Source organism: Strongylocentrotus purpuratus, unplaced genomic scaffold (assembly GCF_000002235.5).
Source record: "Strongylocentrotus purpuratus isolate Spur 01 unplaced genomic scaffold, Spur_5.0 spur5_scaffold_7, whole genome shotgun sequence".
NCBI classification, from domain to species: domain Eukaryota; kingdom Metazoa; phylum Echinodermata; class Echinoidea; order Camarodonta; family Strongylocentrotidae; genus Strongylocentrotus; species Strongylocentrotus purpuratus.
Window position 1 is genome coordinate 16,174,440 of NW_022145613.1, and position 263,437 is coordinate 16,437,876.

A 263,437-nucleotide genomic window follows, 5' to 3' on the forward strand; every position below is an offset into this window, starting at 1 on the left:
CGGTAAATTTTTATATTCAGTTTTTCTCGAAAGCAAAAGTGTTTTAGGGGCCTAATTTTCTAGTGCTGATAAAACATCCCCAGGGGCATCAAAATATATCAAAATTGTAAAGAATCACTATCCAGCCAATTTTCAAAACTTCCCAAAACTCTGTATTACATTTAAGTGCTACAAAATGCTGGTGACCTATATTCAAAAGTTAATTTCTTTATTTTTCTTTCTGATATTTATACAGGGTAGCCCATTCACCGTACAGTGGTCTTCCATGAGACCCTGCTTAATAATAAATCATACAACAAAATAATGAATAAACACATAACAACATCAAAGGTAGATAAATATACATGGAAAATGAACTGACAAAAAAATCTTTGAATGCAAACTCAAAAGTAATGTACACGACGATGATATCAATTAATAAATGTCATTATAACATAGTACATAATTAGCCGTAAATTATGTTTTAAAGAGCAAGTCCACCCTGATATCGTGTTGCTTTGTATGAAAGCAGAAATTTCAGAAAAGCAAATCAGTGACAAATTTAGAAAAATTTGACAAATTATGCAATTGTTAAAGTCTAGATAGAAAGACATATGGGCAACTCTGAGTGGTGTCACTGATGACCAGCTCTCCATTCGTCCTTACACAAAATCACACACATTTCCCCTTTTCTCAAATGTTTGGGGACGTACAGAATTTAACCAGTATACATAAAATGCATAAACATATTGCTCTGACTATATACGAAGCGCAGGTTTGAAGAAAAACTTTCTGGGGAGAAAATTTGAAAGTAGTTAAATTTTGTGTACAAACGAATGGAGAGCTGATCACTAAGAGTTGCCAATTTGTTTCACTCTCTAAACGAGCCCCCCCCCCCCCCAACAAAACAACAAACAAAAAATTGCATAGAGTTCAATGCAAAACAAATTAAAGAGTGTTATTATCATGCAAGCAAGCTTGGAAAGTAGCCCCCGAAATGTTAAAAGTATTATTTTCCCTGTTCACAATTGCATAACCTTTTTATTATGTGTCCGATTTTTCTCAAACATTCACTCATTTCCTTTTCTAATTTTTCTGCTTTCACACAAAACAATAAGATATTAGAGTGGAATTGCCCTTTAAAATAAATATAGAAAATTAGAAAGACAATATTTAGTTTACATTTACATGTATATTACGTTGTGCTCAAACTGGTGGAAGAACAGTCAAGAGAGCAGTCCTGAAATCTTTATCAATACAATTAATAGTATCATCTTAGTTTGGATTACATTTCAGGCATAGTGACAAGACTTTTCAAATATCCGTTTATAATCTCACTGGTAATTTAAATAACAAGGGAAACGCTCTCGGCGGTCTCGCCTGCATCACGCAATTCAATATGATGAAAAATTGAGGTTGGGACATTATTCATAGGCAGGGTGGCCCATTAGCAGGCCCCCCCCCCCCCCCACATGAAATCCTCTAAACATAATCAGCATTTTGAAGTGAATATTGACCAAGAGTCATCGGAAGAATTATATACTATAATTTGTACCAAAAGATGGCTTCACTGCATCTCACACTATGAACTTGACTGACAAAGAAAGTGGACAAAATATACAGTTCCTCAGGTAGACAAAGGAACATCCCTTCACTGCTATTATGTCAAAATGTGTAGAACAGGTGTCACATGCATATTCACCTTTTTACATAATAGCAGTGAAGGGATGTTCCTTTGTCTACCTGAGGAACTGTATATTTTGTCCGCTTTCTTTGTCAGTCATGTTCATAGTGTCAGAGGACTGCAAAGCAAGATCTATACCAAGGCTGACAGATGCATCAAGACTGGCTGCGGACAGAAAAACTTGGCATACCATCACCATACAGAAGCCATCACGAGGCCCCTGGCCTGCGTGGACGGCATAAGTCAAGTAAGTCAAGTCAATATGTACCAAGATTAATAACTTTAATGGAACATGAAAAAATATTTTTTTTTTTTTTTTAAATCCTCACATACTGACCTAAAATGACCTCTGACCTTGACTTTGTGACCTGGAATTTGCGTCATAAGATTTGTGATACTTGATAACCATAGTAACCAAGTTTCATGGAATTTGAAAACATTTTTGAAATTATGCTTAAATTTCAAAATCTTGATGTTGATGCCACAAAAGAGACTAAGGTTGTTGACCTGAAATGACCTTTGACCTTAATTCAGTGAACTGAAATTCTAGTCACATGATTGGGGATACTTGATAACCCTTTGTGTAAGTTTCATTGTATAAAAACTTATACTTTCTAAATTGTATTAAAAATTCAAAAACTTAACCTGAGGTTAAGTTTTCGATAATGATGCCACAACATAGTCTAAGTCTGTTGACCTGAAATGACCTTTGACCATGATTTTGTGACCTAAAATTCTGCTCACATGATTGGGAATACTTGATAACCCTTTAGTCCAAGTTTCATTGAATGAGAACTTATACTTTCAAAATTATACTAAACATTCAAAAACTTAACCTTAGGTTAAGTTTTTGATGTTGACGCCGCCGTCGCCGTCGCCGCCGTCACCGGAAAAGCGGCGCCTATGTCTCGCTTTTTTGCTACGCAGGCGAGACAAAAATCATATTTTCCCTTCAGTATTCGTCTTCGAATACAATAGTTTTGGAAATCCATGCAAAGGTGAGTCCAAAATGACATCCTCTTTCACATCATTATACAATTTTAGGTGAAATTTTTAAAATATTCTTTAACAGGGATCCCCGAAACGTTAGAAGTTTTTTTTTTCTATTCCATCTGAACGAAAACAAGATTATAAATATTAGGCCTAAACATCACATTTTCGAAACAAAAAATTCTGTCCAAACACAAAAGCATATTACAGATTGTTTTCTTCTTCTGTGGGTCTGTATATTCAGTGTGTCATTTTACTTTAGCCTAAACTCTTATTAAAGGGATAGTTGAGTTCTGTTTTCAGACCGAAAATGCCTTCAAAGTGCATGGTTATTGCTCTTATTCTTATCTATGACATTTATAGTGCCCTTTTAGAACATAAAATTGCTATGAAGGTAATTTTAGACCCCAAAATGTGTGAAATTTAGCCAATACGATCATACCACTTCAGCTCCACGAAAATGCCAACCAAAAAGCCAACATCGGCATTGGCTGAAATACGACGTAAAAGGCGTTATTTCGTTTTTTTTTCAACGGTTTTCAACGGTTTCTTCAAATTTTTCGAAATATCTAATATTTGTGGTGGTACACAAGTATTAGAAATCGTTATATTTCAGCCGTCTCTGCACCGATTTTGATCAAACAAAGATGATTTTGTCATTTAAATACTATGTTCTTTCAAATTTGACACTCAGTTTTTCATTATCTCACAAAAAAATTATTGTGTATAGCGCCCTCTGCAACAGAACTCAACTATCCCTTTAAACATTTTGATTTCCTTTACTGTACGTTGACTAACAAGAACATTTGATGTATACCTGAGGAGGTAGACAGTGTCATTTAACATCAGAACATAGCAATTGAGTGATTTTTGAATGTTTTTCTTGAGATTACGATGACTTATGATTTTGTGTACTTATAGTGAGGCATTTGAGATGCCTCACTATGCCTTTTTTTTCCTCGTAGACCGACAATATAAAGTATAAACAGATGGAAATAACACTTGAAGCCAAAGCATTTGGGGTGGCGTTAGGAAGGTGGTTTACTGACGTACATTTCAAACTGTTTGTCTGTTGTCATAATGTATTGAAGGAACGTGACACGTTGGTTTTGTTTTAAAACGTATATTATTATTATTATGGTATAGCCGTTCATGTTAGATTCAGATCCTTATACTGCAAGGGCATATATATTTAGATTAACGATGGGGTTCAGCTGGACTTTGGGCATTTACATGGCGACTACTACTACTACGACTTCTTCTACTACTACTACTACTACTACTACTACTACTACTTCTTCTACTACTACTACTACTACTACTACTACTACTTCTACTAATACTCCTACTACTACTACTACTACTACTACTACTACTACTACTACTACTAATACCACTACTACTATTAATATTACTACTCCTACTACTACCACTACTACTACTACTACTACAACTACTACTACTACTACTACTCCTACTACTACCACTACTACTACCACTACTACTCCTACTACTACTACTTCTACTACTACTCCTACTACTACTACTACTAATATCACTAATACTACTACCACTACTACTACTACTACTACTACTGCTACGTATAATAATAATAATAATAATAATTTTACCATGAACACAAAACAAGTACTGATATCACATAAAACCAACTCACCGTTTCAGGTAATTGCGCTTGTTGTGAATTATTGTCGCGAAATCCTTGTAGACCTCGGGGAAGCTTCTGGTATCGAGATTAAAATCCCTTATGAGCCCTCTAACCGCTCCATTAAATGCCGGGTGCTTAGTGCTCAGCAAACCTTTCTCGGCGACACTGGCCCGAATCATCATCTGTGGCAAAAATGACGGTGTTGGCATTCAGTTTTACATCATGCATCTTTCACAAAGGAATTATGATTTATATACGTCTTAGAAACCTCTAATAAATTGCTAGCACATGCAATACAATACTGCTACCGAAAAAAAAGTTGGTCTGAGCGCTACATTACTGTTCTATGGTTAAATAAAATGAATTTACATTTCATCGATATTTTTACTTATTTGATATGTAATTATTATATTACTCTGTATATAATGTACAATCGATTTATTGTGTAACGATATGCAATTCAGGCATTTGACTGCGATATGTTGTTATTTATAAGATATACTAATAGAATATTATAAATGAAGTTTATTATTAATTTACTATGATGACCATGTTTCCCGGCTCACTGTGTACACTTTATATCAAAATGCCAAACACCAACTTAAAGGGATAGTTGAGTTCTGTTTTCAGACCGCAAATGCCTTCAAAGTGCATGCTTATTGCTCTTATTCTTATCTATGACATTTCTAGTGCCCTTTTGGGACCTAAAATTGCTATGAAGGTAATTTTAGACCCCAAAATGTGTAAAAGAAATAGTCAATACGATCACACTTATTCAGCTCCACTTTAAAAAAACGACGGTGACCGTTAATTAATTAATTAAATAATAATAACAACACATGGGCCGGCTGGTTGTTCGTAATATAACCAACACGACAAAGCCAACAACAAAAAATCCAACATCAGCATTGGCTGAAATACAACGTAAAAGGCGCTATTTCGTGTTTTCAACGGCTTTTTAAAATTATCGAATATCTGTGGTGGTACAAAAATATTAGAAATCGTGATATTTATGGATATTTCAGCCGTCTCTGAACCAATGTTGCTCAAACAAAGATGATTTTGTCATTTAAATTGTATGTTCTATCAAATTTGACACTCAGTTTTTCATTATCCCACAAAAAGATTATTTTGTGTAGCGCCCTCTGAAACAGAACTCAACTATCCCTTTAATTATTGGTACTGATGCCGTTCTTTAGTTCACTGGCCCATGTTTAGCGGTATTTGTGACTGTCTTTTCAATCCGGATCAGCCCTACATGGCTATTAAACTAAAAGGCAATGACCCGGGCTTAAGACTCTCATAAACTGTCCCATTCCTGTTTGTTATTGTACTATTACTTCATGTTTTTGCAATATTGTTTATGTCTATTTTTCATGTTCAATCTACTGAATAAAATCAACACACAAGCCACCCTGATCTCAATAAAAATGTTCGTATTTTCTTGCACAGGTGACGGGGATTATTAGATAATAGAAACTTACCAAGTATCCTCTTCTCTCAATCCCTAGTTTGCCATTGATTCGTCGTTTCGAGAAGCACGCCGGTTGTGACACATTGTCCCTGCTTGCAAGCAGCCTGTCAACATATCCTGCTAAATTCATAACGAAATAGACATGTTATACAAATATTGACTGCTTATAAGGATGATGGTAGGAATTATCACTCCCTCGGTGGTGTTCATACCAGCCCTTCTATCACCCCTCAGCTTCGCCTCGGGGGTGATAGAAGGGCCGGTATGAACACCACCGAGGGAGTGATAATTTCCTCCACCATCCGATTACAAAGCAGACCATATTTATATGGTGGTGTGACCAAAGTTCGCTATCTCAAAAGATCAGTAAAATTTCGAAAATCTGATATCACCAATGGAAAGAGGAACATAAAATTACCCAGAGAAGAAATTTGCTTAGGAATCGGGTTCGATATTGTGAAAATATTGACAAAAGATCGGCAAATTTGGCAATCTTTTGTGTCCGTTCCAAAAAATTATCAACTTATCAACAATTATCAACCGATAAGGGTCTGAAAATCTTCAATTTGAGAGCAGATTTCCTCAAAATTGTAAGTAAAAAATGGTACCAACTGATTGTATGATATCTTGCCTTCCTAATTATGATATTACATTATTTTTGATGGATCGCATTTTTTTTTTTAAATCAACTGTAAACCCCCGTGCGTGAAATTAGGTCTCGTTGTTTTTATGACTTTTTAGATAAAGCGCGCACGCACAAGCGAACAGCGAATTTTTAGATCGCGATATCTCCGAAATCCTTCGACGATAACTTTTCTAGTTGAACCGATCTGTAGTAAAAAAAAAAAACTTTGCCGTCCATTTGGAAATGATTGAAAAAAAGAAATTTGCGTGTAGACTTGTGAAGAATCTTGAAAATGTATTGAATAAATGTTTCCTTTATCTCAAATTCATGAGGTTTCATTATTTTCATATTTGAAAATGCATAGGTTAATTTGCATAAATTACGAATACGCAAATTACGCATTCATGAATGTCAAATCTGGAAATATACAGGTAACTAGAATCATTACAAAAATTGTCAGACTCCACTTTTTGAATGTTGAAACTCATTACTCATATAAAACTTCTTTTCTAAAACAAAATTGTTATTTTGATGTAATTAATAATGGTAATTTATGCAAATTTTATGCAATTTTCAAATATTTATTTTCTTATGTATTTTCTTGTTTTTTATTTCTTATTAAATCTACTGTTTTATTTCTAATGTATTCTTTTGTTCTGGAACACATAAGTTATAAAAGCAATTTGATATCAATTCATATCTCCCACTTAGGAAGAAATACATATAAACCTGTATTCACATTTCTGCTTGTACATCAATATATGGGGCCTGTCACCACGAAATGAGTCCAGTTGGTCAAAAATTTTATTCCTGTTTTTAAGTATTATATGAATCTACATTAAGTAAGCTTTAAATTAAGGGGTCACACATTAAAATTGATAAATTATATCCAGAAATATGAACAAAAACCTAATTGGACTTTATAAACAAAATCGTGCTTTATTCTTTAAAAATGCATCATTTTCGTGATAATTTCAGATTACATAGCCTATATTATTTGCCAAAAAATGTTAGAAGGAGATATTTTCGTGACCTAAGCTCTGGGGACATAAACTACAAGACATTAATAAGTCGATTTTTGGAAAAATCTTAAATGTGGTAGGTGGGTCAATTTTCAGTACATACACACTATACATCGCTATTACTACGATTGAGCCTAATGCGACACTAGCCTTTAAACAAGGCCACTTGTCTGATAGACGCCGAGCGACTAAAACGAGACTAATCGCGAAAACCCAAGTGAACGCGAGAGCGAGGAGCCCATCCTAGTGGCCTTTATCAATCTGATTTGGATTTCTTATGTTAACCCTTGTTTCCGACTAGAATTCGCTCCAGAAAATGGAGCGTTCAATCAGCGAACGTATCCTCGCACGACGTCAGCATAGTAGTATCCATCACACACACACACACACACACACACACAGTAAACTCTACGTAGTGCGAACATGGACCTACATGCTATGAACTATTACGTACGTGCTAAGACCACTGACCTCTACATGGAACGAATCACGAACGAAGCCAACTGGGAGATCGCCGTTCTGATTGGTCAATAAATCCAAAGTAGGCGTATTGGCATGTTAATATGTATCTATGAATAATTCATGCGCAGCAGTGAAACCCACTTTCCAAAAGGCCTCGTGACGTTCCGTCACTCGGTCGCGCGTTCACTCCGGGTATCTAGACTCATCTCAGCCGCTTAGAGTCACGAGGCCTTGTCAAAAGGCTAATGCGACACTGGACTCATTTCGTGGTGACTGGCCCCATATACAATTATAGCACTTTTTGTTGACATGCGCATACTAATTGTTATGTATCATAATCATATGGTACCAAAATGGTATCAAAATGTGCGTAAGACTTGAGGGGAAAAGGTCATGAAACGACAAATCAAAATTCCAAGCGGTTGCGGCGCAATCTCCGAAAATCTCGATGGGGGCCTCCATGGGCCCCCCCCCCCCAAGTACAGTAAGGGTTAAAGAATATTTCTACTGTGTGAAAACGCAGCTAGATTAATGAGCTAATTCACGCGAGCTATCGCACATGACAGCCTGCCTCAACTATTTATATCTTGCTATTGGGATTGTTCGGCCGATGATTTTTCATTTTTAGGACAAGCCAAAACGAACACATCTGTAACCCAATAATTGCACGTCTTCAAAGTGACGCAGTGACAGCAGTGTTTGATTGACACAACCAACAGCTTTTTGGTGAAAATTTGTGAGGTCTGAATGCTCTATATAGAAATGCATCTTTCAATATGCAATTACATGTACTTTACCATTATCTTTATCGGTGTGGTCTGACCAGGCCTTAAAAAAGCCTCATTGCACTACATATAAAACCTACCTTGTGATGTAGATTGTTCGGGTTCCTCGTGTCCATCAGAACTTGACACAGGATTATGGGTTGTACTATCCACTTCTTGATTGATTTTACCTGAAATAAATCATTATTGTCGGATTATTTTAAACCAGTCTTTCTTCAATGTCAGTTCAGTCCTTCAATTTTGATCTGCCTTTGTTTTGACATGGTCCACGGTTTGAAGTACATGTACAGGGCTAAGATCACATTCATTGGTCCATTTTCTACACTTACAAATACGGCAGTTACACCCTCAATGGAGAAAAAAATTAGTAAGTTTAAAATTGCTGTCGAGTCGCTATTTTAGGTATCTTTAGTATTCTTCATTCTAATGAACCACAATGCACAATCACTTTGTGTTTAATAGCTGATAATGTAGAGACTGTATACCACTTAAGTATCAAGGGACTAGATACTGCTCTTAGATTTGTATTTGAAAATCAGGACAAGTGATTATGAATTACTCAGGTAAATTCTCATCATATTTAGCATCACTTGACAGCCTCTACCAAGTTTTTGGCACAGCTTAGCTACAGATTGAAAACTTCAGGTTGCTTCAAGATAGGCCAAGGGGTCTTGCAAGGTCATGTCCTAATTCTGAACGTCTGTATTGAAATTATCATTTGTCTATTAAGAACACTTTTCTTGCCCCAGCACCCACCGACCATACTCAAAACACCCAACAAGCCAGAACAATAGATCCGGTCCAGATGTTCTGGCTCGGTAACTCCACTGCTCTCATCCGCCGAGCCCAATAGTGCAGCCAATGAATGCCGACCGCCATCGCATAACATACCATTGATTTAACATATAATCAGCATTAATCAAAGAGACCATTGAAACCCGACCAACATCGTTCAAATGAATCTTGCTTCATATTTTTACAAAAGATAGTTTTTTTCAAAACCAAAATAAATACCTTCTAGACTTGATGAAACACCTTCCTCCCAGCTTTCTCCTTTAGGTTCTTGCTTGATGTTGGTTTTACGGGCTAACAGAGCGTTTTCATCTCCTTTCCCACATGTGGTTGAAAAGGCCTCTGCTTCTGCCTTGATGAGAACTTCTATGACTGATGGAACGAATTGTTTCATGGGTGACAGGTAATGTACAGCATTGCTTTCAACTTCTCGCTTGATGAGAGCTCCTACAGTTAATTGATTAGTTTCCTCTGGCCTCATATGTAAAGTCCAACTCTCTGCTTTTTGCGTAATGTGTTCTGGGACTGATGGGGCAGTTAAATCTACACTCTGTTCAGTATGTCGCAAAGAATTGGAGGTCCTGCTTTCCATGTCTTGCTTGTTAGTATGCCCTGGGGCTGATTGGACGCACATATCTGTAGAATGCACTGAACTCAAGGTCCTTCCCTGAACTTCTCGCTTGATTATATCTTCCGGGACTGACTGAACACTTTCTGCTGCACTCCTATATGTGGTTTGGTGATGATCAAATGTCCCTCTCTCTGCTACTTGCTTGATCATATCTTCTGGGACTAACTGGACACTTTCTGCTGCACTCCTATATGTGGTTTGGTGATGATTCAGTGTCCCTCTCACCATTTCTTGCCTGACTTCTGGGAATGACTGGACAGTCTCTGCTGCCCTCAGATCTGCAGGCTGCACTGAATTCAAAGTCCTCACATATACTTCTTGATTTAAGCCTTCATTCCCTGAAAAAAGAGAGAAAACAAAGGTGTTTTAATACAGGATATCACAAATAGTACTACATTTTCTTGCCAAGGGAACAACATAGGAACGCATTTACGTCTTTTAATTTGAGCCCTTTGCACCGACATTGACGCACAACAATGATGGTGAAAATGGTTTAACTGTAACAGGACAAATGAACAATAAAGTATTACAGTTCGTTCATTCAAAGAGCCACTCTAACCAAAACGGGCTAAAAAAAAAAATGGGGAAAAAAGACATGTAGAAAAAAATTTGACGGAGATTTCGAACATGAAAATGATTTTTCTTAGAAATCATCAATAATTCTGGAATCTAGTTTTAAAAATGACAACTCAGAACGCTCAGAAAAAAGGCCCAGTTTCGGAGCTGTATTGCGCAATAGCATATGACGTCACTGCAGGAGCCTCTCCGGTGAATAGGAGGGTGATTTAGGCATTAAAATGTCTTTAAAAAGGCAAACTATGATATTAATTGAGAACAAAAAGACATTTATCCGAAAAATAATATGCACTTGATAATCCCAGTACGTTTCACTTATGAATTACAATGAGATTGTAAGATCCTTAGTTGTAGGCCAAATCGGACATGCCCGCAATGACGTTAAATGCGTAATCAATCCACGTGACCGTATTACTTATTTTCGAGGGGCGACGTAGCCCAGCAAGCGTGAGATCTGTGAAAAATGGATGGTTATTATCATTTTTTGGTCAATTTAGAGACTTTCTTAAAAATCAGAGGCTGGAATATTAATAGAGGTGTATTCATGTTTTAAAAGGCTATGTTAGTTGGGTTAGAGTGGCCCTTACATCCTAAGTTAATTAATCAAAGAATAATCATGCAAATTAAAGTCGGGTGTAAACATCTCTCCAATAACGACATGTAACAATTTACATTAATGAATTGGTTATAACAAACATGATCTCAATTTCTCAAATAGAATAACAGTGCTTATCACTTGACAAGTAATTTAACACAGGAGCATGGGATAAAATATATCTAATCGCAAAGTAATAGGAAGAACAAAGGAATAATATAGATATGATAGTGCTTCTCAGCGTCTGCTTCCCGTGTTTCTCTCACAAACTTCTTTAACATAATTCCACTTTCAAAATCCCTTACAAAAATGTCCTGTGGTTTATTCCTGTGGTAGTTGATGTTACCACACAATACACCACAGGAACTCTTGATGTAATATTACAACGTTATTAATCTTTATACACAAAGCAAAAATGTATTTTTGTAATATTTTCTCTATATTTCTTGGGTAATACCCCTGCGTAAAGGGTACATGAACATTTGTACACATTAATAATCTGTTTCTTGTAATGGCCAACAAAACTCATACATTTTCAAATTCAAACCAAATCTGACTTTTTGTTGTTGTAAATATATCAATGGTTTATTCTAAAATGTTTGTTTTGCATGTTATTTTAGTCTAGTTTTGTAATTTCAAATTCATGTGATAATGCCTGGTATATTAGAGGCATGCTATGAAGTCATGGGGTACCTGCAATTCGGGAATCCTGTGGTAACTGGCATGTGGTATTCCTGTGGTACCTGCATGGTGTAAGGTAATAATAATCCTGTGGTAACGGGCGTTTGGTAACCATGTGGTAACCCTCTGGTAATTGGCGAGTGGTAATCGTGTGGTAACTGGCATGTGGTAATCCTGTGGTAACTGGCGTGCGGTAATCCTGTGGTAACTGGCGTGTGGTAATCCGTTGGTAAGTGGCGTGCGGTAATCCTGTGGTAACTGTCGTATGGTAATCCTGTGGTAACTGGCGTGTGGTATTCCTATTGTAAGTGGCGTTTGGTAATCCTGTGGTAACTGGCGTATGGTAATCCTGTGGTAACTGGCAAGTGGTAATCCTGTTGTAACTGGCGGGTGGTAATTCTGTGGTAACTGGCGTGTGGTAATCCTGTGGTAACTGGCATGTGGTAATCCTGTTGTAACTTTTGTGTGGTAATCCTGTGGTAATAATGTATATATAACAATGTTATTGGGACTCATGCCCCTTTCGGTCAGCTAATATCCTTATCGGTCAAAAAGTTCAGACATTGAGGAATGTTAATTTCGACTGATGCACAGTACAGGTATACTGTTTTGGAGAATATTAGTTTAAAGGGAAATATTGTTTGTTGTTAATTAATAATTTAATGTTTCTAAGTTCATTTCTGAGCTACAAATTATTTTTCTCTATCATTAAATTTAATGAGAAAATTGTAAAGCTGCCGATTCCGCATATTTCCGGCCAATGTAGAATGTAGAACCAAGACCAAATACTACCTAACCCCAAAGCCTAAGCTACATTGTAATACCCAATTGCAACTCATAACCCTATATTTTTTATTAAATAAGGTCAGTTGGTGCCGGAGCAAATGTCAAACATCCATTTTATGTTAATTTGTGCTCATTGGTTTCAATAATCTGTTGGAACTAAGTTATAATACCTTCATCCTTTGACTTCCAACTTCCGTCTCTAAATCCATCAGAGTGTGACACCTCTTCCTGTACTACTTCTTGTTTAATCGTGATCATGTTGGCATCATCTGTGACCTGTCTGACCTGAAATAAATCATTATAGCTACATTCAGATCAATTATGCCTCGTTAACATATGACATGCAAACAGGGTTGTCAACAAGGAGTTTTAACATGCAACATGTTTTAGTTCTAAAATGAACGATTTGAAAATCAGCACCTTATCAAAATTTGTACTCGACCAAAAGAAAATGTAAAATCTAGGTCTATATCTATTTATTAAATATAAGTTATTAAATATATTTGAAAATGTTCCTCAAACCAAATTGGGAGCCGGGGATGATTAAAATTTTAAAAAGCAATAAGGCGAGAATAAACAATTTTTTTTCGAGAATCTTTGATAAAATGGTAAGGAATGAAATGGGCGGTAATTTCCTGCTTCCTGTTGAACACCTTTTTTAAAAATGGGAATAACCTATGCGATCTTCATTTCATTAGGGACAGTGCACGTTGTTTGTAATAGATTGAAAATATGTGGTAGAGGCAAATTCAACTATACAACTTTCAAAAGTAAAAGTGCTTACCTTGACCTTGTACATTCAAAATAGCTGCCGTTTCGGTGAAAACATCTAACAACTTCTTACCCATGGGTTTGGGGGAAATTTCAAGGTTATGGCAACCACTTTTGATTTTAAAAGTTGCTTAGTTGAATTTGTTATGTCAGAAAACATATTATTAGACACTAAAATCATTAGATTCGGACTATGTTAACTGTGTTGGTGAATTTCTAAAGTGCATTGACCTTTTTGACCATAACGCCCTCTTTTAAGTTCGGAGGTATAACAATCTATATATTTTTGAAATCCTTATGACCAGACGAGTAATTTGATATGCAATTTGATAAGGTTCACTGTGTTGGTGAATTTGACCACCGGTCAAAAGTGTGTTGACCTTTCAACGTTTTTTACCACAGCGCCCTCATTTAAGGTCGGAGGTATAGCAAACTATACATTTTTGGAATCCTCATGATCAGACGAGTAATTTGATATGCATATTGACACGATTGGAACTATTTAAATTTCTATCCCTGTGTGACCTTTGTTGACCCCTCACGAAAATGCCTGGGATTTTCAAGGGGGCAGCCCAAGTCAAAATTGTTCGGTATTCATCAGGGAACACAAAAACACTTTCAAACCTTTGTTCCCAGAGATTGGTCACGGGACCTACAGGCTGGTCTCCTACTAATATACGAGATATTCGCCGGAAAAATAACGATGTTTTAATGACGTCACTATATGGACCAATACTGCCCAAGCAGACGACATGCCATAGAGAATGAACATAATTGCAAAGCTATTATTTCTCAAATTATAATGAGTTTAGTGTATCTAAATGTAATGGCATGTCAAACCATTCAAAAGGGGATTTGACCCGATTCTGATAACTAAAATATGTTGCTTGTGAATACACAGGATAGGGGTTAATTAACAATCAAAGAAAGCAGACTTTCAAATTGAAAACCCCCCGGAATGATATTAAGGACGGCATTTGTTCCCTCTTGAAACGCCGAACATACCGCGGTGTGTGCAGCTGAATATACAATGGCGTCTTATTTTGTTTACAAGCGACATATTCCTTTATTTTTGTATCGCTGCATTTGTCATCAAAATAAAACCATGCATGCGCGGGGATTAGAGTGAGGCAATGAATTATACATTTAGCCTGACGGTAGTGAATTAAGAAAAAGAACTCAAGAGAACATGAAAACACAGGCACTGAAAATGTGTGAGATGTCATGGGACCTCATCTGCTTGTGCAAATCATGTCCATACTGTGATCTCACACATCTCAGCAGCGTTCGGAGAGCTCTTCAGGTGCTATGCCGGGGCTGTATTTAAGCGTTTTGTAATTTATAATAATCATTACTTCGAATGTTTCCAAGCATTGAATTTTGATAACCTTGTCGAAACAAAGTATCAACTTTGCAATAATGAAAATGAAGTTAGTTTTTAAAATCAATGAATATCTACTTTAGTACCTTGCGGTACCCCCTATTCGTCATAATGATTGTTATGTAGATAAATCTTACACTAGACTTGATCTTTTGCAATTAAATGCTTTGCCCATTAACCAACAATGGCATTTCCTTCATCCCGATGTTATGAGAAAAATCATTAGCCTAGGAATAAGTCGTAACCCCAAACTCAGAAAGAGAGCCCATAGGTGTAAACGGGGAGGCCGAAGAAAACAACATAAAATCCATGTGCTTGTTTCTCAGTTTGGTCTAAACGACAAAACTTGTGTTAGAGGAATCAATCACGATAACTTAATTGTTATTAATACCAATACCGAAAAGATATATGGGTCTTGTTTAAAGATGTGTTTGTGGAATGCTCACTCTATATGTAATAAGACCTTCCTACTCCATGATTACATTTCTGAACATGATATTGATATAATGTTTATAACTGAGACGTGGCTTAGAGCAGAAGATCCAGTCGTCATCGCCGAATGCTCTCCACCTGGGTACACGTTTATGAATGTTCCAAGGCCGACCGATCCTCATGGAGGCATTGCAGTCATTTTCAAGTCTCCACTTCAACTACATCTGAAGGTTTGTGAATCTGTGACTTTCTCCACTTTTGAACTCGCACACGTTGTTAGTAAAGCAGGTTCGATTCATTTCCTGGTAGTTTATCGACCCCCACCTTCTTCACGAAATCGGTTTCGTACTGCAGACTTTCTTCAAGAACTTGATGATCTTACCGCTGAGATATCACGGCTATCTGGACGAGTTCTTCTTCTAGGAGACTTTAACATCCATGTCGACATGCCTTCAAAGTCTGAGGTAGCCCAGTTCCTTTCCATCATAGAATCAGCAAACCTGTCTCAACACGTCCATGATGCTACCCACAACATGGGTCACACTTTGGACCTTGTCATGACCAGGAATGAGGGTAATCTACAGGGACAATCCTCTACAGACATTAATTCTATCCATGACTGCGTCATAGAGGACATTGTCATACACCGCAACCTTATGTCTGATCATCACTGTATACGCTTTGTACTGAAGTGTCCCAAGCCAGTGATGTGCAAAGTAAAGCAGATTTTTCGGAACTTCAAAGAGATGGACGTCGAAGGCTTCAAAGAAGCACTGGTTGTTAGAGTCAACAACCCGCTTTCTATGACAGGAGATGTCAATTCACTTCTTGCTGCCTATACCACAGCCGTGGCAACCTGTGTCGACGAGTTTGCCCCGCAGAAATCAATTCTTCGCTCCACTAGGGTTCGTAATCCTTGGTTCAATGAAGAGATCCTTGTTGCACGCCGTGTAAGAAGACGGGCTGAACGGAAATGGATCAAAAGCTCTTCTGAGACAGATCACACAGCTTTTAAGCTATCTAACAGGCATGTTAATGAGATCATTGTTAAGACCAAGCAAAAATACATAATGGAATTACTCTGTAAAGCTAATGCCAAAACTGTTTTTCAAACGGTTAATAATCTGCTCCACAAGAATGTAAAAGTTCTCCCTATGTATGACAATCCTACTGACTTAGCAAACCGTTTTGCTTTGTTCTTTGTCAATAAAATAAGTGATATTCACAACAATGTCACAGGCACACCTCCACGAGGTAGTGAAGGCTGTAAGATGTGCAATACTGTTTATGAGAATGATTGGAATGAGTTTGAAACTGTCAGCGAAGATAATATCAAACGCATTATAATCCATATGTCTAATGCTACTTCTATGTTAGATGCTCAACCTACTTGGCTTTTGAAGAAACTTATCAATTGTAATGTTCCTGCCTTAACTTGTATTGTAAACAGTTCTTTAGCATCTGGTATTTTCCCAGAAGCTGCTCACGAGGCTGTAGTTGTACCCATCATCAAGAAACTCAACTTAGATAAGGACACTTTACGTAACTACAGGCCTGTTAGTAATCTTTCACATGTTGCCAAACTGATAGAAAAGGTAGTAGCTATTCAACTCACAGACCACTTAAACGATAACAGCTTATATGATCCAATGCAATCAGCTTACAGGTCCAATTTCAGCACTGAAACAGCTCTTTTGAAGCTACAGAATGACGTTTTAACATTTTTTGATCAACGAAGGTCAGTTTTCTTAGTCTTATTAGACCTTAGTGCAGCTTTTGATACGGTCGACCATGTGATATTACTTAATCGTTTAGAGTCTCGTTTTCATATATCCGGTGTAGTTCTTAGTTGGATGAAGTCATACCTAACTGGTTGGTCATCCAGGGTAAATATAGCTGGGGAATTATCTGACCCATGGGTATCTGACTTTGGAGTTCCTCAAGGGTCAGTTCTCGGACCGATCCTTTTTAGTTTATATATCACCCCAATATCTGACATTATCAATAAATATGGTTTACAGTATATTTGTTATGCTGATGATATTCAGTTATTTACTTCTTTTGATCCACGCTCTTTGGAAAACATTAACGAAACACTCCACCAACTCTCACTGTGTATTGCAGAGATCACCACTTGGATGTCGTCGAACTATCTCCAACTTAATAATAACAAAACCGAATTCATGGCCTTCTGTTCTTCTGCTCACCATCTGCAATATATATCAGATGTACAGCTTAAAGTAAATAATCAATTCATTCCTCTCTCTCCTAAACTTAAAGATCTTGGTGTATGTATCGATAGTATGTTCAAATTGACCTCTCATGTTAACCAAGTAGTTCGTAATAGTAATTTTCATCTCCGCAATTTATGGAGGATTCGCAGATTTATTGATTTAAAGACATGTCACCATGCTGTCCGAGCTCTTATTCTTTCTAGATTGGATTACTGCAATAGTCTTTATACTGTTTTATCTGCTAAAGATAGAAGGAAACTTGAAACTGTCCAGAATCGTGCCGCTAGATTAATCTTTGGCCTTGGATCAAGAACTCATACTTCACCTTTACTTAAGGAGCTCCACTGGTTACCTCTCCACCAACGTGTTCTGTTTAAATTCTGTCTGTATGCTTTTAAAATACTCAATCATCTGGCACCTGAATATCTTAATGACACCCTCCAAATATATACACCAACTCGTAATCTTCGTTCAGCAACCGACACATGTAAACTTAACATTCCTAAATCTAGACTCGCAGCAGCTGAAAAACGCTTTGCAGTAGCTGCATCAAAAACATGGAACAGCATCCCTCTTTCCATAAGGGAAATTACCTGTCTTGCCACCTTCAAAAGATCCCTCAAAACTCACCTTTTTCCCCAATGATCTATGTGATATACTTCCTGTACTGTACTTTCTTGTCCTCTTTACATATATTTGTATTTGTAAGCGCTATGGTACTTATTGTTTTTAGCGCTCCTAAATATTCGATATTATTATTATTATATTATTATTACTTGTTCAACTTTCATTCACTACACCTTTCTCCCACCTGCTCCATGATAAAACAGAACCCCATTATCCCATTACTTTTTATTATAAACATTTGGCCATTAATGACCACCCAAGATTTAGATTCAAGGATCGAACCACATTCTTAGAACTGTGACTCAAACCCCAGTCACTTGCACCTCTCCATTGCCACTCCCCATATTACCATAGCAACCCTGACCATTGACCAATCATAAGCATGTTTAAGTCACCCATCCCAACATTGTTTCTCTTCTAAAAACTTTCCTGATTGTAATGTAAAGTTTGCAAGTCATAAGGACTTCGATTTGAGCCATCAACCGCTGAACATAATATACTACGTGTAATATCAACTACATAAAATGTAATCGCATTGAGAGTTGCTGCACTTTGCCAAATAAATGTATCTCATTTCAACTGTATAAAGAACTTGTATTCAGCCTTCTCATTTATAAACTCCTCATCATTAAATAAGATCCCAACACCCTCAAAAAAAAACCCAGCTAAAAACACGTTTATTTTACCTTTTGTTTTTTTTTAAAAAGGAGACAGGCCCCCTCCCTTGGCAAAAAAAGGAGGGGGGGGGGGAATGGGTGTTGATAAAAAAAAAAAAAAATTAGGGCTCACATTTCCAACCCCCCCCCCCCCCCCCCCCCATGAGCGAAATATGGGCCAGCGCGATTTTCACATTTTCTCACGAATTAGGACCCCTCATTGGCCCCCTCCTTTGTTGCCATAATTATAAACGGTGTAAATTATCTTTATCATTATCATCACTACCATCACCATCACCATCATCATCTTCCCCCCCCCCCCCCCTTTAACAATGTTCTTTTCTTCTCTTTTGCCCAAAGCTGATGCGCATACCAAAAAATAAAATAACGAACATAATATAACACAGATTTTATATTTTGAAAATCCGGCGATAATTCGACCTTATTACATTTTTAAAAATTGAAATGTTACCGATTGAGCTAACTTGATTAACAATCTATATCATGTCATTTCTTATCATTATATATCTATATATTTGATATCAAAGCATATATATTTGATATAATATGATATCATAATCTAGTATCCATATCAGGCGCGTACGCAGGACTTTTTTGAAGGGGGGGGGGGGTTTAACATTTATAAATCTGGCCAAAAATTTCGCAACGACTCAGCCAGCCGATGATTGCCGGTAAGCGGGAGGGGGGGGGGGGGGGGGTAAGAGGACACTTTTTCTTTTTTTTTTGGTCTCGAAATTTGAAAAATTGACATTTGGCTCCGTCGGGGGGGTAAGGTTACCTTTTTAGGTCAGCCATGGGAATTTTTTTTTTTTTTTTTTTTTTTTAAATAATTAAAAAAAAGGGGTTTAGGGGGGGGGGGTGATGGGGGGGGGGGGGTTTACACACATAAAAATACCAAAGGGGGGGGGGTTTAACCCCCAAACCCCCTCCCTGTGTACGCGCCTGATCCATATAATATATTCTCAGAGTAATATCATATTAGGGTCCCCTCTGTAAAACAACATTTTTATGCTAACAGCGCTGAGTAGGGCCATCCCTCCGTCTTCCTTTTTTTTTATAAGTGTGTCTTTATGATTGTAAAAATATATTCGTTGATGTTTTTTAAATGACGGAAAATAAATACAATACAATACAATACAATGTTATCATTATCATACCTTGTCACATCATAACTATATCACACTGTATCTTTTCGTATGATATCATATCATAATAATTATTATATCATATTCGTATCATATCATTCCATATAAAACATTATCATAGCATTCGTGAATTGTCAGGACATTGGCGTTCTAATAGCCAGTGACCCTTGTTCGATTGACGGCGGAGTCATTTTCTCCACATTCACATTTTATTCCGAAAAGGGATGACAGCAAATAAAAGTATCTAGGAAATCAATGTATTTCCCTGGGGGTGGATTGTTTCGTCTTCGACATTCTTTCTTTCTTTCAAAACATTCTTTCAACCCTAAATTCCTGCAAAATTAAAAAAAACATCTTATTTTATAAAACCTTCGACGTAGTAAAAAAATAATTAATTTCAAGGATTTGTATTTCAATTGTTTTAATCGGCATACTCTCTTAGAGTAGGTTGGATAGAAACCTTATAATGAAAAAATATGCGTCAGTATAAACAATTATTTCTATAACAAACTTGACACTTCTGTAGCGTGGGAAAGGGTTGTAGTCGGTGTACCCTATTGTTCAGGAGAAACAAATCAATGAATTTACGTCAAATCATTGACGTTTGCACATTAAAACAAAGAGCATGTGTCTCTTTCGATTAGTAGCCTTTTCATTATGAAGGACAGTGCCATCGTAAACAGACAGTAAGGTGCGATTTAATTATTTAGTAATACGAACTAAAAATGCAATAACCAACAGATGGAGCCTTCTCTTGTATGTATTGTTGTATTAACAATAAATTATGTTTATGTGGGAGGCAACCCTCTCACTCCCTTACTGCATCAGTGGCTGATGTGTATTTGGAAGGTTTTGGCAATTAAACAGAAAAATATTTACTAATTTCATATAGCCTTTCATTATTTTCAAAGTGAATGTTCTTTTAAACTGGAGTGAAATTCAACCTCTGTATAATCGAATATGATTCTATTGCGGCGGAAAAATCGGAGAAACAAGCCGGCTTTAAACAAAAATGTGAAAAATATACCATATCAAATATAGGCCTAATATATTTCTAAATGCTTAAGGGTAGAGAACACATATTGCAAAACTGATATCGGCTGGCATATGATATGCTGATCTTATGTTGTATCATTATATAGCTTTATTATTAGTCCTTGATTAGGTGTTAAATCAAGAAAGAAAGAAAAAAATGTCAATTTTTCTCAGTGATCTCTCTGATTCCTTTCAATTACAATTTCTTTCAACTTTTAGTAAAATAACAAGTTTTCACGAAAATGTTTCCCCCTTAAAATCTTCCTTTGCAATTGTAATTAACTTCTAGAATGCAATGTACACTGTCGTTCATAAAGGTGGAATACTTTTTTTTTAATCCCAATTAAAGGTACTATGTCCCTTTTGCAGCCAACCTCAAATGCTGTAGAACTTTGCAGGAATTATGAATATCTCATGTGTGTTCTATCTGTGAAATTTAAACGTTAGCAGTGTCCTCATATTCAAATTATGCAAGGAAACCCGTTTACTTGCTAGACTTCACTATCAAACACTATTGAGTGACTGACTGGCTTTTTTTCTTCTTTGGTAATAACGTACATGAAAAGAGTTGTAAAGGGTACATGAGCATTTGTCCACTTCTTGTGATGGCCAAGATTAAACTGAATGAATCTTTGCGCAGTATAAAACGTATGACCATTCAGTACAAGTCTATTACTTTTGTGCTCTATAGACCTAAAGTCGATTTGACAACTAATAGTCATTATTTTCCCACTTGAAGACATTTTCAAACCCCACCTTTTTTAGGGAAGTTCTAAATTAGTATTATCTTTTAAATGCAGTTGGAATTTATCTTTTTCATTTTTTGGCCTGCAAATGGGACATAGTACCTTTAATGGAATGATTTTGACAATGATTTATTCCTGATAGATCTAAATAATAGGATATATCCTCAGATTTTATTGAATAATAATTTAAGAGTGTTTGTTTTGCGTGACTGCTAAAGCATGTGTGTGCTACTATGCTTTTCTACTAGGGAACCTACGTCCTTAAGTAATAACTGACAGTAATGAGGATTAATGCCTCACAAAAGGGCACTAATATAGCACATCGACACAGTATTAACCATGGGGTCTCACAGTTACAAGGCCATTGTTTTGCCTTTGAAAAATGACTGTAAGCGGGAGGGGGGGGGGGGGTAAGAGGACACTTTTTCTTTCTTTTTTGGTCTCGAAATTTGAAAAATTGACATTTGGCTCCGTTGGGGGGGGGGGGTAAGGTTACCTTTTAAGGTCAGCCATGGGAATTTTTTTTTTTTTTTTTTAAATAATTAAAAAAAAACAAAAAACAAAAAACAAAAGGGGGTTTAGGGGGGTGATGGGGGGGGGGGGGTTTACACACATAAAAATACCAAAGGGGGGGGGGGTTTAACCCCCAAACCCCCTCCCTGTGTACGCGCCTGATCCATATCATATATTCTCAGAGTAATATCATATTAGGGTCCCCTCTGTAAAACAACATTTTTATGCTAACAGCGCTGAGTAGGGCCATCCCTCCGTCTTCCTTTTTTTTTATAAGTGTGTCTTTATGATTGTAAAAATATATTCGTTGATGTTTTTTAAATGACGGAAAATAAATACAATACAATACAATACAAAGTTATCATTATCATACCTTGTCACATCATTACTATATCACACTGTATCTTTTCGTATGATATCATATCATAATAATTATTATATCATATTCGTATCATATCATTCCATATAAAACATTATCATAGCATTCGTGAATTGTCAGGACATTGGCGTTCTAATAGCCAGTGACCCTTGTTCGATTGACGGCGGAGTCATTTTCTCCACATTCACATTTTATTCCGAAAAGGGATGACAGCAAATAAAAGTATCTAGGAAATCAATGTATTTCCCTGGGGGTGGATTGTTTCGTCTTCGACATTCTTTCTTTCTTTCAAAACATTCTTTCAACCCTAAATTCCTGCAAAATTAAAAAAAACATCTTATTTTATGAAACCTTCGACGTAGTAAAAAAATAATTAATTTCAAGGATTTGTATTTCAATTGTTTTAATCGGCATACTCTCTTAGAGTAGGTTGGATAGAAACCTTATAATGAAAAAATATGCGTCAGTATAAACAATTATTTCTATAACAAACTTGACACTTCTGTAGCGTGGGAAAGGGTTGTAGTCGGTGTACCCTATTGTTCAGGAGAAACAAATCAATGAATTTACGTCAAATCATTGACGTTTGCACATTAAAACAAAGAGCGTGTCTCTTTCGATTAGTAGCCTTTTCATTATGAAGGACAGTGCCATCGTAAACAGACAGTAAGGTGCGATTTAATTATTTAGTAATACGAACTAAAAATGCAATAACCAACAGATGGAGCCTTCTCTTGTATGTATTGTTGTATTAACAATAAATTATGTTTATGTGGGAGGCAACCCTCTCACTCCCTTACTGCATCAGTGGCTGATGTGTATTTGGAAGGTTTTGGCAATTAAACATAAAAATATTTACTAATTTCATATAGCCTTCCATTATTTTCAAAGTGAATGTTCTTTTAAACTGGAGTGAAATTCAACCTCTGTATAATCGAATATGATTCTATTGAGGCGAGAAAATCGGAGAAACGAGCCGGCTTTAAACAAAAATGTGAAAAATATACCATATAAAATATAGGCCTAAGATATTTCTAAATGCTTCAGGATAGAGAACACATATTGCAAAACTGATATCGGTTGATTGGTTGATCGATTGTGACCATGTTTAACTCTCGCATTTCTACTACATGAAAGTATCAATATATATCTCTTTATTAACCTTTTATCGGATTGTTCTCAATTAAGTACAAACATTATGATACGAGCAATACCTGCATGCCTTCAACGATAACATTTTAGAATTATCATGTTTATGTCTGGAGCAAGTCTCAAGCAAATGCATGGGGGAGAGGTCCGTCATTAAATATGCCGATCTGATGTTGTATCATTATATAGCTATATTATTAGTCCTTGATTAGGTGTTAAATCAAGAAAGAAAGAAAAAAATTGTCAATTTTTCTCAGTAATCTCTCTGATACCTTTCAATTACAATTTCTTTCAAATTTTAGTAAAATAACAAGTTTTCACGAAAATGTTTCCCCTCAAAATCTTCCTTTGCAATTGTAACTTCTAGGATGCATTGTGCACTGTTGTTCATAAAGGTGGAATACTTTTTTTTTTTTATCCCAATTAATGGAATGATTTTGACAATGATTTATTCCTGATAGATCTAGATAATAGGATATATCCTCAAATTTTATTGAATAATAATTTAAGAGTGTTTGTTTTGCGTGACTGCTAAAGCATGTGTGTGCTACTATGCTTATCTACTAGGGAACCTACGTCTTTAAGTAATAACTGACAGTAATGAGGATTAATGCCTCACAAAAGGGCACTAATATAGCACATCGACACAGTATTAACCATGGGGTCTCACAGTTACAAGGCCATTGTTTTGCCTTTGAAAAATGACTGTACGCAGTGGGGGCTAGGGTAAGGGCGGCCCCCACAAATTAAATAAAACAAAGAAAATAAAATATATTACCTATAATTAATGGCATTTCCCCCAGGTCCGCAACAAGAATAATTCCTCTGTACGGCCATGCCTTCTAATAGGGGGTGGGGGGGGGGGATTTGAAAATTACACAGACCGTAATTTAATTAACAGCCCAATACTGACAAGGTTATATTAAAAGCACCGTACCGGTACCTACAAGCGGGCACAATTTTGGAAAGGGAGCAGGCTCACGTCATGTCTCTTGTCCGATATCAAAAAAGAGTGGCGGATCCAGGGGAGGTGGCCCAGGGGCCCGAGCCCCCTCCCCTCTCCCCTCCCCTGGCCCAAAAATAGGTAAACAAAAAAAGATGGTTAATTTCATCTCTAAACAACAATAAAAGCCCCCCCCCCCCGTCAACAAAAACAAAAAAAAAGATAATTTGTTTTGTTGTTGTTGTTGTTTGTTCAAAGGGGTTGTTGTTGTTGAGTAAAAACAAAATAGAGTTCCAACCCCTCCGCCTCCCTTTCCGTTCAGCCCAACACTCTTATTCGGCCGGCTGGCTGGCTGTGTCGCCGCTAAATATTTTCTCACGAATTGGACCCCCTCCCTCGCCGCCGGCTGGATCCGCCCCTGGCCTTACCTAGCAACACTATATATGCAGTTTTCATTCTGACAGTTAAAATAATGTTATTATTATCAGGTGAAAGAAATACTTTGGATGCATATACATGAGTGGTGTACCACAAGTATTCGGTAATTGTGAACCAGCCGTTGAAAAAAAAACGAGATAATGTCAGGCAAAATGCAAACTCTTCAACTTCCAAACATGCCTCTTATTACTAATCCCCACATTGGAGCTCTAAAGTGTAATAAATTTTCAACACACCATGAACGAGAAGGAAGGGGAAGAGAGAGAGAACGTGTTCCCCTACCACGAGGAAGGGTTGACCTCTGTACAGAGTGACCCAAGATAGTAATGGAGAGCTGAGAGAGGGGGAGAGATCATCTACCACATATTACATACAGTGCATATGTTCCAACAGTATGTATCTACACGGGATCCTACACATTATCACGACGGCACTGTTGCATGGTATATTATAGTTACACTATTCACCTAATACGCCATTTAGACTAATTATGAAAGATAGATTGTAAATCTTGTAACTACCATTGATGATATTAGATTTACCCTTTCTTAATTAATACTATTCTAATTTTTTTTTCTATGCTCCATCTCCAGTAATGGAGGATAAACTATTTCATATATTTATTAGTGTTCACATGCAGTTCTGTAACTTCATGACTAGAAAATCTTACCGACATTATATTCAAAGTTTAAAACACCTCCCTGGTTTTACATAACATTCTTTGCATCAGAAAGTTCAAACCACAATGGAACTAGATAATGTTAAATTAATAATACTTTTACAATGTATTCTTCTTTTCTGACATAGAAATCAAAGTCAATCACCTCATCACCATCAAGCATTTCACTCTCAACAATTAATGCTTTTAGTTTTAAGAAATTCTTCCACATCATATAGTCACACACATAATCAATAACTTTTAACTGGTATTACTTGATATTCAACATCCAATCACAATCAACAATTTAATGATTATAATAACATGAGAGATGAACCAAGCTTACCTTGTTAAATGAAGAGAAGAGACGGACCGGTGTTATTTCTTGGTGAAAGTAATTGTAGAATGCTGTTCTCACAAAGTGGGGTCACGTCGCTCCTGCAGTATCAAACTGGACTCTTCGATTATGTAACAGGGGTAACCTTTATCCTTTCCAGTACCAAGCAATCTCATGACCAGAACCAGACTTCACTAACATATTTTTGTGTTTAATTGCCACGACCTTCTAAATACATATCAGCCAATGGTGCAGTAAGGGAGTGAGAGGGTTGCCTCCCACACAAACAGAAAAGAGAATGCTCCATCTGTTGGTTATTAAATTTGAACTTTGAACTACTAAACAATTAAATTGCTAGCACTGTCCTCCATAATGAAAAGGCTTCTAATCGAAAGAGACACATTTCTTTTTGTAATGTGCAAACGTCGGAAAATTCATTGATCAGTATTTGTTTTACTCCTGAACAATAGGGTACACCCCTTTTTCAAGTTTGATTATACTGATGCATGTTTTTTCATTATAATTTTCTATCCAACTTACTCTATAAGAGAGTATATCATTGCTGATTAAAACAATTGAAATACAAATCCTTGAAATTAACTTTTTTTTTACTACGTCCGCGGCTTCATAAAATAAGACGGTTTTTAATTTTGCAGGAATTTAAGGTTGAAAGAAAATTTTGAAAGAAAGAAAGAATATCGAAGACGAAACGGAAATCCAACGCCAGGGAAATACGTTGATTTCCTAGATACTTTTATTTGCTGTCATCCCTTTTCGGAATTAATTGCGAATGTGGAAAAAGAAATGACTCTGCCGGGAATCGAACAAAGGTCACTGGCTATTAGAACGCAAATTTCTTGACCACTGGACCAAGGAGACTGGCCAGAATATAAAAGGAATAAATATATTTACATTCATATTTCAAAATGATAAATGCGGGATATAATTTGATTTGTTTATTTCTGTTTGATTTTCTTTTTCTTTTGCATTTTTACAAATATATAACAAACAAAACATTGCAAATTTTGCACATTTCAAAAGAATATAATGTCGAATAAAGTAACTATTCGAAAACACTTGTACAGTAAAATGAACTCTTAACGATTGAAGAAATCAAATTAACACTTTACCGGCACAATCGTAGGAATATCATGATATAAAGGAGATATGATGGACATGAATGATATTACACAACATAATATGATCATGATCTAAATATGATATCTTTATGTTATTCTAAACATGTGATATCACCTGACTTAACATTGCACGAAATGATAACAAATATTTATTATAAGATACGATATCATGTGATGCAAGAATGTAATATTTTATATGAAAAGATGGGATATTAATATGACATAGGACTAATCATTATAATGATAATAATAATAATAATAATAGTTCAGTTCTTGTACAGCGCATACTGCGTTATGAAATAACATCTCTATGCGCTTCCAAAGAGCTTTGGACTTTATTACCCTAGCATTAGCTCCGGCAGCCTTATCAGCGCACAGTGCATTTCAAGGAATAATCTTACCAGGTACCCATTTACCTCACCTGGGTTGAGTGTGGCAAATGTAGATCAATGTCTTGCCAAAGGATATTAGTGCCGCGGTGGGAGCCGAACCGCGGACCTTGTGATCGACAATCCGGTGACGTATCCACTCGATGTGATACAATAATGATGTGACAACGTATTATTATGATAACAACAATATGTTATTACTATGAACATATTATGATATAGATAGATTATGATATCATATCATATTAAATATATATGCTCAGATATCAAATATATATATATGATGTAGTATATAGATATTATATGATATATAAGATAAGAAATAACATGATATAAAGGTCGAATTTTCGCCGTTTTTTTTTTTTTAAATATAAATCTTGTGTTATCCGGTTATGATCGTTATCTTATTTTCTGGTATCGTATCAGCTCGGGGAAAAAGAAAAGAAAAGAAAAATTTAAAAATGAGGGAGATGATGTTCATGATAGTGATGATGATATGATGATGATGGTGGTGTTGGTGGTGATGGTAGTAATGATAATGATAATTTACACCGTTTATATGGCGATACATTTCTAATTAAAGAACGTTCAAAAGCACAAACCCCTCCACTGAAGAGAGTATTTTTCACACTTGCCGATATAGATATATTTTGAGGCATTATTTGACATGTTCTAGATTGTAGTCTCACGAAGACAGAAAGGGATTGAGTCCCACAAAGACTGAGGAATGGATGAAAAGACACAGTCCCCATATCATCCCTTAATGCGTGGTGTGGGTATACATGGGTAGTGAGCCCAGAATTAGCGTGTAATGTCCTTTCCTATATACTTACTGCTATTGGCTGCACCTGTCAAACTGGAAAGAGAGTGGTTACGCCATTTGCGTTCTCCCTGCTCCTCGGATCCCTTGATCAGGGCGGCAAGGGAGGGGGAAAAGAGGGGGCCCAATTCGTGAGAAAATGTGAAAATCGCGCTGGCTGATATTTCGCCCAGTGGGAGGGGGGAGTAGTGAGCACTATTTTTTTGGTTTGAATCGACACCCTTCCCCCCCCCCTTTTTTTTTAATAAAAAAAGGTAAAATTAACCTGTTTATAGCTGTTTTTGGCCAGGGGAGGGGGCCGGGCTCCCCGCCCTACCCCCCTTTCCCCGGGATCCGCCACTGGTTGTTGTATTCAATGTTTATTGTAATTTTCTTCTGTTGGAAAAAGATATAAACAAATTGTGTTTGGATATGAAATTTCATGAAATTTTTATGAACAGAGCATCTTTTCCTGTGTATTTTTCACAAAGTTGTGGATCTCTTGGGCATATAATCATTTGCATATTATCTATGTTGACAGATTTCTACTCGTGCAAACACTCTCACTCCTCACATCCTTATGCAACAAACATGATGTCATGCGGGACATATATGTTTGTTGTGATATCTTCACTTTGTGGAACCTGGTGTTGTTTGCAAATAAAAAGCACAATATATAATCATTATTTTTGTTAATCTTTCATATTTAATTTCTATGTTTACAGCATTTGTAGGGTTCCATTTCATTTATTCACTTTTTACAAGCTGGCACGTTAGGGATGAATGATATATGCTGGCTGGAAGTTACGGAAATATGTTCGGGAAGAAGTGGATTTCAGCTTGCAATCATATTGTTGGTAGACCTCCGACCAGCCATTTCCCCCTCAGAGCGCCAAATTGATGAAAATGTCTGGAAGGAAATTGAGATATAACAGATCCCTAACGGTGTCACACACACAATAACTCTGAAATGAAAACATACTTGAGTCTATACGTGTTTTAATTAAGAACAATATTTTGAAAAGATCTTCCATCTAATTGACACAAAGCATCTATTTTTATTCATGCAAATGATTTTAGCAAGAAATCAAACTTCTTTGTCGTTTTACCCTAGAAGGACCCGTTGTCTTTATAAAAAAAAAACATTAATTGCTATTTACAAGAAAATAAAGATGTTTTGGGCCAATGTGAGAGGAGGCCATTTTATTTTCCATCAAACTAAGAGAGAAGCAAACTCAAAATTAACTTTCATTTGAGAATAACGACACACAAAATATGGGGTCCCTCTTGCAAGGCGTGTAGCCCCCCCCCCCCCCCAAAAAAAATGCACAGGAAGAACAAAAAAAGAAAAGGAAAAAAGAGGGAAAGAGAGATTTTTTGTCAGTAAAAGGAGAAAGGAAAACAAATGAAAAAGAATTAAACAACGAAAGAAGAGAGGTGCGAGAGCATAAAAAATTGCATATCTTTTAAAAGAATAATTGTGTGTGATTGTGTGCCCCCTTCCCCCCGGTAAGAAATTCCTGGATCCGCCACTGGCTATATAGTATGACGACTCAGAACGCTCAGAAAAAAGATCAGTTTCGGAGCTGTATTGCGCAAAGCATATGACGTCACTGCAGGAGCCTCTCCGGTGAAAAGGGGGTGATTTAGGCATTAAAATGTCTTTAAAAGGCAAACTATGATATTAATTGAAGAAAGAAAAAAAATTATCCGAAATATAATATGCACTTCATAATCCCAGTACGTTTCTGGAAATTTCGTCATTCCTAATTATGAAATTATCAAATAATCAAATCGGACATGCCCGCAATGACGTCAAATGCGTCATCAAGCAACGTGCCCGTATTACCTTTTTTCGAAAGGCCTAGCCCAGCAAGCGAGACATCTGTGAAAAATGGAAGGTTATTATCATTTTGGGGTCAGTTAAGAGACTTTCTGAAAAAATCAGAGGTTGGAATATTAATAAGTAGAGGTGTATTCATGGTTTAAAAGGCTATGTAAGTTGGGTTAGAGTGGCACTTGACTTGGAATTCAAAGGTCGTGGTTCGATCGCGGACACGGCACTAATGTCCTTTGCCAAGACATTAATCTTCATTTGCTACACTCGACCCAGGTGAGGTAAATGAGTACCTGGCGGGAATTAATTCCTTGAAATGCCGGAGCGCTGTAATGGCAACTTGGCTAAAGCCGGAGTTATAATAAATGCGCCTCGGAAAATTTCCAGATAGACGGCGCTATAAAAATGCCTATTATTATCATTATTATTATTAATTCAATTTTGTTCACTTGTATTGTGTTGCTGTTACTATTCTTAGCGTTTTGAAATTCACTTTTATCCATAAAGCCTCTTTAGCCACTTTTGTCCTAAATTTAGCTCATAGAGCCATAGACGTTTGTTGACCTTCAACATTGACGCACGCACGCATATGCAAGAATTGCCAAAAGTGGTTTTAGAGCCCCACTGTCCTACTTGTAGCTACTTGCTCCCTCTATATAGAAAACTTCCCCAATCGGTGCATGTTTGTCCCCCATGATCATCTTTTTCTTATGTAAGTTGAGAGCCGAGTTAATGAGATAACAACCTGTCAGTGACCTGGCTGTGTGGTCTAATCCCTTCTGGCCCAGTAGTGTTGACGGTCTTTAAAAAAGTAGATATTTTGAATTCGCTATATTTCTTCAGAATAGCAGGTTACCCCAATTTTTCTTTGTTCTGATAGGGTATGAATTGGAGATGCGATTTTGTGTTTCTCGTTTGCTGTTAAAATGCTTTGACGTCAACATAATGTGATTGGGCCAAACAGATTGTTTTGTTGATAAATTATGCCCCCCTCAAAGATTCTGTTAAATATAATTTTAAATCAGTAACATTCAGTAAAACACAATATTATGATTGAACTTACAAATCCTAAATCAGTTACTTATAATAGTATAGATGGCTAAAAATTGCATCTAAACATATACAACCCCTCCCCCTTGGGGAATGGAAGAGTCCTGGAAGCTTTAATGAGGAGAAACATAAGACCAGATTGCCGGTGATGCCATGTGTCAGTCCTCACGTTGACACCAATTTCACCACAAGCTACAGTTTCCTTCTCTTCATGTTATTATTCTAGGTAAGCTTATTCTCGTTTCTATTTTATATCCAGTTAAAAAGCTGTAGTTTTAATTGTTAATTTTAATGTCAAGTATCACCCTCTTGATATAGTATATTCCAATTCAGGAACGAATGGGCTTTCAGGAATGAGATATGTACACATCTTTGAGACTGTGAATGTCCAAAGAGTCGGACGAGTGTGTTGATGCTGATTTTTTTTTAGTGTTCAGATAGATATGTGGCGGGAATTTTGTTATTGAATAGTATAATTAATTGATGAGTTTTGCCAGTACATAATTAGTGTGTGCTATTTCAATGTTTGACTATAACACTTTAGAAGGTAATAATAGGTTATAATGATAGACAGTTGCATAGCTTGGGCTTTGTTATAAGGGGCGGGGATATATCAGTGTATAGTCTATAGATGGTCCAGTAGCGGCGAAGCGTCTTTTAACGTAAGCCTCAAAGCGGAAAAACATGATTTTTTTTAAAAAAACTAAGTTTATACCCCTACTACTTTATCAGGGATGACTTTAGAGATTTTCTGTTTAAGTGGTCCAAGACACTGCTTCAACTCCGCGCTTTGCAGTTGAGTGTGATGGTCTGAAGCGAGCGAAGCAAGCGAGCACTCACACACAAACATACACAAATTATGAGGTCGTATTGTGACCGATCATATCTTATTTACACATGACACATGCTAACCCTTCATATTCTTCGACACTGCCTTTCATTTGGTGGTAGATATAGAAAACATGTTATTACACCAAAAAGGTGTACTTTTCAAAGGGCAATTTATAATATTATTAGAAAAGGGGACATATCACAGTATAATAACGAACGGAACTTATCATATTAAAAGGGGGCATTTATCAGGGTCGTAAATGTGTTTTTAGTAAGGTAAAGGGACAATTATTAGAAAGAAGAAGGGACACCAATCAACAGGGCAAAAGCTACTTATTTAAAAAGAAAATGGGCACTTATCATACAAAAAATCAGAGATGAAAAGGGGCACCTTTGAAAAGAAGAAAAATACACTTACTACAAAGTAAAAGGACATTTTTAATAGTGCAAGGGCCACCTATCAGACAATTATCAGAGGCGGGTGAAAAGGGACTTTTATGACAAAGGAAAGGAGGGGGGGCGCTCATTAGGCAGAAAATTGAACATTTCCCCCAAAGTAAAATGGGCACTTTTGGGGTACTTGGAAAAAGCGAAGCTCGAGTTTTATTTCTCTCTTTCTTTAATATTTATTTTGATTCTCTCTCTCTCTCTTTCTTCTTCTTCTTTCATTCTTTCTTCCTTGCTTTCTTTTGTGTTGTTGTTCAATTCAATTAATTGAAACGCCCAGTAAAATCATACGTGGCATAGAGGGATTCAACTTATTTAGCACCCACACTTTTCTGGTGAACTATCGTAATGTTTACTTTTCATCCCCAAATGCGGAATCTCATAGCTCTAAAAACAAACAGAGACACGTCATCAACACGGAACAGGTTATGACATAAGGTAAAAGGAAAACATGCGATATCCTGGCCCCGCAAACGTCCTGATGATTTTGTTTCCTAAAGCAACAAGGAACTAATGACTAAAAACAAATTGTGTCACGGAACAAGTACATACATTCTCTCATGAAATAGAAAAGGTTTTATCGTTGATATTCCCTAGCGAATATAATCTTACCAGTAACGAGCAGCTAGGGCCCTGTTGGTATCATTTTTGTTTTTGGTCACTAAGGGAACTGAGGTTATAATGTAATGACCTGAGGAGCACAAGTGACGTCCGAAAATTCCAGGTCAAACGAAAACAGATCCAAAACACAAATTAATCAAACCAACAAACAATGGAGTCGATATGGGGGGGGGGTGGGCTGTGTAGTACCTTGAAAAACACCCCCTTCACCTCCGGCTCGCAGGCCCACGAGAAGAAGGGAAAGGTAGGACTCTGTGAGACTTCAGCTCTTAGGTCACTACACGACTTCAAGCCGCAGTTCTTTAGCACAAAAAAAGGGTAAATTGCTTAAACACATGAGTATATCGTTATTGCTAACGATATGGATATTAAACCAAGGTTGTTTTTTTACTTATATAGGCCTACTGTAACGGAGAATTATTGCCCTTCTGACTCACGTCATGGTCATGCAAGGAATCCACCCAAGGAAACCATGCCAGTCTGCACGCACAGACTCGGATTTTAGGGGACTTTCCCCATATTTTCACAAAATAGGCCTAGGCCAAGTACGAGATGGTATTTCCTCTTATTTTGATCTTTCGTGGTCTTTCTTTCCTCATCCGGAAACAGATGTCACCTCTAACGATCTAGGATCAACAGAGTGACTCACTGTTGATCCTAGATCGTCTGAGGTCAGAGTCTACAAAGTCCCAGAGAACTATTAAAAAGATATATTTATAAACGAGAGAGAGAAAGGGGGTGCTGGGTGGGGAGAGAGAAAGAGAGATAGAGGGGAAAGAGAAGGGGGAAGAGGGGAAAGGAAGAAAGAGAAATTGAGAGAGAGAGAGTGTGTGTGTGAGATAGAGAGAGAGAGAGATAGATAGAGGGTCACAGAGAGATATAAAGAGAGCGAAAAGGAGAAAGGAAATATCGCCTCTGACAAAGTCTACGTAGTCAGAACAAATTAATATTGTTCGTATTCCTCTAAATTAAATTTTATGATAATTCTGTTTATTTGGCATCATAAAAAATACGTAGTCACACAATATAAAATTAAATAGCGAAATAAATAGGTACCGGTATATACTTAGAAGAAGAAAAAAAAATCCCGACCATTGACTTTCAGGTATCACCCATATACATTAACAAGGGTAACACAAAAAAAGGAGAGTTCAGAATGAGAAAAAGAAGAAAGGGAAGAGGTGAGAAAGAGAAAGAGAAGAACGAGAAGAGGTGAGAATGAGGAAGATAAAAAAGGGTCTACTTAATAGTCAAGGATGACATTGTTCCAAAATTGTAACGTTTGGCAGGGGCGGATCTAGCTTCCTGTTAAGGGTGGGGGGGGGGGGGTTGACCCAGTGGCGGATCAAGCCCGAAATTCGAAAATCGCGCCGACCAATATTTCGCTCAGTTGGAGGGGGGGGGGGGGTAGTGAGCACTTGACAAAAAAAAAATTGCCCCCGACATTAAATTTTTTTTTTTAAATTCCTTTCTTTTGGTCCGCCCGATGGGGGGGGGGGGGTAAACGCCCTAACCCCCCCCCCCCGTAGATCCGCCCCTTTTTGGATAGCGTTACAAAACGAGATGGTGTGGAGCTGGATTTGACGTTATACATATTGAATTCCATTCATGTACTCATGTAAAACGGATGGAATGGGTTCTTATAGTTGAACGAGTAATTGGGACACAGTGATTATCCCGTCTACGAGTGTGATTCGTAAAGAATGACGAATTAGTTCGAAACATCTGATCGAAAAATATTGGGAGAATCCTTTTGTGATACTTAAACATGAAAACTGATATATCAAGTTTTACAAGTTCAAACACTGGGAGACAACTGGGAGAAATGGTGGAAGACTGGGAATACGGAAGTGACTCCTTTTTATCAGTCGTTTTGTGCGTTTTTGTAAAATATATAGTTTATCAATATATATTTCATATGTTTTGCCCCATATCTCATTACAATTATTGAGGTGTGGTAATATAACAGCATTATGGATACTGACCATTACTCTGATGGGTATAAATATCTGAGTTTGGATAAAACACCTTTACTTTTTGAAAGCTTTGAAGATATATTAGCAATATGCAGTCAAGTAACCCATGAATAAGATTGCCTAAGAAAAATAACGACTCAGTTCTCTCGATAAAAAGAATTTTCAATTCTAATCGGGTCAGTGTTTGATGGAATTATTTTTCCTTTTAGAATTGAATCATACATACTTTGTTTTCTTAAAATTAAATTATAGCTTGTTACATCTGAACCTGTCGTTTAAAGGTACTATGTCCCTTAATACTTATTTAGAACTTCCGTAAAAAAGGGGGGCTTGAAAATGTCTGTAAGTGGGAAAATAACGACTATTAGTTGTCGAATCGACTTAGGAGCTACAGAGCCAGTAAGCAATAGTCTGATTTTCAGACCATTGTACGGAATGGTCGTACGTTTTATGCTGCGCAAGATTCAATTAGTTTAATTTTGGCCATTACAAGAAATTGGTTATTAATGTAGCAAATGCTCATATACCTTTTACAGCTCATTTTATGTATGTTATTACCAAAGAAGAAAAAAAGCCAGTCAGTCACTCAAAAGTGCCTGACAGTGAATTCTAGCTACTAAACGGGTTTCCTTGCATAATTTGAATATTAGGACACTGCTTAATTTCACAGATAGGACATATCATAATTCCTGCAAAGTTCTACAGAATTTGATGTTGGCTGCAAAAGGGCATAGTATATTTAACATTTGTAATTAGGTGATCTGCCACTTAGAGTAGCAGAGCACCTATTGATTTCGTTAGAATCTATCTTTTTTTGCCCTATTTTTTCTGTATGGATCTTGTTTGCTTCATATCTCATCAATGGCATGGTTAATGACAATGAAATGTTCATGACATGTGCCATATGCGTGAAAATCGATCCAAACAAATGGATTTGTGAATGACTGATGCGTGACGTCATCTAGGCGCCATTTTGCTCATTTCTATTATTGCCCATATTTCCGTCATCCATTGTCATTTCTGCATAAACTTGACGTCATGGGTAAACTTTTGGTTTCCTAGTAGTTTCCTTCTCTCCGGAATAACTTATTCAATCCATCCTTGATCGTAGACATATCCCAAGATTGATTTTTTTTGCGAGGGTGTTAATTGCTCAGTAAATAAAAAATGTTCCAAATCTCCTTCCCCCAATAAGCACAGTCAGATAATGGCAAACAGAGTACTGGAACCCATTTTACAAAGCTTTTTTTTTCAATGACAAATTACAAAAATCAGTGACAAATTTGCTGATAACCAAGCAGAAGCAAGGATTTCACTTGCTTTTAACAAAAACTGTCATTAGTCACTGATGAAAAGTTTTGTGAAATGGGGCCCAGGAAGTGTTTTATAGCAGTCGGTGTACTTCATAATCTATATATATATAGGGTGTTTGAGTCACTCAGTATGTAAATACATCCTAGTGAATCCTGCTAATCTTCATATCATGTAAGCATATATTATTTTTATATTTACAATTAATTCTGGAATGTCTTTTGTCCTGTTGGAAATGTGAATAACTTAGCTGATATCTGTCAAGAATATATAAACTCACCAATAAATTCAGTTAAATTCAATTCTGTCCAATTCAACTTAACATTATTTCTTCCATTTCCTCTTCCTGAGTCACAAACAGACTCAAGTTTTTAATATAATGTATGCAATTCATGAATACATGTAAGTCATTTTGAAGAGCGTAATTAACACAAAGAAGAAGGCGTAGATCGATCCCTAGTTTGATTGGTATTTTCATTAATTCAAGTTAAATACAACAGAATCATTAAAAGTGAAACAAAAATGATACATTAATAACCAACAATAACAATATCTAGATCAAAGACATGGACATTATCATAGGTAGGTCCTACTTAAAATACAATCACGAACGTGTAATTTTATAGTTCATCCTTTATTTCTGTTATTATTTCTTGCTCTGATAGTATTTTGTAGAGGTGTCGACGACATAGATTACGTCATGATAATTTCGGTTCTAGGACACCTTCCCCCTGAACATCCACCCCCGGATAACCACCCCAGGAAACTACCCCCCCCCCCCCCTCCAGACAACTACCCACTATGACAACCGTCCTCTACGACAACTACCCCCGGACGACTGCCCTAGGAGCAGTTGTCCTAGGGGGTAGTTATCCTAGGGGGTAGTTGACTGTGGGTGATTATCCGGGGGGGGGGGTTGTCCAGGGGGTAGGTGTCCGGATACGGATAATTTCATCCTATAGTGGTATCAGGTATGTATGGCTCCTCCGGCATTTGCAACCAATTAGGCCTTTAAATAAAAGATGTTGTATTACCCTTTGCGACCGACCCGAAAATCTTGAAATCTACGGCCGGCTTTATAACAAAGCTTTTATTTTTTTTTACCGTTTTTCAGTAAAAATGTATTAAAGCATTCAAAACTGAGAGAAATATCATCCCAAAGAGGGAGAAGAAAAAGAAGATTTTTTTTTTTTTTTTTTTTTAATTTCCGACCGACCGACACATGTTTTGGCACTTAAATGGCGATACAACATCTTTTTTTCCGGCTTTATTATGAAAATCATAGTCATTTTATTCATCAGATGCTTCTCTGCTTTACTTCTCTCTATGATTTTTATTTTATTTTTCAGAAGAGGAATCGACGACGAAAGACGAAATAATTATGGAAGGTCATACTATTATCCCAACAACCATGGACATAAGCACTATCAGGAGTAGCGATACGGATCTCTTTGTGTTTGAAGATTACAACCAGCGCATTGCTATAGCCACTATCCTCTGTATCGTCTTCCTTGTGGGATCCATCGGCAACACACTCGTCATCGCCGCCGTAGTCCTATCCCGTAAACTCCGATCATCCACCAACTGGCTCGTCGTCAACTTGGGCTGTTCCGACCTTCTCACATGCCTCTGTCTCCCGTTTAATGTTGTCGCCATGCTAAGTCGTGACGGATGGCCTTTGCCAGGTTGGATCTGCGCAGCCAATTCGGCCGTGACATGGATCTGTCTGGGTGCCAGTGTCATGACGCTGGCCCTCATTGCCTTTAACCGCTGGTACCTGCTGACAAAGTCTAGTATACACTTCCAGAAACTCTACACTACTAGAAACATATGCTTCATGGTGCTTAGCGCTTGGCTGTATCCAGCTCTTTTGGTTCTGGTACCTCCCTTTGCTGGGTTGGGCCGACTGGGATATTCTCACGAGTACAAGGTATGCTCGCAGGATACGTCAATTCCTAACTCAGACTTATATAGCCTCATAGCCGGGGTTTCCATCATCCTCCCTGTGTTCATTGTTGTCGTTTTTATCTACGTTCTGATCTATCTCTTCGTTTCCAGACAAAGTAAAAAGATGAACCAGCTCAAAAAGGCAGAAGCACCCCAAAGGCGTGGCAATGACAATGTCAACTTTAACATTAGCTCATCAGAGGTTCCCTCGAATGAACCGAGCACATCTGAAGAGACAATCACACAAAGCTGTTTAACCTCAAACCTTCACACATCACAAACTACCGAAACAAAGATCACATTAAATGAAGAGGGCAAATTTACAGCAATTGAGAATTTACCAAAAAACACATTCCTTGAAGTTTCTGAGAATGAATCTTCAGGAAGTACCAAAGCTAATCAGAAGCGTCCAAGATTCTTTAAGAAAAATTCGCCTAATAACAAGGCAAAACCACACCTGAACAAGTACAATGTCACGGTTACGAAAAGACTTGCCATAGTGGTGCTAGCCTTCTTCATCTGCCTGCTCCCATTTGGTGTTAGTGTTGTCGTTCCGCCGAGTGATCCGGGCGTCCCTTGGACAGGCCTGATGTTGACCTTCAACAGTTGCGTCAACCCTCTGATTTATGCCAGGACGATGCCAGAGTTCCGCAAGGTGATGCTAGCCATCATTCGCTGTCGCCTAAAGGACATCCCGGAGCTAATCGCAAGCGTCCGTCGCTTCCGTTGATGGAATTGGACCATCCAAGTAGATCCACCGAAAACCTACGAGACAGTTCCATAGTCAGATATTGTCAGCCGCGTGAGCTATAGCCAAAGAATTGAAGAAACAAATAATTCGAGATAGGTAAAAATCTGATATCAATTATACCATGAACAGGACTTTCTCGTCATCACCATGCATGATCCACAAAAATAATACAGCCCTGCATGCATTTATTAAGGAAGGGAAACCAGACCATTCTGAAGCATTTAAAGAAGGAAAGAAAAGGAAGTGTGTGATTAAAAAAACGAAAACGTTTGGGTGCATATTATAGATCACAACAACAACTTTGTAAAAACAAACTTTATAATTATCACAGAGACAGAGTAATGCTTGAAATCGCAGCATAAATGCCTATTAAGAAAGTACTGTTAAGATATTATACCCCTTCAGTAAATACATAGAATTAAATAGAAAATACATAACCACTGATAATAATTGTTAAATAGTTGACGCGACGGAATGACTACCATTTGAGAGGAAAACATTAACACCCCTGATTTAATGAAATTAACGAAAAGAGTGGAATTTACAAAATGTATATCAATGTTTGACTATCTATTATGAACGTAAAATGACAATTTTACGTGCCACTTATACACGGACGGACAGGTGTCTTTTATTTGAGTTTGGTAGTAGTTCTTTTTTAAGTGGTGAAATATAGAAATAGAAAATCATTCAATAGTTAAAGCGTGTTTTGTCGTGATTTTGTTCCCCATCAATGCATTCTTCGGTCATGATATTGTAAGTACAAATAATTTGTTTTATTACAATTAAAGAGCAAATATTTAACCCAGAGGCAAAAAATATTCATTCGGTCTCAAAATTCTCCCCCGTAATGGGTTAACAACAGAGATCAATAATAACACAATTTCCTCGGTATCAAAGTCCTCTACATTTGCGAAGAGGAAAATGAGGTCGGATCGTAGAACATAGCTTAATGTTGAAACACCCGAAACTCAAAGTTGTCAGTAATTCATAGAAACGTCTACATACTAATGGCACAAAGATACTTCTTGTTTAGCGGTTTTAAAAAAACATAATTCAATGCACATTTTTAGAAGAAAAAATCGTTGACAATGTTGTTTAGGTCGTGTTACTTTCTGCCCATTCTACATGTATATGTATGTAAGTAATGGAGCTCTCACACTCTGCCGTGTAGGCCTACCGTCCACCTGCCGGGCTATTAAAAAAACAGCAGAGTCCAGAACGTTGGGTTTTGAGCGAACTTGTCCCCGGCCGCAAAAAAAAATTCATAAAATTAATCTTTTCACCGTTTCGTTGCCATCTTCTGACCGTTCTCACCGGGCGCATACCGGGTGTTGAACGTGCTTCTACCGTCTTCACCGCCCAGATTGACTTTTGTTGAAAATTTTGGCCGTTTCCATACCGGGCCCATACCGGGTCTCGAACGTGTGCACCGGGTTTGTAGCAGCCACCTACCAGTCACTTAGCGTCCCCTCACCGCTCGGAGTGTCCTGTGAGCGAGTCCCCGGACTGCTGACGTCATGACACGACTGCCATAAATACCCCGATTTGAATGGCAACGGTCAGTCCGCTCTCCATTTTTCATCACCGTTCTGTAACGTGTTGTGAGCGTGTTGTGAACGTGTTCATACAGTGTGACCGTTTTCATAACGTATTCATACCGTCCTCATACCGTTCAACACCGTCCTCTTGCCGCTTACTTGCGGCCGGTGCCAGCCGGCCAAAGTTTTGAACATGCCCAAAACTTTCGCCGGGTCCTACCGGGTGTAAATAAGCGCCAACGCCCTATTAACGTGTTGCCCGCTTTGATAACGAACCACCGTGTGCCCTCGCCGTTCTCCACCGTCCGCAGACATTTTCGCGCACGGTGGCACACGGTAGGCCTATACGGCAGAGTGTGAGAGTCACTTTAGGGTTTATGTGTGTATGTGGACTGTGGAGTGTTGTGTATGTATGCATTTATTTGTATGCTAATATTACTGTATTAGTATCATAGTTAATGTTTTAAATATATCATTGCTTTTGGAAATCATTTTCCTTCTCTTTCTGTTGTTGTTAAGAAATTAAAATTATGTTTTGGAGCACTATGACGAAAATAATAATGTACTAAAACTGTTCGAATCTATGATTTGCATTACTTTGTAAAGTCCAGGTTTTTATCATATTACTACTACTTGATTGATAATCAAATGAAAATACAAATGAAAATTAACCTTCAGCTGAAAATGGTCAAAGCATTTGTAATTTTCTACAGAGTCGATAACAGTCAGGTCGAAGTGAAATTTTCCTGCATTATCGTTCGCGTGGTTGAAACTTTTTTTGTACTGGTTTGTACAATTAAAAAAAAACAATTGTCGAGTATGCACTTTGCAATTTATATTCCACTTATCGTTTGAATACGTAATGATAACAGTGGTGGCGTCTTGTAAAGCACTCGTATCTGTCACGATTTGACGCTCCGTGCCCTCAAAAACAATTCAATCTGTGTTTGAATCTCCAATATATTCGAATCTCCATCTTATAGAGAGCCTAAGTGTGACATCATACTGGCCAAGCAATCAAGGTTGCTGGTTCCAAACAATTTAGTGCTAATCAATCGCATGGTGACCATACCAGCGCCAAACATTAAATTTGCCCTGCTCCAGCCCGTTACTTGAGCGATTTCGCGGTGAACCTCATGCACAGGATTTTCTGTTTCAAAGTTACCTGGACGACGAGCAGGCGCGTACGCAGGATTTTTTCAAGGGGGGGGGGGGGGGGGGGGGGGGGGGAGGGGGTTTTAACATTTATAAATCGGGCCAAAAATTTCGCAACGACTCAGCCAGCCGCTGAATAAGCGGGGGGGGGGGGGGGGGGGGGTAAGAGGTCACTTCTTTTTTTTTTTTTTTTTGGTCCCAAAAAAATCGCAACGACTCAGTCGACCGCTGAATAAGCGGGGGGTGGGGGGGGGGGGGTAAGAGGACACTTTTTTTTTTTTTTTTGTATCGAAATTTGAAAATTTGACATTTTGCTCCGTTGGGGGGGGGGGGTAAGGTCAGCTTTTTGAGGTCAGCCAAAAAAAAAAAAAAAAAAAAAAGGGGGGGGGGGGTTTAGGAAAATTTAGGAGGTGGTTTACACACAAAAAAAATACCAAAGGGGGGGTTTAACCCCCCCCCCCCCCCCCCCCCCCCCCCCCCCCCGTGTACGCGCCTGACGACGAGCAAATATGACGTTAGCGTTTCGGTACTCCCATTGATTAAATTCTATTTTTCAAATATTTTCAGTTCTCCCCCCCCCCCCTATAAGAAACATATTAGATTTATAAAACCCCGGTCACACTGACGAGACCGACATCAGATCGAATCCAGACCGAATGGTTCCTGGCCACTCTGCAGGTTTGATGTAATATAATGATTTGCTCAGTCTTTTCTTGGTCTAATGTCAGTCTCGCTGCTGTTTTATTTATTTTATTTTATTCTTATATACAAAACACAAAAATATACATATAAACAATAACAATTTCGATGCAAATACACAAATAAGAATTAAATTAAAATGTTGAATAACCTGCAAATATTATTGGAAAAAGTAAAAGAGATAATAAGAATAAAGCCTAAGAGGTCTTGTGGTGTAAATTCCCTCAAAGAAAAATGTTTGCAAAAATATTTACAATTTTACTTTAAACATGTATCTACCACAACAGAAAATACATAAAACAAGTACAGTATCATTATATAGATTTAAAACATCAAAATAACTACGACTAATATAATGCATTCATATTTAAGGATGAGAAGTTTTTTTAAATGCGGATGTAGTTGAGCAAGTACGAAAGTCATTAGGGATGGTATCGCATGAAACTTAAGGTATATCTAATTCATTCATATCGTTTGGGTATGATCAAACTAGCGGCGTGTAAATAATTATTTACATGATCAAACAGTTTAATACCCCCCTCTCTCTCTCTCTCTCTCTCTATCACTTTATCTCTCTCCCTCTCCTCAGCTAGAACTCCCTCTGTACCTTTATTTCTCCTTCCCTATCTCTTTGATATCACGTGTGTAGGCGTCATGATGCACTGAGTCATTGCTTGTATCTTTCATTTTGTTTATACTATATTTGTTTTTTACATGCTATGTATATGAACATTATATTGAAATGTTCTTCAGCCTGTGCTGCTGGTCATTTCTTATGGACCAATAAATGAATTGATAAATAAATATATAAACAAATACAATTTTCTCTGTCACGTATATTTTTTGAACTGTTCAAACGCATGTGGGCTGGAAGATGGAACCTTGGGTAGTATTTTTTTAATTTATTTTTTCAAATATTTAAGCGCGGATGCCAATTGGCAAAGCATCTTCGTTCTTATTTTCCTCTACCGGTATAATTATTTTTCTTATGTTATAAATGTTTTGTACTCTATATTATGTCAAATAATTATGTCAATGTTTAGTTTTGATGAATGTTATATTTTTTTTAGATATTCCTTGTATTTTTGTATATCGCATACTTGTTATGTCGTTCTAGAGGGCGTACTTAGAAAGCAGTTTTGTTAAACTGAATGTATTTCAAGTTCTGAGAAAGTTTCCGAAGGTAAATCATTTTTAAGTGAAGTAAAAGTAAAGTCGGCTTTAAACTATTAAAGGCCGACGCCTCATACGCCGAACGAAGTTTATTGGATCTGGAATTCTATCGAAACGACACCGTACTATGCACCCCATGACCTCCCGAAAGGACCTCATGGTCCTGGCATAGATGATGGGATTGAGGCAACTATTAAAAACAAGAAGAAGATAATTCCAATGTACGGCAGGTCTACTGGATGGCACTAAAGTCCCAATGCCAAAGGGAAGAATGAAAATGACGTAAACGACGATGATGATGGCTAGTTTCTTGGTGATTCCCACGGTTGTCCTGTTTAACGTCGTTTCTTGGTCTTCGCACCTCACCTGCTTTGGAAACCTTTCCCTCTGGATGACCGGGAGGGTAATGCATGCTTGTTGAACTTGATCCGACTGAGCGTTTGTGCATGGTGGGTCAAGATCTGACGGCAAAATGATTACTGGTGCATTTGTGTTGGCGGATATAGAAGCAACTTCTACAGTCTGATCACTCTGATTCTTGTTTTGTAAATCACATGTAAAGTTATGGGGTGGAATAGTGTGGACTGGCTGATTTGATGCAGAGTCTCGTCGGCTGTGTGTAGCTTGGGTGTTCCTTTCATCAGGAACTACCTCTGACGAAGGATCATCAGACGAAGCAATGGCAGGATGATGAGAAGTTCCTTCATACCCACCGTTTCCGAGAGCCATCTTGTTATGATCTGCAACCTCGATGCCCAACCTGGATTGCATAGTCCATTCGTGTTTCGCTACAAGACGATATATCCTAAAATAAATGACTAGAATTGCTGCGAAAGCTGGTAGGATAATAAGAAGCCCAGCCATCATGCAGAAATAATATACGCGTTCACTTCCAGTGTCCACAGCACATAGTTTATACTCATAGGAGTATCCGAGAGTGATATATCCACTAAAATGAGGCACTACGAGAAGAAGAAACGGGTAGAACCATGTGAATAAAATCATCAGTGCAATGTTCCTTGGGGTGTACAACTTCTGGAACATCTCTTTTGATCTACTCAGTAGGTACCAACGGTTGAAGGCGGTGAAGGCAAGCGTAAGGACACTTGCACCCACGCAGTTCATACTTACTGTCCCAACGAGGGTGCAGATCCAATCCGGCAGATGCCAACCAGTTATACTTAACATAGCTATGGCGTTGAATGGTAGCCATAGGCATGATAGTAAATCGGCGCACGCTAGGTTGCCGAAAAAACAATTGGTGGCATTTCTAAGTTTTCGGGAAAGAGCTATTGCTAAGATTACCAGTGAGTTTCCGATACTCCCTATGATTGATATGGCCACAAAGACCGTACCTATGATGAAACGTTGGGTGTGATTTTCCAGGACGTACAGACGATTATCAATGTGAGGTCCTACATTTGAGCTGTTCTGAAGCGGTGAGAAGGTAGATCGTTCCGACATCCTTTGAATGGCCCGGGACTTCAGTAGGCCGATGATTTTCACCACGTTAAATGTCGAATACCTGGGAAATGCGAAACAATATCAACATTAACAAAAAGTAGGGGATTGGTTATTATTTTCACATACGGTAGAACAAGGTGAGAAATTAATTATTTTAGTTTCACAAAAATCTTCTTTACGTTAATCCCTTAATGTCCATTGCACTTAGGGTGCCATTTCGATACCTATACTCTAATTAATCGAGCCTATTAAAAACAATTCGCCAAAATCTGGCCATTAAAGTAATTGTTAGAACTCTTCATTTGCAATCACTGTTGTACGACGTCACTCGATCTAACATGACCCACCGCAGACTCCACCACAGTTCTCAAACTCAATCATCTCACCAAAAACTTTCGCTTGGATACGCGGGGGATAACATTGATCAATTTAAACGAGTTTTACATGGTTGAAAAATTACAATTACACAGAAAATTACTTTATCAAACTAAAAAAAAGCCAAAGTGTGATATGGTAATAAAGCTCTGTCGTCCAACCCGTTGGTTTTACACAGAAAACAAGCTGAAAATAACAGTAAATTGACTATTTTAACTAATAAAACGCGTTAGTAAATCATAATAAAATTGTAATTTGTTTGCTTTAGCCGAAATACATAATTTTTGTCGTACTTTACTAGTCAACCTAGGCAAAATATGTGGTACTTTTAGCAGAATGAAGATTGATGTAAAAAAGAATACGGTCCATTTCGCTCCAAACGTTTTGATAAGAAGTTACCGACAATGTAAACATCCACTCTTGGTTTTAAAAAATGAACTCGTCATCAACATGTAAAGCAACCCGACCTCCTCTCCCTGATGAACGATCTGCTCGAATCATGGTTTAATGTTTTAAATTAAATATGGGAGGGAAGTTTTTATTCAGTCATGTTTCGGAGATGGCTATCACGGCGAAAGAAAAATTCTTTAGTAGAGTCTCAATAAATTCAATGTTTTTATTGAGGCTTCTTGCATTATGCAGTGTAGGATAATGAATGAGGATTTACTACTGTGATTGTCAATAAATTGCGATACGACATGTTTATGGTCTATAAATATTGACAGTCGGGGATAGCAGATAGCAGTATATTAGTTAGATCAACACTCGCGTCGATTGGGGGAGTTTCCTTCAAAACAGCTCTTACGGTGACTCTGTGAACATATTTTTGTTTAAAGGCATCTTCTTGATAGTGATAGTTTTGCATAAAGAGATTAAGCTGTGGTTGGAGGTGGAGTGTTAAGATACGGGTAAAAGTACAGAGATGAACATGAAATGAAGATGAAAAGTAATCAAGATAAATTTAACAGGAATTTTATATCCCTGTTTTCTGGAGTTAAACATTGTTTACCCCTTTCGTAGCCAATTGATAGAATATAAATACGGCAATTAAATACATGAACTATAGCCATATAAGGGATAAACGAAATATGAGATGGCGAGTGGTGTTTCCTGGTGTAAAAGTCAGCATAATTGGAAGAAATATCATCATTATTTTGAAGAAAAACGAAAAAGGAGAGGAAAATAATTTGATTAGTCGAGCTCACATCTCATTAACAACTAACAATTTTATAGTGACGAGTGCGTTATGCAGAAATGGTGAATCGGATTACAAGCTAGTTTCAAACAAGAGCACCGCGTATAAACTTATCAGCTAGGAGCCCATAATTTCGGTTCATCGTTTGCAAGACCTGTTTAAATCATCTTACATGAAAGCATGGAGTTTGTAAAAAAAAATGTACATTCAAAGTGCCATATCCGAGTATGTTTAACCCTGCATGTCCGCGAAGATTATTTGAGAATCGAGATATTGTCAATGAAAGAGATAATGTTTTTCGTTTTATCGAGTGTTACTCGGATTTTGTTACTCATTTGTACACAATATACAAAAGAAAATTGTGTTTACATTCGAATTGACATGATAAAGGTTTGATATGAAGTGATAATTGAAGTATAGTATACATGGAAGCAATTCATTGGTTAAAAAATAAATGCAGAAATATTAGATAGTCTACCTTTGTATGAGATTGTGCATAGATACTCTATCATTACATCATATACGAAAAATGTTTCGTAGTATACACATTATTCCAGTTCATGCATGGTTACTCAACGTTTTACCGCTGTCATGTAGTAGATTTATGATGTATGTGGAGTTGTATAATTTTCTCTCCCTTCCCCTTTTCTTTTCCTTTTCTTCTCTTTAATATTCTGTCGATTTCAGTAAAGTGAGAATGTTTACACTTAAGTGAGGAGAAAAAAAAGAAAAAGGAATTTATGTATCAAGATAAAACGTGCCAAGCAGCATTCGAAGTAGGTCTGCTTGACGTCTATTGCTTCTAAACTTAGTTTCGGGTGAATTAAAGAGGCAAATATAGATTCATCAACAAATCGCATCTCATTTACAAACATGACGTCAGCTGTACAAGAGAAATGTGTAAAGGATTTACATTAACATGGAAATATATGGGAATGCACATAGGCATGAGTAGCACTCTTATCATTATCATTATCTTATCAAGGATGATTCGTGAATGATCAGTTATTTCATTGGGATACCAATTAATTGGTATTTTACCTGTTTATATGCTTGTAAAATTTGTCTATTTTGTTTTTGATGCTGTTATTTGTTTTATTATTACCGAACAGGGCCTCATGGAAAACCACCAAATCGTTGATATGTGCCACCCTGTATAAATATCAGAAATAAATTTTTTAAAAATAAAAAATCTCTACATCACTGGGGAAATGTTTTATGACTCCAGAATTCAGGTCTTGTTTACCTGATGTTAGTGTTGTCATGCAGCTGAATGACGGTGTAACATCTCAGAGTTTATATTAACTCAAAACCAAAAGACATATTGAGTAAATTTGCAATATCATCACAAACCATGACAACAGTAATATACATTGTACGTTGTACGATATAAAAACATTAAAGCCACACTGCACTACTTGTAGATACTTGCGCCCTCTGTATAGCAAACAATGCCTAATCGGTGACCATTGGTCCCCCATGATCCTCTTTTTTAGTTTTACTTTAAACATGTATCTTCCACAACAGAAAAGACATGAAACAAGTACATTATCATTATATAAATTTAAAAAATCAAAATAACTACGACTGATATAATGCATTCATATTTAAGGATGAGAAGTTTTTTTTTAATGCGGATGTAGTTGAGCAAGTACGAAAGTCATAAGGGATGGTATCGCATGAAACTGACTAAGGTATATCTAATTCATTCATATCCTTTGGGTATGATCAAACTAGCGGCGTGTAAATAATTATTTACATGATCAAACAGTTTAATACCCCCCTCTCTCTCTCTCTCTCTCTATCACTTTATCTCTCTCCCTCTCCTCAGCTAGAACTCCCTCTGTACCTTTATTTCTCCTTCCCTATCTCTTTGATATCACGTGTGTATGCGTCATGATGCACTGAGTCATTGCTTGTATCTTTCATTTTGTTTATACTATATTTGTTTGTTTACATGCGATGTATATGAAATTATTATATATATTGAAATATTCTTCAGCCTGTGCTGCTGGTCATTTCTTATGGACCAATAAATGAATGAATAAATAAATATATAAACAAATACAGTTCTCTCTGTCACGTATACTCTTTTGAACTGTCCAAACGCATGTTGACTGTAAGATAGAACCTTGGGGTAGTAGTTATCTAATTTATCATTTCTTTTTCCTAAATCTGAAAACATAATGCATTCGGGGGCGGAGGCATACAAATGGTAAAAATCGAACGGGATACTTATTATATACAAAAAATTAATATCATTTCAGTGGCTTGTTAATTCACCAAAAGAAAAACCTTTCGTAGTTAGCACACGGTATATACTACGATCGCCAAAATGATAAACACACACATATGGTTTAGACAGGACTATGACATGTATGGGGAGGCTCCACTTCGTCTATTGTATAAGAATCACTCCTAATGTGGTGGAGGTATTTCATGAAAAACTATTTTCACTTTCAAGCAAAACAATTTTCCAAAGTATATATCCCGAGTATTGCGTATTTTTGTCAGTTACTTTTACAATTGGTAGAAATAAACATTTTGTCTGCTCATGATCGCATTGCATATCTCCGAACTGTCTTATCCTTTAGTGGTACTTGCCGCCCACTACACGAAAAGGGTGTAGCCGACAATAGGAATTGTAACTTGTGTAATAAGTTCATTGCGGATTACACTGAAGAATCATCGTCACTAATTGTATTACTCTTGCGTTTCGAGAAATCAGACTGCATTTTTCAAATTTTCCGAGGGTAAAGAATTTTTAAGTGAAGTAAAAGTAAAGTAAGCTTTAAACTATTAAAGGCCGACGCCTCATACGCCGAACGAAGTTTATTGGATCTGGAATTCTATCGAAACGACACCGTACTATGCACCCCATGACCTCCCGAAAGGACCCCATGGTCCTGGCATAGATGATGGGATTGAGGCAACTATTAAAAACAAGAAGAAGATAATTCCAAGGTACGGCAGATCTACTGGATGGCGCTAAAATTAAAGTCCCAATGCCAAAGGGCAGAATGAAAATGACGTAAACGACGATGATGATGGCTAGTTTCTTGGTGATTCTCACCGTTGTCCTGTTCAACGTCATTTCTTGGTCTTCGCACCTCTCCTGCTTTGGAAACCTTTCTCTCTGGGTGACCGGGAGGGTAATGCATGCTTGTTGAACTTGATCTGACTGAGCGTTTGTGCATGGTGGGTCAAGAGCTGACGGCAAAATGATTACTGGCGCATTTGTGTTGGCGGATATAGAAACAACCTCTACAGTCTGATCACTCTGATTCTTGTTGTGTAAATCACATGGAAAGCTATGGGGTTGAATAGTGTGGACTGGCTGATTTGATGCAGAGTCTCGTCGGCTGTGTGTGGCTTGGGTGTTCCCGTCATCAGGAACTACCTCTGACGAAGGATCATCAGACGAAGCAATGGCAGGATGATGAGAAGTCCCTTCATACCCACCGTTTCCGAGAGCCATCTTGTTATGATCTGCAACCTCGATGCCCAACCTGGATTGCATAGTCCATTCGTGTTTCGCTACAAGACGATATATCCTGAAATAAATGACCAGAATTGCTGCAAAGGCTGGTAGGATGATAAGAAGCCCAGCCGTCATGCAGAAATAATATGCGCGTTCACTTCCAGTGTCCACAGCACATAGTTTATACTCATAGGAGTATCCGAGAGTGATATAGCCACTAAAATGAGGCACAACAAGAAGAAGAAACGGGTAGAACCATGCGAATAAAATCATCAGTGCAATGTTCCTTGGGGTGTACAATTTCTGGAACATCTCTTTTGATCTACTCAGTAGGTACCAACGGTTGAAGGCGGTGAAGGCAAGCGTAAGGACACTTGCACCCACGCAGTTCATACTTACTGTCCCAACGAGGGTGCAGATCCAATCCGGCAGATGCCAACCAGTTATACTTAACATAGCTGTAGCGTTGAATGGTAGCCATAGGCATGATAGTAAATCAGCGCACGCTAGGTTGCCGATAAAACAGTTTGTGGCATTTCTAAGTTTTCGGGAAAGAGCTATTGCTAAGATTACCAGTGAGTTTCCGATACTCCCTATGATTGATATGGCCACAAAGACCGTACCTATGATGAAACGTTGGGTGTGATTTTCCAGGACGAACAGACGATTATCAATGTGAGGTCCTACAGTTGAGCTGTTCTGAAGCGGAGAGAAGGTAGATCGTTCCGACATCCTTTGAATGGCCCGGGACTTCAGCAGGCCGATGATTTTCACCACATTAAATGTCGAATACCTGGGAAATGCGAAACAATATCAACATTAAAAAAGTAGGAGATTGGTTATTATTTTCACATACGGTAGAACAAGGAGAGAAATGAATTATTTTGGTTTCACAAAAATCTTCTTTACGTTAATCCCTTAATGTCCATTGCACTTAGGGTGCCATTTCGATACCTATACTCTAATTAATCGAGCCTATTAAAAACAATTCGCCAAAATCTGGCCATTAAAGTAATTGTTAGAACTCTTCATTTGCAATCACTGTTGTACGACGTCACTCGATCTAACATGACCCACCGCAGACTCCACCACAGTTCTCAAACTCAATCATCTCACCAAAAACTTTCGCTTGGATACGCGGGGATAACATTGATCAATTTAAACGAGTTTTACATGGTTGAAAAATTAAAATTACACAGAAAATTACTTTATCAAACTAAAAAAAAGCCAAAGTGTGACATGGTAATAAAGCTCTGCCGTCCAACCCGTTGGTTTTACACAGAAAACAAGCTGAAAATAACAGTAAATTGACTATTTTAACTAATAAAACGCGCTAGTAAATCATAATAAAATTGTAATTTGTTTGCTTTAGCCGAAATACATAATTTTTGTCGTACTTTACTAGTCAACCTAGGCAAAATTTGTGGTACTTTGAGCAGAATGAAGATTGATGTAAAAAAGAATACGGTCCATTTTGCTCCAAACGTTTTGATAAGAAGTTACCGACAATGTAAACATCCACTCTTGGTTTTAAAAAATGAACTCGTCATCAACATGTAAAGCAACCCGACCTCCTCTACCTGACGAACGATCTGCTCGAATCATGGTATAATGTTTTAAATTAAATATGGGAGGGAATTTTTTATTCAGCCATGTTTCGGAGATGGCTATCACGGAGAAAGAAAAATTCTTTAGTAGCGTCTCAATTAATTCAATGTTTTTATTGAGGCTTCTTGCATTATACAGTGTAAGATAATGAAGGTGAATTTACTACTGTGACTGTCAATAAATTGCGATACGACATTTGTATGGAGTATAAATATTGACAGTCGGGGTTTTTACCAGATAGCAGTATATTAGTTGGATCAACGCTCGCGCCGATTGGGGGAGTTTCCTTCAAAACAGCTTTTACGTTGACTCTGTGAACATATTTTTGTTTAAAGGCATTTTCTTGGGATTGATAGTTTTGCAGAGAGATTAAGCTGTGCAGAATGTGAGTTGGATGTAGAGTGTTAAGAGAAGCGTAAAAGTACAGAGATGAAGATGAAATGAAGATGAAAAGTAATCAAGAGAAATTTAACAGGAATTTCATATCCCTATTTTCTTGAGTTAAACATGTACATTATTTACCCCTTTCTTAGTCAAATGATAGAATATAAATACGGCAATGAAATACATGAACTATAGTCATATAAGGAATAAACGAAATATGAGATGGCGAGTGGTGTTTCCTGGTGTAAAAGTCAGCATAATTGGAAGAAATATCATCATTATTTTGAAGAAAAACGAAACTTGAAAGGAGAGGAAAATAATTTGATTAGTCGAGCTCACATCTCATTCACAACTAACAATTTTATAGTGACGAGTGCGTTATACAGAAATTGTGAATCGGATTACAAGCTAGTTTCAAACAAGAGCACCGCGTATCCACTAATCAGCTAGGAGCCCATAATTTCAGTTCATCGTTTGTAAGACCAGTTTAAATCATCTTACATGAAAGCATGGAGTTTGTAAAAAATGTACATTCAAAGTGCCATATCCGAGTATGTTTAACCCTGCATGTCCGCGAAGATTATTTGAGAATCGAGATTTGGTCAAAGAAAGAGATAATACGGGTCGGTGCTTTCGTTTTCATCGAGTGTACGTCACTCGGATTCGTAACTCATTTGTGCACGATATACAACAGAAAATTGTTTACATTCGAATTGTCATGATAATGGTTTGATATGAAGTGATAATTGAAGTATAGTATACATGGAAGCAATTCATTGGTTAAAAAATAAATGCAGAAATATTAGATAGTCTACCCTTGTATGAGATCGTGCAGAGATACTCTATCATTACATCATATACGAAAAGTGTTTCGTAGTGTACTCAACGTTTTACTGCTGTCATGTAGTAGCTTTATGATGTATGTGGAGTTGTATAATTTTCTCTCCCTTTCCCCTTTTCTTTTCCTTTTCTTCTCTTTAATATTCTGTCGATTTTAGTAAAGTGAGAATGTTTACACTTAAGTGAGCAGAAAAAAAAGGGAAAAAAACGAAAAAGGAATTTATGTATCAAGATAAAAGTAGCATTCGAAGTAGGTCTGCTTGACATCTATTGCTTCTAAAGCTAGTGTCGGGTGATTAAAAGAGGCAAAAATAGATTCATCAATAAATTGCATCTCAATTACAAACATGACGTCAGCTGTACAAGAGAAATGTGTGAAGGATTAACATTAACATGGAAATATATGGGAATGCACATAGGCATGAGTAGCACTCTTATCATTATCTTATCAAGGATGATTCTTGAATGATCAGTTATTTCATTGGGATACCAATTAATTTGTATGTTACCTGTTTATATGCTTGTGTATTTATCTATTTTGTTTTTGATGCTGTTATTTGTTTTATTTTTACCGAACAGGGCCTCATGGAAAACCACCAAATCGTTGATATGTGCCACCCTGTATAAATATCAGAAATAATTAAAAACAAAAATAAAAATCTTTACATGACTGGGGAAATGTTTTATGACTCCAGAATTCAGGTCTTGTTTACCTGATGTTAGTGTTGTCATGCAGCTGAATGACGGTGTAACATCTCAGAGTTTATATTAACTCAAAACCAAAAGACATATTGAGTTAATTTGCAATATCATCACAAACCATGACAACAGTAATATACATTGTACGTTGTACGATATAAAAACATTAAAGCCACACTGCACTACTTGTAGATACTTGCGCCCTCTGTATGCCTAATCGGTGACCACTGGTCCCCCATGATCCTCTTTTTCTTATGTTATTTGAGAGCTGAGTTGATGAGATAACCACCTGTCCAGTGACCTTGCAGTGTGGTCTAATCCCTCCTTTACACTATTACTGATTGCCTTTAATAAGTCGCCCAGACACAGTGATACACCAAAAGTATCATTACATCATTGTGAAAATGTTTTATGCACGACATTCAGAAATTCAGATCACAGTTAAACCTGTCGCTAATGTCGTCATACAGTTAAATCTATGACACTAGTAAGTAACAGTATACATGTATCATACATGGTAAGACAAAAGTACATAAATGCACAAATGAATCAATCTGACATGAATATAATAAATGTGAATGTGAAACGAGCACATATAAAATCTGCATAGAACTGGCAAAATAGTCCATACTTTATCATTGCCTCACTATACAGTGCGTATTAAAAAAAAGTGTACCTAAATTTGAAAGCTCCTAATTAAAAAGTCATAACCAAATTTGACTTTGACATCTATTTTATTATGAAGCGTAACTTATTTTCTGGCCAATGATACCCTTCATAATATTTCTGCCATGGGTGACTGAGCCCCAGGTTCTTTAAAAAGCGTTGTCAAAGATTACATTATGCCTCGTGCAGCTTCAGTGCTTCATTATTTCATATAACGAAATTATCTAGGCTTTCAAAGAACCTTGTTCCAATCCATAGTAAAATCTTTATCTATTTTTGACAGCCTACTAACTTCTTGTCTCATGATATCCAAGTTTTCCCTGCTCACTTGTCCACTGCGCCATTTCACACGCGGAAGGAGCATAAGGTGATTAGTGAATGAAAATCAAAGGATACTAGAAACAAATACGTGAAAGAACACATGTTGTGACAAGACGTATGAACAAAATTGTAAGTAGTCTTTCATTAAAAAAAAGATAATAACAACTACACTTTATCCATTTTGTATCAATCAATGAAAAAGGTTACCTTAAACAAGGCATGCGAATGAAGTCACGATTGTAATCATCATAACGAAAAGTTTATTAAGATTTTACTTGTAATAAGAATTTCCTTAAATTTGAGTTAATTTTAACACATTTTCTTTTTAACTGCCTAATAGTCAATGAACATTTTTTGAAAAGCAAATGTTTTTTGAATGAGATGAACACATACATAATGGCTTTTGATCCACATTCATTGCTACAGCCCAAACTTGGTACAAAAGAAGTTTGAAGATACTTTTTTAAGCCTGCTGCTCAGTTATCCGTGGCGCTATGGATATGGTATCACATAGACATGGTATGAGTTACACTTTACTATGATATATGATTGAAGGTCACACATGTTATAACTTTTTAATTAGAAGCTACCAAAGCTATATATATATATATATATATATATATATATATAAAATATTTTAAGTCAATATTACTGTAGACGTGCATTCGTAGAGTTTCAAATAGAAATGATATCAATTTATTTTCTTAAAATTGTGTCGATTTTGGAGGCAACCAGCTCACGTCTGGTGTACAATGACAATATATTGTAAACGGATTAATTGGCAAAATCATGTGTAGGTCGATCTGCTCTTCGTTCAGTTAATCTTTTGAATTCTATACGAATATAACATATAAAATGGGTATAGATGTGTTATTGACCTTTGTCTTTGATTTACTATCCCTGAGTTCAATGTAAAATTACATGTAGGCCTATGCGATACATAGTATAGTTGAGATATAACAGAAAATTTGTGTGGACTTGAGAAAAAGAAATACATTATGTACAGAACATTTTTATGTATCCAGAGCATTACTGTGACTAAATCATAATAAATTCGAAGGGTGCGCCACCAAGTAGGCGTCACTTACCGGCACCAAAGGCGCCATCTTAAGAATATGTACACTGTTGGTCGTAATGGTGGAATAATTATTTTTTCTTATGGAATGATTTTCACAACGAGTTATTCCTAATAGATCTAGATAATAGTATACATTCTCAGATTTTATTGAATAATAATTTGTGAGTGTTTTTTTTTTGCGTGACTACTACAGCATGTATGTGCTACTTTGCTAATCAACTAGGGAACCTACGTCCTTAAGTCATAACTGACAGTAATGCGGATTGATGCCTCATAAAAGGGCACTAATATAGCATTGCATTTTCGCCCGGTCCCCAATGGGAAAAATTCCTCTGTAGGGCCATGCATTATAGTTCAAGGCATGCCCACATAGAGGATTTTTTTTTTGTGTTGGGGGTCGGGGCAAAATGCAATTAATTATTGATAATTTACTGCATTTTCCTTTTTTTTTTTTTGTATTTGTGGGGGCGGCGACGTACCCTCGCCCCCGCTGCATACAGTCATGATTCATTGGCTACGCAATGGCCTCGTTACTGTGAGCCCCCAGGATCAAAACCGTGTCGATATGCTATATTAGTGCCCTTTTATGAGGCATTAATCCTCATTACTCTCAGTTTATGACTTAAGGACGTAGGTCCCCTAGTTGATTAGCATGGTAGCACAACATGCTTTAACAGTGACGCAAAACAAACACTCACAAATTATTATTCAATAAAATCTGAGAATTTATACTATTATCTAGATCTATTAGGAATACATCATTGTCACAATCATTCCATAAATTGGGGTAAAAAAATATTCCACCATTATGACCAACAGTTTATATACTTAAAGTCAATATATGGTTTATCAGTGTGGGAAGGGTCACAACATTAATTGATATTATTTATAATCCAAGTCTACGACGCCGTTTAGAATATTGCCTTGTTAAGTCTTTCGTGAAAATGAAAACACAACATCTGATATTTTATCAGAATGTTGTTACAAAACAAATAATAACCAAGTATTTCTAAAGGGATGTTAATCCTACATAAGTATGTTTATCTAGCGTAGCTTTAGAGCAATCAAGTCCAAGCCATTTTGTTCCATACCTTATCGACCATATCTGAGATTATAATATTATCTGAATATTGTATAATTAGAAAAATGATCGATAATTAAGCGAACATTATAACATATACACCTTGTTTTCTCATCACCTTCTCAAAACTTTTTATTTACCACAAAATAACAGAAAATTCGTGTTAAACTGTACACATGTACGAGCACATATCACATCAATTATGTAGGCAAGCGAACAGCTCCAGACAAGCATAGATTAATGCGGTCTTTACAAATGGTAAGAAACTTTAGATGATGCTAACTTTTGATACAAGAGAAAAGCGACATGTTATATGCCCTTCTCATGATTTCTCACCTGTTTTAATGTTGTTTCTTAACAACTCACAGCAGTTATGCATGCCCTCTGTCCGCCAAGCTATGTTGTAACATTTTTTAGGTATGCTCAAACTTATAAATCATCAGAGAACAATAATCGATGTTTCCTCGGCGGATGCGTATGTCCGCACGCCTATTTTGTGAACGAACAAAGTTTGAAAATAATAAACACCTTTTGCATGGTTTTCCAAGGAATGATGTTATTCGCGTTTTTTTATCACTGGATTCCCACATGATTTAAAGTGTGAAATACCTATATGGGCACACACACCAGGGGCGTAAATCCGTACCGAGGAGTGGGGGGATGATCGGCAATAGCCATCACATACTAGCACGAGCACACGCCCACACTAATTTACGCAAGCGCGCGCGATCGCGCACGCACAAACACACAACACACATACACACACACACACATTCCCCCTAGTAACCCACCACCATACACTTAACCTCATTCTTGCACCTTACCTATATAGTGACCAATGAACAAACGGAGAGGAAGTCTGAGGAATGCAGAAATAGACTACCTTACACCGACCCCCCCCCCCCCCCCCCCAACCTAGACAGACACACACACCGACAGACTCTACGCCCATTCACACACAAAATACAACGTGTAAAACATGAATTGTTATTTTGTGAAGTGTCTCACTTCTATTTAACCAGTGTATACATTCTATTAAGTAAAATGCAAGTCGATTTTACATATTATGTGCATGAATTATTTTAGACAACTGAAAATGATTTTCATCGTTAATCAGCCCATTTGGTAAAACATGCGCAAAATTTACGCAAATAAAAAGCAGTACAATCTCTAATACAGGTATAATAGAGATTTTAAGAATCCTCATCAACATAGAAACAATCTTTAAAAGTCGATGATGTATTATATATTATATGCATCCTGATTATATGCATTCTAAACTTGGTAACAGTTGTGTGAAAGAGCCAAAATTAAAAGAAATGGAGTGAAGGTTAAGCCCCACTGTACTACTTATAGCTACTTGAGCCCTCTATACAGCAAACAATGCCTAATAATCGACCGTTGGCCCCTCATGGTCCCCTGTTTTTTAATTTGAATTAAGAGCTGATTTGATGAGATAACCACCTGTCAGTGACCATGCGGGGAGGTCTAATCCCTCCGGGTCAAACTAGTGCAGATAGGCTTTAAAGAAAAGTGGTCCCTCCCCCCCCCCAAAAAAAAAAAAAAAAAATAAATAAATAAATAAATAAATAAATAAATAAAATAAATAAATAAATAAATAAATAAATAAATAAATATATAAATAAATAAATAAATAAATATTGCATTTTACTGAGCTATGCATTATCAATACATTTGTCATTACGTAATATTTTACAAAATTTATGAATTCAGCATTTGGTTGATATTTTACCACCAATAAAAAAGAAATGGAGGATAATATATATATATATATATATATATATATTTATTATTTTTTAAATTGAATAGAGCTGTATTGACTTGATAAGTAATGTACTGCCTCAAGGCGAGATTGTGTAATTGGTTATACCTGACATCATGAGACAACATTGAAACAAAATAGCCAACACATGAATCAAGTTCGAGTGAAAGCTCTGATAAATGTAATCCATTTACCATGAGCCCTAATTATAGCACGAATTAAGACATAACTTTTTGAAGAATTTTCGACTAAAGAATACAATACCCATCGTATTTGTTGTTGATCTCTCTCTCTCTCTCTCTCATTCTCTAATTCGTCTGTCATCGGAATCTTTAAACAATATACACCTCAATTTTATCATTTAATGTCGATGGTAGTTCATCTGACTTTGTGTCTCATCACCCCCCCCCCCCCCCCGAGATCCAGAGCTGGTTTATTTTGTGTAGGTACACTATTCGCTACAGTATCATGTTTTGTTTGTTTGATTAAATGGATACACTTATCAATATGTACCTGTACAATGACGAGTAAAGTCATCTACAATACACAGAAATCAATTAAAAGCAAAAGTAAGAATTTCTATTTTACTTTTCCTTGCACTTTAAGAAATTCAAGGAAGCTGGGATGTTGCCATAGCGATAGCGGATGATGCACCCCATCAGCTCCCGGAAGGCGGGCATGGTCCCAGCATAGATCAATGCAGTAATTGCTGAGAAAGAAGACAGGGAATGTCCACGGAACTACTGGTCGCAGGGGTGTCACAAGAGTGCTGATACCGAATGGCATGAAACAAAAGATGTAAGCCAAAGTGATGACGGCGAGTCGCTTGGTGACCACGACCGTCTGTTTCTTGATCACACGGTCCTCCGTCTTATCTGTACACTCTTGATTTCTCGTCACAGATGCAGATACACTGCCTTCGCTCTGTGAGTGTTGGGTTATTTGTGTTGCCTGGTCTTCGGCCTTTGGTGATGAAGTGGATTCCTTTTCTGCGGAAGCATCATTGGGTCGCTGTGCTGTTCGAATGTGTCCCTTTCTGACTGCTTCCATTTTCCTGCCGTGTCTGGTCACGAAACGATAAATCATGGCTTAGTTGATGACAACAATTACAAACATGAAAAACACACCGACACCACCCAGAAGGCTTCCCACTGGCAAATCTTAAAATGGACGGAGAACCCAAGCGTACCCAGTCCTACAGAGTGCGGAATGACGACCCATACAGCGGTGTAAACCCAAGAGAAAGTCATCATAATTGTGATGTTTCGGGGTCTGTAAAGTTTCTTGAATTTGTGCAGCGGCTTGGTTATAAGAAACCAACGAGTAAATCCAATCATGGTCACCATAATGAGGTTGACGGAGAAGCAAGTGAGTCGGACAGCGGCGATTAAGGTACACAGCCATTTCGGCAAAGACCGATCCGTCACATCCAACAGAGAAACAACATGGAAAGAAAGAAAGAGGCTAGCCATCCAGGAGGTCAGCACATGCAAGATTGAGCACAAACCAGTTGGTGGTCGATCTGAGCTTGCGAGAGAGAATTACTGCGAGGAAGACAGTTGAGTTTCCAACGAGCCCGACGATGCATATTACAACGAACAGTACAGCGATGATTACCCGGTAGTCGTCCAAAACAAATTTGTTTGTTAGTAATGTTTCATTATTTTGACAAGGCCTCGAAATGTAATCTCCTGCAGGGGCGGATCCAGCCGGCGGCAGGGGAGGGGGCCCTATTCGTGAGAAAATATTTAGCGACGAAACAGCCCGCCGGTGAATAAGCGGGAGGGGGGGGGGGGGGGTAAGGAGCACCAATTTTTTTTTTTTTGCTCCCGAAAATTTGAAAGGAGGGGGGGGGCATCTCCACACGGGGAAGAGGTCCGGGCCCCCTGGATCCACCACTGGACAGAATAAAGGGGTAACAAATATAAATGTTCACTATTATTATTATTATTATTATTATTATTATTATCACACATTGGCCGATGGTTTCAGTCAGGGTGGCTTTTGAGTATGTCTGGTGAGACCTGGGATGGTGGAGTCAGCAGCAGCCAAGTGGCTGTAGAGATGAGGGGTGCAAGAAAAAAGGAGAGGAAAACAAAAAAAAGATAGAAAGAGGTAAAGACAGATTGACGTACACAAACACACAGACAGTCCTAGATTTGGATAACACTGGCCTAGAGCAGCATGAGAGCGCTCCGGACTTCGGAAGCACAGCTGGTATAGGATACGTGATTCTGGTTGGTTGAAAGTACAGTTGTGTTTCATTTGAGGCAGATCCAGGAGTTAGCACAATTTGGGGGAGGGTGTGGCACAATAATCATTCAAAAGATCTATGAGAAGGAAAACAAAATTAAATGGAGGGGGTAGATTCTGGAAGTTGTGTAATTAAGGTATGACATTCAGCTTTTTGATCGCGCATCCATGCCTTTCATGTTTAGAAAAGTCACCAGTCTCCTCTTACTTTATAATACTACCTTTCTTCCTCGCTTTATTTCTCTCTTAATCTCCTAACCCTCCCCCCCCCCCCCTTTCGATATAAAAATTGAAAAAGAGGAAGCATATTTTGATAATTTTGTATGTGTCTGAGGTGTGGAAAACAATTAATCAAGTATTAGTTATCAGAGCAGAAAGTCCAGTGTTGTTTACTTATGATATTATATGCCCTCGCCCTCTACTGGCGGATATAAGGGCAAGGGAGTGATTAGGTGCCCCATTCTGCCCCATTTTTTTCTTCACTAAACACAACTGATTTCTTTCCTCTTGTTAGAATGAAGAATGATGCCCCCTTCCTCCCCCCCCCCCCCTCCCCCTCACTAAGGAGAATTTTAAATCCACCGCTGTCCATACATGCCAACCAATGAATACCCCATAACTTTCTCTCTCACCCCACTCTCTCGATTCCTCTCTCTCTCTCTCTCTTTGGGAGCGAATTATCCCTCAAAGTATATTCGGTTGCATTTTCGCTATAAATAAAGTCATGTGTAAAATGTGAGGCGCCTCTCACATCCTCTTTTGATCCGCCACCTAACAGGAAGATTAGTTATGTTTTCAAATCGATTCTGTTGTCGAACTGGATTGAAAAAAATATGGCAGAACAACGTAATGGAAACAACTCACCACTGATCAAAGAAAGCCCCACAAAATTCGATATTGACCGTCATGTTAACTCGGACCAAAATGAAGTCAGATCTCACAGAGGGGCTGTGCCAGGATCGTCGTATACCAGGGACGACCATATATCCATTGGTGCGCCAATGCCTAGACTCAGACCGGAGGCGAACACTTCTCTCGTCGTTATGTGCGTTCTGACAGGGGTGGGATTAATCGTAATGTGCATCCCATTTCTGCCTGGGAAACATACGACGGAGACATTTCTCACCGTATTTTACTCAGTTCGAAACATCGCTATCTCTCTCCCGGTCTTATGTGTTCTGATATTCCTTATCCGGATGACGCTTAGGGTAGAGCATTTGCATGAAGAGGGATTTGTACTCTGGCCTAAGCGCTGCAGAAACTGTTTTGAAGCGCTCAATCAGATGAACACGATGAAGCTCCACGACAAATTCACCTCTGAACAGAAGACGTCTCGACTTGATAAGATGTCTGGGCTATCTCGGGAAGAGTCGAAACTAAAATCTGCAACAGCCAGCAATGTAACTATAAATATTACTTACATTTTCTCTGGTCTGGTATTGCTGTCCATATTTACCGACACAGCCAATATCATTTTATGTTTCAACGAACATTCGCTGGACTATTTTGCTCAGACAAACATGGAACTCATCGGCCAACTGATCATCATTTTCGTCATGGCTTTGGTAGTTTACTTTTTGAGTTGCCATTTCATCCCTATGTTTTACGATGCTTACTTTGTCGCAACACCTAAGATACGCTGGACCTTTGTCTTCTTAATTGAAATTAGTATTTGGATGGCCGTCAACATGTTCGTCCGGCCCTTTAATCATCTCGGACATGGCGGAAAGTATATGAATCATCACTGTGCACTCAATAGCACATCGGGGGAGTTCCTTAAAGGTATCATGGTATTCTCCCAACCATTCTTAGTTGAACTTCCTGTCATGTTTGCGTGGGTGTTCATAGATATGTGGTTCCGATTCGTTCCTCCAGCCGCTCGAGTTATCATCAAAGATATCCACAAGGTTCGGGGAAAAGACCCTTGCATGACACGTATCAGCCGAAGCTCGAATTGGACTCGGCTTTGGTCATTTTACAACAGTTTCTTAACCCAACAAAAGCAAAGCACTCAAAAAGTTTGTCGATATTCCTCGCTGCTAGAAGACAATATGGACAAAAAAGTGAAAGAATATGATCACAAAGCTTCTTATGGAAGCACTGATATGATGTCAGTTGGATCCCGTAATGGCGAAACTAGCAATTTTCAACGAAGCACCATTGTCGATGTGGCATCACGCGAAGACAAGTCTAGCAGAGCGTTGGCAAGAAAGATGGAGATAGCTATAGCATCCACCTTGTTGATATGCATCATATTCTTCGGGATAAGTAACCTTCTTTTAGCAGAAGGGTCTGGACTCCGAGGACGCTATTGGCAATGGTTTTTACGAATTACTTTTTTTACCCCAGAGTTAGTGATCATTTTCAAGCAGATGAAAATTACCCGAAAATGTCAAGGTATCAACTGTACAGAACGACCTGGATACTTCGCCCACGGCCCGTCCGAGGAAAACAAGAAAATTTTGCTGCTTACGCTTTCTGGAGCTTGTTTGTACGAGATGTGTTGCCTCGTGTCTTCCTTCGGCAACCTCTTCTCAGCTTCCGAATTGTCCCACGACGAAATAGTTCTTAACGTGGTGTATGTATTCGCGGGTTTCTTCGGCGTTCTTCGTAAATGCATCCAGACGATATTTCTCTTACGCGTGCAGCATCAGCAACCCAGAGACTACCAGGAAGCAAAGTGGACCCTGCTTTGTTTGATCGCTATCGGAATGACGAACGCCACCCAGTGGATGTGGAACAGCTTGATTCATGAGGTAGGGTCTCCCCTTGCGTGGCCTGTCCTAGCTTTGTTCTTTGATGGAAAGATAGGACTCGTCATCGGCACGCTATTTGTGCCGTTCCTTCATTGGTATGAACTCCATGCCGCCACCATGGCGTACGAAGTCTATAAATTGACATGGGATATCAAGTTTATATGAAGGTAACATTGAGCAAAGGTTATGATACTTGAATCTTAGCCCCCTTCTCTGTATCTACACCTAACTTGTATTATTCTTTGATTGCCTTAGCTTCTTCTTTCTGTTTCATTTGATTCTTTAATCCAGTCAACCTTTTTCATTACTACGTAATTCTATAAGTGTGCCTATTTTTCTGTTGTTTTTGTAATATTTCCTCGTATTTATTAAAAGTGATATTAGTAAACACATTTCTCCACTTCCATGGAGTTACTAATTTATGAATGCTTTACTGTTCACTGCACTACATTGTATCAATTATAAAATTGCAAATAAATGCCTACGTGTATAAGATTGGTAATGAAATCTTCTAATATTTTTAATTTTAAAGATTACTTTTGAAATTGCGAACTTTCCAGTTGTAAATTGTCATCTGCACACTTTTTTTTTTACAAGCATCCATGTAATGACACATAATTATGACAAATCAATCAAACTATTCGAAATCCTAAATGGAAGCCATTTTAGCTTTGTCAGACTGCAAGACAACACTTTGAATTTCAAGATGAAATTATTATAAAGAGGAATAGCATTATATTAAGTTACGGTTGGATTGTTGATAAAATAGAAATAGAGATTGAACCTAATTTCATTGAAAAATATGTTAAATTAGCACGATTAGGTTTTACCAGACCCTTATAAGGTTTGTATCTGTGTTTTTTCTTTCAAAAAGCTAATAAAGACAATAGCTCCATGCACGGTTAGGGTAGCATAATTTACAATATATTGTGTGTTTCTTTAGTTTATATTCGAATGTTTTATCTTTCAATGTTGATAGTACTCGAAAAAAAGATTGATGTTCATAACATTTTCGTCTGTACATTTATATGACATCATATAATCAAGAATGTTTTAAGGTAAGTTGACATTTTTTAATTTACTGGATCGTACCATTAAAGTCGCAGGGTAGAAAGATGCATTTTCCAACCGCGCCAAATTTAATTTACGTTCCGACATTCTGTTAAATGGGTTCGTGTTGTTAAGAATCCACTGCTTTCTGCTCCACCAAACGTCCACATGCGGAGTCGTTCATCAACTAAATTATTCAAATTTATGGATGCTTCCTTCCCAGGTGTTTGTTGTTGAAGCATTTCATTCACCTGCTATCATTCTTTGTACTCGAATTGCCAGAACGCAAATTACATTTTGATTTTATAGTTTCATCGGTGTCGTTTATCAACTAAATTATTCAAATTTATGAATGCTTCCTCCCCAAGTGTTTGTGGTATTTATGCATTTCATTCACCTGTTATTATTCTTTGTACTTCAATTGTTAGAATACGAAATGCATTTTGGTGTTATAGTTTCATGCAATAAGTAAGTCAATAAAAGAGTATGTTCTGCACAATAAAAAACAATCTGTGTCCCTATTGTACAATGTAATGTGTCCCCTCATTTTGTAATAGTTAATTTACCCATTCACATAATGGAACTACCTGCCCGATGAGGCCAGTGGCCCGTGACCCCTAGGCACTCAACACCGTGTGGGAGTCAGTTTGTGGTCAACTTCTTTTATGAGACAAATACAAGCAAACGTTTCCATATGGGGGCCGGGCCCCCCGGGTCCCCCTGGATCCGCCACTGATCTCCTGATCCATATTCGGTTAATTAGCAATCGACGTGTAGCAATATTATGAAGGCTAAATGATCCTTTGAGTTCTGCTATTAATATAAATGCTTTTATTTGTGCTATTTTCTTTTTCTCTCAACCTTTCCTTCTGGAGGAAAACGAAACCAAAAGAGATCCAACATCAATGAATCCCCATTCCGACTTGTAAATGTGGAAACACCGCTTACGGAGGCTCCTAAAGATTGCATTGTCATCCCGTAAAGAAACTTTTTTAACTTCATATTTATCGTTCTTGTTTTGTGTGACTGATATAGTATGGAAATTCGAGATGTTAGTTTGAAAAATGTGATAAAAAACCACAAAATCTAATCCAATAAATTTGTTAGATAGTATCTATAAAACTACTAAAAGCCTAGCAATCACTAGCAAACAACACCAACGACGTCCTTCTTGATAGCAAATGCTTCCCAGTGGCTTTTATTTATCATGAGAAAATTATCCGTTATATTTTGGATTTTGGTTTTGTTTTATATCTTTAGTCTATTCGATAGCTTATACTTTACTACTGCAATTATTGGATGAAAATAAAACGAAACGATTTAATTAATAACATTTGTCGTATTTAGGTGCACAATGATTAAAGCACTTACTTCTGAAAGTGTACAGGGGTAAACATCATTTAGACTGTACATTGCGGATTGGCATTCATCAATGTTCAAGTTCCCTACGTAGCAGGTCTTCAATGCAGATGGTAAATATAGAATCATAATCTCCTTGCCAAATTGTGTTAAGACAATTTGCGTTGGACGAGGTAAAAACTTAGAAGGGGGCCTATAGCTTGCAAGAACTTCTTTTTAATATTGAAAACGTTACTTAAATATCATGTAATTACCCCCTTAAACGTCTCCAGAAACAAAGAAATACAAACAAGAGAAAGATATATTCTTTCACATCAATCTTTTCAATTTTACTTTTTGAAAGCAGTTTAGGAAAATCTGTCGCCCTTTAACATTTCCTGCATTATCATGGTCGGCTCAGGAGGAGAGGTGGTGGGATTGCCAGGAAACAACCCTAACTTGAAATCTGAGTGGCTTTACTTTCTTGGCGTTTGTCCTGTTTAGATAGGCCTAGAGTGCTCTTACTTTTTGTTTCGTATTTGCATGTTATATAAACATTAATATCAATGTTTATTAAAGACTTATGACTTGCAGAAATTTTCTAAATCATTTTACCCACCATCATCTCCTCCATTATTGCACCTAGCCTTTATCTATTAAGTTTAACATAAGAAATAAATACGCGGAGGACATCCAGAACATGACTTTTTCCACCTTACCCACACAACCACACGCACACACACATGCCCCCTAACCCACCAACATACACTTTCCCCCATTTGTGCACCTTACCTAAGTATATATAGTTACCAATGAACAAATTGTGAGGAAGTTCATGCAGAACTCGACTACTTAACAGCCTCCAGAAACACACACTCACACACGCGCACACTTTTTTTTTTTTTTTTTAACAATTTTGTTTTATTTCTCCAGATGTGTAATACAAATCATGACATACAATTGAATAAAATAAACGTGTTCAATATTGATGCTTTTACATCAACATAATTAAACACAAACTCATTTGCAGTATAATATAACTTAGCAACAAAGTAAACGTATAAGTACTTAAACATAATATGTAAATTGTAAATGTTATTTACTTATATATTACCAAAAAAAAACAAATCTGGAGGTAATTTTACTGAAACAATCCTGCCCCCTCCCTGCCCCCTCCATCACACAGACATACTCACCCTCTATCACACAAACATACTCACCCACTCACACACATACTCACCCACCCACCCACCCCCCCCCCCCCACACACACACACACAGTACTCACTCAGTGGATGTCTGCCAACATTCTCAACTAAAGAAAAATATACTAAATAAGTTATCCAGGCCACTAAATAAGTTATCCAGGCCGCAAAATCGAGTTACGCTTTTAACAGGCTCACGGTGGAGAAGAAAGCAAATCTTAATTAATCTTAAGCTGCTCCCACTTTAAGAAATGTTTTTTGGTGGACAGTTGCTAAAATCGATTTTGATTTATCATTATTGATATACCAATAGAAGCCATTGGACTTCACTACAAGTGATCTATGTGATGATGTTAATGCAATTGAGATTAGAATATACTTTTTTGGTGGACAGTTGCTAAAATCGATTTGAATTATCATTATTGATTTACCAATAGAAGCCAATAGAAGTCCAATGGCTTCTATTGGTAAATCAATAATGATAAATCAAAATCGATTTTAGCAACTGTCCACCAAAAAACACGTGCGCACACACACACACGCACACACACCGACAGACCCTACGCCCATTCACACACAAAATACAACGTGTAAAACATGAATTGTTATTTTGTGAAGTGTCTCACTTCTTTTTAACCAGTGTATACATTCCGTTAAGTAAAATGCACGTCGATTTCACATATTGTGTGCATGAATTCTTTTTTATACAACTGAAAATCAGTAATCAGCCCCTTTGGTAGAAACATGCGCAAAATTTACAACCGAAAATCCCTTATTTAACATCCCACATATTTTCCACATATACAACGTGTAAAACATGAATTGTTATTTTGTGAAGTGTCTCACTTCTATTTAACCAGTGTATACATTCCATTAAGTAAAATGCACGTCGATTTCACATATTGTGTGCGTGAATTCGTTTTTATACAACTGAAAATCAGTAATCAGCCCCTTTGGTAGAAACATGCGCAAATTTTACAACCGAAAATCCCTTATTTAACATCCCACATATTTTCCCATAGCATTTAGCAACTAAAAGCACTAAAATCTCAAATAAAGGTATAACAGAAATTCTAAGAATCGTCATCAACATAGAAATACTCTTTAAAAGTCAATGATGTTATATTTATAACCTGCATTCCAAACTTGTTTACAACTGTAGGAAAGAACCCAAAGAAAATTGTTTAAGGTAGTGAAGGTTTTGAAGAAAATGGCCAAATAAAAAGAATGTTATGATAATTAAAGTTGAAATTACTCATTCTATGTGTATTTTACTAAGCTGTTCATTAGCAATGCATGTGTCGTTATATGTACACATTCATTAATTGATTTTTTTTATTTTTTTTATTAACCCCCCCAAAAAAACCAACAACAAAAAAATTAAAATAAATAAATAAATAAATTTTTAAAAAAATAATAATAAATAAATAAATAAATAAATAAATAAAAAAATATGGAGAATAATATTGGTTTACTTTGAATGGATAGAACTAAATTGACTTCATAAATAATGGACTGCCTCAAGGCGAGATCCTGTAGTTGGTTACAAAACATCATGAGACAACATTGAACAAAATAGCCGAAACATGAATCAAGGTCAAGTGAAAGCTCAGATAATTATAATTACTTTTAAAATTAATGAGCCCTTGTAGCACGAATTAAGATTTGACTGGTTAAAGAATTTTAGTCTGAAGAATACGATACCACGGTATTTGTTGTTGAATCTCTCTCTCTCTCTCTCTCTCTCTCTCTCTCTAATTCGTCTATAATTGGAATCTTTTAAAATTTACATCTCAATTGTATTATGTAATGTCGAGGGTAGTTCATCTTACTTTGTGGCTCATTATTGCCCCCCCCCCCCTAGATCCACAGCTGGTATATTTCTTGTAGGTAAACTATTCCCTACAGTACCTTATTAATTTTGAATACATGGATACACTTATCAAAATGTACCTGTACAATGACGAGTAAGGTCATCCACAATACACAGAAATCAATTAAAAGCAAAGTAAGAAGTTCCATTTCACTTTTCCTTGCGCCTTAGGAAATTCACGGAAGCTGGGATGTTGTCATAGCGACAGCGGATGATGCACCCCATCACCTCGCGGAAGGCGGGCATGGTCCCAGCATAGATCAATGGATTAATGCAGTTGCTGAGAAAGAAGACGGGGAATGTCCACGGAACTACTGGTCGCAGAGGTGTCACAAGAATGCTGATACCGAATGGCATGGAACAAAAGAAGAAAGCCAAAATGATGACGGCGAGTCGCTTGGTGACCAAGACCGTCTGATTCTTGATCACACGGTCCTCCTTCTTCTTATCTGTACACTCTTGATTTCTCGTCACAGGAGCAGATACACTGTCTTCGCTCTGTGAATTTTGGGTTATTTGTGTCGCCTCGTCTTCACACTTTGGTGACGAAGTGGATTCCCTTTCTGCGGAAGCATCATTGGGTTGTTGTGCTGTTCGAATGTGTCCCTAACTGACTGCTTCCATTTTCCTGCTGTGTCTGGTCACGAAACGATAAATCATGGCGTAGTTGATGACAACAATCACAAACATGAAAAACACACCGAAACCACTAAGAATACTGTAGAAGTCCTTAAAAGGATCCATCGAGGCGTCCCAATGGCAAATCTTAAACTGGACGGAAAACCCAAGCGTACCCAGTCCTACAAAGTGCGGAATGACCACCCATACAGCGGAGTAAACCCAAGAGAAAGTCATCATAATTGTGATGTTTCGGGGTCTGTAAAGTTTCTTGAATTTGTGCAGCGGCTTGGTTATAAGAAACCAACGAGTAAATCCAATCATGGTCACCATAATGAGGTTGACGGAGAAGCAAGTGAGTCGGACAGCGGCGATTAAGGTACACAGCCAGTTCGGCAAAGAACGATCCTTCACATCCAACATAGTAACAACTTGGAAAGAAAGAAAGAGGCTAGCCATCCAGGAGGTCAGCACATGCAAGATTGAGCACAAACCAGTTGGTGGTCGATCTGAGCTTGCGAGAGAGAATGACTGCGAGGATGACAGTTGAGTTTCCAACGAGCCCGACGATGCATATTACAACGAACAGTACAGCGATGATAACCCGTTTGACGTAGTCGTCCAAAACAAATTTGTTTGTTAGTAATGTTTCATTTGACATGTTGAAGGTCCTATTGGTGTAAAGGCCTCGAAATGTAATCTCCTGCAGGGGCGGATCCAGCCGGCGGCAGGGGAGGGTGCCCTATTCGTGAGAAAATATTTAGCGACGAAACAGCCCGCCGGTGAATAAGCGGGAGGGGGGGGGGGGGTAAGGAGCACTAATTATTATTTTTTTTGCTCCCGAAAATTTGAAAGGAGGGGGGGGGGCATCTCCACACACAAAAAGGTAAAATGTACGTCTTTTTACCTGTTTTTTCCCACGGGGAAGAGGCCCGGACCCCCTGGATCCACCACTGGACAGAATAAAGGGGTAACAAATATAAATGTTCACTATTATTATTATTATTATTATTATTATCACACATTGGCCGATGGTTTCAGTCAGGGTGGCTTTTGAGTATGTCTGGTGAGACCTGGGATGGTGGAGTCAGCAGCAGCCAAGTGGCTGTAGAGATGAGGGGTGCAAGAAAAAAGGAGAGGAAAACAAAAAAAAGATAGAAAGAGGTAAAGACAGATTGACGTACACAAACACACAGACAGTCCCAGATTTGGATAACACTGGCCTAGAGCAGCATGAGAGCGCTTAGGACTTCGGAAGCACAGCTGGTATAGGATACGTGATTCTGGTTGGTTGAAAGTACAGTTGTGTTTCATTTGAGGCAGATCCAGGAGTTAGCACAATTTGGGGGAGGGTGTGGCACAATAATCATTCAAAAGATCTATGAGAAGGAAAACAAAATTAAATGGAGGGGGTAGATTCTGGGAGTTGTGTAATTAAGGTATGACATTTAGCTTTTTGATCGCGCATCCATGCCTTTCATGTTTAAAAAAGTCACCAGTCTCCTCTTACTTTATAATACTACCTTTCTTCCTCGCTTTATTTCTCTCTTCATCTCCTTACCCCCCCCCCCCCCTTTTGATATAAAATTTGAAAAAGAGGAAGCATGTTTTGATAATTTTGTATGTGTCTGAGGTGTGGAAAACAATTAATCAAGTATTAGTTTTCAGAGCAGAAAGTCCAGTGTTGTTTACTTATGATATTATATGCCCTCGCCCTCTACTGGCAGATATAGGGGCAAGGGAGTGATTAGGTGCCCCATTCTGCCCCATTTTTTTTCTTCACTAAACACAACTGATTTCTTTCCTCTTGTTAGAATGAAGAATGATGCCCCTCCCCCCCCCCCCCCCCCCCCTCGCTAAGGAGAATTTGAAATCCACCGCTGTCCATACATGCCAACCAATGAATACCCCATAACTTTCTCTCTCACCCCCACTCTCTCGATTCCTCTCTCTCTCTCTTTGGGAGCGAATTATCTCTCAAAGTATATTCGGTTGCATTTTCGCTATTAATTAAGTCATGTGTAAAATGTGAGGAGCCTCTCACATCCTCTTTTGATCCGTAACCTAATAGGAAGATTAGTTATGTTTTCAAAACGATTCTGTTGTCGAACTGGATTTTAAAAAATATGGCAGAACAACGTAATGGAAACAACTCACCACTGATCAAAGAAAGCCCCACAAAATTCGATATTGACCGTCATGTTAACTCGGACCAAAATGAATGTAATGACGTCAGATCTGACAGAGGGGCTGTGCCAGGATCGTCGTTTACCAGGGACGACCATGTAGCCATTGGTGCGCCAATGCCTAGACTCAGACCGGAGGCGAACACTTCTCTTGTCGTAATGTGCGTTCTGACAGGAGTGGGATTAATCGTAATGTGCATCCCGTTTCTGCCTGGGAAACATACGACGGAGACATATCTCACCGTATTTTACTCAGTTCGAAACATCGCTATCGCTCTCCCGGTCTTATGTGTTCTTGTAGTCCTTATTCGGATGACGCTTAGAGTAGAGCATTTGCATGAAGAGGGATTTGTACTCTGGCCTAAGCGCTGCAGAAACTGTTTTGAAGCGCTCAATCAGATGAACACGATGAAGCTCCACGACAACTTCACCTCTGAACAGAAGACGTCTCGACTTGATAAGATGTCTGGGCTATCTCGGGAAGAGTCGACACTAAAATCTGCAACAGCCAGCAATGTAACTATAAATATTACTTACATTTTCTCTGGTCTGGTATTGCTGTCCATATTTACCGACACAGCCAGTATCATGTTATGTTTCAACGAAAATTCGTTGGACTATTTTGCTCAAACAAACATGGAACTCATCGGCCAACTGATCATCCTTTTCGTCATGGCTTTGGTAGTTTACTTTTTGAGTTGCCATTTCATCCCTATTTTTTACGATGCTAACTTTGTCGCAACACCTAAGATACGCTGGACCTTTGTCTTCTTAATTGAAATTAGTATTTGGATGGCCGTCAAGATGATCGTCCGGCCCTTTAATCATATCGGACATCGCGGAAAGTATACGAATCATCACTGTGCACTCAATAGCACATCGGGGGAGTTCCTTAACGGTATCATGGAATTCTCCCAACCATTCTTAGTTGAACTTCCTGTCATGTTTGCGTGGGTGTTCATAGATATGTGGTTCCGATTCGTTCCTCCAGCCGCTCGAGTTATCATCAAAGATATCCACAAGGTTCGGGGAAAAGACCCTTGCATGACACGTATCAGCCGAAGCTCGAATTGGACTCGGCTTTGGTCATTTTACAATAGTTTCTTAACCCAACAAAAGCAAAGCACTCAAAAAGTTTGTCGATATTCCTCGCTGCTAGAAGACAATAAGGACAAACAGGTGAAAGAATATGATCACAAAGCTTCTTATGGAAGCACTGATATGATGTCAGTTGAATCCCGAAATGGCGAAACTAGAAATTTTCAACGAAGCACCATTGTCGATGTGGCATCACGCGAAGACAAGTCTAGCAGAGCGTTGGCAAGAAAGATGGAGATAGCTATAGCATCCACCTTGTTGATATGCATCATATTCTTCGGGATCAGTAACCTTCTTTTGGCAGAAGGCTCTGGACTCCGAGGACGCTATTGGCAATGGTTGTTACGAATTACTTTTTTTACCCCAGAGTTAGTGATCATTTTCAAGCAGATGAAAATTACCCGAAAATGTCAAGGTATCTACTGTACAGAACGACCTGGATACTTCGCCCACGGCCCGTCCGAGGAAAACAAGAAAATGTTGCTGATTACGCTTTCTGGAGCTTGTTTGTACGAGATGTGTTGCCTCGTGTCTTCCTTCGGCAACCTCTTCTCAGCTTCCGAATTGTCCCACGACGAAATAGTTCTTAACGTGGTGTGTGCATTCGCGGGTTTCTTTGGCGTTCTTCGGAAATGCATCCAGACTATATTTCTCTTACGCGTGCAGCATCAGCAACCCAGAGACTACAAGGAAGCAAAGTGGACCCTGCTTTGTTTGATCGCTATCGGAATGACGAACGCCACCCAGTGGATGTGGGACAGCTTAATTCATGAGGTAGGGTCTCCCCTTGCGTGGCCTGTCCTAGCTTTGTTCTTTGATGGAAAGATAGGACTCGTCATCGGCATGCTATTTGTGCCGTTCCTTCATTGGTATGAACTCCATGCTGCCACCATGGCGTACGAAGTCTATAAATTGACTTGGGATATCAAGTTTATATGAAGGTAACATTGAGCAAAGGTTATGATACTTGAATCTTAGCCCCCTTCTCTGTATCTACACCCAACTTGTATTATTCTTTGATTGACTTAGCTTCTTCAGAACATTTATGTTTCATTTGAATCTTTCCAGTCAACCTTTTTCATTACTACATACTTCTATAAGTGTGCCTATTTTTCTGTTGTTTTTGTAATATTTCCTCGTATTTGTTAAAAGTGATATTAGTAAACACATTTCTCCACTTCCATGGTGTTACTAATATATGAATGCTTTACTGTTCACTGCACTAAATTGTATCAATTATAAAATTGCAAATAAATGCCTACGTGTATAAGATTGCCAATGAAACCTTCTAATATTTTTAATTTTAAAGGTTACTTTTGAAATTGCGAACTTTCCAGTTGTAAATTTTCATCTGCACACTTTTGTTTTACAAGCATCCATGTAATGACAGTATTACACATAATTATGACATATCAATCAAAATATTCGAAATCCAAAATGAAAGCCATTTTAGCTTTGTCAGACTGCAAGACAACACTTTGAATTTCAAGATGAAATTATTATAAAGAGGAATAGCATTAGATTCAGATACGGTTGGACTGTTGATAAAATAGAAATAGAGATTGAACCTAATTTCATTGAAAAATATGTTAAATTAGCACGATTTGTCATTAGGTTTTACCAGACCCTTATAAGGTTTGTATCTGTGTTTTTTTCTTTCAAAAAGCTAATAAAGACAATAGCTCCATTCAGAGTTAGGGTAGCATAATCTACAATAAATTGTGTGTTTCATCAGTTTATATTCGAATGTTCCATCTTTCAATGTTGATAGTACTCGAAAAAACAGATTGTTGTTCATAACATTTTCGTCTGTACATTTATATGACATCATATAATCAAGAATGTTGTAAGATAAGGTGACATTTAAATAAAAGCCGACTCGGTCTTTCTGGTAGGCTATCTCCAAAATATTGGTATCAATAATAGTAGCATATGAAATTTGGAGCATTATATTTCGTGGGTAGAAACGTATGATTGTATTGAATGAAAGATGAGAATATACTATATCTGTCTGTCTATGATCTTTGTAAATTGAAATTATTGTTTGACTTCTAGACAAGGACATTTCTATATTGATCCAAAATATGATATTCATTTCTTTGGATATTTTGTTTCTGAATATTTACTATTGAATTTTATTGCTGATTTCGTGACCTTCCCGATTGTATACTGTCGTCTGCACTTTTTCAGCAGTTGCTTTACTATCAAACAAGTGTTTTTTTTAAATAAATCTGTATAGGTTCACTACTTAATGTTTCCGTATATGATCTACCTATTTCACATCGCGATATGATGATGATGATCCACAGTACTTGTATGACGAAATTTCTCTGTTTCAGAAATTTAAAGGCTACCGCTCCTCCAAAAGACATGGAATACACATTTCCTTGACAAAATGGGTTTTGATTTAGATTTAATATTCGCCTACGAGTTTTTTATATATTGTCTTTTTATTTGTTAGTGTGAGTACGCTCGACCTATTATTAAGTCAAGATGCATCAGCATAATAAGACGTTGAATATTTTTCAATTAACCTTACCAACTTTGCCTATAATTCGCAATACTCTATGTTTAATGTCTTTAATTGGTACTACATGTACATCTGACGTGTGATAAAACCACTATATATATACCCTCTTTGACATTTAATGAGTAACAAACAACACTTCTTCTATACTCTTGCAGACTTCCTTCCGTTCGGGTACAATTGCTTATTTTTATGGCAATTTTATTGAGACCTACACTATACAAGCTTTTAAATAATCTCATGTACTTTAACTTGGATACTTTGTGTTTATTTTTGTAAATATCTGTCGTTTGTTTAACAGGCGTAAACAAAAACAAGGTGTCGTATTGCCCTTAGCGACCCGGACCCCAAAATCGTGAAATCTACGGTCGGCTTTAAAAAAAAGTTTCTTTTGGGCTCAGATACAGTTGATTATACGGTTCTAGGACCATTACACCCTGGGTAATCACCACCAAACCAATTATCAGCGGGACAGTTACCCCCTATGGACAATTACCCACTACACCCTCTGAGGACAATCACCCCCGAAAAAAATCTGCTTTTTATTAAAACCAATTTATTATCAGCGTGGACTTCCCCTTTAATAACAGGAGGTCCTCTGGAAGAAAGAAAATATTATGTACGCTCGGCATAAGTCAGCTCTATACGCTATTATGTGACAGGGCCTTAACAGTTCATTAAATCGATTCTCATTCTGACTAAGTCATGTGGTAAGTTTTTGTTCAATTTCTGTTCACCGTATATATATATATATATGCCAATAAAAGTATACTAATCGCAGAAGTAAAGGTCGAGCGTTTTTAATATATTGATTTCATATAAAATTGATTTCGTGAATTAAACCTTACCACTTTTTATGCCACTTTAGCTCTTATGCATGTATTTACCATTATAACTGACACCGTTACTGTAATTGTCTCCCGCCCCCCCCCCCCCCTCCCACTCAGTGTTATTTAGGGTACGCATATGCATGTTCCCTCCTTTTGAAAACACCCCCTAAGTCCGGTGTGTAAAGTCAATACTGACTTTGGTGCGTGAAAAGCAGGCGCGGATCCAGGATTTCTTAGGGGGGACCCAAATTTGAAATTATGCGAGCCAAATATTGGTACGTAATGGTGACACCAGCAAAAACTTTTTTTTTGGGGGGGGGGTACACAACAACAAAAATCCCCATCAGCCCACTCTTACATGCAGGCCCCCATATTTCTTCTTCCTCAATTTTCCTTCCCTTTATCTCCTCTTTTCCTTTTTTCTTTCCATTTCCTTCCTTCTCCCTATTTTTTGCGAAGGGGGGAGGGGGGAGTGGAAGAGCACATTTTTTTTTTGGCCCCGGAAATTGGAAAAACTACATCGTCAGATATTACGTTCAGTGGCTTGGAGGGGGTGGGGATTTTCAACAACAAAAAAAGAAAGTAAATCTTTCCCCCTTTTTTCCCTTCTTTTTTTTTTTCCTTCTTTTTTGTTTTCCTTCTTTCTCCCCCCCCCCCCCTCCTTTTTGGTTCCAGGGCCGGGGGGACCGGCCCCCCCCCCCGGGCCCCCCTGGATCCGCCACTGATCTCCTGATCCATATTCGGTTAATAAGCAATCGACGTGTAGCAATATTATGAAGGCTAAATGATCCTTTGAGTTCTGCTAAAATATAAATGTTTTTATTTGTGCTATTTTCTTTCTCTCTCAACCTTTTCTTCTGGAGCAAAACGAAACCAAAAGCGATCCAACTTCCATAATTGAATGTGAAAACCGCTTACAGCGGCTCCTGAAGATTGCATGGTCATCCCGTAAAAGAAAAAGGTTTTACTTCATATTTGTTCTGTGTGACTTTATATAGTATGGAAATTCGAGATGTTAGTTTGAAAAATGTGATAATAAACCACAAAATCTAATCCAATAAATTTGTTAGATAGTATCTATAAAACTACTAAAAGCCTAGCAATCACTAGCAAACAACACCAACGGCGTCCTTCTTGATAGCAAATGCTTCCCAGTGGCTTTTATTTATCATGAGAAAATTATCCGTTATATTTTGGGTTTTTGTTTTTGTTTTATATCTTTAGTCTATTCGATAGCTTATACTTTTACTACTGCAATTATTGGATGAAAATAAAACGAAACGATTTAATTAATAACATTTGTCATATTTAGGTGCACAATGATTAAAGCACTTACTTCTGAAAGTGTACAGGGGTAAACATCATTTAGACTGTACATTGCGGATTGGCATTCATCAATGTTCAAGTTCCCCCACGTAGCAGGTCTTCAATGCAGATGGTAAATATAGAATCATAATCTCCTTGCCAAATTTTGTTAAGACAATTTGCGTTGGACGAGGTAAAAACTTAGAGGGGGCCTATAGCTTGCAAGAACTTCTTTTTAATATTGATAACGTTACTAAAATATCATGTAATTACCCCCTTAAACGTCTCCAGAAACAAAGAAATACAAACAAGAGAAAGATATATTCTTTCACATCAATCTTTTCAATTTTACTTTTTGAAAGCAGTTTAGGAAAATCTGTCGCCCTCTAACATTTCCTGCATTATCATGGTCGGCTCAGGAGGAGAGGTGGTGGGATTGCCAGGAAACAACCCTAACTTGAAATCTGAGTGGCTTTACTTTCTTGGCGTTTGTCCTGTTTAGATAGGCCTAGAGTGCTCTTACTTTTTGTTTCGTATTTGCATGTTATATAAACATTAATATCAATGTTTATTAAAGACTTATGACTTGCAGAAATTTTCTAAATCATTTTACCCACCATCATCTCCTCCATTCTTGCACCTAGCCTTTATTAATTTCCTTACGTCTCTCAATGGAGGAAAAGAGCAAAAGATGAGAAGCTCTATAAAAGATACAGAGTATTAAGAAATATGGTCCAAAGAGAGGTGAAAAAGGCTAAACTCGTTTACTTACAAAACAAGATAGAAGAAAATAAACAAGATTCGAAAAAACTTTGGCAGAATCTAAAAAGCTTAGGATTGAAAAATAAGAAGCGAAAAGAACAAGAATCTGTCATTAAAATTGATGGGGAATTATGTCATGATAAGATGGCCATCGCTGATGAATTCAATTCTCATTTCACAAATGTGGCTGCCAAATTAGTAGACAAACTCCCCCCTTCCAAAGACTTTTTCAGCGCAGACAATGATTGTATTCGTGACTTTTACGAAAGAAAAGGTGTACATGAAAACAGCTTCGAGTTATTACCAATCAGTGAACAATTTGTTTTCAAAGAGTTACGTAAGTTGAATGTATCAAAAAGTACTGGGTTAGACTTGATTCCAGCTAAATTTCTAAAAGATGGTGCGAAGGTTTTATTTAAGCCTCTAAGTTACTTAATGAACCTATCTATCTTGACGAGTACTTTTCCAGAGGATATGAAAATAGCAAAAGTGACTCCACTTTATAAAAAGAAAGATAAAACTGATGTTAGCAACTATAGACCTATTAGTGTTTTAAGCGTAGCATCAAAGATTCTAGAAAAATCGGTCTGTGTTCAAATTGAAAGATACTTCAAAGAAAATGATATAATTTATGAATTTCAATCTGGTTTTCGACATGATTATTCGACTGAAACATGTCTAATTCATTTGACTGATTATTTGAGGAGAGAAACTTCCCAAGGGCGCTTTGTTGATGGTGCTCCTTGATCTGCAAAAAGCTTTTGATACAGTTAATCATTGCGTCTTATTGAAGAAGTTACAACTAATGGGTTTTGATAAGGCAAGTTTAGATTGGTTTAGATCCTACTTATCTAATCGGCACCAAGTAGTGGCCATTCATGATATTCGTTCCAAACTAATGCCTATAACCTGCGGTGTTCCTCAGGGAAGCATTTTAGGCCCAATTCTATTTTCAAGTTATATAAATGATATGTGTATTTGTATAAAAGACTTCAAACTATTATTGTACGCAGATGACAGCGTACTACTCTATTCAAATCCTGATCCTAAATATATTGAGGAAAAGCTCAGTGAACAGCTGTCTACGTGTGTCGATTGGATGACTGATAATAAGCTTTCTTTACACTTGGGAAAAACAGAAAGCATTTTATTTTGTTCTAAAAGTAGTTCTAAAAAGTCATTTGAATTCAAAGTGACACACAATAATCAAGCAATCAAGAGAAAAGAGTCTGTGAAGTATTTAGGCATTGAGTTGGCTAGCGCAATTTCATTTTCATCTTTAGTAGAATCAGTTGTAAAAAAAGCAAATTCTCGTCTGAAATTTTTGTACAGATATCAAAGTTGTATGGATTTAAAAGCAAGACGTACACTCTGTTTTGCTCTTATTCAATGTTTATTTGACTATGCTAACCCTGCATGGTATAGTAACATAAACAAGTCAGATCAAAAGAAGTTGAAGATTATACAGAACAAAATGGTGAGATTTATCAACTGTTCTGGTCCAAGAACTCATGTTGGCTACAGCGAACTTTCTAAAGCTGGTTGTCTTGAAGTCGACCAAAGATCAAAACAACTCGTATTGCATCATGTGCATAAAATATATCATACTAGGTCGAATCATTATATTCGATCCAACTTCGATCTTGTTACTGACGTACATGATTATAATACAAGAAATAGACGATTCAACTTTAACTTACCTGAAAGAGTAGGTAGTATTGGAAATTCGTTTTATTACAATGCCATAAAACATTGGAATTCCCTTCCCAATGGTGTAAAAGAAATAGGAAACTATGATCATTTTAAGAGGAAATTAAAGGAATACCTAATACTTGACAGTCAGAGAAGAGAAGTGAATGACATGTTATATGATTGAAATTTTTGTTCTTCTGTCGGTTCATACTTTTTCATGTTGTATATACTTATGTTTTCGTACGTTATAGAAATTCTACAAATTCATCATTATTTTCCTCTTCTTCCTTCTCCTCTTTTTCTTCTTCTCCTTCTTCTTTTTCTTCTTGTACTTAATATCATTTCTATCATCAGTTTAATGTTGTTATTATTATTATATTTAATAAGTAGCTTTTAATTTTCTTATCTGTCTGTAAATATTACTATTTTAACTTATTAATTTTATACATGTCTGTAAGGGACCCCACTGGAAATAAGCTCTCGAGCTTTCGTGGGTTATCCTGTTCAAGCTGACTTTTTTTGACCTGTTATTATTGTATATTGTTGTATGTTGGAAGCTTGTCGAATAAAAATCAATCAATCAATCAATCAATCTATTAAGTTTAACATAAGAAATAAATACTCAGAGGACATCCAGAACATGACTTTTTCCACCTTACCCACACAACCACACGCACACACACATGCCCCCTAACCCACCAACATACACTTTCCCTCATTTGTGCACCTTACCTAAGTATATATAGTTACCAATGAACAAACTGTGAGGAAGTTCATGCAGAACTCGACTACTTAACAGCCTCCAGAAACACACACTCACACACGCGCACACACGCGCGCACACACACACACACACCGACAGACCCTACGCCCATCCACACACAAAATACAACGTGTAAAACATGAATTGTTATTTTGTGAAGTGTCTCACTTCTTTTTAACCAGTGTATACATTCCATTAAGTAAAATGCACGTCGATTTCACATATTGTGTGCATGAATTCTTTTTTATACAACTGAAAATCAGTAATCAGCCCCTTTGGTAGAAACATGCGCAAAATTTACAACCGAAAATCCCTTATTTAACATCCCACATATTTTCCACATATACAACGTGTAAAACATGAATTGTTATTTTGTGAAGTGTCTCACTTCTATTTAACCAGTGTATACATTCCATTAAGTAAAATGCACGTCGATTTCACATATTGTGTGCGTGAATTCTTTTTTATACAACTGAAAATCAGTAATCAGCCTGTTTGGTAGAAACATGCGCAAAATTTACAACCGAAAATCCCTTATTTAACATCCCACATATTAACTTGTTTACAACTGTAGGAAAGAACCCAAAGAAAATTGTTTAAGGTAGTGAAGGTTTTGAAGAAAATGGCCAAATAAAAAGAATGTTATGATAATTAAAGTTGAAATTACTCATTCTATGTGTATTTTACTAAGCTGTTCATTAGCAATGCATGTGTCATTATATGTACACATTCATTAATTGATTTTTTTTTATTTTTATATATATTAACCCCACCCCCCCCCCCCCCAAAAAAAAAAATAAATAAATAAATAAATACATAAATAAATGAATAAATTTAAAAAAAAATAATAATAAATAAATAAATAAATAAAAAAATATGGAGAATAATATTGGTTTACTTTGAATGGATAGAACTAAATTGACTTCATAAATAATGGACTGCCTCAAGGCGAGATCCTGTAGTTGGTTACAAAACATCATGTGACAACATTGAACAAAATAGCCAAAACATGAATCAAGGTCAAGTGAAAGCTCAGATAATTAAAATTACTTTTAAAATTAATGAGTCCTTGTAGCACGAATTAAGATTTGACTTGTTAAAGAATTTTAGACTAAAGAATACGATACCACGGTATTTGTTGTTGAATCTCTCTCTCTCTCTCTCTCTCTAATTCGTCTATAATTGGAATCTTTTAAAATTTACATCTCAATTGTATTATGTAATGTCGAGGGTAGTTCATCTTACTTTGTGGCTCATTATTCCCCCCCCCCCCCCCCCCCCCGAGATCCACAGCTGGTATATTTCTTGTAGGTAAACTATTCCCTACAGTACCATTTTTTGGATACACTAATCAATATGTACCTGTACAATGACGAGTAAAGTCATCCACAATTCACAGAAATTAATTGAAAGCAAAAATAAGAAGTTTCATTTCACTTTTCCTTGCACCTTAGGATATTCAAGGAAGCTGGGATGTTGCCATAGCGACAGCGGATGATGCACCCCATCACCTCGCGGAAGGCGGGCATGGTCCCAGCATAGATCAATGGATTAATGCAGTTGCTGAGAAAGAAGATGGGGAATGTCCACGGAACTACTGGTCGCAGAGGTGTCACAAGAATGCTGATACCGAATGGCATGGAACAAAAGAAGAAAGCCAAAATGATGACGGCGAGTCGCTTGGTGACCACGACCGTCTGATTCTTGATCACACGGTCCTCCTTCTTCTTACCTCTATACTCTTGATTTCTCGTCACAGAAGCAGATACACTGCCTTCGCTTTGCGAGTGCTGGGTTATTTGTGTCGCCTGGTCTTCGGCCTTTGGTGATGAAGTGGATGCCCTTTCTTCGGAAGCATCATTGGGTTGTTGTGCTGTTCGGATGTGTCTCTTCCTGACTGCTTCCATTTTCCTGCCGTGTCTGATCACAAAACGATAAATCAGGGTGTAGTTGATGACAACAATTACAAACATGAAAAACACACCGACACCACACAGAAGACTGTAGCCATCCTTAAAAGGATCCATCGAGGCTTCCCACTGGCAAATCTTAAACTGGACGGAGAACCCAAGCGCACCCAGTCCTACAAAGTGCGGAATGACGACACATACAGCGGAGTAAACCCAAGAGAAAGTCATCATAATTGTGATGTTTCGGGGTCTGTAAAGTTTCTTGAATTTGTACAGCGGCTTGGTTATGAGAAACCAACGAGTAAATCCAATCATGACCAGCATGATGAGGTTGACGGACGAGCAAGTGAGATGGACAGCGGCGGTTAAGGTACACAGCCAGTTCGGCAAAGAACGCTCCGTCACATCCAACATAGTCACAACATGGAAAGGAAGAAAGAGGCAAGCCAGGAAGTCAGCACATGCAAGATTGAACACAAACCAGTTCGTGGTCGATCTGAGCTTGTGAGAGAGAATGATTGCGAGGATAACAATTAAGTTTCCAACGAGCCCGACGATGCATATTACAACGAATAGTACAGCGATGATTACCCGTTGGACATAGTCGTCCAAAACAAAAAAGTTTGTTAGTTGTGTTCCATTGAACATGTTGAACGTCCTATTGGTGTAAAGGCCTCGAAATGTAAACTCCTGATCCACAATCGGTTAGTTAGCAATCGACGTGTAGCAATATTATGAAAGCCAAGTGATCATTTGAGTCTTAAAGTATAAATGTTTTCATTTGTGCTATTTTTTATTTTATCTCAACCTTTCCTTCTGGAGCAAAACGAAACCAAAAGCGATCCAAATTTCATAATTGCCCATTCAGACTTGTAAATGTGTAAACACTAAGGAGGCTCCTAAAGAGAAGCATGGTCATCCCGTAAACAAACTGTTTTACTTCATATTTATCGTTCATGTTCTGTGTATAGTATAGAAATTCGAGATGTTAGTTTGAAAAATGTGATGAAACCACAAAATCTAATCCAATAAATGTGTTATATACTGTAGTATCTATAAAACTAATAAAAGCCTACCAATCACTGTCTAGCAATCAACATCAACGACGTCCTTCTTGATAGCACGTACATGCTTTCCAGTGGCTTATATTTATTATTAGAAAACTGTCTGTTATATTTGGTTTTGTTTTGTTATTTTGTTAGTATATTCGATAGCTTGTACATAATTATTGATTAAAAGAAAACGAAATAGTTTAAATGACAACATTTGTCATATTCAGGTGCAGTATATGATCAAAGCAATTAATTATGAAAGTGTACAGGGGTGAAAAATCATTTAGACCGTACATCACGGATTGGCATTAAATGTTCCCTACATATCAGTCCTTCAATGCAGATGGTAAATATAGAATCATAATCTCCTTGCCAATTTTGGATTAGACAAATGGCGGTGGACGAGGTGAAAACTTAAAGGAGGCCTATAGCTTGCAAGAACTTCTTTTATGCATGGCAAAGTTACTAAAACATCATGTGATTACCCCCTCAAAAGGCTCCAAAAACAAAGAAATACAAACAAGAGAAAGATATATATTCTTTCACATCAATGTTTTCGATTCACATTTTGAAGTAATTTAAGAAAATGTGGCGCCCTTTAACATTTCTGCATTATTATGGTCGGTTCTTTGAGGAGATGGGGTGGGGTTGCCGGGAATTAACTCTAACTTGAAATCTGAGTGGCTTTACTTTCTTGGCGTATGTCCTGTATAAATAGGCCTAGAGTGGTTTAGGTTTTTGTTTCGTATTTTCATGTTTTATAAACATTAATATGATCTTTATGAATTGCAGAAATTTCCAAATATTTTATAAGATCATTGACAGAAAAAAATGTAATTTTGTAATCTAAATGTGCAGGCAATTAATCCCAGTGCTTTCGACGATTGACTTATAGACTACGACCAACAATCATACTCATCTGTATAGGATGTATTCTATGTTTTGAAACATACAAGGAGCCTGCATGAACCAATGTCAATGTCCAAAAAGATGTCATGGGTTTACAGTAGTATGGCGTCCAAAGGGCGGATAAAGAGTTTAGTAAAAGGATGCAGGAGCACATCTGAAGAAAAAAAAATCAAATTGGAGCATTTCCCCCCTTTTTTATTAGGGTTTTTTTTTTTTAAATATATAAAGGGCATGTGTAGTCTGTTTGTGCTTGTAGCCCCCCCCCCCCCCCCCCCCCGGCCCTCCCGCTATGTTTGACGTTAGACCACTCCTGTATGGTGTTCCACACCGCTCCCCCTGTTCCCCCAGTCCATTAATTGCTTATGCAAGCACTTTTGGGGGACATATACTCTCTATATGCCCCGGCCCCTCGATCCCCCCACCCCCCCCCCCCCCCCGCCCCCCTCCGAATCCCACCATTTAATTCATCTATAGTAGGCTGATTTGATTGCCAGTCTATGTAGGACAAACTAATTCAACCATCCTCCTCCCAATCTCCAAGGCACCTGAATTTAGGAAGTGCTGCATAATAGGATTTCCCGGCCAAATTCGCGAGTTTGTCATTCAAATTAATTTGTCTTGCGTTAAAATTCGACGGTTTTAGTACAGTCAGGTATATCTCGGATTTTATATTCCCTTTTCTAGTTTTCAAATCTATGGAATTTTCGTTAGAATCTACGTATGTTTCTTTCAAATTAATGAACAATGTGCTTCTTTCGCTATTTGGTCATTCGATTTAGCGCAACACGATTTTCTGACATCGCGACGGTGTACTTTTAGCATTCGAATTCATTTTTGTAGCATTCAAATTAGCACTTTGTGTACTTAAATTGATGGTCAATATACATTTCTCGTTTATTACACACTTTTTATAGCTCATTCTTTTTCTTTCAAGATTGTTTTTTCATGTGTATTTCATCATATTTCATTTTCTTGCATTTATACACTTATACTTATTAGATTTATCTGATATTCATCAGCATTTAAGTTTGATTGTTAAGAAGACAAAAACGACTTGCATCTACGGACCTGATGGTCTCAGTATATTTGTAAATGTTCATGTAAGGAAGTTGTTTGTCTTATGTTTCATCCTAAATTTATCATAATTTCATCATAATTTCATTATGGAAGAAGGGTACAATATTGTGACTGGGGTAGGGACTAGAGTCAACAATTTGAACATGATTCATTATTTAGCCATGTCTTTAGCTATCGATCTGCTGGCGGGCAAGTAAACTATGAAACTCTTTAAGGAAAACAGAGGGATGTGCTGGGTATAAGAGACGATGTGAATTACTTTTGTAAAATTCCGAGTCTGTAGTAAAAAGGGGCGTTCGAGGGTACCCCCACCTTTCCCGGGTATATGAACATGTCCGTGCAGAAATGCCATATCCCTTGATTTGCCCCTTCTTTACTTTATGTCTGACTACACCCATCTGCATTGTCCTGAAAATAAATAAATGGGATAACAGATTAGAACCCAATGGCAAATCATGCATTTTAACTGCATTATTTAAAAACTGTAAAAGTTTGTTGCAATTCTTCCCCCTAACATTCCTAACTTGAATAAAAAATATTGCGAATACGAATGACAGGACTGGTGTTAATTTGAATGATAAAAATTACACTTCGACAAGTGAATATTAATTTGAATGCTAGTTGAGCAGTTTCTAAATTGAATGACAGATCTATGAAACCCTTCGACCAAAATCCTAAATTAAATACAAAAACTGGAAAATTGAATAATAATTGGCATGGCAAAGCCGATCTGCGCTAACTTAAATGCAAAGTAAATGAATTCGAATGTCAAACACGCGAATTTGGCCGGGAAATCCTATATTAACACTCAAAAACAGGCCTACAAATCTGTTTTAATTCTGCTGTTGATCTATAAGTAATTTAAATTATACTTGCAATAGGGTATAATTTCCATGTTTGACAGAAAATAAGTGTTTTCTTTATCATAGTTAAGACGTAAAGCTTTTGTTAAAACATAGAGATATATTAAGTATATATCGTCCCTATTTTCACGAAGTGACGGTAGTGAGGAAAATCGTAACGCAAAGTGAAAGCAATTTTTTTTCACTACCGTCATACGGGTTTTTAAAAAAAGGGGGCGGTAAATAAACCTCGCGATTAAAACTCGATCCATTCGAGGGGGCGCGCGCGGCTCCAGTACAGTGCATGTGACGTAATCATTGTTGGGGTTAGCTCTCACTCAGTATGGCGGTTCACCACAGGCAGCCGAGTAATTCTAGACGGAAAGTTCAGGTAATTTATGAGAATCTGTGTTAGTATTAGCATTTCATTATACTATAGACATCAATTATAATGAAATTAATACTTATTGCACTACAAACCTTGTTTAAATTGTAAATTTCCAATGCGTTCAAGTGGTCTCTCTTCCCGATAACTTTCATTATGGTCCCACAAATGCTTTTACGCGTGTGTGAAAATGGAGGTTCGGGCTGCACTGCAATGCTGCGTTTACGTTTGCATGGTTTGTGCCACACAAAGCCTAAACATCATAGGTTGCACAACTCCTCAGGGCGTAACACCAATCACTTGAATTTATAATTTGAAGAAGTCCTCGATGGGAAAAAAAGGGTTATTTGGTTTCCTACACCAACGATTCTTCCATGTTGCAGCGTCGATTCAAAATGGCGAAGAGAAGTTACGCATGCGCGGCAGTGGCGCAGAAAATTTGAAGATTCATGCTACAAAGCGCCGATCGCTCGAAATTGCTGAATACGCATGACTCAAACAAACAGAGCGGCCCCTCGGCCCTTCGCAGCCTCGTGTATATTTATCGTTTCGAGCAAAATTTGTATCGTCGCGTATTAGACCCTAGTCAAAACGTCTTCTTTCAGTTGATTGGCAATAAGAGCTTCCATTTCATGTTTTGAGAGGGGGGTGTTTCCAAAACTGGTCTTTACCTTTAATTATTACATTCATTTACAGCAATAGAATAGTATGATTTTGGAGCACCGCATTCAAAACTTTTCAAAAGTAAGTTTTTTCCACAATGATTTTCATTTTCATTTTTGTACATGTGTGTGAAAAGTCAATATTCTCAGCTGAGAAGCTGGTATGAGGTCCATCCTGTTTACGGTTAGACTTTATGCATTGTAGGAGTGGGTTTGTGTACTAGTTTTACTTCTAAAGACTTTATGTATTTTGTGCAATATTGCCTTCAATGTATTGTGTGTTGTTTGGCACCAAAGAACCTTTCTTTTGTACTATGTTTGTTGTAAAATATGATCTTTTTACCATTAGACACGCATGTATTTCTTTCAAATTCAAGGTGTTATGCCCCAAAATGGCCAAACGAACCTTTGAGTAAAGGATAACCGTTTTCTGTCTTGTCATTTTTAAAGTTTTATTCACTTATTTTCCTTCTATGCTTCTTTCTGCAAAACATAGGTCTAAGAAAAAGATTACCGTACCACTTACGAGTGACTTGTCTAATTTATGCGCTATAGCTCCAAATAATCGTTTCCTATCGAGACATGCCCACTGACACTTACATGTGTACCCCTTCCCTTTTTAAAATGCCATCTTGCCGTTTGTGATGGAGCTAGCCTTAACGAAGGGCTTGGAAGCCTTTGTGATGATTAGACAGAGTTTACCGTGTGGTTTGGGGAATTTTTTTATGAAAAATGATTTTGTCAACCATCCCATACACAGACAGTAACCTTGCCACCAAGCCTTTTATTAACCGGGCGCCGGGCGATTTTTACCCAACGGTCCCTGACTTTTGGCGGCCGGTAAGACGGGGAAAATGAGTACCGGGCGCCGGTAATTTTTTATTTTTGGCGCCCGGTGTGGGAGAATAAAATTTTCCTGTTTCAGAAACTTCCACATGTCTAGCACTAAATGCTCACCAATGTGACAAAAACTTACTTAATACGAGTTAAAAGTGGACTGAATGAACCCTAACAAATCATTTTATGATGAGAGTCCTAATTGAAATCGCCCCGAAATAATTGCAGCACGACTACAAAGCAGCCGCTAACGTATATCTGCTACTCCTAGCGCCACCGCTAGGGTTAGGGCGGCTAGCAGCTAGCTGGCGTGCAGATCTAGAGCGGAGATCGAGAGTGGGCGGGCAACACTCTCACTCCGTCTAAACGTTTGATTTCGTTGTGAAAATCTTACTTTGAAAAACGATTCTCAAAATTCAGTATACATGGCCTGAATAATCACAATCCAAACTTCGATTTCACAACTCTTTTCCTGGAAACTATATACAAATCGTGGCAATCATGATCGAAATAGATCACAATTTCGGAATTTCGCCACCAAGTCCGATCGCCGCTCAATGAAAAGGATCGTAAAAAAATCGGTAGAAAACAAATATTTTAATATTAAAAAAAAAAAAAATATGCCGACAATTTTTAAGTTTGGGGCTATCAAATACTTTTAAAAAAATGCATAGCTGGGATTAGTTTGTCATTCAGAGTTATTGTAGACCGTGTTCGTAGATATTTAGTGTTTTTCATGACTTTGAAATTAATGACATTAGTCTAAGAGTAGAGGTATAAAATGCGAGCCGCCACTTTGGATTATAATGTAATTATAAGCACGCATTTTGTTTTCCATTGTCATTATAATCCAAGATGGCGGCTCGCGCATGTTTTGCCTCTTCTCTTAGACTAATATTATTAATTTCTAAGTCATGAAAAGGCACTTCATATAAACAAACATGGTCTACAAAAACTCCAACTGACTAAATGATCCCAGCTTTGCATGTTTATTTAGTATTTGGTAGCCTAAAACTTGACAATTTTTTTTTTTTTTTTTTTTTTTTAATATATATTTTTTTTAAATTTTGTATTTCCCCCTTCCGATCCGATTAAAGCCCCAACTTACAGGGTTAATTTATAGTGTACTGATATAAACTAATGACAATGAATAATGAATAAGTAAAAGGTAACGGTTAACAAATTATTTAAAAGAATTCATATTTTCATCAATTTTGGAAACGGCTCCTGGTCCTGGAAAACGGCTCCCGGTTCTCTAAAAAATTTAAGGACCGGGAGCCGCTTTTTCAGATATTTGGCTCCAGGTCTGCTTTGTCTTAATAAAAGGCTTGCTTGCCACACCTTGCATCTGGTGAAAGAGTTTGTCCCTGGCTTTTCTTTATCTAGATATTTATATAGTCTAATTCCTTAAGCCGACATAAGAATTGTCTAGTTAGTGTTATCTAGACTTTAGATCCCATCTCGGAACCGTTCTGTAAATGTCTTATTATCCTAGTCATTTCTAGCAAATTGGTGCCAATTGAAGGTTGGTGATCTTAATATCATATTTTATATTATCACCAAGCCTTTAAGGCTAAGTGGAGCTCCATGTATAGTTAGTGTTGTTATCTACACTTTAGATCCCGTCTCGGAACCGTTCTGTAAATGTCTTATTATCCTAGTCATTTCTAGCAAATTGGTGCCAATTGGAGGTTGGTGATCTTAATATCATATTTTATGATAAGTGGAGCTCCATGTCTAGTTAGTGTTGTTATCTAGACTTTAGATCCCGTCTTGGAACCGTTCTGTAAATGTCTTATTATCCTAGTCATTTCTAGCAAATTGGTGCCAATTGAAGGTTGGTGATCTTAATATCATATTTTATATTATCACCAAGCCTTTAAGGCTAAGTGGAGCTCCATGTATAGTTAGTGTTGTTATCTACACTTTAGATCCCGTCTCGGAACCGTTCTGTAAATGTCTTATTATCCTAGTCATTTCTAGCAAATTGGTGCCAATTGGAGGTTGGTGATCTATTCTTAATATCATATTTTATGATAAGTGGAGCTCCATGTCTAGTTAGTGTTGTTATCTAGACTTTAGATCCCGTCTTGGAACCGTTCTGTAAATGTCTTATTATCCTAGTCATTTCTAGCAAATTGGTGCCAATTGAAGGTTGGTGATCTTAATATCATATTTTATATTATCACCAAGCCTTTCAGGCTAAGTGGAGCTCCATGTCTTTTGATCTTTGAAAAAATGTAGGTCCAGTAAAATGTCCCCACTGTCATGTTAGATATTAAATCTGTCTTCGAGCTCATCTGTGTCATTTTGGAGGTATTTTGTTTACCAACTTCATTACAATCAACAGGTAGACTGCACCAGAATCTTTAACATGTGGGGCAAAAGAAACATGCTGTCACAAACCACATGTTATAACGAGTCCTAATTAAGTAAGGGAAATTTCTTGACTTACTAAAATGCTTTATTTTTGCTTTCTTTCAAAGGTTTCCTACGTGATTCGCGATGAAGTGGAGAAGAAACACAGGTCAGGGGTCAACGCACTTCAGTTTGACCCTCTTCTCAACAGACTCTACTCAGCCGGGAGAGATTCCATTGTCAGAATATGGAACCTACCTGATGAAAGAGTAAGAACATTTCTAAATACAGTCAAACCTGTCTACAGTGACCGCCCAAGGGAAAAACAAAAAGTGGTCTTTTTAGACAGGTTCCTTTAGTACATGTTTCAACGAGAAACCATTTTCAAGGAAAACAAAAAATGTGGTCCTTGTAGACAGGTGGTCTTTGTAGACAGGTGGTCACTGAAGCAGGTTTGACTGTAGAAAACCGTCTTCTACTTTGTTCATTCTCAAAAGAGATGATCTCTTTACTTTTACAAAATGTGCTATTATTTGCAAATTACACATTTGAGGTGTGTCTACATTGATTAAGACATATAATAGGCCATTTTACAGTACCGGTGTATTTGTTAAGTTCACTACGGAATTTATTTGACACATTTCCAGTCAAACATGCCATACTATTTCATTTGTTTGTAGTCAAAAGGTCTGTATAAAGACGTAATAGAAATGTCCTGAAAATCAAGCGATACTCGTCAATTACAAGAAGGGCCTTGACCCCCTATCCCTGTCAACAAAGAAGAAATATTTTTTGTGTAATTACATTTGATTCTTATGCTTTTACTTTGTACATTCCATGCAATCAAGCCTTCAGGCTGCCATTTTGGATTTTGATAAATGTATTTTCAATTCAGTTCAGTTCGAGACCTGCTTTTTAAATGTTGGACATTAGTTTTGAGTTCTGTTTCATTGTCGTTATGACAGGAGCAGTATGTTCAGTCGATGGAGCATCACACAGACTGGGTGAATGATGTTGTCTTATGTTGCGGAGGAAGAACCTGTGAGTAAATTACGATCACCCATTCCTTGACGGTTTTGACGTCTGTGGTTCAGAAGCCCTCCTCTCTACCATAGACATTAAAATTATCAAAGCTGAATAACTTTGAATTTGAAATTTTTTTACTTTTTGTGTGATTGCGATCAGTCAATTCGACAACTAATGCCTGTTTTGAGGAAATTTCTAAATTAGTATTGTCTTTCAAATGCCGTTTTAAATTTAACCTTTTCATTTTGGGGGCTTGCAAATGGGACATAGTACCTTTAATGTTTACAAATACTTGAAAGAAGCTAATAACTGCAGATGTTTTGCCATTGTGAAATTTATTAACAATATTTTTTTGTAAACAATACCTCTAAATTTTTGATCGTCATTTCATATAAACCAGGTGCATCATTACAACAATCTAAGTTGAAATATAAAAAATATCTTTGCAATTCTAAATAGTCGTTATCAATTTCATAATAATTGTTATTATGTTTCAAATCGCAATTATGTTTTCATCGGGTCCATTTAATCTAATTATAAAACCAGACATTTGAAGGGAGAGTCCACCCTGAGGACGGGTTTACCCCGCCTTTACTTGGCCACACACATTCTCAGGGTGGACTTCCCCTTCATTGCTAACGGGGCTAGACTCGATAAGCTTTGCTTTTTCTAGCCCCATCTACTTTCCTTACCTTTTTATGTTTTAATGTTGATGTTTGTTAATTGATGTAGGTTGTCATTGTTTTTTATGCTTTATTTGTTTTTCATTTGCTCTATGTGTCAAATGTGTACAATGTATTCTCTTACCTTGTATATTTTTCTGGTTTTTAATGTGGAAAATAAATGAAATGAAATGAAATGAAATATTCAGACACTAAATTAAACTTCAATTTGTTCTGATGATTTATACAGTGATATCGGCGTCATCGGACACAACAGTGAAAGTATGGAATGCACACAAAGGTTTCTGTATGTCAACGTTAAGAACACACAAGGTAAGAGATCAAAGTATCATAACGTTTGCATGCTCCAGCACTCAATGAAATCAATTCATCTTTGTGAATCAACAATGTTATTCAGAATTTTCCATGTGGTGGTACATGTATATTTCACCAGGGGGGTGTTTCACAAAGACTAAGATCGACTTTAAGTTGGACTTAACTATGGCAGGCCGTTCATGCCACTGTTTGCTCTCACCATTAACTGGCATTGGTCTCTCAAGGGACGTACAACTCGTGGTCGCAAATATACAGAATTTACTTTTTTTGATAGTTCATTATTGAAGGAAAAATGTTATATAAAGATCATAATTGAGAGACCAACTGCCATAGTTAAGTACAACTTAAAGTCGATCTTTAATAGCCTTTGTGAAACAACCCCAGGCCTGCAGGAAAACCAAAATGTTTTTTTTTGGGGGGGGGGCCGGGAGGGGGCTTGTTTTTAAAATATATTGTTTTTGCAATTCCTAATCTTAAATATGTTTTATTCTCTTGGCCACCCATTGTTATTGATGATTCAAACCTTGGTCAAGATTTCATTTCACCATCTCTTTGAATTAGAGTCAAATAATGGGCAGTTCTTAGTGGTCATTGTTCAAGATCCTTCAAATTAGGATTGACTCTATGGTCAAGAATTGGTTCACAACAGGTTTTTTTTTCTCAATTTAAAAAAATTTCAGGACTACGTGAAAGCGTTAGCATATGCCAAAGACAAAGAATGGGTGGCGTCTGCTGGTCTCGACAAACAAATCTTCCTGTGGGATGTTAACACGTTAACGGCACTCACAGCTACCAATAACACCGTCACAAGTAAGTCTTTATTTAAAATTTCGGCGATCAATCACAAGAATAGACCAGGGCAACGTTTCTGTCATACCTACAAGCTTACCGACATCGCATCAAAACGTGTGTTAAATTTAATACACGCGATGTAGCGGGTTGTCGTGAAACAAAGCCCTGTTTACTAAATTTCAATTGATGCATGTTTCTTTCGCTAACCCATAGTTACCAGCCATTACATTCACCTGCTATGAATAATAGCATCTCTATAGGCGGAATCCACTTTGCATAGAATCGATTTATTGCTATGTCAGGCAATTCCTTGGCAAGCTGTTTAATTTTCATGAGAAACATTTGTTCAAAATGTATGTAAGAAAGTTTTTCTCATGTCTATTGTCTAATGAAGATTACATAGTTGTTGGTTATACACAGTATTGATTTGCAGAAATGCATTTTCCTTTTTACACCGACATGTACGTGGTCTCAAACTAAATTGATGATCATTCATTTCCAATGGCTTTAAGAGTTAATTGGGGATGACATGGGTTAAGTTTGTCTGATCGACCGACAATCTTTTTCTTGTTCAATTACACCGAACATCTGTAGGAATTCCAGGCTGTGCCAGTCAGGTCGCATCAGGTATATGAAAGATTGTTTTACCTCATTTATTTAATCTTCTGCATGAGGATTAAACAAAAAGTTCAAAGCAGCTTAGTATTACTAGTGCTTGTCATTCATCATCTGAAATCATAGAAATCTGACCCCCAAAAAGTTGGGGAAAGTTTCCTAGATTGTGCATCAGCTTAAAGCTAAATTATGTAATGAGAATGCTATAATTCTGTTTTTTATGTAAAAAAATTGCTACTCTAATTATTTTCTGTTAGCATCTTCTTTGAATGGTCAGAAGGACTCCATCTACAGCCTAGCTATGAACCAGTCAGGCTCCGTCATTATCTCTGGCTCAACAGAAAAGGTAAAAAAAAAATACTCCATTGTTTTGATTTATAGTTTAGTAGAGGTTCCACTGGAATGTGGATCACACGGATCATGGTTTAAGTCCCACCGCGGCCCTAATTTCCTTTCCTTGGAAATCTTTAGTTAATGTTCTTTGAAGTAGCTCTACGTTTCTTCAAAAGAAGGCAAGACATTAGTCTACATTTGCCACTCTCCACCCAAGTGTTAAATGGGTACCTGGTAGGATGCGAACGTGAATATTGTTAGATTGGCATGTGTGTGCTTGTAAAATGGCTCCTGGCCGGAATACTCTCCCAAGAGCAGAGAGCATCGACTATCATTAGAACCATTTCCACCAGTATCTAATGCCTCTTTTTAAACTATGGTCAAACCTGCTTTAGTGACCACCTGTCTATAACAAGCACATTTTTTGTTTCCCTTGAAAATGTTTTCTCATTGAAACATGTACTAAAGGAACCTGTCTACAAAGACCACCTGTCTACAACAAGCACATTTTTTGTTTCCCTTGGGCGGTCGCTGTAGACAGGTTTTTTACATGAGTGCGTGGAGAAGCATGTTTAACTCTGTTTGCCTCTATTCTTTACATTCCATCCAAGGTTCTGAGAGTGTGGGATCCAAAGACTTGTGCCAAGATCATGAAGCTCAAAGGCCACACCGACAACGTCAAGGCATTGGTCATCAACAGAGATGGCACACAGGTAAACTCTCGCACTGACCATTTGATTCGAGTCAATTGATACAAATCCGTTCTTAAAGGGATTGGGTAACTTTGCCTCGGATTCTGAAACAAAATCCTTGATGTAGCTCATGCTGCAATGATAATTATAACCTTAAGGTCAGTCAGAAATGCCATGACTTTTACAAGCCGTTTACCTTTATTATTATCAAGATATCTATGTTTGGAAATATATATAATATATGATAGCGTTTTCCTAACAGTTTTCATAACACTACAGTCTATTGGGGAAAACGAGTATTGTAAAACCGGTCACTCAAAGATTTTTACTTTTTTGAGGCATTTCTTGGTCATTTTGAAGCAGAATTTTTTTGGGGGCTTCAATATTACACCATATTACAGACACTGATAACATGTAGGGTCGTGCATCTTAGATTAAACATTGTTAAACGATGCCTTTAAATGTTCCCTTTGATTCCATTCACCAGTGTCTGTCCGGCAGTTCGGATGGGACGATACGCCTGTGGTCTCTGGGGCAGCAGCGGTGCATAGCCACCTACCGTATCCACGAGGAGGGGGTGTGGGCTCTGCAAGCCAACGAATCCTTCACCACGTTCTACTCCGGTGGCCGGGACTGCTACGTCTACCAGACCGAAATCAAGAACCCGGACGCCAGCGAGCTGATCTGCGAGGAGAGTTCCCCGGTCTTGAGGATAGAGCTGGTGCCAGAGGAGGATGCCATCTGGGTGGCGACCACCAGGTCTCATCTCAACCAATGGGTCAGTCAGTCAGTGCGAGGTCCCTAATTTAAAGATAAACTTGAGTTCTGGTAAAAAAAGAAAATTAATTCTCATGGAATCAAACGAAAGTTACACTGAATGTTCAAGATTACATTCAAATATCATTTGCCAAACAATTTTGGTAGAAAATGTATACTGGCTGAGTAATGAGCATAGAAAGATAAGGAAATCAAGGTAAGTAGGCCCGACACCATTTGTGTAGTCCCATATACATCTTTCTGTGTACAGTGCTCGTTATTTTACCAAGACTGGGCCAAATTTATTATGATTGTGATGACTCCAGAACTTTGCAGTACACACCAATTCTTGCACACTACATGATCAACTTTTTCTGATCCATTCCACACCTTTTCTTTCACAATGCAATCGCATGACCAGAACTCAACTTTATCTTTAAACCCAACTTGTCCAAATGTTTGTTGCAGAACCCTTTTTAAAGAGCAGTTGTTTTACAAATAACATCTTCTGTCTTACCAATCTTTTGTCATTCTTTATTCATTGCATTAAAGCAATATCATTTATAATCTGTATAACAGGTAATGCTCTGTGGTCACAATAAAGTTTATTTTTGTCTAAACTGGACTTGTATGCTTATTAAACAATTGTACAAACTCTGCCATTGTGTAAGGCACAAAGCGTGACTCGTTCATATTGAATTTACCCTCTAGCCTTGTACCAAAAAATATGTAAATGCATTTACATGATAATAATCTAAATCCATATATCTCGTCTGTTTTAATCGCAGAGCCTTTCAAGTAGAGGAGGGAGGAATGTTGATGATTATGACAACGTGGGCATGGAAAGTGATTGCCCTAAACCAAAGATGACAGTAGAGGGCGGTTCCAGCATCCGACAGTACCACATACTCAACGACAAAAGGCACATCATAACGAAAGACACCGACAATAGAGTGGCGCTATGGGATGTATTGATGGTAAGTTTAGAGGTGCAGTTTAGAAAAATAACTCCCAAAGCTGATGGAGGTTCTCAGCGATTATCTCTTGTTCTCCTATTGAAAATAATGCCTCCACTTATCATCTCTTGTGTATCATAGAATGCACAATTGATGCAAAGAGTGATACTGAATTCATGACTTTTAGAAGATTGTTTATGTTTTACGAGCCTGTAAATACTTCTAATGCCAAAGCAGTTATCTCTAATTGCTTTCTTTCAGTCTCTCTATCCACCCCATCTTTATTCTGCTTACTTCCTTATTGCAATTCTTGCAGTCTTTACTCTTATCATATATCACTTTTCTGTTTTATATTTTCCTTCTCTCTCTTTCTTCAATTCTTTCTCTTTTTTTTCTCTCTCCCTTCCATATTTCTTATTCTTACTCACAGTCTCACTCTCTCTCTCTCACTCTCTCTCTCTTACTCTCTCTCTTTCATTTTCTGTCCTATTATTTCTCATGTTCCTCTCTCTCTCTCTCTCTCTCTCCCACTTTCTCTCTCTCTCTTTCTCTTTCATATACTGTCCCACTACCTCTCATGTTTCTCTGTCTCACTCTCTTTCTCTTTCACGCCATCTTCCATCTTCTTTCATTAAGTTTCCATGGTGTACTAACAATTATTTAAAGAATCAACCGTTATGCCTTTCTGTTCATTTGTGTACCACACCATTTCTCCTTTTATCTCACGTGTATTCATAACTTCCCCCTTCTTTGTACAGGCAAAGAAAGTGGAAGATCTGGGCCATGCAGATTTTGAAGTGGAAATAAAGAACAGATTCCAGATGATATACGTTCCCAACTGGTTTGCAGTCGACCTTAAGATAGGGGTAAGTCTTTACAATTTGGGGCATAGCATGAGTTCAAGATCAACGTTAATCTCATGATAGCTTTTCTTTTTAGAGGAGCCATATTTTTAGAGCTTATGGCATTCTGAATACTTTATATTTTTTTTAAATATCATTTTTAGGGGGGACCCTTTTCCGCTATGCCACCCCCTTATTTTGAAGTAGTCACCCGAAGAATCAAAAGTATTTAGAAATGATGCAAAATTCATATCATTGCGAAGGGGAAGCCTTCCTAATCAAATATAACAACTTCCCTCTTCAAAATATGTTGGGGGCCTGCAGTAATCATCTCTCAAAAATGTTAATTTTTTAGATCCAGATTTTCTGCCTTTAGCGGTCCTCCATAGAGCGTCAAAATTTGTGACGTCACATGCGAGTCACCACTAGCCGTAAAATGGCATTTTACGCTTTTCCATGATATCTTTAAGAATTTCAGCAAATTGTTCGTGTATTTCAAGAGAAAATCTTTCCATCCATATATAATTTTTCCATAATTATCAGTTGTCGTGACTTTTCTCCGGGTGACTACTTTAACCCATTAAAAGGTATGAATCAAGCACTTATTAAATCTATTTTGGTTTTGCTTTTATACAGATGTTGTGCATACATTTAGAAGAGTCCGACTGTTTTGCTGCCTGGGTTTCTTCAAAGGATAGTGGTTTAGGACCGGCTGATGCACCTGATATTAAAGGTATACATCAAAGAGATTGTTTGAAGAGTAGAAAGTGGGTCCATAGTCATCATAGCCCTTCACAACAGTTGCCCGATTCTTGTGGCTTGAGCCAATAATTTCATATATAAACCCCTACAAAAACTTGATGCTCCTGATATCAAAAGTAAGCATTATCAAATGGGTTTTTGAAGAGTTGAGAGTGTATCCCTATTACAATTTTCCTGGTTGTGCACATTATTTGTTATTCATAGTGCTAACGTTAACTAGATGCATTTGATATTGAAAGAAAAGACTATAAAACAGCTTCTCAGAAAAAAAGGAAAAAAAGAAGACAGTTAATAGTCTCGATCTGTACACTATTTAAGCTAAACTTAATTGAAATAATGGGACATGTTTGTGGCATGGTTAGCAAAGCAACTTTTTCATCTAAAGCTCTTTGATGCTTGGTTATATATAATTAATAGTTCAGATAGGTATGTAAAGGAATTGGCTATGGATATAAAAACAGGTGGATTTTACAAAATTAATTTTGAGGCATAGACATGTTTAAATCTTTCCCCCAGCTCTTTCTGTTAAGAAAATGATGAACAATATTTGGTTCATTATAAGTTCACTTTTGTTCTGCCAGTGGTACCTTTTTATTCATAACACAATCTGTAATTTTAATCTATTTTACATTATAGCAGAAAAAGAAACATCAACCAGAAAGTACTTACCGTACATGAATGGGTGTGCATACCATATTGATGTATGCATTGTGGTCATACATTTTCATGCATAAATTTTGTGTAGGAATATGTGATTATTTGTATCCTATTGTCTAACACAATCTGTAATTTTAATCTATTTTACATTATAGTTGAAAAAGAAACATCAACCAGAAAGTACTTACCGTACATGAATGGGTTTGCATGCCATATTGATGTATGCATTGTGGTCATACATTTTCATGCATAGATTTTGTGCAGGAATATGTGATTTGTTGTATCCTATTGTCATCCCTTGCATAGTGAACTATGGAGGACTTGTTCTACAAGCTTTGCTGGAACACTGGCCCAGGACACACGCGTATGATCCAGAAGGCATCAATGGCCAAAGTAAGATCAGTATTTAAAGAGAAGGTTGAGTTCTGGGAAGAGGTGAAAAATAATTTGTGAGCATTATCATTGTACTATGCAAGTGTGGAAGAACATCAGAGAAAAATGTTCCCTGAAAAGCATGTCTCTTCAAATGCCTTAATATTCTAAATATGGCATGTAACACCATAAAAATCTGAATGGATTTTTAAGCCACATGTTCCTGTAGTCCCATATACATCTTTCTGTGTACAGTGCTTGTAACTTTACCAAGACTGGGCCAAATTTCCAAACATTTAGATGATTCCAGAACCTTGCAGTACACACCAATACTTATATGCTAGATGATCAAACTTTTCTGATCGATTCCACAACAGAACTCAACTTTATCTTTAATTTGACTTTTTTAGTTGCTCTTCCATTGTATGAGAAGAAAGGAATATGGTCTAGTGTCATTCAAAATGTAGGCACACAATTGTTTTCAAGAAATTTAGGGGTTGCGTCAAGTAGATAAAGATTGTGTGCTTGATCTTGTAATTGAAAACAATTCAGAACAAAATTGTGGAACCAGCAGGATTTGAACCCGCCATCTACCACAAGGTCCATGGCACAGTCACAATGAACTGGAAACAACAAATACCTTAACGTTCCTGACTCATTCTCACTTATAATATTCATCAGTTCGCCATTGGGACAATATTATTCATAGCCACACAATACCGGCTTTAATTCCACCTCACCACTCAAAGGATATTAAAGCTATCGACTATTCATAGTGCTAGTGTTCTTTTTGCAGAAAGCTGACAATGGTTCACTTAGGGGTTGGGGACCATTCTATCTTTCTGAAAAAGTCCATTAGATTGTCATCGTTTTCTTCCTGTACATATCCATCATCTTTAATTTTTAAGATGATATTGCATTTGCATTTGCACTTCCTTTTCTTAAAAAATCATTCATCCAAATATGTATCTTGATAGTATCAGTTATCTGAACTGAAATTTTGTAAAGCATAAGAAGTGGTTTAATGGGCTCACTTTTTAACCTTCTTAATATGAAAAGACAATTGATATTTTGTCATATCTTAGCGGTTCTCAAAATTGAAGATATGAAATGAATGAATGAATGAAGCGAATGTTAATTTTACCTGTGCTCAGTAATGAAAGAAATGGTGTTCTTGATTTCACAGTGAATGGCATCGACACAAGCACCGATGACATCAACTTGACAGTGAACTCCTCCTCTCCGACCTCGCCCCATCCCCCGCATACCGTCATCAACAAGGGTAACAGCTACTTCAGCGTCCCGCCCCACACGCCCGTCATCTTCAGTGAGGTCGGAGGTCGAACCCTCTTCCGCTTCCTGTGCCGAGACGCCAGCGGGGATTCAGAGAGGATGCTGCTGAACGAGAACGTACCCCAGTGGGTGGTCTCTGTCACCGTCGAGGTAGACTCTCCTCTCCTCTCCATTATTATTATTATTATTATTATAAAATATATTTGGCACTTTCAAAAGAAACAAGACATTTTATTATAATCCATTTCTTGAATAGCAAACTTAATATAGGTGTATAAAGTAATCATTTCAAAACATATTTCTCTCAGTTCTTCCGGTCCTAGAAGGCTTCAAGTTATTTTCAGAATTTCTTTCTTGAGGACACATAGAACATGTTCAATATTACCTGAGACAAGCTTCACCCTGGATTGAGAAGGCAAGCCTTCCCAGTCTATTGGAAACCTATGGACTTTTCTACTTCTCTGTTTTAATCTGTTTGTTATTCAGCTCTAGTAGCCTATTCTTGTGTGTCCGGTTCTCTGCGCACTTACTGTATATGCTTGAGAAAATGATCTGTTTTATGTCAGTGAAGCAAGAGGATCTCTGCAAGTAAATTTCTGATGAGAACATATTAGTTTTCTATTTAATTAGAAAGTTTTAACAAATATTTGATTTTTACATTTAACAGCAGTTTTCTTGTCATTCTTCTCTAAAGTAGAAAAGCAGCATCGTTTGATTTCCGCAAGTGAAAGAAAGTTTCTTCTGATTCAATTGAATTTCTCCTTTTCTTTTTCATTGCAGCATAGTCAACCAAAGTTCAACAAGATTTCATTCTTTCTCCAACCTCACAACCCATCGGGAAATAGAACCTTGAAAAAGTAAGTTGAGAAACTTCAATATACTTTGTGAAGAAATGAAAATCGCAAGCATGTAGTAAAGTCCCAAGACAAACCAAAATTCTGATTGATAAAAAAGAAAAATATTGTGTTTATTATTATACAGAGCATATCACATGGTGATTAAAAATCCCCTATGCTGTTTCTTTTCTTCCACTGTTCTGTAGTTGTATGAATTTGATTAAAAAAACTGATATTCCACAAGACATGCAGGGCCAAATGCTGACTCCTGTGTTTTACAGGCATTTTGACAATTTTAAGAGTTTAAAGTGTACCACACCAGTGTAAGGTAATATTGTACAGAACAATAGCTTCCTAATTTTGTTACTGAAGATACAAAGAAAAGCATAATGCAAAAAGAAAATAAAAAATTATAATAACAAAAGCTAGGTTTCCAAGCACTTTACATTGTAATAAATTGTTATTACCCCGGTCGTTGGATTTAGTTGCTTAACCACACATGATAGTGCACACGCTCCGCTTCCTGGGGAATATGAAATGGGTATATGTATCTTCTTGTTATGGCAGTATGACTTTATCATAACAAATTTTATTACAGAACAAGCTGGAATGTAGTGATGCCTCTATATAATGTAGTTTTTATAACATGTATCATTTCTTCAACACAGGGACAGACTGTCAGCCAGTGACATGCTGCAAGCCAGAAAGGTCTTAGAGCACGTCTATGAGAAGGTGATGGGCGCGTACACGTCGCCGTCATCGCCCTCCTCAGCGGGGGCAGCAAACGGGTACGGGACGGGAGAGGGAGCTGACAGGGACTCTGAACTGAGCAGTATCTCGGAGGAGAAAGTAGAGTTGTTATGTCAAGACCAAGTAAGTTTCAGTTCACTTTCTTTAATCCTTAAAGCCCTTCTGCACTAGTTTGGCCAGGAGGGATTAGACCTCCCTACAAGGTCACTGACAGGTGGTTATCTCATCAAATCAGCTCTCAATTAATATAAGAAAAAGGGGATCATGGGGGAGCAACAGGCACCGATTAGGCATTGTTTGCTATATAGAGGGCGCAAGTAACAACAAGTAGTGCAGTGGGGCTTTAAAAAGACTTGGAGGGGGATGGGGCATCATGGCAATCGAAGAAAGTATTACTGGATGCATTTGTTACTTTTTTTCTTTCTAGACTTGCATCTTTCTACACCAAGTTTATGTAATTGGGATGCGAAAGATATTTGTGTCCTCACGTCAACTTGAAAATTGAGAACTTTAGGATCATTTGTATCAAACAAATGTAAACTGTACAGTCATTGTCATCATACTCATATGATAATCAATTTTAAATCCAAATATAGATCATTGCATCAAAAGTTTTTATTTCATTTCCTTTAATTGTATAGGAGGTCTTCAACAGGTTTGTCTTCTGCACACCATTCTATTTTATTATTCATCAGTTTGAACTTGCAAAACTTTTAAAAGAAAACCTCTCCCTAAAGAATAAGTGTAGGTATGCTGAAAGATGAGATTTATTCCTGCCTATTGATGTACAATATGTACAAGAGATATATAAATGAAGATATTTATGGCATGGTGTAATGCCTTTGAGCATGACATTGCACGTAGCCATTTTCTTGCTAATTTTGTGCTGACTGTATATTCATACTGCAATTACAATCATAAATTAATTTTATCTTTTCACAGGTACTAGATCCCAACATGGACCTGCGGACAATCAAGCATTTCATCTTCAAGAGTGGCGGCGATCTCACCCTGCTCTACCGCAGCAAACATCCTAACGCAACCTGAGCACGCCTCCCCCGTGTTCCTTCCCACGGTACAGACATTCATGTTTGACGGCGTACTCTGTGTGGTGCTCAACCCTTTTTTTAGACTACCTTGCATAGGTTGACGGTGATGATTTCGCACAACTCCAAGGGCAGAGAGTAGTTGGCAGGGAGAAACTGCAGCAGCAGGTCTCTTGGTGTTTTTTCTCTGCTGGTGGTACCAATAATCGGTGATCTCTTGCCCCAACGCTTGTTGGTTTTGGTGATGACAAATATTGATACTTATATTCCGCATTTATATAGCGTTTAATACATCAACGATGTCTCTAAGAGCTTTACAGATTTATTATTACCCACGGTTAACGGATTCAGACTCGCCTGCAATCAATGTATGCACATTCTCCACTCCCTGGGGAACATTCTAGCCAGGTGCCATTTTTCAGGCACTCACAATGCTGAGCAAAATACATTGGCATTCGCATCATATCAGGTACTCAAAGTGGCAAATGTAGATTAATGTCTTACCAAAGGACGTAAGTGCCGGGCTGGGATTTCATCTACAGTCTGGTGACTTATCCACTAGACCACAACAACACCTCTACACCCCGACAATCGATGGTCCAAGGAGAATGGGTGCATGGATGTCACTGATTGCTAGGTATACTGACCTGCTGTTCATTCTCACTTTGGACCATGGTTCTCATTAGCTCCAGGAAGCAGCCTACAGCAGTATGTAAATGCTAAGTTGTTTAATAAAACTACATTATCTTGTGTTTTCATGCATAATTGACATCACTTGAGCATTCACTGTGTAACCGATACAGAGAGAAGACTCCACTTTTACTACCAGTGGGTCATATGGATTATTTATAGTGCCCAAACCCTTCACCAACTTCAAAAGAACTGCCCCCGCAAGGGAAATTCTCTGCAGAGATAGCTTTAGGCCATGCTCCCAGTAATTCTGAACAACTGACGTGATATCCTAGGAGTTTTGCTGCTTTCAAGACATGTAAACGCGTTATTGGGTAATTCCACCAAGTCTAGTGTGAGCAAACTAATGAATTGCACCTCGAAACTCCCAAAACTATGTTTTTGAAGTAAATAGATCGAAAGATCCCATGCTAATGGGCTTGCGTGTAGACTCCCTAAAATATGACCGCAAGCTCAGCGATAAAGTGTATTGGAATCAGCCGGAATTGTAATTTCATGCTTTAGTACACTGTTCTAGTTCAAGCAGTGTACCGCTACTATACAAGAGATGCAAACATGCAAGGACTGTGCAGAAGAGCACATTATTCTCTGTGTTTCATTCAGACTTGACAAGTGACAAGTTCATACTATATATATTTTTAACTATGACTAGTCAAGCCTAAAGTGTAAGTGAAATCATCATTTTTATATTTTAAAAATGTACAAGGAAATATTGAAATAGATACCGGTACGTTTAAGCTTATTGTATCTTGTAATACATAGACCAAACCATATTTTGCGAATAGAAATCATTATTTTGACATCTCAGTATCCTAATTTGTGGTGTATAAAAGAGAATAATTTATTGATTGTATAAATATTGTAATATTCCTGTAAATCAGTCATATACATGTACCTGCTTCAAATGTTTGGTTTAAGATGTATGTTGATAAGTTACTTGAAGCATATGGCCAAATTTTGTGTTATTGTCTGTTTTGTAATCTGTAGCTGCTGTCTTTTATTTTACAATTGCCTGGTACATGTACCGTCTTGGGTTGTGTTTTTGTCCATTATTTAAACTGAAACACTCTTTTGTGAACTACGGTAGCCATTTAAAGGTCAAGTTGAGTTCTGTTTATGGAAAATATATTGGAATGAAATTAGATGGATGCATTCTTTTATCGTTTCATATCAATGAGGGCAACTATGTGCACATTTTTTTGTTCATGTTTAGAATTTGCTTGGATTTGAATAAGTTTTTAGCTGGAATCTTGTAGGGGTCATTTGAAGTGTTGAGAGACCCAAGCGACGCCACACACCACTGTGTTTGGTATGTTTTATTGCATACACATCTAAGTATACAGAGAGATGTAAACCCCTTGAAATCACTCATGAATTAAATGAATAAGAGTGAAAGTTGGGACCAAAATTTGTGAAAGCACAGATTTCATGCAAAATCCAGATTGTCCTTATGCCTACCAAATAGAACTCTCTTCAAATTTGAAGATTTTCATGTGAAACCAAAATTTCCTAAAAACCACTCCATTCATTTTCCACATTACCACAGCTCGACCCTCTCTTTAATACTATAATCATGGGATTTGTGCTTAGAGATGAAATTGAGAAATAAGCCAGACCAATTTTGTTTTTGTTTTTCAAAATTAAATTTAATATTGTGCAATTAAAGGAAATTGAAACATGTACTTTGGCTTTTCTTCTGTTTCCACAATATTTCAAATGATTTGTTACCATCACGATAAGAGCAGTTTTAGTACAGTGGGATTGCATTAATACATACTCCTTGGTACCAACGACCTTATCTTGTTATATTGAAATCTTGTGAATGATTCAAATCAATGGCAACTTTAATTAGTCACAACTCTGTACTAAGGAGATTTATAAGGGGGTTTATAAGCTTCAAATTGATTGGAGGACTGAGTTCATTGCAACTTTATTTAAGACAGGCCCAATGGCTATGACATGAGTAAAAACAAAATAGAACTGGAATCAGCAACAATTGAAATCCTTTTTATGATAAGAGTTTGTTTGAACATTGTTTTTCTCTATTAAATGAGTTTCCACAGGAGTGACTGTATGTCTACATACATCAGTGCCCCGCCTTTCATCAAAACTTGTTATCAATACCAATTTACAATAACTGTTATAAATGTTATATACTGAAATCATAGCATTTGTTTTTGATAACAAGTTTTATGAAACGGGGCCCAGATCAATCAGTAGTCCATAACTATTGGAGGAGCGGGCACCTTTGAAGTTTGAATATTTGAAAAAGATAAATGGCGCCATACAAGTACTGTGGATCATCATCATCATCATCATCATCAATTTGACTCTTATATGTTTCATCATCTTCTTTTTGTACACCTATGTTATAGCACAGCTGTTACTTTGTATGCCTCTTTGTCAGCAGCATTAAAATTTATAATTCATACTCAAATCTATTATATCATTTTAAGAAAGTGAGCTGTTGAAATCAAAATGACTTTATATGCAGAAACTAGTGCCAATGTCCAAATTTAGCTGTCGTTTCTTAGCCTAGATCTAGATTATACAGAATTATTTTTTTTGATAAAATGGTGACGACCGATTTTGGAGGGTCTCATTTATAATTTCTCAATATTTTTCTTCTCCATAATGATAAGGCTAAGAAAAATCAGGAGGGCTGAACAAATTATCTGAATGTTTAACAATATTTTTAAATTCAATCAGTCACTTCTCTAATCTCAAGAAAATAAGAAAGTAATGATTTGAAATAGAAAAGCTATATTACAAATTTGGCAGTCATGTTAAACCACAATGTAAAACAGTAAAATCTATATTGCCTAACATGCAGAATCTTCATGATATACTGGTTAGTAAAATTGACTTTGGTAGGAAAAGTTTCCACAAGTAACCTATTTAGAACTTATCATTTTTTAGCTAGATGTGTTTGTTTATCTCTTTTATGCAACATTATTCATTTATTTACCTAAATTGTGTTATTTTTAAAGAATTATCATATTACAGCAAAATATGCCAGATGTATTATGATACTCCTTGTATTATCTATTGTATCAAGCCAGCAGCAGCGTATATTGTAAATATAGATACATGTATATTGATTATGTGATGTAACATATTCTTATCATTATCTCATTTGTTTCTTCTGGAAAATGGTGACTATAGCAAGTATGAATATAAGAACTATGAATAAAAACAAAATAAAGAAATGAAATATAAGAAGGTATTTGCCTATGCTTTGTTTATAGTTCATTGCTCATTTTTCAGTTTTTTAAATGTTGATTGTGTGTAGAAACAAGAAATAGATTGCAAATGAGAGAGAGAGAGAGAGAGAGAGAGAGAGAGAGAGAAAGAGAGAGAGAGGGGGGGGGAGAAAGCAAGAGCACAGTGTTTATAGAGGAAATGCTAGGAATATTCAGGTGAATGACAGTAAAAGTGGACAGATAAGAAATGTGGATGTATTAAATTTTAACTAGAACTTCAAGCAAGGTTTTATAAAAAAAAAAGAGCAAGCAACAAGTAAAACCAAAACTTGACAAACAAATATTATTTCATCATGACATCACTAAAATGGTTTGTATGTTTTTATTAGTCAAATTATCTTTCCATCATAGTTTACCATGTTTAGGAATAACATAATTTCAAATCAAAACATTTGTATGATTTTCACAGGATATTTACACAAATCTGCTGACAAATTTGCATAAATTTTTCATGATTAATTGAAAATAAGTACTAATTTTTTTAAAAATTTCTGCAATATTTACATTGATAATTTGAAATAACAAGATTTTAGAATCATTGCATAAATGTATTATACATTGGTATGTGACCTGAGATCATCATGTCTTGCAGTTAAGGTACATTAATCATAACTTTTTTTACCCAGGGAAGCCTCACCAGCATCAACGCTGTTCTTCCTATAGTGCCATGCCATTATCATCCCAACAATTTCCAGGTACCCATTTACACTTGGGTAAAGAGTGGCAAATGTGGATTCATGTCTCACCAGATGATGTTACTGCCGTGCTGGGATTTTGAACCCTCGATCCTTGGATTGAGAGTCAAGTGAATGAAACACTCTATATAAGATAAGTGTAAACTTTCAACACTACACATGAACAGGTGAATGAATAGCAAATGGATGTGAACAGAGGAGCTGTGGACCAAAAGAGGTTCTAAGTGCACTCACACACAATGTATGAGAAGATAGATCATAAGATAAAATAAGCAGACTGTTTATGTTGTATTTTTGCTTTGTTTTTCTATGAAGGCACTTTTTACCACATCTGCCTTCTTTTTTTACCACTAGATCCGAAATAACTCTTTGAAGTGAGTTGGGGCGTTTTCTCAGTACTTTGGTTTTGATCACAGTCAAATGGAAACCTGTACGTATGCACATTGATGCGATACAAATGCTAGAATTCAATGTCTGAGACAAACTTTTAAAATGTTATCATAAAAATTATTTCTAGAAAACAAAAATGATCTGAGATAAAGTTCCATCTGGGTTCACAGTGCACTGGTAAAATGATGGAATATTAAAGATAATACAAAGTTTTGGTATGGGGTCAAATGAACATATTAGAAGCATATGCGATTTTACAATATTCAATGATCGTTGTCGCGATTGAAATTATGAAACTCTTTATGCTGTATAGCTCCCTCTCAAGACTGATATTACTTTAGCTGTAAACAATGTTTCTTGACTACAATCTACCAATTTGCTATTGCCGTTTGGAAATTATACATGTTTATCAGAACTGCATATTCTAAGATTTTCATGGAATATCCTTAGGCACTATTTGAAATATTTGAAATTTACCGAGAGCACCAGTAAATTTTTTAATATTTAGTTTCTCGGAAGCAGAAGTATTTTAGGGGCTTAATTTTCTTTTGGTTATAATACATTCAGGGGCATCCAAATATATCAAAATTTTAAAGAATTACTATCCATTAATTCTTAAAATTTCCAAAAACTTTGCATTACCTTTAAGAGGAAGAGTAAATTTATTTTATCAGTCATTGTAATGAGCCAGGAATTCTGATTACACTGTAAGACAAATATCTTTAAAATGGACTAAATGAAATGTAACAATCACAGTGGATATTTCTTAAAATTTAATTATTAATCAATAATATTTATCAATATTTAAAAAGGGAATAATGACACTGGCTATAAAAAAATATATATTTTGCCTGAGATGTTAATGATGAGTTGTGCTATGACAGTGACCTAAGGGTAATAGAGTAATACAAGTTCTGCATTCACCTTGTGCTTTGTAGGCCAACTAACCTGTCGGTGGTAAACAGGTTTTATAACCCTCGTCTTTAGATTCAGATCCAATCACATGATGTCTGTCAACTTCAAGGGGAAGTCTACCCTGATATTAAGTTGATTTTAATACAAGCAGAATAAATGAGAGGAACAGGTCATTCAAAGTTTGAGCAAAAAACGATGGAATGCATGAAAGTTGTGCATTTTTGAAGGTGCGATCAATCAAACACAAATTGGCAATTCTGTGACGTATCTTGAGACATGTCTCCCTATTTACCCCGGACTTTAAAAAAAAAATGAAAATCTATTTTTTCCCGTAAGACAATTTTCAATCATACATTCATTCTAGCTATAATTATTGCAAAAATGTTTTTGTACAACCTCTGTATGTAATAAGTCCTATTCCGTCATCAATAACTAAGAAAATGAGAGTTAAAGGAAAATATTCTGTACAGAGCAAATTGGAGAGGAGCTTGCAAGATACGTCACAGCATTGCCAATTTATGTCTCATTAATTTCACAAATTCAAAATAAATAACTTTTCAATTTTTAATCCCTAATTTGTTTCTTTCATTTTCTGCTGGACTCCCCCTTTCATTCCCTTTGGGATTATTCTGACCATAGAGACTTTGGACAAAAGAACATTGCAACCTTTGGCATCCTCCTATAGTCTATCAAATTCTGTTTCCTATTTTTGGTGGATGTGCAATTAGAGAACTTGTTTTGACCATGAGTCTAAGGTTCATATTCCATAAACATAAGAAATATGCCTTTCATGTATATCTAAAACATACCATTTAATATATTCACTAAACGAAAAGGCCTCGATGGCGTGAATGTATCGAAATGTACAGAACTATACAATTTGGTCCGAGTGTTCACAAAATACATGTGCTTGCAGCAATCAAAAGTATCAAATTCTAAACTTTCTGATTTAAAATGGTTGCATTATTGGTTTAGAAATTATCAAACTGGACGGCTTCAAATTCCTGCCACATGAATAACAACTGTATTAAATCTGAAAGACTTAATTACATTTCATTCCCATCTGATTTGGCTTCTTGTGGAAAATTTATCGTAACACAAATCTCGACAGTTGAATCAAAGTTGTCAATCACTCTGTGGCTGAAAAACTGAGAACATTTATATACCAGTTGTAAATGCAATGATATGATGAAGTTTACCATGTAACACAATGTATATAACAAAGGATGAACATTTGAAATATGGTCCAATAATAGTTTGTTTTTTTTTAAAGACTTGTGATTTTGCATTTGAAAATGATCAATACAGAAATAATAAAAGCTAGATGTTTCACGTAATCATTAACAATAGGGTTTACAAATGCCAGCAAAATGACTTTCATGTATGAAAAAATAAAAATAAAAATAAAAAATGAAATTCTTGCTGTTTGACATTACAGCAGTAAGATATTAAACTATTACACACAAAGATCAAAAGAACAAAGAATCAATATAAATACAATTTTTAAATATAACTCATAAAATATATTTTCTCAAATACTGTACAAATCATATACTTTACACTTAAAAGTATGATGTATGTGTACTAAACTCAGACAGAGTACCAGGGTGCAATATCAGTACAAGGTGGCAAAAATTGGACCTGGCCTTCATAATGTTTCAAATTTATACCCACTTTTGACAAATTTTTACACTCAACATTACAAGAATTTAGGGAATTGTTCTTTCTTTCATGATCTCTTTTACTGCTCTTATCCTTCGCAGCTGCTATAATTCTTCTTAACTTTGCTCAGAAACAAATTTTTAAGTAGAGTGAAAGGTAGATTTAAAAAATATATATATTCATAACATAAACATGAGCAATATTAAGGGAGCATGCAAATTATGGTACAAATTAAAAGAGCAAAGCAATATCTGGCAATTTTATCTGGGTTTTACAACAATGTATCACCTGTTTGGAGCCAGAAGGGTGTTCGTTCATTCACTTAGCGCAGAGATAGCACTCTTCTGGCCCTGAACAGACATAATAACATTACCTCATTAAAAACTCTGCATGAACAAAAATCAATTATCGCTACCGCGACTACATATTTTGGGCCATAGAGGGCAGCACCGGCCATGGGTACGATAGGCAAAGGCACTTCCGATTCCCATATACAATGGGTCAAGAATGGGTCAAGGAAAGTCTGATAGAAAGCATAGTTTCTAAACCAATAAACTAGAAGTCACAGATTATAACAGTGCCTACTTAGATCTCATCAAATCATCGGGGGAGTTCATAAAACCTGAACAATAGTTTAGTAAACTAAGGAATTAGTTCACACTGCTGTACATTCTCGATGGAAGCTGGAAAAGACCTTGTCTTATCATCTACCCAAGAATCGTATCTGTGCATCTGCCGACCTGCGCAGTGTGGGAGGGAGGTCCGCATCCACCGTCGGACATCGTATTCGCGGTAGGGTCAATTGCAGCATCCTTTCTTTTTGAGCGTTTCCTTGGAACGTTCAGAGTCTCCGCTCATGTCTACAGTGTCCTTTTTCTGTGGAACGTTTTCCCCTGTCCTTGGCAAGATACTAGTGAAAATATACTCAAACACTTCGTCCACATTCACACCGGTCTTGGAGCTCGTCTCAAAGAAAGGGACAGGGATCTTCCGACTAGGATCCTTCCTCTTGATTTCCTGAAAGCGACTTGCGTTGAGTCTGTAAGCAAACTCCTTGGCTTCCCCTTGAGCCACTTGCCTGAAGTAAAATTTAATAGTAAACAAACTATTATTAACATCAACTTTATTAATAATTAATGAATAAATGGTTGAACAGATTGTGTGGCAGCTACAATTGATGCAATAAAGTTCAAGTTATTTGTTTATTTGATGTCCCATACAATACCGAGTATCGTGTAGTCCTGAACATAAATTTACATCAAATAGATAATTTATGTGATAATTTACTAATAACTCAATAAAATAATCAGATATGTGGTTGGTAACTTATGGGACAAAATAATTCTGTTTTGTTTTCAGTTCTCTTCTACAAATTTATTAGTGCTGTAAAATATTATAATTTCCAATTTAAGACAGTTGATCACACCCGCTATGGCAATCGTGCCTTTTCTGTTTGTGCCCCCCAATTTTGGAACAAACTTCCCCACAAAATATGTTAGTCCCCATCTTTAGAAACCTTCCAGAGTAAACTTAAAACTTGTTTGTATGTAATGTAATCATATTTCGTTTGTTAATTTACAAAGCGCTATGTAAATGTTCAACATTATAATTATTATTATGTAATTGTTATTAGGAAATTGTTATCAGAATTATGCTTCATGTATAATATTGTTGTAACTTGTAGGTTAACATTACTTTGTATTTTGTTAAGCACTTAGAAACGTTGTATTAACTCATATCCTGCCATAAGGCTGCAAGCACGCTACCGTTATAGTGCTTTGTACACGCAAGCACGCCATCGATTGGCTGCTTAATTCACGCGAGCGAGCCACAGCTTAGCTGCTTTATGCATGCTCGCATTTGTAATAGCAGTTATTGTTTATGCTCATTGTACTGTGCTGAGTGCTTCGCATGCATTATTGATCGCACCATCAGATCATCAGATTATCTCAAAATAAACTTGGCACAATGGAGATTAGCCCTGTGGCACTGGGCTGTATTCATTATGGCAGGATAAGAGTTAAGCGCTTTATAAATGTAAAATATTATAATCATTATTCTGTTCTCCCTCTGCTACCTGGTATTGCTGTTGACTAGGTCAGACTTCATTCCCGTTACACACAGGAGACAGTCTTCCTTGGCGGACTCAAGGAGCGGTATATAGCGCTCCTGCAGGAGCTCAAAGGTGCTCCTCCTCGTCACGTCGTACGCTATGATGGCAGCCGATGCATCGCGGCAGTAGAAGGAACTTAGACCCGAAAATCTCTCCTCCCCAGCTGTATCCTGCATGCAGTTCAGGGAAATCAAATGAATGGGCAAAAATAGTGATGGTAAGCAAAAGTAAATACATGATCTAAATGAATGAATATAGCTTTATGATAATAATAATAGTCCGTTCCTGTACTGTATAGCGCATATTAATACAAAGTCTCTCTGCGTTTCCAAAGAGCTTTGGAAATTATTACCCTAGCTTTAGCTCTGGCAACTGATATCAGCGCACAGTGCATTTCAAGGAATAATCCTACCAGGTACCCATTTACCTCACCTAGGTTTGAGTGTGGCAAATGTAGATCAATGTCTTTTCAAAGGACATTAGGGCCGTGGCGGGACTTGAACCGCAAACCTTGAGATCCACAGTCTGGTGACATATCTACTCGACCACAACAACTCTACTTATGAGTAGCACTGCAATAATTATTACAGATCAATATGCCACACCTCTGTTGAGCTAGCAAGATTGTCCACGGAGAAACACCAAAGCTTACATCCTAAAGAGCTTTGCAAGAGGAATTCTACTTTAAAGCCTCACTGCACGAGTTTGGCCAAGAGGGATTAGATCTCCCTACATGGTCACTGACAGGTGGTTATCTCATCAAATCAGCTATCAATTAACATAAGAAAATGAGGATCATGGGGGACCAATGGTCACCGATTAGGCATTGTTTGCTGTAATAGAGGGCGCAAGTAGCTATAAGTAGTTCAATGGGGCTTTAAGCCTAATGATAAGTAAATTATAAGGCTTGGTTATCAGTATTTTGTAAGCTGAAATGCTCCAAATAACATCTTATCTCATACATAGTTTACCAGGTTATTTAAACAATTTTAAGAAAGTCAAAAGAAAAATACAGAAGTGAAAAAAATATTTACCATGTCAATTATCAGTTTGAAATCTAACCACCAGGTCATCATTTCAATAAACCATCAAAAGTACAAGTTTGCAAACATCCTACTGAAGCTCATGTTAATTTTAATACGTGCGTTTCATTGTACATTTATTTTGTTGTATTGTCTGTGAACTTGTACTTCAGACTGTTACATAAAAAGATGCCCTGAGGGACTACAAAAGAATTAATTCTGATTACTAACATTTTAGCCTGTAAATGCAAGAAGGTTAATTGATGATTCAGGCACATAGACAGAAAGATAATGAGAGTGTCTTTTTGTATGTTTGTTTGTTTGTTTGTTTGATTGTTGTTATTGTTTTGTTTCTGTTGTCATTCTTTGTTTGTTTACTTTCTGAAAAAGATCTTGGGATTTTCCTGAAAATTTACAATTTAGATATTCAATCCATTTGATTCCTGCATATATTTCTTGTCATCAAAATTGGAGGCATTGTTTAATACGGTAGCTCATATAAGAACATAAACATGTATAAGTCATCCCCTGCTTACCCATAAAGCCACATTGCTGTTTCCCCACTGTTTGAGGAAGAAACATGCTCCAACAGTTTGCTGTAGAGTAACAAACAATGAAAACAAACTTTATCAGGATATCCACATTACATTTTGACTTCAAAGATATCAAATTCATATCAATAAATCATTTTTTCTTTTATTATTCAAAAAGAGATATACAGAGTAACAAATGTGTTTATGAGTTTAAGATACATGCAATAATCATACAGTACTCAATATTTCATTAGTACAGTTTGTTGAACTTGATACCCATTTTGTGACAAACATACCCTCATGAATACCACGTTATATCGTCATACAAACAACTCTTTTTCTCTGGGAAAGAATATTTTCTATCATTCCATGAACATGGATGGTGCCTCCAAGACAGTTCATCATAGTCCATTAATCTCTAGAAAATCATGCAATTCACAACAATCTTCCACTGATTGTAATGTTCTTTTAAATCTTCCTGTAATTCCCCTTGGACTAAAACTTCTTTATGTATAGCGAATGAAGAAAAATCTTTTATTGTTTCTTTTAAATTCAGCATATATTCTGATGGGATTACAGTAATATTTATGTTTCATGTTCTAGTGCAATACCCCAAGACTGAGCATTCAAAGGAATACCGGTAAGTTAAAATTTTAATGTACATAAAGAATAAGATACTTACACCTGGATTTTCTGTGAAAACTCCATCCATATATCGTCTAATGAATGTAGTTTTCCCAACCGTCGCATCACCAACAATGACAACCTTCACATCACTGGTTTGATACAAAAGGAGAGGTATGAATATAATGAAGCATTATAATATTGATAATCTCTTTGGGACTAGTATGAGTGTATGGCAATTCATGATTATCTGATGAGCCTCAATAGACCATGTTGAGTTGTAGACCTTGTTGGCACAAAACTGATGGTTTCCAATTGTTTTACAGTCATTTTGAATATGACGAAGGGTAGTCAGATTTGAATTTTCAAGGCCCTAGATTTAAAAAAATTGTCCCTTTTGCAAGTTCACCACTACAAAATAATAATCTGTTATCAATATTGCCTTAATTTCGTTTAATTGATTTCAATCTTAGTAAGTTATCTAACAAAATCATATCTGACAATCATTGCAGTCCAAATTTAATGTCCGTGTCAGGTCAACTCATTTATTTACAAAGTACATGTGTAACTTTTAGAATTAAGACATTAAAAAAATAACAAATTTTCTTATTCTTTTCAAAGCAATCGTAATCTCTCTCTGTTGTTGTCCCTCCGCTTTTCGGAGATCAGCGAGTTCATCGCAGTTGGAGTGGTAGGCTATATAATCCTTAGTAGGAGGGTATGGAGTGCAGGTGATGGGCATGAACTTTGTAAAGATAATGAAGTGTCATCTTTGAAATAGAATCATTGACAGTGAAAGGAAGGGATTGTTTATATCGTAGTCTTACTCTAGCACGAGCTAGTCAATTTTAGTCATGATGATAGACATGATCGACATAGACCGAGTTAAGTTAGTAGATCTAGATCTAGTTGTAGATTGCACCATGCACCTGGCTCTCATAAGCACACACACACACTCATCAGTCTGCAAGAATCTCCAACTGTGAAGGAGGTAGACTTACCCAAAGAAGAAGAAGAAGAATTAAGAAGAAGACTGTGTGCACCAACAAATTTGAAAATGTATTTGTGATAAGTCGATTGAATAATAAATAATGAACAATGAACTACATAGCCATAGGCCACTACAAAATACCGTCGAAAAACAGCAAATGCACATGAAAATCCTAAAGCCGTCGGCCGTCTGGTTGCTTACTTACAAGCATTTATGATTTCTTAGCAGTCAAGTAAAATAACAACCATTCATTCATTCATTCATTCATTTATATGCATCATTGCCTTCAACTCAAACTCAAACTATGTCTGTGCGTAAATATCAGCGTGTGGGACTGAACTAAAAAACATATATATTTTGTCACGTCTGCAATGCTAATAACTCACGCTTTTTTCTTTTCTGTAGGTCCAGCCATAATCAATTCAAGTTGAAGCCACCACAATAATAACAACAAACCACTCTATGCATCCCGAAATTCATAAAATGACTATGATTTGGTTGGCAATATCAAGAGCGCTTGTCTTGTCAGATGACTATCGACAATGATCGTAAATAGATTATGACGTATTGAGGAGGGGGGAGGGACCAAGCAGGAAGCGGAGGATTTATTGTGGTCCAGCATGGAATGGATTTTTATCTCGTCAATCTTTATAGATTTAATCAAAGGAGGATATATTGGATGGAGGTGTGATTTCGTTATGTGCACTTTCTAGCCTTAAGTTTAATATAATGATATGCCACACCCCATATCGTACACCTCCTGCTCCCCCCCCCCCCCCCCCCCCTCCTCCTCCTCCCCTCCTGCATCCGAGGGGCCGCTAAGTTTGTTTTATATTGCAACGATCTCAAGGGATGCATGAATCTTTATTTGGAAATGTATGTAACTTTTGTATATCTCATGATCTAATGTATATGACGCATAGGGCCTACTTGACGAATATAATCAAATTAGTCAGTAGGAACTGAAATATCAGAGCATAATTTTCATCTCTTTTGTCATATATTGCCCATGTAATTGTAATTGTTTATAGTCTTATAAGGTAGTTTAGTTTTTTTTTTCCTTCAAAGTAATTAATAAAGCATTCGAGTATTATATTCTTTTGGGGGACCTTGCTCTAACAAGCCCAGCTTCTATAAGGTCTCCTCGTTCTTTCATGTACAGCACATGATCTTAATGACATATGTTGAATATTAATATTGCACTTCAAAATTGTTTATGTTTGTTATATTGATAATCTGCTGTTCCTGTTACTTTTTTTTGAAATCCTTTGTATCGATTTTTGTGAAAGAAGAAATAAAATGAACTATGAACAAAATAAACTAATAGATTGAATTTGAATTTGAATTAGAATTCAGTCAACCAACCTCCACTCCGATCCCATTCGCGCGCGCGCTCTCTTTCTCTCTCTCTCTCTCTCTCTCTCTCTCTCTCTCTCTCTCTGGTGGTTTAAGGATCATACAAATTTGACTGTTTCGAGAGCGCTCTAAAATATACTAAAAAAATTAGTGATCATCTGATGACTGTTTTTGTCGATAGGGAGAGAGAGAGAGAGAGAGAATCTGAAAAGGTCGTGTAAACTGAGATATTTTTAGAATCGTTACAGTGCCCTCTCCCTTTGTATACAATATCCCAGATCCGCTCCTGGTCTCTCCTCTTAATTTTATGAGCAAATGAATATAGTATCGATTAAGGATAGGGGCAAGGTTGTTTCCCGCAGGTGGACAGCTGTTCTTTTGTTGTACAAGTACCGCCAATTTAATTAAAGGAGAGCTAAACGAATAATGATAGAATGTACGTAATGATTATAGCAATATAAGCCAGGCCTATTATTATAATCATACAAAATTCCCTAAATGCGACGGGTAGGGCTAAAACGACTTGGCATTGAGTAAAATATTCTTAAAGTTGTTTTACGATTATGACCAAAAAAAAATAATCAAGAATAGTCGCACAGATTTAATCCAAGGGCAAATTTCATGATTATTATACTAGTAGACAATTATATTATAGTAGACAATACAAATTCCACGTCTATACGTCATGCTCCAGAAGCACTCTGAATTATTTTTTCGATAGCCCCGGTGTTTTGTTTTTCCTGCGCTGGAGGAGGTTGGGTGTATCAAAAGAGGTGTGTTTACATAAGTATGCACCCGAAATTTGGGTTCTTTTCATGAAAAGGGAGCAGCTTATTGTAAAATATTGTCCTTGCATGAGTCAGGAATATATGAAAAGAACTTGTCCTCTGTATTCACTGTGGGCCGACTTGTGATATTGGTATACACGTTTTACCCCGCGGACTGTAGACAATTATAGTTGACCAGATTGATATACATGGACTCATTATCATCGCAATAAAATTGTCACTGGACAATTCGTCAAAATAAGTATTATACCCTGCTTTGCTGGGTTGCTTGAATAGATTTGAGATTGTGAACATCGACGTCGACGGCTCACAAAAAATATTGTTATTGAAGGATAAGGATCGTCGGTGAATGTCATCTTCTCTCAGTTGTTTATCTTCAAAATGTGAATAATTATGATGGCCATGTGAGTCATCTCGTGACATAATTTGTCTAAACAAGGGCTGTTGTTTCGTGATCTAAAAGGAATGGCAACAATTATGTTCATAAACATTTGTCTCTTGAGAAGATTGGACCAGTAGCTGCCTCATGCTTCGATTCTATAAGTGACAATGATCTGTTGTGTGTAATCGTATGATTTCTGTTTGAGCATTTTAGACATAACGGCCGTGAATACATGAACTTAACTTATTGACAATAATAATAGTGATCGTGAAATTACCTCTTGATCTATCGAAGAACCCTGACAACTTGATGTGATTCGGACTTATGTGATTCATCTTTATTTCTGTTGGGATTATATAAAAGGAGATTTCATCATGAATGATGATACGATGAGTGCAATCCTTGAGGTGAGTTACAAGTCAAAAAATAATCTGAGTTATTATTGTTCTTATTGTCTGACGTACGTACAATCACTCTCTGATTGAAAGAATTATGAGGATTTTCTTGTTGTCACTTCGGCAAATATATATGAAGAACTTATTATTATGCCTATATAGTCGTCTGCATACGAGGCGATTTGGGGTACTTGTAGCTAGACCCCCCCCCCCCCCCCTCCAGAGCCCCCGAGGTCGAGGATTTTTAAAGTTCCGATATTATGTTCGGGAAATCACAATTTCAAATTCGTTCAGTGAATTATCACATTCATATCTGGGCAGCTGGATGCCCGAATACATTTATAGTCGGGCAGCGGTCGAGGTACTAACTAGTCCAGTATCTGTACCTTTTCCGTTCGCGCGGCCCAATCAGCTGATCACACAACTTTGACAGTATATAATAGTCCTCTCATTCTGTAACTTTCTTTTCGATGGTACTTTGGGGGATCGCGCGATGAGTGGAGACACCGCGCTGTGTGTGGGATAGAATGTGATGCATGTGATAGAAGAATAAACAAATTAAAAAGGGACAGAAGCTGGACTATTGAGCAGGCACGTAGCCAGAGTTTGATGTCTGGGGGGGGGGGGCACCTACATAACGACCGAGGTCAAAAAAGGGGTCTAAAAAGTTCAACCGATCTTGGAATTATTTTGCCCCCCCCCCCCCCCGTGGCTTCGTGCCTGCTATTGAGATACCCGAATACTGCCCGAATATGTAAATTATATTAATTTGTGTAAAATGTAGAAACTATAATGTTGTTATTCGGAAGAAAGGCGTCAGCCCCCCCCCCCCACTCGCAAAGTTGTGTCCGTACACCTGCCTATTAACATTAGTATTTGCAATCTTACTTTATTTTGTAACTTGCAAATGAAATTTGAGGGTCAATTTTTAATGAGCTGTAACCGTTATCGAGAAGGTTATCCTCTTTTTTTTAACTTTTAAAGAAGGTATGTTAAAGCATTACTTTAGGGCATCTTTCATTAGAAAATCTTGCTAATGTATAATATAACTTAGACGAGCATTTAAAATGATGAATATTTTATTTTAATCTGCTTCTCATGCGTTTGTAAAATATCAGTGTAATCGAAAAGTTAGACTATAATGATCGAGGTAGCAATACGAGTGTATGGATGATTGATTCTATCAACAGTTTCTGTTTTTCAATACAATTCTTTATAATTTATTCTGAAATAATAGACGAAGAGCTGTCAATATCCAAGATTGTGACGTCATCTTCCTCTTTGAAGACATAGTTCCCCCACCGAAGGGGGAAATAAAAGGACCATTCAACTCATTCTGACCCTCACTTCACCACAATAACAGATTGTTACATCAATAGACAAACTGTATTAAAAGCTCCTCTCACTGATAATACCTTTTTACGGATTTAGATCCCTTTGTGTGACGATCGACGTACAGAATCATGGGGGTGGTAGTTTTAAAGGGAGCACTGGACCGTATAGATGGAGAGTTCATAGCTTCGTGTACTGTGAGCACAAAATACAGGCTATTGAGATTGCATGCAAAGCCGTAACTTTGCGGAAATCCTCAAACTTATATCATATTTATTATGAGGGTGTGTGCTGGATTAATATAGTCAAAATGGTGTGGACGATAACTGTTTGGTAATTTCTTGTGATTCTGATGCTCTATCTATCAACCTGACGTCGAGTGATTTGGATGTCATGGATCGCTTTCCCATAGTCGACTATCCACTGGTATGTGTATTCACTGTAGACTATTCACTAGACTAGTGATATCTCCCACATTGTCTACTCCAGTCTCCAGATTACATTGTAATGTACACATCAGTGGAATGTATTGTTTCACTGTATGTGGCAGTTGTATATGATCGCTATTGTGAATATCACGCTCTTTAAATATACTTTTGTTTAATATTGTTCATGTTGTTTGACAAGACTCGAAAAAATACGACAACTGAAAAGTATGTTATACTGTACATTATGATTATGTTGACGCCTTAACGTGTACATTATAATGGCGGAATGGGTGTGTCTATTCGAGAGGGATGGGCAACTGGCAAGGTCGAAATAATCTTTTAAAAGATAGCTATCGAATGATCTCTTGTATAAAATGTTAACAAAATAATAAAATAATAAAGTATGATATATGCAAAAAAATAATATGAGGATACTAAAATAAACTTATCTGCAAACACATCCATACTATAATTCGTCCTACTGTACACCCATGCTCACCTTTAGAAAGATTAAGTTATATTAAATTAACATTCAAGCAACATGTGCATGCACATCACACACTGTCACACTTCATCAGATCAAAATTATTGGAGAAGGAAGATGGAACTTGAATGACACATAAACCTATCAACTCTCTGCATTTATAAAGTAATCAGATGGAACTAATTACTCTGTTATTCCTAGAGGTCGCTCCTGTGAAATTGTTAAATGAATTTTTACATTTCGTATTTTATGTGTTCATATACATGCATGGAACTTATGGAAGCCTAACTTACCTCTTGGAATTATGAGGGTATTTTTGTCAACGATTTTCCAACTACTTTTATTTATATGTGGCACAACGCAATTGGCATGATGATGGCTCTGTTTGAATAGAACACCGTATTTGACTATTGGTGTTATGCTCCATTGATCAATTTTATTGTCAACTTCTTTTGTTTTCAATTGGCCTTCAGATTTGTCAAGTTTAAAGAAGGGTGTGAAAATATGATAAATAATCGATTTTTCAATCGAAATCGTTGTTAACTTTAAGGAAATTTATAAAATGTTGTTTGATTAAAAAAGATATAGATATACACTGTATACAATAACATACATGTAGGCTACTACTAACAGTTCTACATATCAAACAAGACCATAAAGTTTCATTCATTTTTAGCATTTCCTGAGCTTTGCATTTGCTAAATTGGTTCTCAGTTGCTTATGACATATTGATCGATCTGACACGTACACGTACACGTACATGTACGTGATACTACACGCATCAAGTATGTACTCAACTGCCCCTACCCTCTCCACCCCCCCCCCCTCCTCCCCTCCTCCCCTTTACATTACAAGTGTTTTCAAACTTTTATTCCCCGCCCCCAAATGTTGACATACTGTACCACGTCCACGCATGAGAATCAGTGGCATATCCAGAAATTCATTTTAAAAAGGGGCAGAATCATCCCAAGCAAGATGCTGAATATTACCACACCATGCAGCATCGTATATGCCGTAATAATAAACCATTTGAAATTTGTATTTACATTTTTATATCCATGTGAACTGGGGCAGGAGGGGGGGGGGCTGGTATCCTGGCTATATCGTATATGCTGAATGTGACACTGGAGATGAACCTCGATTTCAGTTTAAATATTGACTGTCGGGTTCCAATCTCTTATTGAAACCAGCGTTAAAAACCCATTCTCTCACACTCAACGCCCTTTTGGCAAACTTCAAATACTTTTATTTGCATTTCTGTACGATCGCAAGAGCTCTGCAAACACTTTACTTTTACTTTTGATCGGATGAATATTCACCATAATAACGAGAATTCAGAATGACCATTCACTATCAAAAAAGAAACCGAATGTTATGGATTTACGTATAGCGAATTGGATTTTGTAAGAAACTTTCGGTCTTGACAGGCGAAAGTGGTTCATAATTTTGCAAAATGTTTGGAGTGTATCGAATAGAGCGATCATATACCGATGGTTTTTGGAACGGTGAGGTAAGCGATATCAATTTTTAGAATTGGCTTTTGCATAATAATATAGTTTTTCTTAATGTACTGAATTGCCTTCTAAATTCATATTTATTCATATCCCACCATGCCCAATGTGAATAGTATTGAGCTCATTTACTAATTGACTACTGTTTTCAAACCATAGTAGTAGTACTAGTAGTAGTAGTAGAAGTAGTAGTAGTGTCAATGTCTCCTATACATGATATCTACATTTTGAGAGTACTGTTGACCACTTTAGTGATATATAAATTATGATCCTAGTCGAGAAATGATTAATGCCCTTAAATAACATTTGTGAAACTATATGAATCACTCACATACATATCTGAGAATAGAAAATGTATACCAAAGAGGTGTCTTAACCATTCTCTTTTAATAAATCCCCCTCTCAATTTATTGGTGTAAATGTTATCGAGTGCCCATGCATGCAGCTATAACTTTTCCAAAACTCTCAAAGAGGCAAAATCGACATGCATCGTCCATTAAATTATTTCTTCTTCATCTACATTGCATAACATTTTCAAATTCAATTACTTTTTTTTGTTAAACTCGTATGTAGCCCCGATTTGTATTTCACCTGTTCCTTAGTTCAGAATAAATGTCTCCCCGTTAAGAATTTAATGAAATCATTTTTTTAATCTGAGGAAAATGGCGCACAGTTTGAATTAAAAAAAGAAATTTGGACATAATCTGAAAAGGTAATTTAAAAGATAAACCAAACTGGTTCTAACCTTATAATTACTGGCATTGATTTCAATACACTGTCCTAATCATAAAACTTTTTCTTCAATACACTGTCCTAATCATAAAACTTTTTCTCCGAACCTTTCGAACTTCAGAGTCATACTTTCCCCCTGATTACATGCAGTTTAACGTTTAGTTCATATTGACTTCATAATATATTAAACATTGTTTATTTTTTAACTTTTGAATTGACATTTTTTTTGTAGGCGTCTCGAGCATCTCTAGATATTGTCATTATTATTACAATTATGATTAATGTAAATGTTAATTTGATTATTATTATCACCATTATTATTATTATCATTATCATTATAATCCTTAGTATTATTTTTGTATTTGTTATTAGAATTATTGTTATCGTTATCAGTAGCATTCATATCATTGTTATTATCATTGCCATAATTATTATTATAATTAGTATCATTAGTATTCTTCTTAATATTGATGTAATTAGCTCCTGAAATCTTTAAATTCTGGCTGTTTTTATTCATAGCAAGTTACTTTATGAAACGTGACACAAGTTTACTCTGTAAACTCCGTTTGTCGTGCCTACCGAGTTTCTCTAGTAACTTACAGGGTTCTCCATGCATGTAAAGATTATTCGTGCAACAGTGCCTCTGTGGAAGAAAATGTTGCCTGTATGTCATCCATGCCTTTTTGTGACAATGGGGCGCACCTATTTTGTAATTTGCACGCACTCTAACATGCGAGGTCAAGGTGCATCGTGGAATACAAGCCGTTTGTTGGTACAGTTGATATTCATGTGCATAATGAATTATTATTGGGTGAATCTACGCGAGAGTCCAAACAGGAATGAAAAGAGGCGAGGGCGGAACGGATTTTGATTTTTAATAGAGTTTTTGTTGTTGATTGGGGGTGGGTGTTTTTGCATTCGCCTAGTTCTTGTGTCAACGCGTTAACAAAACATGACAAATGACATGTACAGTGTAATAATAAATGATATACAGAACCTCTTCTCTCTTTTTCTTTCTTTTTTGGTGGGGGAGGGTCTTTTTAATATTATTTAAGGCAGTTTCAAGCAAAATTAAGAGCCATGTGTTTCAGTAAGGAATTCGGAATGACGCTCGACTATCATGGACAAACATGAGAGCAAATTTCACAATATTCCCCCAATATTAAGAGAAATTTGGCTTTACGCTTTTTGTCCGGATAACGAAAAATAATTATGACACATATTTGACAAGGTTTATTTCCTACTCGATGTAGTGTGAACAGTATGAAAAGTCTGTGGTTTGTGGTATTAACAAAAGCACTCTAAACATATAACTCGTAAAACAATTTGAAAATAAATTTCCTTGTCAAAGCTAAATTTGAAGCGTAACGGACATGACAGATGAAGCATAATAATGGGCATAAATATCCCTTTTTCCTTGCTTGCTGCGAGGAGAAGCAAAAGTGACAGGGTGAAATTAGCTATATTTTAGATATCGGGGTTTAATTTTTTTTATTTCTAACTTTAAAATTAAAAAGTTTTTAAATGCTTACCTCCCGCTTTTGTAACTTGATTGTCATCTAAAAAATACCAATCTGTGTACACGGTACACGGGCCTTCACAGTGGCGTACGCAGGGGGGGGGGGGGGTTTAACAGTTTGAAATCGGGCCGAAAATTTCGCAACGACTCAGCCAGCCGCTGAATAAGGGGGGGGGGGGGGGGGGTAAGAGGACACTAATTTTTTTTTTGGTCTCGAAATTTGAAAATTTGATATTTTTCTTCGTTGGGGGGGGGGGGAATAAGGTCACCTTTTTTTAGGTCTGCCATGGACATGATTTTTTTTTTTTTTTTTTTGTTATAATTAAAAAAACACAAAAACAAAGGGGGGGGGTTAAGGGGGTTTTCCTAAAAAATACACACATAAAAATACCAGAGGGGGTTCAACCCCAACCCCTGATCCGCTATTGGCAATGAAGAAGATAGCGGCTGAATCTAGTAATGAATATACAATGTTGCAATTTTGTATAATCTAATATGCTTCCTAGGAGAAATTTCAATTATTTAAACATATTTGTGGCTTACACCCAGTAGACAAGATAGATTGATCGATCTGTAATTGAAAAACTAGTGAGAAAAAATACGGAATTGTATACAATAATGTAGCAGTTTTTTCTTCATAATATGATTAAGGGTATGACATTCTACACGGTGTGTAAAGTGTAAACGTGATTTCTACTTAAATCTTAAAGTTTAAAAATGCAATCACAGTGACGTTATCACGATTTTGATAAAATAAGTGTCTCTTAGGTTTTATTTGATCTCAAAATAATTTCCGACAACAACACACCCCCCCCCCCCCCACCCCTCCCGTCCGTACCAAGGCACATTCCAAACAACTTCACTCTGGTGACTAGTACTCAAGAGATCTACCCCACTCCCTGACAACAATCCCCCTTGAAGAATAATACAAACGAACATCCACTGAAAGTGCACTCCTTGCGTTATAACAATGCCCCTTCCAAGTAAATAAATGACTGCTACGAGTAATGTGAATTTCCAACTTTCTATTTGCTGTGTGCTCATTATTTCGCCCTTAGTCCTTACATACACACAAATTAAAGCCCCCCTTTTGTCATAAATGGGCTTACATCTGTTTTTGTATAAGTTACGTTCCTTGGCAGTTTTAACTAAAGGTCGTAGAGGTTTTTTTCTGACTATAGCTACATGTATTAACTATAAAGGCAAATGCAGGATTTCAAACATGCAGAAAAGGAGACAAACGTGACCAATAGATCATACATATTTTCAATAGCATTTGATTAACTATTCATGGATAATACAAGAATTTAATTGAAATGAATTAAATGTGAATGCATGAAGCAAAACGTAGCTGCATGTAGGTTAGGTCGTAGCTTCGTTCAGTTTATCAGTACATGGACGTGACCTTGCTCTATAGATGTCTTGATAATTACTCTTCATCTACCATAGATTGTATACATCATTCTGTGCAGGAAACTTTGAAAGTGATGTAATATTGTGTGACATGTTTTAAAGTAATTCGTCAGTTGTTTTTCTCTTTTTTTTCTTCTTTTTTTTTTCTTTTGCTTGCTCTCTTTCATGCAGCAGGAGGATGAACACTCGCCTGGATACGCGACCATCATCACCCCTTCTCCGAGAAACAGCAGGAATTTCGATCTCGGAGCCCCACTTGGTCCTTCCAAGACACGCGGCGGTCATCAAAGCGTCATCGTCAACAACGCAGCCAGATCAGCACACGCTGAATTCCGCCATAACTCTTGGAATGCCAACCCAAGGAGTGGTGTCATCATTCAGCATCTCAACTCTATCCCGCCGGATGCAGAGCGACCGCAGATAGTGGAAGTCACCGGGATGGATGAAGAGGACGGCGATGGTCGAGGCATCACCAATCCAGATTACCCGAGATCCGAGCCCGACAGGAGCGGTCAGATTGACGAGTATCCTACATTGCCGATGGATGCGGGACCACCTTTGCCGGACAGGGACTACCATGGCAACAGTGACAGCAGACCGGATATCCAGCGCTTAAGTCTGAATGCGGGAGATGATGGAGACCCACCTAGGGTAACGGATATCCCTCCTTCGTTTCCACCTCCTCCACCCCTCCCCAGGTACAACGATCCGAGGAAAGCTCTACACAACCTTCAGAAGGGAACACCACAACACAACTGTCCCAAGGGAAAATAGAAGTAGAGGTACCTGAAAATCAAGAAATCCACATAGTTCTGAGGCGAGCACTTGCAAGAAATTTCGATACAACTCAACCAAACCAGGATGAAGCAGACCAATCGCAAGGGGTAGAGACGGAGAGGGTGTCTAGCTGCACACAAACTCGTCATAGTCCGCTGCAGTCAACCCAAGTACAAACGACACTTGACAGGCCTTCACGTCGTGATGACCCAAGTGAACGCCAGTTGGACAATCGAGAGAATACCGGCCAGTCCGGCGAGGGGACTGATCAAAGATCGAATCATCGACAGTCTTCCCAAAATAGAGAATCATCCGATCACACTGAATATGGACCAGATGCTTTCCACCCTTTTTCTCATCGCGAAGACCATCCAACGCAGAGGCCACGCTCGGGTGTGGAAACTGATACCCGCCCTCGACGATCATCACGAATAATAGAACAAATTATTATTACAAGAGAAATCGATCCGTCTACTGGTCAGCCATTTGAATCAGCACCGGTACAACGGCCCTCAAGACCCCGATCAGGACATAACATTGCCTACAACAACTCGGTACGTGATAGCGGCCGCAGGTCTCGCGGATGGGCGCCATTCAGTGAATCGCAGCGACATTGGTCCCCGGGAGATGGAAACGAACATGTGGAACTTACTGGAATTGTGGCAGGAATGGAAACGGAAACAGACCGTGGAGAAGAGTACAGTTATAGTTACATGCCTCGCGAGAGTGCAGAGCGAAGAGGAAGGACAAATCAAGGGTATGACGTCAGTCCTCCTGAAGACCGACGACGTCCTGATGTCGTAAGAGTATCTTCCAGACATCCGGCTTGGGATGAAGGCACTGGCGTTCCCCCACCCCCTCCATACACCGAGAGAGATGTTTCACCTCCACAACTCCGGTCGGCAGGTCACGGTTGGGGTAGATCTAACAGACGAGGAAGTTGGGCAGCAGCGGATAGTGACAGATCTTCGACCGTTGCTGCAGGGTGGACGCAAAGGACACGGGTAGTGTTCGCAGTGATGCTCCTACTATGCATTATCCTCCTTCTGGCATTAGTAGTAGTTGTCGCCCTGTATTTCACTAGTAAGTTAACGATTTGAAACTTGTATCTTATATACATTAATAGGCCGTACCAGGCTGCATGATCATAAAATCAAGTTCACAATGACGGGGGGGGGGGGGGGGTTGGATCAAAGTTATTTTTCAGCAAACCTACAGTCTTTCATCAAATTTCAGAGTTTTTAGTCTTATATTTTACTCTTTTATACGCAAGACACAGTGTGAACTTATGAAACTTTTTTGTTACAAACATTTTCTTTTTAAACATCCCCAACCGCCCTCCTCTTCTTTCAGAATATTCTGATCACAACACCTTCAAATTGTTATACATTGATGATTTTATACCCGTTTGAAAATAAAGGAAGTTAAGATATTATGACATTGGTTCCGGTTCCATTCCTCAAGTTGACTCTAAAAATCTATAAATTGATCGTGCGGGGTGGTATGTGGGCAGCATCGCGTGTTCCACAGCAGTGGCGTTTCCAGCACGGAGCCATTATGTCCCACCCTCCTTTTGTCAGAAAAAAATAATTAATAACTGTTTCAATGAGTCTTTATAGCACGCAGGGTTGCCCGGGTGCATTCAATCTTTCTCCTTATCAGGGAAGATTCGCCCCCACCCCCAACCCGCCACTGTTTATCAATTACGCCTCTGCTCTTTCTAGTCAAGCTATCACCAGGAAAGTCTGATGTATGCTCCCTCCCCCCCCCCCCCCCCCAATCAGATCAGTTATTTTGTTACAAATTTTAGCCACCCGCTGCTACCAACAATAAAACATTGTCGTTTTAAAGATCTATTAATTCGGTTTATATCAAAGGCATCCAGACGGGGAATGTGTATGCTGCATACGTCTCTGTGTATGGCTTTTAACAGTATCATAATTTAATAATAACAATAATATAACAAGAAACAGAATCAGGGAGGAGACAAATACTGTTATTATACACCGTCTGTAATGAATGTTACAAGTCATGATATCATGTCCCTGCTTCATTGCAGACAGCTAATCATCGATAGGCTGACAAGTTACAATAAGCTAATGAAATGACTGCATTTGATAGGCTCACGATCAGCGAATTCTACTTCAATGTTTGCCCTTTTGTTATTGATAACAAGTATTATGAACTGTAGGGCCCATTTTTGGATATTATTAATAATAAGAAAAATTGCACAGAAATCTGAATATCTAAAGAAAAACGGTCGTCTGGGGAAACAGAATTTTGATGGAAAGATGAAAATGGTTTGAATTTTTATGGTGTTAACTAAATTTTGTGAAGAATCACTCGCTTTTAAGGTTTAAAAAACAACTTAAACTATAACCTATATCAAATAGATTATTGATTCGAGTATATTTTGTTTTCATCCGTACAGCTGGACCAGGTAAAGACTGTCTGAATAAAGAAATGTGCGATTCACCATCGATCGGCTATATCGCCGGTAAGTTTGTTTGCATGAACACGCTAACGGCTATCACCACCTTACGACCTTGACTACGACTGTCGTAGTCGGGTCGTAAGTCAGATCGTAAATCCATTTCTAGTTGGGTCGTTTTAAGCGTTACATTAGCTTCGAGTCGATGAAAGTTTTACACATGCACAAGTGTTACGGAGACGTATGGAATTCGGGGGAAGATTAAATGAATCGGTAAAGTGTCAACAGTGGAAGAGAAGGAATGGATTTATCACAAATGACAAATATCATCAAGAAGAAATATTTAATTTGATACACAAATTTATTGAAATGTACATGCGGTGCATTAGCGAATTTCGTTTTACAAAGCTTATATATTATATTATGCACCTCAAAAATATGAACTTTACATGCTACCCATGCAGGCAAAATCTGCAAATTCCAAATTTGTGTTCACCCACTTGTTTCTGGCCTGGTTTATACATATCGGATAGAATGACACAATATGAACAAATTATTATAATGTTTTTAAATACTTGTCAACTATCATGCTATACTGGTGTAGGTATGGAATTAAATAATGGCAACACTTTAATCCCAATATTGTTAACTCATTTTGAAAATGTGATACTTTTCTTTTTATACCTTGTTCATCTGATTATTAAAAATATTCAAACGTCTGTAAACTCTAAATTCAAGATAAAACAAAATTGCAACCCCAAATTTACGTTTATGCACACAAAAAAACGGTCACCCGTCGACAGTTGCATAATTACTCGTTAAAAAAAATATCTGGAGCAAAATGTCAGGACACCAACGTGTTTTTTTTTACAACAAATTGGTCTGAATTTTCCTGAACTGGTTATCGAATGAAAGTTGGCCACATTATTCTCATATTGGACAATTTATTTTACCCAATATTTTATTTTTTACATTGCATGAATTAAAATTAAATATTAATATCTATCTGTTATCATTCGCTTCGCAGCATTTTGTGTTATCGGATTTCTGGCGTTCATCTTCATGCTAATCGGTATCATCCTCTGCTGTTTCGCTTGCCGGATATCCAGAGATAAACGGATGCAGGACTATCCGGTGTCAGCTCGTCGATAACAAACCAAACCGCTTTCAACTCTAGCCTGTGCCATCTCAGTATAGTCGACGCCGACCAGCGGCCCACGAGACTAACAATGCGTCGGCCTCGTGAACCCTCAATGAGGTTAATAGTCAGGAGGCTCGCGCCGAGCAATGCTGGTCAAAGAGCTGCGATTTGTCAAAGTCCTTCAATCAATCGCAAAGTTACAATTAAGAGCAAAATTGTGAATGATATTTATCAAATTAAACTTTTGAAAGCCGGACCCTTAATGCACACATAGGCCTAGGCCAAATCGATTTACAGGTAGTAATGTGTAGGACATCTACGATAATAGAAATAAATCAGAGACAAACTCTCGACTTAAAAATTGGGCTTCCTAGCAAACAGCTTCTACAGAAGATACTGCTGTATGAAATCACGAATTATAATTTTTCTCAAAAAATTGTCACAGTGTACATTATGCGTTATTGGTTAATTTGTTTGAACCTTTTCAGCCGGAATCAGTTACATGTACCTCTTAAAATGTTGCCTTAGTTTCATCCCAACCTGTAGCCTATTATGTTACAAACTGCATGTAGGTTTTTTTGGGGGGGATAGCTTTGCTCATTCCTTTTTTTGATAATGATAATGATAATATCCAAAACGAAGCCTATATTATTTGTGTTAAAATGATTACAATTTGGATAATAAATCTATAGTTTTTCACTTGTTTTATAGGTTTAGAGTTATATATTATACACGTCAGTACTATACATTGTCTTTCATATATCATTGTAAATATATTATGCTTCAAAAATCAAATACTGCTTTGTATATATAGCATCTGCATGTGCACATAAAATTAATGTATATTATAGACCTAGGTCCCAATTGCGTAAGATGAAGCTTTTATATACTGTATATACAGAGAATATTTTTGATTATATCGTCTTTCACTGTGATGAAGGGAGAAAGATAGGGTGATGACGATTTACATTCTCAAACTTACATAGAAAGCGCATATATAATTGCCCGCCTGAAAATAGGCCATTTTCGTAATGTTACTAAATGTTATGCATGCGTCTTTATTATACTGCGATATTATTATTTCATTCATCTGTTGCGAATAATTGTATTTTAATAGTCAGAATCGTAAATTGTGTTAGGTAGGACAAGCCATGATGTTTGCCTTACCTAGCAACAACTAATGTATGCAATTCACATTCTGACTGTTGAGATTCAATAATTTGCATTACGAAAATGGCCATTTGAAGTGTTTTGACTGAAATGTGTTTCTAGACTTTTTAATAGTCACATTAGAGACGTGACAGTGTTAGAAGAACGATTGTGATCAAACCATCGCAGTGCCTTTTGTAACGTAAGCATACGTTCTATGCTTCTTACCAAAAGTACAAACAAGTTTGAGCAAAACATTACCTCGTTGAGGTACTGCGGTTGGTCGGGGGGGGGGGTATATATATTTAATCAAGTCTTAAACTATACCGACCTTACCAATCCAGAAAAAAAAATATTTCCTTTTTATTTTGTCGATTTTTTTTTTCTTCTCCCCGAAACGAAATATACCCCCAAAAAATCAAAACATAAAGCATTCTTTTTAAAATATGGATTGACGAGGAAAAAAATGCCTATAAGACAGGTCAATTATGATTTTATGGTAAATTACATTGACATTTACATTTAATTAGCCTGTGCTGTATCTCCTAAATGCACCGAGATCTAGTGTGTGAACCTAAATAACGTTCTTATGTTTGGTTTCATCTAGTATTTGGGCAAACCGTGTCAAGAAAGATTTTAGGGATGTTTATATTTCTACTTTGAAACTATATTGGACTCATATTCCAAATATACTATGTAGCTTTTATACATTTTCCTATGTTAGATAATGTAATACATTGCATGCTGTAAAACGAGTTTAAAACTTAACGGCAGTAGAAACTCGGAAAATAGTGTACTGCACTATACAAAAAGAGAAGTATTCATATTTGTTAGTTATTTTGCTAAAGTTTTGTATTCATAAATGCTGTTCAGCCGTATTATCCACGTGCATCCTGTATGTTTTAAGAAAATGAATGTTTGAAATAGGTTTTTTAAGAAAAAAATCGAACATCTCTTCACGATTCCTGCGTTCTTTTTAATGCTGCAGTTTAAACATAAATATGGTCATATGGTTTGTCATCATTTTATGTGTATACAAAAACGTAAGTGTAAGAAGTTACAGCAAAGACATCAATATATAACTTTGTTTTTGCCTCACAAAGTCGGTTTCAGATATTTCAAGTTACTTATTAAAATTATCTTGATATAGAATCTACCCTGTTTCATTGCAATAATGAATAAACTTACTATGTATAAACGGATACTTTGATCTATTTGTGAGAAGTGTCGATGAATACGTTGGTCAGGTTCGTCGAAAAATTCCGACAATCTTGATGATTTTTATCTTGGTTTTCTTCATGAAATAAATCGGTATAGACAATCTGATATTAAATGCTCAACTCCATGGTAGTAGAAAAGAAATCCGTGACAAAAATGCTATTGATTCTTAATTGGATACGATAAAATATGTCTGGAATTTGTAGAATGCAGGCTGGTAGAATGTATGTAGGTTGCATTCCTTTAACGTTTGATGTTATTTTTTCAGATGAAATGATCTTGAGGCGGTATTGTTACTATGTGAAAAAATGAGATATTTCTCGAATATATTAATGAATATTTTGATATGTTATATTAGAAGATCTATAAACGCACGATGCCAAAGTCGGATGGTATAGATGATCAAGGAAATTTAAGTACTAGTAATATATACAAATTGAATATAGAGGCCTATGCTCAAATATACATGTAAGGTGGCGTTTATGTGTCATATGTTTACTTGCATGCTGTGTATATATCCGAACAGGCATTAGGGGGAAAACTGCCTCGTGCTCGAAAACAAATTTCTTTTGAATTAATCTTTTTTTTTTTATAAATCTGAATGATGTTGTGTAGAGGACATAACACACGAAACTTCCAATAGACGTGAATGTTTTTTTTTCTTCCATGTGCCAAAAACCTATTGGTAAATTCAGTTATTAATCGATTCGATTTTAAGTCAGTCCTGAATGGAAAACAAAAGTATAGCAGGGCAGCGTCATCATTCATGGATATTACACAAATTTGAAATGAAAATATGATTCACTTTCGACGTAACTTATTGCTGCTGCCTACATTTTGCAGACAATCGACTGCAACTGGTTTTTAATCACCGTTTCTCTTCATCAATAACTTTGATGCTCTTGATATACACATGTATTTACAGTTTCGGAGATATGGGGGTGGGGGAGGGGCGTACCGCGTCCTTTATAGAATGGCAAAAAAAGATAAATGGAGAAAACTGAAAGGTTGAAGGGAGGGGGCTGACGAGAAAAGAAGACGACCGTTCCCCCATAACCCCAGTCGATGGCCTCGTCAATTCGAATTTCATTCACGGAGCAAGACATGTGCCCCATGGTGCTAGAGCCCCCCCCCCCCCTCCCCCCAATGGATAGAACATTTGCCACGCCACTCAGAATCCAGTTTAAATAGTTGCATGTTTAGATCATTTTCCAGTTTTGATGTATCCTTCCCGCTTGGTATAACCGTATGCGATTGTTTTACCGTTGACGTTATTCGTGAAATGTAATGTTTTTTCTAAATTTGAAGAAATTAATAAAGTATTTCATAGACAATTTATACATTTTAACTAATGTAATACATGTGTTTCATTTAGTAAGAATGTGATATGAGAAAGAATAGCTGATTTTATTTATTTATTTATTTATTTATGTTTTCTTTATAAAAAGCAGTGTGGTCCCATTCAAGCCGCAAGGCCTGCTTTACAAGGGAGCCCTGCTGTAACAAACAAATTACATTTCAAATATCTTACAATACACGCACAAATACACAAAATATACAATAATTATTAAAAAAAACATAATATAAACAAACTATAATTTTTTTTATACAAATAGGAAATTAAATGAAAATGGAAGAGGAGAGAGAGAGTAAACGAAGAGAGAGAGAGAGAGAGAGAGAGAGAGAGAGAGAGAGAGAGAGAGAGTGATAGGAATACTTCATGTGAGCGATCGCAAAATCAACTCACTTGAATTTCACGGACATTTCGTTTAAAAATGGGTAGTGAGGCGGAACATTTGGTAAGTATGGGTAGTGAGTTGAATAACTTTGCGGCTGTGTACGAGAAGGGCTGTTTTTTTAAAAAATCGGTTCTGGGTTTGGCAAGGTACAATATTGAAACCAGGCGCGTACGCAGGGTGGGGGGGGGGCTCAAATGAGCGATACAAGAAAGAATTCTCTTACAATAATCTCTCTTTATGTTCATGGATAATAAAACACAAATATCCACATATAGTCCTCTTGGCATCTCCAGCATTAGCTGTAGCAAGTTATCATCTAATATCAAAAATACAAGAAGAAAAAACTCAAATCTGTTCAAATGTTCTGATATTTATGATATTCATTATTTCAGGTTAACAAAGCGCATTGCATGACACATGTTTGCATATGATACAATAGTAATCATAATATTTGGGTAACTATAATATATATATATTGGTTGGTAGTAACTACATGGTATGATAATAAGGTAAGAATATGCAGCTTAAAATAGTACAAAAATCAAGATATAGCACTTTATGATAATCAAATGAGTTAGCTTTCAAAATGTATTTGACATAAATTGTAGTCCACAACTGTTCAATACCTTATAAAATATATCGATATCAGTATAAATCATTACAATAATTCATTTGTTTTAAATCGCTCCCCAACCTCCATCATTAATACAAATGTCAAACTTACAACAACAGAACATTAAAAGATCACATAGAACAATATAGTCATACCAATACTAGCAAAACTGAATTTTTCAAGATTTGCTTTTATATTGAAAGTAAATTTATAGTACATGATACATCTAATACAATTGGTGATTAATATTGCATGTAGTAGATGCAGAATAATTTTTGTATAGAACTTTTATTTTCCAAACTTCCAACTTACCTAGCTTTAGTAATCAAATTCTATGTGTATTAGCCAAGAGGCAAAACTATCAGACACACCTCTCAGACAAAATCCAGTTTATGAGCACGTTTACCATTTAATATCAGGCAAATACATGTTAATGAATCTAAACATTACCAAAAACAAAGGAAAATAGAAATAAACATGATGGCAACTACATTAAAAACAAATAACGGAAGGCAATTTCAATAGTCTTGTCAACACCTAGTGCTTTACCTGTCTAAGCCCACCGATTTTTTTGTTTGTAGCTTCCATTTTCTTCGTCTCTATTGATATCTGGACAAAATTACCCCGTTTGATGTAGTTGTTATATGACGATGAATAAATAAGCAATTGAAATTGGAATGTGCTAACATGGCAATTACATACGTTTTACGTAATCTGAACATTACTTCTATGGGATACACAATGGGGTACTAAAATTGCCCTTGAGCTGATTTTTCCCAAATAGTTTCGATCTTGTTGATAGTGCTTTGACATTATTTCAAGAGAAGTTTAGAAAATGATTGCACCTGTAACATAAAGACTAAACACACGCAGCAGTGGAAATGTTGTGTAATTGCACATAAATGCTTCGCTGTGAGAGATGGAAGCTTGCTACATAACTATTGCTGAATGAAAAATGCGTACAAATATATGAATATAGGTTTATGCTTATTGTTCTTAGTTGGTTTCAACAAGTATTGATACAATAAAAGTAAGTAAAAGAATAATATGATTATATAAAATACCACATACCTCTGTCAAACAGTGTTGATGTATTTTGACTCAAACAAAATGCATAAGGTGTATTTTAAGACAAACTACATGTACATGTCATACAAAATATTTTTCCAAGAAAAAGACAAAAACTATAAAGATTGTTCTTTCATGTGTGTTAGAATGGAAAATAATTACAAATATGATTTAATCACTTTCACTTAATCACTCCACCAATTCTTTCTAACAATGAAGGTCGTAACAGGTACGATATGAGTTTATGGTATTGTTTTTTTGTTTGTTAAGATTTCAACCCTGAGGAGAACAATATCATAAAAATGTAATGCAGCTATTGCAGAAAAGGTCTCCACATATAGATGTAATTGCAGCTAATGACAAAATAAATTATAATCCCAGCCACATACCAGAGGCTACCAACTGTAACAAGAGGGAAATGAGCATCAACTTCACATCTATACACCCCTAGTAAACTCAAGTAAAGTAAATAAAAAAATCTGCATCACTGGCAAAACTCTTATTTTATAACAATAAAGGATAATATGTAAAAGTTAAAAAAAAGGAAAACAAAAAACAAAAACAAAAGTATACAAATATAGACCATGGCACAGGTTATAATTCTCGAAAGACTCTGAAGGCCTTCATGCATTTGTTAAAAAGAAAATATGATTCATGAAACTTTGGTAAGGTATGGAATGTTATCATACAATGAGTTTGTATGCATTTGAGGTGGGTAAGGAATTATTCAGCTTTGTTACGAATTGGAATGTCATAACTGAGTTACAAACATGAAAAGATAAACCTCCTTTTGGCTATTAACCGAGAGTTGCTCAGGGTTCACTAAAACAATTTACCACAATGAAATAAAGATACATGTATGTTTGATGAACTTGCACTGATAGATGAGATACAAATAACAAGTTGAGAATACTTTTAAAAACTAGCACAAATCAGGTTCAATGTTTATCTTCCTATTTTAAATCACATCAAAGCAATGTCGATTATAAATGGTACCATTAACGTGTTAAATAATATAAAATCCACAAGTAGATTAATCTAGGAGCCATAGAAAATGCCCATACAAGATAAATCAATAAGGCCTAAAAAAAAAAGATGTTACGGTATTGCCCTTTGCAACCGACCCCAAAATCTTGAAATCTATGGTCTGCTTTTAAAAAAAAAAAATTGTTTAACCGTATTTAAGAGAAAAACAATATTAAAACATTCAAAACTGAGAAATATCAGCCCAAAGAGGGAGAAAAAAAGTTTGGAAAAAAAAAAAAAATCGACCGACCGACCCATGTTTTGGCACCTAAAGGGCAATACAACATCTTTTTTTTTTTAAGGCCTAAGTTAAAGGTAAGATCTATCACCAGTTGCAGGAGTCAAAAGGATGTACTATACACCTGTGGAGTAAGATCATGCCCTGTAGCTTTAATGCAGTTTTAACAAATATAGCTTTAACCTTTTAATTTGATATGCAAAACTTTATATATTCCTTACAAAATAGAAAGGAGAACAATTATCTTTACGTTCTTTCAGTTTCAAGAGCATGCTGAAACATTTTTGTGAAGGTGAGCAGGTTCTTTGTATTAAAAACCCAAAACCCAAAACCCAAAACATGTAACCATGTTTGCTTTAACCACTTTGTCGTATTTGTTTAAAGTAGATATTCATTGATTTTAAAAACTAACTTTATTTTCATTATTGCAAAGTTGAAACTTTGGTTCGACAAGGTTATCAAAATTCAATGCTTGGAAACATTCGAAGTAATGATTATTATAAATTACAAAACGCTTAAATACAGCCCCGGCATAGCACCTGAAGAGCTCTCCGAACGCTGCTGAGATGTGTGAGATCACAGTATGGACATGACTTGCACAAGCAGACGATGTCCCATGACATCTCACACATTTTCAGTGCCTGTGTTTTTATCTTCTCTTGACTTCTTTCTCTTACTTCACTACCGTCAGGCTAAATGTTTAATCTATTGCCTCACTCTAAACCCTGCGCATGGTTTTATTTTGATGAAAAATGCAGCGATACAAAAATAAAGGAATCAGTCCCTTGTAAACAAAATAAGACGCCATTGTATATTCAGCTGCACACACCGGGGTATGTTCGGCGTTTCAAGAGGGAACAAATGCCGTCCTTAATATCATTCCGGGGGTTTTTCAATTTGAAAGTCTGGTTTCTTTGATTGTTAATTAACCCCTATCCTGTAAGCAAAAGATTTTAGTTATCAGAATCAGGTCATATCCCCTTTTGAATGGTTTGACATGCCATTACATTTATATACACTAAACTCATTATAATTTGAGAAATAATAGCTTTGCAATTATGTTCATTCTCTATGGGAGGTCGTCTGCTTGGGCAGTGTTGGTCCATATAGCGACGTCATTAAAACATTGTTATCTCTCGTATATCCCAGCTGCTATGGAGGTGGTTGTATTTGTATTTTTATAAATCACCCGATATGTAGTTGACCTAAAACTTGTACGATGGCCATCTGTTAGCTTACCAGTTTCTAGTGATACATTAGTTGAAATATTTGTGATCTTCTTTGAATTTCACCTTTAAAATAATTGAGTTGCTTTTTTCCTTCATGTGTGATTAAATAAATAGTCTTTCATTGAAAGAGAGAAGAAGAAAAATATTATGCTGCACCTCACCTTTCCAACTCTAAAATTAGACCGGGGGGGGGGGGGGTTCACAAAGATCCTAAGTTGGTCTAAACAATTATGGAAAGCTGTTAGCATCTTTGAAAATATTTTGTAACAGTTATTTTAAGAGGCATAAAATGTTAATTCAAATCAGTCATATTTTCTATTATCAAGGAGTTTTTATGTTATTGATGTGGGATTTATGAAAAGTCTAAAATACTTGAATTTTTGCTTTTGAATATTTTATTTTAAGGCTTCAAATAGTGTTGTTCCGATCTTTGATTTTGATCATTAGAGATTGAGATTTTTAGTTTCTTTCCTAATGCATAAATGCATGTCCACAAGATGTTTGGAATGGATATTGACGTGTGGACATTGGCAAAGAGAGATTCCTTTTATTTGCAATTCGGTGCTAATTTTAAATTACTTTGTGTCACAAAGTATTATGACTGTAGAATGAGTAGATGTTAATCTTTCTATGGTATTAAAATCATGAGATAATATGGCCCAAATCAGTAAAGTTTGTGAACGAGATGCTAGATAAATCATCACTGTAAAGCCTCATGAGCATATGCCCTGAAGTCTGACTGGTTAGGGTTGGGTGTAGTATTTGGTCTTGGATTGAAGGTAGGAATTTGGATGTGTAAACAAATTACCATGGAGCAACTATCGCTAAAGCATGTTTCATTGAGATCTCTTGTCTACAAACTGAGAGAACACCATTTCCCGGTAGGATATATATATATATATATATATATATATATATATATATATATATAAACACTTACAAACTTAATTGAATCTCTACATTATCTTTTGAAGGTTACACAAGCCAGACAACAATAATAGTGTATGCAAACACATGCAGACAGACTTCTCAATTATATTCTGGACAATGAAGAATGTTTCTTTGACGAATGTTTTCAATACAAACAAGTTAAAAATACATCACTATGTCTCTCACAATCTGTATGTATTCTAACATTTATATTTTTGGTGGCAGAGTCTTTGGAATGTTTTAAAGGTTTACTAATCATTTTACAAAAGGAATGTAAAGTAAATCATACAGAACCCTGTTCAAGATGCAACTCAGATATCGGCAACCGTACGAATCTCAGGCACACAGTGTTTATACTTTGGTATATGTTTTGAGCAGTGAATGTGAGGTGAAACTGTAGAAGCCTCCAAGCTGCAGATAATTCAATATTGGATTGTGGGGGGAGAGACCTGCAAAGTGGCACATGTACCCCCCCCCCCCCCCCCCAGAAGAAAACAATTGATAGTTACGCAGATGGTGATCAAGGCATAGCAGCTAGGAGGTCTTGGAACTTTGCATCGTGTATCTCTGTTACTAGCTGATCCATGGCATGGTCTAAGAAGGTAAACAATAAATGCCTGGAGGAAGAGAGAGAGAGAAAGAGAGAGAGAGAGAGAGAAAATAAATTTAAGTGAAAACAAAAACATGCCATTACCATGATTTAATTCAAACATCCAACATAAAACAATTCATGGTCATTCCACAAAAACCCTCTATTCAAAATACATTTAAATAGCTCTGTAATGAAGAATGGAAGATTTCATTTTAGAGAAGAAATATAGTAAATGAACAAATAAATTCACGACAAATTTCATGTTCAGTAACAAAAATGAAGACCAAAACTTACTTGTTGAGCGCTTGGTCCTGCAAGGAGTCTAGGACCAATGAGATCCCTTCACGAAGATGATCTTCTCCCAGAATAACACTCAGAACAGCTAAATAAATGACAACAATACATAAGCATAATTGCTATATTGGTATACCCACAAATTGAATAATGTTGGCTTCTTGTGAGGCACTCATATCAACCACAGAAAGCGAATGTTAGGCTTCCTGGGAGTAATTTAAATTTGTAAATAAATTTTGGCTTGCACCCAGTAAAATAACTAAAAACAATTCGGAAGGTGCTCAAGGCACTCAATATTACCCCAGCTAGCTACATAAAAGATTTTGGTGCTGATATTAAGTTGGTTTAAATAAAAGCAGAAAATGACAGAAACAGATTAGCGAAAGTTTGAGCAATATCCGATTAAAAAATAGGAAAGTTATGAATTTTTAAAGTTGTCATCATTGAAACGCAAATAAGAAACACTGTGACGTCTCGATCAAGCTTTTAATAGCCTACAACAATCCGTTCATGTTAGTATGTTATACCGGTATGTAATGTATTTCTATATACCGGTATGTACATGAATGAAATCAAACCAAATCAAAGCACATGCTCACCACCATTTTTGTTCCCTCCCCCCCCCCCCTCCCCTCCCTCACTAAACATCGAACTTCCCTTTAAAAGTTACCTGCAGCAGCATTGTGGGTGAGCTCATGCAGCGCATCCTCCTTGGTTTTGGCCATCTCATCTGGGGTCTTGGTTTCTCGTTCCTTGGGGCACCAAACACCCCCAGGCCATAGGAGCTCACGCAGGAGAGATAGGTAGTAGCCCCATTGAGCCTCGTCGAAGAGCAGCCCAACCTCACGGAAAAGCCATCTGAAACAAAATGGGGGGGGGGGGAGTGGGGGGGGAGAAAGAAGGATAAGTAACCAGTAATTTTAAAAGAATATCATTCTCAAACAGAATTCGGTAGATAGTGATCATAGACACCAAGAGAGATAAGGATCCTTCAAAACGCAGATTGTGTTGGACATACAAGCAGGGTAGATTGATAGAAGTAAAAATACAGACAACAAAACAAATGAAAAAAGAGTTAAGGATAATTTTACAAGTTAGAGACCACTCTCTAACTGAAGTTTGGAAATCAATCACACATATATATATATATATATATACATAAGAGAAAGGTAATTGTAACCTGCGATTGATTTAAAGACTTTCAATCAATTCAAACACACTGCAAATCTTTAAAGGACAGGGCTAACAGAACTTTTTCCCATTAACTCAATTCTAAAATCTTCCCCTGGCCATGCACCTGGATGTGAAGGTGAGATTACTTACTTATCTACGAGGTCTCCAATAAGAATGGTCAGTGTGCCCTGCAGGCTCTCATCCAGCACAAAACTCTGCTGATTGAGCAGAGCCTCGCTCATCACTCCAAATAGGGCTTTATAGACGTCTACATTGTCCTTTGACCCCACCTGACCCGGCTTGACCTCTATCACCCCCTCTCTGTGAGGTTCGCTGGGGGCGTCTGACCCATCGCCCTCGGACCGGGGTCCAAGGAACACCTTGTCGTAGTCCCCTGGCGGAGGGGGCGAGGGAGAGCGTAGGGTGAACTGCTCGTGCTTCTGACCAACAAGGAGCTTCATGACCCGCTGCATGTGGGACTGTTTGTGTAAAATATAAACATTTGTATGAAATTAAAGTTAAAGAATATACTTCTGTAGTTTTCTTGACTGCCTTATATGCTGCAACCAACATTTTGTATAAACATTACCGGTACCTCAATGACACTTTCACAAATTTTGCCAATCATGTTGAACATCTAGGTTGCACATGCTTTTAAAGGGATTGGGTATCTTTGTCTCCTGGATTTAGCTCATGCTACAATGATAATTATAAACCTTTAGGTCATTAAGGAACCCCATGACTTTTACAAGCCAATCGTCTTGTCTGACTATCAAGATAATTATGATTGGAAATCTCAATTTCATTTCGCGATTTTATAACACTACAGTTTATTGGGGAAAATCAGAACGGTAAAACGGGTCACTCAAAGATTTTTACTTTTTTGAGGCACTTCATTATCATTTTGAAGCGCAATTTCTTTAGGGCTTCAATATTACAGACACTGATAACACGTAGAGCCAAGCATCTTAGATTTAACATTGTTAAATGATGCCTTTAAGATTGTACCTCTTTCATTTCATCCAAGCCAAACAGTCTAATCCTTGACTTATCACCCAGGTCCCATTGGTCCTCTCCACCTACAGGCTGCTGTCTGGCTACGACCTGACCAATCTCCTCTGCCATTGGTCGGTTCTGGTCATGTGACTGCATCGTTTGACTAGGCTGGTCCGAAGGGGCAGAGGCCGTAGCGGCGGAGGAAGGGGTTTGCCTTGAGGAGGAGGAGGGCCGCATCATGGCCGGTCGTTCTGGAAGGATGGTCTTGATGGTACCGACGATGCCCGATACCTGATGTATCAGAAGCTGAAGGAAAATAAAAAGAAACAAAGTCAACTCTTAATCCCCTTACCAGGCAGTAATTGAGTGATTTCATGCAATGCGTCATGTAAAACATGTGACATTTATCCATATATTCCATCCAATAATGAAAAATTTCCTGATATGACTATAACTTGTGGTAGTGATGCGAGAAAGCCTGTCGTTTGAAAAAAGGCACACTATACCATGCAATTCAATGCTATATAATACATGTATCATGTGTGTATAATTTAATGAAAATTAAAGTTTAACCACACAATAAATCCATATAGATGCAGGTCATTTGGATACATTTATGAAATTTTCTAGAAGAACAATACCACAGCACACAGTACAAAGTTGATGAGCTATATGTACATTGGTTGCATTATTGGAAAACAGTGCTCTATTTGAATTCCAAATAATCAGATGACCAAGATCACAACTTTAAAATGGTAAAAGTCAAAGTTCATGCTTACTTTATCAATCCTTAGGGGTCCAATGGTAGCTTTCTTGACAAACTCTATATGGCCATCGCCATCGATCGCTAGAAACTCGGCCATCTCTCTGCTGTTATGAATGACTGGACGACTCAGCAGTTGCTGTGTTAAAGAAAATTACAAGTTTTAATTATATATTGTACACATTTATGAGTACCATATTGACTTTTAAACTCACCACACCCGGTACAATCTGTAATTTTGTAAGAATTTACAATGACATTAATTATGAATAATCAACATGTTCAATCATGAATAATTGGGGTTCTGATACTCTGCTCAGAATCACAGTGACATCAGGGACCCGTTTCTCAAAGCCTTTTTTCAATGACAAATTATGCCAAAAATCAGTGACAAATGTGCTGATAACTAATCAGAAGCAAGGATATCAGTAGCTTGTAACAAAAACAGTCATTTGTCACTGATGACAAGTTTTGTGAACGCTCCCCAGATGGGTAGTGTGATTGTCTATGATTTGAAGCTGATTCAGCTTCATTTCTGACTAGAAATCTGAAATGATCTAAAATTCCAGTTGTTAGTATTTATATCATTATTCAGAACCTAAATCAGGAAGGTGCTTTTTGTTTGGATTTCCAAATGTTGTTGCAGTTTTTTCCAAAATTGCAGATCCCAGCAGAATCGTACAGTGTGCGGTAGGCTCATATTGCATGCATGTATGTTTTGAAAGTATAGGCTCATAGCGATTATTTTTTAAATGCTCATCTTATACGATTGTCTCCAGCTTTGTTATTCAAAAACAAATCTCACGAACTGAGAAACACGCCTAAGAACATATTATGAAATCATTCAGAAGATGGATTGGGTAATATAAAGACCACTGATGTAATTACAATTTCATGCCTACATGTTCATGTAGGTACAAACTTACTTCAATTCAATTCAATTCATTTATTTTCCAATTCAAAACATTGTGAACACAAGGGCAAAATACAGCAATAATATCAAAATATTAAATGGTGGGATACCCTTACTAGAAAAGTGCCTGTGGGCAGAATCCTCATCATGTGTTTGGTATAATTTCCAAGTATTTCCCAGTATTTCACAGTAATTCCCAGAAGATTGCTCACCAGGGTAACCACTGCTCAAGGTATTAATTCTAAATCGATCTAATACTATCATACTTGGTAGGACAATTCATGTTTACATTATTCTTACCTGTCAAAAATACATCTACGAAAGTAGAACACAACATCTAACATTAGCTTAGGGGAGCCTACAGCGTACAGTTTCAAGAAATGTCATGTGCAGTGGTCACTATTTATCTGTTACTGATAATTTTTTTGTTTTCTTGCCATTGTAAATCATTCAATATCTTACAGATAAAATTGTTTCATAATGCAGGGCTTGATACTAACAGGGGTCCGAAACACAAGGGCCCCTAATTTTTCACTCAGGCTTACCGAAATTAATGATTTTAACAGGGAGCACATCCATACACAACCTAAAAATACTGACCGCCCCCTCCCCCAACCTAGAAAAGAGGTTAGTATTGAGCTCTGCCTAATGTAAGACTTTGCATACCAGGTTCTAAACAAGCAAAATAAATCTCACATTAGCTGCATTTACACTGAAAATAAAAATCATTGATTTTTCTCACATTCCAGTGATTCAGGCAAACAGGCAGTATATATTTTACAATTTTTGCAGTGTAAAAGCCAGCACTTCAATCATCAGTGAAAGATTTTGTTTTTTGGTCACGTGACAAGAAACGCATGCACTCTTTTCACACAAAAATCAGAATGAGCAAATACCGACGTTTTGTATGGGTTTTTCCAAGTGTAAGTAGCAGTCCGAAAATCAATGAATTTTCAAAATGGTGTTTTGGATGTGTAAATTGGCATTTAAGGGCTGGGGATTCACAAAGAAAAATGATAATTTTAAAGGGGAAACAGCCAAGTCGGCTGAACAGGAAACTCCAGTTGTTGTTGTTGTTGTTGACGGCTAGGCATCTGGCTTCAGATGAATACTACACTCACCTTAAGGTACGTTTCTAAAGAGGCCCTCTTCTGTTCCTCCATTGCTGGGCTAAGTCTGCTGATTGGCAGCATGGACTGCTTTGGAATGTTCACAATACCTGCAAGAAAGAAACAATAAATATCTTCAACAGTACCCTGAAATTTTCATTTTCAGTATCCAATGGAAGTGATAAGTTTCAGTCATACTGAAAGCTTTCTACCTTAGATATCAAATGTTAAGTTTTTCAATACTGTTTTAATGCACATACACTGTATCAACATATCAATGACTGTATTACCCTCTCTGATTGATAATAAAACAAACCAACACTAATCAAATCATATCATATCACATCAAAATGGGATGTACCGGTACAAGGGATTTGTTTTGGGAAATATAAAACATTTTTAAAGGGTAAAGTATGTTTTTTATGCACCTGTATTTATCTTATGCCCCCTCCCCCCCCCCCCCCCCCCCAAAAAAAAAAAAACACAACAACAACAACAACAACAACAACAAAAAGACCAGCACTACAATAATAATAGATCAGATCACTAAGGTGCCAAATCCACTTGAAATTAAATACCCAAGGCACACTAATGCAAGAGATGAAACAACATACGTGTTTACACAAAAGTACCATCTGCGTAGGAGACAACGTATGAAAGAGGAAAACAAATACAATTAATTACGTGTACGAGCCAAATCAACAGATCCTTTTTCATGAAAAATTACAGACTGCATGATATACTTACCTCTCATATTCCTCCTCAGATGAGCTTTTGGTGATTCTAGCATGGAGGTTGGCAAACTCTCTGTAGCGGCGTTTAACTTCCATCTCATTCTTGCTACTATAAGCTGCTTCTGAGTCATCAGATAAATGTAGGTTTCTTCACAGATCGTACTACAAAAGAACAAAGAGAATTAATTTAACATTATATCATGCTAACTTTCTACACAACTGTAAACAAGTAAGATACATTTATCCAGAATCTGCCTGGTGGCTATGATGAAACACTCAAGGTTTCCAAGTGGTGCTGTAGTCAAACGTTTTAAAACCATCCAGTATCCGACCGCCCATGGCACTATCTGTTTTCAATTGGACGTTTTTTTTAGTTTTTTTTTAAGTTCGATTTATATGCCCCTCCACCTGACCTGGCACTATGCCTGGCAATATCTCCCAGCTCAGTAATCGGGTGTGTCGACTCACCACTCGGAAACTAGAACAACACTCCAATTTTTCTGTCCTCTTGGTTTGAAAGTAATCTTTGTTATAGATCTCAATATGTAGTTTATAATAATAATTCCTCCAATTTTTCTTCTATTACACAACCACAAGGTTCTATCCTAGGTCCTCTACTGTTTTTAATTTACATTAATGATCTTACACATTCTACTAAAAACGACATTGTTACTATTGGTGACAAGTTCACAAGCACAAATCGGCGCCTTCAAATGCACCTCGCAGTTAAATGAAAGTGCTTCCCGCATGGGTTTTTGAACACGGACCTGGCTTGCTTTTTCTTAATTTATTTTTTATTTATTTATTTTTAAATAAATCATTTAACTGAAAAACATCCGTTTTTGACTGGCGGTTAAACGGAATTGGAGATATCCGTGATGTTACAGCACTAGTTCCAAGGAATTTCTTCCAAACATGTATACAAGTACCTTCCTTGGATAGAGTGTGGCAATTGTAGATCAATGTCATGCCATTTGAACTATGTAACACTTGAGTCTAAGTCCAGTACCTACATGGCTACACGTATCCCCTAGAAACAGAAGATTACTCGAGTATTATTCATCAATTTGAGGCATGACAGCTCAGTGGTAGAGCAGTAACCTGGAGGTCCTGTTCGAAACCAATTGGATGCACTAGTGCCCTTTGGTAAGGCATTAATCCTCATTATCAAGTCTTTTTTGTGCCACTACATTTAGGTTAGTTACCTAACTATTGGTTTATAACGTACAGTACATGCATTTTATTACAACACATCAAATATTAAGCAGAACTTGATTTAAGGCCCAACAACAACAGATGTCTCACCTGAATGATGAAGTAGACGACTGGTTTCTTGCCTTTGGGTCACCAAGCCAGCTGGTGGTGGGGATGTTTTAGGTTCGTAACTCTCCACGTAGCCCACTCCAGGGGTATTTCACTACCGTTGCTGGGGTGCAGGTCTTGGGTGTCGGGTGGGGTTTGGAGAAGCTGTGGAGCTGTCTCACTTCTTATGAGAGGATGTCTGAAATTGTTAGATGTACATGTACATGTTCATTAGATCACAATATCATAATTGTGATTTTGGTAGTTTAACTTGTTTATATTTTCTCCAAAAGAAGTAGATCTATGTCAGACAAGATATTTAATGGTTACAGAAGAAATTAAGTTGTTAATAATGTGCACTCTGAAAAATAATGCTAAGTTTCAATATCTACACATACAGTGAGTTCTCATCATTATGCTGCGAGGGTCTGCCCTGCATTAATTTAATCAAAAAAACTTTGTACAGAGCACTGTTGAACAAATTGACTAGTCCTAATTTGTCTCAATTTTTTATCTGCTGTTGTAACTTCTTTTCAAACTTAAAGCCCCACTATACTATGTGTAGCTACTCGCTCCCTCTGTATAGAAAACAATGCCTACGCGGTGCCCGTTGATCCCCAATGATCCTCTTTTTCAAATGTTAATTGAGAGCTGAGTTAATGAGATAACCACCTGTCAGTTCCCATGTTGTGTGGTCTAATCCCTTCTGGCCTAACTAGTACAGACAGGCTTTAAATGCCATCCCTGAGATTGGAGGCTTATCTCATTTAATTGTGTAGAAGTGCGTGATTTAATTAATGCTAACATTAAATAAGTTTACAGAGTTTACAAAAGTACAAAGAAAAAAAGACTGCCTTTGAGGTTTTGACTTTACCTATGACTGGGAGAAAATCCTTGGGAACTTAATTGGACTTTGACATCCTTCCCTGCATTCATTTGGTCTCCATCTGTGACTGTGTCCTGCTCCTCTTGCTCATTTATCTTGGAGCTGGAAGATACCTCATTAGAACTGCTCAGCGAAGATGTAGATTGGCATGATGTCCCTGAGCCCAAGGTGGATACCGTCTCTTGAGAAGTTGGAACACAATCTCCTAACTCTGTAAGGCAATTGGCACTGAAACACGATCTCATACCTTGACCTTCGAACCGGGATGACTGGATTGCATCATCAGTCGCCATGCTGTCTTTGACACTGTCCATGACACTCCCCACTGATTGTGACACAGGATTCTGGATGGCTATGATGTTGGAACCTGTAGAGGCTGACCTTCGATGAGTCTTGACCTTCCTAGTTTGTTTCAAGAGATGGAAGGTCCACTTCTTCACTTTTTTCCTCATCCAGCCATCTTCTTTGGATACTGTGTCAGAGTCCTGTCTTGGAATTGCCATGCTTGCTTCTAGCATTGTCATTGGCATGGGAAATGTGAACAGTTGCGTGGGCTCAGTGGGCTCAAATGGAGATGGCAATGACTTCTTATCCCCTTCTGATACATCCAAGTGAGGCCTTTGCTCCTCTTCATTTTCAGATGGATTTTGTATTTTGTCCATTGTGTCTTGAGTGCCTGAGCTGTTCGTCTTCTCTACTTGAGAGGTAGTGTTGGAGTTTTTCTGATATTTCCATGGATTCTACATTGACTGATATAATATCCACATCATGATTCACTATGTCCGAATCTCTGAGTAATTTGTCGTCATGGTTTCTCGCAGCTTCTTCACAATTGCTTTCAGGCTCCATTTCACTTGTGCCTGTACATGTCAGTTCCTGTTTGGCATTTGCACTTGGTTTCCCATCAGCATCACGGTGGTATTGCCCTAGTGGCTCATCCATCAGAATCAGAATGAACGCCTCATTCAAGAAGTCTGGGTCCGAGATGAGATGTACCAAGGGCTGCAGGACATTGTTGATGAGGATGTCCTGCAAAAGGAAAACTAGCGAATCACAGTGGATCACGTCAGATGGCAAGAGGGCCAGGATCAAAGTGTTGGAGAGCTGCGAGAGGTGCTCTTTCTCAGCTTCCTCATTCTGCAATGCCGGGTGGAGGATGGCAAAGGTCTCATAGATGGACACGACAGAATGTTTTCTTTGCAAAACTCCCAAGCTTGCTGGATTTACTCGCTAAGCGAGACCGACTCATCTGCAGCCTGCGAAAAATGTCAACGTGAGCTCGGAGCTCATTCAGGAGAATGCACAGGAAAGTTCTTTGATCGATTTTGATGAATCTGTTTTTTTATATTTTTGATCATGTCTTTGAAATGATGAAAAACGTTGTGTGAAAATTGATCATCATCACTCAAGATCCTGTACCATCCCACAACAAAGTCACGCATCATCAGTCGAACATAATCATTTAATTCCGTCTGCAAAATCATGGTTGGCTGGGTTTCTGATGAATGATCTCCATTAAACCTTGGCATTGGTATGGTCTTTTCTCCCTCATCATTACATTTTCATTGTCAATATGAAAAAGAGGCCTCTGTTTCGCAACATGAGGTAGGAACGGAATGATATTCTCCCACTGAAACAAAGCAGATCTTTTCCCGAGTTTCAAAGCGCACCACACCCCCAATACAGTCCCACATGTAAAAATCAGCGTTGGTCCAAAACTCAAAACGCACAAATAAACAATAAAAAGACAAAATATAATAGTAAATATTCTTTGTCTTGTACTAAGACTGATCATATAATTCCTCAAAATGTTCAGTCTTACAATGGCTTGGTTTGCAAACTCCATACTTCATTATTATGGCAGATAAAACACGAAATACAAAGAAAACTTCCAACTTACGAATGCGTCCATAAATCAACAGATGTCGATAACTTAATTAGTTTGTATCAAGGCACAGTGTTAATTTAAGTTGTTTAACAATGCCTGTTTACTCATTATAATTTCATAAAGTCGGGCAAAATTATATATTAATCAGATTATAGTACCATCAATAATGAATTATAATGCCAGAATATATATATAATTGCTATGTAAACTTTCCTTATTTAAAACAAACTTTGAGCGCTTTCCTATAGACTATCATCATTATCATGGCCATGGGTATTGTCCTACGAACTATGGTATTGTCTTACCGTCAAAAGCGAGGTCGTAAAAAATGACAATGGGAGCGTGAATTTCCCGACCAAGGCCAAGGGCAAGGTTAAGGTTTTCATGATATCACGATCACATGTCAATTGAAATCAGTTCTGACCTACCCATGTTTCTCTTCTGAGTGCAAGTCAACAACACCCACCGTTAGGCCTATATATGCCTTCTTATCATCCATCATTTTATAAAATTCCTCTAAGTCCCCCCCCCCCCCCCCCCCCCCTCCTCCTCCTAGCTCCGCGCCTAGCTCGAAATCGTCTTCCTCCTCCTCCTCCTCCTCCTCCTCCTCCTCCTCCTCCTCCTCCTCCTTCTTTCTTTCTTTCTTTTTCCCTTTTCAAATTATCTAAAAGGTAATGGTGCGTCCATGATAATTACCACCAGCACTAATCCCACTGGCACTGCATGTGTAATTAAGCTATCGTATAAATTTGAACATTTATATAGGCCTATTTAGAAAGAGATTAGAAACTATCATCTCGTCTTTAAATTCTTCGATAATGGCAGATTCCTTCAAACCCCAATCTAATAAATCGGAAAACATCTAGATCTATGGGGATTTGGTATAAAGATGTGTTGGTATGCGCCCCCCCCCCCCCCCCACCTGCTCTAGCGGAAATATAGGAGCACCTGGGAAATCTGAGAACTATAAGCTGATCATATACAATAATTTCCCCGAAAGTTTCTAAAATTCTTTTAATTGACAAATAGCCTATATGAATGTTTTTTTTTTTTAATAATTTCATGATATCAACGCCGCGAAGCGATCATCATATCTGCTTTTGTGGAACCACGCCCCCTCCTCACCTCCTCAATGAAGATATCCGAGGCGCACTTACATGTATATACTAGGCCTACTTTTCTTGGGATGGAATTCAATTTTCCGGATGGACATCGGATCTTCGCTACAAGCCTTTTGAAGGTATGTATACTTTCGGCTAATGCGCTGTTAATTAGTCTAATTGCTTTAAAAGGATCGACTTGCAGGTAAATAATTTTAGCTAGTGTGTTTCATCTCGTTCATTATGCCCTCTTCTGGTTCAGTCATTACTAATGAATTTTGTGATGAGAAGACCTTGTATCACCAAGTTGTCTTGGGTTTATTGTTCATCCATGATATACTAAAATCAAGGTACGTAATTAATTCGTTTCATTATGTTCATCGAAAGCTGAATATTAAATCTTTGTTATAGTGCAGTATAGCTGTATGTAGTAGATCTGATCAAGAAATTATTTTTAGGTTGTTCGTATAGGCTGACGCAGTTGCATAGCATAGTTCGGCCATTAAGATATTCGGGGGTGGGGGAGGGGCATTGAAGGAATTTTGGGACTGCTATATTAAATGGATAACATGCGAGAGAACAAGCATATGCCTAAATGTGAAGTCCATCCTACTTATGATGTTCAATTGATTTTGATAGAAGCAGAAAACTTAGAGAAACAATTCAGTAAAAGTTTGAGAAAAATCGGACAACAATTAAGAAAGTTATGTTTGGATCTTTGAGACTTGGAAATGCGGTCAGAAATTGTGATGTTATCCTTTTACAATTCACCACTGATCTGAATGACAGAATGACCCAAAATCTCAAGTCTCCGATTTTCAATGGATGGGGTGCATGAAAGAACATATTACATGTGATATATGATCGAGATAGGCATGAAGAAAATATATCTTTTGATCAAAATGGAAATTAAAGACATTTCTTGCATCCAACAAAGGATAAAATGTTAGGCGGTGACATCAAATTTAGAGACCGCCAATATGACTTCAAAGTTGGTTCTATATAGGGCTTCATCTCGGATGAAAATACGTATGCCAAACACTGATGGAGAAAGAGAATTTAAAAAAATTCATAAATACAAAAGAAAGAGGAAAATATAAATTTGAAACAGTTTAGAGCAATTAAAAATGAGACAAATTATTCCCTTTCACATCTCCACTCAAGTCCACCCTGATATTCAGTTTTTTTAATTCAAGGAAACAAATGAGAAAAACAGATCAGTGAAGGTTTAAAGCTTATCAACACTAGTGTGGCTAGGAGGGATTAGAACACACACGACGGGTCACTGACAGATGGTTATCTCATCAACTCAGCTCTCAAATAATATAAGAAATAGAGGATCATTGGGGACCAACAGGCACCGATTGGGGAAGTTTTCTATATAGAGGGAGCAAGTAGCTACAAGTAGGACAGTCGGACTATGAAATTCACAAGAGCTTTGAATTGTCAATAGCAGAAACGGCCTTCTATAATAATAATAACCATAATAATAATTTTTTTAAATATATATTGATTTGAGTTTAAGCTAGGCATGTGCAGAAAAAGAATGCAAGAAACCCACCAGTCCACCCCCTCCCCCCCCCCCCCCACAGCATCCTCCCCAAATAAATAGTCTTCAAAAGACTATAACCGAGCCTGTTTGCATTCTTTTTATTTTTTCTTTCTCTTTTGCGATGCTATAGCAAATAACTCCACATTAGTGGTTTTCCATTTCATTTCCCACTTATCTGAATACAAAGCCTTGTAATGTCATACACGGATATGCATCTAAGATGTAATTAGTTAAACCGACACTAATGGTATTTACTCAAGCAGTATAATGCGTCGAGGTTTATTTCCCCTTCTGATATCCCCGCAACCACTCGGGTAGATTGTGTTTGCATTTATCTGGAAGAAGGCGCCTTTTAATTTTTTGTTTTCAGATCCCGGGTAGCACTTGTAGTCGTAGGTATCATGATAAAGATAAATTAATTGCTGGACAATACTAAGATAAGTCGTCGGCTGCCCTCAAGATGGTCGTGAGAGCTTTGCATTGTCAATAGCAGAAACAGTCTTCTACCGCGCAAGCGACGAAGTGTCAGAATCAACATACGGCCGTTATCATAACGATATGAAGGAAAAACTACTAATTTAGATGTCTCCATTAATTCTCTCCTTACTATATACAATTCATCAACATTTTTGCATGCTTTCAATGCACCTTTTCTACATACGGCAATATTGTTTTATTCAATAATGTTATATTAAATAAATAAAGAAATAGAAACACTATATGAAACGGAAATAAACTGAATAAACGGAGAGATAGCGCTTCTTGAAACTCCCTGATATCGATATAATGACATATGACAGGGGTTACCAGACCCACGAGTTACAAGGATTGCTTCATTAGAGCGTGAAATATAGCAATTTTCATCTTTCTTTTTTAAAATCTTTCTGTGTAATATAATATAATATAATATAATATACGATAGTGACACAGGGATGAATTGATTCAGACTGTTCAATACAGTAAAAAGCCAAAGGAAAGAAAGATGTTATAAATGGAAATAGTCTAGAATCTTTATATATTCGGGTCGTTTCGATGACTGACTTTTATGTAAACTTTACGATGTGGGAGCCAGTAAATTTCGCGGTAAAGTGCGCTTGGATGGATCTGGACACGCAGGAAGTTTACAGTAACAGATCGTGCTGGAATTAAACCATGTCACTGATACTACAGTTCGTTTATTTTTTCGTTGCTTGTATTGCCAAAGTGGCCGATCCAGGAGGCACGGGGAGAAGACACGCCCCCTCCAGCAATCCTCTCCAGCATCCCCTCTTGCAATAATTAATCCTCCTCCAACAAAACCCCAAATCAGAAATATTGCAAGCACAAAAAGTAAATATATGCCCCTCTCAAAGGACACCTTAAATTTTGTAACCGCTTCCCCTTGCTTTTTAGAGAAATTTAACTTTTTAAGTAAAATAAAAACATAAATTGCTTGTTTATTTTGTATGGCGTGGATATTTCGGACATGAACCTCCCCCCCCCCCCCCCCCCCCCCCCCTAATCGGAGGAGCCTGGTTTCGCCTCTAATAATAATATGGGCTGGACGTTAGTTGGGGACTTGGCAGGAATGCACAGGTGTACAGATCTTAAAATATCTAAGTTTATCCTTTCAAAGCTCTTCTCCTTCCTGCAGGAAACATTCAAAATGGATATAAGTTCTGAAGCCTGCATGTCTTTCTGGAAACTATTCAGCAAAAGGGGTGAATGCCCGAGGTGTAATAGTATTTTTCTCTCTATTTGGTTCACTTACAAAAATCTTACATAACCCAAGCACGTAAACCAGAGGTATATAACGGAAGAATATGTTTATCACAACGACTGGTCTATAAAAAGACGTGTTGACTCAATCTAGATAACCGAGAACTACGACAGCTCCTCTCATCATTGAGGGGAAGATATCTATAAACAACCTGAGGAAAACGTCTTCTGTTTTTTGTGAATTTGTCGTCACTATTGCTTTGGCTGGATGAATGTGAATCAAGCAACCCAAAGAGTAGTTCGCACGAGGGTTCGTCCTTTTCTGTTATAAGTTTGTAACATCGAGATCGAGAGCGCATCTAATACCTGACATCAAAGACATTAGTTTTGTCGTCGAGGTCTGATGTCGATGGCCATCTATTTTGTCTTTTACAGGAATAAAGTAACTACACCAGTTTGAAAGGAAGAGGAAGAGACTAACAAAGGTGTGGAGTCAAAGACATGCTGCTGGTGGAAAGGGATACATATCTAGCTGATAGGTAAATTTGCTTCGACATTGAATTATTAAAGAGAAATGTACTTAGATTATTTTTTTAATTATGTGTCTAAGTCCAAGTGAAGCTAGACATTTTTGTAACTGTATCGCTTTCATCTTTCATCATCCAACATTCGTTTGTTTTACTGGTAGAATGTCTCACTTTGATGGGGATGAAAATTTAGTGCGTGTGATTATGATTCATTTTGGACCAATGATTATTTTGAAAGCAGTTAATCTGTTTTCTATTCAATCTTCGGTGCGTTACTCCAGATAAGACAGATCCGTATGGCTATATATAGGAACAACAGGAGATAGAGAGAGAGAGAAAGAGAGAGAGTGAGAGAGAGAAGAGAGAGAGAGAGGCTAGACAAAGAAAGGGAGAGAGAGAGAGAGAGAGAGAGAGAGAGAGAAAGAAGAAGAAGAACGGCGGAATTGTTTATGATATCAAAGCGAATCTTATGCATTTCTATCCTTTACAACATTTTGATTAGCATTATGTGGAATATTTCGTATTTATATTCAACTGCAACGGTGAGACACTAATCGGAATATAGTCGGAAATAAACTTTGCAATCGCAATCAAGGAATAAATATACTAATCGGTCTTAAGTTTCTTAATCATTATAATCCTGTCTCCTAAATGTAATCAAATTATGGAATGTAACGGCGCAATCACAGTGGTACGTTTATGTACAATTTTATTTTATCGAAATTATCGCCCTTGTTGTCAAGTTTCAGTATAAAGGTATTATATTTAATGTATTAATTTGATGTAAGCAATATAGTAATGTATCATTAAGTTTCATTGGCAAACAATCAACAACTCGGTACCTCCAAACAAATTTCCAGGTGACATAATCTTCTCGTTATAAAATCGAGGAAAACTATTTCCTACCACTTAGAAGTTTATATTGAACTCTGTAAATTATATTTGAATGTGATATAGCCTTTTCAAAAGAATAGTCTAAATCAAGCTATCTAAGGATGGAATATGTCAAGTAGCGGGCCTATATTAATTTTGCCTTCGGTTTTTAGATACAGATATAGATATAAAGATACGGTTATTTTTTCCATCACACTTTACTATATTCTCCTTTAGACTTCAAAGCTGTCAGTTATTTCAAGCAACTGCATAAAATGTGCTCTCTTTTATTTTCATTTGAAATTAAACCATGATATACTTAAAATAATTAAGAAAAGATGCAATTATTTGTATAATAATAAAAAAATTAAAAAAACCAATCATTTAATGTTGGCCTCGCTATGAAGGGGGTGGGGGGGGGGGGGGGGGAGGGACATTGACCGGTGTTTCGGAAGGGGACATCGGTTCTAGATGACTCAAATTGTGGGAGTGGTCTTTTATTAACTTGGTTGCCCTCTCCTCCCCCCTTCCCCTCTCCACTTGTTTTTTCTTGATGTATATCATTCTATTCTTCTCCTTCTTCTTCTTCTTCTTCTTCTTCTTCTTCTTCTTCTTCTTCTTCTTCTTCGTCGTCGTCGTCTTCTTCTTCTTCTTCATCTTCTTCTTCTTCTTCTTCTTCTTCTTCTTCTTCTTCGTCGTCGTCGTCGTCGTCGTCTTCTTCTTCTTCTTCTTCTTCATCTTCTTCTTCTTCTTCTTCTTCTTCTTCTTCTTCTTCTTCTTCTTCTTCTTCTTCTTCTTCTTCTTCTTCTTCTTCTTCTTCTTCTTCTTTCTATTTCACACGAGGCTCATGTAGCTACGTACGCCACTGTTTCCTCAGTGTATGACGTCTATCCAAAATACATCATGGAAAACAAATATGCGTATGGTTTACCTGCAATACAGATCTACCTTCAGAAATGCAGTTTTAAAAGTGAGGTGGCATTTTTAACGTTCAGCAATTAAGAAACGTACACCTCTGTTTAAACTAGCCCGTTGCTCCCGCAAAGACGACAGTTTGTAAACAGTATAACGACCTGGGAAAAATACAATTAGCTTACTGTGTTCTCCGAATTCATGACCATGAATAAAAAGGTTATAGCAACGGCGACCAGTCGATCAAAGGTGTTTGTTACATTTAAAATGGGGTACTTAGAATTTTATGAGTTCTGATATTACCTGGCAACTTGTCTTGTCGTTGCTTTTCATACGACGTCGTTTACTTTTGTTAATTGCTAACAAAACTGTAATGGTTAACTGTGTCGATGAGATAGAAAAACATGATAAACATAGAGAAGAGATAAAAAGAGAGAGAGCATAAGAGACGGAGAAAGAGAGAGAGAGAGAGAGAGAAAGAGAGAAAGAGTGGGGATGCATTTAAGATGATGCGTCTTTACCCCTCTAAAACATTTTGTTAAAAGAACAAAAAGGATGTTTAAGGAAAGTATTGTCAAAGAAGTGAGCACTATTCACAGCTACTTCTCACAATCCATTCAATGCTAAATAGATACAGAATAATTATCGTCATGTTCTGCATCTTCAGACTGTTTTTAATTTCTCGTAAAACATGACATGAAACATCATTGAACTGTTATAAATTTCAGATGAGATTTGTACGGGAGAATGTACTCTTGATATTTGCAAATTAAACCGAGGATACTCAAGAAAAGAACTAGAACCATAGATTTACGCAGAGAGTTGTCTAATTACCCCCCCCCCCCCCCACCCTATGAATACTTGAAGTTGCTAGCACAGTTTGATTGAGAGAGAGAGAGAGAGAGGGGCTCCCTCGATCCGGGAACGTTTTGTGCAAATGATTGTCATCTCTTATTTGACGAGAAGAGGAGAATCCTTGCCAAGAAGTAAACGTGTCCTAGGATTACGTCATAATGAGCCATTAGTTTTAATTTGCTTCGGCATTGTGCAAACTTCCATGTTAATGACAGTACTGTCGTGCTTAATTTCATTATCCATTCGTTTTGTTTTACGTTATGATGTCCATCAGAAAGGATCGTCTCTAAGAGAATAATTGGTATAACGGTCATTTTTTATTCCATGTACTTAGTGTAGATTTGTGGATCATGGTTCTGTGTTCGTGGTGTTTATGATGATCTTACTCCATCTCTCTCTCTCTCTCTCTCTCCGGCTCTCTTTCTCACTCATTCCATCATAACAGCTCAACCATGATTATACCTTAGTTTTCCTCTCCCCTTTTTCAGAACTGGACAGGAACGATGGCATATCCATTCAATGCAAGCATCAGTGCTTCTTCTGTTGTTGGAGCCCAAGCTTCCAGTCTTCACCAATCCAGCATGAAGGAGCAGCGCAAACTGGAAGAGAATCTTCAATCGTTGTCCAAAGAAATGCGGTCTCGCATGAGCCAGCTGGACTCGGAGACCAATGAGATGCGTCGCCACTCCCTCCGGATGTTCGACTCCGTACGACGAAAGGAACACCAGAGAATGACGCGGTCGCGTCAAGAAATTGCGAGTCTACGCGCATCGGAGAGTTCGGATAATATAAACAACGTTGACTCGGGTCCACCTTCGCGAGCGATTTCCGCTGGACGATTGAAAATGACACAGTCGCCGCGCTCCCCGAACAAAAGAGATGGAGCTCAATCGCAGATCGAACTCAGCCGATGTTATTCATCACCGGCATCCATCGACAAACTCGGTCCGATGAGTGCTTTTGACGAGGAACTGGCAGCAGAACCGAAGGGTGACTTCAGTGACGAGAGCATCGCAGCCGACGCAGCATCGATTCCTGTCACGGACCTGCCGAACTTCTGTAACGGCCGAGAACTGGGAATGATCGGGGAAACGATGGGTAAAGAAGATAAGGATGGTAACGCAGAATCTGTGTTTGAGGATCAACACACTCACCAGGCCGTTAGCGGATTCGCCTCATCCCCACTGTTAAATAGAAGACATACACAGACTAACATAAACGTGAAATCGACATCGCATATCGGTGACGAGCGTATTAAATTATTGACGAGGCGTCGGCGTACGTCCGAGATCGTTAAACCGGTAAGTCTTTCAAACACGCCTGGGGTCAAACCATCGAGACGCCACAGTTCGCATGAACCTGCGTTCTTGTCGAACTTCAGTACACGTAGCAGCCAAGAGATATTGTTGCATCGCACATCATCTATCTGTTAACTTACCACCTCTACCTCATCCACCTGTCACTGGACAGCGCACTTCTTCCGACAGTCAAATGATGTCTCCGCCTCTGTCTCCCCACGAGTCAACGCGCAGCGTCTTTGGTGCTCGTCACAACGCACCACTTCGACGCGCATCTCGCTCCGAATCTTCCTCTTGTATCATGAAGCAAACCTTTGCCTCGACACCTCGACGGAGCGTGTCGCAAGTCGTCGGTGAGTTGGTGCACATCGAGGAAATCCGTCGTCAATCCAGAGGGACGTCCCTGCACGATGATGTCCGCAAAGCTCGAGGAGCGTTGCAAGGCAACAGGTCGTTCCCATTCAGCAGCTCGCAACGAGGTGATGTTGCTTGCGCCTCCCTGTCCAAGACGCAATCCCTCGGGGACATTTTTGACGAATTGAAAGACTGCCGATATTTACGGATCTCGAACCAAGATTCGACGACTTAACAGCAACGGTGACATTGCAATAAAGACCGGATCAATCTTTATTACATTTTGTCGACCGACATTATCCGCAAAAGTTTTGATACACTTACCGAAACTAAATTATTTTGATTTTTAAAGTTGTAGATCGCAACATCATACATTGTATTATTTTAGCAAATAGTTTTTTGTTTCATAATGTGGTAAAAACTTGATTATTTTTAAATGAGCATATTAACGGAATGTTTATACATGTATTCAGTGATTGAACTGAATGTAGACTTAAATTTTCGATTAGATTGTATCACAATGTGAAAGAGAATGTAATTTAAGACAAATTTCTGCTGCAAAGATTTTCCCCAAAATGTGTTTGAAGTCAAATATTGATGAGAAAGACAAAATTTACGCTTTCTGCGAACAACAAAATACCCAAATTGTTATTTTAGCAATATTTGTCTTCAAACACATTTTTTTTTTTTTTTGGGGGGGGGGGGGGGTGGGGGAATCTTTGCATTATAATACAATTTTCACATTATAATACAATTTAAGTGAATGTTTGCCATCAATTTTTTGACGAATTTGGGGCACCCAACACTTTCGAGAGGCTTTAAAGCCCATCTGCACCATGATCTGCACTAGTTTGACAAGGAGGGATTAGACCTCTCTGCATGGTCACTGACAGGTGGTTATCTCATTAATCAGCTCTCAATTAGCATAAGAAAAGGGGAGCATGGGGGACCAATGATCACCGATTAGGCATTGCTTGCTATTTAGAGGGCGCAAGAATTTTTAGAGAGTTATACGCTTCACATTTTCTGTATCTACACAGAACTCAGTGAAAACGCGCAAGCCTTCTATTGCACGCAGTTGCTATTCATGTTACAAGTTAACAAAAAACAAAAACAAATCATCGACGGCTTTTTTTGTGTTGGTTGACCGTGCCATATCTGAGCAAGCCTTTAATATGAGCAAAGGAAAAGGATATTGTGTCCATCCTTAAGAACCACATGCGTACGATTTGATAGCCGAAAACTTTCTTCTCGATGGCCTTGAGGGCTATACTCAATATATGTAATTACACCGGTGTGTTAATTTAGTCTTGCCAAATTTTTTTGATGACGTTTTTCGTTTTTATTTTGATATTTGTTTCATTTACGTGTTTTTATAGAGTTTTATAGTTTTATAGATGTGTATTAAAGGTAGAACGAAGAGCTTAAATTGACAAGACAAGTAAAAAGAAAAGTGTGGTCATTCGGTAGCAAAACATATATATATATATATAATATAGGTCTGTATCCGTTGATCAAGATTTTGATAAAATAGGTAACATAAGTAAAACATAATAGTACAGATTTGAGTAGGGAACTTACAGGGGGGCCGACCCCCCCCCCCCTCCACCCCCGCCCTGAAGAGAATTAGAGGGATAATACATTAATACCTCTCGCCGACAATCTTAGACCCACCCCATGTTCCTGGAATAAATCATTCCTGGTAAGTAGGAAGGACATGGATTTACTTCTTTCCGTTAAGCTTAAATTTAAACCACCGAGATTTCACATGATTGCCTAACTGAAAGAACAAAATGCTTTCCGAAAGGATCATATATATTCTGAATAGCCGATATGAAGAAATACTTCTATATATCAAAGGGAGACATACGTTTATTTTACTTATTTATATTCTATTTAAGGTTGGCCCATAAGTAATTAAATGCGCTTGTCCTTGGGGGCAATACAAAGTACCCCTATAATTGTGTTATATTATATGGAGAAATTCGGGATAGCATATTTAAAATAAATTGAAACGAATAAGATATGAAATTAATTCATATTAGAGGGTCAAAACTAACATTTTTAAAGACGCAGCGGGATTAAATGTCGAAAGAATTGCATTCTGACAGCTGTTGGAGCCTGGGTTCACTAGACCAGTAGCCAATTAAGAGACAAACAATTTTCTTTTAATCTTCCTTCATACTGTTTAACAGTTATTAATGTATTTTTCTGTTTTGTCGGTCTCATGAGCCGTCGGTCCTGTGGAACTTTTTGACCTTTTCCAGTATATATTTTCCTATGTATTTCTTTGTTCTGCCGGTTGAAACGGCCGTCGGTCTTGTAAACCCTCCCTTTTTTTTTCCTCTCTCTAAATTTCGGTCTCTTTTCTACCGTCGGTCTAGTGTGATATTGAAATTTTAGGATGATCCTATGTCATTTTCATAGCCAAAAAAAAAGGTGTGTTATTCTGCTTTACATTGAAATGGCAATTCTACAACAATCATACAAGGTTGATCATGTTTATTACAATGGTATAACAGGAAGCACTTAGTGATGCATATTGTCATAGCAACAAGGGTTCTCACGCTTGTGTATTGTGTTCTTCCCCACCACCCCCCCCCCCCCCTCCTGATATCTAGCATGTAAAAAAAAATCATCCATGCTAGCAAAACAATTGTTGAATTTGTAATGTTTGAGTCTCTGACACACTGTAGAAGTCGCATGCCTGATACTTCCTGCCATGGTGGCGCCCTATAGCTCTTGACAATGGACAGTGAGTTAGTCGATTAAGGTATTGAGATTTCAATTGAGTAGATTTCTCGAAAGTCTTTGCGATCTTTTTTACAATTATATTAGACAGAAAATGCTATAAATATTATATGAATGTCAAGTTCGTCAAACTGAACCAAAGAGATTGAAAATAGTTTCAATCACATATTCCGAATAAAAAAAGATAATACAATAGTCAAGTGCGATCTATATTTTTTCCTTATTTTGTAAGGTCTAACGTGAAACATGTGCACACTTTTGAGTTTAACATTAGGAGAGGTAGAAGGGACAGAGGGAAAAGGGGACAAAATAAACAACAAAATCACATCAATTCGTAAAAAATTATGCCTATATCCACATTTTTGGATTAGAATCAGATTAAAGAAGAAACAAAACAAGTCCAAAGTGAGTTCAGTAAGTTCAAAATTACTAAATAGGAATGTGGGAGAGGTAGAAAGAAAAAAGGACAGGGGTGGAGGGAGAGAGGGTGTGGTGACCTACCTATAAGGGCCAGAATGTTCATGAGATGAAAGGAAGACGTGTGATATATTGAGAGACATAGAAAACAGAAACGAAGAGCGATAAAAAGAATGATAAGAGAGAGAAAGGGGGAAGAAAAAGAAAGGGAGGGAGAGAGAGAAAGAGAGAAAAGAGAGAGAGAGAGAGAGAGAGAGAGAGGGGGAGAAAGAGATAGAGAGAGGAGGAGGAGGAGGACTACCTCTAATTGAAGCGTTGTGCTGAGTCAGAATGTTCAAGAGATGAAATGAAGAAGTGTGATATATTGGGACAAAGAAAACAGAGATGGAGAGCGATATAAGGAATGATAAAGAAGGAAATGCTAAGAGAGAGAGAGAGAGAGAGAGAGAGAGAAAGAGAGAGGGGGGACCAGGCGCGGATCCAGGGGGGCCGAGCGTGCCTTGGCCCCCCCCCCCCCCGCAAAAAAAAAAAAAAAAGGAGAGAGAGAGAAAAGAAGGGAAAGAGGAGAGAAAGGGGAAAAAAGAAGAGAAGAAGAAAAGAAAGGGAAGAAGGAGATCGAGGAAGGGAAAAGAAAAGAGGGAAGAAGGAGATCGGGGGGGGGGAAGGACTTGCCTCCCCCCCCCCCCAATAAAAAAAAAAGAGAAGGAAGGAAAGGGAAAGAAAAAAGATAAAGAGGAGATAAAGGGAAGGACAAATAGGAAGAAGAAAAGAAAAGAAGGGGGATATCAGTTGCAATTTTCCCGCCAACAAGGTGTAGATCGGAGGGGGGGGGGGCACTGGCATACTGAAAGGGGAGGGGGGGTTGGAGAAATATAATTCAAACGTGGTTTATTTATAATTCCATAACGGTGGTTAACAAATAATGCTGAAATGATAATTTTCCTCACTTCATGCGTTTGTTGGAAAATGACAAATTCCTAAATTTACAGTCAGGCAAGAAAATGCTTCTTGAGAAGCCTACATATCAGGGCCTGCGGAACGGCGGGGATCGGGATCCTCGAGCCCCTCCCCCACACTTTCTTTGAAAAAGTATATTAAAGAGAAATAGAAAGAAAGAGAGCGAGAAAGAAAAAAAATGTTAAGTGCCAGTGTCACATTATAATGGGGTATCAAAATATGCTCATCTGACCATGATTAAAATTAATGCCTAAAATCCTAAGGGTTCTGCCCCCTGGATTCCACCTAGGGCCCTAAGGCGGGCCCTTAGATGCTCATATGACGGTCATTTAATGCCTAAAACCCCTGATTTCTGGGGGCTCTGCCCCCTGGACCCCACGCCAAATAGTGTCCTGCTAGTGTCACAAATAATAAGGTATCAAAAATGCTCATCTGACCGTAATTAAACGCCTGAAACCCCTGAGCTTCTGGGGGATCTGTCCCCTGGACCCAACCAAGAGCCCTTAGGCGGGCCCCTCGATACTCATCTGACCGTAATTGAGTGCCTAAAACCCTTGAGATTCCGGGGCTCCGCCCCCTGAACCCCAAGCCAATTAGTGACCTGCCATTGTAACAATTAGGTATCAAAATAATGCTCATCTGACCGTAATTAAATGCCTAAACTCCTGAACTTCCGGGGCTCTGCCCCCTGGACCCCGTCTAGGGCACTAAGGCGGACCCCTGAATGCTAATCTGACCGTAAATTAAAACCTTAAACCCCTGAGCTTCCGGGGCGGACAAGGTATCAAGATATGTTTATCTGACAGCAGGCGCGTAGCCAGGAAAGCGGTGGGGTGGTCCCCCAATAAACGCCGGCCAAAAAAGAGAGGAGTGTAAAGGAAGAGGACGTAGGAAGAAAAGGGAATAGACAAAGAACATATTTGAAATTCAGACAAGGATTAAGAGTCGAGAACGGTACAACGAATCGTCTTCTTTCTCTAATGAATTAATGAAACGTCAAAGCTTCCGCGCTACGCGCGGGGGAGGGCAGGGGGAACTTAATTCAGACGAGGATATTTTTTGGGAACGGTACAACGAATCGTCTTCTTTCTATAATAATGTAATGAAACTTCGAAGCTTCAGCGCTTCGCGCGGAAGGGGGGGGGGGGGGATTGATTGAGACAAGAATTAAGAGTCGAGAACGGTACGAGGAATCTTCCTCTTTCTCTAATGATTTAATGAAAAGTAAAAGCTTCCGCGCTTCGCGCGGGTGGGGGGATGAATTAAGACGAGGATTAAGAGTAAAAAACTGTACAACGAATCGTCTTCTTTTTCTAATGATTTAATGAAACGTAAAAGCTTCCGTGCTTCGCGCGGGAGGGGAAAAACTATTTTCAGACAAGTAGGCACGTACGGAAGGGGGGAGGGGGTTAGGGGGTTGACCCTCCCCCCTTCGGTTTTTTATGTGTGTATTTTGGAGCAACCCCCCCCCCCCCCCCCCTTTCTGTAATTTTTTTTTTTTTTTTAATTTAAAAAAATAAAAAATAAAATATGCCAATTGCTGACCTAAAAATGGTGACCTCACCCCCCCCCCAACGGAACAAAATGTCAAATTTTCAAATTTCGAGACCAAAAAAAAAAAGTGTCCTCTCCCCCCCCCCCCCCCCCCGCTTATTTAGCGGCTGGCAGAGTCGTTACGATTTTTTTTTCGGACCAAAAAAAAAAAGTGAGCCCCCCCCCCCCCCCCCCCCCCTAAGACATCCTGGATCCGCGCCTGGGGGGACCTACCTCTAAAATTGAAGCGTTGTGCTGATCCAGAGATGAAATGAAGATGTGTGATATATTGGAACCAAGAAAACAGAGATGGAGAGCCATATAAGGAATGATAAAGAAGGAAATGCTAAGAGAGAGAGAGAGAGAGAGAGAAAGAGAGAGGGGGGACCTACCTCTAAAATTGAAGCGTTGTGCTGATCCAGAGATGAAATGAAGATGTGTGATATATTGGAACCAAGAAAACAGAGATGGAGAGCGATAAAAAGGAATTAAGGAGATAATTATAAGTCGTTCCATTATTTGTTCTCCCTTGTTATTTTACTTTTTTTCCATTCTCACCTTGAACTTCTCTAAATTGTTGGTAATTTTTTTTTTCATGGGTAAAAACGAATTATTTAACAATTTTCTTGGAAGCATTAAACATTATTTTTGTTAAATGTAAAATTTAACAAGGACACGAACATCTATCTAGCTATTTATCGAATTCGTATCTATTTATCTACATGTAGAATCCCTGTCGAGACTATAATCTATATTTATAATTAATATATCATCTTCATCATCTCCACTCTTCACTTAATTTTCCTTTCAAACACAAATGTGAAATGATCTGTAGATACAATTTGCAGGCATCTTTCATCAGGGTAATGTATCACGCGTCCAATGAGTAATTTACCGGTACCGCGAGCCCGCGAGTCTAGGTTCCCCCTCTAAACTTTCTATTTATCTATCTACCATGTACCTACCTACCAATCTATCAATCCATTTATCTATATATCTATATTTCTTCCACCTGACCTCTCTTTTATAATCTGCTTTCTCATTCAATCCTTCCCGGATTTATTATTTGGTCGAGTTTAAATGGTCCCTAGATAAAAGAACAAAGTTAAAACGATTTCCTTTATTGTCCTTTCTCCCGGATACCATACGTAAATAAAAATGACCTTTTGCCTGAATCCCAAACACACGCCGATTGCCATAACGACGGCGTGTATGTGGCTGCGTGGCTATGCATGTACTGTGTACCGTCTTGTGTGTGTACGATGTGTGTGTATAATAATTGATTGGTTGTCTAATGCTGTATACAGGTGCAATGGCGCGGCAGGTGCGTTGCATAATGTAGAATGGTTTTTATGTTTTGACTGTTTTGTGATAATATTGCTGGAAAATGTTCCTCATGCTGTAAGATAAACCTGCAAAACCGCTTCGGATCGGACGTCAGAGAAGCACATATCAAGGAGAAAAGCAGGTAGACACCGATTTTAGAAACATTTCACTCTGCCGCACGGCACGGATCAATTTCTCAAGGACTCCGTCTCCGAAGTAGGGTCGCTGTGGTGGGACGCGGGCCACACTCCGCATAGACTGACACAGAGAACCGCTAGCTGAGATTTTACAAAAACTGCCGGGGATAACAAACTAGAAGAAGATGTCTCACGTAGATTCTGGGTAAGTTCAGAAGACTGTAATCAAATTAATAAAGCATAAATAACTAGTTATGTTTTTATGGAGGATTCTGTAGAAAGTAGACCCTAGATCTAACTTTTTAGATCTAGACTATTCCATTTGGCATTTGCCATTTGGTGACGTTCCTCATTATTCGGCCGTATGCATTTCATCATTTGTGTACGTGATGATTGGTGATACCTCATTTTTCTTCCAAATTTTAAAGTGAGAATTTGCCTTTCCAGACAGTTATATTCCTGTCTAATTCATTTTAGATTTCCTCTGCGTTCCTGATAAGCTCATGTTACAGTACATTAATTAGCATCTTCGTTGAAGCTTGAATGTTGTTTCTGAGTCTGACTTCAGTTTCTGTGTTAGTGTTCTTTTTTTAATTAAGATTTTGAATTTAAACACCATTTTCAAAACTGTAGACACTGGGTGCATTAACTACATTGTAGATCTTCATTTAAACTATTCCAAGGTTCCTCATTCTTATGAAAAGAAAAGGAGGGGAAAAAAAGTTTTTATGTTTCTCAGTGATAGACTTTGGAATGTAAAACTTTGGCTTAACTTTTTACCAAGACCTCTGGTTGACCCATGCATGCAGGCCTAAATAAGTCTTGCACTTCTGTATTTCCTGGAACTCCTGGAAGGAGGTCAAATCTATTGTCTCAAAGTGCTCACAGACATGAGAAGACAGCATCTGCAACATCCACCAAATCATCTCTCAACATGTTGGCCAGCCTACCCCCTTCAGAAACTCCACACCTACTTCCCAGGAGAACCCCGTTTCCGCACCTCGGACAAGCCATCCCAAACAAATGCATATTAGATGTACTTTGCGGCATGTACCGAACCAACCAAAGATTGACTACCTTTTCAAAGGGCTCACAGAGTCCAGCATGTCCCTGCCTGACAGCGGATAAAACAGTCAACCATTTGATAGGAGCATGTCATCTAACTTTTAGATATAAATATGAAAGGGAAGACTTCATCATAGGGAGATGTGAGTTGGTCTAGCGGCACGTTAACTTGGTCAGGTCTCTGTCTTTGCCCACAAACTGACTCAGACGACCCTGGTACGGTAAAGGTCGGTCCTCAGACGTAAATAGTCATATCTGATTGATGTACATGTATGTCTGTAAAAACCCAGTTGCACACACACACACACCCTTCATCAAGAAAGCTATCAAGAACCCTCTCTTGGAATCAATGATGACCCACCCATTACTGCCTACACCCTGGATTACCATGGCACATCCCTAAAATTCATTCTGTAAATGCACTTAAACATTCTTCTGTGAACAAATCAGCTCAAGTTATTGCATAAGTTGACATTAGCACATCTTGTGATCTTTTACATTTACATTGTATGTACTGGTACCCCTATTATATTGTTTGCCTTTTCTCTATTGATCGACTCACCCTGCTAAAGGATACAACTCTGCAGTTTTCCAAATCTGGAGGAAATCAAGAAGAAGAAGAACTTCCTCTGAATGAAACAATATACTGTATGTTTGTTTCTATTATACATGTACATGTTCTCCTCATGTACATTGTACAATGATAATGTCACTATATACATGTACATGTAGATGTCGGGAGTCTGGGGTTAGTCAACGTTTGCTCATATACGAAATATGAGGCACCCGGATGCTTCACAAAAGTTGTCCTGTGGTTGAAGTTAGATTTTATGAAGCTGGTGCACCAAGTGTGTGTAGGCAAGTATCATTACATACATGTACGTGTATTTGCCATTTTTTATACATTTTTAAACACACTCTACATTACATGTAGACCCATGCAGATTTGATATTATTTTGAGGCAAGCCTCCAACAGGAGCCAGTACTCTATTGAAAGGGAATTGAACAAGCAATTGTTTGTGAACACTGCAAGGGAGGATTCAAATTTCCAGACAGTGCACAGAATGCTTCACAAAGTAGCCAAGTTGTGGTTATACACCCTGTAGTTAGATTTGATACAGCTTGTGCACCAAGTAAGCATGCAAGTACAGGTACAACTAAATACATGTATTTGCCATTTATACTCTACATTACATGTACCGTTGTACCCATACAGCTTTGATATTCTTTAGAGTCAATTAAGCCGCTCAGAGGAGCTAGTAGTGACAATTACTCTATTGAATGGGGAATTGAACAAGAGAATGCTTGTGAACAAGGGAGGATGCTTAAAACCCCAGACAATGCCCATGATTGTACATACATGTATATACATGTATATGAAAGCCTACATTCAGTTTGTACATGTACATTAGATTCAGTGAGTGAGTAACATAGTTACGTAAAGTAAAGTGTAACTTACTGAGGTTGAGGGGTTTTGCTGATATACAGTATATAGATGTAGGAAAATGTACTGATACATGACAAGTGTTTGGATCAAGCAATAAATGTTTCAAGTCAACCATCGAGCCAAGTACTGTACATTACATGTAGATATTTTAGTACCAGATGATACTGTGTGCAAATGTACAAATATACATTTATGTCACACAGTTGTCCATTTTGTCTCAACCACTAAGATGATTTAGAATCGTATCACTACCAGTAACATAATGTTCGAAGTACAAATTATTCTAAATCAACTTTAATAATCAGATAAGTAGTTAATACATGTACTTGTGCATTAAAGATGAAGTTGAGTTCTGGTCATGCGGTTGCAAACGGTGTGGAATCGACCAGAAAAGGTTGATCATCTGTACACAGAAAGATGTATATGGGACTACATGAACACATGGCGTAAAAATCCTACCCTGGATTTTTACGATGTTACATGACATATTAAGAATATGAAGGCATTTGAAGAGCCATGCTTTTCAGGGAACATATGTCTTATCTGATGTTCTTCCACACTTGCATGATAAGAATGATAACGCTCACAAATTATTTTTCACCTCTTCCCAGAACTCAACCTTATTTTTAAACTTATAAAAGATGAACAAAATATTTCTTCATTATATAAAAAAGAAGAAAATTAAATGATAATCCAGCCTACATACACATGTACTGTATGTAGATAACAAATTTCTGTAGAAAAAAATCAGAAAATCAGAGAAGGATAGGCCTACTGGCATTGAAATATGACAAAAATGAGAAAATTAAATGAAAAAAAAGTTGCAATCACTATCAATGTACTACATGTAGGCATATACTTATCAAATTGGCTTTATCAATAATGTCTCTGTAATGTAGTGGCGGACAACCCATCTGTTCCAACACACAAAATGACTAAAAATTTGATTTTCAAATATTTCTGATTTTGAATGGTCTTCCTCTTTAAAGGATCTACCGGTATACTCTCCAGTCTCCATTAGATACTTTGGAGAAAAACATGAATTAGTGATATTGTTGTACACAACAAATGGGAGAGTTACAATCCATCAATACGGTCCAATCAACTGCTCTGACAAAAGTGCCAATTTGAGATTCGCTTAGCTGTAGTGATCTCATATTTCACATTCATTCACGTTCCTTTCTAATTATTTCAATCTTTTGCCATTCTGTTTCTTGGATATTTCTGCTTCATTCAAATTAACTTATTACTGTACATGTATAAGGGTTGGATTGCCCTTAAGGGCATTGTTTAACAATGTTATATCTGAGATGCACGGCCCTACATGTACATGTACATGTTATCAGTGTCTGTGATATGGTGTAATATTGAAGCCCTAAAAAAAAATGGCGCTTCAAAATGATAAAGAAGTGCCTCAAAAAAGTAAAAGTCTTTGAGTGACTATTCCCAATCATAAATCTTGATGATCAGACGGGCGATCGGCTTGTAAAAGTCATGGGGTTCCTGACTGACCTAAAAGTTCATAAATATTGCAGCATGAGCTAAATCCAGGATTTTGTTTCAGAATCTGAGACAAAGTTACTGGATCCCTTATTTTCTTTAAAGAGCACAAGTAGTATTTTTAAATGTAAAGGAAAAAAGAAGAATTTCTTCTTTTGGCTTGCAATGAAAACCACAGAGTTATCAATTTCTGTAGAGATATTTTAAAATTATAAGTAATGGGCACTGACAACCTCCCTAGAAGTTAGAACACACTGTCAGAGAAAGCAATTCACATTTGAATATACTGTACACTTTACAAAAGCAGAATAAAAGAGTTATACATTTATAGATCTATGCAGATTTAAACATTTTAGGAAAGTTATCCTAGATTATTCATTTAGCTCAGTTAAAAACACATTGTTTGCATATTGTGTGGAGATCTGTTGATTCCACATTTCTTTTAACATCCATTTCCCCAGAGAAACCAGAGTTCCTCAGTACTACATGTACATGTTCAATCTAATCGCAACTCCCTTGTATGATCTTGGTGTTACTGTCAACAACAACAAAAAACAACAGCAAATCATCAAAAACATGATCTCATCAAAATGTACTCCAAGGTACAAAGAAAACCAAAGAACCCCCCTCCCCCCTTAGAAAAAAAGAGTGCAGATAACAGTACAACCGTTTAGTGTACAATGTGCAAAGTACATGCTGGTGGACCTGCACAATTATAAGTACATGTAAATGTATTTCCAAGGAAGCCAAAACAAACATAAATGTCAATCATATAGAGAGCTACTGTACATATATGTTCATGTGTTAAACTGTAAATAATTCTTATTGATTCAAGCAGTCCATATCCAACAGCCCACTGATGCAAAGGTGTATAGTCGCCATGGAAACATATCTGTGCGTCAGTGCATGGGCCAATTAAATGCTCGGTGGTTGGGTACAAAATAAAGGAAAGCCTTACAGTGTTGATACCGATGCATTCATGTATAATGTACAACTCGACTATACAATTCTGGTGAAGTGAATTAAGTAAATATCTCTTAGAAATGTATTGCACTGTATTCATATTTTGTAACAAAAATACAGTGCATGTGCAATAGATTTATGATATCGTAGAAAAGGCAAGGTTACACTAGCATGGATGGAAAATGGATGCACTTAAATATGTAGAGTAAAAAATAGACCCAATATGTTCAAAATTATAGGTTAACACAACTTAAAATGCTTGTTTAAATATTTTATTGTATTTATCTTCACAAATGGACTGAAATGTACATCATTCTTGCAGGTAAAAAAAAAGCACATCAGTGATACTGATATGATGTTTAACATATCCAGGAAGAGATAATAATAATATGGATATTTATATAGCGCCGGTATCCGCCAGGCTCTGGCGCTCATGGCGCTTAACACAATTATCTGTGGCATACAATGTACAGTACGTGAGCAATCAAGGTTATTCAAAGCACTGTTCATACTTTATTAGATGGAGAATAATTCCAGTTTGCAATGTAAATTTGTATAAAAGAAATGGTTGCATGAAATGCAGATGCAGCTCAGAATGATGACTGATAAGAATTGCTTATTATTATCACTCTTAATACCCCACTTCATCTTCTTCTCCTCCTTTTTTTCTTCTTCCTTCTTCTTCTTCTTTTTTTCTTCTTCCTTCTTCTTCTTGTCATTTCTTCATTTGTCTTTTTTTTCTTTTGTCTTTTTTCTCTTCTTCTTTTTCTCTCCTTCTGTTCTTTCTGAGTATTCTTCTTCCTTTCTTCATTTAAAAAAATAAAAAATAAATTCCTAGTTGAGTTTACATACAGTACATGTACATGTATGAGTATATTTTACTTATTCATCTTTCATCCATGAACCTACATGTACATGTACACAATTTAAATAAATCAAATTTATGATATGAAGTGTAAAATCCTTCATACATGTATTTAATTCTTTGTGCATACCCATGTTCAAAAGGCAATTTCTGTTGAGTTCCAAAGAAGACACTAATACTAATAGCCAAGAAGTTCATTTACCATAACCTACATTAATCAACTGGCAGTATGCAGTTTATACTACGAGTTATACATCTGCCCGACATACTCAGAAAAGATGTTGAGGCAATCGTACATACATACAGATGATGGGCTTCCAGCGCAGTAAACCTACATGTACAAAGCTTCGCTCGTCGTGGCACGCTAATTAGCTACAGTAGCTGGTTTGCCGGCTGGCCGGGCAGAACATGGCACTCGAGGGATATCTCTGAGTGTCCCAGCTTGCGTCGTAATTGCAAATTCATTCAGTGAATATGTCTTGTACTTGAAGTACTCCAAGTGACAGGAAGAGTGAAGTACACAGTAAATGCATCAGAACTACACCTTTTTAAGAGCTCTCTCTCTCTTCTGTGATGCGATATTGCGTTGCCTTTAATGGTTTCAATGCATCTTTAATCTCTGATTTTTGTTGTCTAGCTTTCATCTTCATCTTCATCTGTTCCTTGCTTTCATTGGAAGATCACTCATTCATTCATGGTGATTTATTTGAAGCCGTTACTAGACACCGTGCAGTTGTAGAGCTGCATTTTGCATGATTGGAAAACATTTCTACAGTTGTAGTCATCTTTATATTAATGACTGTATGGAATGTATCTTTACTGTAGATCAGCCACACAAGAGCTTGTTTGCTTTGATCTTCATCTTCTGCTACAATCCAACGCATTCTGCTATTTTACTCTGATCTTTCACTTGCTTTGAGAGCTCTCACATCACTATTTGCATATTATCTTATTTGCTATTGGATTTTGTTTCTTCCTCATCATCACGGATCATTCTCTGCTATGAATCTCTGATCTTCTATTACTTAGCTTGGATCTTTCATCTAGTTCAGCTTTCATTACTGTTTGCATTATAATGTCTTATATTTACCCTTTTGAATATACATTTTGTGGTGTTATTTCCCTTATCTCATAATCTTTGATCTTCAGTCTCTGCTATGAAGCACTGATGCTTTGTTAGTTTACTTGGATTTTCTTTCCAGTGCATTTCTCATTGTTGTTTGCATTATAATGTCTCATTTACTCTTTTGAATATACAGTATCTTTTGTGGCATCATTTCCCTTATCTCATAATCTTCAGACTCTGCAATGAAGCTCTGTTACATGTAGGCCTACAGTAGTTTAATTAAATCTTTCGTTCAAGAACAGATTTGATTGTTATTTGCATGTACAGTGTACATGTAATTTGTTATTTACTCTTCTGAATATACATGTATTCCGTGGTGTTATTTCCCCTTCTCATAATCTTGGATCACCATTCTTTGTTGTCAAAACTCTAATGCTCCGTTATTTCTATCAATTATACATACATGTACAGTAGAACTTTAATCTGTTAGCTTCTTCTGATAATGAAAACAAAAAATATCAACTCTACTATACTCTACGCCTTTAACATTGTTAATTTTAATGTTTCTTATCTTTGAGCACCATGTACCATTCATGTTCAGACATACAGTATGTTCATATCTTAGTCTGATGTATAAATGCACAATATAAACAGATATTTAGTTGATAATAATAATGATAATGGAGTCTTGTACATGTATATAGCGCTATTGTTTGGCATTTAACCACTCCTGGAGCTCTAATTTGTATTAACCTGTCTTTAGCACAGCTGCCATTTTAAGGGATAAATTCTTGCCGGATACCCATTTACCTCACCTGGGTGGAGTGTGGCAAATTGAGATTAATGTCTTGCTAAAGGACGTTAGTGCTGCACCAGGGATTGAAACCCAGTACCCTGTGGTTCATAGAGACTTATCCACACAAAACCTCTCCTGGAAGATACGCTACTGTTCCTTTAAAGATTTTGCTTGAGATTATTCATGAGTTGGTGTAACAAAATAGGGAGGAAGGAATCACTTCTTCCGCCTCATCACTTCCTCCTGTGATTTGCATTTGAAAAGCTTGTCTCCATCTCCGCACAGGAATTTGTCAAGGTCAAGGACATACAATGTACATGTATATATAGCCGACAATCTTTCACTGAAAAGCTTGAAGAGCCCTTCGTGTTCGTGTACGTGTACATCTTCTAGTACAGCTTAGTGCAACTGAGGAGTATTCTATGTCACAATATATCGCTTTTGGTTGAGCGACAGTGGACTTGTTTTACATCTCATCAAGATAGCTTGTGCATACATGTAGAACCAGACTGTCCTTCTTTATCAAATTGTTTTGTGAGTGAAGAGGCCCATTGGATCTGACTGTCTCTTACTTTATCTTACCTTTCCTCGAAGTGCATTTATGTTACAATACTGTAGAACGTGCAAGTTCAGTTGAACAGTGGATGTACAATGTACATTGGACTTATTTTACATCTTATTGAGATTACATTGTATAACGGGCTGCCTTTTGTGCAAATACATTGTAAGTCTGTGTGAAGAGGCTAATTTTTCCATCTGCTGACTGTCTCTTGATTTCTTTTGAATTACAGAGTACAGAAACATTGCAATGTTGTGCAATTTAGAATCACATCATCTAATGAGCTACAGCATGTAGAAAACTGAAGGACATCGCATCTGAGTGAGATTATGTAACTGACAGCCATACGCTGAAAATGTCTTTGTGCGTGAACTTCCGTCAACAGGCCTTTTTTTAACTACTGTAACACACTGTCTTGCATTGTTACCTAATAATGCAGAATTCTAGCTTCAGTCGAATTGCTGTTGACTTCTTCTGTATCTTAATGAGGTCACTGGATTAATAAAAGCTGACCATCTTCTGTTAGATGTTGTTTGTTCCAGAGAGACTGTTTTGTCATCTAGTGTCTGCCTTGTTTCTATTAAAATACACATGTTTACATCCAATATTATTTCCTGCAGATTTGGGCTCTCTATTAAAGTCTTGACTTTCTCTTTTGAAATCAAGAGTGTATTCACATCTTGTATACTGTAGATGAAGCAGATACAGATTTTTTTACTCACTGCATGATTTCCCATTCACACTATATAGTGCCGCTGGAGATTACATTCAAATGTGAAGTTCATTTTTCTCCTTCCCAAGGAATTTTTTGGTGTGAAGAAACAGATCTTATTGATGATAATGCGGATGTACATCTGGAGTGACATGTTGACCTGGTAGTGATACATATTGAGCAGGGGCTAAAACAAGCAGACATCTTGGAAAAGGAGTCATTCAGATAGACCTTTACTGTACTTCTTTCTGGTACTGTTTGAACCTGAAGAATTGAACATGTACTTCAGTGCTTTTTTACCTTCATGAACTGGCTTCAGGAGAAAAAAATGGACACAACTTACAAATAAAATCTACATGTATAATCAGTGCCTGGAGACAGCTTTAATTTCAACTCCATTTTTACTGAACCAACTTTCTTACAAGCCACTGCAAACATCATGATGGGTTTTCCAGCCGTTCCAGCAGTGCTTCCATTGCATGCAGATTACCACCAGCGAAACCCATACCACCCCCCTGCATGCGACACGCGATGCCCCACCTGCGTGACTCGCTGTCGGTCAGAAATTTGCAGTTCTTCGGGTAGGGTAGCCAATTTTCTGACAAGGGAGAGGGGTATTGCAAGGCTACAGACCCCACAAATCAGAACAAATTTGAAGCGAGAAGTGGCATGGAACAATCGGTTTCATTTACAGCAAAAGGTCTCATCCACAAGGTTATTAGAAAAGAGTCGCACAATTGTCAGTAATCAGTAAATTAAGTGCACTTGCTTGTTATTTGTAATGGTACAGCAATTGCAATAGGTTTTAAAAATTATGTGACACGTCACATTTAAAGCATGAATATTTCTAAGAATGTGTTCACCTGCACTGATTCTACTATTTTGTACTTCATATATTTGTTTCTTCCTTTTTCCCTTTCCCAATGACATATTTTGTATATTTCTTTCTCAAGATGAAAAATGTTATAACCTTTATTCATTATCTTATCTAATATAATTTTTAACTTTTAAGACCTTCATCATGATTTTGTCTATTTTGCTGTAGTCTAATTTGAACATTTTGTCTTTGTGTACTCCATTGAATAAAGACGTTCTTCTGAGGTACAAAATTGACTATAGCTATAGAATAAGTGTGCTTTCCTAATTGATAGCTTTTCTTTTAGAAGCTAAAGTACATGTACATGTTTGTTTTTTCCCTGCAGCCCCTTGGCCACCTACAGCAGCCTCCAGGACAAGCACCTGGTAGGTTACTTCAACAATACTCGCATGAAGAAACACCTGAGGAGGGCCGGACTGGTCACCCGACGTGGCGATCTCGTCACCGAGTCCACCTTCCGGCTCAATATGGCACGCAAGGAGCACCAGCGTCACGTGCGTGACCTCATGGCACAGGCCATCGTCCACAAGACGCTGGATCTGGAGCGACAGAGGCAGTCGGACATCAAGCAGAAGCTGGAGGAGATCTCCAAAGTGGAGCTGGTTCGGAGAGTCAGGGTATGAAGCATCTATTTATTTGTTCAAGATAATGGTAATGATAATGTATACTTGTATACCACTCTTTTCTGTCAAACGTGACACTCTTGGTGCTTCAGAGTCATTACCCGGCTTTAATATATGGCTGCCATAGCTGGAACCTCTACATGTATGTATAGCGGCATATTTCAAAGAAGTTAGAAAGATGGGATTCGATAAGGCTACACCATTTATTGGCTCTCCAACCCATGCTCCGGCGACAACTGCTACGCGGTCAGAACACAAAACCTAAACATATTGTCCAAGTATAAAGCCTCGTTCAGATGAGATACGGCAAACCGCAGCATTATTTTTATGATCACTTGAGCGTAATACGCTTATAACACGGAGCATATATAGTGAATACGCAGAGGGCCTTTTTTTTAAAGGTGCAGTTGCCATTTATTGACACATTAATAAAAACAGTTCATATCTAAATGAGCCTGAAGTTGGTATATCAAGGGTTTCAAGATATAGCTTGACCACATCAAGAAACAGTCCAAGAAATTCTAGTTCCTAAATGTTGCTCCTGTAACTAACAGACATCTTTTGCAAATGTGAAATGCTGTTGGAAGCATTGCCATTGAAGAAATGTCAATTTTTCGTCATCTTATCCTCCGTTTTTGTTTTTTAAATAGATGGATAGAGCGAGAAAGGGAGATGAAGACATCACCCAATACCTGAGCCCCAGAGGGAGACCTAAGTCCGCCCATACCAACCAAATGATACAACCTCAGCCCCCTCGTGGCAGAGGAAGACCTTCAACTGCACCAGCTAGGCAGAGGCCATCATCCAAGAGAGCTGTGAGTATTAAATCCCATCTTATCACATTAATGATTAATTTCATGAAAGGAGTATACATGGTTAACAAATCCATACCAATACTTTGAAAACTACGCTGTTGTAATGTACCAACAAAGAAATGTGATTGAGGATTGCCTGAAAGAAATATTAATTTCTCAGTAAGGGCTCTTCTTAGTCATTATTGTTATTGTTTCACAATTATAAGTATTAATAAGATAGAAATGTATCAAAAGCAGTATAAGACAGCAAGAGAATAATTGAAATGGGGGAAAAAAGTGATTGAAAACATAATCTAATTATAAATGATGACACTAAGGAAGACATGCAAAAAGTATGTCCTCCTAATTTTGTTGTTTTTCAGAATGGACCGAAATGGAATATGCACAGGTCAATTGTTTAAATTGGGAAGATATGCGAGCAATGAGGAAACATAGTATGAACAAGAATTATACAAAGTACATGTTTTGGTGCCATATTGCTGTCCATACTATGCTCGAAGACTGTCAGTTTTCCTTAGGGCAATGTACATGACAGACTAACTACTCATTGTTTTAGATCACTGTGTCTGTTCTTAGAGACAATTGTCATAGCCTTATGCCCTCTTGATGTTCTCTTTGTAGGGTGTGGTCTACGTGGACCAGGACGGGTTCCCTGTTCATCGGGATTCTGCAAGGTCAGACCGGTCCGATACGAGCAGCAACGGTGAAGTGGATTCACCTGCACTCAGAGAGGTAACAAGATTTTAGTGAACATTTCATAAGATACAGTGTATACCTGTGTATAAAGACCGCTCAAAGGAGATGTATTTAGGGCTTTCAAGATGAATTTAAAAAGAATAAAATACATTTGCCATGTCTCTCAAAATCTGTTCCATGTTTGACCCAAATGCATCTGCACATACAGTGTACAGTTTTAAAACAACTCTTATTATTCATTATTCATACTCTTACCAAGTTTTGTAATTGTTTAAGTGTGTTAATAAATTTATTTGTTCTGATTTATGTTTTTGAGAATGTGACATACAGTGTATTAAAGCTTACATCAACAAATATTCAACTACGTCCCTAATTCAACCAGTCCACCTTTCATTCTTGAGTTATGAAAACCCCCCAAAACATCAAATTTACAAGTGGTATGAATAATATAGTTGGTAACTGTACATAGTTCACAATCTATGTATTTAAATACAGATGTTCTCTGTATTGTTTTCAAGTTGGTTAACACATAATTTCTTTCTCATTGTGCAGTTGGACCCTAAGATTCTTCACAGGATCTCCCTCAACCTAAAGCCTGATGAGAAAGAGGGTCTCTCTCCGTACTCCCCAGATGTGACCCCACGACCTCCTGCGGCCAGGTCAAAGAGTCAAAAGTCACCAAGAACTTCTACTAAGCCTGGTGGTGTGGTGTCCAAGAATGGCAGGGGCTATCGTCCCAGGTCAAATAAGGTAATTTTATTGATCGATATTGCATGGAGGATATTGTAGCTTGAGACAGATTTTGAATATGTTTTTTTTTTTCTTGAGTAGGTCAGTGAATAGTTTTTCTTGAGTTGTCATGCTGAGACTTGTACCATTTTGTTCTGATTATTTAAAAAAAGAAAGAAAAAAAAGTGAGGCAAAAATCTGAGAAACAATGACATTTAGATATATCTTTAGTAATCTCAAAGAGAGAAATAAATTTAACCTGACATGTATGTACTTAATAATATAGTAAATCAAGTCATTTATATTAATTTTATCGTCTGTTTGGATCCAGAAGAGCATTAACTTGTATACTTTTACATTGAGTTGATGACCTTCTGGCTCTCAAAAGTCGATATAGTTTCCTCACTTGAATACATCACTAATTACAGCTATTAAGTTTTTTGTTTTTTTTGCATCCATGTGACTCTTTTCCAAATGTACTCTTGTTTTGTATTCAATGATTTTCTTTGTTTTTGCTGAATAAATAATGATAATAATGAGTGCTTTTTATTTTTTCTCTTAAAGGGTTCACTGGCACTCCATCGGAAGGAACCATCATACCCTCACGCCACCCAGCTCCAGAGTATGTGTGATGTGACGGTGAGGTACCGGGGGACCGGTCTCAAACTCCAGTACGAGAGGGAGGACAAGAGAGACGAGATTCAGATCTACCAGCAACATTGTGGAGGGGAGAACCTCGTTGTGTTCCAGGGCTTTGCAGATAAAGGGAGTAAGTACAGGAAACAATTCACAGAACCAATGTGTATTTGTTTATGTTCATCTGTTTAATTTCCTTTGGCAAGACATTAATCAACATGTACATTTGCCACTCTCCACCCAGGTGAAGTAAATGGGTACCAGTGAGAAGTAATTCATGGAATGCCGTGACCACCAACATCAGTAGCATAGCAGAGCTATGCATTACAAAAAAATATCCAATATTGTTATGATGTATGCCATTTCAATTTCCCAGATTTTGACAAAAGAAAATAGTTACGATTCTTTGACAGTGTTGGGCAATACATAGCAACAACTACAGCCTGGATATTATTAAAGAAAAAACAATATAAATGTATATATTTTGTTCATATTTTACATATTGGCTGTTTTTATTCATTTTTGTGAACTTGTGTAATTGTACTTGACACTTGTACCTTACACTGAATATGACTGACAATGATTGACATCTGATTGACAATTTTTTACCCTACATAAATCAGAATGTAATTGATATTTAAAAAAAAGTTTGTTGTGCTTTAGATGTGAACGCCATTTATGTGGACATTTTCTTCCATCAGATGACCTCATCTTTGTGTCACGTCGTCACCGTGGTTACCCGTTCAGTGTGACCTTCTTCGTGAACCGTGTGCAAGTGCTTCGACTGAGCGCGTGCTGCGAGTACAAGTACACCCCTGGAGCGCTGCTGGGAGGCTCAAAAGGTCATTTCAAATTCAAAGGTGTCCAAGGATCATCACCTTGTTACAAGTGAGGATTTTTAAAACCATATCTCAATATCTCTATCTCCAAATATTATGATTATTATTATTATTATTGTTATTATTATTATTATTATTACTTATACCACGCTTTTCCCTTAAGGCCCAAAGCGCTTACAGTAAATAAAAATTACACTAATATATGTAATAAGAAAAACTTACTACTACCAACTGCAAACAAAATGTGTTTTTAAGGCCCTTCTTAGCCTCTTCTTCATGACTAAGATTCTCAAAGTGATATATTTTTAATAAAAGAAAAAGAAAAAGAAATTGAGCAAGGAGGCAAAGTATGATATTAAGAACTATAAAAGCTGTGCATTAGAAAAGGATGATTATGGTGTCCTTTTATTTTGACTTGAATAGAAGTGATTTTTTTTTTCTCTAATTCAGTTCCATATACATGTATATGCATATCACAATGCAGGTGAGCTTACACTCAATAATCAGAGTGTCTTGATATTGAATGTATTGTAAGTTTGGTGCTGTTGTCCTAAGGTGCTTTACTTAGTGCTGCTAAGAAATTATCACCATGGCGCCAGGAATCATAGTATTAGGCGGGTTAAAAATGTACCATATTGCTATTATTACTATTGTGATTTTCTGCATTAATCCAGATGTCTTGTAGAAGCAGAGCTTGCAAGGAGAGAAAGGCAGCGTTACAAGGATGTCCAGACAGATACCATCGTACCAGAACCAGAGCCGGAACCAGAACATGCGGGAATGTCCACTCAGACAGAAGCCCAGGAGGAAGAGGAGGATGAAGGAAAGAAAGAAGAATCGACACAGATGGAGGAGGAGGAAGGTGAGGAGAGTGGCAAGGGTAGAAGAAGAAATGGTGGTGGGGAAACTAACAGCAGTGGGAGTGAGTCCAGCTGTAAGAACAGTAGCAAGGGAAGTGGTAGGCCAGGCGCAGGGGGAGTAAAGTCCAAAAATGGAAATGCCAGTGATTCTGGTTCAGGTCATTCTGACAAGGGGGAAGAAAAGGATAGCTGTGGTAGCAGGTACTCTATTGATTCCAGTGGGAGTGATGTTACTTATGGGAACAGCTTTGAAAGCTCCTCAAGTACAGGTAACAGTGAACAAATATCTAATGGATCAGGCAAAAAGAGGAAAGTTTTAACAAAGAAAAGAACAGATAAGGAACAATCATCCAGGAGGAGTGAGAAAAGTACTGGTAATGAGCCAGTGGAAAGTGTTGATACAAGGGCAGGAGTTGGAAAGATAGCTGTCGAGACGAAGGGAGGAAAACAAGCCAGGGGGAGGCGAAACAATACACGTAATCAACTTATAGAGAAGAGCTACACGAAAGCATTACCTGATCCCCAAACGACCAAAGTAAGGCGCTACAAGGGAATAATCACTCAGAACACAAAAACATCAAAAACTAGGAGTAGTAAAGAAAAGCATAAAAATAGTATACCAGTGATAGGTGGTGATTTAAAGAATGGCTCGAATAATAGAAAGCAGAAAACAAAAAAAGCATACAGCCATGATGATTATAAAAGACAGGTTTCAAATGCGTCTATGAAAATGGAAGGGAAGAACGAGGAAGCTGGTGAATTGACCAACAGTACAGGTCAGAGGGCAAAGGTCAAGTCCAAGGGGGAGAAAAGTCGGAGGGCAAAGTCGCTGAGGGTAGAAGAAAAGGGACAGGGGGAGGGGGGAAGGATATATCGGGTGAATTCAGAGGAGATTTTCACAGGGGATTATTCCTTGGAGGGATTGAAGATCAGTGAGAATTGATTTTCATTTTATAGAAAAGAGCACTGGTGCACGTTCAATGAACTAATGGCACAAACGTCCATGAAGCTGCACTCAAACATTTATATATTGATATGCTACATGTGCTTTTGCCAAAATTCCATTATTAAATTGACAAGCTGAAAATTCCCTACATGGCAAAATGGTTTGGTGCAAGGGCTGGTTTAAGAAAACCTGGTTGATAACATCTAGAAAGGGAATTTATCTTTTACTGAAGTTATGTTTTCATGAGTTTGCATAATGTGCAATAGCATTCATTTGCATTTACATGTTTGTTCAATCATTTACCTGTACAGAGTCCCTTTGTATTTTCATGCCAATGCACTTTTTCACAGCCACACTGACCACTTCACAGAAACATTCATTTTAACTCCATTTTATTATCATGATAATTCATAACAATTTCATACCATAACTCAGGTTTGCTGCAGTTAGTCAATTAACCTTGTTCTGTTTGTTGTAATATTGTTGTTCAGCATGTGCTACTTATATCTGTTTTTGCTCATGCAAACTTCTCTCTCTTTTTTACAAGCTTGCCTCAATTAGTGTCCTTCGTTGTTTTACTGTTTAGCTGAATATATTTTATATTTTCCTTTTTTATATTCATAGGCTAACCCAATTACTACTGGATTTTATCATTTCCATAGGCTTAAAACATGAACTTAGACAATCCAAGGACAATCCATGTTGATTGATTGAATGGTGCTACATGTTCATGTATTTAATTATTATATTTATTTATTTTATAATATTTTTCTGGGGGGGGGGGGGAGATGTGTCAGCCAATATACATATATCTCTGACAGATTGAATGGTGCTACATGTTCATGTATTTAATTTATTTTTTTTTAATAATTTTTCCTGAGGGGGGGGGGGGGGGAAGATGTGTCAGCAAATATACATATATCTCTGACAGATTGAATGGTGCTACATGCACATGTATTTAGCATTTATTTGTTGCGGGGGGGGGGGGGGGGTGGCAGGGCCAGCATATACATATCTATACTGTATATACATTTTGTCAACCTTTGCAAACAAATTTTTAGGGAAGACAGTAATGGGGAACTTTGATTTTAAGCTACGCAACCATTATTATCTCATCTCCTTTTGCGTTGTATTAAACAGACAATGTACATACATTAATATAAAACAAAAAAGGTCTTCCAGTGGCTTCATCTACATAATAACAATCTTGTATTTTGGTCAGAAAGCCTACTTGTAGTTCTTCCTAGTCCGAAAAAACATATCGCAAACCTTAACTTATACCTCTTGCTGGGCTGCGTCACATATATGGCAAACAGACTAGTAGTCTATGCTCAATAACAAATTGCTGTCAAGATAATCTATATCAATTTATGGAGCATGAATATTGCATTTGAAGAAACATGATGATAACACACACAAAAATTAGAAATTGCAGATTTTCTACTTTTTTTGAAAATTTTACTTAGTGTAGGTGTTTTCAAACAAATAAGGAATATTGATATGTGAAAGAAGAAACACAAACTGATATTAATTTACAATAGTTGCAAAGCATACAAATGATTTATCTCATACAAAGAGCATGAAATTTCCTATGAAAGCCTTTATCCACATTAGTTATACAAGGCAAGGAGCAAACAATTGAGAGTTAAGCATGTTATGGTAAAATAAAGAAACAAACACATTCCCTGGCACACTACGAGGTCAATTGTTTGAAAACTTTCCATCCACAAGACTTAAAATCTTAGAAATAAATATCTATGAAGCCATGCAATTCGTTAGGCTGGGAAAACATACTAGATAAATGAGGAAAAATATGCCTTGATTATGACTTGATTGGAAGCCTCATTAGTCCATAACGAGGCCCACATGCAGAGTCTTATATCTGGAATTTCAAAGGAAAATATGGCCTCGCGTATGGAGGAGGAAAATTAATTAGAGTCAGAGACAACTGAGATAAAAACAAGGGAGGAAACGCAATTAACGCTACAAATTAGATGTAGATGTATTGCCGGCTGCCTGCATAAACATTGTAAGAGCTTTGTATTGCCAATAGCAGGGACTGCCTTCTGGTGAGCAGCCTATGGTATGTCTATTAGCAGCGTATTGTTGGACAACAAATTTTAAAATTTTAACATCATTTATGTTAAAGAGTGATTTGAATCATGGATGCAAAGCAGTGACTTACATTACCATCATTGGTTTATCTTTATTAGTTTATTTTTGCCAGTCCTGGGATAAAAAACATAAAAAACATTAAATTAAGTAATAGATACATATAGATGCTTATAAATTGGTTGTCAGATGTACATTACTGTATGCTTTATCAAAACATACATGAATTTCAGGTACATATCAAATATGCCCATTAATGCTCAACAAATTAAAAAAAATGATAATGTAGAAAATTCTATAGATCTAGAACACACAATATTCTTTAGGCCTACAGTTTATCTACATGTAAATGTATCAACTCTTTAGCTGTACCATCATAATATACTTTGATCCAATCATTTATGCATGCATTCATTTGCCATGATTAAACCCAAATTAGAAAAACTGCATGGGTAGATATTTAGAGCATGCATTTACCTAGTGAATTTTAAAAAAGAAGCATGTAATTTTAGAGCATGAGGTTTTCAAATTAAAACATTGAAGTACATGAAAACTACACTAATGTACATTCCCTCCCCCACCCTCAAATTTTAATACATGTGCTTCATCCAAACAGTCATCGATCCGACTAGCTTAAGATGTCTCTAGAAATGATGCAAATTTCTTTGAGCCTTTTAGTATATAGCCAAATAATGTTGCCAATCGTTCACCATAATGATATATTAGTGTTTTATGATAATAATAATAATAATAATATTGGATATTTATATAGTGCACACATCCACCCTGCAAGGTTCTCAAAGCGCTCCAATATTACCCCTGCTCTGTGCACACAATTTTTTTGAACAATTTATTGGCTGAATATTAAGTTTTACCTCCTTAAATTTGTTACACAAGGCCAAAAAAAGAAGTGGTTATTCTGCAAAACAAGTGCCAAATTTACCTTCTCACGTTTTGGTCTGTTTCTTTGTAAGTGATTGCATCTATTCGCTATGTGATTTTTCTTGTGACTTGCCAACACCTTAGTGTGAAATTATTCTTTTGTTGCTTACTTCTGCACACATATATATACATCTGTTTCAAGTGTTGAAAAAATATATATAAAGAAGGAAAATGAATTACATGTTTGCCAAATGAATGTATCAAACTTGACATCTATGTACATGTATATACACACATCTTGCCATGATTATGTCAAAGTCTTATTTATCTCAGCAGTATTGCTTTCAATATTGTATATATTGATCTGCATTTTGATTGCTACAAAGCAGCTTTGTTATGAGTAGTTTTAATAATTGTTCAGTACTGGTATGTGTTTATGGAAAATTGAATATTTACAAATTTTGCAATTGGAATATATACTAGGAATGCTAAAGGCTGCAGGGAACATCTTCTAATTTTGTAAACAAAGTTAATAGCTCAAATGTAACACCTAATCAGCCAGAAATGTCACCATTTAACTAGTACATGTACAACCAAGGGATTTAGATTTTATCTGTAAATTTCTGAATTTTCATAAACACTATTTCCCTCCCTGTGCATTATATAAATATTTGGAACACTGGGTCATTTATTTTTAATGTGAAGTTTTTTAACTATTTCTATAATATATTATTCTCTTTGTCTTTAGTGGTATCATTTTTGTTAATTTTTTCTGCTATCTAATTTTCATGCACCTTTTTTCACTTTAACTGAGCTCTTTGTGTACTACAATCAATACCTGAATGGAAACATATCAATTTTACTAGCTTTTTAAAAAATTCATATAAACTATAAATTGTAAATATGTTAATCTGTAAACAGACCGTTTTCTCTTTCTCATAAATCATTTTTATTGCCTCATTTTCAGCTTTTCAGTCTTAATGATATGTTGTTAGGTTGTATCATAATTAATTTATCGCTGGTTTAACAGCAGCACTATTTATGTCGTACTGTTCAATGCGATTCTTTTATTTTCATAACCTAACCATGATACAATACAAATGTAATTTTATATGTCAAGAATTCAGCATCCACAACTTTCCATTTGCCTGCAGGCTAAATGTTTTGTATCATTAATCTATGCTTTTTAAAGTATCAGAGTATTTTTCTTTATCTAATTTTGTCTTTTCCTTTCTGCAAGAGCCTCAGGTTTTTTAACATTTCTAATCTTTTTTATTTCTCCAACCTCTTTCTGTCTTTTGCTCACTACATGTATATATTTGATATTAATTGCTCTGTTCTTATCTCTTTCCTGTGTCTGTTTATTTACTCACAATATGTTTGAATAAACACTTCATCTTAAACTGTATTATACTGTGCTTGTGTGTTCATTGCATAACATTTTTTTCTTCTTCAATTTTCATTTCAAACTACACAATGTAAACTGTCATCAAATAATATTAACTTTCTTGCACCTGTCTGTGATTCCATTATCAGATTAGCAAATTGCTGATCTGTCTTCAATCTATTTCGCTAACAATCTTTATTATCAGTACGATTAATGTAAGGCCAACACCACATGATTGCAAAAAAACCTCATCCCCACTTTTTGTTAAGTTTTTCATTTCATGTGCACATTCATGCATATCAAATGCAGATTCTTCGCCAATATTTTCATCCAAATCGTTATGATCACTTTCATCAAAAATTCATATTGTTTTGCCCAGAAAACAGACGACCTTTGCTCAAATATATTGCAGTAATTTTTTCTAAGTGATTTTCTTGCTTCGTGGCTTCATTTTTACTATTTACAAAGGTTTTTAAGGTAGGAAGTATGATGATCAAACCGGCCTTTTTGCAGGGCTATATTTTGTCAAAGAAATGGATAGGCCTGTGATGTTTTGGGGTTTTACATTTAAGGTGTAGAGTTATAGTTTAATAGGGATTAGTGCAAGTATAATATTGGGTCCATGTTTAAAGTTAGCAACTTGATTATTTTTGGAAATTGGCAATTTTTACCTTGCCATATGCCATACAGGATCGGAGGGAATGTGAAATAACAGATGACGTACAAAAGTGTTATTGTACACTGTTGCCCATAAAGTTGGATTTTTCTTTTTAATACCTCTTTTCATGAAATCATTGTGGCAGTATGATTTATTCTTGATAGATCATGTTTATATTCTCGGAGCTTTATTGTTCAACCTCTATAACTCTTTAAATTGATCAATAAAGTTCCAAGCAGATATAAACTTTATCTATGACAAATAAATCATATTGTCAAAAATGCTTCAAGAAAATAGAATTATTATTCCATCTTTATGGGTAGCTATGTACCTCTAAAAGGACAGCATAACAAAATGACACATATAAAGTCAGTGTTAAGTGTTTAATTTTTAAATGTTTATTACTACTATATTTACTGGTAGTGTGAAATGCAAATGCTGCACCATTAGCATAAAAAGAGAGAGTGAGAGATAAATAGAAAGAGAGAGAGAAGGGGGTGATAAAAGGCACAGAGAAAGAGAGGGCGATGACATTTAGAGTCAATAATAATACGAATGATAGATAAAGGTAGACAGACATACAAATGACCAGTTTCATGTAAATGGAAAGAAATATATGTGAAAAAGGGAAAAATGTCAATAATACCAAATAATATTTTTAAAAACTGCATTAGAGTCACATCGTGCATATTTACATTAATGTATGTTGTTTACACGTATGTTAAGCATATCTTATGCACATACAAGGTATTCATTGTATTCACCCCCCCCCCCCCCCCCCCCCCCCCAGAGGAGGACGAGTGGCATTTTTATTTTGCATATTGATTTTTAACATGTTGGTATAAAGAAAATTAGGATCTCACAGATCAGCAATATATCTCCTATATGAAGTCATAAAGCATTTTCAGTCATTGTACAAGCATTCAGATTCAGTGAAAAAAGCAATATTCTTTCTGACTATCATTAGATTTCTCACACAAAACCAACTAAGAAGCACTAATATGAATACATGGAATCTAACATTCTAAATTCTAACAAAATTATTAACTTCCTGGTAAAACTATGGAAATCTAACGAACTCCAAGTTTTACACAATTGAGAAATTATGGTTATATTTTGTCTGTCCAAAGCCAAAAGAACATTAATTCTGTGTTAAAGTATGTAAGTTAACGTCCTTTTAGCTCCAAGCATACGATTTGTTAGTACTCTGTTTATAAGAATAGCAACCATCTTCAACTGAGGTGAAGTTTAACTTTAAATTCATTTTCTTGTAGATAATAACATTATCCTTCAAGATGGAGTGTGATCATTACAATGTTTTTAAATTACCAATGGAGATGAGCAGTGGTGAAATAATATTTGTGATAGACACTGTAAACAGTTGTATACTTTCGATGTTTTGGTCTGCAGCAAATGAAGGTTACGATGACGATGAGTTTGAAGAAGATGAAGAGCAGAAGGATGAGAAGGATGAAGAGAAGGAAAAAGGTCAGTACCCTTAACTTTAAAGAGAAGTTTCTGAGTTAAAAATGGTATATGGGCTTTCTTTCTCTTTTAATGTCACGTTGGAGGAAAGACGTTGCAATTATCACCTGGAGAGGATTGCTTATCCCTTCATATTCAAATTATGACAAGACTTAACTGAAGTGTTTGGACTGAACTGTCATACCACATGTGGGCATAGTGTTATATTCAATGCTGATGATGATGATGCTGATGATGATGATGATGATGATGATGATGATAATGATAATCATGATTATGATTGTAATGATGATGAGAAAGAGGATGATATTGATTGATGATGATTATGATGATGAGGATGGTGATAATGATAAGGCAGTGATGGTGATGAAGATGATAATCATGATCTAGTAGTAAGGATGATGAGGAAGGGGATGATAGTGATTGATGATGATTATGATGATAAAGATAATTGTGATGATAAAGATGGTGATGGGGATGATAATGTTAATAATGATAGTGATTATGATGATGGTGATGAGAATGGTGATGATGATAAGACAGTGATAGTAATGATGGTGATAATGGGAATGATGGTGATTGATGATGATGAGGAGGATGATGATCATTATCATGATGATAATAATGATGAAAATGGAGATGATTGATGATGATGATGATGATGATAGTGATGATGATGAGAATGGTGATGGTGATGATGATTTCAAGCATTGGAATGGCACCATTTTACAGTTAAAAAGGCACAAGTTTATGTATTGAAGTCAATATAAATAAATTAAGGTGTATGATGTATGAACATATGTATTGATTTCCCTTTTCTCTTAACTTTCCCACAGATAAAGAATCAGATGGTTTCTTCTCGGAAGTAGAGAGTGAGAAAGAGTCTGTCCAGGCTGAAGACAAGAAGTCAGAAGATAATTATGGTGATTCTGATTTTGAGGCGGAATCTGAGAAAGAAGAAGAGAAAGAAGAAGATGTTGTAGAAGAAGTTGCAGAGGAGGAGGAGGAGAAGAGTGACTCTGAGGTGGAAGAAGAGAAAGAAGTGGAACAGGAGAAGGAAGAAAAAGAAGAGGAGGAGGAAGAGGAAGTTGAAGAAGAAAAATACGCTTCTGACAGTGACCAGAAAAATGAAGTGGAGGAACGTTTTGAGCAAGAAACTCAAGAAGAAGTTGAAGCTGTGCCAGAAGAAGAACGTGAAGAGGAGAAAGAAGATGAGAGGAGTCTCTTTAGTGCCTCTGAAGGAGAAAATAGACTCTTGTCTTCTGATGAAGAAGATGAGGACAAGAAGAGTCTTTTGGAGGATCAGAGGAAAGATGGTGAATCGGAAGCTGATTTCAAGATTTCAAGCTCAGCTGATGAAAGTGAGAAGGAAGAGGAGGAGGCTGAGAGACAGATTAAGGATCATTCAGATGATGAAAAGGTTGAAGATGAAAAAGAAGATGGTTCTCAGGTCAAGGAAGAGGAAGAATCGGATAAGGATGACAACCAGAGTGCCAAGGATGAGTCTGAGGAGAGAGAAGAGGTGCTTGACGAGAGTCTTACTCAAGAGATTACTGTAGAAGCTGTAATGGAACCTCCTCCTAAAGAAGCTATCCTCGTTCAAGACACTACCTTGATGACCGCGAATGATGACGATGATGCTTCTCAAGCCGAGGAACAGGTTCTGGATAAAGATACCGTGGATGAGCAGGAAGCACAAAGTGATAGAGAACAGGGAGGTGGAGAAGACGACAAAGAACAAGTCAGCCCTGCAAATGATGATGCTGGAGATAGTGCAAGCCGTAGAGAGGAGGATGCACAAAGTAAAGGAGATCAGGAAGATGGAGAAGAGCACAAAGAAGAAGTCAGCCCGGCAGATGATGATGCTGGAAATGGTGAGAGCCATGCAGAGGAGGACTCTCAGAGTGCACAGGAAGAGGACCTGCCAGCCCAGAGTCATGTTGAGCCCGAGGTGGACCACTCGGAAGAAGTTAAGGTTGCAGATGAAGAAGACAAGCCAAAAGATGTGTCAGAGGTTCAGCAAGTAGAGGAAGAAGAAGAGGAAGTTGCTCAGCAAACCTCTTACAGTGCTCCAGGACAAGAGCATACTGAGTTGGCTGATGAAGCAAAGAGCGAGAGGGAAGACCCTAAACCCGAAGAACAAGAAGTACCCAGTGCTGCTGATAAAGAAGATGTCCCTGAACATTCGAAGGACACACCTACAGAAGTCCCTACAGAATCTCAACAGGAAGTTGAACCTCGTGATGAATTTGTCAAGGATGAAGCAGATTCATCAGTTGGAGATGATTCTCAAGAGACTCAAAATGATAGGGCGCAACAAGAAGTGCCTGCTGAGGATACTGCAGAAGCTCCTGCTGATGAAGAATCAAAGGACACCCAAGATGCACAGTCAGAACAGGGAGCAGCACAAGAACCAGAGCAGGAAAAGGAGGAGGAGGAGGAGAAAAAGATTGATGATGCTCCACAAGACAAAGAAGAAACAGAGGAACAAGAGGAGCAAGAACAGGATGTTGCAGAAGCTGTAAAGGAGGAGGAAGAAGAGGAAAAGAGGGAGGAAGAAGAGGCAAAGAAGGAGGAAGAAGAGGAAAAGAAGGAGGAAGAAGAGGAAAAGAAAGAAGATGGATATAAATCTGACTCCAGCTCTAGCCCCAGCCACCATTCTGATGATGAGGAGAAGCTGAAGTTATCCGGTTTCATACAAGAGCAGGCAACTGATTCAGTAAGTTGACATTTCTGGCCTCATTTTTCCATGTTGTATCATAGTTTGAACTTTTGTTGTCACACTTGCATTTAAAATACAGTTGAAGTAGATGAACAAAGCATTATGTCATCTGTTTGGATTCAATAGGTCATTAACTAATATAGTTTAACACATAGTTAATGCCCTTTTAGCTCTGAACAGATGATATATATTAATTTGTCATCTCATTTATATCTTCTGTTGAGGGCCAGAAGGGCATTAATCATATGCCCACCTGACTCTATGCAAAAGATATGAAAATGTATTTTTATATATAGAATCCACATTTTCAATCAATTCTTGAGAAACTTGTAAAAAACACTTTTACTATATATCAAACTTGTATTTGGTTAATGTTGTGTCAAAATATGTGCACTTACAACAACAGTTCATACTTTTCTAGAAGGAAGCCCATTGTCTTTGTCCATGTACATTATGTAACTAAAAATTCAAAGTAAAAACAAAATTTGAACCTTTGAAATTGAAACTGAAATATCAGTTTCTCCTTATTTTTTGGTGATTTATGAATATTAAGACTATCAGTTAATGATAACACTTGAATATTTGCACATTTTTCATATGGTGTTAATGTATTGGTTTCACATTGATACTAAGTTTTTACGAATTGATATGTTTGGTGTTTGATTTAATGAGGTAATTCTGGTTGCATTAATAAACACACTCACTTTTCTCTGTTCTTTCTTTCATATCTCCCTCCTGTTCATGTCATAAAACAATCATCTCTTTGAATCTGAGGTTGTGTCAAAATCTTGATAGTTAAAAATGTAATACAATAATTATGAACAAATGTTAGTTACGCCCACCACACACTTCACAATCCGATTAGATTTTAAAAGAATTTGCAATACATGTAGTATTTGATATGAACATTCAATCATGTAAAATCTTAATGACTGGTAAATTGAATAGTCATATGATTGAAAGAAAAAATTAATGGGATTTCATGCTTCCTTGGAGGGGAAAAAGCTAAATCGTCTCAGAATCATAGTGTTGTCAGACCAGTACTATGATTGTTTATGATTTAAAGTCAGATCAGCTTCTTAGAAACTCAATCAGGAGGAAGATGATGTTTGTTTAGATTGATATATATATATAATAAAATCACCATTTCTTAGACAATCCGATCACAGGAGGATCGCACAGTGTGTGGTTGGATGTACATACCGGTACCCTCTAACATCATGCAAATTAAGCTTTCCGGTTGACTAAAAGATTGCCATCTTTTGTCAGCAGAGAGAAAACCATTATCATTTTATTTGAGAGGGGTGTGGGAAATGTTGGTTGGAACACTCATTTAAAAAAATGATCAAATTGGGAGAAGCAATGAATCTTATACCGTAAATTGAAAGAGGTCAACTCGTAAGAATATAATATTCTATTTTATGACTGACTTATGAACTGTTAACACCTTACTAATCTATTATTCATTATCATGATTAATCTGATAATCCCCTAACAATTAATGACATCTAACCTGTTCAGATATAACATCTTTTTTTCACTGTATGATTAATTTTGGTATATGTGATCTCTCTATCTTCCATCTCTCGATCTTCCTTATTTTGGGGTTATATGGTACGTTATTTTCTCTGGTTTCTATCTGGTCTCAGAAGCCTGATAATGAAGGTTTACCTACTCAGTCACTTGCTAACAACAATGAGTCCTCTCCTGAAAATGATCAGGTGATTTTCTCACTTCGTGTTGCCAATTTGTCTTGCTTCACTTGCTAGTCATCTTTCAGCGGTGTAGATTTTTTAGATGGCTCAAAAGGTCTTCATTTTTGCATTTTTTGTTGAAGAAAAAAAGAAGAATAATGCCATTGTCCCTAGATACGAGAGATGGAATTCTTTGAATAAATATCAAGGAAATACATCAAAATCATGTAGATCAATGATATGCACAGAGAAAAGTTGCAGCCTTCATGTTCACCCTTATTTTAAACAACATCTACATCTACTCTAGATTATGGCCAAACAGTAAACGTCAATTGATCTAAGTATTTTGGAAGGGCTACTTTATAATTAAATAAATAATGGGAAATAAAAATGGATTTATGTAAGGACTGGTGTTTTAAAGGCACTGGGCAGCTCAACTGGCCTTGAAAACCCAATCGATCTTACGTTAAGTTGACAAGCTAGAATGTGTCCCCCATTTCAAATATTTGGTCCAAAATACACTTGAAAATGTGAGATCCTTGCTTGTCGCCAGAGATGTTTTTGGAATTATACCCCCACCCATTACAATGTCCTGGATATGACCCTTTCATCAAATACATCATTACCACCATGTGAATTGACCATGGCTCAGAGTAGAGAATATCATTGGGATTAATGATCATGAGACACTACACATATTTCACCCTAAGCCTGTCTGTATCTTGGGCTAATAATACATGGATAAGTCCATGGATTATCTTTTAAATCTTAGGAGGTTTCAAGCTTGGTCATTTGTAAAGCTGGTTAATCACTCACCGTTGCACTTTTAAAAAATGCCTGTTCACGCCGCTACATGTATGTGCACTTTGCTTGCTTCATTATCCATTGGATCAGTGATTATAATACAGACATTGCTATATCATTTGCTGACATTTATGTTGCATATTTAAGTTATTATCGTGGACACGTTGCACTTCAATGCTGGCCTTGCACATAATTGCCATCCAATTCTCAAAATTACTGTAATTAGGATTACTTCGAATCATCAGATCATCGCGTCTGGTCGGGTGGCCAGACCTTTTGTGAAAACATGCCCGTTTATTCATGAAATGTCAGGGTAATACTTGTGAATTAAACCCCTCTCATCTACAAATGATCTGGTCCAATGTACCAGACATCACTCTGTGAAAACCCTACCGCAAATCTACGAAAGGTTGCGTCCTTAACATGTAATTTCACATGATCTTCAGCTTTCGTTTCACAAAAGGTTGTGTAACCCTGATGATTCGATGTAAGCCTTGTTAATATGATAAGCATTTTTTTTTTTTAATATGTGCTTTATAACTTTCTATTTCTCACATGAACATTTATTTTTCATAATATTTTTATTAACAAAAAGGAGTCCATTAATCCCCTCTGAAGGGGAAGGGGGCTCTGACAAATTTTGGGGAAAAAATCTTTTAAATCCCTTTTTCATAGGCTCCCTTTCTCATCCACTTGTTAGTATTTTTTCATGTCATCCCTTTTTTCTTCTTTGTGCTTTTTAGACCTAGGTTTTAGTGTTGCTTTTTTGTATCCTTAAATTAATGTTCCTGTTCATTATGAAAGCCATGAGTCATGCACTGCATGCAGCCAAATATATTTGCTACATTACTACAATTCCCAAACAGATTTTGCAAAACAGTCACAGATGAATTCAGATGTAGAGCATAAATTCAATACAAATTGTTCATGCAAGCGAGTACCCTGATCTAAGCATGCATTTTAGAGGACTTGGCAAGACACCATGCATTTTAATTATTGGAATTCAATTAGAATTTATATAATAAATAACATGGTCACATTTCATTGGATAGGCACAGGGGTTGGGCTGTAAACAGCTGAAATTTCTCAAATACTGTCATGCCATGTTCTAAGTATTAAAAAAATGTCTAGTCAGCTAAGAAATTTTTTTCTGCCTATTTTTTATAATTTCTTCTCTAAGCACTCTTCAAACTAAAATATCCTATTACCTGTATCTTTAGACAGCTTCAGCCATATGCCGAGTTTAATATACCTTTCACATTAATCCTCTTTTTAATGCTTTATTAAACAATGTAGCATACCACTACTTGTAGATTAGACTTATAACTCCACTTTTTTGTGTAATCATTGCTAACCAAGGTTCTTACAAACTTGTAAAAAGAGAGAGGGGATTTAATAAAAAAGGATTTGATCTTGTTATGTCCATGTTAGTGTTTTTGAAGAAAGGTCTTTAAAATTTACAGTGAAAAAGTATAAAGTACTTCTAATAAATACTTGTCCCCATTATCAATAGGGCTTTGATTAAAGCATAATGATTGGCACAGAAAATTCAATAATCATATCTGTTTAATTTTGGCTAAGTGCCCCAAATGAGAATGTATGTTATTTTGATTGAAACATTCAAGTACATAGAAATGGTTGTGTTCTATATTACATTCATTGATATCTAAAAGTTGATCAAAAATTATAAACACAATTCTCCCTTAAATTTGTCCTTGTAAGCCTTGCATATCAAAAAATGTACCGGTAATCAAATCCATGCATCACCAATTTAAGTATCACCATAATTAGATAATTGGGGTTCCAATTATATTTAAGTCATTTGCTTTAAGTTTGTATGAACCTTCAAAATTATTTAAAAAATCACCCTTTTCAACCTTTCTGTCACCCTTAACCCTCCTAGTTAGATGTTTCATTTAGAAACAAATTTTAAAAGTAGTTTTGTTAATTTGTTCACAGTCTTACAGCCGACTGGCTCTGAACATGAACGAGAAGAACCTAGGCACTGAGCAGGCAGAACAGGTAGCCCAGGCCTTGCTCGAAGACCCCAAGTACAAATCTATTGAATACCTCCTGTAAGTTCAGATTTGTTTTCCCTTATTATTTTTCCTTTTAGATAAGTACCTAGAATAGTTTAGAAAGATATTTGATTTTTTTGTTAAAACCATTTACCGATAGCTATTGATACATTTTGAAAGACATTAAAAGAGGATGCTAAAAATTCTTTACTCAGTCTATATGTGCAGAAACTGTGCATTTACTTCCCCCAACTACCCCGTAAAATTGGCAATATATATCTATATTTATCCCAGATGCACTTTTGCCATAAATCTGTATCGTGTGATAAAATGGAATGAACCTTATTATTTTTCTTGTTTTTTGTTTGGCGTGTGGAGCTGCCCTTCTTTTAGTATAGTATTGCTTGGATACATTGCATTTACGATTCTCAGCTGAGATAAGTTACTATATCTAGTGATAATGAGAAAAGATGGATAGTTGGATGAACTTCTCTGCTATTTCTATGTGTACTGTTTGGGAAGAAATAGGGATACTTACATTTTGTTGTGTGTTTCAGTGGTTCTCTGTAATAAAAGAAAGCATTCACACTCACACACATACCCCATGCCTGAATCATGTGAATAAGTATATACTGTGCAAGCTGCATGAATTTCATGTCGCATGTGTTAAATGTGACAGAGGTAGCTTTGCGAAATGCAGAGACATGGAAAGGTGCATCCAGAAGACAAAGGGGATAATTGTTGGTGAATGGGTAATTGTTTTTGATGTTGGTTTTAGATTTAAAGTTGTAAATTTGTCATTTCTCATGATATTTCTTGACAATATAAACCCCAATCAATAAGGTAGAGGCATTTACCAGTGCTGCCTACATCCAGTATAATTATGATTTGCAATAATTCTGCAATTTGCACTCAAGATGCATCTTTTTTTGTCTCTCTGTTTCCCTTAATACATGACATAAAGTATATGATTATCACTTGAATGCAGCACTTGAATGCAGCAATCTCCATATGAAATGCATTTGGCTAGCATCCTTGTCATCCATGACTGAAAAAGGACAGAAAATGTGATAGAATCGCAAGGGAGAGTGGATTTTAAATTGTCTGTTCATCCTATTGAATATTAAACTGTCCTGTCCTACCTTAAGCTATTTTTATTTGCTTTGGAAGATATTCATCTTGTTTCTCTTTGATTTCCCCTCAGACTCCGCGCTAATCCAATAGAGGACAAAGGCGTATCCTCCATCATGCGTTCCCTGATAACCCTACATCACCAAATCCCTGAGCCGACCGATGAGACCGAAGAACGACCCAAGACAGGCATCAAGCTGACCCATCTAGACCTAGGAGATACCAAATTCACCAACAAGGGTGCTGCGGATGTCGCAGAGTTCCTCAAGCTCCCCACCAACATCACCAACGTCAACCTCAGCGACAACTCCCTGGGCCGTGCCGGTTGCAAGGCGCTCGCCGCTGGGATCCGTAGCAACAAGAGCCTGTGGACCCTCAGCGTTGAGTACGCGGGACTCGGTGACAGCGGCTGCAGGGAGATCATCGAGGCGGTGCGCGACCATCCGACGATTCGCGAGCTGAATCTGGAAGGGAACGGGATCACTGACGAGAGCGCTCGTGCTCTCCTGCAGCTGGTCAAGGATAATAGCGTCCTGACGTCCATCAACTTTGTACGAGATAACCAGGTCACGCAGGAGCTTGCGGAAGAGATCGAAGAGATCCTGAAAACAGGAGAGTTCATTTGGTAGTTGGAAAGAAATACAACTCGATCCTTGCGGGTTTGCTACAGTCACAGTCCACCTTTGTATATAGACTACTTAAAGGCCTGCTGTACTAGTTCAGCCGGAAGGGATTAGACCACCCAGCAAGCCAGCGAGGTCACTGTGACAGGTGGCTATCTCATTAACTCAGCTCTCAATTAACATAAGAAAAAGAGGATCATGGGGGACCAACAGGCACCGATTGAGGAAGTTTTCAATATAGAAGGAGCAAGTAGCTACAAGTAGTACAGTGTGGCTTTAAGGGATACTAGAACATTGAATTTGTAGACAGATGGTCTTTATATACAGGTTTGGGTAAGAGACACTGCCCAAGAGAGACAAGAAAAGTGGCCTTCATATACAGGTTGCTTAATTTAAGGTTACCTGTGCATGTGACATAGGATTAAACCCAGAAATTCAGAAATACTTACCTGATGTTAAATAGCTACTCGATGTCACAACTTGTATAATTCCTGAGAGTATATATATAGTTTTGAGTATGTTCCAAGTTATTTTTGTATTTTGATGAAATTGTAATATATTGTGTGAAATACTTGTACTAACTGAAACACATAGGGCATTTAAAGTAGATCTAATATCTAATTGATATACATGTATTTGTATTGTGCAATTTTCTGTATTATAAACCTGTATTACATTGGATTCCAAGTAAGTATATTTGTGTGTAATATTTTTGAGACAGTTTAAAACACCATGATTTAAATAGCAAACAGTTGACCAGAAAAAAATTGCTAAGTATGTAATGAATCATTTTTATTTTCTTATGTATAATTGAGAGTTGGAAGGTTCAGTATATTTGTCAGTTGCTGAGCAATTTATGTAGAGAATATAATATACAGTACATGTTTTATGTCGGTAAAATCAAACTGAATTATCTTGCAGAAGGCAAGGATTTTGTGTTTTATGTAAACCATGGATTTCACTGCAAGTCCATGTTTGGAAGTTAATCATGCATTTGGGGCACCCATGTGTAAGTGATTCCAATAAGTGTCTAGCCCTGTCTACTCGTAAACCTCTCATATTTGGGAATACAGAAGGAAAAGTTGGACAAGGTATCATGTTAATGTTTCTCAGTGTGAATATGATTTGAGTGGGTTTGAAACCTCATGCAAGATGTTGTTGCTAGAAGGGTATAAACTCTATGGTAAATCATATTTGATATACCCTCCGGGCGCTCAGCAGAAAGTGTGATAGTGTTCCTTGATAGAGTGTTATAGTAAATAAATATCTATCTTACCTTGACTTATGTGCCTATGCACGTGTTAATTAATTGATGATATTTGCTCTGAATGTGGGTGTGTGATAAAATTTCTATAAAGTACTTGCACTATTAGTGTATTTTCACCTTGAAAGGAATATTATAAACAATGAATGGTAAAAAATGTATGATTCAAAGTAAAAAGAAATGACATATATATTTTGACTTGTATCAGATGTGAGATCATTACTAAATTCTCTTATGTTAGGTGTAAATGAATTGTGTAAATTAATTGCAAATATGTATTTTCTGTACATTTCAATTTAGAATGTTTGTAGTTATAATATTCAGGCATGCTATAAAATGTATGTTGTTTAAAGAAAGTGTTTATAATAGAATACAGACTAAAACTAATTACTTTAATATAGCAGCTTTTTGTATAATATGTGTGTGATGTATATGTAGAGTGTTGCATAATGTGGGATCATTATGCATTTTGTTCAACTTTTCAATCATCAAATTGATAATGGAATTAATTTGAATATTTGAAGGCTAGGGGAATCGTAATCTAAATAATTTACATAATTTCTATCTAACAAAGGGGGAAAAAAGTTTTATTTGTAATTATACATGATCATGTGTACATTTTAAGTGAATTCTAGCGTATTTCTTATGCTTTACAAGCAATGGAAACGATTAATTAAGTACATTCTCTGTTGAGAGCCAGAAGGGCATTGACCTGTATACTTTTACGTAGTGAACACCCTTTTTGCTCTAAACAGACAATGTACTAAACAATTCACAAAAAGAGAATACTTAAAACTGTTTAATTTGTAAATTGACTGTAGAATTAAGTAGATCAAACAGAATGTCATAATTAGGCTGTTCTCAACTATCATGTATGTAACATATGTATTCAAATATCTGGCGATTCTGTTGAAAATAAACTCGTAGATGGTAAATAAATGTGCCTATATTTGTTACAGGTGTGTTACAATGTGATCACATCTTATAACTGCATATATAACTGTTATCAGATAGCACCACTGCATTCCTGTTTCAGTAAGAATATGAAATTTCACTCTATGAATTTGTTACTTTTGATGATACTTGTAGAGGCACAAAATCCTTTATTACTCTTTTGAGTTGTAAAATCACTTCTTTTCTAGACTGAATAACCTTTCTCAGAATATACCCAGACAATAATATCCCTTTATGGGCAAGTCCAAGTATGAGGATTGAAAATACCTCTCTCTCTCTCTCTCTCTCTCCCCTTATTCTACCACTAGGCACAACCATGCTCATACATAATTTTCTATCAAATATCTTGTGCTTGCACACAATTGACTAACTGCTTAGTAATTTTAGGGTGCACTTTTGACACGTTCATTATCTCCATGTCTCTTGGCTCTTTTCAAACAAAAAAACATTCTGTCAAATATACATTTGCTACTTTGTTAAATTGAAATTATGGAAAATACCTCTCCATGGTGCCTTATGTTTTAACAAATATACATTTCTTGCAATCTATTCCTAGTAAGTCTTGGTAAGTCTATCTCCACTGGGAATATTTGAAAAGAAATCAAATTAAGGTATACTAATGAGCAACAACAAAAAAGATACCTCATGCAGAGTGGAAAGGAATAATTGGGTAGATTTGGGGAACAATGTTTTACCTCACAATTTGATTCCCTGCCAAGAAATTTCAGCTACACCGCATTAATCTTTTCTGAACATTTAAATTTATATACAAAATAACAAAAGGGTGGGGTTTGTATTGCAATGAGTATGTGCTTCTTTCTTTTCATGTAACTATTCTTATATGTACATAACACTGCAATTCTATATAAAAATGTGTAAACTGACATTCTTATAACATGCACTTGCAAACTGATTTATCCGTCCAAGTATTTCGTCTTTCTGTGTATACTATCTCACCAGCAACTGTGTCAAGAGCGTAGCGATCAAAATGTAATAAATTAGATCAAAATATATACCTATTTCTTTGCACCGGTGTTCTATATTTCCATACTGAACTAAAAAAAGACCACGTGTTGACTAATATTGACTTTATTGGAATGCACACAGATGAGGAGAGGGAAAGACGGCATGGAGAATTTATGTTCAGTAAATAAAGCGAGAAAGGGACATGGCAGAAATAAAGAAAGGCTGAGAATGCGAGAACATAGAAAGAAGGTGGAGAGGGGAAAGGGAGAGAGAACGAGAGAGAGGTTGAAGGCGGGAGGAGAAGAGTGGGAGAGAGACGAAAAACAATGATGAATTTTGTTGGAGATTCAACATACAACATCACAATGTGATATGAATTTGAACGTGTAGGCCTGGAAAGAAAAAGAAGGGGATTTTTTTTTTACACCAGCGTACTCGAATGTGAGTGCGTTTCTGGTGTACGTGTGTGTGGTCGCGGCATTTAAAATGACAGTAGACATAATTTGTACCCATCCAGAAATAGAATAAATTGAGTTATTTCAGCCCCCTCCCCCTCCCCTAAAAAAGTTATGATAATGATCATTATTATAAAAATAGAATAAATGAATAAAATAAAAAAAATTGAAATCAGCCTCCCAATTTTGGGGGGAGGATTACCAGAAAGAAAAGATATTGTCTAAAAGATAGCTCTCACTAAGTGTGACTTTTGTTATGTTAGAAAAATAAGAGGATCCATAAAAGAACACAAATAGCCCTTAGATTGAGCAAACCATCTCATTCAACAGTTGCAGAACACGCCCTAGATACTGGACACAACATTTGAAGGGACGATCGATGCCCATACTATTGACTTTGAAACACACTTCTGGTCAAGAAAGGTGAAATAATCCATCTGGATCATAACGATTAATCCTTAGCCTCTCTCTTTCCAATTTTTGTTGGAAGTATCATGCTATGTTTTTCAATGTTACACTGAAATGTGAAACCACAAGATTGTAAGTGTGAAACAACATGATTATTCATTGTTTTTCGGCAAAACAATGTAACGCATATTTTGTAAATCATTGTGTTTTCTGACCAATAAAAGTTATTAAGATAAAAAAAAATATAAAAAAACAAGATTAATCCTTCACTGAATAGGGTTTACTCCAGTTTACTATCAAACCCTCACTCCAGTGATCTCTAGGCAGCAGATGCAAGAAACTGTGTAAAGAATGAATTGGCTTGAGAAAGATTGCCCCCCCCCCCTCCCATTAAAAGAATGTGTAAAGGGGCGGAGCATTGCGTATACCAGGGAGGTGAGACTCACTTCCCTGCGTATACTGAGCAGTGATCTCCCAAAGGGGTACTTTGGGTTTAGGGGATGGGTAATGAGTTGGACTTGTTTCTTTTGCACTAAGTCGGAATTCGAAGTGCAATATTTAGGCTTATTCTAAATTTTTGACAGAAAATTATGAGATTTTGAATCACACTAATATTCCATCACTTTTATCTATAAAATCACGATCACGTTTGCCAATGAAATGGAGACGGACATTGACTAAACCAAAAGGGGCTAAGATTCTAGGATTTGCTGAAATTTGAATCTTCTTGTAGTAAAAATGTTAGGCCAATTGATTTTAATTTTTTTTTAAACAGGATAATACGTATAGCAAAGGAGGCTTGGTGGTTTCCCCTATACGTATGGTAAGTAAATTCGCCCTCGTAAGATTTCCACAGTGGAATATAAAGCAAATATATTATTGCATGAAAAATATGTGTGGAAAGGGGGTCCTAAGAAAATTCAACATGCAGTTTAATTCTTCTAAAGATTTTTTTGGTGTTTTTTTTTTTGTTGTTGCTACTCTTCACTCTAGGCCGGGCTTGCCTTGATTGGTGCTCTTGTTGATTATTCATCTCATTTATATATTGGCAGCATGACTGAGACATACAATATGAATATACAAACAATTATAAACTTAACAAAGATTGGCTGTTACATAATCATTACGTAATTTCCAACCAGGTGTGAGAATGTACTACTTAAATTTAAATCAACCAATAACAGATGAGGATGGGAAGAGGTCATGTGATAGAGGAGCAAGGGCGGCGATCTTGGGGGGACGGGGGGACACGTCCCCCCTCAAAATTTGAAAAAGTGCACTTACAAAAATGAATAGCAAATACTGACTAAAGACTGCAACACATTTTCAGGCTCTGCAACACACTTCCAGGCTCTGGAGAGCCCCACGAGTGCAGCGTTTAGAAAAATAAATCTTCTCACTCGGTAGCTACGCTCCCTCGTATAATACCCTATAAAATGTACAAGTAAATACCGAGCAAATTGAAGTGTGAAAAAAGTATATTGCTTGTTTTTATACTAAGGTTTTGCTAAGGAATGTAATTTTTTAATATAACAAAACTTCAAATACCTGTGAGGGGGTAGGCACTTCCGTTACCTTCACCCTCTCATTTACTATGCTCCCTCGCAAATGATGATGATATGGCATAATTTTTCCCTGAGCTTTCGGGGGGCCTGCCCCCTGGACCCCACCAAGGGCCCTAAGGCGGGCCCCTGGTTACTCATCTGACCATAATTAAATGCCTAAAACGCCTGAGCTTCCAGGGACTCTGCCCCTGGACCCCGCTAAGGGCCGTAAGTCGGCCCCTTAATGATCAACATAATGCTCATCTGACCGTCATCAAATGCCTAAAATCCCTGAGCTTCCGGGGGCTCCGCCCCCAGGATGCTCATCTGACCTTAATAAATGTCTAAAACCTATGAGCTTCATGAGGCTCCGCCCCTTGACACCCTCCGGGGCCTTCCCCTGGACCCCAAGTCAAATTTACGGTCCACTTTGCTTGGCTTGGCTCTACCTGAACGTAAATACTTTAGCCCCCCCCCCCCCCCCCCCACTTTGAAAAACGTTCCCAGGGCCCGCGTAACATGTAAGAGTTGCGGTGATGCGGATTTTTTCTTTTCTTCTGCCCCCCCCCCCTCAAACATTTTTGCTCATTACGCCACTGATCCCTAGTCCCTCGTATTTCGTCCCCCCCCCCCCCGGTCGTGAAAAGAAATCGCCGCCCCTGTAGAGGAGGGAAATGAAATGTATATGTACAAACTAGCTTCTTACAACACTGTCTTCCTCGAAACGATAGTCCTCAATTTTTTACAAGAGAAGTGTATTATAATTACGATTTTCACGATACATGCGTGTATTATAATCATCTTTATAGCTTTACCTTCATTCAAGCAAGTACATATATTCCAATATACATTTTGTATGATACCTTAAAGCATCACTTTAGATAATATTTTAAAGTAGTATGACATCAAATAATTAGTCATTAAAGCAACTTAAACTAAGTAAAGACCAATATTGAAATGTCCGTACAAACTAGCTCCTGGCAGTATACTAATTTAACATACTTTACTTCTAGAGCCCTTTTCATTATACAGGGGAAATAATACGAAAAGAGATGTCTACAGTTGGTTTAAGGATTAAGAATTATTAAGAATTAGAAGATTCGTGGTAAGCCGCTTATTTCAAGAAAGGTACATTTGACATCCTTCAACTTGATTTGAAAATCAATTTTTGTTTTCCTTCAAACTTTCGCTTAATACGATCAAAAGTGTAGATTTTCATTCCGACACCTTCAGCGCTCAAAATACACGGGGCGGTGGGCGATTCGCCCCCGTGAGCTACATAATCGCACCCGTCAGGTTGCTCACGGGGGCGATTGCAAAATTAAAAATCGCCCCCCGTGGAATTATAAAATAAAGATTATTTTTTCTGTTATTACTTTAGCACAATATTGAGTTTCAATTTTCAAACCTTAAACCAATGAAATGGAACTTAGATTAGCGTGCAAGATTTCTTGTTTTATGAGTAGGCCTAGTTATTACCGATTCAGCTCGCAGTGCAGTGCTGCCGTCATCAGTGGTTATAGGCCTACTGCGCCGTTAGTAGCGGTACGTGTGCACGCTGCCGCACCATGTCTGCTGGAGCTGGAGGCGATCGCGCAAGGGCAGAAACATGGTCATGGAGAAGTTTTTCGTTGTGAAAGCGTTAACCCGCTGAAATCTGGTGATTTCAAATGACCAGCAAATAATGAAACTCGACCAGTAAATCAATATTAGGGACTTTTAGATTTGCACGATGAGAACGTGGACTGCAACGTGTGACCTAGCTCCTTTTAAGGCAGTGCCAGTGCTTAAAAGGACGTGACGTGTGGCTGCCAGTGCCTTAAAAGGACGTAACACGTCCACGTCCACGCAAATCTAAAAGTCCGTATTGAGAAGAAGAGGAAGACCAAGATGTCGTGGAATGATATCGTAACATGGGCAGATCTAGGGGGGTTAGGGGGTTTAACCCCCTCCTCCCGGCCCCCTTGGGCTGCCAAGTGAAAATGTGACATTAAAGCGGGGGTGGGGGAGAGATGCTGGAGAGGAGGACTACTAATCTATTTTTTTCAGGGGGGGGGGGGGAGAGTGAAGCGCCGTTTTAGCATGACTTTCTTTTTAACTCTTACTTTCACCTATCTCAGATAACCCTAAGTTTTTGGTTGCTGCTTTATATGTAGTTGATAATGCATGATTAAAATAAAGAGAGAGAGAGAGAGAGAGAGAGAGAGAACCACCATCATTTTGCAATGGTTCAGGGTTCGTGTAATGTACATTTGAAACCATTTCTTAGCGTCTCAACCCTAAAAAAATAGCAAAACTATTTTTAAGGAAAAGCATTATACTGAATTAAATAAAGATTAATAGCTTTATATTGGATCATACTAATACTGATACGGGCTAAAGACAATGTGGTATTTGTATAGAGGTATTTCAAAATGACATTCTGATAATCAACATTTGTTCTGGTATCATAATGTATATACGCATAATACAACTGATCTTTATGATTTCTTAACGTGACATATAGCTTCTTCTCCCTCTGCAAACAAAAAAGAAAACAAGGTTATTTAATAAAAGGATCATGTGACAAATAATCATTGTGATTCAAATTGATGCAAGGATTTTTTTTGAATAAGCAATGCTTTTCACCAGAATCTTCTTTGTAAAAACGACTTTTACAAATCTCAGCCATGCATGCAAATCTGCCACTGTGTTGTAAGATCACTTTTAGATTAGGAGAAGTGTATTCTATAATGAATATTTTACATTGAATGGAACGTCACAACTCAGAAAGCATGGATGAGATTTGTAAAAGTTGTTTTTTACAAAGAAGATTCGGATGAATAGCAGTGCTTATTCAAACAAATATTCGCATCAATTTGAATCACAATCATTATTTGTCGCTTAATCCCTTTTAATGACCTTGTTTTCTTTCTCTTTTGCAAGGGGAGAAGAAGATATGTCACATTAAAGACATCATAAAGATCAGTGTTGTATGCGTACTCTCTTAAAAAAAGAGAGTGAATTTTCACTGTATTTTCACTTTCTTGGGAGTGACGTCCGTGATCACTTGTTTAGGAGTGAAAATCGATTGATTTTAGAGTGCTCTCTAAGAAGAAAAGAGTGAATGTTTACTCTATTTTCACTACATTTTCACTCTCCAGAGGAGTGACGTCCGTGATCACTCGATTTTTTTTAGAGAGTATATATTATATACACAGGCCAGTAACAGCTATGTAGCTTGTAAATTTGTAAGAGGGAAAATGCTGATTGAAATGATGATGAAATAGCAAATAATTGAGGAGTATCGTAGGTACCAATTCAATGGATATTTGTATAAAAAAGAGCCCCCGTGAGAAGGCTCATGGGGGGCTCTTTTTGGGGGGGAAGAGCTAGCCCCCGTGGACAAAAAATTAATTTGAGCCCTGGACACCTTGTAAAGCCATGAAAGCGGCTTTGTGGTCATGTGTTAATCGGGGAATTAACAGAGGATATAATAATAGCAATACAGATTACCAGTCGTTTCCAGGTGGTATTATAATAGATTTCTTTATTGATCATTGGGGAATCCTTCGCTTGAGTGCGCCTCATCAATGTATAGGGGACTGAAAGTATTTGCACTTCACATTTTCTGTGTCCTGTGTTCAGTCTACAGTCTACAGAGGCAGGCTTTTGTTCAGTGGAGAACAGCCCGTTGAACTGAACAGAGGTTGTTTAAATACAAGCAAACGATATGATGAATGTGAATGGCAGGATAGTGGCGGGGATCAGCGTAATTTGCATGGTCCTGTGCGGGATAGCAGCGGGGCAAGAAGAGCCACCGGTCCGCTACGATGGGTAAGTTTGACCATTTCGGCGCTGGGGGCAAAAAAAAACATTGAGTACTCTGAGGAATGAGTTGTGGTGGTCTTCGTGATGGGTGTGGCGGTGGGTGCGGTGATGTTGGGCGTGGCAAGTATAGCTAGATGCAAGTGGTAACGATGGTTAAGATGTACAGTCATTTAAGATTCGTAGGCTTCGCTGGTATTAACGTACATGTAGGCTACGAATGTTTGAGGGTTACTGTTTGACAACAGGTGTGCAGAGAAAAGAGATTGAGGATATATACTAGGAAGGGGATGCATAGGGAGAGAGGATGCACCTTCGGCGCCCAAAAACACTATAGACTGGTATAATCATCAAAATGGAGTGAAGGAGAGGCCGTTACAATACCATATACAGGGCGTCCCAGAAAAACAAAACCGAGAATTATCGATGTTTTATCATAACTTAATCACATTTATAATTAATAAATGACACATATTTGGAAAGCTTAGATCCTCCTCTTTCATTTGATGCAACTCATTATGATGCATATTTCATGAATGAAAGTCTTTCGTCTACGGCTAATTGTCAACGAAACAGAGTTAAGTCTTTGTTAATTTCGTTTGTTGATACGGCAGGCAGCCAGTGAAAACGAATTCGTTTAATACAATTATGGAAATGCAAGCACTACTTTAAACAAACAGAACTTTGTTATTCCTAGCTCATTTTTCCTGACTGAGGTGTCATATGAAAGGGCAGAAACTCAACTTTCTAGAAATGTGATTTTCTCTTTGAAATTCAGATATCGTCCGCCAAATGACTTTTTGTTTTCCTCTCTTCAAATTGATTTTAATCACTCATGCGTGAAATATGCATTATATGAGTTGCACCAAATGAAAGAGGGGGATTTAAGCTTTACAAATATGTGTCATTTATCAATTATAATTAAGATTAAGTTATGATAAAACATCGATAATTCTCGGTTTCGTTTTTTCTGGGACGCACTGTATAATAATTGTAGGCCTAGTTTTTGGTAACTGTAGTCTATGATCATGATTTCAGATAAGCGTTAGGAAAGTTATTGCATATATTCTTCATCATTATTTCCAGGCCTAATAACTCCAAGTCCCGTGATGAATCATAAACGGTAAACATATCCTTGAAGCACAAATACATCCGATTGGACTTTGGGATCTCTCTCTCTCTCTCTCTCTCTCTCTCTCTCTCTCTCTATATATATATATAGAGTTCTCTCTCTCTCTCTCTCTCTCTCTCTCCCGCTCTCTATAGCTCTGTCTTTCTGTCTATCTCTCTCTCGGTATATTTTATTCTCTCTCTCTCAGAGACCCGCGGGATATCTAAAAGAAAAATAGATCAGGTCGAGATCATTTTGTTGTTGTTCTTTTTCCTTTCCTATAGCAGACGCGATTGATTTGGATCCAGCATGCAATTTCAAGAGTCTAGCTGTACTGTATATAATCCATTGATGACCATTTATAGTTAGTCTACAAAATAGATTACTAAGTTTAAGCAAAAACAATTACTTCATAAAATGCGTTCAAGCACTCTTGTATATTTGTATTTTTTACAGATTCTCTTTTTTCTCTATTGCAGGCTGTATTTACACTAGGCCTACTGTTTTAGCTAGACGACATGAGCTTGCATGTATTTTTCTTCTCCTAGACTGAGGGATAGGGCTTCGGGCAGCCAATTGGCATGTTCGTGCTTTCCAATTGGAATATTTCTATTTCCGATAAATTATATTTTACTTTATCCATTTTAATTTACGGTTAAACACGTATACAGGTACACCTATAATAGAGCTAGAATGTACATTTAAATTGCATGTACTACTAATTGTGTTTCAATTGTCAGAACGCGAATTGCATTATTGTTGCTCAGTAGGCCTAACATTGGCTTATTTGGAACGAGGCAATTAACAATTAACTGTACATATATATCTGCACAAAAAGTACGAAGATACACCAACAACATGGTGGCCTGTACTTCAACAGAAGAAGAGGAAGAAGAAGGAAAAAGTGTGCATTAAACTTGATTAACTTACGAAAATGGTCTTTTATCACAATCCCACAAACATGGTATTAGTCGCGATTATTCTCCGTGAAAATTGCCCGTGAACATTCCTAAATATTATGGATCCCACAAAATTAATATGAAGAGAAATAATATTACAATGATGATGATTGCTTGTTATAAATTATATAGTGCTCATAATTTTAAACAAAAATCGCTTGAGAATGTTTCGTACAATCCTCTAATAACTATATAGGAAATGCAGCGATTTGTAGTTTCTCTGTATGGGCAGACACAATAATGTTGATTTGTCCATACCATTTGGAGAAAGCGGACATATTTGATTTGAACTTTTTTAGTGAAAGACCACGTGATTACTGCCTAGTCACGCTGGTGTACTGTATTGGTTTCAATTTGAATGAAAAGAAGTTGTTCTGAAGGGAAAGCAAATACACAAGAAGGGACACGAGACAACACTTATATAATGGCCCGGTCCCACTGGCCTATGCACACAACACGTATGCATAACGGACACAGCGGACGAGCAAAATTTCGCGGGTGGTTCCATCCGTTTTCATCCGCTCCAGAAATGAACAAAATTTGCGAAAATTTGCGAAAATGGAACGGAAAATAACGGACGTGGGTAGTATGTAGCGGGGATGTTAAACGGATGTTCATCGGAAGCCTAGCGGATGAAAGCGGATGGAAGTGGATGACAGCTTTGAATACTTTATATACGAGATGCATACGCTTACATCCTTTCTATTTCCGTGCTACTAACGGTGTATAGACGTTCCGTGTACCTTATCTTTCCTCCCTCTTTCCGTTTTCAGCTGCAGCGGATGTGAGTTGCGAGGATACCCGGAGGATGCAGAGAGGATACAGCGGATGTTTAACGGATGATAACGGACATAGAACGTTTGTTGCTCGTATTTGTCGCGGATTTATATCGTACACGGCGGAAGTTCATCCGTTCTAAAAGTTTTGTGCAGCTCAAAACTTTTTGCGCGGATGAAATCACAGTGGACGGATGCTCGATGGATAGAGCGTATGAAACACGTATGCAATGAGTACACAACGGATGCATAGCGTTTTCCAACGGATGGCAAGATTTGTTTACGCTTTTACATCCTCTTTGCATCCGTAAGTGCAGTGGGACCGGGCCTTAAGGCTCATGTGACAATAATCGATCCAAGCGCCAGCCATCTACCTACATACTATAATGCTAATCGAATGCCCAACTTCAAACCTGGACCAGACACAAAAATATTACCAGGCTTAAACCATGGACCCTCCGTGCTTAAACCTTGCCTATAAACTACGATTGCATCCCTAACCATTATTATAAAGACGGGCTAGTTGAGCCTTTTTTTGTTATGTAACCAAACGGAATGCATACGTCTTTGCATGTGAAGTGCCGTGATACGAATGTTATGTCATCATCGTAAAGCTACAGTCCCATATACGTCCCGGACCGTCCCGGACCATCCCGGACCCCATCCGGGTTGATCCGGGATTCGGTCCGTGTTGACACCGGGTTGGCACCGGGGTGGTCCTGGATGGTCCTGGATGGTCCTGGATGGTCCTGGGCGGTCCGGGAGTCGACCCCGGATGTTTTTGACGGTCAAAAACTGCCGGGGTGGTCCGGGACGGTCCGGGACAATAGTTTGATCCGGGGTGATCCGTGTAGCCACCGTGCTGGGTCCGGGGTCATCCGTAGTGGCGCCGGGGCGGTCCGTGTTGATCCGTGGCAGTCCGGGAGTGAGTTATTGACCGCCCAGGACCATCCAGGACCATCCAGGACCATCCAGGACCACCCCGGTGCCAACACGGTGTCAACACGGACCGAATCCCGGATCACCCCGGATGGGGTCCGGGATGGTCCGGGACGGTCCGGGACATATATGGGACTGTAGCTTAAAAGCATCACACTTTTTTTGAACAAAACATCCCGGACCATCCCGGATCACCCCAGACCATGGTCCGGGATGGTCCGGAGTGGTCCGTGCTCGTCCGTGCTGGTCCGGCTTTATATGGGACTGGGGCTTAACTGCGGCAAATAAGCCAGTTTCGTAATGTAACCAAATTTAATGCATACGTCTTTGTGAAGTGCCTCAATACAAATTATTTCATTCACCTGATAAGAATAATAGTATTTCAATAGTCAGAATGCAACTGCATATATTAAGTGTTGCTAGGTAGGTCAAGCCATAATGTTTGTCCAACCTGGCAACAACTTAATATATGCAGTTGCATTCTGACTATTGAAATACTATTATTCTTATCAGGTGAATGAAATAATTTGTATTGAGGCACTTCACAAAGACGTATGCATTAAATTTGGTTACATTACGAAACTGGCTTATTTGCCCCCTGTTTACCCGTAATTTGGAGGGGTGTGGAAAGTGAGGTTTTGAATTGCTTTTATGCAATATTTATTTCATTTCATTTCATTTATTTTCATATTTCTCATGTTATATAAACATTTCAAAATAAAGTACAAGTTTTTTGTGGGGTTTTTTTGGTGATAAAAAAGCAATCAATAATACAGAATAAATAACATAAAGATAAGTTGTCAATATTGAGTACTGATGAGAAATATGATGGGACCTACATGAAAGCAAGCTTGTAAAGCTGTAGGCCCCGGTGAAATAATTTCAATAATAATGAAAGAGACAATATTTGTTATTCCATTATATATTAGTATTCTACGTTCATTCACCTTTCCACTGATATAAAGTTGTATTTTCATCGGAAAGTGTCTTCAAAGAATTTTGCATTTAAGGCTCTCGGTGTAGACAAAGATTAGCCTCTGGTTGCGGAAATAATTCAATATATTATATGAAAGATGTTAGATTTCCATAGCTTAATGATGTTTACCCAGATATATCACATAATCTAGTGGAAATGACCGCAAGGTGAATTGCTATGCGTGTCTACAGAATTGTAGAGCTAATGTTATTTGACTACCCGAACATACTGCCGAAAGCTGATGATAATAATATTATAAGCAAGAAGGTCTGTAGCAGGATTCAGTGAAAATGGGATGGACTATTTTATAACATTTGCGGACGCAACTTTTTTAGGCATTTCTAAAATACACACACCCACAAAAAAAAATCGTTTTGCCTAATTCTCATATATCCTTTTTTTCTTCCGGAAACATGCCCACCTATTTTAGAATCCAGGATCCAATCATGCCTTTCATATTGTGTCGTTACCCATATCCCCTCCCCCCCCCCCCCCCCCCCCCCACCCCCACCCAATGCCACTTGTCCTTCTTTCTCTATCTATTTCTCTCCCACTACTTAAAATATTTTCATGTTTATCTTTGTATCTTCACAGTCATTCAGATAACATGTTTCTTTCTTGTACATGCATATACAGATATCAACTATGGCGTGTAATACCGCGGTCAGATGTGGACTTAGAGGTTTTGACTCTTCTCTGCGATAAACACAACGTAAGTCACCTGATATTATAATTATCATATAGAGTAGCAGTTAAGAAAGTTGAACATTATTTTGTTGTCAGTTTTATGTCGATGGCCGACAACTCGAGCGACGATCATGACAAGTCTGACTTCGAACCCGTATCCGGAGTTGTGGGCCTTCTCCTTTTGTTTTGTTTTTCTTCTTGTTTTCCTCTTCCTTCTATTTCTGCTTCTTTTTCTTTATCCTCTTACTCTTCTTCTCTTTCCTCTTCTTCTTCTTCTTCTTCTTCTTCTTCTTCTTTTTCTTCTTCTTTTTCTTCCTCTTCTTTCTCTTCTTCTTCTTCGTCTTCTTGGCTTCTTCTTTCCCCTCTCGATCCTCCTCTTTTCTCCTCTTCTTCCCCCTCTCGATCCTCCTCTTTTCTCCTCTTCTTCATTTTAATCTTCTTGCTTGAAACAGTTGGAAACGTCTCATTTCTTATTTAATACGTTTACCGACCTGAGATTTCAGTATATCATCGATGACTGTATCAAGCTGATAGTTGTAGTCGAACTTGAATCGGACAAAACGTCACGTAAACACTTACTATTACACGTCAATTTATGGACACAATTCCATAATATAATTCAATAATAGGGACCTATACCTAGTATTCAGACCTTCAGACAAACGTGAATGTGTTTACAATTCACATGTACTTAATTAAGTACTTAAGCTTGTCAATTATATGTTGTTCCTGTGAAATCACTGTGAAGCAAGATTGTAAATGTAAATATAAACAATTATCCTCTATAGACAAAATAAAGAAATGAAATGAAATGAAATGTATCAAATGAGGCGTACCTTAGACATGCCTGTTTCTATGTATGTAATTGAATTTATCAGGAAAATACAGCCAAATGAAACTATAACAACAACGAATCTCTCTTTCCTGTTTGTAGCTGTCCTTTTGGCTCGAACCATCATCTGTTGGTAGACCAGTCGATGTCATGGTATCTCCCTCCTCGGCAGAGAAACTTACAGCTTACTTCAAAAGATATTTCTCTTCATTCGAGGTAAGATACAAGTGATAAGTCTGCTTTTGTAATAACGCAGTATCTTTACCAGCCACATTTGATTATTCTTAATCTTTATATATCATTTCTAGGAATTTTATATGCACTAGTAACAATTCTTATTACCACTTTGAATTTGAAGTATATTTACAGTACTCTTGTTTGGCCACTCATGATTATTGTTATTCATATAAATATACTTTTACGGCAGTACTATTCTATTGTTATTTGTTTTTTATATAAATATCTTGATCCTTTTATTTCTTGTTTGTTTTAAATATGTAGTTTGATGTACCATTGTCATTTGATGTATATTGTAAATTTTATGTTTATTTGATGTATTTACATTGTTTCACACGGTCACAATAGAAATCAATCTTGTAACTATTTGGGCTTTTTTTTTTAACCGTGTATAAATAAAGATATCAATTCAATTAAATTTAATACTATTAAAAACATTGTCAAGATTGAAATTAGACATCAAATACGATCGCAAAGACTTTCGAAATTAATCAACGTAAGGCGATTACAATGTCAATGGCTATGACTTTTATTTAAATGTGCGAACAGTGCAATTATCATGCTCGAGACTGCAGCCTAAATAACCGTTGTCACCACTTCACGCACATGTTTTTCTTCTCTACCCTAGCTGTACTAAGAGTGTGTAAAATATTATTCAATATACTTTTTATTCCTTCTTTATCGATACCGTAACAGTTATCATATACTTTCACAAGTCTAGAGAAATGATGTGGGTAAAAAGTCTTCCCATGCACTCTGACGATTTCTTTTTACGAGGACCGGAATCAATGACATGGCATGGGTCCAGTGGGGAGGGGGCTTTGGCATCATGACGGGAGGGGGGAGGGGGCATCGGTCTTGACATGCAAATTAACAAGGCTGCCGAATATTGGAGAGGATGCGGTAAGGGTAAAATTATCTTCTTTTCTCGCCCTTTTTCCTTTCTCTTTTATTTTCTCTCTTTTACTCTCCCGGCTTTTCACCATTCGATGGGGAGCACATAACCTTCATGACCACCCCCCCCCCCCACCACCACCACCGTAGGCTTCGCCACTGACAGAAACTCTTCTTGTTGTTTTTTATAATCCTTGTACAGGTCTTACAGACGGACATTCAGAGGGTCATTACAGAACAGTACATGGACAGGGCCCGACCCGGTTTGGAATTTGAATATGAACAGTACCATAACCTTGATGAGGTATATAAATGAAATCTATTTAATACTTACCGCGCCTGCTGAGAGTCAGGAGGGCATTAACTCTATTAAGGATATGAATGGATGCTGTATTGGTTTTTAACTTTTTTAAGTCCGTGCACACGAGGCGTCATTTCGCTTGCGTTATTACCGGCGCTATAATGAAGTGCGTCCCAGAAAAAACGAAACCGCAAATTATCAATGTTTTATCATAACTTAATGGCAATTATGATTAATAAATGACACATATTTGTAAAGCTTAGATCCTCCTATTTCATTTGATGCAGCTCATAGGATGCATATTTCACGCATGAGTGACTAAAAACAATTTGAAGAGAGGAAACCAAAAAGTCATTTGGCGGGCGGTTTCTAAATTTCAAAGAGAAAATCACATTTCTAGACAGTTCAATTTCTGCCCTTTCATCATATGACACCTTAAACAGGAAAAGAGCCAGGAATAACAAAGTTCTGTTTGTTTAAAATAATGCTTGCATTTCCATAATTTGATTAAACGAGTTCGCTTTCCTAAAGAAGACGAAAGACTTGACGCATGGCTGATCGTCAACGAAACGGAGTTAAGTTTTTTGTTGCTACGGCAGTGAAAACGAACTCGTTTAATCAAACTATGAAAATGCAAGCACTATTTTAAAAAAACAGAACTTTGTTATTTCTGGCTCATTTTTCCTGATTGAGGTGTCATATGAAAGGGCAGAAATTGAACTTTCTAGAAATGTTGAAGAATAGGATCCATATATGGTGTTTGTTCTCACGATGTTTTATATTGGCATTGGGGTCTCAAGGGACGTACAAATCATGGTCACAAATCTACAGAATTAACTTTTTTTATAATGCATTATTAAAGCTTATCTGCCATAGTTTACAGGAGGGATTAGACCACCCTACAAGGTCACTGGACAGGTGGTTATCTCATCAACTCAGCTCTCAGTTAACATAAGAAAAAGAGGATCATGGGGGACCAATGGTCACCGATTAGGCATTGTTTGTTATATAGAGGGCACAACTAGCTACAAGTAGTGCAGAGGGCATTTAAAGGAAAAGATATTGTCTAAAGATCATTATAATGAGAGCAACCAGTGGCATAAATGGCCAGCCATAGTTAAGTCCAACTTAAAGTCGATCTTACAGTCTTTGTGAAACACCCCCTGGAGTGCGATATGATAATTGCAGTGCCTGCATGAAGAGCAGTATTAGTACAGATATGGCTACTGTATTTATGACTTGTAATGTTTGTTATGATGCATAATAAACTGAAATTTAAAACTTAAAAAATGTATTGAATTGAAACCCTGGGTAGATAAGACCAAATCATTATTTGTTTCGATTTTGTGGTACAGTGGAATCTTCTTATAACAAACTCATCAGGACCAAAGAATTTACCTTGTTGTATCAAAACCTTGTTTTATGAGGACTAATATCAATATATAATATGGGAGCATACAAAGGAGGGGGACCAGTAAAGTTACCCTGGTACATTTTTTGTTTGTAACCAGCGGTGTTCTTAAATAAGGAGGCTATACTTTTATTTAGTAGTGCTCTAAATCAAAGATTTTGTGCCAATTCACAAACTTTCGACAACAGTTTCTGGACTTGCCTCGAACAAGCATGGTCTAAAAAAAAAATTTATGTGTGTGTTTGTTTGCTTTTATTGTAGATCAATGCTTGGATGGATACTATGGTGAGCAAGCACGCCGATCTTGCCACCAAAATAGCGATTGGTACATCTTACGAAGGAAGGACGATAAGTGCGCTAAAGGTAATATACATGTTAGGGTACGCGTATGCTTGTTCCCTCTCTTTGAAAGCACCCCCCCCCCCCCCCCCTATCTCCGGTGTAAAAGTCAATACGGGCCGGATTATGTCGCGCGAAAAAGTACCCCTTTGCCGGAGATTTTGGGAACACGAATGTGGTCCTTCGGGGGGGGGGGGGTTAAATACAGGACACCCTAGCCCTCAAACTAACTTCCTTTGTTCAACCCAATTTTTAATACAAACCTAAACCCAGCGTCGGTTTTAAATTATTGATAGAATACGGGCCCATGTGGTATGCCTTCAGTGCACATTAATTCGAAAAATAGAAATATGCCCCTAATGCCCCACCATCATTTTATTTCCCCAAAGGTGCTGAAAAGAATGATAACTGCCTTATTTGTCCCTGCGTAAGATTTTCGGATTTTTGGACATCTCCATTTGGTGTAATCACTTATTCTTTGCAGCAAAGTCACTTTCTTGGACATTTTTGTTTAAAGATATTAGAAAATATCCTTTTGTTTTTGTTTTCTTCTTTGTAATTGAATTTGTTGTTTTTCATATCATTCTGTAATTTACTTTCTTGCCATATAGATCAGCGTTCCCGCCCAGGCATCACGTTACCATAGCAACAGAACCAACGCGGGTAAACCCTCCATCTTCATCCAAGGGGGAATACACGCGAGGGAGTGGATCTCTCCCGCCACTGTAGTTTACATGACCAATCAGGTATGGAGATCTAAAGACACAGCAATGGAGATATGGATTTTATGAAATACTATAATCATACAGCATATTCCAACAATTATTGTACAAAGTGCCCAAACTTACGTAGCTATTTTACATGACAATTTTTTTTTTTTTTACTTATATTTTTATTTAATTATTTATTTATTTATATATTTATTTATTTATTTATTTATTTATTTATTTATTTATTTATTCTATTTTATTTTATTTTATTTTTTTATTTTATTTTTTATTTTTATTTTTTTTTGGGGGGGGGGGGTAATAATTGTATAAGTATGTGTATTACTTTTCTGCCTTGCATTGCTCTGTTCATGTAGGCATTAGCTAACTTGTTGAATTCAATGTATAAAGCATGTGGCAATAAAACAAAATTCATTACAAATTCTTCGATACATCGCATTGATAATGATTCTATTCTTTTTTTGTTAAAGTCGTTTTAAAAGTAAATGGCTACAATGAATGCAAAGCAGGACTTCCAAGTTTGGTTAGGCTTATACACTTAAACACTAACTCTTGCAGATAACATATAGCAATTCATTTATGTCATTAAGAAAATGCATTGTGTTCAAGTCTATATGGGATATATTTTTTCCAGCTATTTTCGAAAACTAGATACGATTCCATTTTCAAATAAATTTTCAGGGTAGACTCGAGTTAACTTGTAAAGATTGCTAGTACCGCAAACGTCCAGTTAACCAAGTCAAAAGAAAATTTACATTAATTTTTTGTTTTTGTATAGTTCTTTGGGTATTAGGGGACTCGCGCTGGGATAAATGTAATTAATAATCTCTGTTTTGCATGTTGATTAATAAAGTGTTCTTGTGATGCTAAGGTTTTATCAAGGCATTATATAGAACAAGAATACCATAGGGTATTGTAATATATGTTGATTTCATTTCAAAATATTAAGCGTTTAATAACGCAAATTTGAGAGGCATATCTGCAAAGCCAAAGTAAAATGCTTCTAATATGTACAGAGCCGACCATGTAAACCAGCGTTAAGTTTGGTGACCCAAAAAAATTATACCATGACATATCCGTAAGATGATTTTATCTTACCCATCTCTTACACGTTTTCATTTTTTAAGATATCTGTTGTCTTTTTAATCATTAGCTACTGAAGCAGTATAAAACGAGTGATGATGTCAAAAGGATTCTTACTGCATTTGATTGGTATGTCTTACCGGTCTTCAACGTCGATGGATATGTCTTCACGTGGACTACGGTAATTATCTAGAGCTTCTATTATAATGATGATAATAATAATAACATAATAATAGTGGGTTCTTGTATAGCACTGACCTTTTACCCATTTAGTATGGCTGCCATTATAGCGCTCTAGCATTTCAAGGAATTAATTCCTGTCATGTAGGAACCAATTTACCTCACTTGGGTCGAGTGTGGCGATTGTAGATTAAATAGGACAATGGTGCCGCGGTGGGACCCGAACCGCGAACCATGCGATGGGGAGTCCGGTGACTCCTCACAAATTACTCTCGCGTTATTTGACATACAACGTGATGATGATAAGTCGCTGTTTAATGGTACCGGACAGAAGAAGTAGGTGGCGAAGAAAGAATGTAGAAGAGATGCTGCTGCTTCGGATGATGATATCATGATAATGATGGTGATGAATGATGATGATGATGATTATTATTATGATGATGATGATGATGATGATGATTATGATACGGATGATGATGATGATAATGATGGTGATGAATGATGATGATACGGATGATGATGATGATGGTGATGGTGACAAGAAAAAGAACGAGGATAAACAAAGATACGAATAACAAGAACAAGGAAAAGGGAAAAAGATAAAGATGAGAAAGATAAAAATTGACAAGGAACAAAGAGAACTAGGATCGAAGATGCTACAGATAATAGCTATATTTGGCATATTTCCTTTCATTATAGATGTTAAGTAATTTATAAAAAAAAACGAAGACTACTTTGAATGATTGACTTGAAACTTTACGTTTTCCACAATTATAGAGCGAAATACATGTAGGTCGATATAATACCCATGATTACGCTTACAACTTGAATATAAAATACATTACGCAACATAATAACTGATTATATATTTTTTTAATAACTTTCAACCATGCACTCGAATGTTTTATTTTAAATATACTTTGGGATACTTGTAAAATACCTCTTTTGTCCAAATTTAGATCACCTTTTAATTTGCGTTTGTTTGTTTGTTTTGTTTTGTTTCTGTTAGAATCGCATGTGGCGCAAGACCCGCTCTCCAACTTCCAATCCCTTGTGTAAGGGAACAGACCCAAACAGGAACTGGGACAATCATTGGTGTGGTATGTACGGTTTATTCCCATTTACATGCTGTGTCCTGGGGGACACTAATCATCAAGTTGCCAAAAAGGGCGGGGCGGAGAGGGTAGGGGGGGGGGGGCGGCGGTAAAAAGGGAGATCAGTCAGACCATTTGAATCAGTGTGCATTTTATGGCAATTCGCTCTTCAAATACATTCTACGAGAGTACGAGTGTATTAACCAATTATTTTAGCAATCCAAATTTAGTATTCCACGTAGCTTAGCATTCAACTTTAGGACATGTCAAGTGTTCGTGTTTGATGTGCTTTTATCACATCGAATGGAAATAGTGTGTGAGTGTGTGTTGTTCGAGGGCATTTCCGGAGATCGAAGTCAAGGCCGTCTCAAGTTTCCTTTCATCTGCACTTCACAATATTTCACAACTCTGCATGTTTTACTGTGATTTAAATATAACTAATTACTATTACATAATAAATTATATCCGATTTGCTACCGTTTATTATTTCAAACCGCAGAGAATGGAGCAAGCAGGAATCCCTGCAGCGAGACATACTGCGGGAAGAGTGCGTTTTCAGAGGTTGAAGTCGTAGCGGTCTCAAGTTTCCTTTCATCGGGAATCAATTTTGTCGGGTTTATCGATTTTCATAGTTACTCCCAACTCTGGATGACCCCGTACGGATACACCTATTCACTTCCAAAAACGAGCGATTATTTCAAACAGGTTAGTACTCGATGATGGTGATGATGATGATAATGATAATAATGATAATAATAATAACGCTTTATTTACCCAGGGTAGCCACTTCCAGCGGGCCCTGCATAACATAATGTGTTATTATTACTACCCTTCTACAATCTTATATGCTGAGCGCCTAGCTAGGAGGCACAAGGTTCCATTGTTATAAGTCTTTGGTATGACTCGGCCGGGGTTCGAACCCACGACCTCCCGTTCATGAGGCGGGCGCTCTAACCACTGAGCCACTATGATGATGATGATGATGATGATGATGACGATGATAAGAATAATGATAATAGTGATAATAATTATGATGATGATGATAATAATAATAGTGACGATGATAATAATAATAATGATAATGATTAATAAAATAACAACAATGATGATGATGATGATGATAAGAAAAGAAGAAGAAGCAGAGGAAGAAATAGTAACAACGGGCAGAAATAGCAACAACGGGAATGAAATCCGTTGGTTAGATTTCAAATTTACCTTTTAGAGTAGACTCCAGAATATTTCCTAATGAGCATAAACAGTCAAACCAACAAACAAAAATATTACCAACAAACTAAAATATTGTTTACCCACGGAAGTCCCAGCAGCATTCTCGAGGGTCCTGCCATACAACCATGCAGTTGTCAGGTACCCATTTACACCTGGGTGGAGAATGGCAAATGTAAATCAATGTTTTGCCAAAGGACATAAGTGCCGCACCGGAGTTCGAACCCACGACCTTCAAATCTCCAGTCAAGTATTTAAACCACTCGACTAGCACATCTATCATACTTTATGTACTTTTAATTCTGTTTTATTTTATATTCTAGAATACGCAGAGCGAGAAAAGTGTACAAGCCCTCGAAGGCGTGCATGGAACTCGATACGAATATGGAACCATTTCTAATACACTATGTAAGCTATTCACCATCAACGATTTTTACCATTTTAAACTTATGCCCAAACTCGCATTATATTGGCAATCTCTAGGTGGAGTCAGTTTCTCGAAAACGTCAGAAGTCTAAGTTCGGGGACATCCCATAGAAAACGCGTTTTATTTCTACAGGATGATTCTGTGGGATGTCCTAGAAATTAAGACTTATGGCGGTTTCGAGAAACGGCCCCCGCATTATTTTTGTTTGCGAGATATCTATATCGACAATGAAATAGATCAAATATCTTCAGGAGACTCGATTCTTCCCCAATTTGTTCTCAGATACATGTATTGTGAGCAAGCGAAGCGAGAACGCAAAATGTGTATGACTCAATTAGACTACAAATATAATTTCATGATAACTGGATATACTCCAATACTCCATATGAAAAAATAGACCTAGAATATTGGTCATTTCAAAGTTCCTGAGAGGCTGCAGCCTCCCAGCCCCTCTATCTCAACACACCTGTATGGATATTTACGGAACAACAGTTAATAATGCTCATACTTTCATTACTTGCATAACTTATAGTGTCTGTTTGGTTGTTTATTGGTTATGTCTACATGTTGCCGAGAGCACACGCCCACAATAAAACAAATATAAGTCAAGTCCAAGTAGATTAATAAAATACTTTTGTATGTGACTATATTAAAGGGTTTCATAAAAACAGTCTATTACATAAACTTCTCCCCGGTTTCACAAATATATCAATTACCCGACACAAATACCACTTCCCTCGTTTTTTTCTTCTTGATGTAGACACGGCTTCGGGTGCCTCGGTCGATTGGACGTACGACGACGCTGGCATTCTGTACTCGGCCACGGTCGAGCTTCGTGACATGGGGCAGTACGGCTTTCTCCTCCCCGCTAATCAGATCATCCCGACAGGCGAGGAGACATTTGCAGGTCTCACGCAGTACGCCCTCTACATCCTCAAAAACCAGTGATATGGGTCTACTTAATTACGAACCACTGACAGGCAGGGGCGTCGTTATAGAGAAGGGTGATCTAGGGTGACGCCTACTTAAAGAAAAAACCTGTTGGCAAATTTCCATTTACCACCAAAAAAAGCATGACCCTTCTCTTCTTTTATTGTTTGTCTGTTTATTTGTTTTGTATTGGTCGTTTGTTCATTTATTTGTTTGTATGTTGTTGTTTTTTTGTTGTATTTTGTTGCGTTTTTTTTCTTTTTTTTTCTTTGGGGTGGGGGAGGGGGTATTTGGGAAATCTTTCGAAGCCCAGCAACATCGGCAGATTTGAAATCTTACTGACGGTATTTATCCCCGTCGTTGCTTTATTCTATCATTGTTATTATTGTGGTTATTATTATAATTATTATTATGAAATCATCAATATTATAATTATTATTGTTATTGTTTTAATTATCATTATTATTGCAGCAGCAGCTTGTTGGGGGAGATCTGCCTCCTCCCCTTCAAAATCGTTTGACAACGTTCTTACTCTTTTGTCTCCATAGGCATCATAATAGCATTTTTAATGTTTTTAATGTTAAAGAGGGCAGCCACGCGTACATTCATATACTATATAATAAAGTGGTGGTTTGGAAAGGGGATTGAACAGTTAAAAGTTCGAGAAAGAAAAAGGGGAATGTTGGAGTAGAATAGGAGGGTGGATTGCATTTAACAGTACGACTTATAACAAAGAGGAATTATGGGGGGGGGGGGCTAATCTAGCAGAAAGGGACAAATAATTTGTTGGTGAATGTACAGTCTTTGAAAGTCAACGTATGTGTAACATATCCGACAGTTTATATTATCTTTATAGCTTTCATGCAGGGTACCCATTCACAGGCATAACTTACAAAGGCATGAGGACACAACTTTATTCTTTATTCCTTATTGTATTCATATGTGCTGTACTTTATTGTAAATTTTCTTCTCCCTAAGCCAATTTTGTTTCTTATTAACAAGTTTCCTGTGATGTTATAGTTATTACTCTTGTTGTACATGTACATGTAATATAATTAATAAATATTTTAATATTTTTATGATTTATAAATCATATTAAATCAGTGTCATTGCCTATTGCTACATTTTTATAATTCATTATATATATATATATATCACTCATCATTTAATAGTTATTATTTTCATAATTATTATTAACATTGTTATTATCAATATTATTTTTACATTCATGATACTGTGATCATTCCAATTTATTATTGAATCATTACTTTCAGTTTATCATCCATACAACGGTTACAACCCTCATGTTTCTTCACAAATGTGATTTGAATGTATAATAAATATATTACATAAGTTCTAATTATTCTTAAAAACAAATATCTTTATAATGAAATTATAAGTGTATATCCTTTTTATTATGATGTAAAATATAATTGTTCATACGCACTCTCATAATCATAACTGACAAATTGTGTAGTGTGCTTACTGTAAAGTCATGAGAAAATGATACCTGCAATATATTTCATACAATTTTATGGTACATCTTCCTTTCTCTAGGGTGATAAAAACAACACCGCAATCACTATAAAGTCATCCTAGACTTTGGCCTGTGTAATTTTCCTTGTGAAACCATGATAGTAATGATAATTTATGTAGCACAATTTTTACGGTAAGCATTTGCTTAATAATTAAAGAGTGTGTCAATTTTAAACTTCTTTTTATAATGTCTCATAAGATAATTGTGATAAACATGATTTTATCTTTCATCTTTTGGCTGTTTTTGTAAGACAAAAAAAATGAAAAAAACATGTATTTTTTTTATAATTTCTTTCATTTGAATTTATTACTTTGTTGATTTTTTTATTTAAGATGAAAAATGGAAATAAAATATAATTTAGGTTAAGCCACTTGTCTTTATTTCCTTCTCTCTTCAGTCTGTGGTTACATTTGATATTTGAAACGATACTCGTGGCGATTATACAATCGCAGATGACTACATTCAAGGACTAGTGTGGAAAGACCGTCCACAAATCTATTTAAAAATGCAAATGCAGGACTCATCAACAAATCTGTGCATAGTTGAATGAAGCTGCATACATTAGACAATTTTACAAGCGCCATTATGAGTGATCATTACTGAAGAAACGTGCATAATTTGTGAATTTATTTTTTGGTATTCAATGTGTTAAAATTCAAACCTTTTTATGATTCATTATAACTTAACCACTTGTTTACCATCACTCAATGGCAGGCTTCAATAATAAAAGATGTACATGGAAATAGTTATTTAGTGACTGGATATAAAACTGTACCAGAAGTTTTTGGTGGAAATGGTGGATCTAAGAGATCTTATTTTAAGACTACCGGTAATCATTGGCACAGTTGACAACAATGACAAAACTACTAGGAAACAATAGGCAATTCTCGTCCAATTTTAGTAATCAAATGTTCAGGTTTGACAGAATGACAAATTTACTTGCACTAGATCACATGATTCATACTAATAGTACACCATTTATGTACAAAGTTGGCTACATAATGGAATACAAGTTTCTGAATCTTGATGAAACGTACTACTATTAATACATTTTTCGTTCTTCCATAGGCATAGCGTCATTATTATTAATTGCTCTATACTCTATACATTTTTAATTTTTTTTAATGACAGGAATTTCTCTCACAACTAAAATAAAAGAGAGAATGGATGGTACCTACCTAATTTGAGTATTTTGGTTTCAAATAAGCACACGTTTTTTAAAGTTATGAACATTTTATTCCTAACAACCTCCTGCTTAGTGAGAAAGTGTGCGTCCGTGTTTAGCAAAACGGTGCAACATGCTTTTGCCCTTTTGCTAGCCGCAAGATAATTTGTCTAAATGTAGCAGTCATTTATCCAGTAGTCAAGCAAATATATTGGAATCCATCCACAGTCAGAAAAATCTCCTCACTGGTCACATGTTGTCATTGGTAATCACATGTTCAGGTCAGTTTATGGTCAATTCTTTCCTTTCTGTAGTGAGAGAAGCAGACTTGACAAACTTCCAACAACACCAAACCTTACATCTTGACCGTTATTAATGCTGAGTTGTGGTCCTTTCTCCGTTAGCTCTCCGATGCTTCTTTGTTCAGCCGAGTCTCGTTTGATTCAGCAAACTTTTGAACCAGCTCGGACAAGGACAAGTGAGAGGTCTTGAAAAGAAGGTTCTGACCGTCAACTGGGAATTCAAGGACAAGCAAAAAAGGAAATGACATCTCTCATTTTACATTTTACATAATATCTTTAATACACTATGCTAATCATGATCATGGAATTGTAAAAAAAAGAAAAGATGATGTTGTAGACTTATTTGAGTTTGCAAGTTCGGTCAGCAAAATATCTGTTAAACCCTTTAAATACACTCTTTTCCTTATTGTTCTTTATAGCTTATGAATGAAGTACTGAAACATTTTCTTTCCTTAATTAATAATCATACAGAGAAACAGAAAGCCACAACACTGGATATTAATCAATCCAATACGCAACAGGATTAACAAAATGACTTATGAGACATCCTACTAGCTTACCATAGTTGATGTGGACTGTTGGATTTGTTCCATCATGCTTTATGCTTGTCTTCAAAGTGCACTTTTGGTTGGTATTCCTCACTTTGCTATTGCCAATGTAGCTAAGGAATTGTCTGAGAATGAATTCAAAAATTAGAAGAAGAAAAACGAAAGGAAAAACATGAGAATTAAGATAAGAAAATTATCATGAAATTAACTTGTCTAGGCCTATAGTTTTGTTTTACCTCATCACCAAGAATGATCACAGAGATTTGTACAGATATTCATTACATTATAACAGGTTCTAGATCTATTTCTAGATCATTGTGATCATCTGTTACCAAGCAATCATATTGTTAATGTTAGATCTAGATTACTAGTACTAGGCCTAGATCTCATGATCTAGTCTAGACCCCCTAGACTCTACTATTTTTTTTAATTTCCAAATCAAAATTATTGATACAAATGATAGATTACCAGGATACCAAAATACAAAACATCGAAATGTCTAGGTTCAAATAGTTCCAACTTGGAGTAGACTCGTCTATTCTATACCTCTACCTATACTATTGACTACATGTAACTCAAGGTATCTCCTCCGCCGCCGACGCACAGTGGGCCAGGGAGGGACCAAAGTGCGCCAAAACTATTTTTGGGAGATTTATTTTTTTCAATTTTTTTCTTGCCCAGTTGAAAGGTAATACATAGAGGAATACCTCAGTGAAATATTTAATTCCGGTATGCACAATAAGGGTATAAATTTACCACTTCAATCAGCAAAATCCTACATATTCACAGTTTTAGTGCAAAAGTGACCTATTTTGTAAATCTTTCAATTCAACATGAAGTTTTTAAGTTATTGATATGAAATTGCTCTCACATATTCCTGATAGTTCATTACGTTGAATGAATGGGTTAAAATTAATAGAAACACAATCTTCATGATATATTATAGGGTAATTCACTGAAAAATGGACTAATTATCCATGTTTTTTATAAATCCAGAAGAAATGTTTAGATCTCCACGGTGTACCGCTTAAATTTTAATACCACCCTTTCCTCTGATGTCTAAGCTTCAAGTTGATACCAAATTTGGCTGCCCAAACTTGCCCATTGTTATGTTAGAGCCGATTTCCCTTGCCACATTGCCCCGAAAATGTGGGTTTTTGGGGTCCGCGGATGAATCATGAAGGATTCGTGGTCATAAATCACGGCGCGAGGGGGCGCGTGACACTTGTTCTGACACCGCACCGCAGACCAAAATAAACACATTCTTCGGGGCAATGTTGCAAGGAAAACAGCTCTAACATAATAACGGGCAGAATCGGGCAGCCAAATCTGGTATCAACTTAAAGCTTAGACAGAGAAAATGTTGGTAATACAATTTAAGCGAAAATCCCTGGAAATCTAAACATTTCCTCTGGATTTATAAAAAAGAAATCCCCAAACATGAGTTTTGGCGCACTTTGGTCCCTCCCTGGCCCACTGTGCGACGGTGCAGTGTCCGTGCACTCCGGCGGCAGCGTTATTCCCGCTGCTGAGTCGGGGGCTACATATTTAACCACGAATGGGACCAAGCCGAGAAGACACCACACTATGCACTATGCCAGAGTGACGGGAAAAAACCTTTATTCAAAGAAAAATACACCGGTAGCATAACTGATTTAATAATTATTAATTGACTATTCATAAATACCTGATAGATCGCACATTTCTCTCCCACGGGCAAAATTCGACAGTTATTTGTTTCACAAATCTCAAAGTAATGAGTTCACCAATGGGCGCTGCCATCTTGACTTTTTGCTGAATATTGCGGCCAATTTCTTCATAAGTCTTTCATATATGGTGTATGGTGTACCCGATGGAACAAATCAAGGAATTGCATGGATTCCGACTTTATCTAGCACCAAAATAATACCATGCGTGTATATTTAGTACATTCATATTATACTATAGATCTAGGTCTCCTTCTACCTCAATAGAATCATTTAATAATCCATTTTCCTTCAAAACCTGAAGATGTCCTGCTGAAGAAAAAATAAACATCACCAAATTGATTAAATGCCTTTCAAATTGAAGCGAAACTTCGCAATTATGTGACACAACCATTATAGTGCCCCTTTGAGGCTCACACCATCGGCTTTTAAATTCAATTGAAGCCTCCTACGGTCCCCAATCACGTCTATATCAGACAGCATTCAAAGTGAAAGAAGAGGATAAAACCATAGTAATGTTGATAAAAAACAAAACATTATGATCAAACACGAGTTACAAAATTTATTTGACAAGTATAAATTAAAGTTGCATGTGAACGGATGAAATTCTGAAATCGGCGTCAAAGATTGGGGTTATAGGTGCGTGTTGAGCCTATGCGAAAGTTTAGGGTTAGGGTTAGGGTTAAATCAAGACCCCCTTTTTTTTTAAAGCCCCAATCTGTGCCGCAGAAAAAAATGACGCCGTCGGCTACCCGCAAAAAAATTCCATTGGCAATACAAAGCTCTAGTACGGCCTGTACGACCTGAAATATTTTTCCTCGTCCATTAACTTTTAAATTAGCTTTCAAAGGATTTGATAATCTTCTGCTTTTGCTGCCTTTCATATATTTTGCTCTTCGCCTTCGTTTTACATAATCATAGATAACTATAGGCAGTCGATCCACGTATCACGTTATAAATCACAACATAGGCCCAAGTAATTAATGTATCATTTACTCAATGGGATAAAGGGGATGACCAAACATGTTAACTTTTTGAAATAATTTCAAATGAACAAAAACAAACGCTTATACCCTGTGTGAGAAAACGGAGAGTACAGGAGGCTATACAGGAGAAGTAGAATTCCTTTTTCGAACTCCAAATATTTCTAATTCACAAGAGCAATACATATAAAGAAAACAGTAAAATGTACATTAAATTATGCTTTTATTTCTCACTTGATTTACACGATTCGATTTTGCCCTAATAAATTCCAAATGAATATACAATACACATTATTATCATCATACAGAATTGTAACTACAGGGTGGACTAATTTATATCTCTCGAATAACATAAATAAATCGTCGTATAGATTTTTTGTTTCGAAGCTTATTATAGGCCTAATGGAGACGCACAATGTCAATAAAATGCTTAATAATTGGATCATAAAAACTGCGAGACCGAGAAAAAATGGAGAGTGGGTGTGATATAACAAGAGAAATATAAGGAGAGTGTGTGTGTTGTTCGAGGACCAACAAGCATTGGGAAAAGAAGGTACCAGGCTAGGGTAGTCATATTATGAGTGCTTGATAAACATTGACAGATTCAATCGTCCTAACAATTTTTTTTTTGTTCGGCCTATACATAATTTTGCTCGGATGCATAATGAGATAAAAATGTAATGGAGCTCTGATAATCGACAATAATGTTTAGCTAATTTGCGTCTCATAAGCATGCATGAGAGCTTTATTTTCATTCTCGTTCGGCACATTGGGAGTTATCATTAAAAAAAAGGAATTCCAGAGGTCAGGCTCAATATGATTCATGGATCGATGAGCAATTATCTGCTTTCATGCAACTTGAGCATTATTTCCTGCACTATGGCATCTTTCGGGTGCTCGCATCTCATTTCATAAACCATTTACAATGTATACAGTATATGTATTGTATTTATTAAACTTCATTGGTGTACATCAATATTCTGTTTATAAACATATAAATCAATTTACAATGTAATGTAACAAATCAATGTTCTGTTTGTAAACATAATATCATATAAATCAGTTTGCAATGTAATGTACCAAATAGTCAATTTCTGTTTGTAAAAATAATATCATATGAATCAATTTACAATGCAGTGTATATAGCAAAACAGAAGGAAAATTATATATAGCAGAAACACTCTTTTTTCTTCTTGTTATAACATTACATGTAATGCATAAAGTAAATAATGTAATGTACCACAATACATCCGAAGATTTAAATACATTAAACCTAATATAGCAATTTTCTAAATAAATTATAACTCATGCTACATGTATATACAAAATAGGTAAATGAGGTACATGGAATGCCTAAAATAAATGACGTAGTGTACTTACACATAATATATGCGAGCTACTGTAAACTTAAACCAAAAAAATAAGATTGTACATTTTTTAATTGTTATTACATAGTATCTTAAAGTTTCCCCTCACTGCAATTATGTTTTTGGTGAGCGAAGAGTTTAAAAATATTTTGTTTAAACTAGCATCTCAGTCAAACTGACAAGGCCGACACTAGACCGACAACCGATCGAACATGGTGGTGTGACTGAGGCTTGAAAAGCGCTTGTTAAGTTCACTCGCTCCCATTTTGTGTTCGAGACCAGAATTATAATGGGGTCCTTTTTACAGGCGCATTTTCAACGATAAAGGACATTTAAATTCATTTCAAATAAAATAAATAAGTCAAATAAGTATAATCACATAGCTAAGCCATAACTAACGACTCAAACAATAATTGTCGAGCGGCTTTCGCTATTTCTCACTCATATCTTTATATTTCCTACTCTGCTGTACGCAGATTGGATCAACCCAAAGCATTTTTGATAATCGTTTAATGCAGTGACCTCTTACAACGGATTTCGTTCAAGACATGTTGTCCCCACGTTACCGATTCACATTATTTTGATCTTTTAAAAGCATTTTCTAGCAATCTATCACCTTAAATTATCACACATTCTTTTCCCCTTTCCTTTATCTCCCCCTCTCTACCCCCCCCCCCCCTTTTTTTTTGCAATTCGATGGGCGGGGGGAGGGGGCTCGTGCACCCCTGTGCCTACCCGTAGCTACGCTACTGGATATCGTTAATAATTATTGCGAATCAAAAAAGGGTAATACACAACGAACAAAGTAAGTTGGAAATTATATTTTGGTGCTGTCTTAAAACAATTGCGATCAACCTGGATTGATTGTAAATCCTCCGATTATCTCTAATCAATGGCAAACTTATAACATCCAATAACATAAATAAAAAATAAAAAAACTTATAACATCCAATTCTATATTCATTAGAAAGTTGCGAATTATATATAGTTACAATCGATTTGAATCAATCGCAACTGTTTATAAGATGGGGACTGATCTGCTTTGGATAGGGGCTGTAAGAAATTTAGAGTTTCAGTTATACAAAGGCTACATGGTATTGTTGTAGTTGACCGTCGAGTTCTGGGTGTTGGTACTTTTGGTATCGCCTTGGCTGGAGGTTGCCTCCTTCCGTTTGATACCAAGCTTCTCCTTCCAGAGAGCAGTCACACGCTTGTTGAGGCCGAAAGCCAGGAGGACGAAGACCCCCTGGAGAGAGTTGACTGCCGTGAAGATGTACCAGAGTTCTGGGATGTTGGAATACTCGCAGACGAAGCAAAAGATCCAAGTGAAACCCATCACGCAGGAGAGCTGAAAATATGAGCACAAGGAAATACTTTTTAAGTGGAAGCTGGCGAAAATTCATTTATGATTATGTTTATATATAACTAAGTTCCCGGGAGATATCCAATGACTTTAATTGATCAGCTTACTCCACCCTTATCATGATAATGTCGTAATGTACTTAGACGCGTCGACACAGGGCGGGAGTGATACTTTCTTTGTAAAATTGTAAGGTAATTGTTCCGTTTGTAACTTTTTAAAACAAATACTTTGGGGTTGGGTTTGACGGCAAATTTTGACATGTACTAATCCTTTATCCAAAATAACGCCCCTGATTAATGGATAACGATCGAAAAGAGGTTTATAGAGATATAGGAAGAAACCAGTCAGATTTATGAAAAAATCAAATAAATAAAACATTGAAACCACTGCATATCTGTTCGTTTTCAGAAGGGAGTGAAATCTTTATAATCAAAACATAGTCTTTTACCTTGATATAAAGTGACAGTTCTTCCTTTGCTCTAGTAAGAGCCGGTCTTTCTTTAAGAGCCTTCTCCGATGCCTTTTTCGTGAGTCTGATTCCCACCACAGTGTCGCTGAAAAGAATTGTGTTTAGAAACAGCAATGCAGCCAGAGGTACGCCAAAACCATAGAGAGTGGCGTCTCCACTGGAGAGCCAACACAGTCCTTCGCTACCATACTCGAAGCTCAGGTTTGTGCATTCACAAAGGTCGATGGTCAAGCAGGCGCCAACAATTAAAGCTGGCGTGCCCCAGGCATACAGGGAATACCAGACGTAGAAGATCTGCGATTTGCTGCCAATGCGGATCTTAGCTCGGGACCCGAAGATGCGATTCAGATCAATGGCCAGCGCGTTCATCCAGAAGAAAATCGAGAGCCAAAAGAAATGGGAGGCGGCTGATACAGCCTTGCACAAGCCCGTGCTCTTGCTGCTGACTACTCCCAAACACATCAACAGAAAAACCATCAGGAGAGCGACGGAGAGAGCTAGAACTGATTTTCCTGCCATGTTCCTAAGCTTTGGGAAAACCGTGTACGTGGTGATAACAGCCAGTACAGAAATGATCGATAGAACAGTTCCTACTATGGTCATGATATCCAATCCCTTAGGTAGGTTTCGGTCGCTCTGTGAATTTTCTTCAAGACAGTACTGCACCGAACCATTTGGCATGCGCTGAAACTTTCCCTGTCCAATGACGGTGTTGCCAGTTCCTACGCGTATGGCATCCTCAAAGTCATGTGTAAACTCGAACTGTCCTGGATCAGCCCGAAGGTATCCCTTGCAAGTTAGTATCAGATGATCACGGCAAATGTATTCCCCTGTCAAAGCAGTCATTTTATACGCTCCTGTCTCCCTGGTGACCTGAACCCTGAAAGGTGGTAAGAGGGTGTCATTGGTCTGCCCTGAGAAGAAACTACTGTACGAGGCACAAGTCCAGTCCGCGGGAACATCTATGTCTATCTTCATTACCGAGACGTTTCCAAATGAAGGTGTGAAATAGCAGGCTGTGTCATCAAACCAGAAGCTAGTATTGGAAACGAGGCTCAAATTAGATGCCATCAAGGCAGTAAAGTTGAGTTCTATATCAAAGCAAGCCTGGCATTCCATTGTCTCGTTTTGTTCGTAGCAGCGTTCTCCATCGTGGAATTCTAGTTGGGACACATTGCATGATACCTGAGGCAGCTCTAACACAATGGTAGAGGCCAGCAAGTCATACGGTGACCCGATCAGCAAAGAGTTCATCGCCCCTGCCAGGTACTCTACATCAGAAGACGTTAAGTTCACCTCTGTCTGGCTGGATGATTGGGAATAGAAGGAGAGGCACACACCTCCTACCTCGTCTATAGGAAGGCGCTCACATGTCTCCGTCGTACCGTTATATATAAAGCCGGACAAGCAATACACCACCTGACAACCTCTTGTGAAGGGATCAAAGGCTTCGTTGACGGCACAAGAACTGGCAGCTGATGCATCATCGCCTGGATTGAATGCAAAATATTCTGCAAGTGAAGGTAATGTGCTACGTTCTAAGCGCAAATCTGTAACCAGCGAGTTACACAATTCGGTATAATCCCTGCAAACAGGTATACCGTTACAGTAAGCACAAGCCAAGTTCTGATATATGCTACCATTATATTTTACAGGTGCAAGGTAAGAGGGACATTTAATTTGGGTATCTTGGTGTTTAGAATATTGCGAGGAGCAAAAAGTCATATTAATAACGAGACACGACCGTGGGGCTAGGTCAACAGGTATGTCGGATGGTGGTTCAAGAGCTCGAGAACATTCTTTAAGACTGATCAAATATTCATCTGTATAAGTCGTTTCAGTCTGTTCATCATTGATTGATGAACTACCATCTTGATCGTTATCACATCGCCATATCCACGTCCATGGCTGAATGTTGGCAAAGCTTATCCCATGGCAAATGGCGCAGTAAAAGTTCTTGAAATGGCCAACACTTTCCACAGTCATAGGTGTGACGAAGACATCTGCAGGCGATTGAGGCTCTTCACAGTAAAGGCGAAATTTGCTATCACGTGGAACGTAGTCGGGACATTTACTAATAAAGAGGAAAGACTGGGGATCAGTATAGTTTTTTACCAGATACGATTCTATCCAAAGGGTCTCACAGGTCATGTAAGGTAGATAGTTCTCCTCCCGGGCCTTCTTGTCTGTGACGGCGTCGGAAAGTGTCGAATTTGAATAAACCTCTCGCAGATCGGGGCAACAATCGTCGAAGAGAGCACAGTCGTCATCACATTTACAGGCCGGTTGATCAATCGAGCATGAATAGGGGTAGTGCCTCATTGGGCACGTCTGATCGGGAAAGGGCTGTTCTTCGCCATCTTCCATACATGTTAGTGGCTCTGTAAAGAAGGAAACATATACAATCAATGCAATGAAAAGTGCTAATTAATATAATTCCAAATCAACGAAGATTTAGTTCAGTGATTTACTTTTTGTGATATAAAACGGTTATTAATTATGTTTGATACTACACTTGTATAATGCAATCTGACCATGACATTGAAGACGAGGGTTTAGTTTATTAAAACCTGCAAGGATGATGACAGTAGCTAAATGAATGGTTTAAATGGCTGCCATCAGTCTATATAGAAAACACTATTTTCAACAGTTGTAGTAGACTTGAGGAAAAGTCCCCGGACTATAAAGCATATATCACTGTTCACCTAGGTGAAGTAAATCGGTACCTGGCGAAAGCCGGAGTAATGATACGACTATAAGGTCCCACGTAGAACCGTATTTATACTGATAAGGCTACCTGGGTAAATATTGTCGTTTATATTATTGTTATTATCATTATTATTATTATTATTATTATTATTATTATTATTATTATTATTATTATTATTTCTATCATCATCATCATCATCATCATCATGATAATCACCATCATCATATCTTGATCCTCGCACTATAGTATTTCAGTACAGACTGAATCAATTGTAAGACATACACCCGTGAGTCATTGGGCGCAATATTATCTCTTTGCATCGTCCCGTCAAGACTATAGTCTTAACTTAATTTGACTTAATGCTACCGCCAGAACTCCCCGCAGAACTCTGGAAAACCCTCCGATACAATTGTGTGTATCAATTCTGATGGGCAAGTGATTTTACTAAAAACCTAAGAGGTCATACAATTGATATTTGTGCACCCATGCATATATTTTCGCAGCTTAACTTTTCTTTTATTTCTATTCTTTTCTCGAGATGCCTTGAGACGTTGAAGGAAAAAAATCATTAAAGTACATGTTGATGAAACTTGAGAACGGCCTATTTCACAACATTCACAGAAAAGTCAATAGCATTTTGTCGCTGACTTACCTGAAAATTCGACTATCTCGCCTTTGACCAATTCATATTTCCAGGCCACAGCAAGCGTCCATAGAAGAAGAAAATATTTCAAAGGGAAATGCATTGTGAGACATTCATCTAAACCCTTACAAAAATCAGCAAGCAAATCACTAGGAATTCGAAAATCAAGGAAATAATTTCATCAAACAATTTCTTGTTGAAAATAAGTTATGACATATCGAAATAAAATCACTCCGTCTCCCTCCGCAAAGTCTCTTAAAACGATTGTTCGTGAGTTGACTCAGTAGAGTGGTGTATGAGTTCTATACCAGAAGATGATCGTCTGCTGATGTAAATGGTCGAAACGAATAAACATAGGACCAATTAAGAATCAAATCAAATATATTCTCAAAGATAAGAAGAAAAACGTCTATGTATCAATCACTGCTATATGAAATACTACATTCTTTCCTCTCATGGTCTGAGATAACAAGTTGTATTGTAATCAGCATGTAGCGGTCGTTTCACTCTTGTTTCGATTTTGCTTGAAGCAGACAAGAACTTCCTTGATCAGTTCGACAAAACAATGAAATACGTCGTGCGAATCGTATCGAATTTCGAAGAGATATACTCAACGAGAAAGGAATCAGTGTTCTCCTTGCAAGGTATTTCAAACACAGCTCCAGAGTTTTGTCATTTGCAGTTGGGATGCTGACTCGATGAAAATGAAAAGTATAGAGTTCAAGAGATCCCTAAAGTTTCAAGAAATCCTGTTTACATGATTTTCTTATTCGCTTTAAAAAAAAAAAACACTATGGTCAAGATTGGTGATTAGTTGCTGCACATTGCAATGGCCAGTGATGGTATAAGCAAAGTGGCTCTTGATGTATCTTATTACAGGAGCAAATATCGATTCAACCCGCTTCATCCATGTCCTTCCAGCTCCACTACGCGAGGAATTTTAAAAGGAGACACTTTATTCAACCCCTCTCCTTCGACAATGATCTGATAATTTGATTTTAGTAGATCCCAAGTTCATGATAATATGGACGGAAATAATGGCACGGGGCAAGATAAATGTCTTGAACCGATGAGGGTGGGATGCTCTTCTTTCTGGAATTGGATCAAATAAAATTAGATGATGAGATGAATAATGTCCTATGTCTCCAGTGTGATCAAAGGAAACTAAACGTCGATGTTCACAATGCAGCCACCTTTATCAAATTTCGCACGCAACTACGACCGATCGAGGTACGTTAATGGCGAACCGAACCAAATGGGGTTGAGGAGGATATTAAAATGTAGCAAACGTGCAGATTTTACGTCTCAAATCACAGTTCACTTATAAAGATCCCAGATGGATTCACAGTTAGCCTAAGAATATTGACAAATCACAGACCTCACAATAATCAAGGCTTCAAGATCTCGCTGCTCCGAGTTTCGAAGCATCTTTCTTTGGATAACGTCAGTAGATGATTGGTCCCTCGATGTCACCAATGAAATTCTAAGAATCTTTCCAGTTTGGGAAAGTAAGGTTATCCATGAAGTTCAATCTCATGTATGTCAATATTATCTTGATGAAAGATATTATTAACGCTTGAATTTTATTTGTTCCACATTTACATCAAAAGTTAACTTTTTGTTCTGCTTTCATACAAATTAACTCGTTACAAAGTTAAATTGCTAAAGAGAATCTCTTGTCAGAAAAGTAGAAGGGGAAAACTAAGGTTGTGGGGAGTACAGATACTAGTGACTAGTGTGTTCTTTTCCTAAGTTTTTATCATTCTAATAGTAGTTAAAAATCAATGTATTGCTCCTGAAATGCTGTAATAATTATCTCAGATAAAACCAGCCACAAATGGTTTCTTCCATTGGACAAAAATGCCATGGTTATGTGCGGGTGCGTGTGTCTGTTTTCATCTCACGTTCACGTTGTAATTTTTCATTATTATGTTGTTTATAGATATATAAAAACATTTGATTTTGTTTAAAGGGATCCGGTAACTTTGTCTCAGATTTTGAAATAAAATTTTGGGTTTAGCTCATGATGCAATGATAATTATAAACCTTTAGGTCAGTCAGGAACCCCATGACTTTTACAAGCCGATCGCCTGTCTGAGAATCAAGATATTTATGATGGGAATTACAAATTTTGAAAACCGTTCGCCTGACGGTTTTCATAACACTACAGTCTATTGGGGAAAACGAGTATGGTATAACCGGTCATTCAAAGATTTTTACTTTTTGAGGCACTTCTTGATCATTTTGAAGCGCAATTATTTTAGGGCTTCAATATTACACCATATCACAGACACTGATAACACGTCGGGCCGTGTATCTCAGATTTAACATTGTTAAACGATCCCTTTAAGGTTTAACAAAACATATTGCATAATTATTGCAATGGAAATGTAAAAGTGCAAAGCTCAAATGAAGCAATGAATAAAAGAGAAATGTATGACAGGTTATTCATCACTTTCGAACGATAAAGATGGTTATTGAGCAGAGATTTTGTGTCCTATGACTTGTTTTGTTACCAAGCTGTCACCACGCATCATGGCTGATATCGATTTCGTGTTCCAATTTAGGGCTTCCACCTTAATAACGATTGAGCAGGCGCGGGTATAAAGGTATTATTACCAATATAAGGGTATTCAACCATTTATTACTATTCGACAATCATGCGATGGCAGATAGAATGCCCTAATAATTTTTTAATAATGTTCCCATTGCCAGGACTGGTTGAGTGATATCAAGCCTTAACCTTAAAAAGGGAAGACACCTGATTCATCTGAAAAGGGCACAGTTGGGGACAATTGGGAACCGTAATTACTAGTGTACGAAATTTCTTCCGAGGTTATGAATAATGATACATCTTTTTATATTTAACCGTTTCTCTCCTCTTAGTGATGTAGCTTCGGATGTGCCCCAAATTGAATGGTGAAAGGGGGAAAAGGAGAAATATCGAAAGGTGAGAGGGTGTGCTATAGGCAATGTAAACAGGAAACGAAACAGCCCCCCCCCCCCTCTAGCTTCCCCCTTCTTTACAACGATAAACTACACGGTCTTCTAGAGTGGGAGGGGGAGGGGAGAGGGCGGAGGGGTGATTGTAAGTAGGGGACCAACATATATAAGAATATTGCTTAACACGATCGAGAAAAAAATCACGAATAATCAACCCAAGGGAAATTTCATACCCTATTTAGTAAATCCCACAGAAATATTGTTCAGATTACGTATAATACGCCATTGTCATGTTCGCAAACTTCAATATGTGACGCATAAGCCTACTGATTATTATTGATAGGTTAATTATCGAGAGTAGCGTAGCGATTATGTTATTGTAAACAAATATCAAATAAGGTACATTTGACGGTGTGATGAAGTCCCCAATCAGTTAATATCCATCTTCCTACCACCATCTACTGGTTCATAACAATCATTATTTGCATAATTATTCTGGTTGGAAATGAAGACAATCTCAAAATAAAGCTATTTTAGTACCTGCCGTGATACAAAACTATATAATTATGTATATAACAAATACTATTTGCTCTGTTGACCTACTTTTTCAACTTGAATGACTTTGGTAGCTTGTCAAATTTGTCAGAGTAACTCAATACCCCCAAGCTCCTTGTCAAAGGTATAGATTAGAAATATATGAATTCGTGATGTTTGAGTCGGTTGGTGATTTCCGCGCGGTTCTTACCTTTTTCTTTATTGTATGAGACGGATTTTTTTCTTCAACAGAATACGGTTTAATTTCCTGAACCTTGCAGCGTGTCATGAAACGGGACCATCACTGTCAAAAATACCAGGCATTATGTTTGTTGAACAAGATATCTTCTCTTATTAAATTCTGTAAAAAAAATACCCGAACGTAGAAACTTTCTACTAATAGGCCAATATGTTGAAGACTGCTATAAATACATAGATATGATATGTATACACGATTATATATTCCATATTTTATATTTAAAAAACCTTTTGAAAGACTTGCACGTAACTTTTTATAGAAGTCTTTGTTCACTTTAATACAACTCTATTCATGCGGTATTTTCATATTTTGGCATGGTCGTGAAACAACTTAAAATGTGCATGAGAAGAAACAAAATTCCCAGAACCAGCTTCAAGCACACGATCAATGTATCCTGAGGGGAAAGACAATAATTTAAGAATATTAACCTTAAATCTTGAAACGCAAAATGAGTAATTTGAAACTCTTAGACGATTACAGTAAGAATTGCTATTATATTATTACTCATGAGTCTCATCTCATCGTGTGATCTAACATTCTTCGATATTTTTCAGCATGAAATTTTCATACTGCATTTCCTCTAATAAGTTTCTTGATACACAATATATAAACATGTAAAATAATACTTCTCAATAAAAATAATCACTTTAACGATTTTAAAAGGATTTATTATTTCTTTTAGAAATTATCGAAAAGACACACATGAGAGTCCGAGAGTTCGATAAAATGTAATGAGAAATAGAGTCAACTGTAATATAATAATATACTATTATTATATTACAGCTAATTGTGTCACCATTATGTAACTTAGTCTATTCTACCAATTATATTTCTTTTCTTTGGAGGCATACACGTTATGATGACGAAGTAAAAGCAAATAAGAGTCAAGGGAGATCGAGTTTTGTTAAAAAGAAACATTGCAGTGCAGATGCTTTAAATTGCTTTTTAAGCTTAATATGTCTGCTATTGCATGAACGTCGGAATTTGATTGGCACCGATTGACATAGAAGGACGCCGTACCGTGGCGGTATTCAACTCTCAAGTGGATGTTAATATTGCCGACTGTTTGCGAACGGAAAAGTAGCGCGTGCTCAATTTCCCGTTGTTAAATTAATGACTGTCCAAGCTAAATATCCATGGATTGCCGACCAGGCGAAAAAGGTTATAATGTATGCATTAACTTCTCCATCAGACATGTCAGCGACCGATCAACGTTGGTAGAAAAAAAATCTCGGGATGAAATATTGGTTTGCTTTCTATCGTACTTGAGCTTAACATCCGAGTTGGAAGCCTGTTTAAAGGATCTTGGGATTTGCATATTACGATGTTTGCTTCATTTTTGGCAACACTGATGTGTGGTTCTTTTGTCACTCGCACGCCCAAGATTTGTAAAAGACTGAGGAAATTTGGAGATGACAGGCGGTCATGAGGTATATGAGAATTGGTTGACATGTATAATCAAGAGGGATCGATGAGGAGAAAAAAATTTGGGGTCTGATAAGGAAATGATAGGACGAGGCATGACTTGAGGGGGGTGAAGAGAAACGTACCAAGTGGATAGTTGGAGAAGGGTACGACCTCAACAACAACGTCTTATAAAGAGATGTTCTAAAATTCATAAAATTTGTTTGAGAAATCAAAAGCGTGCCAAAATGTAGCTTATCAACATGTCAGTTTCAATCCACTTTCCTTCTTCTTACATGTATCTTCAATATATCAAATCACCTTTTTTGTTGCCTATAATATCTACATGTACCTTCTCCAGAAACCCACGTTTTTCTTTTCCTTGATCTCTCTAATGTTTTCAGTATTCACTATTGCGTAATATTTTTTATTGAAAGCATTTAAATTCTTGTATATGAAAATAATAACCCTTCTATACTTTTACTTTCAATACATTTTTTAAAATTAATGTAACATGTGACCTTTTACAATCGTCTTAGTTTACATGTTTTCTTAATGTACCGATTTGTATGAATATTGGATTTTGACTTGCAAAGTAAAACATGTAAAATTCAGTCTGTGACTGCCAGTCATGTTTCAATAAAAATTGTTTGAATTTAATTGATTTTAATTGAAGTGAAGTGAATAAAATCTCGAGTCTCAGGTTCCACTCAACCATATATAGAGAGATTGTACGACACATGCTCCGGTCAAAGATTATACACCTACCTACCTACCAATTATTTAAACCATGGACCTACTAAGAGTAGGGTAGGTGCAGGGAATTGGAGACCCTTAAGCACATTTGCATAATTTACATAAACATGAACAATATTACACATACAGAAAGTTTTGTATTCTCTTCAGTAACTTCTTCTCTTTATTTGGTAACAAAATTGTGGTCATGATGTAACTGATTAATAAGATAACAATGATTAATGACGTCATCACCAAAGGTCTCTCATTACCTACATGTGCAGGTAATAAGGGCCCGCAGTTACAAATCAAGACACTTTAAGTACAATTTGAATGAAAATAGGATTGTTTTGGTTAGTTCAAACACTTTTTGAAAGAGATACATGCAGCCAATGAACCTACTGTAATTTTGAAACGATTTTAAACAATGTGGCCTACTTGGGATACTCCCAAAAAGTGTTTTGTATACAAACAAAGGTTTACAGTCTATATAAACCAGCTCGCTGATCTCACATTTTCATTCATATTGTCCAGAAACCTCGTGAGTCTTCTCATTCTATAATACATCCCAAGTTGGCCACCCAATATTTAAATGTGCATCTTCTTTTTTTATCTTCATATATCAAATTGAAATCCAACTAAATTGTACCACATACATATTATGTGAATCTTGATGTACACCCCCTCTGTCTTTTTTCTTTTCTTTCTCTCTTTCTCTCTCTCTCTCTCTCTCTCTTTCCCCTTTTACCAATATCTGTTCCACCATATTCGTATTATTATGTATCCATTGAGGGTAGTCATGCTATCAAGCTTTGCTTACTTTGTCTTCCCTCCTGTTTGATGTTTTCGATTAGTTACTTTATTCGACATTATATTCTTTTGAAATGTGTAAAATTTGCAATGTTTTGTTTGTTATATATTTGTAATAGGGCAAAAGAAAAAGAAAATCAAACAGAAATAAATAAATCAAATGTGGCCCAACATATTTATGGACAATTAACCAACCAGCATACTTGACATTCACAACAAACGACCCCCATCTTGGACCTGGTGTCCCCCATTGCCTGCTCACATTTCTGATCAGACACCATTCATAATGTGCATTGCAACACCCATTCACAACACACAATGGCCATAAGTTTTCTGTGAGGGCTGGCACACTTCATAAACTTCCTTTTAAAACTACTTGGTAAGAGCCACCTCTAAATATCTGCATACATCACAACATTCAGTGAAAATTGTGTTTTTATATCAGAGCATTTACGATCAAAATTGCTTACCTTGGTCAACTTTGCCAATTTTCTCGGAGAAAGAACGCATTAATTTTAGTCTTCCAAATGAATTGGATATATGCAGTAGTGTTAATAAAGGCCACAGAATGATGGCTCTATAGCAATATTGAAGCCAACACGGACAGACAGTGATGGGTTCAAGCTTGGTGGTCTCCAATTCCATGCGGTCTCCAATTCCCTGCACCTACCTAGGTCCATGTTTAAACTCAACTTCATCGCTGCATGGACGCATTATGGTCCGGATTGACATGCCCCGGGTCAGGATGCGGACCGCTGTCCGCAGGGGCCCGTTTCTCGAAACCAACGACAAGACAGTCATAAATTTATACTATACAAAGATGTCTCTGATTTTCTTAAACCATTTCCCGAAGAGCTTACTGGCTAGAAATCTCGTGAAAAAGATTATATTGGCGAGAAGATTAGCCAATTTAGAGATAGCTAAGCTTAGTCGCAATTCCACCTGATTAAAAATATATATATTTTAAGAAAAATTATTCAAATAAATTAGGAATTAAAAAAAAAACTTCAAAATTTGTGTAGATTATCTCACAGAATTACTTGTAAAGTACAGTTATTGTGAGTATTTCATTTCACGACCTGTGAATCATTTTTTGTTTTTGAAAAAAGGGTACCCCGGCCATTTTCATTGATAGTTTATAAAAAAAAAATACACCCTTTTATTATTTTCAGAGAAAATACGATGCTATATGAAAGTTTTATTCAATGTTTTAGTTAAAGCATTTTTTTAAATTATTGATTTAATACATTTGGAGCCTGAATATGGTCTGAAAATTAGAGAATATACTTCCGACTATTTCAATTTTAATTTCAATTTCAATTTATTCATTTTCCAACAAAACATTACAAATCAATTATAAGCATTTGAAACAAATATAAGAAATACATGTTGGAAACAGAGGGGTCCACTAAAAAGCAATGCTTGTACAAGTGTGAACACCTCCAATAATACCTAGCAATAATGAGTAATCCGTAACTACACAAGGAACTACAAAATAGGGGAAAGAAAAAGGGGGATGCCAACAGAGACGAGAAAGGGACAAGACAAAGCTTTACACGACAAAGATAGAAGAGCACGGTCATTATACAAAGAGTAGACAATGACAAAAAGAAGTGAGAGATCGGGGGTACAGAAAACAATTCCAAAATGATGAGCTGCATGTGGGGTTGAGAAGAAGATGAGGAAAGAGAAATGTGCGTAAGAAAGGAAATAAGCATGAGAAGGCACAATATAATATATCAAATTACATTTTGAGTCAGCGAGTGCCTGACGTGACGGATTACCCATCCCTTCGAGGATTTAACAATGTTGAAGTAAACACGTATAGTAAGTTTAGTTAAGTGGGAAAAGCCTTATATTGTTATAAACATGGCATATTTTCATAAAATGTTCGAATATAAAAAAAGGAACTCGCTGCATAAGTGAATGTGTAGAAAGATCTTTGCTTGGGGATTTCTTCTCTTTTTTGCCAGCCATAGTCTACCCAATAAATGACATGAGATGGCGCTGCCCATCGACTAAAAGTAATGTGAAAGAATGCGCATACAAGAAAAGCAAAGCTTATATGTAGACCTTAGTGAAAGGGTATTATTATTTTCCTAAATGATAATATGAATTGAAAATGAGCAACAGAGTCTGGCTCAGGAGTCGGGGAAAGCGGTACATTTTGATCTTGATCAAAAGAGGTACAATTTGGACAATATTTGTTTTTGTGGGGAATGATCCTCTCACTTAATCTTCAATATGGGCATGGGTGTCGATCCCGGGGGGGGGGGGGGGGGGGGGGGATGGGGGGATATATCTCTCAATATTTCAGGTGGGGGGATGGCCTGTACAATCATCCCCCCCCCCATAATTCACCCTCAAAAAAAAAATAAGAGAAAAATTAATGATGAGAACCCGATGAGAGTAGTTAATGGTTATTACTCGCAAGATGACCATCAATATACACATTTTGCTATCTCATTTTCAAAATACATACATATATATATATATATATATATACGAAGTAAATGAGATAACCGTATATGAGATAAGAATAAATTGAATTCTCGCTCATACGGCTTCATCAGGAATTGATGAATTTATTCAATTTGTTCAATCAACAGCATCATAGAAATGCAGTGCGCCAAATGCAAAGACGCAACGTTAAAAAGCAACGAGCTAAATGTTAAACGCGAAGCTCAAAAGTAGCAATCTGCAATGCACATCAGAAAATCCTGGACGATATGAACTCTGTGACAAATTCGTGATGAGATCGGAGACAAGGAGAAAGATTTTCAGACATTAGTATGACTTATAAGATAGTTCACTAGTGTTATGTTGTTTCCCTCCACCCTTTTAAAAATTCACGTCATTGTACCTTTATTTGTTTGTTTTTTCACTCATTTTGTTTCCTGCTATTTCCTAAAATATTTTCCATTTGAAGAAAGATTATTATGTCACAACTTATTTTTGTTTGATTGAAAAGCTGATGTAGGCCTATGTCACTAGCGTACTGGTGGGGGCGGCTTGGGGGGTGCTAGCGCCCCCCCCCCCCCTCAAAAAAAATAAAATAAAATCCAACCATGACTAATTTTCAATTTCATACAAGTGATTTATAAATGTTCGTGATATCACATGATTTTCAACAAAATTCGAGTTTCTCCATTTCTGTTGCAAACTGACACATTCCCAAATAGCCAGGAAGAGCATATATTTTGTATAGTCACTAATGGGCCTATAATTAGTGGTCATTAACACTAACAGTAGAATTCCTTTCCAGAAGCTATTGCGACAAGCACTGCCGGGAGATAACATGCTACCCACTACCCAGATTTGCGAACAAACGTTCCATATGTACATCATGTGGGGAAACTGAATTCAAACAACGATTAATATAGAGAACAGTATAACGAATCGTCTTCTTTCTCTAATAATTTAGTGAAACGGCAAAGCTTCCGCGCTTTGCGTGGGAGGGGGCAACTGAATTCAGACTAGGATTAAGAGTTAAAATTAAATGAAACGTCAAAGCTTCCGCGCTTCGCACGGGAGGGAAAAACTGAATTCAGACAAGGACACGATACAACGAATCGTCTTCCTTCGCTTATAATTTAATGAAACGGTAAAGCTTCCGCGCTTAGCGCTGGATGGGTGAAAATGAATACAGACAAGGATTAAGAGTAATAATTTATTAAAACGCCAAAGCTTCCGCGCTTTGCGCGGGAGGGCGGGGGAATTGCGCTCATACAAGGACACAATACAAAGAATCGTCTTCTTTCCCTAATAATTTAATGAAACATCAAAGCTTCCGCGCTACGCGCGGAAGAAGGGAAACTTGTTTCAAACATTAAGAATTAAGCGTCGAGAATGGTATATCGAATCATCTTCTTTCTTTAATAATCTAATGAAACGTCAGAGCTTCCGCGCTACGCGCGGAAGAAGGGAAACTTGATTCAAACAAGGATTAAGAGTCGAGAATGGTACATCGAATCGTCTTCTTTCTTTAATAATTTAATGAAACGTCAGAGCTTTCGCGCTACGCGCGGAGGAAGGGGAACTTGATTAAAAAAATTGGGATTAAGAGTCGAGCTAGCACGGTCCAACGAATCGTCTTCTTTCTCTAATAATTTAATGGAACCTCAAAGCTTCTGCGCTTCGCGGGCGAGGAGGGAACCTCCCCCCCCCCCCCCCTACCTGCACCCAACCCCCTATAGCGCCACACGCTTCTACCTCTTGGTTGCTTTGATCCATTGCCGAAAATATTTTGGCACCTATCATCCCCCCCAACCACAGATACAAATCGACACCCTTGAATATGGGTATAGAATTTTAATGTATATAACAAATTACTTTGTGCTATAGATGCTTACTGAATCGCTCGGGTGACTACGCATTTTAACCGGTGACTCTGGGTATTGGTGCTAATGCATTATTTTTGGATAAAAATGTCCTTATTTCATTGTGTTTTAAATTTTTCTCTAAATTACGTCTTTCTCTAATGCTACTGTTTTTCATCCGCATTACTTTTTTTCAGGAACTTAATAAGCATTGCTTTTCAATAGGTTCCTCACATCTTGCTGAATCTATTATGAATTGAAAATCATTGAGATGTGCTCATTTATACTACAATTGTATTGTTAAGTTTTTTATTTTATATGTATGTCTATTTTCTGTAAAATTTGGAACAAATAAAGACTTAAAACTATAAAAACTTAAATATCTCTTTTCCACATTTGTTAAAGTCTTTATAACTGTTTCATTGTTAATACATTTATGCTAATTGACTATGAACTTGTTGCTACTGTTCCTGAATGAAATGTTTTGTTATGCAAGTGGAAAGAAATAAATAAATCTTGAATCATGAATCTTGAATCTTATATTATGGTTCATCCTCCCATTATAGAGTGTATTTTCTTTTATTATTTGCTCGTTTAATGCCACCATATATTTTCTTGAAAATTCAAGGTTTCTAGATTCAAAATAAAAAGCGAATTTCGAAAAGACATAACGCTAACGATGCCTACTTGTCGTTATTTCCAGCAAGGAAACTGCCGTTTCGGTGATAGATGTCGATATGAACATCCTAGAAATCAATCTGGTATGTTTTCTTCTCTGTATTTCAATTATGGCAGTAACTTACGATGTATGAATTGCTGCATTGACTTGTCAATACAGTCCCGTGTGCTCAGAGTGGTGTTTGTGAATCGCGGCATAGTCAAGCCTCTAGCGTGGTCGTCGCAGTCGAGCGAGGGGTAGCCTTAACTTAAGGGCTCCCTCGAAATGTTTGTTATGATATTATTCGCGGGAGCCTTAATTTGCTCCCATAGGGTCCCATGGAGAGGTAGGTAAACAACATAAAAAATGTGTCCAAAATCACACTTTCCCGCACCCGACCAATAATATTGGACAGTGGCTTTGATAAATTGTATGGGACTTGTGATCGTATTTACACCCAGAATATCATAATAAGAGGTAAAAATGATAGGATAAAAGCAATTTTCTTACCAGACCGATACAGCTTAGCTCCCATTTCACGTGTACCATGTGAATTCACGATCTCCACACAATGGTGATGACCTCTGACTGGCACTTTGTAAATGTGCTGCTTCCGTATAATGCGCTAAATAACACTCATATGCAAACTTCTCGTATAGTTTATGGTATTGTGCATGTGCGTAATACCATAAAGCATACAAGAAGTTTGCATAATTTTGGACTGATAGCTTCAGTTTTAGGTGCAGAGCTACAGCGTAGAGACGGTACTGATCGAGCGTCGACATTGAAGCCCTAAACAGAGGTTTCCCAATGTCGGATGTGATCCAAATTCAGGTGGAAGATGAAATATATGACTATGATTAAAGTTAGTAAAAAATTGGGCTAAAATTCTCTTATTTAGAATGGATATTAAACTGCTGTAAAAAATGGATATGGAACTACACTAGCGCCAACCTCTCTAGCAGTCTAGGTGACGGTCTAAACAAATTCAAATGTGTGTTTTCTCTGAAGTTTAATTCCCACACCCGCCGAACTCACGACCCACTCCAGCGAAGCATAGCGGTCAATGCGAAAACCTAGCAAAAGTTACCTCTGGAGTTCGTTAGTGGAATAGTGAAATTGGTGTTATAAAAAAACACCAAGATGTGAGAATTTGAACACGGAGTGAACCGATAGCGATTTGCTTACCTTCCACATGTTCCTGGTGATCAAAGAGCTGACATACAATTAACATTTTTTAAATGATGACTGTTAATATGTTATCATAAAGTTGTGGTTCCCAGTCACTAGGAAGTCTGAAAGCTCACAAATTATTTTTCATCTTCTTTAACTACAAGAACTCAACCTCTTTAAATGTGTTTTCTTTGAAGGTTTCAGCAGCCAAGGACAAGGAAGTTACGGCGGAGGTGGTGGTGGAGGAGGAGGAGGAGGCGGCGGCGGCTCCCAGTCACAGTACAAATGGAGCAGCTCTAATTACGGTTCCCAGCCAGGCCATGGGCAGCAGAGCCAGAGGGGCCAAGGCTCCAGGGACCAGTACTCAGGACGAGGAGGAGGAGATGGAGACTGGGGGAACAGAGGAAACCAGAGTCAAGGAGGCTATCGAGGAGGTGGAGGAGGAGGGGGAGGGGGAGGGGGATCGTGGGGTGGAGGTGGTTCAAATCAAGGAGGGAAACAAGTGGCTTTCAAGGATTCCTTTGCGGGCTCGCTCCAGGGAAATAAGTTTGGCGCCCTCGCCGACCAAGGAGCAAGAGACAGTAGAAGCAATCAACCCCATGGTGGCAGTTCACAAGACGTCTCTGCGCAGGAGATCATGTAAGACTATGCTTTACATGCAGACTATTTCATCCTCTTCTTCATTCACTCAATCTTTTTTTTAAACAAAAACTTGAGTTTGGGTCATGCCATTGAATTGCAAATGAAACTATCGGAAAATACTGATTGTGTAGTACAGACTAATTGTGACTTGTTGATTGATTATAGATTGACTCAATAAGATGTGGGTGTACTGTCCAACCACCCGCACACTCTCACTTGCTATCAAGATTTGGTCTAAATGTTTTCATCTTTTTCTTATCATATATTTGGCATGTGAGGGCATTATAAGGGCACTCTTTTCCTATCTAGGGTTTACTCCTCCATAATGGATGTACAAGGAAAAAGTTAACTATTTTTTCCCTTACTTGTACAAGAACTCAACATTCTCTCCAAGTCATTCATGAAAATGAATCATACAGTCTGTAAACTTATAACATATTTGTTTAATTCGGCATTGATTAATTATTCTCTTTCATTTGCGTATGTTTTGCCTCACTCCTGTTTCTTTGTTTATAATGCAGATACATGTATGTTTTGTGTGATTTTTTTTTTTTGTGTGTGCACATGTGCACCTAAAGCATTTGATTTCAAGTGGATTTGGCACCTTACAAATCTCAATTTTTATGTTATTAATAGTATTACTGCCAAATTAAAATGCCCCAAGCTACAATTATTTTTATTTGTACTTCCCTCTTGTTTTGCTTCTTCGTCCATTCTTAGGGAAGGTATCCTGTACGACATGGAGGAATGGGAGAAGGGGAAGATGTGGCCTTTCAGCTGTTACGGACCAAACAAATCAAAGTCTTGCTTGTCAGGTCAGTTGCTTGATACGTTTTGCCATGGTGGCCATTTAAAGGGATCGTTTAACAATGTTAAATCTGAGATACACTGCCCTACGTGTTATCAGTGTCTGTGAAATGGTGTAATATTGAAGCCCTCAAAAATTTGCGATTCAAAATGATCAAGAAGTCCCTCAAAAAGGTAAAATCCCTGAGTGACCGGTTTTACCATACTCGTTTTCCCTGACTGACTATAGTGTTATGTAAACCGTTAGGAAAATGCAAAATTTGGTTTCGATTTCCAATCATAAATATCTTGATAATCAGACAGGCGATTGGCTTGGAAAAGTCACGGGTTCCTGACTGACCTAAAGGTTTATAATTACCATTGCAGCATGAGCTAAATCCAGGATTTTGCTTCAGAATGTAAGACAATGGTACGCGATCCCTTTAAGGGAGTTTACCTAGTCACATATGAACATTGTTAGACTCTCTACACAATAGCAGGTCTCAATTTAAAACCTGTACGTAAAGACCTAATATAAAGACCACGTACGGGAGACAGCAACATTGGTCTTTCTGAGCAGGTGGTCTTTAAGTGCAGGTTCCTTTTAAGCAAGTTTTGATGAGAATCTCTGCTCAAGGAAACACAACCTGTGGTCTTTGTACGCAGGTGGTAGCTGAAGCAGGTTCGTCTGTACTATTGTGGAACTTTTCTTCCATTGAGGGTATACACTGTACCTGTATTTCTATTCAGATTATGAACTTTGATATATCTTTGATGTTGTGTGACTTGTATCACAGATTATTGACCTTTGACCTTCTTGATATGTTATCTGTGTAGGTCTAGAGGACTTATCACAGGAGGAGTTGAGGTTCTTGGCGTACATGGCAGAGAAAGCTAAGCAGTTTGAACAATATGTAAGATATAACTTTTATTTTGTAATCTCCTTAGAAAAAAATTAACAAAATGTACTTCCATTGATGATTAATGTCAAAAATGTAATACCTTGATTATAAATTGCTCCTTTTCTTCCCAAATTCTGTTACTACATGTATTGCCCTTTTTTTTCTTCTTCTTCTTTTTTGGGGGGACTTGAAGATTTGTGAAACTTTTTCATTTAGTACATATTCCAGTCAAATCTAACTGCATCTTTATGATGATGAAGACTTATGCCATGTTTGAATTTCTTTTCAAGGGATTCTACACAGAACTTCCCTACATTTCTTCAAAATATTAGAATTTTGATTTGATATAATAGTACAGTCAAATGTTGTAAACCTCTCTTATTTTGTGTATAGGTCTAATGTTGACCAATTTTTAAAGTGAAATTGCAGTAGACAAATGAAACATCTATTTAATTTGTTTTTCTTCTTCAATCCATCGTTTTTGGTCAATAGAAAGTGGCATATAGTACAGCTCTGAGTGCTGCGAAGAATAAACATGACCAGCTAAGGAAGCCTTCCCAAGCTATGAAGAATCAATTGGTAAAGTATTAAGCCGTATCTAGTTTTGTCTTTATATCGCTCGCTCTCTCTCTCTCTCTCTCTCTCTCTCTCTCTGATTGCTGGAGGAAGGTTGTTTTCAGGATGTAATAGATTATGATAACAATTTGAATAGCGCCCTCTTCCACATTCAACTGACCATGGTGCCTAGAAATAAAAAACCAGACAATCAAAGACATTGCTAGACAATTGTGGATTGGTGGCGCCGTTAGACCAAACCTGCACATAAGTTGAACTATATTTCAAAGGAAATAGGAACAAGGAAGAAGAAGAAGAAGAAGAGGAAGAAGAAGAAGAGTTTTATGTCCCAACAGTGAACACATTCTGCTGACAACAAATACTAGCCTATTATTCTAGTTAAATTTGTCACAACATTACATCTGGTAGCGCCCGCCCCCCCCCCCCCCCCCCCCCCTCCTCCTGTATGTTGAAATACAAAGCGCTGCTCTTTGAAGAAAAAATATTCTTATTTATTTTAGGTTGACATGTACAAAGGAGCCTCAGACAAGAATCCATTTGCAGCAGCCAACACAACCAATGTCTTTGGGAACAGTGTTCCTTCCCTCACTGACATCTTTGGTGCAAAGTAAGTATGCTTTCTTCATCCCTCTGCTTGGTTTGCCACACATGCCATTTTGCACAAAATAGTAGGAACCAATCAGAGGAAAGATTGCTTTCTGCAACGCAATAGAGTACCGAGCTGTGACATCATAAAAATCTATTTTTAGAATTTCTCCATGTTTTTCTTCATTTTCCGAAACAGCATCAAAAATAATGTCCAAATGTCGAAGACCAATTGAATATGTTAAGTATTGGCTGAGATATGACCATCTTAATAAATATATTTCCTATAGGAACTCTGTGTTATATGCTCTGGCTCGTAATGGTTAGGAGCCAGAGCATATAACACTGAGTTCCCATAGGACATATATTTATTTAGATGGTCATTTCTCAGCCAATACTTAACATATTCAATTGGTTTTCGACATTTGGACATTATTTTTGATGCTCTTTTGGAAAATGAAGAAAAAATTGAGAAATTCTAAAAATTGATTTTTTTTTTTTTTATGACGTCACACTTCACCACTCTTTGACTTTGCAAAGTTACCCCTGTCTGGCCTTCATTAGCTCCAAGACAACCCCTTTAACAGGGGTATAGATTAATATTCTCTGCTGGCGAAAGAGGGATTGGTCGTCCACGGCTTCGCTACAAAGACACGATCAAGCGGAACCTTAAGCGGAGGCAAATTGAAATCAAGACTTGGACAACTGCTACAGGCCAGCGAGCTGTATGGAGAACAGCTGTAAAGTGAAAATGAAGGCGGTCAATGTCGCTTCGCGACAGACAGCTACTACTACTACTAGATTAATATTCCACTTGAAACAGTTAAATAATCTTGAAGCGTATGTTATAGCTATCCCATGATAAATTCAATGTTGCCCACAGGAATTGTTTGTGTAAGATATAAGGAGTTAAATCTACCACACACATGTATCACTTCACTATCAATCCTTTTCCTTTTTCTCATTGACGTGTGAAACTGTAATGATTCTGATATTGCAAGTACGAAAAAGCAATAGCTCATCCATTTCAATCTATCTTCTTCTTTTTTGGATAAGGTAGAATACGAATCCAGGTGAATGTTTTTTTCTATAGCTTGATATCTGGTCCTTTTTGTTGAAAGTCATGTTCTATTTCGTTAATAGACATGTACACTCAGCAATAAAAGAAAGTGGACATGGTTTGTAGCCAAGATTTTCAAAAAACTATGTGATATAAACTTATTTTTAGTGTAAAAACAAACACATATATTAATCCTCTTTAAAATAGACGCATTTGGCTTCATCACTGTTACACACCAAGCACATATTTTTAAAATCTAATCCAATCTAAAAACAGATTTATTTCAGCAATCTAGCACAACTAAGTTAAATCCTGAATATCATTCTCCAAAGAATGTGTGGGATTTTCACATTCCATCATTTTTATCTTTTTTTTAAACCTGTCATATTAAAGTCATTAATTGCACCCTGTCTTCCCTTTGAATACAGCCTTGCAAACATCAAAGTGGCGCAAGGTTCCAACTCAAGTACCGGAACAGCGGTTGTTATCCAGTCATCAACGAGTGTCTCCGTCCTGGGTGTACCTTCCACTTCATCAGGAAGCACAACAAGCAATGCAGTGGCAAAGGACTCATCGCTCTTTAACAGAACTCAAGGCAGCACCCAGGGTGTCTTTGGCAATGCAGGTGGGACGTCAAATACAGTGACGCCCACCTTCGGATCAGTGCCATCCAGCGGTGCTAGCGGCGCGTCATCCATCTTTGGATCAGGGTCGCAAAGCTCCAGCGGATCCAGCGCGGGGTTGTTCGGCAAAGGATCAACGACGACTCCTGCGTCAGTTCCTCAGCAAGGCAAGGCTGAGTCAAGGACTTACACGCCCTTGGCGTCGCTGACTCCGGAAGAGAAGGAGCAGTTTGAGGCACCTGTTTTCACGTTAGGGAAAGTGCCCACGAGACCACCACCCATTGAATTACTGAGGTAGGGAAGTTGACAAATGAGAACAGTACCAATTCTTGCTGACAATGTACAGAAAGAGAGAGAGACAGGTAGACAGCCAGAAAGATAAAGAAGGGGAGGGGGTGGGAAATGGAAAAATTACTCACCTTTTTACCATGATATACAACCAAATGAAAGATAGGAGTGATCCATTGTCAATTTTTATTTTACTCTGAGCTGTGAAGTGTTTAAATCTACCTAAAGCAGGCACGAGATTCCTCTGCGGATATGCCATTTTTGTGGTTCTTCGTTCTTGAGAAAAGATTTGGGGAAAGACTGTAAGTTATCTTGCTGTGTACACTGCATACATGCCAGGTTAGGTGGAGCGAGAATCCATTGGTCCGAGATCTGTATAGCAGACACAATGGTAGCACATGGAACTGAGAGTGTGGCGATCTGTTGGGGTTTGCAGGGCAACTTCAGTTACGAGAAGACTTGTTACGCACCCTTACGCCTCATCCTGAAACCCCTGCCCACTCTTAGATACTTACAGATTTCCCTGTCTCATGCAGCTTGCTAAAGTAACTGTTCATTGGGAGAGATGAACATTTATTACAAAGTATGACATTCTTTCCAGAGAGATCAAGGGGGTGTTTTACAAAGACTAAGATCAACTTTAAGTTGGACTTAACTATGGCAGGCTGTTCATGCCACTAATTCCTCTATCCATTCCGGGCATTGGTTTCTAGAGGGACGTACAAAATTGTGGTCGCAAATTTACAGAATTTACCCTTTTTGATAGTTCATTATTGAAGGAAAATATATTATCTAAAGATCATAATTGAGAGACCAATAGTGAAAGCAACCAGTGGCATGAACGGCCTGCCATAGTTAAGTTCAACTTAAAGTGGATCGTAGTCTTTGTGAAACACCCCCCAGGATGAAGGCAGAATATATTTTATAACTGTAGATGTATAATGTGTAGAATGAAAGAAAAAGAACATTTTTAATATCATCAAAGAAAGTATTGTCTTCATTTTGTTTGTTTTTGTCATTGCAACGTGATCTCAAACCTGTTGTTAGGGAGTAGACTATGAAAGCTAAGCGAAATAGAGTGGCACAAAAGAAGCGTCCGGAAGGTGAAATAGTTGGTGATGTTTGTGCAATAAAATGTCTTTTTTGACATAAATTTGATTGAAAGATTAGGTAAGCGTTAAGCCTTATCGAGATAGTACATGGTATTACCAGCTCCATATCCTAAGGATGTGCTTCTACCTCTATGTGATAACAATTCGATTTCCAACAATTATGCATTATGAGTTCTGGACGGGACTTTGTGCCACTACCCTTTTCACCTAAACTTGGAAATTACACACATTGGTATCAAAGGGGTTTTAAAAAATGAAAAAATAAAAAGGTTTTATTAATTTTCCAAATTTACGATAATCCATTCTAGGGCCTGTTTATGATTGAAAATATGAAAGAGGGATCTCAGTTCTGAAAATGAAAAAGGGTTCATAATTCCAAAAGTGAAAAAAGGGTACCTATTAAAGAAAAGATACAAATCAGCAGGAAGGCGGATCCAAGAAGGGAAAACAACCTATTAAATCTCTCCCCGTCAGAGATATTTTTTTTAATATAGAAGGAGAGAGAGAGAGAATACAAGACAAGACAAGAGGGAAAATGAAGAGAACCGGAGAGGACAAAATAGAGAGGATAATATTTAAGGTTGTGATAGAGAGTGAAAGATAGAAGGAATGTATCATATGACCAGTGAGTGGGGTATCTGCAGATTATGATGCCCAGGGCAAACAATGGGTTTACCCCCTCCCCCACCCCCTCTCTCCCTCCCTCCTTCTCTTTCTCCCTGCTACAAACACAAATAGCTTCTTCAAAAGTCACTCCTTTTTGTAATCTCTTCACCTTGTTCATCTTCTTTTTATTCCCCTCACTCCTCTACTCTTCTCCTTTTCCCTTTCTTCATGGAGGGGGGGGGGGGGTAGGTGGACTTGTTTGACCCCTGGATCTGCCTATAAATTGTTTTGTCAAGAGGTTAGTCCTCCATTTAGACTTAAATTGTGTGAATTGTACTGATTTGATCAATTATTATATTATAATGGATACAATTTCGGTTTTGAAACTATAGAATAGACAAAATTGGGAATCCCCTACGGCAAATCAATGCATTTTTTGTTGCGGTGGTGGGGGGGGGGGGTGGAAAATAGTTATGCTATACGGAATCATGAAATAAATAATATACAGATTTGGTCTTCTTTACCAAGGGTATAGCCAAGTCAATATTAAAACTGCTCTCCCTGTGGGCCGTGAAATTATTATTACCCGATCATTGCCGGGTACACAATCCCACCTGGGTGGAGAGTGGCAAGTCTGGATTAATGTCTCGCTAAATAAAGTTATTGACGAGCTGGGATTCGAACACTCAACATTTGGAATGAGGGTCAAGTGAATGAACCACTATACCTCAACGCTCCACACAAAGCATTCTACTTCTATACTTTCAAAGCTTTCCTGAAGAACAACTGATTACTCGATTCTTGAATTCAGTCCATTTGAATGTAACAATTTGAGCAACACCACTGCCTCAACTTACGCAGAGTATGACCTTTAAGTTGGCAAATAATCAATTTGAAGAAAAAAATTGTGGATAGAAAAGACCAAGTATGTCATATCTGTCCCAGTTTATCACTCCCTAACACTTAAGCTGTTATCTTATTGACAGCCTGGTAATTAGAGGCTGATAGTCAATATTGTTTTAGGTCAATAATACTTTGTACGCATCATAATTGAATTAATTATCAGTTGTCTCGATTGGTAAGCAAAGGGCACAATGACTATTATCAATTTAACGACGTATCTTGAAATGTGTGTTCTCTAAAGATGATAAGGGCCCCCCCCCCCCTTCGGGTAGGAATAAAAGATAAAAATAATATCGCTACTTGAATCTTGTGAATGTGTTAACCTCATACACCTTTTATTTGTACCCCACCTCTCGCCCCCACCCCTCTCTCTCTCTCTCTCTCTGCTTCTCAGTTCAACTTTTCTTTCTCCTTCTTTCTCTTTCCTCTTCCTGTCTCTCACCCTTCTGTTCTACTTTTTTCCTTATCTTCCCTTTGTCACTCAACATTTTCTTTCTCTTTTCTCTCTCTCACTCTTGTCAATTGAAGTATTTATATTTCATTTTATTCAGTTCTTTCTCTTGTTCTATCTTCGTCTTACTTCAAATTTGAATGTAACAATACTTATTTGAGCAAAACCGTTGCCTCAACTTTCGCAGGGTATGACCTTTAAGTTGGCAAATAATCAATTAAAAAAATTGTCGCTAGAAAAGACCAAGTATGTATATATCTGTCCCAGTTTATCACTCCCTAACACGTAAGCTGTTATCTTATTGACAGCCTGATAATTAGAGGCTGATAGTCAGTATTGTTTTAGGCCAATAATACTTTGTGCGCGTCACAATTGAATTACGTATCAGTTGTCTCGATTAGTAAGCAAAGGGCATAATGACTTTTAGATCTTGAAATAAATGTTCTCTAAAGAAGATAAGGGCCCTCCTTTGGGTAGGAATAACAAATTAAAATAATGTCGCTATCTGAATGTTGTGCATGTATTAATATGTGTCCCTTTCCACTCATACACTTTTTTGTTATCCCACCCCTCCCCCTCCACTCTCTCTCTCTCTCCCTCCATCTCTATCTCTCTCTGCTCCTCAGTTCAACTTTTCTTTCTCCTTCTTTCTCTTTCCTCTTCCTGTCTCTCACCCTTCTGTTCTACTTTTTTTTATCTCCCCTTTGTCACTCAACATTTTCTTTATCTCTCCCTCACTCTTGTCAATTGAAGTATTTTTATTTCATTTTATTAAGTTCTTTTTCTTGTTCCTCTCTTCTTCTTTTTCAAGCATTCGTGTATACTTGTATGCTTGTCTTCTATTCTTCTCCTTCTTCTTCTTCTTCTTCTTCTTCTTCTTCTTCTTCTTCTTCTTCTTCTTCTCCTCCTTCTTCTCCTCCTCCTCCTCCTTCTACTTCTTCTTCTTCTCCTCCTTCTTCTTTTCTTCTTCTCCTTTTTCTTCTCCTTCTGATGATGATGATGATGACGACGATGATACTTACTTACTTGGGTATACGTGGGTGTAGAGACTGGAAGCTTAGCTTATTTGTCCCTGTTTACTGTTGCATCCCGTCTCAAGTGTAGTGATGGTGATATTATGGTGATGAGAAGGAGGAGGAGGAGAATATTATTGTCTTTCATTTGTCTCCTATATCTCTCATTTCCCATTTCTTGTTTTTTTTTTTTTTTTTAATATCCCTGTTCATGCACCTTTCAGCTCCTCAAACCAATGCAAACTTTCTAAATATAAGGGGCGTGTTCAAGTACATATGAAGCACAAAAGATTTCGAATTACGAATGGATGAACCTCTTTGATTTTTGTACAACGTCCGCATTGGTGTGTAGACAGATTATATTGTAACCCTGCACGAACAATCATCATGATCACAAAAGCATTTATTTGTCAACCAAACGTATCCAAGCTTTAATGGGCTTTGAAGTAACTTAAATACCGGTCCAAAGGTTTGTGTGTTTTAGTACCCGCCTCTGTCCCGGGATAATCATTGTAGGTAGGTTCTTTTGGCTCATTTTCAATTTAAAAGGAGTTTAAACACTAGTTTTATAAAGGCGATGAGCCGTACTGCATGTAAATGTTTCCGCCCAAGTGTTATTGTAACCATGACTTGTGTGTGTTGAGCTTGCGGAAAAGGGCACTATAATATAGGTTAGAAAATCAAATAAGCCATCTTTAAACAATGTAAGGATGCATGTGTCCTATCGAAATTAAATGACATTTAACCCTATGGTCTCAAAAAGATGATTGTATAAGTATAATCATCATTTCATTCTAGAAAGATGAGCAATTTTAGAAATTCTCACAATACAACTGTTGCAAAACCTTGATAGAAATCGCTACCTTTTACTCTGATTCTGTTTCTTTATTGACAAAACATTATAGAACAAAAACATTGCCATATTAAATACTATTATACAATGTCTAACAACTTTAAGAACAAAACGTTCAAAGTAAACACTGCAATACAATTAATAGAATTAGTTATATCCAATTTTGTCATGCTGCCAATACTGTCAAATACTTTATGGTAGCTTATTTTTATATTGCGGAGAACATTATTCACCTTTTAACCATTTTATTAGGATCACACAATCCAAATAACTGATATTTATTGATAAATATAGTCTTGACACAAGTACCCAATACTTAAACTTAGCCTAATACGTCAGAATTATCGCATAAACAAAACACTGCAAACACGGGTATTATAGAAATATGGCTTATTATATTTATCAGCTATTACAGCAAAATTTCAACAACGCAGTTTCATTACATGATAGTATCATGTTTTGGAATTTTGATCATAAACCACCACGTATTTAATTTAATTACTCATTATTCTTTAATATAATTTGATGGGTCCACAATTGTAAAAGCATTGCTTTTTAGTGGACCCCTCAGTTTCCAATATGTATTCCTCAATTTCGTAAATTATTATGATTGATGTTTTGTTGTAAAAAGAAATAAATTGAATTATATCTATTGTATCATTGGAACGGAATCAAACAAATATGATCACATTGCTAATTGTCATGAAGATATAAAAAAAAAACAATGTTCCATTTTATAACATTACATTCATTATGACTGATAGATATGTGGAACAACCTGCGTTTCTTTTCATTTTAAGTAGCGGCGTAATTACACACCAGAAATTTAATGGGTTAATTAATACTAGGAAAGGTTGTTTATTTTTCTAATGGCGTAGCCTCATGTCCCGATTCAAATGGATGTAAAATATGAATATAAAGTTTAGATTCAGTTTCATTTTTTTAATTTAATATTTTACATTTTCATATTGGAAATTGTTGTTCACAAAAACACATGATAAGCAAAGCGTGAATGATATTATCAGAGACTTAAGCGGAAGGTCATTATGTCCTATCAATTATTTTGCATGCAGTATTAATTATTGAAAAGACTGAACTAATCATGCTCAAATAAAAGTGGAACAAGGAGGAAGCTAGCTCCAAAATATAGGCTCCTAAGGGGAGGAATTATAGTCTTTAAATTATTATGAGCAAGCGGAATACGATTACATAAATACTGATTAAAGATAAATTTAATCTAAATCGCGATAAGCACGTCAGCCAGTTAAAAATTAAATGATTTGATAATCTTTTATCTAAATGGATAGATGATTTTATCGCTATAATTAGTATATCACGCCCTGGTCATTAACGTGTGAGTTTGTAAGTACGTGAGTTTGTGAATACGTTTGAAGTCTGAAGTTCGAGGTTTACCAAAGAAATCATGTGCACATGATTATAGTCAGGTTAAAATCATGAAGATATTATGTATGCATGACTATAAGGAAGTTTTAGTTTTAAAACAAATTAAAAAGACACGATCATAACTAATTAGGGAAAAATTCACTTAGGCAATTCCAATACTGGCCTTGTATATACGTCACCAAATATGTACAAACATGACAGTAACGTATTTCGTAATCTGACCAAGAAGTTACCAGCAATCTGACCGTGATTCCTATGGGTCTTAGGCTACTAGCCTTTGAGTTGATTTTTCGGGAAAAGATCGACCGTTTCAGAGTATAGGATAACGAACTCTGTCTGGTTTGAAAACCATCATGGCGTCCAGGCATCGTGTACCTCCTCCCCCCCCCCCCCCCCCCTCCCCTACGCCACCCCTCCTCTCCATTTGAACTCACATTGTGAACTCTATCGAACATAGCGATTCGGAATGTCTACGTAGGTATGCGGGTAGGGAAGCCGAGATCCATGACCCCTCTCCCCCTCTCCCCCGTTTGTCAATTTTGGATATGCTCCTGTAACTCTACTGAAGTTCATCCGAAAGGGAAAGACTGCCTGTGGATATATTTTGTTTATTTTCTCAAACTGTTCTTTTATATATATATACTTGGTGACGTGCAAAATAGGTTGAGGAAGTTTCTTCAGAAAAAATATGATAAGCCCATTAATATTCACTTCGACTTAAACTTATCTTTAATGGGCTGGGTAAAGTCATGCAGTTCAGGAATTTAAATCAAGAATATTGTAGATACACTTCTTTCTAAAAACGGGGATACAAGTTCTGTATCAATTTACCAAACTTTGCATTCTTAAAAGTTCTGTTTCAATTAAATATGGATACATGATATTTGTTTTGTTTTCTGTTGAGGTTTACAAAATGGTTAATAAAATATATATTCGATCAAGCGTGCAAGGTGTTATGCTTATCGGAATATGTTTTCCACTTTATCTCAATCTGGATCTTAATAGGATTTTCTTATCAAGACCAATGACGTCACATAATAATATCAATAGATCAACAGTGCTGATCTGATTACGACCTCAGGAGGGGGAGGGGTACTCGCCCTTTATGGAATGCGATGATGTGTTGCTTTAATGGGTCGGGGGCGCCCCCAAACAACACCTCAACTTTGGGTATGATTTTTCATTGAAAATCCTTAAAATTGGCCCCTCTTTAAGACTTTGACCTTCAACATGGGTTATTATTTTCTTCAGAACAATAATATCTCACCCATATTCTCGCTAAATTGCAAATCCCAGTTGCAAAAAAAAATGAAATCATTTATCTTTTTGACAAGATGGGCGGGAATATTCATCCATCTTGGATATGGGTTTGAAGGCCTCAGGGGCGCACTCCCGGCCGAACCAAATCTAAGTACCCCCCCCCCCCCCTCCCCCGATGACGAGGTGAGTAATTATAAATTCAAGTTCAGTTTTAAATTTATTGAAACGGAATCCACAATTATAAATCGTCTTCAATACATAAGTACAACAAATATTTATTTAATATGTATATATGTATATGTGTATTTATCGATATAAGTTACAAAGTATTCATTGAGAATCCACCAGGTATGCAAAGAAAATACAATATACCAATTCAAAATGCTATATATGCTATTTTATATGTTACATAATCATATTATGAGAATGTATATGTCCCTTTTATCTGGATGTGAATATGGAACATTATCGCATGTAAAACAACAGAGGAAGAAACGAGAGGCTTGGCGTAATCTATCCTTTTGACCCAAATTAATATATGTATAGTCCATAACAATGGTGGAATGCAATTCGGGAAGGCACTAAAAAGCCCGGTCCCACCAATCATATTAGTCTTAATAAAACTGTTCATGAAAAAAAATGTACATGAAATGAAGGCCCCTTTTCGAGGGGGGAGTAATGACAACAGAGGCTTTTATTGAGCATGATTTCATATTTATTACTTTTTACTTGGAAGAAAATGAATAAAGGAAATATTAGGCCTAAAAAAGGAGGGGGGGGGTATTATTCATATTTCTTTGTATTTCTTTGTTTTCTGAGTGCTAGTTAGTTTATTTTCCGTATATAAATATATGCATACTTAATAAACACATAGCTCATAAGTATGTGAACATAAGTAAATTAATATAAATTTTAATTATCAAACACATACGGCTGGATTGCTTTATTCAGACCCATTAACATTATTTTTGGCCCTGTTCTTCCTAACGGTTCAGACGCATTTAACCCTTTTCTTTTTATTCATCATTATTTAATTTACCATTTTGAAATGGTTATCTCTTGTTGCATATTTCGTCATGGCCCCAAAAGATATGTTTTGAGAAA

The 263,437-nt window shown here is 37.2% G+C and overlaps 13 protein-coding genes across 17 annotated transcripts; 7 read left to right on the forward strand and 6 right to left on the reverse strand.

Annotated features, from left to right (window-relative positions):
- The first annotated feature begins 31,583 nt into the window (after positions 1–31,583).
- Positions 31,584–40,486, forward strand: LOC592935 (muscarinic acetylcholine receptor M2). The gene is made up of 2 exons (XM_792433.4): positions 31,584–31,653; positions 37,963–40,486. Exon 2 carries the CDS (start codon positions 37,995–37,997, stop codon positions 39,288–39,290), a length of 1,296 nt encoding a protein of 431 aa, XP_797526.2. The 5' UTR covers positions 31,584–31,653; positions 37,963–37,994; the 3' UTR covers positions 39,291–40,486.
- Positions 40,487–69,478: 28,992 nt separating this feature from the next.
- Positions 69,479–70,072, reverse strand: LOC115919871 (D(1A) dopamine receptor-like). The gene is made up of 2 exons (XM_030974438.1): positions 69,940–70,072; positions 69,479–69,891 (listed from the first exon to the last, which is right to left on the reverse strand). Exons 1-2 carry the CDS (start codon positions 70,070–70,072, stop codon positions 69,479–69,481), a joined length of 546 nt encoding a protein of 181 aa, XP_030830298.1.
- A 12,470-nt stretch (positions 70,073–82,542) lies between these two features.
- On the reverse strand, positions 82,543–83,433 carry LOC115919872 (5-hydroxytryptamine receptor 1F-like). The gene has a single exon (XM_030974439.1). It carries the CDS (start codon positions 83,431–83,433, stop codon positions 82,543–82,545), a length of 891 nt encoding a protein of 296 aa, XP_030830299.1.
- A 3,753-nt stretch (positions 83,434–87,186) lies between these two features.
- On the forward strand, positions 87,187–107,783 carry LOC583324 (WD repeat-containing protein 48). The gene is made up of 16 exons (XM_783238.5): positions 87,187–87,290; positions 91,270–91,410; positions 92,107–92,182; positions 93,080–93,162; positions 93,846–93,975; positions 94,830–94,918; positions 95,517–95,618; positions 96,085–96,375; positions 97,142–97,330; positions 98,068–98,175; positions 98,788–98,884; positions 99,877–99,963; positions 101,129–101,385; positions 102,016–102,092; positions 102,740–102,944; positions 103,764–107,783. The coding sequence occupies exons 1-16, from the start codon at positions 87,243–87,245 to the stop codon at positions 103,866–103,868; spliced, it is 2,085 nt and encodes a 694-aa protein (XP_788331.3). The 5' UTR covers positions 87,187–87,242; the 3' UTR covers positions 103,869–107,783.
- Positions 107,784–110,526: 2,743 nt separating this feature from the next.
- LOC583583 (ras-related protein Rab-20) lies at positions 110,527–117,331 on the reverse strand. The gene is made up of 5 exons (XM_783487.4): positions 117,152–117,331; positions 115,833–115,926; positions 115,154–115,213; positions 113,560–113,765; positions 110,527–112,560 (listed from the first exon to the last, which is right to left on the reverse strand). Exons 1-5 carry the CDS (start codon positions 117,178–117,180, stop codon positions 112,281–112,283), a joined length of 669 nt encoding a protein of 222 aa, XP_788580.1. The 5' UTR covers positions 117,181–117,331; the 3' UTR covers positions 110,527–112,280.
- A 2,022-nt stretch (positions 117,332–119,353) lies between these two features.
- On the forward strand, positions 119,354–132,326 carry LOC753079. Of its 3 annotated transcripts, none has more exons than XM_011663750.2 (4): positions 119,354–119,698; positions 127,277–128,965; positions 130,314–130,379; positions 131,341–132,326. In XM_011663750.2, exons 1-2 carry the CDS (start codon positions 119,666–119,668, stop codon positions 127,877–127,879), a joined length of 636 nt encoding a protein of 211 aa, XP_011662052.2. In that variant the 5' UTR covers positions 119,354–119,665; the 3' UTR covers positions 127,880–128,965; positions 130,314–130,379; positions 131,341–132,326. The 3 variants fall into 3 exon arrangements, with proteins under 3 accessions (XP_011662052.2, XP_011662053.2, XP_001181128.3); XM_011663751.2 differs by lacking the exon at positions 119,354–119,698 and adding an exon at positions 121,207–121,444 and having other exon boundaries at positions 127,280–128,965; XM_001181128.4 differs by lacking the exon at positions 119,354–119,698 and adding an exon at positions 121,209–121,444.
- An 8,826-nt stretch (positions 132,327–141,152) lies between these two features.
- On the reverse strand, positions 141,153–146,632 carry LOC585420 (sorting nexin-19). The gene is made up of 7 exons (XM_030974770.1): positions 146,517–146,632; positions 144,499–144,621; positions 143,732–144,025; positions 142,874–143,202; positions 142,221–142,408; positions 141,551–141,638; positions 141,153–141,281 (listed from the first exon to the last, which is right to left on the reverse strand). Exons 1-7 carry the CDS (start codon positions 146,586–146,588, stop codon positions 141,185–141,187), a joined length of 1,191 nt encoding a protein of 396 aa, XP_030830630.1. The 5' UTR covers positions 146,589–146,632; the 3' UTR covers positions 141,153–141,184.
- A 1,917-nt stretch (positions 146,633–148,549) lies between these two features.
- LOC115919988 lies at positions 148,550–151,341 on the reverse strand. Its single transcript, XM_030974771.1, has 2 exons — positions 149,415–151,341; positions 148,550–148,739 (listed from the first exon to the last, which is right to left on the reverse strand). The coding sequence occupies exons 1-2, from the start codon at positions 150,086–150,088 to the stop codon at positions 148,583–148,585; spliced, it is 831 nt and encodes a 276-aa protein (XP_030830631.1). The 5' UTR covers positions 150,089–151,341; the 3' UTR covers positions 148,550–148,582.
- A 4,416-nt stretch (positions 151,342–155,757) lies between these two features.
- LOC105437302 lies at positions 155,758–160,264 on the forward strand. Its single transcript, XM_011663756.2, has 2 exons — positions 155,758–156,203; positions 159,320–160,264. The coding sequence occupies exon 2, from the start codon at positions 159,335–159,337 to the stop codon at positions 160,262–160,264; it is 930 nt and encodes a 309-aa protein (XP_011662058.2). The 5' UTR covers positions 155,758–156,203; positions 159,320–159,334.
- A 7,134-nt stretch (positions 160,265–167,398) lies between these two features.
- Positions 167,399–202,352, forward strand: LOC590109 (glutamic acid-rich protein). Of its 3 annotated transcripts, none has more exons than XM_011663748.2 (12): positions 167,399–167,809; positions 177,781–178,072; positions 178,729–178,893; positions 179,515–179,625; positions 180,142–180,339; positions 180,883–181,087; positions 181,656–181,842; positions 182,468–182,650; positions 190,047–190,126; positions 190,960–192,842; positions 197,303–197,418; positions 198,566–202,352. In XM_011663748.2, exons 1-12 carry the CDS (start codon positions 167,790–167,792, stop codon positions 199,119–199,121), a joined length of 3,996 nt encoding a protein of 1,331 aa, XP_011662050.2. In that variant the 5' UTR covers positions 167,399–167,789; the 3' UTR covers positions 199,122–202,352. The 3 variants fall into 3 exon arrangements, with proteins under 3 accessions (XP_011662050.2, XP_011662048.2, XP_011662051.2); XM_011663746.2 differs by having other exon boundaries at positions 167,400–167,809; positions 182,468–182,655; positions 190,049–190,126; XM_011663749.2 differs by lacking the exon at positions 197,303–197,418 and having other exon boundaries at positions 167,400–167,809; positions 182,468–182,655; positions 190,049–190,126; positions 198,566–198,686.
- Positions 202,353–208,321: 5,969 nt separating this feature from the next.
- On the forward strand, positions 208,322–223,850 carry LOC590567 (carboxypeptidase B). The gene is made up of 11 exons (XM_790166.5): positions 208,322–208,522; positions 213,911–213,986; positions 214,896–215,009; positions 216,127–216,228; positions 217,898–217,999; positions 218,587–218,721; positions 219,857–219,967; positions 220,976–221,066; positions 221,560–221,765; positions 222,608–222,692; positions 223,472–223,850. Exons 1-11 carry the CDS (start codon positions 208,419–208,421, stop codon positions 223,657–223,659), a joined length of 1,314 nt encoding a protein of 437 aa, XP_795259.3. The 5' UTR covers positions 208,322–208,418; the 3' UTR covers positions 223,660–223,850.
- A 2,564-nt stretch (positions 223,851–226,414) lies between these two features.
- On the reverse strand, positions 226,415–229,012 carry LOC100889566 (39S ribosomal protein L53, mitochondrial). The gene is made up of 3 exons (XM_030974956.1): positions 228,881–229,012; positions 227,206–227,318; positions 226,415–226,856 (listed from the first exon to the last, which is right to left on the reverse strand). The coding sequence occupies exons 1-3, from the start codon at positions 228,973–228,975 to the stop codon at positions 226,744–226,746; spliced, it is 321 nt and encodes a 106-aa protein (XP_030830816.1). The 5' UTR covers positions 228,976–229,012; the 3' UTR covers positions 226,415–226,743.
- A 19,041-nt stretch (positions 229,013–248,053) lies between these two features.
- Positions 248,054–254,997, forward strand: LOC586874 (nucleoporin NUP42). Its single transcript, XM_786635.5, has 7 exons — positions 248,054–248,199; positions 249,467–249,908; positions 250,632–250,726; positions 251,535–251,611; positions 252,092–252,178; positions 252,676–252,782; positions 254,249–254,997. The coding sequence occupies exons 1-7, from the start codon at positions 248,118–248,120 to the stop codon at positions 254,739–254,741; spliced, it is 1,383 nt and encodes a 460-aa protein (XP_791728.4). The 5' UTR covers positions 248,054–248,117; the 3' UTR covers positions 254,742–254,997.
- The last annotated feature ends 8,440 nt before the right edge of the window (positions 254,998–263,437 follow it).

What these genes read in the sequence shown, in the direction of transcription:
- LOC586874 (XM_786635.5), top strand. Translation starts at nt 248,118, where the DNA reads ATGCCTACTTGTCGTTATTTCCAGCAAGGAAACTGCCGTTTCGGTGAT. An exon ending in CTAAGCAGTTTGAACAATAT is followed by an intron (nt 251,612 to 252,091) that starts GTAAGATATAAC and finishes TTTGGTCAATAG; the next exon opens with AAAGTGGCATATAGTACAGC. An exon ending in ACTGACATCTTTGGTGCAAA is followed by an intron (nt 252,783 to 254,248) that starts GTAAGTATGCTT and finishes CTTTGAATACAG; the next exon opens with CCTTGCAAACATCAAAGTGG.
- LOC583324 (XM_783238.5), top strand. Translation starts at nt 87,243, where the DNA reads ATGGCGGTTCACCACAGGCAGCCGAGTAATTCTAGACGGAAAGTTCAG. An exon ending in GGAACCTACCTGATGAAAGA is followed by an intron (nt 91,411 to 92,106) that starts GTAAGAACATTT and finishes TCGTTATGACAG; the next exon opens with GAGCAGTATGTTCAGTCGAT. An exon ending in GGAAATAGAACCTTGAAAAA is followed by an intron (nt 102,093 to 102,739) that starts GTAAGTTGAGAA and finishes TCTTCAACACAG; the next exon opens with GGACAGACTGTCAGCCAGTG.
- LOC105437302 (XM_011663756.2), top strand. Translation starts at nt 159,335, where the DNA reads ATGGCATATCCATTCAATGCAAGCATCAGTGCTTCTTCTGTTGTTGGA.
- LOC753079 (XM_011663750.2), top strand. Translation starts at nt 119,666, where the DNA reads ATGAATGATGATACGATGAGTGCAATCCTTGAG. An exon ending in CGATGAGTGCAATCCTTGAG is followed by an intron (nt 119,699 to 127,276) that starts GTGAGTTACAAG and finishes TCTTTCATGCAG; the next exon opens with CAGGAGGATGAACACTCGCC.
- LOC590109 (XM_011663746.2), top strand. Translation starts at nt 167,790, where the DNA reads ATGTCTCACGTAGATTCTGG. An exon ending in ATGTCTCACGTAGATTCTGG is followed by an intron (nt 167,810 to 177,780) that starts GTAAGTTCAGAA and finishes TTTTCCCTGCAG; the next exon opens with CCCCTTGGCCACCTACAGCA. An exon ending in ATCGTCCCAGGTCAAATAAG is followed by an intron (nt 180,340 to 180,882) that starts GTAATTTTATTG and finishes TTTCTCTTAAAG; the next exon opens with GGTTCACTGGCACTCCATCG.
- LOC100889566 (XM_030974956.1), bottom strand. Translation starts at nt 228,975, where the DNA reads ATGGCAGCGCCCATTGGTGAACTCATTACTTTGAGATTTGTGAAACAA. An exon ending in AGAAATGTGCGATCTATCAG is followed by an intron (nt 227,319 to 228,880) that starts GTATTTATGAAT and finishes ATTCATTCTCAG; the next exon opens with ACAATTCCTTAGCTACATTG. An exon ending in AACAGTCCACATCAACTATG is followed by an intron (nt 226,857 to 227,205) that starts GTAAGCTAGTAG and finishes TTGAATTCCCAG; the next exon opens with TTGACGGTCAGAACCTTCTT.
- LOC590567 (XM_790166.5), top strand. Translation starts at nt 208,419, where the DNA reads ATGATGAATGTGAATGGCAGGATAGTGGCGGGGATCAGCGTAATTTGC. An exon ending in AGTACCATAACCTTGATGAG is followed by an intron (nt 216,229 to 217,897) that starts GTATATAAATGA and finishes CTTTTATTGTAG; the next exon opens with ATCAATGCTTGGATGGATAC. An exon ending in TAGTTTACATGACCAATCAG is followed by an intron (nt 218,722 to 219,856) that starts GTATGGAGATCT and finishes TTTAATCATTAG; the next exon opens with CTACTGAAGCAGTATAAAAC.
- LOC115919871 (XM_030974438.1), bottom strand. Translation starts at nt 70,072, where the DNA reads ATGGATCCTTTTAAGGACTTCTACAGTATTCTTAGTGGTTTCGGTGTG. An exon ending in CAGGAAAATGGAAGCAGTCA is followed by an intron (nt 69,892 to 69,939) that starts GTTAGGGACACA and finishes ATGCTTCCGCAG; the next exon opens with AAAGGGAATCCACTTCGTCA.
- LOC115919988 (XM_030974771.1), bottom strand. Translation starts at nt 150,088, where the DNA reads ATGGACAAAATACAAAATCCATCTGAAAATGAAGAGGAGCAAAGGCCT. An exon ending in GGATTTTCTCCCAGTCATAG is followed by an intron (nt 148,740 to 149,414) that starts GTAAAGTCAAAA and finishes TAACAATTTCAG; the next exon opens with ACATCCTCTCATAAGAAGTG.
- LOC583583 (XM_783487.4), bottom strand. Translation starts at nt 117,180, where the DNA reads ATGGCTGGACCTACAGAAAAGAAAAAAGC. An exon ending in TTTTCACAGAAAATCCAGGT is followed by an intron (nt 115,214 to 115,832) that starts GTAAGTATCTTA and finishes GTTACTCTACAG; the next exon opens with CAAACTGTTGGAGCATGTTT. An exon ending in CTAGTCAACAGCAATACCAG is followed by an intron (nt 112,561 to 113,559) that starts GTAGCAGAGGGA and finishes ATTTTACTTCAG; the next exon opens with GCAAGTGGCTCAAGGGGAAG.
- LOC585420 (XM_030974770.1), bottom strand. Translation starts at nt 146,588, where the DNA reads ATGCTGCCAATCAGCAGACTTAGCCCAGCAATGGAGGAACAGAAGAGG. An exon ending in CTTTAGAAACGTACCTTAAG is followed by an intron (nt 144,622 to 146,516) that starts GTGAGTGTAGTA and finishes TCTTTAACACAG; the next exon opens with CAACTGCTGAGTCGTCCAGT. An exon ending in CAGGACCAAGCGCTCAACAA is followed by an intron (nt 141,282 to 141,550) that starts GTAAGTTTTGGT and finishes CTCTTCCTCCAG; the next exon opens with GCATTTATTGTTTACCTTCT.
- LOC592935 (XM_792433.4), top strand. Translation starts at nt 37,995, where the DNA reads ATGGAAGGTCATACTATTATCCCAACAACCATGGACATAAGCACTATC.
- LOC115919872 (XM_030974439.1), bottom strand. Translation starts at nt 83,433, where the DNA reads ATGTTGGATGTGACGGAGCGTTCTTTGCCGAACTGGCTGTGTACCTTA.